Source organism: Molossus molossus, unplaced genomic scaffold (genome assembly GCF_014108415.1).
Source record: "Molossus molossus isolate mMolMol1 unplaced genomic scaffold, mMolMol1.p scaffold_m16_p_20, whole genome shotgun sequence".
NCBI lineage: Eukaryota > Metazoa > Chordata > Mammalia > Chiroptera > Molossidae > Molossus > Molossus molossus.
Genome location: NW_023425356.1, coordinates 30,765,870 through 31,019,273, shown reverse-complemented (window position 1 = coordinate 31,019,273; position 253,404 = coordinate 30,765,870). Strand labels below are relative to the sequence as shown.

General features: G+C 51.8%; 1 protein-coding gene across 1 annotated transcript; it reads right to left on the bottom strand.

Moving 5' to 3' along the window:
• Positions 1–29,047: 29,047 nt before the first annotated feature.
• Positions 29,048–201,329, bottom strand: NFASC (neurofascin). The gene is made up of 32 exons (XM_036272167.1): positions 201,285–201,329; positions 124,395–124,540; positions 102,345–102,525; positions 93,310–93,327; positions 92,450–92,555; positions 90,619–90,815; positions 90,051–90,173; positions 87,048–87,218; positions 75,212–75,323; positions 74,643–74,827; positions 73,316–73,447; positions 70,967–71,110; positions 70,272–70,383; positions 69,755–69,921; positions 69,151–69,298; positions 67,838–67,962; positions 67,033–67,077; positions 65,840–65,941; positions 65,362–65,559; positions 64,536–64,606; positions 63,069–63,291; positions 61,021–61,136; positions 59,187–59,391; positions 57,226–57,348; positions 56,063–56,236; positions 53,662–53,676; positions 48,458–48,682; positions 45,212–45,328; positions 43,893–44,039; positions 35,069–35,200; positions 33,026–33,095; positions 29,048–29,388 (listed from the first exon to the last, which is right to left on the bottom strand). The coding sequence occupies exons 3-32, from the start codon at positions 102,433–102,435 to the stop codon at positions 29,157–29,159; spliced, it is 4,026 nt and encodes a 1,341-aa protein (XP_036128060.1). The 5' UTR covers positions 102,436–102,525; positions 124,395–124,540; positions 201,285–201,329; the 3' UTR covers positions 29,048–29,156.
• Between the last annotated feature and the right edge of the window lie 52,075 nt (positions 201,330–253,404).

Here is a 253,404-nt window from a genome sequence, read left to right as displayed (position 1 = left end):
GTCAGGCTCACTTCCCCAGGCAGGGCGCCCAGGCTCGCTCACGCGTGCTCAGGACACGGACAGACCCCGTCTCTCTGGGCGGGTGCCTTCCTCCTCTTGTGCCTCAGCGGTGCGGTGGGCCCCGCAAGCCCCAGCACGCACACCACCCCAGGTGAGGGCACAAGGTCACACAGAGTCACACCCAGATACATGCTCTCAGGACAGCCCCTGACTAGGAAAACACAGGGGCGCTCCCAGCAGGTGGTCCTTCTCAACCAGCTCCTGCCCTCAGGGTCTAAGATGGGAAGGGACTCTGCCCACAAAAGGAATTGCTATCTGGGACAGGATCACTGTCCTCAGGAAGGTCTAACCACTCCACGCCCCTCATGGAGGACAGGGGTCTATGGTGGCCTGGTGGGGCCATGTGTCAGGCAGGGGAGTCCTGGCAGGAGCAAGCCGCGGCGGAGAGGCCTTGGTGAGGAAGGCAGGTGCCCTCGGCTGAAGGAGGTCCTGAGGACAGATTGGGTGGGCTGGGACCTCCGTAGTCTCCACAGGGGGCAGGGGAGCAGTGCAGCTGAGTCTCTCCTCAGCCCCCTCTATGTGCTCCCTCCCACCCCGCACCCAGCTTTTGCAGGCTCTTTGTGTTGGCGCTGGTTCCCTGAGCCCCAGCCCTTGCACTGAGGGGAAATCATGCCCTCTGGGGAAACTGGGTTTTGTGAGCTTTCAGCCTTGGGCCTGAGGGAGTCTGGCCCTTGATCCTCAGCCGGGAGTCCCTGGCCCTCCTGCTGTGCACTGTTCTGGAGAGACCTGGGAAGTGGCAGCGGACAGAGGGAGAGCCTGGAGGAGCTGGGATAAGGGGCTTGTGAGGTCAAGGGACTTGTGAGGGCTGGACCGTGGGTTTCCCGCTGCCTGTCTGCTGAGTGTGGGGTGGCAGAATGAGCCAGGGCATTGGAAGGAGGTCCATTTTTGAGGTCAGAAGTAACAGCAATTGTTTTAATTTGTCTCTGAAGAACCAATTCAGGAAGAAATTAGTGGAGCAATTTTGCATGTCCCCTCACCTCTGCATAGAGGAGACTCCCCCCAATTCCTAGACAGTTTCCTGCTGCTGGTTCAGAGCCAAGTCTGGTGGGGGTGGGTTTGAACCTGCTCCTCCCCTCAGGCTAGTTTCTGCTCTGGAGCCCATATGAACTGCCCCTCTGGGTTGCACAGCAAGGAGGCCGACTTTCAGCCAGACATGGGGTGGGACAGCCTCTTGGTCTGTGAGACTAGCAGACATTGAGAGGGTGTGGGCTGAGACTGGAGGATACCCGGCAGGTTGCATCTGGATGAGTACTGTGTGTGTGCGTGCGTGTGTGTGCATGCGTGTGTGCATGTATATGTGTGTATGTGCATGTGTGTGTATATGTGTAGGTGTGTATGTGTATGTGTGTGCATGTGTGTATATGTGTGCATGTGTTGGGGGGGATTGTGAGGCTCATCAGATGAGAAGAACACTGGGTACTTGGGTCTGCACATGTCCTGGGATGCCACGGGTTCAGTTTTGGGGAGCATATCACACACTTTTGCTTTTATTTGCATCCTCTTTGGATAAACAAGAAAACTTGGGCTCATTTTGTAGCAAGAGGACTCATTAAACCCCAGGAAGGACCTTGTTACTTCAGGATGGTTACCACCAAGACAGAGCCCCTGGAAACACCCACAATGTTCCAAGTTAGCAAACCTTGGGGGCTGGGGGATTGATCTAGATGAGGGTGGTCCAGAAGAAAGAGAGATGGCCGACAGGCAGCAGGGGCTGAAAGAATGTCTTTCTTCTTATGGAATGGATCCTAGTACCCCTCGCCTGTTACCATTTGAAAGAGTCATTCAGCCAGACCTCCACCTCCAGGCAGGACTGGACTCCAGTTTTCCATGGCCTCTTAGAGTTATGGGAAAGACTGCCCCACCTCGGGCTCATCTTCCTGGTGAGGAAGTGCCTCCTGCAGTCTAATTTCAATCCCTCCTGCTTCACTGGAAAATTTTTTGCTCTGGTTCTTCTTTCCCTGAGTATCGACCACCTCTTGCTCAATGCCCTAGGAATCCCTCCCAAAATACAAATACCAACGGCACTCGGGATAGATGGTCTTTGAGGTGCGCTTTCTCACAAACATTGGCTTGAGCACATTCTCGGGTGGAGGTGGAGGACGTGCACTCTCCAAACCGCCCCAAACGAACTGCTTCCCTGACAGCCCTAGAGGCGGAGAGGATGCCGTGGAGGCACCCACCCGTGTGCTTGCTCCTGAGTGGCTCTGGTGTCAAAGACAATGCGTGCAACCATCCCGCTGAACACAGTCCCCAGAGGCCCATCCCACATGTGTCTCCACTGGAACAACTGCTGGCAGAGAAGGTGCTGGAACGGAGTCGCGCAAGAGGTGGAATCTGGCCGGGGAACGGTGTGGGGTAGGTTGAGGGCCCAAGGTGGACTGCACATGCGACCAGGAGAGGGAGTGTGAGGGGGCGAGAGCTTGGCCGGGTGGGGGTAGAAGAGGAGAGGGAATGGGGGGAGCCCCGTGCTTCCCTCACTGCTCAGCTGAGCACCAGAAGGACGGTGAACACTGGAGACTTTGATGCCATGTGCTCAGGGATCCCTTCCCTTCTCTCTATCCCCCTTCCTGCCTCCCTTTTGCTGGCTGGGGACTCCAGACAGATCCCACAGGGAACAGGAAGACCTCTGACCTGTGGCAAAGCCTTGCTTGTGGTTTTGCAGGCTGGCAGGAAAGGGTGAACTGGTCGGGCACCCTGGAGAGGGCTGCTCTGTAAGGCCAGGGCTGGGCTCATCCCTCTGCCCCACCCCAGAAGCCCAGGCCACACCAGCTTCTCACAGGTGGCCCACTGTTTGCTGCCCTGCGGCCCCAGTGGCTCCCCAGGGCCCCTGAGTGCACCTTCGAGAAAGGGTGGGCCCGGGGCTCTCTGCTCGGAGGGGATCGGGGCCCCTGACAGCCTGGGGTGCTGGGCTGTTCCCACTCCTGCCTCTCCCCGAGCAGAGGAGGAGGATGCTGGCTGGGCTGGGCTAGGAAGGGAGTTGGTGGCCCTGAGGAGTCAAGCTGAAGGAAGGTGTGGTAGGGTCTGTCCAGTGGCTGGACATGGAAAGGGGGCAGAGTTAAGGACAGGTACCTTGGGAGCTGGAAAACCACCCTTCTCCAGGGCTGGGGCCACGGGCACTCAGAGTTCCTCCCCCCCTGGTCTGTCTGGATTCCCACACCTCCAACAACCTTGACTGACAGCTTTTCCTCCTGGGACACAGGCTCCGCTCCCAGTATGGCCGAATGTCCCCGGAATGTCCCCGGCTGTGTCCAGGTCGCACCAGGACTCTTTCCACGGGCACTGTCACCTCACCGCCCACCCCCCTTGTGCTTCCCAGACCTTGGAACCCCCCGGACAAGGTGACAGGATTCAACTCTGGACTCTGACTGGGGCTGCTCCCCCACCTCTGGTCCATTATGTAAGCCCCATGGTGCTAGGGAGAAGGATTGCCCTCTTTTCTAGACCCCGAAACTGTGCCCGCCCCCTTCTAGCCCCAGCCCCTTCTTTACCAAACTTTATGCAAAGCTTTCTTTCCCACCACTGAGGAAGAGGGGGAGGGATCTGAGGAGAAGATACTGGTTGGGAGGGGGAAGGGAGGACAAGAAATGTCAGCCCCCGTGGTCCCAGCCACTCACCCTTTGGGGTCTGAGTTGCCTCAGTTTCCCCTCCCTGCTCCTGGACAGGCCTTGACCCCAACTCATGCTCCACTCCCTCCTCTGGGGAGCTGAAGCAAGACTTTGCAAAGAGCTCACGCGGCCCAGCAGCTGAGGGAGACCCTCGTCTGGGCATTCAGTATCAGTTACGTCTGGGGGCGGGCCAGGGTCTGGGGCCTCAGGGACTTTCTGGTCCAGGACTGGGGGGCCACTGCCCCCTCTGAAGGCATTTGCTGCTGGCAGCCAGTGGCTGGCTGGGATTTCTGGACACACTGTGGGGGGCCAGCTTCCTGGCCAGGCTTGGCCTGCTGGGCCCTGCAGGATGCCACCCATGTAGACAGGGCGGAGGGGACTTCAGTCCCAGCGGTGAGAAGTCTGACTGGCCTCAGATGGCAGCAGGGGCTCCCGCCCTGCCCGGGCCCCTCCCAAGTTGCAAGGACACTGAGCTCTGAGCCCCTGCCCACAATAGCGCCCCGGGGAGTCCCTGGGCCACAGGAGGAGACAAAATTGGTTGGCACCTACCTGGGGTGAAAGAGGGGTGTTGGCTGGGACAGGTGGACGCTGCCCGAGGCGAAGAGGCAGAGCCAGCGCGGCCACCAGCCCCCTGGGCTGCCCCCTCTCCTCCCGCTCCTCAGCTGCGGCGCTGTCCTGGCGCGGCGGCGGCCCTGGCGGCGGTGGCGGGCGAGGGCGCTTGTGTGCGCCCGGAGCCTCTGCAGCGTCTCTGCATCAAGATGTGCTCCTCCCTCTCCCGGGCTCCGCTCACTGGCTGGCTCCTGTCCTCAGCCAACGCGGGGGCCCTGGAGATGACTTCCTCTGCCCCCCTCCACCCCCTTCCCGTCCCCACCCTCCTGGCTTTACCTCATTTGCTGTCATTTAAGGACCGGGAGGGAGCCGGAGCGGCGTCTTCCTCCGTCTTCCATAATGCATGGGCAGGGCGCTCCCGGGCGCTGTCTGGCCTGCCCGCCCCCCTCCCACCGGCCGGAGCTGGAGGGGCGCAGAGGGTGGGGTGCGGAGGGAAACCCGGGAGACTCGTGGAGCCAAACTCCTGGTTTCCCCAGAAATCCCGCGAGGAAGGGCTGCGGATCTGAAATGTGCAGCTTGCTGCGGGATGAGGGGCGCCTCGTGGCCCACCCCACAAGTTCATCTTCATTGTTCCCCTGATGGAACGACCACAGCTCTTTTTCAAAATATCCAAACATTAGAGGACATTTAAAAATAAATAGCAAAAGTCCATTAAGAAATTTGAATTACATGCCTCCACGCTTATTATTTTCATGTATATAATTACATGGGTTATTAGTATTCTTTTATGAAAATGTATCACACAATATATCATGATATGCAAAAGATGTTTAACTCTGACAGACTGGGGACACATTTCCACCTATGGATCCAAGCCTGTTTGGAACCAGCCAGCAGTGTGCTGGCCCGAAGGGCTCACGGGAAGGGGTCTGAGTGTCTGAAGGGTAGGCTGGGCTCTGCTGATTGGCTGTGTGTCCTAGGCTAAGTGCACTGCCTTCTCTGAGCCTCACTTGGAACCTTAAGGGCCAAGTTCACTGCCAGCTCTGAGATGCTGGGTGCTCACCTAGGTCAGTAACACCTCTCCTGTTATGCTCGCGCGTGCCCAGAAGCAGAGGGACCAGCCATCTGTGGCAGCAGTTGGCCCCCATCAGCCTGGCACTGTTGTTTAACCCCCCTCTGGTCCACCTGCTGTCCAGCTCACACAGGCAAGGCCAGTGAGTGGCCCAGATGCTGAAACAGCTGGCAGGGCCACGCCAGCCTCGGAGTTTTAAATGGTGGTACCTGTCAAGCCCAGAGCATAGCAATGTGTGTCTTCTTGAGCGAAGGGGTCACAGGGCCTTGGGACAGGCCCGGGCTGAGGGGGAGAGCCTGGGAAAGGAGCCGAGGTCGTGGAGTGGGGGAAGTTCCGCGGACCAGCCTCCAAGGCCCTGAATGCCTGCCCAGCTTCCCTGTGCTCCTCCCTCCCTCCCCTCCTTCTGCTCCCCTCCGAAGGGCTTTCCCAACTCCGGAGAGAGTCTTATTTGTTTCAGAGAGAGAGACAGATGACTGTGCCCATGATGTGTCCTGAGCTCCGAGTGCCTCTGTGCAAGTCCCTTCCAGGTGCCTTCTCTATCCTGCCTCTGCCCACGTCGTCCTGGCCTGTCTGTCTGTCTGTCTGTCTGTCTTGCTGGGGCTGGCACCTTGGCCCTGAGCTCCTGGGGTGAGTCCTGCCCTCGGACACCGCCCAGGTCAGCTCCGGCTCTGCAGAGAGGGCTTCGAGTTCTCTCCAGCGCGGAGCGACGCCAAGGGGCGCAGCGGCCCCTCTGCCGCGGTGAGGCCGCTGGCCAGGGACTGGCTGACTCGGGGGCCGAGGGTCTGGAAGTGCTTTCGAGGATGCTTTAGACGGAGACAGCTGTTTCATGAGTCTGTTTGTGGACAGCTGCTGCCTTCGTGGGGAGGGCTGGGTCCTTGGGGAGGACCACAGTTCCCTTCCCATTAGTGCAGGTGACTCGGGTCTCGAAGTTTCCCTCAGCTTCCTCTGCAGCCAGATGCCCGTCCCAGGTGGGCTCTGGCAGCCACAGGAAGTGAACACTGAGAGGACATACTAGGCCTAGGCCTGGATTTTGGAGGGACAAGTCCCAAAGTTTGAAGATCTCACCTGAGCCAAGTACATACAACAAATTTCGGGGGTTACTGGGGATCCTCACTGCCAGCCTCTAAGGTGCTCCTGTTTCTGACAAGAGAGTAGGGTGGGCATTTGGGGGTCCAGGCTGAATTTTGCTTGTGAGGTCCATCAGTTTGATAATACTCAAAATATTTTATAAAGTCATTATTAATTTCATGTAAATTATTAATCATACTCTGAGTGTCTCCGATGTGTCAGGGGCTGTGCTAAGTGCTTCACCTGATAGCCATCAAGGGGAGTGTGTTGTCATTACTTCCATTTTACAGATGATGCTCAGAGACATTAAGGAGCTTGCTCCACGTAAACAGGAAACAGCGGAGCCCGCCGCGCGGCCCGGCACCCATGCTCGAGCCACGGTGCTCCGGCTGCCGGCCCCCTGCCCTTCGGGGGGCACAGCAGGACAGGATGGTTCCTCTGTTTTGGGGCCTGTTAGATCCAGGAATCCTCAGTACAGTGACAGTGAGGGGCACCTCTGCTCTCTGTGGCTAATCAATACGTCTACTGTTGGGCAGAGCAGGACACCCCAACCCCAAGTGGAGTCCCTGCAGACTCTCAAGCAGGGCAAAGAAAGGCCAGTGAAGATGAGTAGGTAGCTTATCAAATGGGCCACGAATTGGCCTGTAAACATGAGGTGACTTCAGGGTGGAAGCTCCAGAAAGGCATCTCGAGGGCCACCCAGCCATCCCGAGACCATCGGCTCCTGCCTCCAGCAGCCCCAGCAGATCAATAGCGGATTCCAGGAGGGGCCTCGCTGGGGCCCGGCCCAGTCCCAGGGACAGTGAGGAGGAGCGGAGACCTGCCAGGGCCCCAGGAGGGCTCGGACCCTCGCTGATATCTTTCCTCCTCAGTCTCAGCCTCACATCCCCTTTCCTGGCCTCTCCAGTCACCAGCGTCTCTGTCTCCGGTGTCAGACTTCAGTCTCTTCTAGAGCTCCCAGGAGACCTCACGTTTGGGGAGCAGCTTCTCTGCCTAGAATGGTGGGGGTCCAAGAGCCATCGGATGCGGTCTGTCTTCAAAGGGCCTGTGATCCTTCTGGAAGCAGCCTGATAGAGGAACCAGGATTCTCATCCGCAGCTCAGGGGAAGAGTGACAAGGCAGGTTGGGCAAAGCTCTGAGCTCAGACCAGCTTAACAGGCAGCCCTGCTGTTCCCCAGGCAAGCCCCTCACTTCCTAGAAGCACCAGTGTGAGCGTTGCATTAGGCACGAAGTATGCAGCGTGGCGCCAAGCACAGAGTAAGTCCTCAGGAAATGACCGTACTTCCCTTTGGGCCTTTGTGGGATTCAGCCTCCCCATCTGCAAGGCCCTTTTCTGCCGCGGTGGTTGGGGAGGCTCAGGATTTGCGGTCAAGAGAACTGGACTCCTTCTCAGCTCTCTCACTCCTAGCTGGATGACATCGGGCAGCTCACTAAGCACACTTAACTGATGGGGAATCCATGTCCTCATCTGTAAAATGGGAATCATCCTATTCCTACTTAGGACGGTTTGAACACGTAGCCAAGTGTCATACAAAATATTGATGGTTATTCCCTGTGGCATAACTTCGGAGAAGTCTCTGAAGGTAGCCATTGGCTCCTCATTGTGTCAGTTTTCCCAGCACCGCCCTCCTGCTTTCCCAGTGCCTGGTGAACGGGAGACTCCGTGAACGCTGGACGACTGGGTGCGTGATACGCGGAGAGGAATAACCGCTGGCACAGTTCGGATGGTGGGGAGAGAGGGAGTCGGGAGTGGGCGAAGGTGGCTTCGGTTGGGGTGGGGGGCACATCTTGAATTAGGCCTGGACAGACAGAAGGGAGGTGGGCATGCCGTCATGGCAGGAGGCGGAGGGGACTGGAGAGAGCTCAGTTTGCACAGGGCCCGGAGGAGCCAAGTCGAACTGAGCAGGGATACTGAGAGGGCGAGCTCAATACTCTGTCTGCATTTGCCTTTCTAATTTCACTCGAGGGCCTGGAGGGTCTGTGACCTGAAGGGCCTACTTATTCTCGTAGCCATTTCTACCCGGGGCTCTTGGAGCTCCTTTTTCAGGCTTATAATAGACAATGCTAATGTCACTATTAATATTTAATAGTAATAATGCTAATAATGCCTTGCATTTATGTGGTCTTTCCAAAGAGCTCAGAGAATCCTGAGTTCTTTTTTTATGAAACAATTTGAGAGGTGGAAGAGTGGGGGGGCAGGGGAAGGGAAACTCAGGGAAACCGGAGCCCAGGAGGTCAAACGTCTGGGCCAAGGTCATAGCGCAGTGGAGGCAGAGCTGGGACTAGGGTTGGGTGCTCAGGTTCCCTGACCTGAGCTCTGCCGTCAACGTCCCTGGGACATCTGGGTCTGACAAGGACACCCTGATAGGGGGCTGCTGTGACCCTGGGTGTAGGTTGGGCTGGTGGCCTGAGTGTTTTTTACTCAGCTGGCTTAGGGTGGCTGAGGGGCAGTCATGAAACATGGGAGCAGGAAGGGCAGGTGAGGACACTGGGAACCCCTGGCCAGACTCTGCAGGCCTCCCGGAGCCTGCGGCCAGACCCCTGTTTTCCCCGCGTGTCTGAGGTGTAGCCTCTTGGAAGATGCTCCAATCGGTCCATGTGGGGGCACAGACCTCTCTAATTACTCAGCCTTCTTGTGCTGACTGTGCTTTCTTTATACTTTCCCACTACAATTCGTCAGGGCCCAAAACATACCCAGAATATGTAGTTACAAAAAAGCTAGCCCATTAGAATTTCCTGGCTGCTGGGTCACTGCCCAGGACGCTGTATTTACTTAAGAAGAGTGAGTGGCGCCCTCTGGAGGGAGACAGGGCAGATCCCAGTTCCACCCTCCACCATGTGACCTCAGGCTTCTCATCTGTAAGCAGAGGTGAGACTCTGCCTCTAGGGTTGTGTGGATCAGGTGAGGTGTGAACAGCAGTGGAGGGGGCAGTGGGAATGTCAAGGTTCTGCTTCCTTGGAAGGAGAGACCGGAGCAGGCGATGTCAACAAAGACATCCTGATCAGGCCCTTCCCAAGGTGTGACCTCAGTGTGTCTCTGCTGACTTGTCTCCCTCGGTTTCTGCCCATTTCAGAGTTGGCTTCTTTAGTTTTTCCACTGATTCTGCAATTCACCTGATGGACTTCTGGTGAAATCCTTTTCTGCGAATGGTGGCCAAAGTCTGCTGCAGCCTGCAACCAAGAACCTGGGTTTATTCAGAACTTAGAGCTCCGAGCACCGTGCCTGGAACAAAGACGTGCTGGCCAGGAATGGTTAGAAAATTGTTGCATCCATCCATCCATCCATCCACCCATCCATCCAACAAGCTAATATTGAGTACTGCGTGTACCAAGCACTGGGGACACTGAGGGGAATGAGACATGGTCTGTACTCTTGAGGAGATCACAGTGCAATGGTTGGATGACATGTAGTGATAATCAAAACACAATCCGGTAAGTTCTGCAACCCAAACTATCATGCCTTGGCCTAGTGAGGCTCAGAAACAGAGACAAGCGTTTTACCTGAGTCCTGCAGGAAGGCTGGACTCAGCAGGCAGACCGGGGTATGTGGCACGAGCTGGAGGACGGGCGGAGGTGTGGTTCCAGGAAGAAGCAACAGCTTGTGCAAAAGCAGCGGCGTGGCCAGTCGGGGGAAGCGGCCAGTCAGCATGTCTGGAGCGGAGGGTGCACGGAAGCGATGAGGCTTGCGGGAGGGAGTCAGGCCAGTCCACGAAGAGCCCTGAGCCCTGCAGGGGCTTTATCTGAGTGCAATGGGGACTGTTGGAAGAGTCCAAGTAAGCAAGAGACAGGCCGAGACGTGTGCCGTGGAAAGTCCACTTTAGGGTGGCAGGGAGGTGGCTAGCCTGAGGACAGCTGAGGAGGACCTGGAAGCGTCCTTGAGCCTGGGGCTCAGACCTGCAGTGGCCTGGGAGACATCTTCACTTGGATGCTCATCGGCCTTCACAGTTCTGTGTGGGCAGCAAACCCCGACTTGTGTGGTCATTTGTATGTGTGAGCCTGGCTGGGCTCTAGTGCCCAGTTACTTAATCAAACACGGAGCTGGGTGTTGCTGCGAAGGTGCTTTGTACATGTGGCTAACACCATTACCAGTCACTTTAAGTAGAGATTTCCTTCCATGATGAGTGTGGGCCTCATCCACTCAGCGGAAGAGCCTTAAAAGCACAACTGAGTTTCCCCTGGGAAAGAAGAAATTCTGCCCGTAACCTGTAGCATTAGCTCTTGCCTGGGTTTGCAGCCTGCTGGCTGGCCCTACAGAGAACGAATTGCCAACCCCCACGATTGTATAAGTCGATTCCTTGAAATAAATCGTGAGTGTATGCATGTAGACACACACACACACACACACACACCCTACTGGTTCTGTTTCTCAGGAGAACCGTGGCTGGTGCACACCCCTTTGCCCTGTTCACTTGCTACTCTGCCCCCATGAGTGGCACCCTCCAGACCTTCACATTCTCTGTGACTCTTCCCTCCCTTGCCCCTCACCCCCTTGTCCTACAACTGCTCAGTCCTGCCCCTCTGCCTCCCACAGGCCTCTCCTAGGCATGCCCCCAGCCTCCCGGCACAGTCTGACCTCTGACCTTACTAGTTTTCACCTGAACTCTGACTGTCTGTCCTCACCAGGCGGCTAGATTCCAGGATCAACCCCTCCCATCACCCCCAGGCTTCAGCCGGAGTGAGCTGCCCAAAATGCAAACCAGAGCGAGTCGCCTCCTGCTAAAAATTCTTCAGCTTCCCTTGCCCCCAGGTGGCTCCTTTGCGTGACATAGGTCTCACTGTCATCTGAGCCCTGTCCTTCCCCAATTCCTCCAGCCAGATGGACCTGCCTGCCCGTCTAGAAAGGGCTGGGGCCTCGTTTCCCTCTCAGAGCTCTTCCTTGTTCGGAGTAGCCACCTTTCCCCCCCAGGTGCACCCGGCTAAATCCGCCCGCTCTCAGGAAATGGCCCAGGGGTCACCTGTTCGGGAAGCCTAGCCTGCTCGGACCCTCTCTGAGGCACAAGGCGTCCCTCTTCAGTGTCACCTCACAGACACCCCTCTTACTAATGTGTGTGATGATGGTCCTCACCCTGCATCTTAGGTACTCGAGCCCTCAGCATAGCATCTGGTGCCCTGCACCTGTTTATTAAACAAATTGATGAACAGGTCATTGATTTCCACTTCCTAGGTGTCTTGAGGGCAAGGCCAGCACCAGCCCATTTAGTGCAAATTCCCCAGACGGTGTGGCATTGCTCTGGACACACAGCTTGGCAAGGGGAACAGGGCTAGCTCCACCCCCCGTTCACCAGCTCAGCCAGATGTCACCATGCAGGGCACGGCCGGCCGTATGCGGTAGCTCAGCCTGAAGGCCTGGGGGAGAAGCTGTGCCCCAGGGTCAGAGAAGGAGCCTGATGTGCCAGCCCCTGTCTGGCAGAGGCTCTGAGCAGGGTGCAGGCTGAGCTCCAGGGCAGGCTCCAGGGTCTGTGCTCAGAAGGCCCCTGGCGTAGTTTCATGTTCTCCTGCTGCTTTTGGAATTATTAAAACGTTTCGAAGGGACTCAGCATCCTCGTTTTACATCGGGCCCTGAAAATTATGTAATCGGTCTTGCTGAGGTCAGTGGGGTCATCCACTAAAAACAGAACCGAAGTTATTGGGCCAAAGGGACCTGGGTGATTGGTTCCCCCGCCCCCTCGGAGGAGCAGGACCCCATTCACAACGCGAGCCTCTGCCCTTGGCTTTGTTCAGGGACCCTGGCGTTGGATCCCTCTGAGATCCTTGGAGCTGGGGCTGTGGTATATGCGCTGAGCGTGAGTTGCACATTTTTAAATGGTTGGGAAAAAAGACAAAGAAAGATGTCTCATGGCAGGTGAAAATGACATGAAATTCCAATTTCGGGGTGCACAAATAAAGACGTACGGCAGCACAGCCACGCTCGTTCACTTGCGGGGTCGGGCCGCCCTGCGCTGCGCCAGCGGCCCAGTGGTCTCAGCAGACCGTGCGGCGGGCGAAGCTGAGCGCGTCCACCATCTGCCCCTCACAGTTGCCAACCCCTCGCCAAGCCACCTCTTTGTCACCTGGAGCCTGGGAACCAGAAATGTGGGAGCTGGGGGTGTCCGTCACGGACACTTAGGTGTCAGGTTCCTTTTTTTGCCTAGCTCAACGATTCTCAACTAGGGGACATTTGGCGATGGCTGGAGACATTTTTGGTTCTCGGGGCATGTGTGTTACTGGCCTAGTGGGTAGAGGTCAGGGATGCTACTGACTATTCTGTAATACGTAGGGCAGCCCCCACACTTAGGAATTACCCAGCCCCAAATGTCAGAGGCTAGGCAGAGGCTCGGGAGAGGGGCGAGCCGGATTTCTGGGAGGGCTGTGGGTGGAGGAACCAGCCCTCACTTCCACCGCCTTGGAAGTGAGCAGCCCAGAGACTGTGTCGAGAGGAGGGGCCACGGGAAGGAACACCCAGGAGGCTTCCTCTTTCCTTGGCCCCCTGAGGCTCCTTATCCGTTAGGGGCCCTGCGCAGGCCACAAATGGAGGGATAAATAGCCTCTTTCCCTGCAGTCCCTGAGGACAGGACAGGTCCCTATCTGCTGAGGCAGGTGAGCTTGGTCCCAGAAGGGGGGGTGGGCATCAAGGCTGCCAGCCCTGGCCCAGGGTGTGTGTCAGGGGACAGGGATGCAGAGAGGTGCTCGCAGGGTGCAGGTGAGCAGGGTGCCCACACTGGCGGAAGGAGTGTGAGGCAGGGGGAGCCTCGGGGACGGGGCTGGCACTGCTCCCATCCGGCCTTCTGGAGAGTGAGAGGCACAGATGCTGTGACTGTCAGATGAAATGCTCCTGGCACTTTGGGAAATTGCAGAATTAACAAAGGGATGGTTGCTTTCAGGGAACACAAGCAGGGGCGCAGTGTGTACAGCTGGGATGGTCTCTGGGGATCCCCTTTCCTTGAAGGGCAAGGAGCAGGGTTCCTCCTGCCTGGCCCCTGGGCTGATTGTGGGTTGGGACTGGGGGGAGGGAGGGCAGAGGCTGAGCTGTTGGGCCGGAGGGCAGGATGGGGTCAGGTTAGAGTCAGGGCCAGGGCCAGACCAGGCTGTCCAGAGCTCGGAGTCTGGTAAATGGCAGGGCTGTCTGGAGGTCGCCTCATCTATCCCCTGCCTCTGGGTCCGGCCCCGGCAGATGGCATCTTGCTGAATGGGGATGCAAGCAGAGGGGCCTCGGCAGGAATGAGAAGTCACCAGCTGTTCTTCGCAAAGCCCCAGTAGAAGCAGCTAGCTCTCTTTGGAAGCTTCGTGGACAAAGAGGCATGTGTCTGAGGATCTGCAGGGAGCCTGCACCTTCTCCTGGTGGACGGTGGGCAGTGGGAGTGGCCAGAGCTGGTATCTCCTCATCCTGGCTGCTCACCGGCCTGCCTGGGAAACCAGCCCTGCGTGGGCCCGCAGTAACGAAGGAGGTTCCAGGCAGAGCCAGCTAGAGGCAGGAGATTGGACTCCATGCCTCCAAAACCTATTAAAAGAATAGAAAAAGAGGACAATAAGCAATTTCCCGAAGGAGATGGTTTTAATTGCAATGCAGAGCTAATTTAGACCCACAGAAAACTCTTTCTAACACTGAGGTGTGGGATGCCAGGTAAGTGACGAGAAGCAGTGGAATCTCTCAGGGACCTGCCTGCCTGGCCTGCTGGCTGAGGCGACTAAAGTTCTCCAGCCAGATGGTCCTAGGGCACAGCTTTGCCCTCCTTGGCAGGCCCTCTGCACCTTGCCCCTGGAGTTGCAATAGCCGAAGTATCGATGAAAAACAGGGGAGGGGAAGCCAGGGACACTCTGGAGGCCCCCTGGGCATTTGCCAGAGAGTCCCTCAAAGGAAAAGTCCACCCCATCCATCCAGGAGGTGCCTATCCTGTGATGGGAAGGGCTAGCAGGGCCAGAGGGGCAGCAGACAGATGCAAGGGGTCACGTCTCTCATTTGCTGGAGTGCCATCCTTCTCCCTGTCAAAAATCTCTCCAGGGGCCAGCCAGCCAACAGATGCGCCTCGGAGGAGGGGAGGCCGCGGGCCTCCTGCCCCTTGGCCAGCCATCCCTGGCTCCTTCCCCTTTCCAGTTTCCCTGGGGCTTGGCTACATTGTTAGCTGACGCCCCAGGGGACAGGCTTCAGATGGAGGGAAGCGGGTGTGTGTTTTGTTTTGCAGGGGGAAAGTCTCTGAACCGAGAACCTATTTGGCTAATGAAGTCATAATTACTCCCGGGCTCACTAATAGGATGAAAGCTGGGGCCTCCCTTAAAAGCCACTGATGGACCCTCGAGAGCATGCCTGACAACTCTGAAGAAGGGCTGGGGGGCAGAATGGAGAGGGAGGGGTGTCAGGGTCGAGGAGAGGGAGGAAACAGGCCGCAGAGGTTCCACCCTAGTCTGGGGCCTGCCCGCCTGTGGAAACTAAAGTTATACCTACATATTCTCGAACTTGGGGTAGGTGAGTATCCTGAGAATCACCATGTGACCTCCTCCTCCCCCACCTTCCCCAAACCCAGCACACCTCCCAGCTGTCTGCTTTGGTGCGAGGCCAGAGGGCCCCAAGGGAGTCTAGGGCAGCTGAACATCCCAAACTATTTCTATCTGGCGTAGGCTGTGTATATTTGTAAGTTCGTGTATTTTTTTAAAAATAAAACAAGCCCTGGCCGGTTTGGTTCAGCGGTTAGAGCGCCGGCCTGTGGTCCGGAGAGACCCGGGTTCAGTTTCCACTAAGGGCATGTACCTCGGTTGCAGTTTGTCCCCGGCCCTGGTTGGGTCGTGCGGGTGGCAGCCACTCGATGTGTCCCTTTCACATCGATGTTTCTCTCTCTCTCTCTCTCCCTCCCACTCTATCTGAATAAAATATGGAAAAATGTCCTTGGGTGAGGATAAAAAAAAAATCATTGTTTACCTGAAATGTCCCCGAATTCCATCTGTCCACCTACTATGGGACAGCAGGAAGTAAATGTTTATCAGGACCCTTCCATCTTTTCTAGGCAAAGAGGGCGCCTCAATCCATCACAACGAGGGTAGGGGACAGGTTATCACCACGTTCATTCTCTGCTGGCTCCCGAGTCTGGTTGAGGCGAGGCTTACCTTATAGTGGGTGTGGGTTTCTGTCTTTTTTATCCACTGATGATCTATTTTCTTGGCCCGGGCTGTGCAGGGACAGCTCTGAGAATCTCACTGTCGTCCTCTGATGATGGGCTCGCCTTACTGGTGCCGCTCAGGGCCCAGTGGCATCCTCCCTCCAGCCCCAGCCAGGGGACCGCTTGGGGTGAGTCACTTTGTCACCGCCCTGCAGCCAGGGTTGAGGGAGGCATTGAGCTGGACAATCAGATTTTTCTGGTGAAATCAGGGGTGATGCTAACAAATAGGACTTTTGAAATCGGACTCCTTCGCTCTGAGCTCCAGCACTGGGCAGGGACAGGGGAGGAACTGAACTGCGGGGCATCAGGGCGAGAGCTGGAGGAGCAGCTTCCTCCCAGACAGAAGTGCTGGCAGAGGCCCTCGCTCCCTAGCCGAGCCCGTCCCTGCAGAGCCCGCAGGCAGGCGCCACGGCTGAAGTTCCTTCCACCTCAAGTCTGTGTATTTTTTCCCCTAGAAAATCTCTTGGCCATTTCAGATTCAGTCTGGTGGGCCATAATTTGAAACGTGGTCATAATCTGGCGTTCTTTCTGACGGAGGCCTCAGCTGATGTGGAAGGGAGGGAGGTGGACTTGCTGGGGCCGGCGCTTTTGGATGCAGCATTCGATGTGGGGAAACTACAGAACGAGGGGCTGGGCCAGGGCTCACCCCACCCTGGTGTCCTGTGCCTCTGCGGGTGCGTACAGCTGAGAGGGCCCCTCGGAGGACCCGGCTGGCCCTGGTGTCCTGTGCCTCTGCGGGTGCGTACAGCTGAGAGGACCCCTCGGAGGACCCTGCTGGCTACTCACCCTGGTGGCCTCGAGCATGTCCTGTTTAGCCTGTGTCTTCTGCCTGGGGTAGCCTGTGGCCTCTGGGGCACCCCCCACACGGGGCACAGCCCTGCGGAAAACTTGGGAGAGAGGCCCATGCGGTTCAGGAGGAAGGACTTTGTTTGTTTCATGTTCTCATGGAGGTTGTTGCGGAGCCTTGGGAGGGAAAGGAGGGCTGATTTGAGCTCCTCTGGACCTCAGCGTTGATTGCATGGGCAACAGGCTTGGAACACGTGGTCTTTCCTGTGCTTACGTGTGAGTTGGGCTCCTACGTCTCAGGGACAATGACCACAGGGAGCTTATCACACCTGATATTCCATCTGGACCAGGACTGGGAGAGCTCACGGAGGGGACACTGACTGAGTCCTGTCCTGTGGTCCTTCTCCCTGGGGACAAACCCAGGCCTTCTAGATGATCTAGAGGGTCGCGCTGTGTCTTGACAGCCAGGCTGGAGCTAGAAGGGGCAGGAGGGAGGAAGGTGAAGCTGGACAGTCCTTTCTGATAAATGGGAGTGGGTTCCCCACATCAAGAGCACTTAGGGGACTTGGGGGAAGTTAATTAATGGGCTGCAGACAAACGCCTAGCTCTCAATACTCATCAATGACCCTTACATCCAGCCACTCGGAACTTGGTAAACTTGCTTTCAGGAAGACAGATACTGCCTGCCCCCACCCGAGATCAATAACAACCCACTAGCTGGGCAGAGATGGCAGTAATGCAGACAGTGTAAATACAAAGGGGGCCTGTTTGCCCTGTAGATTACCCCATTGTGTGAGGCACAGGGCTGGGTGCCACAAAGGTGCAGGAGGTACTGAAACTGGGCACAGTGGGTCCGAGGCCACCTGTCACTACTTGAGCCAAATTAAGCAGAGGCAGGATTGAATCACATATGAGCATTTATGCCAATAATGCAGCAGTGTGGAGAGAGCAGCAGGTCACCCTGGAAATTCATTGTGCTCTAGCCTCTCCTATTATTTGGCTGGCTGTATATGGATAAGTAAGAAAGGGGCTGCATGCAAGGGGGGAAGGGGCGCAGGGTGAGGGTTGTAGGGTCCGTGGTCCGTGTGTCTCCTTCTAGGATCTTGAAGTCCGGTAACAAGGAAGTTAATTTTCTATGATGTTAAAACAGCTCCTCCTGTTCCCGGGACTGGAGAATGGTCAGCATTCCTGAAGCAAACTCCTGAGGAGGGGCAGGGCCCAGGCACAGCAACCAAGACAAAGTGTGTCCTGTCCTTTGTTTGTTCTCACAATGTATTTTCTTTTCTGAGTAATGGACCCATCTGGGCTTTGAGGCCTCTTCTCTTCTTGCAGCCCTGTTTGTCTTTGTGCAGCACATCCTCCAGCTTCCCAGGGTCTGTAAGAAAAATCCTATCCATAGTCAGTAAGGTGAATAATCATTAACAACTGTGGTTCCCCTCCCAGTACGAGGTGTGCAGACTGGACTCACTAAGAGGAGACAAGCTGGGAGTTTATGCCGAAGGCCAAGGGGCAGGGGGGGCAGGGGGGCGAGAGAAGCTCGTGGAGAGACAGCCCTGTGTGCCAAAGCGGTTATGAACGGCGGGATCTGAGCCTGCCGGAAGGATAGGGAGGACTTCCGAAGAAAGAAGAAGAGGCGAGGGAAAACATTCCAGTAGGCGGCAGAAGGGGAACACATGAGTGATTCACTCATTGAAATTTAACAAATTATTATCTAGTGCTTACTATGCATTCCTTTCTCTTCTTAGGACTTTTCAGTGGATTTGATCCTTAGAACAACCTGTGAGGTAGATGCAATCCCTGTTTGGCAGATCAGGAGACTGAGGCAAAGAGAGGTTATGTAACTTGCCTGAGGTCACACAGCAGTGCCCGACCTATCCACAGAGTCTTGGCTTTTTCTTGGTCAAGGCAGACTTGGAGAAGGAGGAGCGCCCCTGGCTTCACTGCCCCCTCATCACATGACCTGGACCTGCAGGGCATCATGACCCTGTGTGGCGAGCTTCTGGATGGAGTCAGGAGCCCCCCTAGCGGAGGGGAGTGGTAAGGGGCGAACTGTTGCCGGATCACGTGGAAATGCTGGCAGGCGCTGCTCCGGCACCATGCCTTCGAAGCCCAGACACTGGGCTCCTTCTTCACAGAGATGCCCATTCATACCCAAGCGCCATGCTGAAGGCTGAGGTTTCAGAGTCAGACAGACCTGGCGGCTAGCTGTGGCTTTGTCATGTACCTTGGGCACACTTTTCAGCCATTTGGAGCCCCTGTTTCATCCTGTGCAGCAGGCCCCGTAAAGCTACCTGCTTCCAAGGGCTGGTGTGAGCCGAAAAGAGATGATTTGCATAAAGTGCACGTCACTGCCTCCCAGTCAGCAAGCATCACCATTCTTTGTCCCCTTCTCCCCCCAAGTCATTAAATGTCTTGTGACACAAATGCCATCTGCTGCCCTCTTGCCTCTCCGACATTGGTCCCTGCCAATTCCATGGTCTGTGAAAGTCAGAGTCTCTCCCACAATTTTGGCTAATTCCTGGGAGCTTGTTCTCTGACCCCTATTCTCCTGCGGTCTCTGCCTCACCCTGCATCGATTTGGATGTAGACTTCACCGACCTTGTGACTTTGTATAAAGCATCAACTCACATGAGACAAGTTCATTATTTGGGTAGACTTGACTGACAGTTGGGGAGCACAGGGAAGGGTCACGTCCCAGAGCACCCAGCATTCTCACTGTGTCCCTCAAATCAAATCGTCCTCAAACTTTAGCTTGCATGAGAATCACCTGGAGGTTTGCTAAAACAGATTCCAGAGCTTCTGATACAGCAGATCGGGGTGGGGCCCCGGGATTGGCAGTTCTGTAAATTCCCAGGTGATTCTGTGCTGTGGGTCTAGGGACCACACTTTGAGAATCACTGCTCTAATCTTCTGCCAGTCCTGCTCCTCATCTGCCCCCCACCATTGCCCTGGAGTTCCAAAATCTCCCCTCTTTCCTGCTGCTGTGTGCAAACTCCCTGACCAGATCAAGCCCTGGACCCTCTATTTTTTTTAATCCTCACCTGAGGATCTTTTTCCATCTTTGTTCAGATAGAGTGGGAGGGAGGGAGAAAGAGGGAGAGAGAGAAAGAAAGCGAAACGTCGATGTGAGAGAGACACACCGACCGGTTGCCTCCCGCACAACCCAGACCAGGGCCAGGGATGAACCGCAACCAAGGTATGTGCCCTTGACCGGAATAGAACCTGTGACTCATTGGTCAGCGGGATGCTCCAACCGCTGAGACAAACCGGCCAGGGCTGGACCCTCCATTTAATAGGATTCAGCCTTGTTAGAGGGCAGTTGTGATGTTAAATATTGACTAAGGATTTTGTTTGTTTCAGAGTGAAATACTCCCCTCCCTCTAGCCACAGCTCATCCTGTGAGGCTGAGAGGTCTGAGTTCTAGTTCCCACTGAGTGTAGGTAAGGAGAGTTCCTTCCTACGGAACCCAGGCCAGGGCCGAGAGTGTCCACGAACCCTACCTGACGGTTTCCTGGTCTACACAAAGGCTTGCTTCTCTGCCATGGGGTCTAGGGCTGATCACTGGCAAGTTCTAGGGCGGGGATGGGGGTGGGGGTGGGGGCTTGGCTGTTGGGCCGCAGCTGCGGCTTCAAATTGCTCTGAGGCCCACGGCCTGGTCCATGCTCCAGCAGGAACTGACATCAAACAAATGGGCCCTGATGCATTAAGTGGGGAGGGGGAGGCTGAAATGAGCCCTCTCTGCCTTCCTCCTCCTGATGGAGCGTTGAGCGGTAGAGGCTGCCTTGATGAGAGGGGGTATAATGAATTCCCAGATCCCATCCCTTCGGGGGCAGCTGGGCAAGAAGGGGTATAGCCTTCACTCTTAATAAAGATTGGAAGATGACTGTCCCCTCCTACTGGGTTGGTTAATCCAGCTCTGAGCTGGAGATTAGCATTTCTAATGGGCTGGGAGGCACCGCATTCAGGAGACCGGGATGAGAGATGACAGATATTCTGGGGGTCCCTGGGGCTCGACAGAGAGGCAGCGCTTTGTTTGGCCTCCGCTTAGCTGAGATTGGCTTTCTCCAAGCAAGAGGCTCGCTGGTCTCTTCACTTCTGTGCCCCCGAGTGGAGGCTCCTGCTCTAAGAGTGGGCCTGTGGACCACCCCCCACCCCTGAAATGTCATATCCAAGTCCCACATCCAAATATCCAATATCCAAAGCGGATGGCATAAACATCTTGAATCCACCCAGCCGCTTCTTCCAAAGGAACAGCTGTCTCCTTCCTTCCTTCCTTCATTTTGTCCTTGCTTTGTGCCAGGCACTGCAGACAGACATGTATTAAAAAAAAAAAAAAAAAAAGTTTCCTATGCTAAGATGTTCACACAACAGTGAAAGAAAGAAACAATACATGTTGTATGCCTACACCCTACGAGAGACCTAAAATGGGTGTTCTGGGGGATCTAAACCAGGCCTAGCAGGTGTTTGTGTGTGTGTGCATTTGCGAGCCCTATCAGGTATCAGGAAAGACTTCCTGAAACAGTGTCACCTCAGCTAATTGTTCAAGATGTGGGCCCCAGCACAGAGGTCACAGCCTGCCTTCAAGGAGCCCAGGAGAGATGACCTGTAAGGAGAAAGGGGGCTAGAGGCATTGGAACGAGAAAGAGGAAAGCCTGTTATTGCTGCAAGGCCTGGTTGTATCAGCTCCAGGGACTATGAATTACCCCGAAGAACGGGGGTAGAAGAAAATGTTCCAAGCAGACTCACCTTTGGGTCAAAATCCATTTGTTGGATTATTTATTGAGTCCTTTGTCCCAGACACTATAACATTGCTTTTGCTAACTTGACTGTCTCCTGTAACAGTCTTAGCTTCCTGAGGACTGGAACTCTATCCTGCTTACCTTACATCATTAATTGGCAGAGAAGGTTATTAATAGGTGCGTTTGAGCTGAATTAAATTGCCAAAGCTGAGAAGGGTAAGAAATCATTGTGTATCAGCAGAAACTGGAAATCACTTGGAATGCTAGAAATTGAGATATGGGTGAGGAGTGGTGAAAAATGAGGCAGCAGAGGTAAGGATCAGATCACGAAAGGTCTAAGATAATGAACCAAGGAGTTTACTGTTTATCCTATTGCAGCAAAGTGAAGCAAACTTGAAGGTTCCAAGTAAAGGAATGATGTATCAGATGTGCATGTGAGAAGATCCTGTTGGCTGCAGTTACAAGGGGGAGCAGGTAACACAGGAGGACAGGGACTGTCCATTTAGGACGAGGGCTTGAAGCTCTTGTGGGACATGAGTGCAAATGGACACGAGGGACACATTTCAGAGACAGTGAACTTGAGAGTGATGAGAAAGGACCTTTCTCATCTTCCAAGGAGTGAATACAGAGATTTAGGGTGTTGTGTGACATACCCAAAAGAGTCAGACCTGGAAATGAGGCCTTATTTTATTTATTTTTTGTTAATCCTCATCTGAGGATATTTTCCCATCGATTTTTAGATAGAGTGGAAGGAAGGGAGGGAGAGAGAGCGAGAGAGAGGACAGAGACATAGGTGTGAGAGAGACACATTGACTGACTGCCTCCTGCATGACCCCAACCAGGGATCAAACCTGCAACCCAGGTACGTGCCCTTGACAGGGAATCAAACCTGCGACCCTTTGGTCACACAGGCTGACAGTCTAACCCACTGAGCCGAACCGGCCAGGGCAATGCCTTATTTTAATGAAGCAATAAACCCTCCTGTCTGCTCTGTTCTGAGGACTTTTGAAGGGAAAGTAAACAAAGGTGGTCGGATAGTTACTTGGTGGTTCTTAGCAAAGAAAGTTGGGTGTTTGTTTTCGGGGTTATCTTTTGCCCCTTCCCCCCAATACCACCTATAAATGATCAGTTATCTTTCTACGTGAGCAGAACTACCTCCGAGCCCTAACCACCCTCTAGCCCCACAGCACCCCAGGAAAGGGAGGGGGTTACATCGTCTGGGGTTCCTCACCATTCATCCTTCCCGGGTGACACTCTTCAGACACTCCTCAGTGACAATTAAACAACGACAAGCCCCCACCTTCCAGACAGAGACGGAGTCAAAGGTGAACAGTGCCCCTTAACCAACAGCCCTGTTTTTCCTTTTTATCCTCACCTGAGGACACTTTTGCATTCACCTTCAGATAAAGCAGGAGGGAGAGAGGGAGGAAGAGAGAGAGAGAGAGACACATCGATGTGAGAGAGACACATCGACTGGCTGCCACCCACACGACCCCAACCAGGGCCGGGGACAAACTGCAATCGAGGTATGTGCCCTTAGCAGGAACCGAACCCGGGACTCTCTGGCCCGTGGGCCAATGCTCTAAGTGCTGAGCCAAATAGTCCAGGGCTGTTTTTTCCTTTTTCTATTTGTTTGTTGACTGAGATTCCTTTAAATCTATTGAGAGGGGATTTGGTCTGCTGTGAGCAGTTTTAATCATTCAGCGACATTAAACGTCATGTGCCAGGCACAGTGCAGGGCCCATGCTGGGGCTCTCTCATCTAAGGGTGGGTGCGGAAGAGGAGCAGCCTGGCCCCTCTCTTGCCTCCAGCAACCCCCCCAACACAGCACTTCTTCAGGGGTGCCTGCGCTCACGTGCAGTAGCGTTAACTCAGGTGTCTCCGTGGCTGTACAAATTCCTGCACCAGTCACTCTGTGTTTTAAAAACAAATTTCTTTATTGATTTTTAGAGAGAGAGGAAGGCAGAGGGAGAGAGAGACAGAAACATTGATGAGAGAGGACATTGATTGGCCCCCTCCTGCACGCCCCCCACTGGGGATCGGGCCCACAACCTGGGCATGTGCCCTGACCGGGAATCGAACCTGCGACCTCTTGGTGCATGAGTCGACGCTCAACCACTGAGCCACACCAGTCGGACAGTCACTGTATGTTTAAAACAAATTGGGCCAAGGACTTTTCCGGGATAAGACCAACTGGGAGACGGGGCTGGGATCACAGAATTCCAAAAGCGAACTCTGTCTGGTTCGCACGAAAAATGCTTTGAACTGTTCCTACCATTAACCCCCCACCCCCGACACCCCTCTCCCGCCCTTTCCGGAAAATGAACACACGGCCAGAGTCCATTTTGAACAACTTTTATTATATGTTTAGTGTTCTCTATACAAAAGAAATCAGTTTTTTTACAGTGATTCAAAAAAATTCTGATAATTTGGCCTCTTCGTTGCTCATGCAGTCAGTTTATCAGTCCGTGTATTAGGTGGTCCTCCATGGCCCAGACGTCTTCCCTGCTGGAGGTCGTGCGCGACACCCTCAGCGACGCATCTGTCGCTGACAGAGTTGGTTAATGCAAAATAACTTGCAAAAAGGAAAGAAAACGGCGTGAGAGGGGTTAAAACGAGGTCTGCCGTGGTGAGTTAAATATTTAACCAGTGGAGACCAGATCAGACCGTTGGTGGGTGGGTGCACATGTGGGGAGGGATGAGATGCGGGGGAAACGCTTCCCACGGAAAGGGACAAACTGGGATGGCCCAGCGTGGGGCGGAGGTGGGGCCACATCACAGGCGACTGATGCTCAGCTGGGGGGGAGGGTGAAGTTGGCAGAGAGCTGGGAGCCGGCTGGAGGGACACTGACTGGAGATGTTGCATTTGAGGGTCAGAAAAAAGAGCGGGACAGGGTCATCTGATCTGCATCACTTTTGAAAACAAAAAACAAAACAGTGCACAAAAGTCTGGATGTCTGTTCCCAGATTTTTGTGTTTATTGCTTCACTGAAGTCTTTACATGTGCTGAACGGCAGCCCAGCAAACCCGAGGGTGGTGGAGCTTCCAGGGGCTCTGCTGCCCCCTGGCTCCTCCCGGCCTCGGGTGGAGTGGACAGAGCCCTTCACGCCCTCACTTCTGAGGGGCACAGCATGCCGGGGGCCCCATGTGCTATGCAAGAGACAAGTCTAGGCTTCACAGTGACAAATGCCAGTCCCCTCATCACCCTTCTCCTGGCCTGGGTCTGCCCTGAGCCCCACAGGCTCTCGCATACCGACTGATCTTGGGCTCGGGAAAATCCTTCGTGTCTCTCATTTGGGGGGATGTGGGAGAAGTGGTAAAGGGGTTCAGGGGACGGACCAGCAGGACAGAGTTAAGGAACACCTGTTTCCAAGGAAGCAGCTGGGCTCACCCAGAACACTGGACAAGGAGTTTGAGGGCCCAAGCCCGAGCCCTAAGCCCCCCTGGATTTACTAGCTGTGTGATCTTGTTTAGATCCCTCCACCTCCCCGGATTTTAGCGCCCTTGTCTGTACGATGAGTCATTTCAATTAGATTAGCTCAGTGATTCCTTCACATGCTGAAATCTGAACCTGATCCTACGGTAGATGCCTTTGCATCTATTTCATTTCCACCCTTATCGCTATAAAACATCCACTTAATACTAAGATACTGAGAGAGGAGCACTGGCTGGGGTGCATCTTGAGACACTGGTTGGTGGGGTCTGGTGGCTTCCCTGGATGGCTGTCCGCCTTTCCCTCGGATCCTTCTCTGGGCCTGTCTCCGGAAGTCCTGTTCCTGTTAGGGGAGGGACGGAGAGGGAGCTGCTGCCGGGCAGGCTGAGGGCTACCCAGGAGCTGGGCGCTGCCCAGAGCACGGAGTCTCCAGACATTTCAAGCTGTTTCATTTGTTCGACCCTGATTTTAAAAAGAAAAACCAGACACCTCCTACATGCTTCTCCTGAGTCACCATGCAAAGTTCAACCAGGATCCATGGACTGATTTCTTTCCAGTGGAACTGTGCTTAGCAGGGGCTCCTGGACTGGCGATCAAGGGGTCACGAGAGGGGAGTGTGCTCTGTGCCTATCACGGGCACTTGCCATCCTCCCACCGAGAAGTTCCAGCCCCCGCTGATGGAAGGCCCGAGGAACCTCACCTCTCCAGTCTTAGTGAAGTGACCTTGCAGAGACAGGCAAAAGCACATTCCATCCCCATGCCTTCAGCTACGGGGTTGTCTGAGGCTCTGTGACTTGGCTCTGGGAGCCTTGAAGAGCTTCTGCTGTGCTGTTCTCGGGGAAGTCCACTCTCCTGGCAGCAGACTTGTTCTCTCTTGGTTTTGCCCTCCAGAGTCTCCCACAGGGGGCCCGGCCTGGGCAGCCTTTCTTCTGCTCCGGCTGCATACTGCACCCCACACAGCCCTTCACCTGTCTCCTTAAGCCTGGGTGTGGACTCGGACTCAGCCTCAGCCTCTCCAAGACAATGTCGTAATCTGCACTGTGCTTCCTGGGGCGCTACCCTGCAATGCGGCCTCGATCTGCTGTGTGTGTGCCCATGTGGGGTGAGCCCATGTGAGGGTGCTGGGTGGGGGTGGGGGAGGCAGTCCCTCAGCTGGAAAACCCACAGATATTCCTGGATCTGTTTCCACTCCTTTGCTAAGGCCAACTGTGTTCGGAGAAACGATGAAACTTTCTGGGCCCAGGCAGCAGATGTCCCTTGCAGGGTAAGCAATATTGGCACTGGCTGCCACTCGAATAGGTGGGCACTTCTCCAGACCTGGGGACTTGCCAGGAAGGGTGTGCACCAGATACTTCCAACCTCTCAGGGCAAAGGCAAGGGACAAGGGAAGGAGCCAGCTTGGTTTTCCATTTGGCTTAAACTCAACCCTCTCCTCAAAAGCAAGTAAGAAAGAGCAGGTCCCATTCTCCAAAGCCAAGCACGGTGGGAAGCAGGGCCCTCTGGCCCTACGGTGGCATGCTCCACACCAGCCTCCTTGCTCCTCAGGTGGGCCCATGCCCCTCTGCAGGGAGAGGTATTCAAGGAGGGACTGCATAGGGGAGACCGAGGCACCAGAATACACTTGCCCTGAGGGGCAGAGCAGAGGCTCAGGAGGCACGCTGTTCCTCAACTGCCCCCGGGGCTTTGAGGCCCATCTTGCCCAGCCTTGCGGACCAAGTTCTCTCTCTGAAGCATCTCCCTCTGAGCCTGGGGCCATTGGCAGCTTACATGCTCAGAGTGCTCCCAATCAACGCCACTGTGTCCCAAGACTCAGGTCCAGGACTGGCAGCCACACCCGACGCCACCATGGTCTCCATGGCTCAGAGCCTGGCTCACACTCGATGTTCAAGAGTATATGCTGAGTGATCATGGGACAAACGAGGACACAGGAAGCCGCAGCTGTCGTGGCCGAGCGTGTAGGTGGGACCACAGCGCAGGGTACAACTTCGAGTCACCGTGAGATGACCTCCAGTCCTCCCACTCTGGGCCCCCAGCAGACAGGCTGCAGCACCGTGGGATCGCCCTCTCCTGGCATTGCTGTTGGGGGTTTTGGAGTGGTTGCTTGCGCCCCGGCTGGCAGGGGTGGACTCCGGCAGGTGCCACGAAAAATGGACTTTCTTCTCCCTGGACGGGCTGCCTCCCTCATCCTGACCCTGCAACCCCACACACCTCTCTAACCACCCGCCGTCTTCGCCTGGGGACAGCTTGGTTCTTCAGGCCCAGGTGTGCTCTTGCCTGCCAGGAGGGTTGTGACGACGGGCATGGTGCGGTGCGCAGGCTCCTGATGGGGCCGCTGGCGCCGTCTTCATATGCGAGGAGGGATGGTATGGAGCCAACAGGACACGAGCAAGGGGCAAGGACAGCTGAGGAATCACTTCTCCCCCCGACCAGGGGTAGCAGAGGCCTTCCCTGGTCATCAGTGCAGCCGACCTTCCAGAAGCAAGGGGACAGGTATGACGACTTCTCACAGCCCTTCTTGTCCCAGGAGACTGTTTTCAGAGCAGTACGTTTACTGTCACATATGGTGCCATCTGGACTCAGGGCCTGAGACACCGACTCCCTTGCTCAGACACAGTGTTTTCTGAAGAGGCCGGTCCTTTCGTTCAGCTCACAGGCATACTTCCCTGACATTTCCTTCAGGGAGCCCAGCCTCGGCTGTGTCCGAGGAATACCCAGCTGTGTCCAGGCAGATGTCAGGGGAAAGCCATGGAAGGGGACCCCTGAGCTCACTCCCCAGCCCCCTCTATTCACCCTGTCCCTGTCACCAGGAGAGAGCTGCCCCTTGGGCTTCTGGGTAGCAAACCTGGCCAAGGCTAAGGCCAAAGGACAGTTACTTGCTCTCAGGTCCAAACAAAGAATTGGTTCAGCTCTGGGCTCTGGTTTCTTACCTGTAGACAGAGTATGTGTACCTCTGGGCTTGACCTTCACCGAGTGGTTACTAAGTGATGCAAGCATAGCTAATACCTTTGCGGCTTATACACGTGGCAAATGCTGCTTTAATAAAGTCTCTGAAGGACACAGCCCTGTTCCTGCCCAGGTCCCCTGACAAGCAGCTGGAGGCTCAACTCAGGCCGTGTCTGTGGCAGGTGGCCCATTACAGGGTCAGCTTCCGCCTCCTGAGACCGATGGTGGCTGCAGCAACAGCCAAAGGGTGACTCTTCAGCTCAAGATCTCTCTCCTCGGAGACTGGGTACCTTTGGTTTCAAAAGTGAATTAGGTGGGGCAGCTGAAGGCTGTGCCTTCGGTATCTGACAACTGCAGGCTGCGAGTGTCTCCATCGGGCATCGGGGAGCAGGGCAGGTGTCAAGTGGTTGCTTCTGGTTCTGCTGTGACGCTTGCATAGGCCGCCCCGTTCTCCTCGAGACAGACGTCGCCGGAGGCTTGAAGGCCTGCAGGGAGGGGCAGGGAACCTGGGAACTTCGGGACAGAGAGTAGCGTAAGGCATACGAAGAGGAGTGCTGGACCCTCAGGCCAGGCTTCACAGCACTGTTCGGGCGGTGTCCCCGCAGGGTCCCCTGACAGGTAAATACTCTAAGGAAACGACCCCAGCTCAGTCTCGGGGCAGCAGGGCCAGCATCACATAGAATTGACCGAAGAGATGATCTGCCGGAGGTGAAAGGGGGAGCAGCGCTTTACACCCCCAAACACACCCGCAAAGCCTTTGCATCACAGGGTTCCATCTCCTTGAGGGCAGCAGTGCAGAGCCCTGACCAGGGGGGGGCACCCCCCCGCTCTGGATGCAGTGGGTGTGGCCCTCACGCCTACATCCTGGGTTTCACCGACAGGGAGGAAGGAGCCCAAACCCAGCCTTGTTCTCCTCTCTCCAGGTGAGCACAGCTCCCCAGGGACCAGGCGCCTGCTTCTCTGCTGCTTGAGGTATCGGCCACTGGAGTTGAAGTCCTTTCCAGCAGTGCCCACTCCTGTCCTCCAAGTCCTTCAGCGGCGTCGGTGCAGCTCTCGCCTTGGACACTGGAGGACGGGGCAGGGTAGGAGTGAGGGGCGAGAGGGGGCCCGCCTCCCGGCTGAGCGGCGCCGCCCACCCTCTCCCACCCCAAATACTGTCACTTTCCAGAAACGAGCCACGCCCAGCTCAGCCTGGACAGGGCCGGGGCGATGGGTCGTGGGCACGGGAGGCGTATGGCGAGAAAGGCATCCTTCGGACACACGTTGGCCCAGCGCGGTGTGAATACTGCAGCGTGTGTTCTCTTATGGACCAGACTTTTTTTTTTCTGCCTATCTTTGCAGTTTTCTGGGGGAGAATCCACCTATTCTTTCTTTTTCCAGGGATACTTCAGAAGGAAAAAAAAAAAAATGGAGACGTGGGGTCTGGAGGGGAAGGTGCAAAAAGCAAAAGTAAAGGCAATAGAAGTACCAGAACTGACAAAACCAGCGAGTGTGTGCAGGTCAAGGGCGGGCAGTGAGGGCGGAGGCTCAGGCGGCCGTGAGGCTGAGCGAGGGGCTCGGGCTCCCCCCAGCTGAGCTCGGCTGTGGCTCTAGCTCTCCCACACGGGTGGCACCGGGTGTGTGGGGTCATCGGGAGGGGGGCTGATGGTGGGCTGGGTGGTCAGTGGTCCTCACAGCTTGGCAGACCTCCACGTGCGCCCTTGTCCATGAAGGTGGTGGTAGCTCCGTCTCCCCCTCCTCTCCCCGCTTGTACAGTAGCGGCTGAGCCGGCTGTTAGGCCAGAGAATAGATGGCGTTGACGGGCGACGTGGCCTCCGAGCTCTCGTTGCCTTCCGTCTCCTCCTTGTCCTTTTTCACTGTGTACTGGCCGATAAAGGAGCCGTCCTCGTTGAACTGGCCCTCGCCACCCTCACCGTAGTCCACCAGGCTGTCGTCACTCTCCTGCTGCTTGATGGTGCCGTCCAGGGACGTCTGGCTCCCCTGCAGGGGCTTGTTGTCCTCGTCACTGGCCGGAGAGAGACAGAGCATCAGAGCCCGGCCCAGCCCAGTGTGGCCCAAACCCAGAGGGGGCAAGGCAGCGGCTGGCCGCTTGCCAAGCACACACGACACACGCACTCCACGGCTCCAGGACAGGGCCCAGGGCCCACCCAGCCAGCCCTCCCCTGGCCGGCCGAGAGGCCAAGCAGCTTCTCCAACGTGAGGTGGCAAGTCCACTGGTGCACTCTTGGTCTGGGGTCCTCTCTAGCTGCCGGGAGCAGGCAGAGGACTGTCACCCGAGATGAGGCAGAGCCACCTGCTGCGAGACCAGGCAGATGGAGACTCGGGACGGTGGTTCTAGCTGAGCCTTTCTCTAAGTCTCTTCGTGAAGAGGTGATTCGCCTAGTTTGACTCTTGGTGATCTGTGAGTTGTTTGTTTTTTCAAATTAAAAATTGTAATTGATTGATTTTAGAGAGAGGAAGAGAGAAAACCGTCAATGTACTGTTCTACTTATTTATGCATTCATTGGCCTTGACTGGGATCAAACCAGCAATCTTGGCTTATCAGGATGATGCTCTAACCAACCAAGCTGGCTGGTCAGGGCTGATCTGTGACTTTGTCTGGAAGGCTCTGCCCTTGACAAACAGCCAGGGTCGGGCCTTAAAGAAACAAACACCAATCTCTGCCCTTCCCTCCCCTTCTCAGTCTGGGCGTTGTTTCTCTCAGCTCTCTCTCGGGGTTTATCTACAAACAGATGCTGTCCCTTCAGGCCCAGCAAGTGAAAGAGGGTGTGACATGCAGATACTATGTGAGAACAGAAACAAAGACTAGCAGGGCTCAGAGGACCCCCAGCTCCCTCAGAGGCCCCCAGGTCCTGCCCGTAAGCTCCTCCGGTGCAAGGAGGGCTGGGAGGCCAGCTACCCACCGTGCCTGCTGTACCCCCCGCAAGTGAGATGCCCGAGCGGGCCAGGCATCTGCTCAGGCACCGCATCCTGCCTCCTGGCTGGAAAACTCTGCCCTTTAGGCTCAGAGGGTGGCCTGGGTGCTTCTGGCTGAACTTCAGACGGGAAACAAGATCCCAGGCAGGAGGCAGCGGGACCGGCAATGAGACTCTGGGTCCTGGTAGGTGGGACCACAGCAGTGCCAGGTGGTCTGAGCAGACACACACTGTCCCCTCTGCTGTCCCCAGGTCACATTCAACAATCTTTCCTGCGTGTGCAGAAAAACAGGCTGAGTTGCCATTACACTGGGCAGTTTTTTCTGGCTTCTAACAACAGTGCTAGGCAAAGACAGCTGTCAGGGGAAGGCTGTGGGCGAGACCCCGAAGAGCTGGGCATTAGCAGATGGAAAGCTATTAGCCCGCTCCCCCCACGCGGGTGGAAGCGACCCCATTAGTAGCCCAGGTTCTCGGGTGGCAGTGCTGCGGAGCGGCGCCCGGAGTGCGGGAAGAGGGTCTCCGGGGTGGATGCAGGAAGTGCAACTAGCGGGTTTTTTTTTTTTTTTTTTTAATTTCACGATCAAATTGACTTTGTTAGGTGATTCATAACTCAGGCTGCATTCTATCTAGCAACTAAAAGGGTGCTCTGAGAATTGGCAGATTCTTTTTTTTTTAATCCTCACCCGAAGATATTTTCCCATTCATGTTCAGATAGAGTGGGGAGGAGAGAGGGGGAGAGAGAGAGAGAAACATCGACGTGAAAGAGTCACATCGATTGGTCGCCTCCCACACGACCCCGACCAGGGCCGGGGACCAAACCGCAACCTTGACCGGAATCGAACCTGCGACTCTTCGGTCCGCGGGCCTATGCTCGAACTGCTGAGCCAAACCAGCCAGGGCGAGAATTGGCAAATTCTAATTGCCAGGCTCCTTACTCCACCTGCCAGACTTTTCACATTCATCCCCCCCCCAGGGCCCTCCACCCCACCTGGAGAAACATGAGGACTGTGTTTGTGATTGGGGGGATTCCAGGCACCTCAGTTAAATGCAACAGCTGGACAGGAAAGGGATGGCCCCGTCCGTGCGGGAGGCAGGGGAACAGAGATCTAGGTCTGGCTCTCCTCGGGGAAGCTTGAGAGAAACCAGAATGATGGGGGACCTGGTCTAGCTCCCTGTCAGCCTACAGGAAACCTTGGCGGGCCAGGTGGACAGGCAAGGGAGGGGGAAGCACAGGGAGCAGCACCTCGGCCACAGAGCGGAGAGGGTGCTCCTGCTTGCCCAGGCCTGTGTGCCTAGAAACTTGTTGTTTTCCTCTGATGTATTCATTTCAGCCCTTTCTAGGATAAATGCTGTAGACACAGTGACCCCCTGCCCCTGCCAAAGCCCAATGTGTGTGTGTGTGTGTGTGTGTGTGCGCGTGCGCGTGTCCAACCTCAGTGTCGGTGTGCAGGGAGGAGGCAGGGGTTTTGGGCACCAGCTTTGGTGTCTAGGGGAGGAGAGGGACCTGCAGAAGCAGCTTCTTACAGCCCAGGCTGCCTGGTCCTGTGTTTGAGGAGGTCCCACCCCCTCCTCCGTGGCTACACTCAGAGCCTCAGGAGAGAAAGCCCCACAGCCTTTGGAACTGATGACCAGGAAACAGCTCTCAGCTTTGGGAGGAGCTGGGCCCCACCAGGGGTCCTGAGGACAGTCAGGGAAGGGGCCTCTCTTGCCTGCCCTTTGGGAGGCTTACGGGGAAGTTGGGACTGGATGGATGAATGTGGTCCTCGAGCCGCCAGACAGCCAGACAGGCTCCTGTGTGGGCAGTGACTCTGCTGCCCATTGATCTGATCCTGCTTGCCAGGCTGCTGATGGGCAGAGTGGCCGAGGCCCAGGATGGAATAAGGAGGACAGAGGAAGACAGGGTGACCTGGCCCCAGAGAGGGACTGGGTGGGGTGAGGAGGGAGAGTTCTGATGAGAGTGTTTCCTCCCACCCCACTTGGTCTGGGAAGGAGACCTTTACGACCCGCCCTGCACTGGTCCCTGACTCAAAACACACTTGCCATCGAAACAGACAGATGACCACTTCGTTAAGCCAGCTACGATGGCCTGTCCAGATCTGAGAAAGGGCGCGGGGACCCTGGCTTCCCCAGCTCTGCCACTAGCTCATCAGGTCACCTCCCAGTCTGGGCTCCAATCCTCTCGTTTGGGACAGTCACTGGACCAGATGCTCCTCTAAGGCCTAACTCAGACTAAAGCCCAGAGATATTGTTCAAGTTCATGAGGAAAAGGCCTAGAGCACCCCCCACCCTGTGTCCCTCATCCCTCACCTAGTCCCTGCTTTAGGACGATACTGCTTCCCCGCGTCACTATCTTCAGAGCTGGGATGGGTGTAGGCAGAGGGGAAGCTGAGAGCTGAGCTCATTTCACAGCAAAGAGGACTCAGTGCTCATTTTCAGAGCAGAAAGTGGAAACACATATAAAGAGCTCAATGAATCTTAGCTGCGCCGCTGAATGATAACATGCCATTCATGTATGTTGGCAGCAAGGGGGCAGCCTTGTTCGGCACAATCAGAATGAGCAGGTGCTAACAGAGAGCAGAGGTGGCAGCCCAACGGGCGAGGACATCAATACGGTGGCCTGTCAACCAAGCCGAGCTGCTCTGAGGGGAGGGCACTGCACAGGGCAGCGGGGACAGCCCACCCGACAGGGGGCGCCGTATGTGTACAGGAGCCAAGGAGATCACGCACCTGTAATCAAATGAGCCATCCTCTTCTTTGGGGTCTTCAGGGCCAAGGGGGACATCCTTCTTTTCTCGCACTTGGTCAGTAAGAGAAGCAAAGACACAGACATGATGACTGAGTATGTCCCTGCTCTGCAGGGTCCTGACCACAGAGCCAGAGGACCCCACCTCTGGGTTCAGCAACACTCTCCCTTTCAATAAGGCCCCATCGATGCCTCCCATGTTCTTGCTTCCACACTGAATCAGTTGCCGATTGATTCCATCTCTTCCTCCTCCTCAGCAGGGGTTTCGTACATCCCCGCTAAGTTCTCCTCCCGCCTGGCTCCCCGCATCTCCCCCTGAGGTCTTCCCTGGACACCAAATGGATGTGACCCTTTGGCATCTTTCTTAGTCTGCTCTGTAGTGTCATTATTTGTGTGTGTTGTGTTTGCCTGCGACACAATGCCGGTCCTTCCCTTGGGGGAGGGGAACTGTGCTTCTTCAAAGCCCCTAGCCGAGCGCTGGGACCTCACTGGATCCTTGTGCTAGGACCCTCCGTGTCAGCTGACATGTCCTTGAGGGAGAGGTCATCTTTCCTCCTTGGAGCCTTAGCACCGGCACAGAGCCTGGTACATAGCAGATGTTTACCTGAATGACTCTATGTATCCTTTCTGGGGTGTAAGGAAGGATAATCACCCCCATTTTAGGGAAGAAAAACGGGCCTTGAGAGGTGAAGAACATGTCACATAACAAATTGGCAATGGAATGAGTCTGGAGGGAAGACGAGGGCCCCTGGCTCCTGGTTCCCTCGTCTTTCTAATGGACTGGGGCTGTACCCTGCAGCTGGAGGGAAGGGGGAAGCTGTAAGAAGACCTGGCACACTTTCCAGTGGGCAAAGGAAGGCTCAGTGTTCACCTGATGAGTCCTTCAGGTGTTCCAGTCCCTTTGAAACCGGGAGGTGAACCCAGCAAGGCCACCTGTCTCCCTAATTCCCTCTTAGAGAGAAACAATCCAACACAGCACAACGGCATGAAAGAAAGCATCATTTACCAAAACAGGAATGAGGATTTGCTGCCCTCCCTCACTTCAAGGGGAGGCAGGCCTCTTTAGCATCCTAGGGTCTGAGGGTCAGGGGAAGAAGTAAATAGACTCTCTTCTCTCTCCGAGTTTGAGGTGGGTCTTGGAGGAGGATTCGTCCACCCAGATGGAGAGAGGCAGGCATTTGGGAGCATGGGGTACGTTTGGCTGCTGGGACTATGGGGCCAAGGGACAATGTCACCCTGCAGACCAGCAGGGTTTTCACCCTCAGGATCATCCATTATCCTGTCTCCCGTCACCCTCCCCAACGCATCGCAGGCAGATGACTTTCTTGTCCATTTGAAAAACAATCAATACTTCCAGAAACAAGAACACCGGAAGTCCTAGTCCTTTGTGTGTCTGGGCTGGAGACTCTTGAGGCCCACAGAAGAGAAATGCCCGTTTGGGACTCTAGGGAAGCCCAAAGCCCTTGAAGGGCCAGGAGGTCCCTATCGGTGCCCCCGCCCCCGCTGCTGCCTGCTCCTCACGGGGAGCGGCCGTAGGCTCAGGCGCTGTAATGAGGTCCTAGGCGCGCCGAGGGCCCAACCCCGCGGCCTCTCACGGGTATGCTGCTTCTGTCCAGACCCGTCCTCACGACATTCTCTCATGGGTAGAGAAAATGCCTCTCTCCCTTCGCCCTTTTCCTTGGACACCGGATTCTAATGAGATCCGGTCTGAAAAAAGCCAATTTGCTGAGCAGATGGATGGTGCGTCAAGGGGAAGGAAGGTCATTCTTAACAGAGACCAGGGTTCCCTCCATGTCCTCTCTGGAGCTGCCTGGCCTGCTCCGTCCGCCCACCTCGAGCAAACGTAATTAACTCAAGTGCCTCCTGGCAGCTCTATGGCGCCCAGAGCAGGCAAGAGAACTGTTTTCCAGCTTGGCCAGGGGTAGGCGCGCCCAGAGCACAGAGCCCCGGCTCTGGCAGGGGACCTGGTGACTCACAGGAAAGCTTGCTGGCCGGTTCCCCAAGCCCACTCCTCTGACACCTCCTACCTGGGTACTTGCCACCACGACTCCTCTTGATGAAACAGACGATGAGCAGAATCAGCACCAGGAGAGCAATGGCACACATGAGCCCGATGAACCAGCCCTGGGTGGTGACGTAGGCCCGGTTGTTGGTGTAAGCTGGGGGAGGGCCAGAGCGAACACGTGAAGAATTTTGCACGGAGGGGAGAAGATGAGGAGGGAGGGGTGTGGGAAGAACTCCAGCTACTTCATGTCCATGTTCCTCCTAGAGCCCAATGCTACCACCTAGCAGCCCTCTGGCCCAAACCACAGGGACAAAGGAAAAATAATTAAGGAGCCAAAGTCAAAAGGTCAGAAAAGAGGCAAAGGAAAGGGGATGGGGAGCAGAATAAGCAGCAGAAGGCTGACAGGCCCTTTGGAAAGGGGAGGTTTCCTAAGGGCGAGGCATGGCAGCTGTGCAAAGCACATCCTGGTCACAGCCTGGCGGGCACTGAGGGAAGGCCAGGATTGGCCACGGAGATGAGATGCTCCACGAATGAGCCTGGGGAGAGGAAACGGAGCCTGTGTGCAACCCATCAGGGAGCAGGGCTGTGGTCATGATGCAAACACCCCCTGTAAGAACACCTTCGGGGGCCTGCCCAGACCAGCAGCCTTGCCCACTAGCATGGCCCTGATGCCCGCAGGCTTCCTAGCAGCGGGTCTTGGTGGGGTGCACTTCCAGGACACCCTTGTTTTCTCCTATGTCCGCAGCTGGATTGCATGCTCCCTGAGAGCAAAGACAGTCCTTGCGTGGGTACCCCAGACGGTTGGCGGCAAGCCATGCTTTCAGCGCACCCCATGCCATTCAACACTTCAGACCACTTCCACACGTGAAGACCCCCCTCCTGGCAGCTGTGAAAAGCTGACCTGCCCCTTCCTTCCACCTGTGAGTGAGTCTCTCTCTGTCCCTGCCTGTCCAAGTGGACAGATCCCTGTGTGATTGGAGGGGCATCTGGGTGAGACTAGGAGACTGGCATTCAAGAATCATCTGATGGTGTCCTGAATGACCCAATGTCCTACATGACCCGATGGCTGGCGTTAGGGCTCAGGAGGGGGTGTGGGTTGGTAGGGCCCACTTGCCATTCTCCTTTCTGCAGACTGGAGAACGGAGGCAGCACCTCCTGAGATGCACCTGCCATGGAAACCGAGACGCGGGGGAGAGGAAGGACCAGACCAGAACAGACACAAAGCAACGGTGAGGCCAGCCCAGCAGGCGGGCAGAGTCACCTCTGGGAGGACCAGGCTGCCGCTGGAGCTCTGAGTGCCCAAGGGGCCAGAGCCCAGGTGTGGGGCCCCCTCCACGGGAGGAGCACAGGGAACAGAGGGGTTGCTCCAAAGTCGTAACCAAGTGCTATTTTGTGCAGCAAGTACTTGGATGCAATCCCACCTTGGCTGCTCTTGGGCTGAGAAACTGTCCTCCCAGCACCTAGCTAAGGGCAATGTACCAGAAAGTCTCACTCAATGGTGCTCTCCAAGCCCTGGCTGCCCGGGGAGAAGCAGTTGAGTTCTGTAGAACATGGCTGACCACCCTGGTCTGCGCACGCTGTGGATGAAACATGACCGACCACCCTGGTCTGCGCACGCTGCGGATGAAATATGACCGACCACCCTGGTCTGTGCACGCTGTGGATGAAATATGACCGACCACCCTGGTCTGTGCACGCTGTGGATGAAACGTGGCTGACCACCCTGGTCTGTGCACGCTGTGGATGAAACATGGCCGACCACCCTGGTCTGTGCACGCTGTGGATGAAACGTGGCTGACCACCCTGGTCTGTGCACGCTGTGGATGAAACATGGCCGACCACCCTGGTCTGTGCACGCTGTGGATGAAACATGACCGACCACCCTGGTCTGTGCACGCTGTGGATGAAACATGACCGACCACCCTGGTCTGTGCACGCTGTGGATGAAACATGGCCGACCACCCTGGTCTGTGCACGCTGTGGATGAAACGTGGCTGACCACCCTGGTCTGTGCACGCTGTGGATGAAACATGACCGACCACCCTGGTCTGTGCACGCTGTGGATGAAACATGGCCGACCACCCTGGTCTGTGCACGCTGTGGATGAAACATGACCGACCACCCTGGTCTGCGCACGCTGCGGATGAAATATGACCGACCACCCTGGTCTGTGCACGCTGTGGATGAAATATGACCGACCACCCTGGTCTGTGCACGCTGCGGATGAAATATGACCGACCACCCTGGTCTGTGCACGCTGTGGATGAAACATGACTGACCACCCTGGTCTGCGCACGCTGTGGATGAAACGCCCATCTCTGCTTCCACTCCTGTTCCACAGGCCAACCCCATAGTGTCAGATCTTCCCCAAGTGCCCCATAAGATCAAATCACTTTTTGATTCTTTTAATCCTCATCTGAGGATATTTTTCTATTTATCTTCAGATAGAGTGGGAGGGAGAGAGAAACATCGATATGAGAGGGACACATCAACTGGCTGCCTCCTGCACGACCCCAACCAGGGCTCGGGATGAACCGCAACCGAGGTACATGCCCTTGACTGGAATCGAACCCGCAACTCATTGGTCCACAGCTGACCCTCTAACCGCATAGCCAAACTGGCCAGGGCCCTGATTTAACCTCCAATACGTCTTACTACCATTGGGAAAAACTTCCGTTCCTTATCCTGACCCATCAGGCCCATTCCAGCTGGTCCTGGCACCTCTCCAGTCTAACTTCCCATCACTTTCTCCTCCCTCTCCACATGCTAGCCACACTGGCCACTCAGTCCTGCCTCAGGGCCTTTGCTCTTTCTTCAGCTCCATCTCAGCAAATGCTACCTTCTCCGAAAGGCTTCCTGCATCTTCCAGCTAAAGCAAAATCTCTCTCCCTGTCTCGGTCTCTTGGAGAACTCTCATTTATCATAGCACTTGTAGCCATGTGATAGTCACATGGTAGTCCCCCTTATCCACAGAGGATACATTCCAAGACCCTCAGTGGATGCCTGAAACTGGTTAGTACCAAATCCTACGTTTATTCCTATATATACATAACCTTTGATAAAGTCTAATGCACAAATCATGCACAAGAGATTAACAACTAATAATAAAATAGAATAATTATAATATAATAAAAGTTATGTGGCCCAGCCGGTGTGGCTCAGTGATTGAGCATCGACCCATGCACCAGGAAGTCGCCTGTTCGATTCCTGGTCAGGGCACATGCCCAGGTTGTGGGCCTGATGCCCAGTGGGGGGCACGCAGGAGGCAGCCAATCGATGTTCTCTGTCATCAGTGTTTCTATCTCTCTCTCCCCCTCCCTTTGTCTCTCTCTAAAATCAATAAAGAAAAAAAAAAGTTATGTGAATGTGGGCTCTCTCCTAATATCTTATTGTACTGACTCCCCCTTCCTGTGACGATGTGAGATGAAACAATGTCTTCTTGAGACAAAGTCAGGTGAACCGCGTGGGCACTGTGATTTAACGTCAGGCTCTTCCCGCCTTCTGGCAACACATCAGAAGGAGACCGTCCACCTTGGGCGGTCTTGGATCAAGCCACGACGACGCTGACGGCTGGGTGCAGGAGCAGACACTGTCAGTGGCTGGGGAAGCTTAAGGTTTCCAGACTGTGGCTGACCACAGGTGAGGGGCACTGCTGCACCACTACCACGAACAGCCTGCATGGATAAGCACTTCCTCGGGCTACGCTCTAAGTGCTCCCCCACACTCTCTAGTGTAATCCTCGCAGCAACCCCATGAAGTGGGTTTGCACTGTCCTGATTTTATAGACGAGGAAACGGGCACAGAGGGTAGGGGTTCATTCAAGGTCACAGAGCTATGAAGTGGTAGCGTTGAGATGCGACCCGTCTGTGCTTTCCACCCTTGTCCTTCCACCCGGGAAGGAGGCACTGCCACGTCCGCCGAGGTCTCCCCAGGGCCGGGACAGAGCCTTACACACAGGAGACACCTGATCCACATCCGCTCGGCCGGTCGCCCTCCATCCGCTTCCTGCCCTTCGTGTAGCCCACGCACTTTCTCGTGGCTGACGGGGCCTCTGCTCGCCTTCAGTTCCTCACTGTCCTTCCTTTTGTCACCCAGTCCAGCACCAACTCAGTTCCCAGCTGTGGGTCTCCTCGGCCACTCCTGCATTTTTCTGTTCTTGCCAAGAACCCTGCTGGAGAAAGACGCAGACCTCGGCCCATCACAGATTCACGGTCCTACGTCAACTGGGCCTTCGCGGCCGCCTGGCTGCTGCTCCCTCGTCCCCCCGGCTCCTCCCAAAGGGTCTTCTGACCCCCCCCCACCCCCGACGCTGTTAGCACTGGCCCCGCTTCTTCCACTCTGGAGACCAGTGACACCGCACAGCCTTCACACCGTCCCTTCTCCCTGTCAGGCGGGCTTCCTGTCCTCCTAAAGCTACTCCTTCCTCAGCTGTGGGGCCTGAGCCTCAATTTCTTGGCAGCTCAATCCTGAAAGGATCTCTGAAAACTCTAAAAAAATTATATTTTAAATCCTCACCCAAGAATATTTTTTTCCATTTTTATCTTCAGATAGAGTGGGGGAAAGAGAGAGAGACACACATACCGATTGACCCCGCATGACCCTGACCAGGGCTGGGGACTGACCCGCAACTGATTGTCGACCGGAATCGAACCCACAACTCTTTGGTCTGAGGGCTGTCGCTCTAACCGCTGAGCCAAACTGGCCAGGGCTGAAAACTCTGAAATTTTCAATTTCTGCTTTGTTGTCTTTTCCCTTCTGCTGTTAAATATGTTGAAGCTTCCTGTATCTCAAAATAAAAACACTTGAGAAGGCTGCCCAGCGCTCAGCTCTGGCTCATGCATTCTCCTGTTAGAGGCGAACCCAGTCTTCCCTTGTCTCCAGCTCCTGCCTCTGCCCGACAGGGCCCCCTGAAGCCCCCTATGCTGGGCGCTTCCTCAAACACCACCGAGTGGCTCTTCCCCAGACCACCTCTGCGTTCTGGACTCTGACCCTCACTGTCCACTCCTCGCTTTCCCACAGGCAGTCTTTCTACTGATCTCTCCGGGCCCCTCCAGCCGGCTCCACTCCGTGAGCCCAGCACTTCCTCCTGACAGCTCCGTGAGGGTCCATCTGCTTGAAATTCCACATGTGTCTTCCAGCGCCCCCTGCTCCCCACTCCTGTCAGGGGCTTCACCGTGCTCCCTGTCTCTAAGGGCTATCATTTCTCCTCCCGAAATGTCTCTCAGTCACCTCCCTGCTGCATTCCGAGGGCTCCCCTCACCCTCTGCCTGTCGGATCCTGAGGGTACAGACACATTATGTCGTTATGTTCTTAGGACACTCCGTCAGGCCTGGCTTTCCCACTCAGGTCTTCCCCTCCCTGCATCCTTCCCACCCCTCTTGCCCCCCCTCATTCTACCCTCCTTCCCGAGTCGCCCAGTCTCCCAGCTAACACCCACCTCTGAACTCCACTCACTCTGGGCAACGGAACATTTAATTGCTGTATTTCCTGGGTCCTGATTTCCAATGATACTGTTAAAGGCTTGAGAACAGGGAATTCTTTGAGCCCCCTAGTACTTAGCATGATGCTGATCACATATAACAAGGAGTCAGCGACTACTTACTGATTAACGGTCAATTTAATTCTAACACGACATGGTTAACTGCGTTAGTTTCTTCCCTGATACCAGCGAGGCGGTCACAGAGATATCGGTTTGACCGTGAGCTACCCCTGGAAACTGGGGTGAAGGAACCACTTCAACGTGTGTTTGGATGTGGTCCCCACCTTTTGCAGAGAAGCTGGGGTGTATGCCTGCAGTGACCTGTTTGCTCCACCCCCTTCCTGATGCTTGTTCTGATACATGCGGACAGCTGTCCCCACCAGGCTCCTCTTCCCTTGGGAGAAAAAGTCACAGTTCCAGAGAAAGTGGCCATCTGGGCAATTCAGAAAGCAAGTGTAGCTTCCCAGTCCTGACTTCATGTAAAGTCCACAGGTTATCTTCAGTCCTCACCAAAATGGTCAAAGCATTTTCTATGAAGTTTTGACACAGGTGTTAATGAAACGTATTGTGGTAGTCATTTCGCTATATATACATATGACGAATCATTATGTTGCACACCTAAAACTAAGGAGTCAATGTTATATACCAATAATATCTCCGTGAAAACAAACAAATAAACAAAAAATCAAAACAAAACAAAACAAAAAACAAGCCCCAAACCAAGTGGGTCTGGGGTAAGTGGGCTTCATCTGCCAATGCAGGTGACGATGCCTCTTTCTCTGGACCAGAGGCCACATGGTGTCTCCCACACTCCACCCTACCACCCCACTCAGACGTGAGCACATCATCTGCAAGGCGACCGTTCCCATGACTCCTAACTCATCGGGAGGGATTTGGTTTGGCCACGGAAGAGAGGCCAGACCCTCAAGGTAAGCAGGAGAATTCTATTCCAGAAATAGGGCAGAAGAACAAATATAATAGGGATGGACTTTCTTCAAATGTACTTGGGCTTGGCTGCTCTCGCTTAAGCATCCACCTATACCTCTCTGTTCCCACCTCATCCCGTCCTGGGTCTCTCCCAAACACAGCAGAGAGAGGCTGACTGCAGTCAGGGCCCTAATGTCCCTCCTTCCTGCCTTCCAGAGATCCGGGTGGACTGCTGTCTGTCTCGCTGGGCCACCGTCAGCATCCCCCATGCTGCTGCCTCCCCCCATGCTGCCTCCCCATAATGGAGAGCTGCCTGGCCTCTTGGAGTCCAGGGTTATGTGTCTGTAGCCCCTCGGGCCTTTTTGGCTTCAAGAGCTTCAAGGAGGTGATTAGCTTCCCATGTGGGATCTTTCTGGTCAGGGAGCTGTCAGCCTTGCTGGTGGTTTCCTCCACTGCCTTCCTGGATCCTATAGTGTGCTTGACTCTGTGGACTAAAGTGATGGCCTGTGGCTGCCTAAGTGACCAGTGGCAGGTCCAGAGAAGCTCACAGACTTGCTTTAATGAGACACAAGGACCTGGGGGTTGGTAGCTCTGGAGTCTACCCAATCAAGACACTGTATGTTTTCTACGGATCTGCACACACACGGGCACACATGAACTTCAGAGAGTGACCGTATTTTCTTTCCCCGTGTAACTGCCAGCCCGCTAGGAGGCCAGTGAGCACTCTGTGCCCAAAGCGAGGGCCCCCCACCTGCCCCTCCTGCTTGCAGTGGGTGGACCTGGGGAGATGAGCCTGTGCCCAGCGCCTCGCTTACTCTAGCTGCGGGACCAGCCTCCTCAGGCCCCCCGGCGGGAAAAGAGAAGTCGACACTGGAGTTGATGCTCAGAAGTGTATTATCAATGTCCATTGTCTTTTTTTTCTGTCCTAGGAGTTTAATCCTCAAAGCAGATTGGGACATCCCTAAGGACGGGGCTGGCCCTTTTCTCCCTGGCTCCTCTCCCCACCTCCGCCCACGGGGCTGGGAGAAGCCTCACTCCGAAGCAGGCTGCACGGGTTTCTGCAGCCTCCCTAGGGTGGATCCCAGTCCTCCAGTCTCCTCCTTGCCTCCTGCCTCTGTGCTCGACTCAGTGTGCTGATGAAGCAACATCGAATGCACGCACTGCTGGGCAACAGCTTGGGACCCCGGCTGGGGCAGGCAGAGTCCAGCCACCTGCTCCACTTGGTCAACTGTCCAGCTCCCTTGTCTGTCTCCAGGACAGCCTGGCCACTCACAGACATCCTGCCTGAGCTGGCCTGGCTCGCCTCAAGCCGGCAGCCGGACTCTCAGACTCCCTGATTTTTAATGGTACAAACACATGCAGGGCAGGCAGAGACACAGCGAGGATGACGGGACAGCTCGACCAGGAGGGACCGGGCTAGAAAGGGTGGAGAAAGACATTTACACAGATGGGCAGTGACTCAGAAGATGCAAGCTCCCAGATCAGCCTCACCAGACCAGGCACAGGAGGAGTAGTGAATATTCAAGCCACCGCGGTATTATTTTCTCTATCCTTGTGTCTATTAACCTGCATCTGAATAGGACATCCCTAGGGGCAGGGACTGGGCCTTTTCTGTCTGCCCACCCCCACTTAGCCCAGGGCTTAGCATGCATACCACCTGCCTGTCTGATTTTTAAAGATATACACAGACAGACAAGCAAGTGCCCTCACACTGTGGCCGCCAGCCCCCGCCTCGCACCCTTGGCCGAGCCCCCGCCGTCCCGCTCATTTGGCACAATGGAGATGCTTCTCCGTCCACGTCCACACCGAGGCCCTTAGAGCCGAGCCCACCCCAATGCTGGAAAACCTCTTCCCTTCCCCCAGCAAGATGAAAGGTCAACTACTTTTAAGCCGTAACAAACTCAAGACAAACGTTACATCAAAATAAATCCCGAACAATTTGCGTAACAAACACATTTTGGAGTTTTTTAACAACAGGCGAGGGTGGCGACGCAGGGACAAACATGCTGACCCTTGGTTTGGTTCCCGGAGAGATTTCTGGGTCGAGGCCGATGAGCCTGTCCCCTAATCCCACAGGCAGGAAGCAAGCCCGTGTCCCCGGGACAGGCTGTGCCCACTCGGGCAGGCCCACACCCACCGCAGGGGCCAGGTGTGCACACGCCGAGCCCTTGTTTAGAGCACAACGTGGCTGCCTTGTCCTCATCCTGCAGTCTGCGCCCTTGACCCCTATGTGTCCCCACGGGGTCAGAGGCGGGGCTGCCTCCACTGCGCATGCACTTTTGGCTCCACCGGGGGCGCGAAGTATAAGAGCTGAGACACGCCATGCGAGGTGGGGATGGGTGGGAGGGGTCTCCTTTCCAAGAGCGGTCAAGCAGGAAGCTGAGGATGAGAATGGAATGCCCATGCTTGCAGGGGATGGCCGGGCCAGGTCCCCTCTCACCTGTCGTAAAAATGATGACGGCACTGCTGATGCCCTCGTTGTCCCGGGAATAAATGCGCAATGTGTATGTCATCCCGGGATAGAGGTCTGTCAGCTGTACAGGCTGGGCCTGGGCCTTAACAAGGACAGTTTTTTTCGTGTGGTTGCCTGGGGAACAGAAACCCGAGTCAGCCCAGGCCCAGGCGAGGAGCTGGAGAGGCAGTGCTGAGGTTCCTGCCACCTGTGAAGGTAGGAGCATGGGGGGAGGGGCCAGGGCCAGCAGGGCCAGGCCACTGCGCGGACCAGGAGGTCACCAGGGAGCTCCAACAGCAGCCCTTCCACGTGTGCTGACCTCCTGCACGATGGTCCTCAGCGGGGGACCTGGTCCCTCTCCTGGAGCTTGCTTTCCTCACCCCAGTCTTAGCTCTACAAACATTTGATCTACTTCCTTAAACTCTGGCTCCCAGGTCCAGCATTGGCTGTCACCCTGACCAGGGTCAGAGGGCCAAACAGCATCCCTCCTGGCGCCTGGAGGAACCAGCAGAAGTGAGCGCCGGTGCATCTGGGGTCTAGGGTGGGTGTGGTGGTAGGAAGCTGAGAACGTATGGACCAAGCTCGGACTCTGGATTCCATGAATGTGAGTCCCATCCGAACACAGACAGCCAAGGGTTGCCCTGTTTTCCCTCAGAGATCTACCTCAGGCCGGGGCATTGCTCACGTGCTTAAAGCACATGCCCTAGAGGCCTCCATGGTGGGCCGGACCCCTCCGAAACAGGGGCTTCACTCAGAGGAGCAGATGTCCTGGCCACACTCTGGCTTAACCAATCTGGACCCGTGGTTCCCAGGCCCAGTAGAGCGTGAGCAGCTCAGCACCAGCCACCAGCTCTCCGAGACAGATGGCCCTGGTGTGTGTCTGACTATGGTCACTGGCATCCCTTTGGCAAAGTGCGGTTGTACCCCAAGTCTGAACCAGCCCCACCTGTCTAGTGGAGACAGCAGAACACATGGATTCTGGTTAAAGAGATTCACGCAGAGGTGAGATCTGGCTCGTGTGGGGGCTATTCAGAACCCTCACCCTGGGAAGGAAGTGGATGGAGGGCCCCATTGCCCAGGGCCTCCCCAGCAAACAACCCGAGATCTCCCCAAGGGCGGCAGAAGCCTCTTCCTCCTCCTCGTGCCCGCTCCCCCCACCTGGCTGCTGTCTGAGCACGTCGATTCATTCAGCCCCAGTCAACCAGGCTGAAAGGCCCTCCGAGGCCGGGGAGTTCACAGGACCTCTACTGGCATCTACGCAACCCGCTGCAGCCGCCGCCGCCGCCACCCCGCACAGCAATGCTTACTGTCGATGTACTCAACCACAAAGTCAGTTCCGGGCCCGAGATTGTGCTTCCAGGTGATGTTGGCCCATTTACTGTTGGGGGACACCGTGACGTTCCATATGGACTGCTCATCGGGGGCTGAAGGGCAGGTTAGAAGAGGAGTTAGTGGTGAGGAGGGAGGCAGTGCTGGAGACAGAAAGACAGACAGACAGACACTAGCGGCCAGGAAAGGGCAGAGTCAGACGTGGTTGTCACGGGGCCCGACAGAGCTCCAAGGTGTGGCCAGGCCAGAGGACCTCATCCAGGTATGAGCAGGTGCAGTTGGGAGGACCCGTATGTAAGGGAGGGCTGGAGACTGTGTGTCCCTTGCTAGATCACTGACGTGGACATGAACGGTGCAGTGAGAGGGACCGGGGACAAGCCAGGCTGGTTCCAGTGCAGAGGGGAACAAAGGGCCCACCTCTCCCCCGCACTACAGACCTTCCACAGGAAGGACAGAAGAAGCATGATGTCACTTCCCGTCACTCAAGAATCATGATGAGATTTGCAGGAAGGACAGGACCAAACATGGGAAAACCTTTATGAGCTCCTAGGGCTGGAGAAAAATGGCAACCAGATAGGTGACTCTGGTCTGAGGAGCCCCTGGGGCTATTCTTAGTCACCAAAACCCCAGACTCTGTGGAAAATGGCCTCGGGTTGTCTAAAGGGACTTGGGGTAGAGGCTGTCTGAACCCTTCCTCTCCCTCTCATGGGCAAGGTGGGACCAAGAAGAGATAACCCCTTGCCACCCAACCCTCAGAGGTCCAGACACCAGGAGAATCCTGCTCTGTTGGCTTCTTAGCGCCACAGTCTTTGAATCTCAACCTCCATGCACCACCGAAGACGTTAATTACCCAGCTCCGATGAGCTGGGAGCTACTTTACCAAAGCTATGGTGCTGTTTGAAGCCACAGCCTGTGGACAGGAGAGTGGTGTTCATCTTCAAACGTAATCACTTTTCAAGAGTCCCAGCACCCGGATCAGCCCCTCTCCAAGGCTTACTAGTGGAGTAACTAGCACGAGGCCTTACATTTCAAAGCCTCCACAAGTATGGCTCCTGTGTATTTTATTAGCATGCAACGGGGTATGTCGCCAACTCACTTGTCAAAAATAAATTAATAGAGAACATGGGTGATGCGTTTACTCATTATCTGTTTGACAAGTGACTGAGTCTGCAGGGCTGGGAAGTGATAAAAGATCTGAGCTTCACTTCAAAGCTGTGCCTTTCCCACGACAACCTTGTCAATTACTGGTTGCCCCCGATGAGTATGACTTATGTGAGGTGAGAGACCAAGAAAGAGATTTCATTGATGGCACCACAGGGCCTTCTCCGAGGGGGGAGGGCAGAAGGTGGGCTTCTTTACTTATCTACCCGATATTTCCACGCTGCTCTAGGCTACCCCAATCCCAGCTCCGTGGAATCTCATGGCTCTTGCTAGTGGGGATGAATTACGATTAGTCATGATTAGGGGACTTGAATTTCCTCCTCCTCTGCTCTGGGCCCTGGAAACAGCCAGAGAAGTGGATTTAAACAGTTTGGCCACCAATATAGCATTGACTCAAATTTCACTGTCTCAAAGGTCAATTAGATTGGGGCACTATTAGAAAAGGTCAAGTGATGGGAAACCAACACAATTTAGATGTGGGAGGTAGAAAAAGGCATCTCCATACAGAGAGACCACGCCGATGACCACTAAGAAACGGAAACGTTCGAAGAGAAAGACAAAGAAGGTGAGCTATCGATTACTGACAAAACGAGAAGGTAAGTGGGGTGGGCCATGATTGTTCTGCTGACTCCCAGCAAGGGAGAATCCCCTGGAATCCGAAGGAGACAATACAAAGTCCCATGTTACCCTGAAAAAAGTAAACTTTTTTGTCCTAAGATGAAAGACATGATAAGGATGGACATTTCGTTAAAAAATCCTGGCCATCAGAGCCATTCTGCTGCATGAAGGGAAATGGGGATGTTTGAAGGGTCCCCCACGCTCTAAGGAGAGGATCAGGGGCATGGCCAGGCCCTCCACAGTGTCCCCCACAGTTAGAAGTCGGTGGGGGGGGGGGCAGCTGGGCGAGTCCTACCAGAGGGCAAGTAGCTCTGCTGGTGAGACCCGCTCCCCTTCCTGTTCTTTGTGCATCTCTTCTGCGAACTCAGAGCATCCCAGTGGGACATGAAGCCTCGCTTTAACGCCAAAGATACCTCACTGCGGGGTCCCAAAGAACACCCATCACCAAACGCGGCCGGCAGCGTCCAGCAGCCGACTGTTTCCTAAAGTGTGCGTTGTTTAAGTTCTGGAGAGCACACCTTTAAAGCGAATCAGTGTTTCCGAGGTCTGAGGAGACGCGAGTGATGGACCACCCGTCTCCTCTCACCGCCCCCTCCCTCCATGCCACTGAATGAGGAAAACACGCGGGTCAGGCCTCGGAAGGCGAAGGGAACGGCCCGGGAAAGAGCTGCTGAAGGAAGGTCCCGGGTGCTTCCCGCCAGCCCTCTGGCTGCATCACACTGATTCTCCAGCTGGCCCGTGCGCTGCACAGGCTGGAGGTGCCCCCTCCGTGGTAATGAGTGTTTGGTGCTGGTTCTTAGAAATACTGCTGGATTCCCGAGGGGTCTCCTTGCGCAGGAAGAACAGAGCTGCCTGGCCTCGGATACGGGAACAGCACATATCCGGCTCTGCAGGCCCCCGGAGAGGCCGACTTCCCTGCATGTGTGTGCCTGTGGGGGCGCTGGGCGCGGGAGCGGGGAGAACACACACCTCCGGGCAATGCTGTTTCCGGAAGCTCTGACTTCTAAGAGAAAAGTCTGTGTTACCTGGGGGGAGGAGAGGTTCTGGGGCAGAGCTGCCGGGCACAGCCAGGACAGGGAGCCTGCTCAGGACAGGTGTCCAGGGTCAGCCCTTTGTGCTCCCTCCTGCAGTGCTCACCCCAAGCTGACTGCTTGGCAAGGAGTGGACGGCAGCCCTGCCAGGCGGGACCCAGGCGTCCTGCCTGGGGAGTACGGACCTCTGTTCAAGGACAGGGACCAGAGGGTGGGACGACGGGGATGAAGCGGTGGACAACCATCACGGGGAGGGGCGGGGTTACCCTTGCCACTAGGCTACCAGACTGAGAGTCCAGTTGTGTGTGTTTTCAAAGCAGACACAAAGGGAGGTGCTGGCCACTGCCATCCCAGACCCTCCTGTCTGGGGAAGTCTGCGGGTGGAGGACCAGGAGCATGGCCGATGGGCAGTACCGGATTCAGGGGTCTTAGTCCGGGTGCTGGGAGGACTCTCCGTGGTCGTGGTGGCGACGGTGGTTGTAGTAGTGGTGGCGACGGTAGTGGTGGCGACGGTGGTAGGCGCGACAGTTGGGATGATGGGGACTGTTGTGGCTTCGGTGGTGGCGGCGGCGGCAGTAGCATCAGTACTGCTCACAGCACCTGTGGCACCCACCGTAGTCGGGGGCAACGTGGGAGGAGCTGAGAGGAAAATGTAAAATAGCCACGTCTGGTTGGTTTGGCTGTCCACAGCCTGGACACACGGCCCCCACGTGCAGGGCAGGCAGCCTGGTGCCGAGACGGAGCTTAGTGATCAGCGGCCCCCGAGCGCGGCCGACGGACTGGGTCAGGGGGCCCAGGAAAGGACACAACCATGCGCAGGAAGAGAATGAAGCCCGGTGTGTTTCATTTTCTTCTCATGGTCTGTGTGGCTCGAAGCACCCAGCATGCATCAAGTCAAGGGCGGGGATGAGGATGGGGAGGGACAGGAACCGAGTCGCTCAGACCTCCGGGACGATGCCATGGGGTCCCAGGCCAAGCAGTACCATGCCAGTCTGACCCGGAGCCTGGCCTTGGAGGTGGGCAGACGGTTGGTTCCTGACCTCCAGGAGTGCCAGGAAGCCTGCCATTCCCAACCACGCACCCCAAGATTACCCGCTCCCCTGTCTGCTTGAGTTTAACACCACCAGAGAGCACACTCCCCCTCTGCGGAGCCTGCCGTGTGGCTCGCCTCTCCCGTCTCCCTGCTGACCCTCCCAGCCTCTCCTCCTGCCCAGTGACTGTCCTCCCTGCCGCTCCCTGCACCACCTGGACTGCAGTAACTGCCTTTCTCCCCAGGACAGCCAGGGTCCAGACCCCCAAGTCCTTCCCTCTGCATCGGAACGGGGAAAGGGCAGGGACGGAAGCACCTCTTGCCAGCCCACGGCAGGCAGAGGCGCCAGTCACAGTCTGATACATGCTGTGTCTTCTTCTCGGCATAAGTCTGCAGAGGGTTTCGATCTGCGCCAGCTCCCACGCCCTCATCTTCCGCCCAAAGCTTCCTTCCCCGTAGGCCAGCCCTTGGGTCTAAGTCTATGTGTGTGACCAGGTTTCCCAAAGCCCTCTTTCGTAGAAGGTCCTGGAAGCTAACCAAGGGCTGCCCGTTACCCTTCAGTTCCAATAGCGCTAAAGCCCGAGGGTATGAGAAGAATATTGGGGCAAATCCGAGAGCGAGGGCTGCCTCCCTTCCATGTCCTGTGAGCTCGTCACGGGGACTAACGGGGCAGGACGCAGGACGTTAAGACGTGAGCAGGTAACTCTCACTCCCAAGGAATAGCAACATGTACCCTCCCTCAGATCGCCACAAGTTCAGGGAAATGATATCCCCACCCCCCAAAAAGGGGGCCAGGCCAGGGAGGGAGCCAGAGAGAAAAGGGCCAGAGTGCTTTTCTCAGGGGAGAGTTAAGAGACCCCAAGCGTTCTCCACAAAACCCTGACCAACAAAAGCCCTTTCACTCCACGAGCCTCCGATGTTACAAGTCCCCCACAGAGGAGGGACTGTTCCTGGGACCCCTGGTCACTTCCCTGTTTGTAAGATCAGAGGCATTACTGGGCCCCGAGGGTGCTGACCACAGAAGCCACACTGGGCAGCTGACTCGGACAGATTCCCAAGATTCCTGGGCAGACTGACAGCTGCCGCCCCCAAGCCCCACTCAACTCACAGACACCGGGAGGTCTGCCGGGGGTGGGGCCAGTCTCCCTTGCACAGACATCATTCAAGGAAATATTCGGTCCAAGGCGGCCCCAGGCCTGGGAGGCTCAGCGCTATAAAAGCTCGGCGTAAGGGAGTCATCTATCCCACCCATCAAGACAGGCAGACAGACACAAACGCAGAAAACTCGAGACCCACCAGGCAAAGGTCGGCTCTCCCAGGCCAGGTCCCTGGCGGCTCCCATGGCCATGGTCACACAACTGCCCTGAGCAGTTGGAAGGAACCTCGAGAGGCTGTTGTCCAGCTGGGCCAGGGCCGCTCCAATTTGGTTCCTTATTAATAGTGTATTTTCTAATTAATTTCTGGCAAATACAAATGTTTACAGGACCTTCCCTTCCTATGATTATTTAAAAGGTGTCATCAATACAACCTTAAAAGGCTCTCTTTTGATGTAAACCAGCCCACCCTGTAGCAGAGACCTGGGCTTCCCTGCCTGCACCCGCGGCGGTGTTCCCTTTCCCAAGCTGTGCACACTCTCAAGTGCTCCTGGTCCTCGTGCGAGCAGAGACGCGCACACACCCACAGCCAGGCTCACACCTGCGACCATGTGTCCCGCAGCAGCTTTGGGAGCAGAGAGGCTGAGAAGCTGGGTGCGAGCGAGTTCTCCCTGGGCCTGCTGGTCAGAGACAAGAGTGACACATGGCTCGAGGCTCTGTCCACCTAGTCTTGTTCCTGCCCACGGTCCCTCTCGTCAAGTGTGACTGAAAGGCTGTGATTCTCTCGGATGATGGCCACCTAGTTGCTTTTCCTTTGCTCAGGCTACCGGTGGAAGGGCTGGGGAGGGGCTGAGCGGAAAGGACCAGGTGCTTCCCGGGCACCTCTGGAGTCACCCTGGAGGATGCACCCAGAGCTGCCCAAGGTCACAGCTGGCAAAGAAGCAGCCTCTGACCACTCATTATCCGTGTCTCTTGTCCTCTGGCTGGACGGGGCCGGAGAGACGGGAGGACAGGGGCCAGGAGAGGCTCTGAAGGGAGGGACAGAGTCAGGTGAGTTGTTAGAAATGTGTACGGGCGGGGAGGGGGAGGGAAAGGAAGGGAAAGGGAGGTTTCCATTGGGAAAGTGTCCAGTGCTCAGGTCAAAGGGGGTTCAGGTGATTTCATGCCCTGGGCGGGGCTGGGACAGAGGACAGAAGAGAAATGAAGCCCAGAAGCAGGTTTATCGACAGGCTGCAATGGCATATTGCTAGGATGTCACCTCCAGCCACAGCAGGAACTGCGGGCCGGAGAACCACCCTGGTCAGCGCGCAGTGGAGACCAGCAGCCTGGCAACTGGGAAGAGGAGGGATGCAGAGCTGGAGGCACAGAACTCCGACCCGAAGGCGGTGTCTGCCTGTCAGCGCCCCGTGCACAGCGGGAGGCGCCCCGGCCACGGCTGGCCGGGGTTTCCCACCCGTCTGGGGACACCGCGGGGGAGATGGAGAAAACTGAGAAAGGACGGCACGTCTCACTCATCTCTCTGACCCCAGAACCTGTCATGGAGCTGCCTACCAAACACTTCCAGATCTGAGCTGCGTCAGAGGAGGACAGCAGTTTCCAGACACATCCAGGCGGACGGTTCAGTCCAGAAATGCCCACGTGGTGCAAGGACCGCCCTGGCCAAATCACAGATGGCCAGGACAGATGGGCACAGTCCTAAGACACAGCGGGTTCGGGTGCACGGCAGGGATCAGAGTCACCGGTGAGCTACAAACAGATCGGTTTGGGGAAACCCACCCAGGTTTGGGGAGGATGAGAGGAAAGGGAGCGGTGGTCAGGCCCGCGTCACAGATGTAGGACCTGGGTCCACCCGGCGCCCTGCGGTCCTGCAGAGGTTCTCGTGCACTCAGAGCTGAGAACACTGACGGTCTCAGCACATCTCATTACAAAGGGCAATGTGCCTCCACGACCATCGAGCCCAGGAGACACACTGACGGATGGACAGAGACCCCGCGCTCCTTCTGCACGTGAGCTTGGACCTTTTCTAGAAGGGAAGTACAAAGTGGGGTGGTCTGGAATTACACCCATCCCCCTCGAAACCGCCATTCATGACGGGGGCAGCACAGACGGGCATGGATGCTCCGTGAGCAAGGCAGACTCCCTGCTACCAGACCCACCTGTCTTGGGTCCCCGGACGCCAGAATGGGGGAGGTGAACCAGGAGCTGCTGGACCAATGAGCTTCCAGCTGATTCTCCTGGTGCCCTCCCTGGGTCTCGTCTTCACTAAGCCTGCCCAGGCTGCCCTGTGCACCTGCTGTCACAGGCCCAGAAGACTCTTCTGCAACAACCCCCCCCCCCCGAGAACTGGGGAGGATGGCAGGGTACCACAGGGATCTGGCTGACAAAACAAAGGCAAACTGGGGGGGAAGCGGGGTGTGCAACAGAAACAGAATCAACCTAAAATGGGGGTGGGGTAAATGAGAGAAAGTGGGCAGGGATCAAACTGGGCAGAGTGCCACCCTCTTCATCAGCCACCCCTCCGAGTCCTCACCTGGCTCTCAGTTCTCCCCGCTGCCCGAGCCCTTGCGCTACAGCCTTTGCTGTGCCGGGCAAGCCTTGTTCTCAGCCTCAGAGGGTAGGTGAAGGGACCCCGGGGTCCCCTGCCTAGTGTCTCCAGCTTGAGGACAGGCCTTATGTGGTGAAGTACCCTCGGAGGTTCCTCAAGCCCACAAATGAGGACTTGGGAGGAGGTACTCGGTTAGCAGGTCAGCCTCTAAGCTGGGACCTGCTTGCTCAACTCTTCACTTGCGCATCAACCTCCCGGAACCCGAGTGGAGACTGTTCCCAGCACTGAAGACTCGTAGAAGCTGGGTTTCTGAAGGGTGAGGGGACACTCAGCCCATGGCGCCCGGAGACTCCAGATCCTGGAGCACCTGGCTCCGTCCGGGGATGTGCCCCTGGGTGCCCCTGGTCTCACTGGCCAGAGCCCACGGAGGTGGCGGAGCTGGCGCTGGGCCCCCATGCAGCATGCAAGGCCAGCATGCACTGTGCTCACCCACAGGCCACCCTTTCAAGCACGGCAGCCTGACCAGAGGACGGGAGCGAGCTGTGCCCACTCGCGGTGTAGCATCCCTTCTCTGGGCACAGCGGGCCACCCAAGGCCGTTGACCCTCTCTCTGCGCTGACATGTCAAGCCTAGGCAGGGCCCAGGTTGGTTCAAGGAGTAATCACTCAGCTTCAGAGGAAGCTCCAGCTCCAGAGAACAGGTCTGGGGCCCCTACGCGTGAGGCCCCTTCCGTCATCCTCCTCGATAGGGGGCAAACAGTAAGTGGAGGGAGGAGACTTTGATTCTGGTCCCATCCTCTGCACATCCTCCTGGACAGCCTGGCTTTCCAACACTGAAAGGGTGAGCCTGGAGCATGCGTTCTCCCTAGCCTCTCCCTCCTTCTCCGCCTGGCTGGCTCCACCTGGACCACCCCATGCCATGCCCATTACCTCCGCTGCCGGTACGGTACCTGCGGTTGGAGTAGCTTCAGAACACAGCGCCCAAGATGGCCAGAGAGAGGGAGAAAGGATAAGAGAGGGAAGAGAGAACAGAATACAGTGAAAACTACAGGACAAGCAGGCAGAGAAGGTTCTGGCTCACACCTGGCCAGTGTGGTCAGGTGTGGCCACTGCCCTGAGGATGCCAACTAGTGTTCAGGGCTCATGTTTGACACCACTGGGGTCTGGGATGTTTCTACAGAAGCCTCTCCACCTGGGTCTTGGGAGACTTTTCCAACGCACTCCGACTCTACCTCTTTTCAAGGACTATCATCTAAGAGGTGGCAGCAGGCACAGTCGACCTACAGTGCCACATTGGTAGGTCTTTCACCAAGAGGGGGTCCTGCCCTGGCTGGGATGACCTCCGTGAAGCAGGCTGGGTGAGCCTCCAAGACACCAGGACTGAGGGCATGAGGTGTAGGTGGTGTAGGTCGCCAACCCCAGACAAGAGGGGTTCCGATAGCTCTGGGGGAAGATGCTGGACAGTGCGGGGTGGGCGAGAGAAGGGGAGCGTATGGCCGAACCCTGTCCACACGATCTCAGCCTGGGACGGCCTGGGCAGGTGACAGGCCGGAGCCCCGAGGCCCGTCCCTTCCTGCTGCCCTAGGCTTTCCCACCAGTTGTACTTTACGAAATAAGAAACCCAACTGTGGGCCGAGCCCTACAAGGAATTCCTGAATTGGCTGCAAATCCCTAAATTGAGAAGAAAGTCTTTGTCTTCTTGTCGCCTGGGGCTGCAGAACTTTCCCTGTGGTGGTCACTGGGGCTGGACAATGGCGTCTTTATCTGATGTTTTAACTGGGGTGCCATGGGGTGGGAGGAGAGGCTCTCTTTATGTATCTCCTTAGAGTTAAGTAATCAGGAAAGTGCATCTCTCTGGTCTGGTCATGCCTTTGGTAAGAGGCATATATCAGGCACTTACCCGAAGCCCCCAAGCCCTAAGAAACTACCCAACGGTGTTGGAAGGCCAAACTGGGAGGGGGGCTTGTTGTGTGGCTCACGAGACAGAGAGGGTCACAGAAAGGACTGTAGCCATTCTCCAGCTCCTGCCCCACCCCCACCCTGGTGCTGGCCTGTGGCCGGGAAGCAGGGCTGGGAAGCGATGCAGGGCTGCTTATGAGGCTGGATTGAGAGCCCGGGCGGAGGCAACAGAAGCAGCAGGGCCTGGCAGCCCCAGGAAGCGAGGCACTGATGCTCTCTGGGTGGGGGCAGGGGTTCTGGGACGTTTAATCTGGGCCAGGACCCGGCTGCTGAAGCTCAGCTTTCTGGAGAAAGCACCAGACATGATGACCTGCTGTCACCCCTTCTTTGAAGTCTTCCCTTGCAGAGTCAATGCCCCCCGGCCTCCACACAACCGCTGCACCTTCCTCATCCAAACAACATTCATACCTCATGTTAAACTGCAATCGGACATGCTTGCGGATGTCTCCCCTTCTAGACGGTGTGAGCTTAGCACCTATTATCCCCCATTTTGGGTACAGTGTCTAGCACCTCATGTTGTGGGTACTCTTGAAAAGGCTTTTGAATAGACCACGGTACCTCTGGAGAAGCAGTGTGGTTCCCCCTTTCATAGGGCATCTGCTGATATCAAAGCTTCTATAGTCACAAACCCCTAAGAGGCTCCCGGACATCAGCCAGTGTGTGCAGGTGGGCCTGGAGCTCCCTCTAGCGGAGTTCTCAGGCAGGTGCAGCTCCAGCGGGGATCGCTAGGCTCCCGGAAGATGCTAGGACCCAGGAGATGAACCCATCTGCTCTTTGTGAAGTTAGTTTGGCAAATGCCTGTTCCCCAATTCCCCTTCCTTCCGCAGCCTGACAACTCACTCAGTTGAGGCTGCGAGGAGGGACTACATCGACTCATGATGCAGACAGGTAGCTTCAATCAAGGCTATTTACCCTGCCCCTTTGGCCCCACACGCCCTTAGGGAAAGAAGGGGTGTCCCCGGGCCCTCATGGACACTCTCAATATTCAAAACTCCCTCAAGAGGCGGGCACTCTCACTATTCCTTGGGGCTCATTAGCATATTGACTTCCAACACACTTTCCCTCATCGCACCTCTGCTCGGGGCTTGTCCTCTCTTCTGTATTCCCCCACCAGAAAGGAAGGATGACAGATGTTAAGTAGTTGAGCAAGTCAAGGCAAAGTGGGGACCCAGGTCTGATGACAAGTCTAAGGGGACCTGAGCCGTCCGGAGACATCGCCAGCACCTACCTGTCAGCATACAAGATGGGTTCTCTGCTCCGAGGGCTGAAGGACCCACAGCCTCATTTCCTCTCCCTCCCAGGAGGCCGGGCGGCCAGGGGTCGGGTCAGAGTGTTTCTGAGCATCTGAACTGGAGGGGGTCTGTCGGCCAGAGTCTGCCGCAGTGCACCTACCTTCGTTCGGGGACGCTGGTGACTCCTCAGTGACGGCTTCCCCGGAGCCCACCTGTGTCCTGGCGCTCAGGGTGAACCGGTAGCGTGACACGGGGTCCGCTCTTTGCACCGTGAACTTGGTCTGATTGGGAGAGAAGTTTTCCACCATCTGCTTTCCTACTTTGGTTCCGTTAACTGGGGAGACAGGTAAGCGGAATTGAACTATGGCAATGTTGACCGCAGTGGATGATATAATCTGCGGCTGGAAGGAGCAACCCTTCCCAGTTCTGCGGGGCAGGGACATGGTGAAACCTGCCGTGCACCTGCACGCTCGGGGGAGGGGAGGTTTGGTGCAGAGGCAGAGTGCACCTTGATGCCCGTTCGATGACACACCAGGGCTAATACTTGTTCACTAATCTTGTCACTAAGCCTTTGCAACAAGGGCGAAACGTATGAGTTTCTTTCTTCTTTCAAACAGAAGTAGGGCAAAACCCACTAGAGCTTTCAATGGTTAATGCCTCCTCAAAAACCTATTCAATGTACCCTGAAGGAGGAAAGTCAGCTCCAGAGGTCGATCCGGAGCAGCACACAAGCACACAGTTGGGTATTAAAGTTGTTAACACAAACCCCAACCCTTTCCGCCTCCCGACGAGATACAACATCCCCTACTTCAGAGCTTAACGTTTCTCCAACGGGATGACACTCCCATCCTGACATGAACTCCTAAGGTGAGATCTTCCCGCCAGGCTCCTGATGGGCCACTCTAACTTCCTGACAGGTCTACCCACAGCTGCCTTAACCTAACTGACACCCTGTTGAGGTGTCCCCAAGTGCTGTGTGGGTTCCTGTGCAGGTAACGTCTGACCCATCGCATGGACGTCCCATCAGATGAAGAACTCTCTCCTAGACTTGTAGGTATTGGAGACTGTCAGGTCCCTGAGGGCCGGGGTCGGACCCCTCATTAGACCAGAAGTCCCCTTGTCTCACGGGGCCACTAGACGCTCCCTGCAGGAGGGCCTGTGTTCGGAAAGCAGTGACTGGCTCTCATCTGCCTCCCCTAGCCCTATGGGAAGTCTTCCCGGCAATGCCCTCCGTGCCCCGGGCTCCTGGGTTTCTGAGGAACAGTGGTGAGAACGGGGTTTCTGACTCCCAGGTTACCTAAGAGAAAGCAGAGCAAAACGTACAGGGCACGTATCTGAGCGAGTATCCGGTCAGGATCCCGTTGGGGTGCTCCGGGTGGTCCCACTCCAGGTTGATTGTCTGTGGGTTGGGCTGCCGGACGCGGAAGCGCCTGGGGGCACTGGGCACTTGGGGAAGGAGAAGAGAGTGGGGGAGATGAGGGAAGAGAGAGGGGTGGGCGGGGTGAGGAGAGTGAAACAAAGCACAGTGTGAAGGCACTGGTCTTGGCAACCCCCTGCGGGACAGTGTCCAAGCCGGAGCCCATCGTCACCCCAGACGGTGTTCCCCCGGTTCAGGACGAGCGTGGCTCAGGCTGTCTCAAGGGAGGGAGTGAATCTAGGGTTCCCATAGCAACCACCCTGGATCCAGCACACCAGGCTCCGATGCTGCAGACCCCTCCAGGAGGGAAGGAACTGTCCCTGTTCCTACAGAGGCTGCCGCTCCTACTCCTCGGACCAGAATCCTCACCTCCAGGTCCAAGCAGCAGGCCCGAGCCTCTGCGCTGAGCATGCTGGGTTCAGGGACAGAGGACAGAAAGTCAAGAAGGAGCATGTGGACAGGTAAAGGAGGGGTGCTGGGGAGACGGTGATAGTAAGAACCAAAACAAGGAGGAGGGAAGAGAGGAAGAAAGAAAACAAGAGGAGCCCTGGCCGGTTGCTCAGTGGTTAGAGCATTGTCCTGATACACCAAGGTTGTAGGCTGGTCCCTGGTCAGGGCACATACAAGACACAACTAATGGCCCTGGCCGGTGTGCTCAGTGGTTAGACCATCAGCCCTTGCACCGAAGGGTTGCAGGTTCGATTCCCAGTCAAGGGTGCTTACCTGCGTTGCAGGTTCAATCCCCAGCCCAGGTTGGGGTTATGCAGGAGGCAATCGATTGATGTCTCTCTCACATGGATGTTTCTCTCTCTCCCTCTCCTTCCCTCTCACACTCTCTAAAAATCAATGGAAAAAATATATCCTTGGGTGAGGATTAATTTTAAAAAAATCAACTAATAAATACATAAATAAGTGGAACAACAAACCAATGTTTCTCTCTTCCTCGCTAAAATTCATAAATAGCTCTGGCTGGTTTGGCTCAGCAGTTAGAGCGATGGCCCACAGACCAAAGAGTTGTGGGTTTGACTCCAGTCAAGGGCACGTACCTCAGTTGCAGTTTGGCCCCCAGCCCCGGTTGGGATCGTGCGGGAGGCAACCAGTAGGTGTATCTCTCTCACGTCCATGTTTCTCTCTCTCCCTCTCCCTTCCTCCCACTCTACCTGAAAATCAATGGAAAAATATCCTTGGGCGAGGATTAAAAAATAATCATAAAATTAATAAATAAAGAAATAAAAGAAAACAAGAGAAAGTCGAGAGAGGAGGAAGAGAAGGGAAAATAACAGTTAAGGAGGGAGGGAGGAGAACAGAAACGGTTGAAGCCAAGTGCCAAGTTGCTAAGAGAGGAGAGGTGAGAACAGGAAATGAACGCGCGACTTTGCGGATGCCTGTCTCCCAGGACCGGGGCAACCACGAACCTGCAGAAGGCAGGCGCCCTCTGCAGGGCCCCAGCGCCCAGGGGCCACCAATCCCAAGGGCGGCTTCTTGACTGCAGTAGTGAGAGCGCTGTAGGTCCTGGTGCTGGTACAGACCAGCTGCCGCCTGGCAGTCAGGGTGACTGTGCCCCCCTCAGGAGCAGGCAGGCAGCCAGGCTCCCGCGTGCCTGGACGTCAGTCGGCACAGCCCTTCCGGAATTAGGTCATCGGACCACACAAGTGTCTCTTGAGGTGCAACCTCATCGGGGCCGGCCAACGAGGTGACAGTGCCGTGTGGGAATGATGGGAGCTGCTCAGCTCCAGGTCACCAGCTCCTTGAGGTCATGCCGAGGTCAACGCGGGCAGTCCGTGCCAAGCCACCGTGGAGCGCTCCCGGTCCACCGGAACGCGGTACCCTTGTCCTGCCCTCCCCGAGAGCTGCAGGTCAGACCTACCTCCTTCCGGGGTGGTGAACTCCTTGGTCTCACTGCGAGGCCCATCACCTCTCCCATTGACCACCACCATCTCCAGCTTGTAGTTGCTGTAGGGAAAGAGGCGGGACACCACACCCCGGAGGCGGTCGCCAGAGAAGCTGGCTTGCTGTCTCTTCTGAGACACCCACAGGCTCTTCAGTAAGCTGCTCTCCCTCCAGTAGTAGGCCTTCAGGACAGAGGCAGCCGGTGAGGGGACGGTGAGCAGAGCGGGTTAGTTGTTAGTGATGGTGGGGGTGACCGGTCTTCCCTTTGCTTGTCACAGGCTCCAAACCCCTGATGAGCAGCTTATCAGCCCCACACAGGGCTGGGGAAGAGGCCTCCCAGCCCCATTCATTAGCCACTACTGAGCATGCACTGATGTCAAACAAGAGAGGTTTGGGGTTTCAGTCGCCTCTCTGGAGAAGACGCCAGCTGGCCAGACCCATGGCTGTGCTGCTCCATCATGAGCCCAATTTCCAAGCTGGGGACCAGGCTGCCCAGGGAGTTGGTGCCAAACCACAAACGTAAGCCCAGGATCCAGGCGCGGAAAGCTGTCCTGCGCTCAGCGCCTCCCCTCGAGTTGATTAGTTGGGTTGAAGACGGGCAGCGGGGAGCGGTGGAAAGTATGGTTTACCCCCAGAAGTCTGAATGTGAGAAAGGGCTGCTTAAACCCTTCGACGTCCAAGTTCCTTTCAGTATTGTTTGAAGGCCTTTGGAATGGGATGGACGTGCGTCCAGGTCAGCGAGCTGCCAGGCTGCCTGGAGGCACGAGCTTGGAGGGGCGGCCTAGGGGAGGTGGCAGTGTCAGAGGTGAGGCTGACAGACGGTGCCACGAGGTCTGATTAGCGGTGGGTAAGAAGCCAGGTCCGGCTGCCACACCAACATCACCTAGGCCTCCAACGGCAAGGTAAGGAGGAAATCCAGACTTAAGAGGGACCCCGAAAACTGCAGATTTTAGCTAGAAAATCTCCAGGCAAGTAGGTTAAGGGTGCAAGCCAACTGTTAGGGGAGGCCTCATTCAAGGGTATACATCATCTTGCCTGCCTTCCCCCACTTACAAATTCATTTCCTAAGAAGAGACTGGCCCCCTCCATTCTACCCCTAACAGTCCACCAGCTCGATGACCTTAGAGGTCACAGAACCTGTTAGCCTATGGCTGCAGCCTCCTGCACTTCCCGGGCAACTTTTAAGTAGAGCTACTCATGGGGAGAGCCTTGCATACCCTGGGAGTTCTCTCCCTTTTCCCCAACTCAGCTCACCCTCTCAGAGAAGAGGGGAGATTGAGCAGAGACGCTCACAGGCCGGACGACCAGGAGAAGCCAAGAGCCTGGGGGATCCATATGCTGGAAAACCTGGAGTTGGCGGCAACAGGGAAGGCCTTTGTACCCCAAAGTGGTTACGTCTGTTAGTGGGTGCTTCCCAGAAGCAGGCCCGGGAGGTAAGCAGCCCGGCGGGGACCATTAGGAGCAGGCAGGGTGTAGCTTGGTGGTGCTTCGGCAGAGCTGGAGGCGCGGTCACGCGCATGAGCGTGGTGCACTGTGCAGCATCCACGCAGATCCGCCACTCTCGCGTGACTTCCCGCTGAGCAGACTCTCAGCACATCCGTGGTAGGACACATCTGGGGGTGTGTGTCCATATACACGTATCTGAGTGTAATTTGAGGAGCTAACCCTAGACGTCATCTTCTTGAATCCATTCTGGATTCAGCAGCTACCCCTCGGACCCCTTCCGAATACCTCAAGGCCTGCACCTGCTACCCCCTGGCCCTGGTTATGGAACTGGGTGGTTAGGCGGGGCTGGGAGCTGGCTTCCTCACTCGGTACTCTCTGAGCTGGCCCTGGACCGTGTCGGGGTAGACTCGGTTCCACTGAAGGCTGATGGCTGTGCTGTTCAGGACGCGGATTTTAACGTCAGTGGGTGCAGCCCTGGGATCTGCAATGTGTTGGGACAGAGAGCAGGTTATGCTGGCACGGCTGGCCCCAGGACCCCAAGTCCCCTCGACGTGGTGTCTGCTGGCCATACCTCCACCCCACTCTGGGCCCGGGGTGCACCCTGAGGGCAGGGGCCATGGGGAAGGCTCAGAACAAAACGGTGGCAGTCCAGGTAGGAGGGCAATTATTTGCTACCTCACACGTGGCATAGTCTTTGTTAGCCCCTCCACTCCGTTCCCCACCCTTCCACCCTGCTGCGCGGCCCAGGAGGCCACCCCTTCCGACTGCGTCCTCTGGGCTCCCTGGTTCTCAGGTTTCCGGATGGGTCTGCCCAACGGGAATCACCAACAGGAGGTCCTGAGGCAGCAGGAGAGGTAGCTATTCCCCGGCTGCCTGTTTGCAGGGCGAGGACGGGCGGCGCTGCATTCTTCTGCCCAAGGCTATTGCTCCGGTGGGTGTCCCTCGATGGCATGGTGACGCGCCATCCCCTGCCCCTTCACGGCTCAGAGTCCTCCTCTGCTGCAGCAGCCCTCCAGGTGGGTCACCACCCCTTGCTGCTGTCCCTCTATCCCTGTGCTCATGTTGGAAACAGTCAGCTTTGACTGGCATTTGTTTACTGCCAGAAAACAGTACCACCCGACTAAAGGCGCTGACTACAGGCACCCTGCCCATGACTGCCGGGAAAAGGAGGGCCACTCCCTCCCCGATAACTGACGCCTGCCCCCCTTCTCCATTCCGCTGCAGACGCAGTTCTGCCCCATCCCCTCCGCCCATCACAGCAGGGGCCACAGGGTACAGATCAATGGAACTACGGGGCAGTCCATGAAGTTCGCGACCGGATGTCTCACACCCACCATCCAGTAGTCTCCTGTCCAGAAGTGTCTGTCACCATGGTGATGAGGACAGAGGGCCTGCTGACCCCCTCTGCTTATCTCCCAAGCGGGTTCGATTCATAATCACCTCCAGAAAAGTGGGGCACAGGGCCCAACCCTCACTTCTTTGCGTCTCACTGTTACAAACATTACCAGCCCCACTCCTGACTCCAGGCTCGGGGCCCTTCCCAAAGTCATTTTCGGCCTGCTCGCGGATCTCATAGGGCACTGTGACTGCTCCTCCCTAAGACCCTCCCCCTCCCTTTCGGGTACCCCATGCTCTTTTAGATCAGATCAGAGCCAGACCCCTGGGGAATGAATCACCCTGACGCAGAGGGGCTCTGCTCCGCTGACCCTCCTGCTGTGCTAGGGACAAAGAAGCCACCCCAGTCTGGGAACCCAGGCACATACTTTCACACACATGTCTAGATAGAATCTTGCCGATTCACCCAGTGCAAGCCTTAAAGAACTTCTCTTTTTATGCTCAGTTCAAGGGCCAGGGGCATCACTAGGGATGCTGGCAGGTGGCTGGTCCGGTGCTTCCAGTCTGGGGCCCTGCAGACCTTCTGCATCCCTGCAGACTTCCCCTTGGGAGCCTGGGGAGGGGTCTGGCTTCTGGCCCTGCTTCCTGTGGAGGAGCTAACGGCTCTTTGGGATGCACAGTCCTGAAGGCTTTCTTGGCGCAGCAAGGACTGGAAAGAAGGTGGAGCAGAAGGCCTGGGTTCTGTTTTCACACCTGACATTTGCTATCGTGTCATATCGGTGAGTTTTCCTTAGCAGGGCCTCTGTTTCCACATCCACAAGACGAGAGTCCTGGACTAAGTGATGGCGGTCAGTCATTTTAACTCGTGTTCCGATGCTGCTTCCGCTCCTGGCATTATCAGGGCCCCTCTGTTATCACGCAGGCCACCGCAGGGCATTTCTCTTTCCTGAGAACTAGCGGTCCTCCCAGGATGTTCTTGGAAGTCCCACGACCCACCCCAAGGTTCCTAGCCTGTGAGGGTGGCCCTTGGGCCGTCTAGCTGGGAGGTCCTGGTGGGAGAGAGGGAGAAGGTACTCACAATCTTCTCCGGAGTAACCGATGACCGTGTCCGGCTCGGGGCCCTTCCCAAAGTCATTCTCGGCCTGCACGCGGATCTCGTAGGGCACGTAGACAGGGGTCTGCCCCACCACGTAGCGGGAGCCCCACACTGTGGCGTTGTTCCAGGTCTCCCGGGTCTCTCTCCGCCGCCACTTGACGATGTAGCGCAGGTTGGGGCCAAAGGCGGAGGTGGCATTCATGGGCTGAGCAGGGAGAGACAGAGGGCAGAGGTGGAGGGGGCAGACCCACCTACAACTTGCCCTCTCCTTCTACTCCGAGTGCCCCTCCCGATATGCCGCATGCGGACCAGCCCCCACCTCTCACCGAGTCCTGTGAACCCAGCAGCATGTAGATTTTCTGTGACAAAGGCGGCACCCAAGACCTGGTCCTGTGACTCCCACAGGTACCAGCGCATATGAATCCAGGCATGTCTGTTCCGCCCTTCCCGACAGGGCAGCGTCCTCTAAGCGCGGGTGGAACCCTGTTCCAGGGAGCAGTGCCCTGGAGCCCACAGGACGGGGCGTGGACCACGAACCGACCGGGTACAGTCCTGAAGATGTGCCCGGAGTCTGGGACACCAGGCCCTCAGCAGGCGGGGTGGCCTGGACTCCAGACACCCAGCGTCCTGTTTCCATGACTCACGGCAACAGCACAGACGTTGTAACGGTCCAGTGGCCGAGTTTACATCTCTCGGGCTTGGGAGTGGTTGGGGGAAAGTCATTTGGAGGTGACACGTCCCGTTTTGATTCGGAAAATGTAGTCAGTGAGCCAAAAAGGAAGATGGGAGTTTTCAGTCTGGCCTGGAGTTATCTAGTCCACTCCTGGACTAAGAGAAGGTCTCCGGTGAAAACGTCACAGCTGCTGGCCTCTCCGTAAAGGGACTCAGAGCACCCCAAAGCGAGCGCTGGGGTGCATGCCAAATCTTTCCCAGAGTCCAACCTCAGTCCCTCCTTCTTCTAAAGAAGTCCATTTTAGCCCAGCCGGTGTGGCTCAGTGGCTGAGCATCGACCCATGCACCAAGAGGTCGCTGGTTCGATTCCTGGTCAGGGCACATGCCCAGGTTGTGGGCCCGATCCCCAGTGGGGGGCATGCAGGAGGCGGTCAATTGATGTTCTCTCTCATCAATGCTTCCATCTCCCTCTCCCTCTCCCTGCCTTTCTCTCTAAAATAAGTCAGGAAAAAAACAATTAAAGAAAAAGAAGTCCATTTTATTTTGCTGCTTCTCTCTCTGATTTTGCCAGACTGCCACCAGTCACCTCTGCTCCTCTCTCCTGTCTTAAATCTTGTCTAGACACACCCCCGCTTGGTTTCTGGGTGCTCAGCGCAGAGAAGAGGGGCCACTAAACCAGCCAGGTTGCCGGAGCCACCCTGTGGCCTTGGGTGCCAGGGGAATACGGGGCCCGGGTGCGGGCCGCCGGCCTTCAGGCGGGGCCGGAGGGACACTCACCGTCCACGTGATCTCCATGTTGTTCTTTCTGCTCCCCTCGCCTTTCACGTCGCTGGGATTGGACTCAGGTGCTGGAACCAAATCGACAAAGTTCAGGTCCCATCTGTGCCCGACCAGGCATGGGAGCAACCTCTGCCCTCCCACGACCGGTCTCTGCTCTGCTCGCCCTAAGGGTCTCTCTGCCTATGTCTCAGGGGCAACGGGGCTCGCCCTGCCGTTTCTCACGCGTGTGGTGCGCCTTCCCCGCTAAGAGTGACCCCCCGCCCCGAAGCAGGGCTCATTTCTTTTCCATTTTAATCCCTGACCAGACAGATTTATCATGAGGTTTTTCACACCATAGATGGTCATAGAGCCAACTCATTGTGGATTATCCACTAAATACGTTTAACAGCAGGCTGGTGTATCCTCGGCATTGAACATTTTGGGGGGATGTCAATGAGCTGGTATGATGTCAGAAATCTAACTATTACCCAGGAAAAGAGATCTGATAGCAGACCAGATTGCATATTTCTGCTGCGAATCTTTGCCATGGCTCTTCCCCCTAACGCAGACCACCAAGAACTACTAAAGACATCAGTAGTAATAAAAATGACAGTTACCATTTATTGAGTGCGTACTGTATGCCGGGCATGGTGGTAAGTACTTGGATCGCATTTCAAATGTGATCCTCACAACAGCCGCAGCTGGCGGCGTGAGCATTCTGGTTCCCAGAGGCGGAAGCCCGGCTTGGAGAGCGTAGGTAACCCACATTGTGTGGCTGGGGCTGGGGACCCGGTTTGAGCTCAGTCCTGGTTCTGGCGCCTTCTGTCGGCCCCCAGGTACTCACCTGCCCCGCTGGTTCTGTAGCGCTCGGACGGGAGGCTGGGGTGGCTGCTGCCCACCTCGTTGACAGCGATGACCCGGAACTGGTAGTTGACGTACGGGGACAGCTGGAGGACGGCCGAGTTGACACTGCCCGGAAACTTGGAGTGGTCATGCCAGACCCCTGGCTGGAACTGGTCCTCTTCAAACTGGACGACATAGTCTGGGTGGGCGAGGAAGACAGAGCTGTTTCAGGACCCGAGTGAGCAGACTTGCGCCCCAAAAGCACTCCCCCCAGGGGTCCACGGGTCTTCGTGATCCCCCTCGGGGGACAAAGGCACAGGGGGAATTCCTAGAAGACACTGAAGGGGAAACCCAGGCTTCCGTGGGCTCTGTGAACAGCCCGGGGTCAAGTGAGGCAGCGGGGGAGCCAGAAACCAGGGCAAGGCCACTCTGCGGCCACTGCCGCCCCTCTTCCCTGGGTGGCGCCGGGCCCGGCTGACCTGTGATGGGGCTGTTGTTGTCGTCCCCTGGGATCCAGGTCAGCCTCACACTCCTCTCGGCCAGGTCCGTGAGCTCCAGGTCCCGGGGTCGGTCTGGCCGTCCTGGTGACAGAGGGAGAAGACACCAAGCGGGGCTCCCGAGTCAGAGCCGGTCCCTGCGCTGGGCCCAGCCCTGGGCACCCCGTGGACAGGCCCCTGGCGGCCGAGGTCAGCACAGCAGGTACCTCCCAGCCTGCCCTGGAGGGTCGCCCAGGAGCCCCCCTCCCCTCCGGGCTTCAAGGCAGCACCAAGAGGAGCCTCCAGTTCCACCCCCCCAAGAGTATCAAAGGATGCGGGCACAGAGAGAGAACTCGGGCCAACCCACCCCATCTCTGCGGGTGGTCGTAGCAGGCAAGCATTTAGAAACGCTTTTCACTAGACGCGTGTTCATAACATGTAGGAAAGGCAGAGAGGAAGTGTGGAGTTTTGTCATTTCTCATGGTAATTCTTTTCTAATCTGCATGTCACGGCTGTGAGGGAAGGAGCCAGAGGTGCTTGGAGCCCGGAGCGGGGCAGACAGGTCCAGGGAGTGGACGAGACAGAGGGGCCCAGGCCAGGGGAGCCGGCTTCCTAACAGCAGAGAGGCAGCGCCTTCTGGGCCTGGGCTCGCTGGATCCCCTCGCTGGGCGTCAGTGCCATCCTGGCCAGGGGATGAAGCTGCCCTGCACTGACTGGTGGGGGCAGGATAGTGTTCCCCCTATATTGCACCTTGAACCAGCTCTTTCCACACATTGGCCGATTACTGGAAGAATCTGGAAGGTGAGTCACACGGACTCACATTTGTGTGCGCACAGACTGTCCGTAAATGTGGGCCCACAGAGAACTCAAAGCGTGGGCTCTCCTGGCTGGGTCACACATGTCGGAGGCCACGGAAGAGAACAGACCACCCACGGGTGTGGCGAGTGGCCGGAGGAAAGGGGCTGGGTGAAAATGGCAGCCAAGGACTCGCAGCTCAACCTGCCAAGGAGCCGGTCGCCGGAGCAGGGCCGACGCTCAGGAAGTGGCCGTGAGCACTTGAAGGAGCCGATTGGGCAGGGAGTGGGGAGTGTGACCGGCGGCCCACACAGCACATCCTGGCCGAAGCCTTCTTCCCTTAGACCCCCCGCCCCGAGCCTAGCGAGGGTGTGGCGAGGGTCCCAATTAGTATGAATTACCTTTGGGCAGGGCAGCCAAACGGTTAGTTGGAGTGGTCTGATCAGCTGTAAAGGTAAGACGGGTTATCCAGGTTAGCAGGTTATCTGGGGTTAGAGGTGTTCTAGGAGGGTGGGGCAGGCAGCCGAGGCTGGAAGTCTGCCCCGTGACCTGTTCCTGGCACAGCTTCGCCCTCCCGTCCACAGATGGCCCCTCACTCCCGAGTTTCCTTCCCACGTCTCCTCCATCTCCTCCTGTCCCAGCGCAGCTATCACTCCTGGGCCCCCATCTCCTGCAACCCTGCACCCCGCTGCGGAAGGGACAGGGATGGCAGCAGACAGAGGACGGTGGTGAGGAACCACGCGCCTTCCCCAGGTTTGGGATGGCTCAGGGTTCTCGGCTCGCCCGGATGAGGGGTCCCCTGCTCAGCGCACAGTGCCCTGGGATCCCATCAAGAAGCAGAGGGCAGGGAGCGAGGCAAGCAGAGGTGTTGGCAGGACAAACACAACATCCAGTCTTGCTTCAGTGACAGATTGTTTTAATGAACTTAGTGGTTTAGAGTTAGCTGTGAAGTTGGTGAAAATGACCCCGACAAGAACCCCTGGCCCCTTCCCGCTCTCATGCAGGTGAGAACTGGGGAGTTAATCATCCTACAAGGAGGCGAGTCATCCAGCACAGCCTGTGTGCAAAGGAGCAGCTTCCCATCCCTGCTCACAGGGCAGGAGGCCGCCACACCGGGCCGGCCCACGGGCCGCAGACCGTCCAGGGCCCACGCTTCTCTGCTGCAGGAAGGGGGAGGAGGTCAGTGCCCTGGGCAGTGGCAGTTACCTAGCACAGTGAGGTAGGCCTTGGCCAGGTCCTGGTCCAGCTCGGTGCTGGCGATGCACGTGTAACTGCCCTGGTCCCGCTCGGCCACACCGAAGATGGTCAGGGAGTCGTCTTCCTTCTTCATCCTGCAAAGGCACCGGAGGGGTTGGGAGGAGGGCTCGCGGGGGGAGTGGGGAAGAGGCGACGGGGTGCCAGGCACTGCCTGCTGCTTTCCCCTGGGACGAGGGCGGTGAGTCAGGGACGGGAAGCCTCACAGGCGGGGCTGGGCAGCCACAGCCCTCCTAGGGGACATGAGGCTCCATCTCGATGCTTCGGGACAGACAGGGCCTTCAACAGCACGTATGGTGCTTAATAAAAGGGAAAGGAACATGGGTGAGCGGAGCATGGCCCTGAGACACTTCACTGTCCTCAAACGACTGGCTGTGCTCTGTGCCTTCCCTGTGCTGGGCTCCCCTCCAGACTAGAGCACAGTCGGACCCACCCCCAAAAGGCAGATGGAGACCCCTCCTCTTCCCATACTCCAGCTCTATCTTCAGCCCAGACGGGTCTCTGCGCCCGTGAACCGCCTCCCATAGAGGGAGGGCACCAGAGAGCGGGCAGGCTTTGAGCACCAAGTGTGGAGTGTCTGCACCTGCCCCAGGGTGCATCCCCTGCCACAAAACCAGACGGTCGCCGGAAACAGCTGGTCCCTGTGGCCAACCTCAGGGCCCCTCAGGGGTGAAAGAGAATAGAGCAAGGAGCCCTGTGGAAGGAGCCCGGGACTCACTGCACGTCAGAAACACCTGTGGGGACGTGTGACCACTATCAGGGCCTGAACCCTCCCCCAGCACAATTAAATCCGAATTTGGGACGAGGAAGTGGGCCGGTTTGGGTCTAGTGAAAGTGTCCCAAGTCCAACAGGGGCTGAGAACCACACTAACCAGAGTGGTCCTAGTGGGCTCAGGCCACCCCTGCCCTCTGCTGGACAACAGGGGTGCTGCAGGCAGGCCTGAAGATGGGGCTGTGATGCAGAAGGGGAGGAAGGGAGAGGGTCAAAACAAAGAGAGGAGGAAAAGAGGAGGAGTGAGGGGAGAGAAATGGAGAGACAAAGGAGTTGGACAGAGAAGAAAAGAGAAGCAGAGAGCTGATGGGAGAGAGGGAGAAGAATGCAGGGTGGGGTTCTCCCCTGAGCTGGGGGGCATCACTGAGGCCATCCTGCCCAAGTCAGCAGCTGCTTGGTGACATGCATGACACAGGTTCTTCAGTGTGTCGAGCAAGGGAAAGGGAAGGAGCCCCAGACCAGCAGCAGGAAGCGATCAGGTAGGAGCGGAGACCTGTTCCCGATGTAGAGCGGCTCATCGTCCTTCAGCCAGGAGACCGTGAGTTTCAGGGAGGGGTCATGCTTGACCCGACACTCCAGCTGCACTGTGGTTCCCCTTTTGACAATCTGGTCCTCTGGCATCCGGTAGATCCTGGTGGGGTCTGTGGAGAAACCCAGGGTGCTTATCACTGACACGTTCTCTGCCCATTATCCCAGCACAGACCCTGCAATACATGCACAACCTCAAGGTTAACCCGACCAAGGGAGGTGGCAAAAATAGCATCCCATTGTGTGAATGGGGGAAGCCTGGCGTGGGCGATCCCAAATAGTAAACAATCCCCAAATCCTTTCCATCTGGCTCGGCAAGATATGATGCAGTGCCTGGGGTGGTGATGGGAGCAGGTGTGGGTAGGTTTCCCTTCCTAATGCCATCTGGACCAGGCTGATAATGACTCAGTGTTCCCAGCACCCAAACCAGCTGGCCACTGTGGAGGACACACAGACCCACTGTGGGTGTCCCACTGGGGATTAAACATGAGGTGTGTGCGGATAACTGGGACGAGACAGCTTCCCTCCCCAGCTCCACCCGCCCTGCAGCTACCAACCAGCTCCTTTACCTTTGACCTCCAGGCGGACCTGGTTTTCCGCTTTGCCCAGGATGTTGGTGGCGACACAAGTGTAGATGCCTTGGTCCTCTTTGCGGATCATCTTGATTTCCAGACTGCCGTTCTCGTAGACGTGGTAGTTGCCACCATCCAGGTTGCTTCCTTGCCCATTCTTAAACCTCACAACACAGCAGCAGAACACACAGCATACTGAGAAAGGGCCGGCCCAAGGCGGGCGCAACCGCTCAAGACAGTGTGGGCAGTAGAAGGAGCCCCACGCTGGAACCCGAAGCCCTTATCCTCGTAGGGTCTGCCTCCAACCACTGCGCAGCCCCGCGAAGTTCCTGCCCCTCCCTGGGCTGTTTCCTTCCCTGCCCAAGGGGGTCGACCGAGCGGATCTGCCAACTTTCTCCCCGCTTGGGCCCTCAAGGTTCCCAGGTTTTGCTAAATACCTAGTATGGGCCAGACAGGACTGAAAAGGGTGAGACAGGTGACCCTTGTTGGGGAACCCTGGACGCCTGGAGCTTACCATCGGAGCGTGGGGATGGGGGACCCAAAGAAGGGGCAGTCCAGCCGTGTCCGGTTGTACAGGATCACCCGGATGAGCTGGTTCCGTGGCGACAGCATCCGGGGCGGCACATCTGCAATCCCCAGACAAGCGACCTTGGGTGGGGCGTCTCACTGGCCCCCCTCTGTGCCCCCGGTCTCTCCGTGCAGCAGCTTGCCACGTGCTGACGTTCCCTCCCCCATGCACGGGTCTCCTTTAAACAGCCTCTAAGGCTCAGGTGAGGGAGGAGGAAGCGTTCCCGTTCTCAGCCTACGCTCTTTCCAATCCACTTCTGCAAAGCATTTCCCCAAATCATCCAGCGGGTTCTGTACCCACCCCTCCCATGGCCCCCTGCTCCAGGAGTGCTGCGAGTGTCCTCAGAACCGGTCCCCACTCTGCGACCCACGGGGACCTGGGCGAGCCAGCGTGGCCACGCCAGGGAGACAGACAGCCCCGCTCTGCCTCAGCAGGGGCAGGAGGGACCGCAGCTGACTTCCAGCGGGGAATTCGCTCTGTCTGCGTGCCCAGCTCTGTGGCTCAGTCCTCCCTCCTTCCCACAAATCTCATCCTCAGCCTCCATGCTGCTCCCGCCAGCCTGGCTGGTCTCCGGAGAAGAACGTGCGCCTATGACATGACCACCCAACAGGCAGCCTGCGGGGAGCGGACGGGATACTCACCCAGCACGCTGACAAAGGCGTTGGCCAGCAGGTAGCCGTGCTCGTTGGAGGTGTTGCACTGGTACACTGCCCTGCTGCTGATCTGGGTGTCCCGGAAGATGATGGTGTCCCCGGCCACCTCTCGGTTTGGGTTGGGGGGTGCCGCTGCAGAGAGGAAAGATGCTTCTGGTGAGAAATGGGGGAGCGCAGGTGCAGGGAACCTGGGCTCTGCCCAGGGCTCCCCAGCAGGACTGGGTGTCACGGAAGCAGCAACACTGGGTGGCTGGCAGAAGACCCAGCTTCTGTCCCCCCCACTGCGCGGCTGGGTGACGTGGGGTCCGTCATTGAACCCACTGGAGTTTACTTCGCAGTCTGTGCAGTGGGGCTGTGATCGCCTCCTGTGGCACACGCTGTGGCAGCAGAAAGGGGTCTGAATTCTGACTACTTCCTGCATCAGTCTCCTTGTGGGCAGAGGGGGGATAACCGTGACCTTGTGGGGCCTATACAAGGATGACCTGAGCTGTTATGCAGGTGTGAGTCCTTGGCAGAGGGCCCAGCCCACACTGATAGTTACTGTGGTTATTATTTTAATCTACTATGCATATGCTTAAGTATGTTTTGAAAAGGACAAAGCACTATGGAACCGGAGAGGGTCTGTCACTGGCCTGTCGCTTTCCCATCCTCTGAACAGAGCATTCTGCAGACACTGACAGAATTAAACCTGAAGGCTGGTGCCTGCTAAACACCACGCCAGTCCTCGTATCTGCCAAGCCACCCGGTGGCCCCAAGAAAGGTGTCCTGAGCTCGGAAAGCACAGGTGGATGGGGCTGGGACCCCGGGCACATCGATGTCTTTCTGGGCCTCATTTCCTTCATCTGTTGAGTGGGAGGAATTATTCCCACCACTCCCCTATCTAAGGAGGGTTAAGAGAAATGTACAAGTAAACGTTTTCTATAAATGAAACATACGGCAACATTTCTCATCTTTCATCACCGGAAGGTGACTTTCCTCTGTAAGATTCCCGGACTGGGCCAGATGACTGGGCTTACATGGTCCGTGGACTCGTCGGATCACTCAGACCTACAGCGGCAGTCGGCGAGGAGCACGCAGGGTCCGGCCCCGTGGATGCCACTCCACAGATACCACGTCTGAGCCCAGAACCGGGGAATCAGCAGACGGTAAACGAAGACGCGGTCGACATCCTTATCACCCTTCCCCCCTCCGCACAAAGGCCCGAGGAGGGCGATGCCAGGGACGTCAACGCCGCCTTGCCCAGCAATTCTCATGGACCAACTTCCCTCCCAGTCACTCCGCATAGGTGACAGGTGACTTGCCCAGGTCCCAGGCTCAGCTGCAAGTCCTGGGCACTGTGAGGTGTGAGCCTTCGTCTGCCTGGCGTCCCAAGGCTGCCAGGGTGGGGAGAGCCAGCGGCAGAGCGCAGGCATGTCCCCGCCTCTGCCGTGTCCAGGGGGAGGACAGCCACGGGTGCTAGATGGTGCAGGCATGGTGTGCTCCCGCAGCATCCCAGCCGCACCACGCACCGGCCACGTGACTCGGGCGATTGCCAGCACCGGCAGAGCCCCGTTCCCGCATCTCTAGCGTCTGAGGTTAGAGAGGACAGGGAGGCAGCACCCCGGCAGTGGCTGTGGGCAACACGTGTGGAGAAAGGGGCTCTCTCACCCTCTCCTCCGCCTGCCCCCGGCCCCTCCAATGCTGCTCTTCCGTTCGGCGCTGAGTTCTCTCCATCTGTTTTTTGGCCCCCCTGGCTGACATCACCGTTTACATGTCCTCTGACCCCTTAGAGAAGGCAGTGTCAGGACATTTAACCAGTAAAGGCACCCGGAGAGAACATGATGTGAAAACTTGACCAAGACCTCTGGCTGGAAGGGGCCTTGGACTCCCTCACTCCAGCCATCCGGGCAGGACGACATCTCCCCAAAGTCTGGGCACACTGAGTGACTGCAGTCGTGCGTCTGTTCTCATGGGGGTTCTGTCTCACACCCTCAGCAGAGCGGGACCTGGGCAACCAACTACGGGTTACTGAGCTCAACTCTGCCTTCCAAGCTCCAGACATCACTCAGAGTCCGAACCCCAGGAGATGCAGCCGCAGACCCCCACCTTGACCGGGACTCTGCAGTTGTGAAGGGCACAAAGCAGAGAGTAATGAAAAAACAAGGGAGCAGAAATCCCCTAAACAAAGAAAAACAACCACGGGCTCCTGTCCTCTCATGCGGACACGTGGCAGGTTTCCTGCCCCTTGAGGTGGCTGCCCCCTCCCTTCCGGGACCACCAGGGCTGCCCGCAGGGAGCGCTCAGGAGCCTTGGGGGCAGAGAGAGCAGCGTCAGGCCAGACGATGGTTCGTTACTCACACTGCAGAGGCTCCCCGTTCACCATCCACTGGACAGTGGGCTTGGGGTTCCCGTTGGCTCGACACACCAGCCTCCCGTCCTCGCCAGGGGCCAGGATGAGGTTCTTGGGCTCGTCCAGCCAGTAGGGAGCAGCTGGAAGACAAGGGCAGCACAGGCAGGGAGTCAGACGGCACGGGGCGGGCAGGAGAAACCAGACGGACTTCCTCTAGGAAGGCAGGAGCCTCTGAGGGCCGGCCCCAGCCCCTCGCCACGGCCCAGGGCCATCCTCACGGGGGGACGCGTCCAGCCTGCCTGTGGCCAACCAGAGACGCTGACCTGCCTATTTCAAGTTCACAGACCAAGTGCTCTAACCTGGGCTGCTCGTGACGGGTCCCTGAAGAGCTTTTAACGAACACGGACGCCAAGGCCCATCTCAGACCTACTGAGTCGGAATCCTCGGGGGGCTCCGTGTGGACGCTTTCAGAGGCCCACAGGTGACCATGACCGCACGCAAGGGCCCCAGCAGGGGAGGTGGGAGGCGGGCCTGGACGTGCACCCTCCCGGGCACTGAGGCTAGGCTAGAGCAGAGCTCACAGCTGGCCACGGCTCTGAACCGGAGAATTCCAGATACGTGGATTTTTCTGAGAAGAGGGTTCTTTGGATCAAAGCTCTTCATACTCCCCAAAAGATTAAGAACCTCTGGGTTGAGTGTAGCGCCAAAACCAAGGTCACAAGCTCAACTGAGTACTAAGGACGTCCTTGCACTGTGGGGTCAGACTTCATGATCCCAATCACTCCTGCGGCCCCACTGAGGAGCAACTGGGAGGGGCGCCCCAGCACCCATGGCTGGGACCCATAAAGGGACGTGTCCTGGGGCTTACCACAGTGCAGGGGGCCAGCTACACTCTCAGGGGAGGGACGTGGTTTTTACAAAGATAGTTTGGGCCATGGGGACTCTCCCTCTTTAAAAAGAACGAAGCACAGCACGCAGACAGCACAGGGAGAAGACGACACACACGAACAGGGATGCGAGATGAAGGATGAAGGTGATGGGTGCGGATCAAACAGAGCATGAGATTCACCTGCTGAGGGAGCCCAGGAGAGGTGGGCGATAGTCAGGGTGATCTTTTCCCCTTAACATCCATCTCTCTCTCTCTCTCTCTCTCTCTCTCTCCCCCCCCCCCCCCGCATCCAGGGGTGACACCATCCCTGAGAGGTCATTGTTGCCGCTGACCAGCGTGTTGGAAGTTTGCCCCAGCCACCCTGCCCCGACCACGCTCAGAGGAAAGGGTGGCCATGGCATCTAGCGCTGGCAAAATCACCATAATGAGAAATACACACGACGTACCCTTTACTCTCACCGAGATCGTGCGCCGGGTGCTGCCCATCTTGTTGGAGGCCAGGCAGAAGTACTCCCCAGAGTCTTCCTCGGAGACGTTGGTGATACGCAGAGCCTTGTTGAAGTTCTCGAACTTGGCCTTGTCAGACGGGAGGTCCCCACCTTTCTTATACCACACGATGTCCGGCGTTGGGCTAGGAGAGGGACCAAGTAGGAAATAGAGGTTTATTACCAACCGCAGCCCTTCTACAAAGCCCAGGACGCCCGGGTGTCCTTCAAGGGTACTTGGGCCCAGAGGACACATGTCCTCACACGGCTGATCTCTTCTACAGAGGGGCTGCTCGGCATGGGGCACCTGAGGGACTTACCTAAGGTCACACACGACCCTGACTCGCACAGCATGCCCTTTCCTCGTGTTCCAGAGAGGCGGCCAGAACGGGACGGAGATGACTATGGTTTGCAACGTCCTCACTAAGGGCTGTCTGCTTCTCTTTTTGCACCCCCAAATGTGGCAAAACACAGCACCGACTCCCTCCCCACCTCCCGGGGGCAGTCGGAAGTGGGGAGCATGTACGTACACCCCAGAGGCGATGCACTCCAGCAGGAGGTCCATGCCACGCAGCACCATCTGACTGCTCGTGCTGCCCTGGGGGTACATGAAGCTGGGGGTTCTCTCTGCAACTCCTCGGGCTGAAATAGGACAGAACAAGCTGGCTGAGCCCCCGGCCCTGGGGGCTGACCCAGATAGGCCAGAACCGACAGGCTAGAAAGAAATGTCATCACGCCTCTGCGTCCCCCGGCCCTCAGAGGCTCCGAGGCTGGACCCTCCCAGCCGCAACCACCCCAGGGCTGGGCGTCATTACGAGAACGTGTTAGGAAGCGTGGGCTCCTGGGCCCCACCGGCACATGTGTGAGCTGCTCTCGGTTCTGAAAGGACCTGCCAGGAGGAGCCAGGTTCCCTCTCAGTCCCCGGGCGTGGGGGAGGGGCTGCCTGAGCAGGGAGGGGTTCATTCTTCGAGCATCTTGCCTGGGACTCCAGAGGCCAACTGGGTGGCCCCTGGGGAGCCCATCTTAGCAGCCGTGGAATAGAGACGGCGCACGTGGGGGCCCCAGGGCAGACAGCCTGCTCTGGGGCCCCGGAGACAAGAGGCTGCGATGGAGTCACAGAGCCCCAGGTGAGCAGTCAGGGGTGCAGGGAGCCTTAGTGATGTCTTCGCAAAGACATGGAGAGAGTTAATGAGCAGAGATGACAGGAAATCACTTCTGGGGCCAAGACCATTCTGCTCTTCACTAATGACTTAGGCAGGGGGCTGGGGAGAAGGGTGTTAATTGGATGTGAGGCACTGCGGGAGGGGAGAGGCAGGTAGCGGCCAAGAGGGAGGTGATCTACGATCCCCCTCGGCTGGGGTAGCTGCAGGGTCTGAAGTTAATGACACGCACAGGTTTGAAGCCAGATGGCCATGGAGATGGACACTGTCAGGGTGGCTGCTTCCTAGTGGGGGGGCCATGCCAGTCTGGGCACACCCCAGCCGCGTGGAGCCCACCACCCGAGCCTCACGGCTGCCTCACAGCTCTTGGTACAGTGCTGTGGAAATGGATGTGATGGAAGGAAGAGGAGCAAGGAGTTTCCAACCAGGACCCAAAGCACAGGGACACCTGCCCAAAGGTGTAGACATAAGTGCATAAGCTGGGCCTACTCGTGGGCTTAATGGTCTTCGGCTCAGCTGGAGAGGGAGAGGCAGGCAGAGCTGCCAGGAGCTGGGAGCCCGCAGAACGCCTGCAGGGAGAACAGAGGCATTTTCTGGGCCAGGCTGTGAACGGATGCTGGCCGAGGGGACACTGGCGTCCCCGAAAGGAGCCGTCGGACTAGCTGGTGCCTGGCTGGGTCAGCGGAGTCCTGTCCTAGAGGCACTCTGCTTCCTTCCATTAGCCGTCCGTCGGGGTGCATGTCGTCGAGGTCTCGTCTGCTTTGTCCTTTTGTCAGGGGAGGAGATGCGGAGACACTCGCAAGGGGAGTTAGGCTGCTGGAACAATACATGGCACATAGCAAGTGTTCACAAACGCCCGTGAATGAATTCAGGGGTGGGAGAGAACAAAAAGAAGGCAATGGTTTACCGGCCCCCCACCATGTCACTTCTCCTTCTGCAGATGTCTTCATCTGTCCCAGCACACACATACACAACGGTGGCTACGGAAGGGGTTAATCCATTATGTGGTTAATGGGTTACCGTCCATCCATCTATAACTCTCGTAGCAACCAGTTCTCAGCACCAAGGAAGCCTGATCCCAAAGCAGCAGCTTCCTCCCACCCATCGTCATGGAATCGCCAAAACGGCAGCACAAGGTCAAGGGCACCATGAGGGGAGGGCGATTTCGAGCAGGAGGCTCCGGTGTCAAGCTGGTGACTATCGAGAGTCGGGGACCCTAGGATTACATAGAAGAGGTCCCGGCTCAGTGGGCACACTGCTCCCCACAAGGACACACTTTGCAGACAGCCACGTGGGACGCTGTGGACACGTGATCCACGCCGCAGCACACAGCACCACAGGCACACGCGGCCAGCGGAGCACTGAGCGTGGGGCGGAGGGAGCGCAGCGTCCCGCTGGACGTGCTGTGACGGTGGAAAGGTTCCAGCAATACTTCACGTGCAGGATGTGGGCTAGCAGCCCGGGAATTATCCCCAAAGGGGAGAAGCTCCTGGGAAACAAGCCAACACTCAAAAATATAGGGAAGAACATCCTAGAGGCCAGAGGTGAAACTTGGGGTCACCATTTGTTAGCCTCCACTCTGGACCCAGCACTGTGCTAGCAACTCTGTCTACATCGTCATGTTCAGTTCTCTCTACAAACCTAGAGGTGTGACCCCCACTTTCAGCAGAGAGAACGGAGGCTCACTAAAGTCAACAGATTCGCCAAGGTCACAGGCAGGTTTTTTTTTAATGGATTCTGGACCATTTAGCACTGAAGCCTTTGTTCTAACATCTATTCTATACTGCACCTCTATCTTTTTTTTATTTAATTTTTTTTTAATCCTCACCTGAGAATATTTTTCTGTTTATCTTCTGATAGAGTAGGAGGAAGGGAGAGAAGGAGAGAGAGAGAGGGAGAGAGAAACATCAACGTGAGAGACACATCGACTGGTTGCCTCCTGCACAACCTGACCAGGGCTGGGGACGAACCGCAGCCGAGGTACGTGCCCTTGACCGGAATCGAACCTGCAACTCCTTGGTCCACAGGCCGGCGCTCTAACCGCTGAGCCAAACTGGCCAGGGCAATATTGCCCCTCTCTTTATTTTTTATTTTATTATTATTATTTTAATCCTCACCTGAGGACGCTTTTGCAGTTATCTTCAGATAGAGTGGAGGGAGAGAGGGAGAAAGAGAGAGAGAGAAACACCGATGTGAGAGAGATATATTAAGTGGTTGCCACCCACACAACCCCAACTGGGGCCGGGGACAAACTGCAACCGAGGTACGTGCCCTTAGCGGGAACCGAACCCAGGACTCTCTGGTTCGTGGGCCGACGCTCTAACCGCTGAGCCAAACCGGCCAGGGCAATATTGCCCCTCTCTTTAAAGATGGATACCTCACTTATCCCTAGAGCTTTGGGAATATGTTTCATGTTCAAACCAAAGAAAAACAAAGTCCAAGGGCAAGAGGTGAAGGAGGAAGCTATTTCTGTCTCCGTGAGCTGCAGCAGTGAAACTCCCACTGTGTTTTCCTCAGACATCATTCCCACTGTCTCAGATAAGATTCCATCTCTCCTTGGTGACTACTGAGTAAACTCGGGCCCAAGCTGAAACTAAGAGGCTCCAAAGGCATCCCATCTGAACTGCTGAGGCCATAAAAAACCTGAAGTCAGGATGATATGAGATATTACGGGACAAGACGGCTGGACCCAAACGGGAGGTTGTGAAGAGATGTGGTCATTTTTATGTAAATCCCTTTTACATAAAAATGAATGAAGGATAGCCCTAGCTGGGAGGCTCACTTGGTTGGAGTGTTCTCCTGGACAGCAAAAGGTTGTGGGTTCAATTCCTGGTCAGGGCACAAACCTAGGTTGCAGGTTCAATTCCCAGTCAGGGTGCGTATGATAGGCAACCGAACAATGTTTCTCTCTCACATTAATGTTTCTCTCTCTTTCCCCCCTTCCCGTCGCTCTAAAAATCAATTAAAACATATCCTCGGATGAGGATTAAAAAAAAGTTGATAAAGGATAATCCAGCTGGTGGCTTTGGTATCCACTTGTCCCAAGGGAAGGGGGCTAAGCAGACCCAGGAAGAGTCTCTGAGACAAAGGTGCTCAGGGGGAAGACGACACCCTCTCATGGATTTAGGAAGAACTTGCATGCGGGCCCGTCTGACCTGGGCCCAAGGGCAGGTGCTGCTCTCACACAGTGGCTCAAGAGGGGGCACGTGGGTTTCCAAAGGAATCCGCTCAGCACGGGGGTGTCAGGCGATGACAGTGCCTCTGACACCTTCACTTGAAAGGGCCGGTGAAAGAGGCCTCGGCTGTGTCCTGCAAGAGGACCGTCGAGACTGCTGCACACCGAGCTGCGCCCTCTGTTAACAGCCGCACGGCAGCAGGAGAGAGTTCCAGGGATCGGACGCACCCAAGAACCTTTGCTAAAAGCAGCGTTCAGGGGCAGCTGGATGCTGCATTGGCTGCTTTCAGTTCTCAGAACTGAGAACTCATGGGCTGGACCCCCGGCATCACCCACTCTCTGGCGCTAGGGGTGGCTGACCGACCACCCAAGAAGACGGGAGAAACTCCTTGTCTGGTAACATCTGCCATCTTCCACTGCCAGGAAACCCCTCTGTAAGTCTAACCCGAGCCTCTCGTGCTGCAGTAGGGGCTTTTTCCTTACCCAGCTCTCGGCACAGCTGAGATGTGAGTAGCTTTTGTTTTTCTAACCTGCCCTAAAATGTCTCCCTCCATCGTACTTTCTTCCCATAACTGTGCCTACCTTTCTCCCCTTGGCTTGTCTTTAAGTACTTTGAGCCCTTCCTGATGTGAGAAGCACAGAACAGTTACACTTGACACAGCCAACACTAAACCATTCCCTTTGACACCACAGTGTCTGACACCACGCTAGGGACCGTGTGCACATGATCCTGTTTAATCTTCACAACAGTCCTACGGGGCAGGTAACATACCCCTTCTGCAGATGAAAAGATTCAAGTTCTGACATGGTAAATGACTCGCCCAAGGTCAAACAGTGGTACGTCCTGGAGCCTGAGTTTAACTCAAGGCAGCCTGCTTCAGCATGCACACTCTTACCTCCCTGTCTCCTGGCTGGGTACATTCTAAGTGGCACATCGGGGAGCACCTGGCATACGTTCAGAGGCTACCAAACCACTGTAGAAATTGCTAGAATAAAATGTAATTAGGGGGTGGCCCTACTGCTACAAAAAGAGAGACATGCCATATTTCACAGCAAAGCCCAGAGATGCACCGTGCCTCTCCGTCCAGCTCTCTGTGCTCAGGAAGACGCTTTCTTTCCTTTCTCTTCGCTTTCTCCTTCTTTCTAGGAGCATTCAACATAGTTGTCCTTTGTTCAGTGTGCCTCACTTTGACTTTATAGTCCTTCCAGCTGCCGTTATGCTTGGTCAACCCCGATCTACATTGGACTCAAGAGAAGGGGTCACTCTCACGTTGAGGCAGGACGGTGAGAAGCTAGGGTAGTTGCTGGGCCAGTGGCGTGAGGAAACAGACGGAGCTGAACAGACGGGCCAAGCAATTCAGTCACACAGAGAAGGTCGCCAAGGCAGAGACCCAGGCGCCTAGTAACGGGCAAAATTGGTGTCGGATCTCACCCCCAGGGGGCCTTGCCTCCCCTGCATATCGCTGGTCGTGCGGTTTAGACCCCCCAACCTCTCCTCCCTAGAGGCAGCATTAGGCCTCAGCAGTATGTCAGCTCCAGGCCTGGAAAGGCAGCGATGCCAGGACCAGCTGCAATGACAAACGACCCCCTGCCCGGGCACTGACCAATCCCTGACCCTGAAAGGGCACAGCTGGAAAGGCTGATGAATATTCTGTTGCGATCCTCCCCGGAGAGCTCCCCTAAATCCTGGCCTATGGAAAGCAGATAAAACCCCTCAAGACAAAGAAGCCAGTGCCCACTTGAGTCTCCTTCTTCAGTGAATTATCTTTCTCTTAAACTCCAAGGGTCCCCATGACGCGCCACCAGGCAGCAATGGGCAGAGGCAGCTCATCCCAGGAAGTCCCTGAACCTGTCCCCAAGGCCCCCTTCCTGACTTTCCTGGCAAGGGCCCACCTGGCTCACCTCTTTCCTGTAACATCTCGGGGAGCCAGCGGAGCCCCGCCAGGTCTCTCCTGCTGCTTCTTCTCTCCCAGGCCCTTCTTTGTTTCACTGTCCCCAGCTTTAGCAAACATGCTCTCAAAATAAGCCGGTGTCTGCCCTGGCTGGTGTGGCTCAGTTGGTCGGGTGTTGTCCCTTGCTGGTTTGACTCCTGGTCAAGGGAGGGCACATCCCCAGGCTCAACCCCCGGGCTCGATCCCCAATTAGGGGGCAGGCAGGAGTCAGCTGATAGATGTTGTGCTCTCACATCGACATTTCTCTCTCTCTTAGAATCAATGACAGGCCGGCCTCAGGCCAACCGGCTCTGGGCCTGGCCCCTTTCTGGTAACAATGTGAGCACTTGTGCATTTTCCCTGGCTTCGTAGCCCTCGATGGTTTTTACAACTCCCACGCATTCACTTGTGATGATATCTACCATTGGCCGCAAGCGGGTTTAAGTGGCTGGAACCACTCAAACTAATTCCATTGATAAAGCAACTCTACATGCATGTCCCCTGAATTGTTTATCTTACACAAAGTGAGTAGCTGGGACCAGATGGTCTCGAGGGGACCTTCTGGCTCTGCTATATTCCAGTTTTAAGAATACTTCTATAATAGATCGTCCGGAATCCACTTAGAAAGAGGCACATTCCACACCGGTGCGCTGGGCTCCTGACACAATGGTGGTTGGCCCCATCATTTTGCAAACAAACGATGCTCAGAATCCAGCAAAGATCCCCTGCTTCCCCGGGCAGTAAATCTCTTTGGCAGGATCTCAGTGTGGCTCTAGCTGCTTGGTACCCAGATCGAACCTTTGCCTCTCTCCCTGACTCTCACTCTCTCCAGACACAGATCATTGTTGATATTAGCACATCACCATACAGATGCATCCTATCTGGTTGAGCCCACAATGACCCCCTTGGGGACCTGCAGCCTCCACTTCGAAGGCCTGACAGATGATGGGGACCAGCTGTCTTGCAAGAGCCAGAAAATGATGATTCCTCTGGCTGCTCAGGGGAAATAAGACATTCTTGAGCCATGGTGGGAATAACTCAGGTGTGGAAATAGCCAATTACTCCACTAATCAGCTTGAGCAATGAGTTGTGTGATGAGTTAGAAATATGCCTCGTGGAAACTGTCCCGTGACTTGCACATGTGCGCGCTGGGGGCCTGGACTTGCGTGCACACCCAGAGGACAGAGGAGGCCCGGGCGACAGACAACTTCATTTACACTCACCTTGAAATGGAACTCAGAGCTGGGCTCTCACTATTTCCCAGACGGATTTTATTTTATTTTATTTTTTTTTATCCTCACCCGAGGATATTTTTCCATTTTTTGTACAGATAGAGTGGGAAGGAGAGAGAGGACGGGAGAGAGAGAGAGAAACATCGATGTGAAGGGACACATCGAGTGGCTGCCACCCACGCGACCAACCAGGGCCGGGGACAAACTGCAACCGAAGTACGTGCCCTTAGCGGGAACCGAACCAGGGTCTCTCCGGACCGCAGGCCGACGCTCTAACCGCTGAGCCAAACTGGCCAGGGCCGGATTTTAAAGAGACAAGGGGCCTGTGACATGGCCACCCCAGTAGCTATGTCTAGACCATTCAGGCGATTCACACCCAGACACTTAAGAGTTAATGAAACATACACTGCACAGCCCTCTGTGCTCTATGAACCACTCCTAGGACCAGACTACTGTTTCCTCCTCACCTATCAGATATTCTCTGTCCACCTACCACTGCTGCCTACGTCTCTCTGAACCCTCCAAGGAGCTCTTCTGAAGCCCCACCCTGGTCTGACCAGCAGCTGGAGGCCTGCACGGACGAGGAGGACACGCCGCCACATGAGCCACCTCGAACTCCCAACCTGGCCACTGTCTTCCTGGCAAGCAGCGTGCTGGAGGTGGCACGTGGCACCCTGGCCTGGCCAACTGTCAGACCTGCCGCTCAGCACGAGTTAATGACACGGTATCAGTCAAGTTAGGCAAACTGGGGTTAGGACAGGCAAGGTTACTCCCAAGGTTACCACAGCGACTCACCACTGTACATGTCAGGGTGGTTTCTTAAGGACGAGTCATTATAGGGGTGGTCTGCAATAAACAAAAGAGGGTGAGCAAACAGGGGGCCACGGACAGGTCACAGGGGCACAGGCATAAACGGGGAGAGAACAACAGAAAGGCAAAGCCACAAAAACAACCGGGAGAGCACCCGGGGTCTTTTGCAAAGGAAAGACGCGGCGTGTTCAGAAAGGAAATGCGCCTGGTGAAGAACAAGCGACACAAAACAGCCCAAAAAAGGAAGAAAAGGTTAAATTCTGCAAAAGAAGGCAATAAAAAAAAAATAAGTTTCTTTTTTAATTAAAAAAATTAGGCTGGACCCTTAGGTGCCTGGGCCTACTGTACTGTCAAACGAACGGGGTGAGAGTTAGTGGCACCCCGCAGCAGTCTTTGGAACAACTGCTTCCCATCAAATCCTCAGTCCCCGGTCTCTGGATCAGGCCAGCTCTGGGGGTAGCTAGAGAGAAAGGGGTGTTCGTGAGCCCGGGGGAAGGAGCCAAGTCCTACCTGAGCAGAAGCTGAGTTGCAAGGGGCGGGAGGTAAATGAGAGGAGAAGACCCACCAAATGTGTGCTGACCAGCAACCAGCACCCCCAACCTGACCAGGGGGCACCACCCCGGTCTCCGAGATGTGTCTGTTGGCAGAAAGGCCTCCTTCTGAGGAGGCTAGGGGTGGTCCAGGGAGGCGGGAGAGCTAGGTTGAGGTTCAGATTTTAGGATTAGAAAGGGAGTCTGGGGGAATGGGGAGAGAGGGGAGGGGCAGGAGGGGGGAGAGAGAGAGAGAGAGAGAGAGATGGGGAGAGAGAGAGGTGGGGAGAGAGAGAGAGAGGTGCATGAGTGCTTTGAGTTCCGCACTGTGGACTGGGGAAGGCCCGCTGGCTAAGCTGGAGCCTTAGCACTCTCTAGACTGTCTTGGGGTGAAGACATTCCTCAGGGAGAACCAGTGGCCTTGGTTCCAACATTAGGCGATTAAAACCCTTGGGCATTTAACCCTCGGTGAGAAAGACACTTTGAAGCAGGGCACAAAATCATGCCAAGATCCTTAAGAAGCTCTCCACTCTTGTACCACGGTCCCCTTCCAGCGACTGGGTTCGAGTTCTGACAGTGCCAGGGAGGGTGGGGGGAGCAGCTGCCGGAAGCTCAGCAGACACCCCGAGAACCAGACCCGGTCCACTGCCCGAGGAGGGAGGTGCCCGCCGGAACATTTGCACATCTGAAGACAGCTCCCACCCTGTCACAGCTGACTGGGGCTGGCTCTTTGCTGGACTGCGAGGCAGGTGCATCCCAAGTCTGCTAGTGCCCAGAGGAAGGTTTTCAGTATTTAGAACTATCCCTAAGGTAGAGTTTGGGGTAAAAGACCTGGCCTGTGTTTGGGACGTCAGCTTGGATTGGAGCTAAGGGGGGGATTTGACCGGCAGGAAAGATAAGGCAGAGTGGCAAAGGGCAGGCACGTTCCTCTCCTGGGGGAGGGGACAGGGACACACACAGACGACAGGCCCTGTTTTGTCCTCCCATCTAGAGCAGTGACCCAAGCTCGGAATGTACCTCAGTTTGTGGGTTCGGGAGCACATCTGAGAAATTCAGGGAGACCTTTCGACTCCTCTAAGTGTCACTTAGACAATCACACTAAAAGGAATGTTGGCTCTTCAGGGAGACCCCTCCTGCCCTGACGGGGGCAAGGTGGGACAGGCCGTCTTTGTTTGCCTGACTCCACCATTTTTCTCTGACTGCACCCCCCCCAAATTTTCAAGCTGACTGCAGACTGCCCAGTACTGTGTGTTAGACACCCCTTCCTTCACTGCGGGTCATACAACATCGCTGCGATGAGACTGATTTCTTCCCCAAGGGGCAAACTGTGCCAGAGCCCCTGGTGAGAACTGAGTCTCGGAAGCTGTCCCAACGTGGCCGCCCACCCCCAGGCCTGCTTCTGAAGGGACAAGGAAGAGCCTGTGTCCCTTCCAGGCAGGGACGCGGAGAGAACACAACTGTGCTATTTCAAGCATCGGTGCCCAGATGTGGGCTGGCGCCGGTGCCCAGACACACCTGCTCCGGCCACAGCTGCCTCTGGGCGGCTCCAGGAAGCCGACAGGGCTCTGCTCACAGCCCCGGGGGTTCCTCTGCATTTGGAGTGTTCAGTGGCACAGGGGACTCAGAAACGGGGCAGAAACACACATCCCCGACCGTAGAGAAAAGGATGTTTCTGGAGAGTCCAGAAACTTCTAATTGTGGTTGAAATCCCTAGCTGCTTAGCACCACAGAGGAAGGCTCCTGTCCGCCCCCACCTCCCTGCCTCTGCCTTGTGTGGTGGCGGAGGCCTCTGCCTGGCCGCCTGGCTTGGTCCTCAAACAGCAGGCTGACTTCAAGCAGCTCCCGGGCAGGTGATGGCACTGCAGGCTGCCCAGGGACCGGCTCAGCGAGCATCTTGCTCTTGGCATCCCTTCCCCTCCCACTGCCTAACTCTGCCAGCCCCGGCCTGGCCCCGGAGGCTGCTCTGAGGTCCTGGGCAGACCACACTGTCCTGCCCGGCCCGGCCAGCTGGCAGACAGTCACCCTCGACCTGCACTGAGACGACACCTCGGACAACCCAATTTTCTTCCCCAGGGCTCCGCTCTGGGCCGGAGTCCAGAGTGAGAAAGCCAGGGAAGGGGCAGCAAGCAGACCGAAGCTGGGTGACCCGCCAGGAACACGCAGGGCTTGTCCCTGGGCTTCTGGGCATCCTGTTGGCTCTCGAACTATGAGAGCTCAGAACAGTGTGTGGGGGCCTGCAGAGGCAGGAGCGCGGGGCTCAGAGGTGAAATGGGGTCAAAGGGAGAAGACAGTAAGAACGTGGGAGGAGAATTAGAGAAGACAGAAATGAAAAAGAAAAGGAGAGAAAACAAAGAGAAAGGAAAACGAGAGAACTCCACAACAGGAGACGGGGACGCGCTCCTGACAGCCCGGCCTGTTCCCCTGTGGGCTGGGACTCAGAAGGGAAGGAGAGCCCTAGGGGTCAGCCCCCATGTCCTGAGTGAGGAGTGAGTTCACCCAAGCCTGTCCCCTGCCCCCCCCCCCCCCCGCGTCCCTCCAGGAGGCGTCGCATGGGCTCCAGGAAGCCAGGGTGCGGCCTCTTTTCTCCGACCTGTGAAAGCTGCCGGGGACCACGGGGTGACCTCTGCCTGGCCTCCCTCACGATCGCCACCGTCCACAGTATTGGAAAGAGCATTCACAGCTGAGTCAGGCAGATTAAGGTCTTTGGGGAGGGGGCGCTTCTGTGGAAGGCATGTTATAAAGCCATGGGGTAAACCAACACAGCCACTTGCAACGTCCTGACAGGCCGAGGATCTCCGGCCCACGCTCCAGGCCAGCAGCCCCCGCGAGAAGCGTGTCTCTGAACTGAGTAGCTTCTGCCTCCTCCGTGGAGGGCACCAACGCTACAGGGGCTCAGGAAATGCTGATCTGCTTTGGCACCGAACAGAACCAGGGAACAGAAATGAAAGCAAATGAAACCGAACATGGACCTGCAACCTGCAAACACAGCGACCCCGTAGGGTCCAACATCCATGTGAATGTCACAGACGCAGACACAACGCATGTCGGTGTACCCACTAACTGGGAGAGTCTGTGCTGTGGCTGTATTCTGGAAATAAAGATAAGCAAACAGTGACTAGAAATGTAAGAAATGGTCAAGCTGAGTACGTGAGAGATGCCGATGACCACTCAAAGCAGTGCTTCTCAAATTCAGGTGCGTCCAAACCCCCCTGGGCGCTAACGAGGCACAGAGAGGGGAACAGGACTGGGCCTGGGGGTGGCGTCAAGTTCTCCAGGTGACTCTGATCGCCACCAACGTCTGAGAAGCACTGGCTTAGAGCCGGACCACGCTGCACTCCAGGCTTCAGAATCAGGAGATGTTTAAGAGCCCTTGAAGTAGCTCTTAAACATCTTCCAGGCACAAGGAGCTGGAAGGATTTCTAGGTCAGCCCCGGGGACGAGTCTGCCCCCAGGCCCAGGTTCCCGGGGCTGCGTGGGCTAGTGGGCTGCCGCCTTCAGCCCCAGCCCCGGGCAGGGGGCTGCACTTACTGGTGAGAACCTTGAGGGTGAACGGGTTCTTCTGCTGGATGGTGTGGGTGAAGTGGAAGCGGGCGTTGCAGCTGTAGTCGGTCTGCATGTCCTGCACCATCACGTTAGAGAAGTACAGGTCCCCGTTATGGCCCTGGGAGACCCGCTTATCTTGGGGGATGGGCTCCATGGCTGTAAGGAAGCAGAGTAGGTGGAGGTCAGCAGTAACTGTGACAGTGACAACAATCATGACGATTCTGCCGCGTGAGGCCAGGCAGGGCAGGAGCTCCACATGACTGGTCTGACCTCACTCTCAGCCCTGAGGTGGGGCTTATTCCCATTTTACAGATAAGAAAGCAGAGGACGTAACTGTTCTGGCTGCACACGCAGTGAAGGAGAATAGGATTAACATTTTTAAAAATGTTTTTACTGATTTTAGACGGTGAGGAAGGGAGAGGGAGGAAGGGATAAAAACATCGATGAGAGAGAAACATCGATAGGCTGCTTCCTGCATGCCCGCCGGGGATGGAGCCCTCAAACCGGGAACTGAACCGGCAACCTCTTGGTCCATGGGACGACGCTCAACCAACTGAGCCATATCGGCTGGGCAGGGAGGGTAGGATTTAGATTCAGCCCTGCCTGCCCACCACACCCATGCTCTGACCATACTCCTCTATCTCCCGCTCATGCCACCAAAGATCAGACTGGCCTGGAGGCCAGGGGGAGGGGGCCCATCTTCCAGATGCTCCCACGTCGGGAGTCAGATGCACTTGTCTTATTTTTCATACTGCCCCTCCAGTTCCCAAGAAAGGAAAAGGCACCATCCAATATAACAGTAAGATGCAGACCCATCAGTGATGCACCCCATCAACTTCAAGGCGCCTTCCAATTTTAGAGATGGGAAAATACAAAACTGTGTGCTTTGTAGAATTAACGACATCACAGGAGTGGCGGAGACTGCCGACTACACAGCTTATCTTTTCTCCAAGCACTGCACCGGATGTGAATGCAAACGGCCAGGCTCCCAGGCCGTTTGGTCTGTGGCGTATACTAAGGCTGACTACTCATAGCAGGCGCCTTCCTGTGCCCACGAGTGTTCTCTGTCACCATTTCTCCAAGCACATGGGCAGTGCTGCCAACTATCCAACGCTGGGCCGGTCAGCTCTTCAAGTCATTTAACAAGGATGTCCTGTGGGCCTACTACACACAGGCACTGGGGGAAGAGAGAGGAGTAAGAAAGACAGTCCCTGCTGTCAAAGAGCCTGCAGTCCCGGAGGAGAGACAGTGGGTACGTACATAATTGCAATGCCGTGTGGTGAGTGGGAAGCCCCCAGGAGAAGGGAGAGTCCGTCCATTCTGGGACGTGGGCTGTGGCTTGAAGGCTGGGTAACATTCACAAGGCAGAAGAGAAAGGAGCCAAGAGAGGGACGATGTGTGTTCAAGGTGAGAGCATCCAAGGAGGAGGGTGGGGCGTGGGGATGGGCGGGGGCAGAAGGGTTAGAGAGGCAGAAGGGCGCTGTGTGCCAGGAAAGGGGCCTAGACTTTGAGATGATGGAGGAGACGATGAAAGGTTTTGAGCGGGAAAGACCAGGAGGGCCAGTTATGGGTAATGACTGGAACCCAGGGCAATGTCGATGGGGGCCTGTGCTGGGATGTCAGCGAGGACGGAAAGAAGACGAAGGTCATGAGATCCGCTCAGGAGGAATGAGTGTGATGCAGTGTGGTGAGCGTCACGCAGGGGATGAGACAGCAGGGTCTGGACTGTTAGCCAACAGACCGAGCCCAGTCCGTGCCAGGCAGCCTCCTCCACTGATGTGCTCCACGGTGAGGAGCAGCGGTTGGGCACAAAACCTCTCACTCTGCGAAACAACTCGCAAGCTGCCTCGCTGACAAGGCAGCCTCTTTGGGAAGCAGGCTGGTAAGAATTCAGGAATGGAGAGAATGATGGAGGATGGGCAGGAAGGCAGGAGGCTATGCAGGTGGACAGAGGGATGCATATATAGGGAAGGAGGAAGGGAAGGAGGGGGAGGAAGGGAAGCCAAGAAGATAGATACATAGTAGTCCTCTATTTACCTTCATAATGCGCCCCCAACTGTAGTTTGATTGAAAACAGAGGAGGAGCCCTGGCCGGTTTGGCTCAGCGGTTAGAGCATTGGCCCGTGGACCAGAGAGGCCCGGGTTCGGTTCCTGCTAAGGGCACATACTTCAGTTGCAGTTTGTCCCCGGCTCCGGTTGGGGTCATGTGGGTGCAACCACTCGATATGTCTCTCTTGCATCAATGTTTCTCTCTCTCTCTTTCTTCCTCTCACCCTCCCACTCTATCTGAAGATAAATGCAAAAATGTCCTCGGGTGAGGATAAAAAAAAAGAAAACAGAGGAAGAGACTGAGACCCAGAGTGGTTAAATGAGCCTCATTCCGAAAGTGAGCTGGGACGGTTCTGAATGGTGGCACACCGTCCCCTGTCCAGACAGCCTACCTCCCCGCCACGCCTTTATCACAGGTTTCGTCCCCGCACACCCACTTCTGTCCCAACGAGAGCGAATCCAGACCAGCCGAGGATCGAAAGAGGCCTGGTAGCCACCTGCCTTCAACCGGTGAATTGAAAAACACAAGTTCTCCTCTTCCTCCTCCTTCCTTTTACTTTTGCTCCTCGTCACAAATATTACTGAGCGCTGACTGTGTGTCTGGCCCTGTTACAAGTACTTTGGATGTAGTAACTAATTTATCCTTACAATAACCCTATTAGATAAAGTACAACATCAGTCTCATTTTTCAAGAAGAGGAAACTGAGGCCCAGAGATGTTAAGCGACTTGCTCAAGATCACACAGCTATTAGCAGCTGGGCTTAGGCAATGGACCCAAGCGGCCTCTCCACGGGGCCCGTTCTCAGTCCTGGGGCCACCTTACATCTGCTCCTCAGAAGTCAAGGTCTTCTGGAGTCAGGGAAGGCCCTCCCCTTTCACACACCCGTCCTGCTCCCTAAAATTAAAACAGACATAAATTACCAGGCCCCCAAGACTTACAGCTGCTCATCCAGAAGATGACCGGGGACGGAAGTCCGGGTGGCGGATTGCACTGGAGTATCAAGGGGGCGCCTTCTTGAACCACCACTGGGTCTAGATTTTCCTTGGGCCACAGGGGAGATTCTGGGGAGAAACAGAGCGGAGGATGAAGTGAGGGTGATGGCTGGGGTTGGGGCAAGGAGTAGGGTTGGAGGCAAGCGTGTGAGGAGAGGAAGAGGAAGCAGGACAACAAGCAAGACGGGGGAGAGACAGGGCCCCCAAGTCCAAGCAGAGCAGAGACGCCTTCTGTCTGAACGGGTGCCTGTCGGCAGAGGCTCCGCTCCTTCCCCTCCTCCCGTGCCCAGAGTGGCCGGTGAGTTGTTCAAGACTGTTTCGGAAGCTTCCTTTTCAAGGACTCTTTCTGGGTTGGGGGAGGTGCGCCCTGCTCAGAGGCAGAAAAGCCAGCAGGACCTGCAGGGCCCCAAAGCACCAACAGGCCCAGGGCAGGGTGGCCCTTCTAGGATGAGGCTCCATGCCCTCCCTCCACGTGCCCCGGAGCAGGTTCACCACCCTGCCCCGTGCTACTCACTGGACACCTGCAGGTGGATCCTGTTGGACAGGGCGGTGCCGAACTTGTTGCGGGCGAAGCACTGGTACTCGCCCTCGTACTCCTCTGGCCGCCCGCCGCTGCGGAAGTCGATCACCAGGGTCCCAGACCTCCTCCTCATGGACACGCGGGGGTCCTTGGCGACGTTGAAGAACTTGCTGTTTCGAGTCCAGTGGAAGCTGTGGACAATGGGGGCGGGGGGCAGGGGGAGGACAGGAGCATCAAAGAATAACAGGGTGGGTTTGGGGCTCCAGGTGACCATCTCAGAACCCTAATCCCTGACTCAGTCACGAAACCACACCATCACACCAACAGGCCCCAGCCCGGACGGAGCGGCAGGACCACCGGGAGTCAGGCAGCATCCCCAGCCCCACCCCCAGCACCCCATGTGAATCTCTGGGGGCAGGTCCCTGACAGCACTTTACCCAGCCAAGGCTGGGGGTATGGTTCCCCGTGGGAGAGATCCCAGTAGCCCCGGGGGATTATGTTTTTGGAGGAGGGGGCAGTGATTCTGATTTTGTTAAAATCCACAGCCGGCCGCTGCTTCCACCCCAGGGCACTCCCAACTTCCAACCAGGCTCCCTGCTCCTCCTGCCTCCTTATTTGATCATCGGCTCTAAAGCCAAGGTGCCCTGGTTCGGATTCTCTGGGCCCCTGCTCAGTGGGTGGAGACTGTCAGGCAGTGGCCGCACATTACGGCCCAGGAGGGGCAGGCTTCATGACCCGAGTCCGGGGCGAAGGCCCGGCACGTCCCTCTGCTTCTCCTGGGGGACGCGAGTCTGGGGCCGCCCAGGCTATAACCTGAACAGAAGCAGGAGCGGTGGTGGCTGCTCAGCATCACAGAGCCGCTGTCCCCACAAAGAAAAGCCCACCATGGGGGAAAAGCCCAGACTTCAGAAGCAAGGTCACCCAAGCCCTGCCTGACCCTTCAGGGTGACTCCTTCTCCCACTGTGGACGGGGGAGGTGCTGCTTGATCCGGGCCCACGGCCCTGTTACACGGGCTCACGCAAAGCTGGGGGCCGGGGTGGGGGCAAAACAAGGCTGCCACACACCTGAGGCTCCACCCTGCCTCCTTTCTCCTGCTGACACCCCCCCCTCCCCAACACACACACACAGGGTCCTGTCACGACTGGGTCTGAATCTGGCATGAGGTTCCCGAAAACTCCAGCCTGTGGAAGTTGCTTTAAACGTGGGGAAGGGCAGCGCACCGCCTCCGTATCGCCAGTGCTTCCCGTCCAGTAAACAAGCCTGTTCTAAGCCAGCCTCTGCCACCCTCAGGCTGAGGACCTCGGAAAAGGCACTGAGTCTCTCTGCGTCTCCATTTCACGTCTACTCCCCCAGGACATGGGTCCTTCCCCAGAGGGCAGTGAGGAAGTCAAGCAGGACAGGGGGAGGAACAAGTCGAACTCGGAGCCCGGCACACGGCAGGCTTCCACCTCCTGTCTGCTGACACCCCATGTGATGCTGCCGTGAACCCAAGCAGAGACGAGCTCAGCATGAAAGACTCGAGCTAGCTAGGCAGAGGGACTTCCTCTGGGCCAAGCATGGGGGTGACGGGAACATAAGGCAGTGTGATACTAAAAGTCAGAAAACGTATCTAGTCCCGGCTTCCGGTGTGACCTGAAGCCTCTAGTTTCCTGGTCCCCAGTTTCCTCACCGGCTAAGTTCCCAAACTGTACTTTCCACCTGGTGGGGCCTTCGTGGATAAATTTAATGTGTCAGATGCCAACTATCATCAGGCCTGGGGCGAGGGAGTCGTTCAAAAGGCCTGTTTGTGGACCACCGCTTGGGGTTTCCTCCCAGTACACTCACCTGGGGGCAGGGTTCCCCTTCGCTTCGCACTCGATCAGGATGTTATCGCGGGGATCCACAATGTGGTCCTTCTCTGACTGCTTGGTGATGGTTGGGGGCTGGGACACTGCAACAGGGCAGACAGTAGGCAGTCAGGGCTGCAGGAACCGGCCCAGGTCCCTGCTCCAAGAATGGCTGAAATTAAGAGCTTGGGGAGCCCCAGAGAAAAGCAGGCAAGCACAGGGCGGACAGTGCCCCCTTCTAGAGACCGCGGGAAAGGGGTGCTTGTCACAGACTATGCATTAAGAAGAATCCTTTTAAGGTGTCACAATATCCCTGTAAGAAACTGAAGGCCAGGCTTTGGTCTGACCCCCTCTCATGGGCTTAGTACAGTGTCTAGAGCACAGCAGTTCTTGATAAATGTTTGCTGAATGAACACAGGAACAAAAAGCAGCTAGATTTTCAGAACTTCGGGGCTGTGATGGTTCTGAGCCCCGGAGGGTCAACAGATGGCCAAACTGTGGTGAGGGTGGAGCTGAAAGAGGCTTTAGTCCCCGGAGAATTTCCCAGGGACTTGTCTGCAGCCCAAAGAGCAGCTCCTCCTCTTGGTCCTGAGCTGCACTTCTCCCTGGTGCCCCCCTGCCAGCCACCTGAGGACCGGAAAGCAGTGGCCCTTCGTACCCACCTGCCTTTCCATAGTCTGAGTCTCCTCCCTTCCCATGTGGTAGGGGCCTCACTGCGGAGCTCTGGTGTCAAGAAGCCCCAGCAGGCAGGGTGGAGAGACCAAGAATCCCGGCTGTGCCCTCTCCTGGCCTCCCGCCCCTCCTGCCTGCCCTCCCGCCTCCCAGAGGCACAGGTGCAGAGGGGCGCCCGGGACTTACGCTCATTCTGAATGCTTGCTGTTATTCCAATTGGTTAGCATTGTGGGGAAGAGAAGAAGACATCGGTTATCGCACACGCCCAATCGCCCAGGTGTCCTCGCGCCCCAGCATGCAGGGAGGAGGGAGGACGGCTCGGGGAGGGCACTGTGCCGGGTCCTCTGCTGCCAGCTGCACAGCTCCAGGGAGAGCCAAGCTGGAGTGCGGAGGGACCCAGCGAGCGCTTCACGGAGAAGGCGATGCCTCCCCCGAGACCAAGCCATACAGTGGAGCAGAAAGACCAGCTTCTGACCAAATAAAGATGTCACCAGGAAAGCCCAAATGTCTAAAGCGGCAGCACTGCTCCAAAGGGGCCGGGCTCTGAAGATGCCACCAGTCACTTCTAGATGCTCCTTGGACAACAGTGCTAGGGTGAGGCTGAGGCGCCAGGGTGGATGGGAACCACCGCCACACGACAAAGCCCCGACGGCCCAGGGGGGTCCCGAGGCCTCGCTCCTCCCCCCGCCCCTGTTCTCTTCCACAAATGAAAGCACCTTCTTCCCTCCCTGTCCCCTTCTTTGGAAAACTCTCAGGACAGACGGATTGTCTGCAGTCCACTGCCCCATGGAAACCCCTGCTGGACATCTGGGGACGAAGCAGAGCCCACCACTCCTCCCACGCTTTCTGCAAAAGGGGTAAATATACAGATGCCACACACCGTCCCAGCCCACACCTGAGATGCCTCTGTACAGGTGTGTATGTTTCTCAACTTTGACCAGCATAGGAGTCATGGGGGGGGGGGGTGTTAAAATGCAGGTTCTGATTCAGTAGATCTTGCATTTCTGACAAGCACCAGGTGATGCGGAGGCTGGTGGACTGTGGTCACACTTTGAATACAAGGTTTCAGATGGTATGAACATGGTCTTGGTTGAGATTTGTCCGCAGAAAAGAGAACACCTGTTGCTATAACTTTTAAAGATACCTTTTCCTTGTGATTAGATCAGAAAATAAGATGCTTTTATTTTCCTTTTTCTTTTTTTTTATCCTCACTCGAGGACATTTTTGCATTCATCTTCAGACAGAGCAGGAGGGAGGGAGGGAAGGAGGGAGAGAGAGAGAGAGAGAGAAATATCGATGCGAGAGAAACACACCAACTGGCTGCCACCCACATGACCCCAACTGAGGCTGGGGACAAACCGCAACCGAGGCCCATGCCCTTAGCAGGAACCGAACCTGGGACTCTCTGGTCTGTGGGCTGATGCTCTAACCGCTGAGCAAAACTGACCAGGGCTCTTTTTTTTTTTTTTTAAATGTTTTTATTGACTTTTTAGAGAGAGAGGAAGGGAAAGTGAGAGATAGAAACAACGATGTGAGAGAGAAACAAAGATCGGCTGCCTCCTGCACGCCCCCTACTGGGGGTCGAGCCTGCAACCCAGGCATGTGCCCTGACTGGGAATCAAACTGGGACCTCTCAGTCCATGGGGCCATGCTCATCCCACTGAGCCACACAGCCGGGCTGAGATGCTTTTCTCCTTCACGCTGGTGCAGGTGTCAGCTACGGAGCTGGGAGCTGACTTTCTCGGGAGAGCTGCCTGGGAGAAGCAGAGGCTGCTGCTGAGCCACGGTGACCTGGACACTTTCTGACTTGACCACAGCGAGAAGCGGAAGAGGAGTTTAGGGACTTGGAAAGGGGCCAGTTTCTCAGAAAGGGAGAAGGCAGAGTTAAAGCAGGACCAAGAGCTGCAGGACGAGGCACAGGAGAGAGGACAGACATCGGAGAGGGGAGGTGGAGGGTGCAGGAATGAGTGTCCCACCATACATGCTTTTATGGACATGAGAATCTTGAGAGGAAGACCCATGGAAAGGTTCAAATTAACCCTTCAGGTGGGCCCGGTGTGTGTGGCCTGTTCGAGCACAGAAGAGAGGTTCTGTCTGCTGTACCACTAGCCTGGCTCCCGGGGTAAGAAACAAACAGAAATGAAATGTCCAGAGGCAAAGCGGAAGTCTTAGGTTTCTGAACACACGCTCTACACCATACAGGATTTTCTGGAAGGACTGAAGGCAGCGGGGTTGGTTTTAGATGGCATGTCCTCTCACGGGGAGTGGGGGGAGGGTTGGGAGAAGGGGCCACTTTCAGGAGAAGCGGGGCTGACACCGGACCCGCTCCTTTTGACCACAGCCAGGCCCCCGGTTTTTCCATCACAAGAGACAGTCGGTGTCTCCTGGGTCCTCACAGACAGTTCACCCTGGATGGGAAGCCTGACAAAGGCTCTGCTCTGCCCATGCGGGCTTCAAGCCTCTCTTTCATCAGATCAAATGCTGGTTCAGTGGAAAGATCCCTAGAGATTGTCCAGGGAATCTCAAATCCAGGTAAGGGAAGTCCTTGGTCAAGATCACACAGGAAGTCTGTTCCAGGACTGGAATGAGAACCAGCTCCTCTGCTGTCTGACCCAGAATTCTTTTTACAGCCCTGCTGGTGTGGCTCACTGGTTGAGTGTTGACCCATCCACCAAGAGGTCACCGGCTCGATTCCTGGTCAGGGCACATGCCCAGGTTGTGGGCCCGATCCCCAGCGGGGGGCATGCAGGAGGCGGCTGATCGATATTCTCTCTCATCGATGTTTCTCTCTCATCCTCCCTCTCCCTTCCTCTCTCTCTAAAATCAATTTAAAAAAAAACAAAAAAGAAATATTTTTACAAATCCATGCTTGGCCAGGAGGGGTCTTGGGACTCTGTTCTCCTTGACATTTTGGACAAAGGTAAGTAAGAGGGGAGACCTTGAGGGAGCAGCGACTCTCAGGGCACGCAGAGCTGGCTGGATATTGTCCCCAGCCCCACACTGAGGTCAGGGGCCTCTTGAGACTCTACTTGCCTAAAGAGGTAATGACATCTGCAGCCACCACTGTGCCACCCAGGAATTTATTCCAGGGACACAATGACCCAGAAGACGAGCAGCCACAGGGAGCAGACAGTGGAGCCTGCTGCCTAATCCTGTGACCCCCTTCTCCATCCTGTGTTACACCCCTGCCCTCCTCGCCTGTGGAACTTGCTGGGGGACGAAGGTAGAGTGGAGAATAAGTTTGTTCCTTTGGCTCCCAAGACGAGGAAAATCTCCCAACAGGCTCTGTGGGAGGGGCGGGGCGGGGTGGGGGGGCAGATGCCACCACCAGTGTGCACATGCTCTCTTGCTCCCGACTCTGATACCTGTGGCCTCTGGCGCCCTCCCTCGGAGGACGGAGCGAGTGTGTGTGAGTGTGTGGCTGAGGCCACCCCATCCTGCAGCATTGACTGGGAGGATGGTGCTCTCCCATACCACTGCCCTCCTCTGTGGGGTCCTAGGAGGAAAATGCTGAGTATCGTGATGTGGGGAAGGAGACAGCGGGGCAAGCTGCCAGCAGACTCATTTTTTGGCAAACCCTCTTTGGTTGATGAGGTGACTCTTGGCTTTCTTCAAAGGTCACACTGTTCCGCTTGAGGCTGGTAAGGGGAGGTGGGGACCCTGCTGGCGAAGCGGCGGGGACTGGAGGCTGGCACTTCAATGAGGGATTGTGTGGCAGCCCAGGGCTCTGTTCCTGGAAGCCTGCTGCACCCACACCTGCCAGAGCAGGAGCAATGCCCTATCCTCCAGACATGGGCGATGCCCCTGAAGGGGCGAGGGAGCAGAAGGGCACACCTGGCAGGGCAGCCTCTGGCCTGAGCCCCCAAGCTCCCTCCCCCCGCCTCAGCACTTAGGGAAAGTTAAGAGTGCCAAATCTTAGGTTGTTCCCATGTCTTGGCTATGGTGAATAATAGGGTGCCAAGGAACAGAGTGCTGCAAGGAAGAGGGGGTGCAGCTATCTCCTGCCTTTTGCCACAACATGGATGGACCTTGAGGGCAGTATGCTAAGTGGAATAAGTCAGACAAGAGAAACACAAATACTGTATGTTCTCACTTGTAAGTGGAATCTAAAAAAGTTAAACTCAAGGAACAGAATAGAGTGGTGTTGCCAAAGGCTAGGGGGTGAGGGATAGTGGCCAAAAGGTACAAACTTCCAGCTATCAGAAGGATAAGTTCTGGGGATCTAATTTACAGCACGACGACTATAAATAACAGTATACGCATACCTGGAAGATACTGCGGGTTTGATTCCAGACCACTACTACAAAGCCAATATTGCAATAAAGTGAATCACATAAATTTTTTGGTTTCTCAGTGCATACAGAAAGTGATGTTTACACTATACTATAGCCTATTAAATGTGCAATGGCATTATGTCTAAAAACAATGTACATAACTTAATTTTAAAAATTATGTTGCTAAAAAAATGCAAACCATCATCTGAGCCTTCAAGGGTCTGGCCTTGATGTCGATGGCTGCTGAATGATCAAGGTGGGGGCTGCTGAAGGTTGGTTAACTGTGGCAATTTCTTAAAACAAGACAACCGTAAAGTCTGCCACACTGATGAATTCTTCCTTTCACAAACGATGTCTCTGTAGCATGTGATGCTGTTTGATAGCATTTTACCCAAAGAACTGTTTTCAAAATTGGAGTCAATCCTCTCAAACTCCGTTGCTGCTCTCACAGCTAAGTCATGTCATATTCTGAATCCCTTTTGCCCTTTCAGCGATCTTCACAGCATTTCACCAGGAGTAGATTCCGTCTCAGAAAACCACTTTCTTTGTTCATGCGTAAGAAGCAACTCCTCGTCCGTTCAAGCAATTCAGTCAAATCTCCAGGCTCCACTTCTCATTCTAGTTCCCTTGCTCTTTCCACCACATCTGCAGTTACTCCTCCACTGAAGCCTCGAACCCCTCAAAGTCACCCATGAGGGCTGGAATCGACTTCTTGCAAATTCCTGTTAATGTTGATATCTTGACCTCTTCCCATGTATCATGGATGTTCTTAATGGCATCTGTGATAGTGAATCCTTTCAAGAAGGTTTTCCATTTACTTTGTCCAGATCCATCAGAGAATCACTATCTATGGCAGCTATAGCCTTACAAAAATGTGTTTTTAAAATAATAACACTTGTAAGTAAAAATTACTCCTAGATTCATGGGCTGCAGAATGGATGTGTGTTAGCAGGCATGAAAACAACATTAATCTCATTGTGCATCTCCATCACAGCTCTTGAGTGACCAGGTACATTGACAATAAGCAGTAACATTTTGAAACGAATCTTTTCTTCTGAGCAGTAGGTCTCAACAGTGGGCTTAAAATATTCATTAAACATGTTGTCAACAGATGTGCTGTCGCCAGACTTTATTGTCCATTCACAGAGCACAGGCAGAGGAGATTTAGCATCATTCTTAACGACCCGAGGATTTTCAGAATGATAAGTGAGCACTGGCTTCAACTGAAAGTCCCTAACTGCATTAGCCCCTAACAAGAGAGTCAGCCTGTCCTTTGAAGCTTTAAAGCCAAGCACTGACTTCTCCCCTCTAGTTCTGAAAGTCCTAGATGGCATCTTCTTCCAATAGAAGGCTGTTTCATGTAAACTGAAAATCTGTTGTTTAGTGGAACGATCTCTATGGATTACCTTGGCTAGATCTTCTGGATAATTACTGTGGCTTCTACATTAGCACGTGCTCTTTCACCTTGCACTTTTATGTTATGAAGACAACATCTTTCCTTAAATGTCATGAACCAACCTCTGCTACCTTCAAACTTTTCATCTGTAGCTTCCTGACCCCTCTCAGCCTTCACAGAATTGAATAGTCAGGGCCTTACTCTTGATTAGGGTTTGACTTAAGGGAATATTGAGGCTGGTTTGATCTTCTACCCAGACCACTATAACTTTCTCCATAGCAGCAATAAGGTTGCTTTGCTTTCTTATCATTCGCGTGTTCACTGAGTGGCACTTTTCCTTCAATTACTTTTCCTTTTCATTTACAACTTGGCTAAATGTCACAAGAGGCCCAGCTTTCGGCCTATCTTGGCTTTTGATGTGCCTTCCTCACTGAGCTTAATCGATTCAAACTTTTGATTTAAAGTGAGACATGGTGCCTTTTACTTTCACTTGAACACTTTGAGGCCATTGTGAGGTTATTAACTGACCTATTTCCAATACTGTTGTGTCTCAGGGAATCAGTGGAGCAGTCAGAACACATGCAACATTTATCTTAAGTTTGCCATTGTATATGGGTGTGGTGCCTGGTGCCCCAAGACAATTACATTGGTAACATCAAAGATCATTGATCACAGATCACCGCAGCAAATATAATAATAATGAAAAAGTTTGAAATATTGCAAGAATTACCAAAATGAGACTCAGAGACCCAAGGAGCTGTTGGAAAAATGGGGTCGACAGTCTAGTTCAAGACAGGGTTGTCACAAACCTTCCATTTGTAAAACACACTATCTGTGAAGCACAATTAGGTGAAGCACAATAAAATGAGGTATGACTGTACTATAAGTATAGTTGAACGTTGTTAAGAGAGTAGACCTTATAAGTTATCACCACACATACAAAAAGCTAATTATGTGCGGGGGTGGATGTGTTAAGTAACCCTACCGTGGTAATCTTTTCGTAATTTATCTGTGTAGCAAATCATCAAGCTGTACTTCTTAAACATACATATGTCAATAATATCTCAATAAAGCGGGGGTCGGGGGGAAGAAATGCCTGATCTTTCCCCAGCCTCTTCCACTGAGCAAGAAGAAAGGATGGATTCAGATGACCTGGGAAGGGGGAGAGGGCAGCCAGGCTGCAGAGGACTTCATCCCAGGGCAGCTGGAGGGCTTGCCTTTCTCCTGTCTTGTGTCCAGCTTTTGTAGACACATTTGGGAGAAGTCGCCACGGCCGCTGTGCCTGCAGTCCCCAGGGGGGTGCGTAAGGCAGCGTGAGCTTCGTGAGACAGCCTGGAACGTGCCCCAGATGGACTCACCTCCTTGTTCAGAGAGGCGCTGTGGTCACACGCTGGCCCTGCCACTCAGGAGCTGGGGAAACAGCTTGTTTCCCTAGACCTCAGATTTCTAACCTGTCAGCTAAGGACAATATGTGCTTCATGGATTAGCTGCGAGACCACAGGCCACGACGCTGTAAAGCACCCGGCTCTCGGCTGGACTCGTGCAGCTGCTACCCGGGGAGCTTGAAGAACTAAAAGGAGGAGGTTTGCTAGCGGTCGGAGTGGGGCATGGTGAACACCAAACTGGGGGTCGTCAAGAGACCTGGGTTCTTCTTGGGACTCCATCACTCATCTGCCGTGTGACTCTAACCGAGCAAGGGCCTGAGTTTCTGCGAGTGGAACACAGAAAGGGTGGACGCTCCAGGCCCTCCTCACGCGGGGAGATGGTGGTGGGACGGCCAGGGCACTCGCAGCTCTGTGCTGCACAGGTGGCACTTGAAGAAGACTGACTGCTTGGTCACCTGGCTTGGTAGAGCTCCAGAGACCCAGAGTCTGAGCACAGATGTCAAAGCCTTTCACAGGTTCACCTTCAGGAACTCCTCACCTACTCGCCCTGGGGATCCAAGTGGCAGGAGGGCGAGGGAGGCAAAGTGGCAGAAGAGGGATAAGCCTCCCCACTTCCTTGATAACCCAGTGTCCTCGGCAGCCCCTTGTCTCCCAGGGAGGGAGGGCCTCATCATGCTCCTTAGTAGACTGTCTGCCTGGGACTGTTGATGAGAAATTCTCCTTGAGCCAGCAGGACAGATGGTCTCCATGGAACACTTCCTCTCACAACTCCCTGGTCCCCCTCCTGGGGTGTCTGTGTGTGCACGCACACACACACAAACACATACACACACACTTGGGGCTACCGGGAGGGCAGCGGGGGCCTTGTCCATCTTCTGGGACTACCCTATAGTTTCTCCTGGCCTCCTCTCACCCAACACATCCACTCCTCTGGGGCAGCTATTACTCGTGAGGTGGGGTGGGGGTGGGGGGCTGAGACACCTGCAACTCTTCTTTAAGCTCTGCTAGCTCCAGGCCCCAGGGTCTGGCTTTGGAGAGCTCAGCGGAGCTGTATAACCCTCCTACCCCTCCCCAGACATCTGTCACCTGGAGGGAGCCCAAGTCAACATTGGCATCATGTGGGTTCCATCGATTCCTGGAATCAGGGAACAGGAGTTGGTGTGCCCACATTTTAGCACGGGGATGCAAGACATCTGGCAGGAGTGCCCGAACTGTGGCAAAGGTGGCGCACAGCGAAAGGCAGGGCCAAGGGGCACGGCTGCCAGTCAATGGGCCTTTATGAACGTAACCACAGGCACGGCGGTGGAGACCGTTAGAGCAGCACTCTAAACCCCTTGCTTTATGATTCTAATGGCCAAATAATGCCCCCACCCATGGGACACAGAATGACACGGATTTTACTTTTCAACTTTACTGGGGAAGAGATGAGAACAGCAGGAATCCGTGCCCGGCTCTCCCACAGGGGCATGATAATGGGGCTCTCTCTCTCTCTATATATATTTTTTTTCCTTTATTGATTTTACAGAGAGAGAGAATAGAAACATTGATGAGAGAGAACATTGACTGGCTGCCTCCTGCATGCCCCCTACTGGGGATCGGGCCCACAAACCTGGGCATGTGTCCTGACCGGGAATTGAACCGGCGACCTCTGGTGCATGGGTCGATGCTCAACCACTGAGCCACACTGGCCAGACTGACTGGGGCTCTATTTTAACATCTCATGTAGCCCCAATCTTCTGCAAAATAATCCTCTTCCCAACGCTCTCCCGGCCATCCATCCTCCTGATCGGTTCAGCCAAGAGGGCCTGAAGGACCTTGCTCAGGAATCAGGCCGGTAAGAACCATCCACTCACTTGGTCCCTCGAAACTCTGCTTTGATGGGCGAGTGAAGGCCACAGAGGGCACTCAGACTTCCAGACGCGGCCCCTTCCCGTCCTGCGCAGCAGGCCCCAGGCAGCCCCAGTCACTCCGAGACCACGCTGCAGACTCAGCCCCAAGTTCCGAAGCACAGCCCTCCTGCTTCCACTCTCGGGGAACCCAGCTCCACATCCGAAGCCGCTGTTTCCCCTCCCCCAACCTTCTGCAAAATCTGCCCTCCACTTTCCTCTGCCCTCCAACGCCTCTGCCCCAAATCAGGAGAATAGAAGAGGAAGAAGCAGAACTCACGATCCATAGGAATCTTGATGGCCCTGCCAAGGCCGAGGAGGCAGAGGAGGAAGGCTGCGTGGGCCCAGGGCGGCGGCTGCGGCCTGGCCATCCTCAGCGCTGGGCCCCGCTCCCCGGTCCCCAGCCCTCGGGGTCTCGCTGCCTCCAGTCGTTCTAACGTGGCCTCCCAGACAGAGCTCAGCTGTGGAAAGAAATACAAGTGTGTTATTTCTTGAACTCATGGTTGGTTCTAGCAATCCTCCGGGGCTGGAAGGATGCAAGGGTCCCTTCAGATCGAAGTTCTAAACCAGGGTTTCTTAGCCTTGCCCCGGGGACACCTGGGACCCGACAATTCTGTGTGTGGGGAGCAGTTCGGGCATGGTAGGAGGAGCAGCAGCATCCTGGCCCCTACCCACTCCATGCCAGCAGCGCCCACTTCTGCCACCAGTCAAAAATGTCTCTAAAAGGGGCGACCTCTGTAATAATAATAAAAATAATAACTATTTAAAAAGTAAAATAAATAAAAAATTAATAAATTATTAAAAAAAAAAAAGTCTCTAGACATTGCCAGCTGTCCCCTGGAGGACAGAACCACCCCGCACTGAGACCACTGCTCTAGGAAGAAGGGCGACTCTGGACAGAACAGTCATGAAAACAAACAGCGGCCCAAGGAAGATGCCGTACACCTGGCCAGTAATAAGTGCGTCTCTGAGCCGCATGTGCTGAGTGGGTCTGCGTGTGAGTGTGTCTGGGGTAGGGGTACAGAGATAAGATCACACCGATGTCCTCTGATCCAGGGAGGGGGACGGGGCGAAGGCGTCCGTACTAGGGATCAGGGGTTAGATAGGTGAAGCTTAGCCCAAAGGGCTTTTTTTTTTTTTAAGTGAATGATCTCTGCAGATACCTTGTGCGGCTACGATATGGCAGTCTCTGGTGTGTCCCTTTGGAGAAAAGGCGGTGCGGAGATAACAGCCCAGGAGAAGGGGATTCTAGGGGCTGGCAGAATGAGCAGCATTGAGACAGCCCACTGTTTACATCCTCAAACAGGAGAAGTCACTCCAGGGCCTTCAGGGGCAGGGTCAAAGGAGGCAGTCCAAGGAGCCTGGAGGGGTTCTTAAGAGACAAACCTTTCCCTTCCTCCCGAGAGACAAGATCAAGAATGGCCTACAGCTGACACTCAAACACAGATTACCAATGTTCGCCCGGCCGGTGTGGCCCAGTGGATGGAGAGACGTCCCATGGGCTGAGAGGTCCCTGTTCGATTCCCGGTCAGGGCACGTGCCTGGATTGCGGGCTCGATCCCCAGTAGGGGGCGTGCAGGAGGCAGCCGATCTTTGTTTCTCTCTCACATAGATGTTTCTATCTCTCTCTCCCAAAAGTCAATAAAAACATATTTTTAAAATAAATTAAAAAAAAATATTACCGAGGTTCTGAAACATGAATCTTTAAAATTGGTCTAGTTTGCTGTTCCACCATGGGGTCATTTCCCCAGAATTCTTCCAGCTTTTTTGGACTAATAGCCACCAACAAAATGGATACACTGTTCTATTTCTGTTTCATTTGGCAGCAACTTGAAGCCTGTTCTCATCTGCACACCCGCCACCTCCCACCTTTGACGGAGGGTGTAGGGTGAGAGGGCAGGGCTCCAGGGCTTCCCCTGGGGGACAAGGTCATGCTTCTGAAGACCCGGAGGCTGAGGAGCCTCGGGTGCCAGGATGTGCGGCAAGCCAAAGGATTCTGACTCAGATTTCAGCAGTTTTTTCCTGGAAGCTGGGCCGGACACTAGCCCCCAACCTCAGGTGAATTTCTGGACCCCGTCCACTTCCTCCCTTCCCATGGCTTCCCTTGGTTTATCTCGCATCACCCTCCCCTGTGCTCTGGTTCAGCAAACAGGGCTTCAACCCGATCACTTCGTGCATCACGCTGACCGACTTCGGCACAGATCAACTTCTCTCCAGAACACCCCTTGACTCTGCCCTCTCTCCTCAGGACCTGCCAAGGATGACTTATGTGCCCCCTGTCTGCACTCCTGAACACTCTTCATGCCTCCTAATTAAAGTGCTTGTCACTTCGCAGTCATTCCAAAAGCCACTCTGTATCCCCAATAAAAAGGCTCTTTAAAGGGAAGGGCTTCATCTTGGTTATTCCTAGACTCGAACAGAGAACCTAAAACAGAGCTGGTACTCAAAAACATGTGACAGATGGATGAACAATGGACAGATAACCAACTGATGAAATAAACCACTTAGATCACGCGGTTTTTGAAAACCTCACATTCCCCCAGAAAACCACCAGGTGGTACAGGAGAGCACATGATTTGGACTTGAGCCGCACACTGGGAAGGCTACCAGGAGTGGAGGAGAAAAATCGTCCTCCCTACACAGGTGCTGCTCTCTGGCCAGGGAACCATCCAGCTGCAGAGGGTTACGAGAGTAGCAACTCTCCCAAGGAGGGACCCCCTGGCTAAAAGGCATCGCAGGAGGTCTGTCGTTCTGCCTCCTAACTCTCTTAGATGGTCTGTTTACTGTCTCAGAAAGTCTGCTGCTTCCTCTCCTTGACTCCTGCACATCTCTGAAGACCAGACTCAGGTTGCCCAGCTGAAACCTTAGTGCTGAGAGAACCAGACCGGGGGGTGGGGGTGGGGGGGAGCTCAGCACGCCTTCAGGAAGGACAGGGGCTCCAGGCTTGGCTCTGTGACCGGCATGTTGAGTGAAGGAGCTGCCAAGCAGTAGGAGAGATGGGAGAGGGAAGGATACCTTACTCTGAGAAGCCAGAAGCTATTCATTGACTAGAGACACATCAGCAGGAGAGAAGCCCAATTATTTGGGGTACTTTTAACTCACAATTTAAAAACACAGTAGAAAAAGAACATCGAGATAATCCTATTTAGCTGTTTGACAATTCTCCCTGGAACCCATTTTTCCCCCCAATAAAATCTTAAAAGATGGAGAGAATTCAAGAATTATTTAGCTTCATGCTTTTCGGATGATGAAACGAGAGCCCAGAAAGGGAGTGACTTGCTCCAGGTCTCAGCTGGTTGGTGGAAAAGAACCTGGATCTCCTGACTTCTAGCCCAGCTTTCCACCCAATTTTTCTGTCTCTCAATTTGCAGGAAAGTTCTTGCATAAAGTTATTATTTTAAAAAGAAATACATATCTTGAAAGTTCTTAAAAATTTAATTACCATAGGACCCTGTATTTCTACTCCTAGGTGTATGCTCCAAAGACCTAAACACAGGTTCTCAAACAAGTACATGTACACGTATTTTCATACCAGTATCGTTCACAATAGCCAAAAGTTGGAAACAGCCCAAATGTCCATCAAGGGAAGAATAAATCAACAAATTGCAGTATATATAGTACCATAAAATATTACTCAGACCTAGAAAAAAATAAAGTACTGATACATGCGACAATGTGGATGGAACCTGAGGGCATGATGCTCTCTGAGAGAAGCCAGACACAAAATGGAATGAATGATCCCATTTATAAGAAATAGCCAAAAGAGGTAAATCCATAGAGATAGAACACAGACTGGGAGTTACCAGAGGCAGAGGGGAAGAGGGAATGGGGGGCAGCTGCCTAATGGTGCAGGGTTCCTTTTGGCATTATGATTAATGTTTGGAATACATTGTGAATATATGAATATCCCTGAATTGTTCACTCTAAAAGGGGTAATTTAATGATATGAGAATCTTACCGTAATAGTAAAGAAATATAGAGCACTGGTCTGTAAAATGTGCTCATAAAGATGAAGAAACAGAGGATGAGGAGGGTGGGTTATTCCACGTGGGCATACGGGCACCCTCTGCTCCCCGAGCCGGTCTATCTCGTACACTGCTTGCAATTCTTCCTGTACATTCTGAGCACATTTCTATCCAAGTCAAAGGAAGGGAGAGTCAACAGTTGTTTGGACGGGGGGTTCTAGGGGTGTACACAAGAACCCAGTGCAGAGTGGGGGTCAAGATGCCCTGCCTGAGGGTGCCCCCATATCACAAAGGCTTACAGTTCCCCTACCTGGCAACCAGGGAGAAAGGGGTAAGGGGAGGGGTTTCTAACCCAGAGCAACTAAATTCACACTTCCAACCAAATCTCAGTTCTTGCGCTATCATGTGGTATGCACGGCCAGTCACAGGTATCAGGTTCCTCTCCTGGCCCTCCCACCAACACGAGATCATCACTAGGGGCGGAGAAGTACACTGTCCAGTGGGAGGCGAAGTGGTCGAAGCTCTTCAAGGGGAATGCGGTCTAACACCTGTGAGACAGGGGAGTCAAGGCTGCAGAAGGGGGTCATGAAGACTGCCTTGAATGCTGGAAGGTGTGAGTTCCTGTTTAGCTCTACAGGGGCAAAGTAGGACCAAATGGGAGGAAGTTCCAGAGAGGCAGGAGCTTCTCTGAGATGCTGGGAGGAATCATCTAATATATACAGCCACCTGCAATACCATTCATGAAAATGCAACCCCCTACCCATACACTCTACCTTTTAGATAAAATCAAACAGGTGTCTGGCCGGTGTGGCTCAGTGGCTGAGTGTCAACCCATGCATCAAGAGTTCGCCAGTTTGATTCCCAGACAGGGCACATGCCCAGGTTGTGGGCCCATCCCCAGTGGGAGCATGCAGGAGGCGGCCAATCGATGTTCTCTCTCATCGATGTCTCTATTTCTCTCTCCCTACCACTTCCTTTATCTCTAAGACCAATAAAGAAAAAAATAAAAAATCAAACAGGTAAGAGGTGGAGTGTAAGGGTAAAATACATTAGAGAGCGCCCTTGGCTGGTTTGGCTCAGCGGTTGGAGCATCAGCCTGTGGACTAGAGAGTCCCAGGTTTGGTTCCTGCTAGGGGCACGTACCAAAAAAAAAAAAAAAAATTAGAGGGAGGCCTATTGCAGAAACAGAGTGAGGGGAAAAAATACCACCAAAAGATAAATCTTGTGTAGACTGATGGTGCACTATGAACTGGGGAACATGATTAATTCTCTTCTTGTATATTTGAGGTCCTCTCCCTCAAGCCCTTGTGTGCAAAGAAAATCAGAGAGAGAGCCAGAGAGAGAGAGAGAGAGAGAGAGAGAGAGACAGAGCCAGAGAGCCAGAGAGAGTCATGAACATAAAGCATTGTGCCAAGTGAAGTAGTGAGCTCACTGTTTCATAAACAATCCAAGTGACGTTTGCTCAGGTGCAGTGCTGACAATGCGCCCACACAGGAAGGAAATGGAATACTTATCAGAATCACTTGCACACTACTTAAATACGTAGATCACTGGACCCTCAAAGTTCCAGGCAGGGACCAAATCAAGCCTGCAAATCAAGAAAAAATTGGGGGGCGGGGGTTGGATTTGAATGCCCTAGAGCCTCTGTTGTCTTACCTGCGGATGCTTCTCACACTTAGGCAACCTCCCTGAACCGAAGGCCTTTAAAATTGGTGAGAGACTCAAATGAAAAATGTCTGAGATGGGGTCCAGAAAAGCCTGTGTGAGTTGGGTGATGATCAACCTTTGATGGGGACCAATGACAGCCTGTCCGTCAGGTCTGAGAACACTGGCTGAGCAGCAAGATGGCCTAGGTCTGAATCTGCTCCCACTTGCAAGGTGGGGACCTTGTGTGGACCTTAGGAGGTCTGTTTCTCATCCGAACGCTGCGGGCAATGCAGCGCCTGTTGCAGAGGGCTCTGTGACACCTCAGTATACACTTCGTATAGGGAGCACGTAGCGAAGCGTGGGGCGCAAAGTGGAGTCTCAGTAAGTGTTCAGTGCTGCCGGTGGGTGGGCTTTGAACTTGTAGGGGTGAAGGAAGGTTCTGGCTACCTACATGCCATGACCAATAAAAGCAAGAGCAGCAAGTTATAATAATAATTATCCATCCATCACAGCCTGCCTTTCTGTTTTTCTTTTTTTGTTTTCTTTGGGGGGATCCTAGCTTTCTTTCTTTCCCTAGATTGGGGGGGTGTTAATTCCACAAGCTGTCTCTGGCAGATGGACGAGAGGCCCGTAGCTCCCACAAGCTGTTGCCATTGGGAGCTCCCCACACTGCCCCAGCCCCGTTCTGGGCAGGCTGCTCAGGTGCTCACGGCACAGGGGAAGGGATGGGGACAAGAGACTGGTGGTGTGTATGATGGCTCAGCTGGCAGCTCTATGTGCCCTGGGCAGAACCTGCCTGGGAATTCGGGGTGGCAGTCAGCGCACCATTCATTCACTTAACAGGCTGGCAGTAGGCACTAGAGAACACGCACGGGGACAACAGAGATTTCTTTGCTGTAATGGAGCGCGCGTGCCACTGGGGAAGACAGGAAATAAACAGTGAACCAAAAAACTCAGGCAGCAAGAGGTACAATGAAGAACACGCCATACACCTGCACAGATGTTCATAGCAGCCTTATTCATCACTACTGACATTTGGAAGCAACCGAGATGTCCTTCAGTAGGTGAATGATAGATAAACTCACCTGTGGTATAGCCAGACAATGGAATATTATTCAGCACTAAAAAGAAATGAGCCACCAAGCCATGACAGACATGGAGGAACCTTAAATACATATGACTAAATGAAAGAAGGCCATCTATAAAGGCCACGTACAGTATGATTCTAGCTGTATGACATTCTAGAAAGGGCAAAATTATAGAGACAGTAAAAGACCAGAGGTTGCCAGGGGCTGGGGGAGGAAGGAATAGCAGAATACAGTGAAACTCTTCTGTATGATACTATAATGATGGATGCATGTCATTATACATTTGTCCAAACCATAGAATGTACACCACCAAGAGTGGACCCTAATGTAAACTATGGTCCCCAGGTGATAACGAAGTGCCTGTGTAGGTCTACCCATTCAACAAATGTACCACTTTGATGGGGCTATTGATAACGGCTATGCATGTGTGGGGGCGGGAGGGTATGGAAAATCTCTGTACCTTCCCCTCAATTTTGCTGAAAGACAGAGAGACAGGAAGGAAGGAAGGAAGGAAGGAAGGAAGGAAGGAAGGAAGGAAGGAAGGAAGGAAGGAAGGAAGGGAGGGAGGGAGGGAGACAGACCACAATAGGGTAATGAAATAAAGGGAAGTGAATGGTCAAGGAAGGCCTCTGTGAGAAGGTGGCATCTGACCAAGACCTAAGTGGCAAGAAGGAGCCACCATAAAGATGGGTCAGAAAAACACGCCAGGCAGTGATGGATGCTTATGCAGAGGCCGGCGACAGGAAGCAGGTAGGAACAAGCAAGGACCTGAGAGAAGCCAGGTGGCTGGAGCCTGGAGGACACAGGGGAGGACCGGAACACGGCGGCTCAGCGAGGCAGGCAAGGGCGGACTCACGGAGGGCTTTGACGGCCAATGTACGGAGTCTGATCATATGTAAGCAGGGCTGTCAGCAGTGTGGTGACCTGATGAGGTCTGTTTGTAAAGGTCACTGGGTGCAGGCTCCGTGGAGGGCAGGATGTAGGTGGGGACAGTGGAAACAGGGGCCCTTCAGGAGGCTCTGTAGCCTCTGGGGTGAGGCCAGACCCTTAGCTTCCAAACCCAGAAATGTCACCACCATTTCAGTGGTCGTTCAATGCAGTAGCCCCTGGGGTTCCACGCAGTGTTCAGGGTGATGAGGACGGAGCTGGAAAACTTCTTAAGAACCTTTCGGTGCTGGGTTTTCACACGGGGCACACAGGAGCATGGGGGTGCTTGGAAGTGCCTCGGGGGCTTCTCCAAGGGAGGGCAGAGCGGAGCAGCGGGGACGCGGGCCCTCCACCCCACTTCTCACCACTGCTGCTTCACAGTCCCTGTTCGGACACTGGGGTTTTGCATAAAGTCTTATTTTGAAGAAAGGATTCTAGTAGTAAAACCAAGAACTGAAAACCCTTGTGCGCCCCGCGGCAACCATGCCAAAGCAAGGCAGGTGTGAGGAAGAGTGCACCCCGCGTGTCTTCTAAGGACACCAGTCATATGGGATTAGCTCCACCCTTATGACCTCATTTAACCTTAATCACCTCTTTTCTTAACTTATCTTTATTGCTGAATGTATTACAGATGTCCTCCCTTTTTCCCCCCACTGACCCCCTCCTCCTCAATCCTGCCCCCTCCTGCCTTCCCCACACTACTATTTGTGTCTGTTGGTTATGCAAATATGCACAGAAGTTCTTTGGTTTATCTCTTCTGCCCGCCCTCCCCTCTTACCTTTGAGATTCATCCAAATACGGTCACATTGTGGGTTAGAGCTTCAACACAGAAATTTGGGGGATACAATTCAATCAATAATAGTGTATCTAGATAGATAGATAGATAGATAGATAGATAGATAGATAGATAGATTTTTTTTGGAGAATTCATCTCTACGTCTTTCTCAGAGTGATCCTACCCTAGTTCCAGGGTTGGCCTCTGATCCGTTTAAGACAATGAGTATCCCCTCTCACCTCTATTATTGATTTAGGAATATACATCTAATCCAGGAAGAGGCAGGGTACTTCATGGAGACCCATGAGGAACCCCCATAAGTGGAGAGGATGGTGGTTGAAGGGGGTCCATGTGCAGTGAGGCTGATCCAACACTGTGGATGGCAGACAGGAGACAGAGGAAGACCTGACCCTGCGTGTCACTGAGTTCCTGCTAGAGCAGTTCCCGTGCAAGCCCTGTGTGTGGACTCTTACATTACACACACAGTTACATTAAAAATCCCCTCTGTTGTTAAGCCAGCTGGAGTTGGGGTTTCTGTCACCTGCAACTGACGGCGCTATCAGAATCAGAAATGCCCCTGGAATGTTGGCTGAACACATAAGCTTCCCACTGTCTCCATTTTCTCTACTAACATGTCCTCCCTGCGCCTGCCCACCTCTGCCTGGGTCCAGCCCCACCCCTCCAGGGACCCGCCCTTGACCATCAACTATCCGCTCTCTCCTGAATTTGTAAACTCTGCCCCAGCAGAGAAACATCTTCAACTTTCTCTCATAACAAAACAAAAAGATCATTGTCTCTATCCACAGCCTCCCTAATTATACATGAATTTTCCCCCCTCAATCTCATGAAAGGTTTTTAAAATTTTTTTATTGATTGATTGATTTTGGAGAGAGAGAGAGAGAAGGAGGCGGGGTGGAGGGAGAGAGAGTGAGAAACATCAATTTGTTCCACTTATTTATGCATTCATTGGTTAATTCTTGTAAGTGCCCTGACTGGGGATTGAACCCACAACCTTGGTTTATCGGGATGATACTCTAACCAACTGAGTACCCAGCCAGGGAGAACGTCTGTGTTTTAAAGAGCGGTCCAGGCTTCCCACCTCACTGATTTAGTTCCCATTCACTCCTCATCCAACCCACACCAGGCCTCCTACTGCCTCCTGAAGGCCGGATCCCCGTTCCCGGCTTTCACCCTCCAGACCTCTTGGGGGCGCTGCCGCTGGTCGCACTCCCTCACCCGTCCTAACACTCTTTCCTCCCCGGCCTCCGAAACCCCACTCTGGGGCCTCTTCTTTTCTCTGGCTCTTCCCGCCTCCATGGCTGCACTGGTCGCCCTGCGGATCCTCTTCTGCCTGAGGCTCCCAGCACCTCTGTAGCTCCTGTGCCTCCATCCCTATTCCCCATCTCTGTTCGTGGTATGCATCCAAGTAACTTAGCCAGATGTAGGGAATCCCCCTGGAATCCCACCTCTTCGTATAGCCAGGCACCGAGGCCCTTGAACTCTCTCCTTCCCGGTGGCTCCCACTCCCCGCTCCATGCTCCCACCCAGCTCACCTCTGATAGGCATTGTGCTGCCCCGGCTACTGCCATAACTTCCCCGCCGGTCTCCTTCCTATCCACCTCCATGTTGCTATGACAGTGACTTTTCCAAATCCCCATCTGGTCATGCCAGTGTCCTGCTGAAAACCTCATGATCACCCAGCAGTCTGTTAACATCAAATCCGAGCTCCCAGGTGTATCACATATGGCTCCTGGAGATCAGGCTCCTGTAGGCTGCTCCAACCCCACCCAAGCCCTAAACGCTTCCTACCTGAATGACAGGTCATTTTCTAAGCAAGCCCTCCATTTACTACCTCCGTACCTTCCATGGGCCATGCTCTGTGCCTGAAAAGGCCTCCTCCCCTTGTCATGTGATTAATTCCTGCTCAGTCCTCAAGACACTGCTGTTCAGACACCTTCTGCTCAGTGGAGAATACCCCGTGCTCCCCTTGTGCCCACCCCACCCCAGCAGAGCGGGGGTCAATCTCCGCTGTGCCTTAAACCTGCCTCTACCCTGGGGCACTCAGCGGACGGGGTAAAACCACATGCTTAGACTCAAGGCTGGAGACCTTCTATGTAAAGGTCTGGGTAGTAAATATTTTAGGCCTCGTGAGACATACAGAGTCTGTCACAGTTACTGAACTTTACCATTGTAAAGTGAGAGCAGCCGTGGACAATAAGTGGGCCTGAATACATTCCAATAAAACTTTATTTACAAAGCAGGCAGTGGGCTGGAAGTGACCCAGGTTGCTTACCACTGGCTTAAACTTTCTCGCTCTTTGTGGAATCCTTGGGGCTCAGACCAGGCCCTGATCATTCTCGTGTCCCCGGTACTGGGCACGGTCCCTGGCAGGGAGTAGCTACAGAATGGAAAATCCAAGTAAAGGTCTCAATCCTGCTACTCATTTTTTTTTTTTTAATTACTTGCTCTCCAAGCCCTTTTATAAAATCTCAAAAATGAAAATAAATATTCCTGTTTTGCCTGCTTCCGATGGTGGTTGTGATATCAGATGGATAATATGCAGGTGCATGAAGCATGATACCAATGTCAGTTTCTACTATGCTTACTGGATTCCTTCTCGACGAGCCCAAGTGACCCCCACTGTACCCAGACCTTTATGTTTGCTCCAAATTGTGGTTACACTTAAGTCCAAGAGCGGGCCTGTGATCTGCCCGACAGGGGCTGCTCTGTGGTTAGCCACAGGCCTCTCTACCCCACAGCATCCTCTTGCTCCGGGAGCAAAACGCAGGGGTGACCACGTCCCCTCTCACTGCCTCTCCAGACCACAGTGGCCTCTGCACAGGGTGTGAGAGTGTGTGTGAGACAGAGGATGGCCTAACAGTCTTCCGGCCTCCGTGGGACGGAGGATAGATTCCGGGTTAGAACCAACAGGATCTGATGACTGACTGGCAGTGGGTAACGAGAAGGATGGCATCAAAACGTCTAAGTTGGGAAAGTGAATTAGGATGATGCTCATAATTAGCACAAAAAATACTGAAAGGCGCCGGGTTGGTGTGGCTCAGTGGATTGAGCGGTATCTCATGGATTGAGAGGTCCCAGTTCAATTCCCGGTCAGGACCCCTGGATTGCAGGCTGGATCCCCAGTAGGGGCCGTGCAGGAGGCAGCCAGTCCATGTTTCTCTCCCACATCGATGTTTCTATCTCTCTCTTCCTGTCTCCAAAATAAATAAATACATTAATTAAAACTTTTTTTTTTAAATACAGAAAGGGGGACTAAATCTGGTGGTGGTTGGGTGCAGGGAGAGCACAACCTTGGAACTGAATGGGTTGCGCTTGAAATGCTCAGAGCCCAAAACAAAACAGTACAGCAGGTCCTCCGAGGCTGCGTCCCCGAATTAACGCCCAAGGACACGCCGCCAGATCACTGCTCCGCAGCACAGGCCAGCAGTTAGTTCTCAGAACAAACTATCAAATGCCTGGAATAGCCCTACGAGAACCAACTAAGGAACACACTGACACATCACTGCCCCAGGACACTGGGGGGAGGGGCGGGTTAGCGACAATGAAGGCCCAACAGAACCAACACAAAACTCAGCCATTCTGCAGGACAGGAACAAAGCACAGAGCGCGCAGGGCTTATTGTTGTCACAGCCCCAGAAACAACCTGTTTGGAAATCAGAGGGAGGGGCCAAGACAAAGGAGGAAACAGGCGCATCAGTGAGGAGCGCTCCCAGCCTGGCCGGTGAGACCCGAGAGGCTCAGATATAACCCACGCGGGGCAGAGAGCCGGCCAGCCCTCTTAGCAGGAACCCAGGGCTCAGATGTAAGGTATTTCCCAAGAAATTCGTTCCCACTACAAACCAATTAACAGCTGCAAATGGTTTATCCACACATATAAATCAGAGTGGCTCAGGTTACCTTCGTAATAATCACACACACTGTCCGTTTTCTTTCCTGAAGAACAGAGAGAGCAGTGTGCCCTGCGTGTGGCCATCCTCTATCACATTTGTCCTGGCAGAGGGGGACTGACCTAAGATGCAAAATCCACAGTCTCCGCGGAGCGCGCTGTGAGCTGGCTGCTGCCCCTGTGACCAGGTGACCTGGCTCCCAACCCTGCAGCCTCTTTCCCGCGGTATCTGCAGGTGTTTCAGCCTCACACCACTCCCCAAACAGGCTGTCTCCCCTTTGGACCATCTTTGCTCCTGCTTTGCTTAGGCTGGAAGTGTTAGTCCCTTCCTTCTCTGCAGTGCAAATTCCCTTATCCACAGCGACCCTGAGCGGCGACCCCTCCCTAGCTGGCCGCAATTTCCTGTGTGTCCCCGACCCCAGCCCGCCTACATGCTCGGTTCCAGCCCTCATTTCCGCCTGTGGCATCAGTTGTTCTAAGGTCCATCTCCTGCCTCAGACTCTGAACTTCTTGAGCTCAGAGTCCACTCTTGTCTCTCTCTGTAGTAGAAAGTATAATAAATATTCATGGCATGAGTGAACAGCCATCTTATCAGATACTTCCCATTGCGGGGAGGTACTTATGCCATCAGCAAATCAGTACATTATAAGCCCTTGGTAACATATGGTAAAACTGTTGTGACAGTATAAGCCTGAAGAATAAAAATACCAGCAATAACCTGAACTTACAATATCTATTCAACATCCTCTGACACAGACCCTGTCACGGATCAGCAGACACTCTTTTTTTCTCTGAAATCTTTCCTTTACTCCCTCTCAACATTTCCTGTCTGACCTCAGTCGGGGACACCCCGTTTTCTCCACCCTGCAGGCAGATTCTCAGGACGCAGGGATTCAGTGGCTCCAGGCACCAGCCCCAGAACTGCCACCACCTCGGTCCCAGCCTCCCCTCCCCCTCATCCCTGAGGGGTTCCGTGAACTGCCCTGGGTTCTTCAGAAGAGGGATTGTCCCAGGCACAGGCACTATGGGGGTCCCCCCTCTCTCATTCTCCTTCCTCCTGCCCTCTGACACCCCTGCCACCTCCCTCCATCTCTCATGCCAAGGAAGGAACTATACAACAGATGCGGACCCGAGCCGCCTCCACCCCCTCCACTCCCAGGCATCGGAAGGCCGGGGCGGTGGGTTTCCTAGGAAACTCGAAATGCCCCTTATTGATGATCATCGCCTGTCTCAAAGCAACGGCGCCAAGCAAGGAAGAGGAAGACAGAGGGATCTCTGGAAGATCAGACTAGGGGGAGAAGCAGCAAGCAGCTCCCTGGCCAAGAATTCCATCCCCCCAATCTCCCCTTCACCCCCAGGAAATGACCTGTGTCTCAGCATCTTTAAGAACGTGTGTTTGCCTGTGCAGTCCCCCCACCTCTGCTTTCCAAGGTCTGTCACTGCACTGGCAACGAAAGCATCTCTGGGGCACAAGGGCCAGCCTAAGAAAGTACTCACCGCCTGTTTCTAGCTCTCTCCCCATGCCCAGGAGAGAGACCCAGCTTCCTCGCCTACGTGGGGTGGAACCAGTTGTCTTCTGGGATTTTCCAATAGCCAAGGAAACCTTGTATATAGATGCAACACCCCCCTTCCCACTCCTCCCTTCTCAGGGTTGGAAGGGGGTGGTCTCCATCTGCTCTGTGGCTGTGTTTCAGGCTTGGCTCCTTCTCATTGTCAAGGGGAGAGATCTAAGAGAGTGAGGGGCTGTGTGTTTAACCAGTGACAGCGATCTGCTTGGTGGTGGGGCAGGGGCCCCCCCGGCAGGCCTGGCTCCTCCTCTGCCATCTCATCTAAGTTCAAGGATGCCACCGGGGTCCCAGGAGTGAGTGTGTGTGTGTGTGTGTGTGTGTGTGTGGTGAGCGGGGGAGGGTATGTGTGTGTGTGTGTGTGTGTGTGACAATGAATGGTATCAGGTGGCCCTGACTCCCATCTGGGGAGGAGGTAAACACCTGGGTTTAGGATTAAAGATTTGCCTGAAAAGAGCTGTTTCCTGCTCAACACCCAGAACAAATCTATAGGTTGAAACCTGAACCACTTGGCTATTAAGTTGAAGGCAAGGGGCGAGGGAGGGAGGGGATAGGAAAGAAGGGGAAGAGACCTTCCTATCAAGGTGATCACCATGAATAGCTCGAGTTCACACCAGGCTCTCTAGGGCACAACACATTCACAGAATACCCTGGCATTCAAGACGTCAGGCGGGCTGAGACCCCACACGAAGGCTGCACCATCGAGAACGTGCAGTCACTTTAAGGGTGGCAGGTACACGCATCTCGCTGCTGTAGCCTAGAGCTTGGATGCAGAGACACCACATTCTTTTTCACAACGGCACGTGTGGGTCTGCTTGTAGTGGACTATTAGGTTGTTTTCTTTATATTTCCCCATTACAACAATGCTGCAATGTACATCCTGTGTATGTAGCCTGATACATGAAGTGGGTTGTTGCATCACTCAGCCTCTTTGACCCCAGGCCAGCTGGAGCCTGGCACATCTTCTCCTGGCATAGCAAGGAAGCTTAAAGAACACAGGTGGCCCGGTGCAGCCTGGCTCTGCAGTTACTGGGCACACTGGGAAAGACATCGTCGGTGCTACAATCAGCCAGCTTTCTAAGGTTCTTTGGGGCTGTACATTTCCTTATTATTATTGCGTATTCATTCATCCTCTGAGGGGCAGGACTAGGAAACACCCATGGAACGGAAAGACTCTCCAGTGTAGTCAGTGTAGCTGCTGATTGGCTGGTCTAAGAGGCTGGCTTAATTCTCTGCATATCTGTGAATTTCCATTATTCAGGCTCCACTCGATGGTCCCGCTAGTGATTAACTGAGTTCTCACCAGTCTCATTCCTTATAAAAATTAGCAGGTAATGAATGGAAAACAACAACAACAACAAAAACAGAAGTTAACATGGGTATGCAGACAGCTTCAACCTCGGGAGTCATCCGTGAAAACCAAGCTGACATCAGGAAAGCTGGCCCAAGAGGAAGAGTCAGAAATAGCCCCTTTCGGAGGAATTCTGCCCCCTCTGGAAAAGAGGGGCCCCAGCTCTCCACAACTCAAGAAGCCAGCTTCTCACTGTCTGGGCTCCCCGTCTTCTGTCTTCTACCCCCAGGGAGAAAGTTTCACAGCCATTAGACACATGTGTCTTCACAGCTGGAGAGGGCTGTGAAGCCCCCGCCCCTCCTCGCGGGGGTGGAAAAGCCCCGAGATAGCAGCAGCTGTCTCCCCAGGACCTGTCATCACAGGGAAACCGCTCAGAGGAGCTGCAGAGGGAAATGACAGGCCTCCAAGGTGGAGCCCAAGACTTGGGGAGGGTCCGAAGGAAGACCCCTGTGGGGGAGACAGTGGAGACTGAAGGCAGAAGACTTGGATTTAGTATACAAGACTGAGGAGTCCTCAAAAGGTGACGCACCGAGTTACCATGTGGCCCAACAGTTCCACTCCTGCGAGTGTACCCAAGAGAACTAAAACCACACGTCCACGTGGAAACCTGTACATGAGTGTTCATAGCAGCAAAACTGGTAACAGCCAAAATGTGGAAGCAACCCCAATGTTCATCAACTGATGAATGGATGAATAAAATGTGGTATATCTGTAGTATTCGCCATAAAAAGAGTGAAATACTGACACCTGCTACAACATGGATGAACCTTGAAAACATTGTATTAAGTGAAAGAAGCCAGACCCAAAAGATCCCTCATTGGATGATTCCATTTATACGAAATGTGAAGAACAGGAAAATCTGTCCAGTTGGAAAGTAGATTAGTGATTGCCTAGGGCTGGAGGAAGACCAGTGGGGGAAGGGAGGTACCTGCTGATGGGTATGGGTTTTTTGAGGGGGGAAGGTAAAGAATACATTCTAAAAATAATTGTAGTGCCCAACTCTGTGAAGATGCTAAAAACATTGAGTTGCACACTTTATTTACTTTTTATTTTATTTTGTTATTATTATTATTTTTTGGCACTTGCTCCTAGCAGGAACCCGGGACTCTCTGGTGCGCAGGCCAATGCTCCAACTGCTGAGCCAAACTGGCCAGGGCAAGTTGCACACTTTATTTATTTATTTATTTTTTATCCTCACCCGAGGACATCTTCCCATTTTTTTGTTCAGGTAGAGTGGGAGGGAGAGAGAGGAACAGAGAGAGAGAGAGAAACATCGATGTGAAGGGACACATCAAGTGGCTGCCACCCGCACGACCGACCAGGGCTGGGGACAAACCGCAACTGAGGTACGTGCCCTTAGCGGAACCGAACCCGGGTCTCTCAGGACCGCAGGTCGATGCTCTAACCGCTGAGCCAAACCGGCCAGGGCAAGTTGCACACTTTAAATAAATGAAGTATATGGTATGTGAATTATACCTCAATAAAGCTACTGTTTAAAATATTAACAAGAAAAAAGAGTTACATTAGGATTTGGAAGACTTGGTTACAAAATTGTAATATTTTGAAAAAGAAAGCGAAATCCTTCCTTCCGAAATCCTTCCGCACGGCAACCATTCAAGAGCAGGAGCCGTAGCTCTGCGCGACCCCGTGGTCATGGCCTCAGCAAGAGCCACAGGGACCAAGACCACGACAAGCCAAAGCACAGCCACCACGAACACCCCAAATTCGAGCGGGACATGATCCAAGGGGTGCACCACAGAGCGGCTCACGGCTTCCAAGGGCACGGGGGCCTGACGTTCATCAAGAATGGGGGGGGGGGGGATCTCAAGTGTAACTGAAAACTAAAAAAGGAAAAGAAAAGAAACAAAGTAAAAAGAAAAGGGTGGGGACACACATCCCCAAGTGGAAGAGAGAGGAGCCTGAGCAAGGCCCAGGCAACTGGAGGCAGGCAGCGGCCGAGAACCACTGGCCCATCCCCTCTGCGTGCTATAAACCTGCTCAGATAAGAGGGGAAGGGAATGATTACATATATCTGTGCAGTTTCAAATGTTCAAAGGAATTTATGGACTAAGTTTATTCCTGGAATCAAGCCAATGATTGTTAACATTGATGAGATTTATGAAGAGAACTGAAAAATGGGTCAGTTTAAATAAAATGGTTTTGGGGTTTATAACTTTAATATATTGAATATTGATTTTTTTTTTTAAAAAAGACCCAGGGCTACGTTCTTGTATGCCCCCTGAGTCAGTCACAAACTACACATTTCGGAATGCACGGCAGGAACAGCCTGCCCCCGCCGTCGGTGGTCAGGAGCTGGCCTTCCTAGAGAACCTGTGCGAACCCCCAGCCACCTTCCCTTCCTACGCAGCTTCCTCCCCCCAGGCACTGACCCACAGTTCAGGCTCGCTGAACGATGTCCACTTAGAGTCTAGGCCACTGTCCCTCTGCTCACCATGTCACTCATGTTAAGTGCTTACCCCAACCTCTCTCTGTGGGATTCCAAGCCTGGTCTCAACAGACTAAGGTTCTTAAAGCCATTTGAAAACCATACACTGAGCTAAAGCAGGAAAAAAAAAAAACTGAGGGGCAAGACTACAGGAGAAGTTTGGGGGTGGGGGGAGATGCTCTTCACCCCTTAAACAGAACATGAGCTTCTTTAAGGTGAGCGTCTTCTACTTTTTTTTTTCTGTGTCTTTCAGCAGAACTGGGCTGGGCTTAATAGAGGTGGACAACTAACTAGCTGGGAACCACACCGCCCAGGGGACACACACCAGACACTGATCCAGAGATGCAGCTCCAGGACAATCCTGCTGGCACACGGAGAGGGCATGCGCTTGGAGCCACACCCCCGTTTCAGTCCCACCTCAGTCCTTTTGACCTGCTGTGGGGTCTCCAGCCATCAACTGACTCTCAGAGCCTCCGTGCTCTGCTCTGAGTGGGACAGATACACTTACAAGGTTGTTGTAACGATTTTTAATTAAACGCAATAATTTGAGTTAATTCATTTTAGTGTGTGTGTGTGTGTGTTTAGTTAATTCACTTTAAATGAATGGGCTAACGTATATGTATAGCATCTAAGCCAAGAGCTGACACAAGCCTGGCATTCAAAGACTACTGGTCCTTGCCGCTTTGCTAAATGGCTTTGCACAAGCTCGGCTTTCAAATCGACAGGTCTACTTGGTAGATCTACAGAATGCACAAGGCCTGTGCAAACAACCATGTGCGGGCTCTGGGACCAAGGAGTCATCATTCACTCTCAGAGCCGACATATGGTTATGTGCTCAGGCACCAGATAGACAGGGAGGCCCCTCAAGATCCCAGACGAGCCAAAGCAGCTCTGGGCTCCTCTCCTTGCTCTCCAGCCTCTGCCAGGGTCTCCCTAACCGACGCCCTTCACACTCCTGAAGACTGCCCCCCATTCATGCCAGCTTCTTCCACCAATGCCCGCGATCTATGACATCAGCTGCACCTGCCTGCAGGTGGCCCTAGAGAGAAGCCGGGTCAGTTCTGCAGAGGTAACTTCTATCCCGCTGGCAACACTGGTCTGGCTGGATATTCCCAGGATAGCATATCCCCAGTTGCATTTACAAAATTCCATTCTGACGGGATAAGGAGGCAGGAGGAGCAAGGACTTAGGCAGCAGGAGGCAGTCGCTTCTGTCCTTCCTCTCCTCCCTCCAGTCCTCTGCATTTACATCCAACACAGACAGCAGTCTGGTCCAACTGCCATCCTGGCAGGCTGCTCCCGGCTGGAGATGTGAAAATACAGGAGCCCGGAGGAGGGGAGGCAGAACAGACAGGGAAGGCTGCTTCCTGCATCACAAGAGGCACCGCTTGTCTAGGAGTCTGGTGCAAAGTGCTGGCAGCCGCGATCCTTCCACCAGACACTGTGGGCTCCGTGCAGAGGACAGCTCTGTGCCGCATGCCCTGAGTAAGCGTAGACAGCAGCGTGCAGAAGGGCCTCCCTTTGCTATAGTCTGTGGTCCCCTCGAGAAACTGAAACTCAGAGGGTGACATGCTGTCCCAAACCCAACAGCTCAGCCTCCAGTAAAAAGACGGGTTTAGCAGGGCAGCAGGAGAGGCCGAAAACGTGGCATCACTTCAGCAGAAATGAGGTGATAACACCAGCTATTAAGGGGAACAGATTTCACTGCTGCAACTCACGTCCCCTCACCTAGTCCTGCAGATCTTGGTGCTCACAGAAAAGGTGGCCAAGCATGGGTGCTGTCTCGGGGGCCTGGAATGGTCCTGGGCAGGGGGTGGGAAGCAGCACAGGCCATTCTTAATGCAACTCCAAGGGCTCTCCCCCAGCCAGCACACAGCTGTGTGTCCGGAGCCCGGTTGCCCGTGGTGGCCTATTGTAATGTTTCTGGAGGGAAGAGGCCCACATCCTCACCAACAGGCAGTGGGGGCTTAGGCGTGTGAGTGCAATTAACCAAATGGATCCATTTGGAAATTGAAGGCCTGGGGAAGCGAGGTGGTTTCTCTGCCGCGCGTCAGAGAGAGGGCAGCTGTCCAGCCCAGTGAGGACCAGGAGCTGAAGCACTGGGTGCGGGGAGAAAGGGAGGGAGAGATTAGCCTGAGTGTGGGAAGGTTTTCTCTGGAGCTGGGGTGTGGGGAGTGGGAGGAGGGCGCTCCTGAGCAGATGCCTGGGGCAGCTCCAGATGGCGGTGGCCTCCAAACAAAAGGGAAAGAGCAACAGGGAAGGAGGACGTCTAAGCCGCGGGCTTGCTTTTCTGAGGCTTCCTAAATGAAGGGGCAAAATCAGATTCCCACCTGGAGCTTCCCGGAGGCTTGCTCAGAAAGTTATGCAGTTTGCAGGGAGACTTGGAACAAGCTGCTTGAAAATACACTGCAGCCGAAACACAAATGGTTGGCTGAGCAGGTCCCAGGGTGGGCTATGGAATTTGAATTCAGGTGCTGTACTTGCTCAGGTATGGAGCTCTGGGCATGTTCCTTGGTCTTTCTGTGTTTCTGTCACCAGGAAATATACACAGAGTACAGTACACAGTGTCTGGTGCATGGAGAGTACCCCAAATGTTGATTATTATAATGATGATGATTAGCATCCTCCCAAGAAACCTGGATCAGCTCCCCTTCTCTCAGAACGTACTGTTCCCTCAAAAGCTGTATGTCCCCGCTCTTGCGTATTCGCTGCATTCTTTTTTCTTGTTTAGACTTTCTGTGTCTGCCAGTCCTTTGACCTCCCAGGATGTGTGGGTGCCTCAGACCCGAGGAGGCAGTGTGGTGTCACAGCAAGGAACACAGTCTACAACTCATGGCGTCTAAGTTCTAGCGTGGCCCCTGTGGCCAGTTAATTTTGTGACCCTTGGAGAAACAGCTTTTTGAGCCTCAGTTTATTCATCAGTCTAGTGGGAATGACACCAGCCTTGCTCCCAACACAGAGCTGTTGCAAAGATGAGACGGCACAGTGAATGTAAACGACACGCTGTAGAAGTCGCGCGCTGAACCAATCTTAGGGCTCGCTGATTAGATGGAAATGTCCAGAGGTGCAGGAGAGGAGCAGCTTTGTGAGGTTGCTCCGTCGGAGGGGGGGGGGGCTCCCGGATTCCTCCGGCAGAGATCCAGTTCGGAAATCCGAGTGTTTATGCCCAGGGAGGGCTCTGGAGGGGTTTCGGGGGGCACAGGAATAGAAAGCAGGGAGAGTACATGAAAAGTGCCAAGAGAGGGGCAGGGGACACAAAGCTGGACTAACCCCAGTTCTGTCACACACCGGAAGATCTGTCCTCACGCTGTTTCACATGTTTACATGCCCACTAGAATAACTGGTAGGGCACTTTACATGCCCACTACAATAACTGGTCTGGCACTTTTGCAATCCGAGTTCTCCAAATACAGTAAAACAAAAGAATGAGGCCCCTCCCCACCGCATCAGTCAGTACATTCAAGCTCATTATTCATAACACTGATCGGGTGAAAAAGCCCTGTGGTCAGATGGGTTTCCCAGGTGGTTCCCAAAGCCTGACACTGTTCTGAGCAAACTGTGGCCCTCACGGGGCCCCCATGGGAACTATCTTGATAGACAAGTGTATCTGAGCTGCTGCTGGAATGAAAAACACTTTCATTTACTGGACATCTGCTATATGCCAGGCACTGTGCAGGGCTCTTTAGGTGTTTAATCTTTAACTTAATCTTCACAACAAGATGTTCCTTGTTAACCAACTGTATAAACCAGAAATCTCAGGCCTCCAGCAATGAGCAACTTTCCTGTGGTCACAAAGTGAGTCGAGTTGGATTTTGTCCAGATCCCAAATCCACACCATCAGCATTTCTGCTCCCATCTTTCGACCTCCTCCCTGCACCGTCCCAGCCCCATCTCCAACTCTTTCTGGGAGAACAGAAGACATCTGGAAGGGGAGCCGGAGCAAGAAAGACAAACTGCAGTGAGGCCCAAACTCAAGAATAAGGAAATCCAGCTCTGTTTGGGCCCCCAGGTTGACTCCCCCAGCCTGCAGCCTCCAGGCCACTAGTGCGGGATCCACTGTCACTTACTCGGTTAAAATCAGAGCCTTCACTTCTTGCATGGCCTCCCCTGGCCTGAGACTAAAGCAGGAGATTCTGGGAGCAGCAGGACATTCTAACCCAGATGAAACAATGCAAACCCTGGACACAGTGATGTCGGCCTCGGCCGCTTACTGCTCCCTGGACAGCTGTCCATCTGCCAGGGCCCAATGCCCCGCCCAGAGGAGGGTCCTCAGACTGTTCCCCATATGCCAGGGCTGTCACTCAGGAGGCTCCCGGGTTGCGGGAGCCAGGCTAAAGGGGGATGCAGGTCACAAACAAAGCTGTTTCCAGAGTTTTCCATTAAGGTGGACAGTTGTAACAATGCCAAGCCTAGGGAAGGCAGCTGACAGCATCTGCTGGCGAAAAAAGGGCAAACAGTCTCCCAATGCCAGCGTCCTTGCTTAGGAGAGCCTCGAGGTCTGGCTCTGGGGCCGCCTCGGGGGGAAAGAACATGTCCCCTCAGAAGATTCTTGGGGCCAAGCAAAGAACCTCCTCTCATCAAAGAGAAGGAACAAGAGCCAAGAAGTCCCCCCCCCACCTCTACCCCTCCGGGACGAGCCCCAGGCCCAAGATCCACTCACCGTCTCTGCCTCATTCAGCCTCCTTCTTGCAACACCAGAGAAGGCTCCCTCCCAGTCTGCAGCGGGAAGGAGACCTCCAGGGTCCCAAACTGCACATACGTCAATCAACGTCGCAAAGCAAACACAAAGAAGACCCCAGGGTCACTCTAGGAAGAAAAAGAACAGACTTTGTGGTTTGCCGCTTGTCCATCCACTGGGAAATGACATCTTGGTCCCTACTTATTCGGAAGATTCTGCACAGCATAACTGCATCTTTGTTTCAAGAAGTTCAAAGCACTCCACAGAAACAGGACAGGTTCTGCAAGGCGCCTACACATGTTAGACTCGGGAGGAGGGGTTGTCTCTCTCACCCATAAGATCGTTCTTAGTGCCCTGACTCCATAATCTAATTGCTGATTCCCTATTCACCTAAAGGAATTAAGGCATATCTCGAAGAATCTTTCCTACACCCAAGGGAGCATTTACCCGTAATTATCGCATTAATTTTCTTAACTTACTTAGAAGATTATGGTTTTTCTTCCCCATCTACAGATAATCAAAGAGAGTTCGCCATAAATGAATCGATAATACACTGAAAGGAGATCTCATTTTAGTGGCAGGGGACACGGATTTTAAGTTCTACCTTGTTATATCATGTGTCTCAGATTCCTGATCTGTGAAATAGGAAGAAGGTAGAGGAGGGTGGTCCCACCACTGGGCCTTTTGTGAGGGATTCTTCAGGTTCAAGTCCCAGCTCCAGTCCTCCTGGGCAATTAGTTAACCTTTCTCAGTAGAGCTTACATACTACATTTAATTATTTACTTTAACATTCAAATGTATCGGCAAGCAATGGTAAAATTGCTTCGTAGAGAGGAATCAAAATAAGTATGCGCTTACTCTTTGACCCAGAAATCCCTGTTCTAAGAATCTATTTGAAATATATCCTCTATGCCTATGTTGTGATCTCCAGGATTATTGTTAAGTAAAAAAAAAAAAAGAGGAAAAAGTGTGTTTAATATGCTAACATTTGTGTAAGAAGAGGGAAGAATAACAAATCATATATATGTCTTTGCTTACTTTTTAAAAAGACAATAAAAGATAAAGCATACAATAAAATTTCAAAGGCCTACAGGGATGGGGAGGAATGAGGTGGGGGGGAGAGGGAGAGAAGCTGGACTTTGAATATACCTTGTTTGGGGATTTGCTTTGGAATATGTAAATATTCGACATAATTATATAACAAAATTAATATTTTTATTAAAAAAAAATTTTTTGATCCTCACCCAAAGATACTTTTCCATTGATTTCTAGATGGAGTGGAAGAAAGGGGGAGGGACACAAATACTTATTCCAGCAGTACCCCAAGAAGCCCACTCCCACATGCAACCAAGGGAGACGAGACACGCTCTCCTCCGGCAACAGTTGGCACAATTACACATAGAGAAATTACAGCACAGTAAGTGGACTGTATATCCTTAGAGGGAAATAGGATAAGAATAAAAAGAACTGCCCCCTCTCCCCAATCCTAAACTGTTTTCAATAATCTATTGATGATACTATGGTATTATTGTTATCTGAGACTTCTGTATGTGATTTTGGGATAAATCAAATGAGTAATAATATTGATGTTGCTGAGAAACAAGAATTTCTTGTTGAAAGGAGGTACACATGTAAGATTGGTGAGATCAGGCACAAATTCTGCAGACCTGATTGTGAACTGGAAGTATCAGATGTTTTATCTTACACATACACACACACACACACACACACACGCGCGCGCGCGCGCACACACACACACACACACACACACTCCCTAGCTCTGCTCACCTACCAATCAGATTTCGAACTCTAATTACCATCCCCCACAAAGAAATCAGGCTTCCTTGGAGAAGTGTTTGGTGCAGCAAATGTACAGATGAACCTAGAACATCCTGTCACACCCCAAAAAGCAAACACAGTGTTCAAGACTCCGACAGTCATGCGGAGAGGACTCAGAAGCCAGCCAGAAGGCTTCCCTGGTCAAGCCGAGCATCAGTGACGATCCCAACTGCAACATAATGAGGCAGAACAAATGTGCTTAAATCTTACAAATCCCTAATAATATTTTTTTAAAACTCCAAATAACTCATAAATCACCTTTTGGGGATGTTAGGGAAATTCTTCATTATTCTGAAAACTGCTGAATAAAGAACAAAAAGGAGTGGGTACAGCTGAGACAAGATTGGCCTCGGACCAACAATTGTTGAAGAGAGTCATGGGTACATTGGGTTCACTGTATTATTCTCTCCTCTTTGGTAAAACATTTGCAAACTGTTTTGAAATCATTAGAATGCTAATTCTCGCACAGTCATTTAATCTGAAAAACAATCCAGTATGATGATAAAAGATATTGAGATTATTGTCCCCAGTTGACAGCAGAGAAAAATAGGTGGAAAGAATCCACTGAGTCAGGAGTCAATCCCACATGTTCTTATCTCCAGAGCCCAGCTAGTTCACAGCTGCCTCTTCAGTGTTCTCGTTTGTGTATCTGGGTTAGTAAAACTTTCCCTGCCGATATGATAGTACTGGGGATGGTGATGTATGGAAAAGTACTTGGAAAACAATTCTTTGTACATACATTTTACTGTCGTTTGAAAATTGGGGATCACATTTGTCCTTTGGGATCGCTGTGAGGATCAAATGGGAGCTATGATTTAAGATAGACAGAAAGACAGATAGAAAGAGGGCCCATACAGATAAGCGGGATTATAATCACCACCAATTTTTATAGGTGAAATGACAAGCGAGACTTTGAACCCAGGGTACACACTCTCCACCTGACCCAGGGCAGGAAGGTTCCAGGAAGGATATCTGATGCTCTGGGGAGAAACAGGGATCAAGAAAGATACCTGATATCCCCAAGGCTACAAGAAGAGCGGCCCTCAGTCCCAGATGGGTGGGCTCCAGGGCCAGCTTGCTGGGCACCCTGGGCACTGCCTCTAGATTCCAGACACCTACCGAGTGCCTCTGAATGAGGCTGGGCTGGAGGGACAGGCAGTGGGCAGGGGAAGGCACTCACCAGGGTCTAAAGGGAGGCGCAGTGTTTCAGGCTGATGACCAGAAGGAGTGTCTGGGTTGCTCTCCAGCTCCCAAACTGTTCTCTCGGTGCTCATATCTTTTGTTTTGTTTTGTTAATCCTCACCTGAGGATATTTTTTCCATTGATTTTTTATTTTTTAGAGAGAGTGGAAAGGAGTGGGGAAGAGGTGAGAAAAAGAGAGAGTGAGAAACGTGGATGTGAAAGAGACACACCAGTTGGTTGCCTCCCATATGCACCTCGACCAAGACCTGGACCAAACCTGCAACCCAGGTTCATGTCCTTGAGCGGGAATGGAACCTGCGACCCTCTGGTGTATGGGCCGACACTCTAACCGCTGAGCCACGCCAGCCAGGGCTCGGCGTTCACATCTTAATGTCTGCCTGGGGAGTATTTACAGATTTCTTCTCAGTGAGTTTATTCTCAGATTGTTTTTCCCTCTGCCACAGAATAAAAGTGGGGCTGGGGAGTCTCTCTCACTTCTTCTCTGTGAAATTCTTTGATTTTATCAGTGCATATCTCTGAAGAAGTCCAAAATTAAACTCCTGGGTCTTGAGTCCTGTGCTTCTGGACCTGGATATTCAGTCTGTGCTCAGGGAACAGACTCAAAGAAATGACTCATTCTCTCTCTCTCTTTCTCTCTCTCTCAGTCCTTCCTTCCCTCCTTCCCTCCTTCCTTCCTTCCTTCCTTCCTTCCTTCCTTCCTTCCTTCCTTCCTTCCTTCCTTCCTTCCTTCCATCCTCACCCAAGGACGTTTTTCCATTTTTTTATTCAGACAGAGAGGGAGGGAGAGAGAGGAAGAGAGAGACAGAAACATCAACATGAAAGGGACACATCAAGTGGCTGCCTCCCGCACGACCCAACCAGGGCCGGGGACAAACTGCAACCGAGGTCCATGCCCTTAGCGGGAACCGAACCCGGGTCCCTCTGGACCGTAGGCTGACGCTCTAACTGCTGAGCCAAACTGGCCAGGGCTCTCTCAGGGTTCTTACTTAAGCATTTAAAAATTATTCTACTTCGAATGGATAAAAAAGCTGCGGTACATATACACAGTGGAGTACTATGCAGCTGTAAGAAAGAAAGATCTCTTATCCTTTGAGACGACATGGAGGGACCTGGAAAGTATTATCCTAAGTGAAACAAGCCAAGCAGAAAAAGACAAATACCACATGATCTCACTTATGTGTGGAATATAATGAATATAACAGTCTGAGGAATAGGGTAGACCCAGAAACATGGAAGTAGGGTACAGACTGACAACCCTCAGGAAAGGGGGGTGGTGGGGGGAGGGAAGAGATAAACCACAGAGCTTATATGCATGTATGCATAACCAAGGGACATGGACAACAAAGCCGGGGATGGGGCGGTGGTGGTGGTGGTGGGGGATGGGGAGGAGGATGTCAATGGGGTAAAAAAGGAGAAACATCTGTAACAAAAATAAAATTTTAAAAATAAATAAAAATAAAATAAAAGTAGAGGAAATTAACTCTCTGCACATACCAAAAAGAAGCTAAAAAGCACCTATTAATGGTCTACTTTGTTGGACTGGTGAGTTTCATGTCTCCAAGACGCCAAGTTCTCTGCAGGTTGCATCCCTGCACAGAATCTTCGGTGGCCTGACAGCCCCACACTCCTCAAGGCTGAGGGTCGGCTGTGTTGCCCACTGGCTGAGGCACCAGTGATGTCATCTACTAGCTGGACCAACCAAACAATTTCACAAGAGAAACTATGTTCAACTTAAAGGTTTACAATTTCATTGCACCTCTATTTAAAATAAATTCATCAATTCATCCAAATTAAAATCAGAATTTAGTTGGAAAGATGGTAGATTACGAGGGCACAACCTCATTGTAGAAACCATAAAAAGTATAAAACGTGTATTGAGAAATCATCCATAATCCCATAAACTCAATGTAGTTACATTCTTTAAAGAGTAATTTATGTATAAGTAGGCTCTAATTTTTATAATAGTCATGTAAAAAGGAGCCGTCTGAAACCACAAAAAGCTGCCAAGACTTCCCCTTACAGGATCAAAGGATAATAACTCTATTCTTAAATCTCTATGTATCTTTTTTTAAAGTAACACTTTTAATATGTAGACTTCAGAATTCCAAATAATATTTTGTACAATAAAAAAAATCATACTAGTGATAAAAGTAACTTGTTCAATAAATATTTATTATAGCTAAAAAAAAAATTATTCTACTTGCTCTTTTGAGAGTTAATCCCGTCACATGATATGAAACTCAAAAGATACAAAAGACAGCTGTCCTGGCTGGTTTGGTTCAGTGGTTAGAGTGTTGGCCTGCAGACCAGAGTCACGGGTTCAATTCCAGTTAAGGGCATGTTCCTCGGTTGCAGTTTGGTCGCTGGCCCTGGTCGGGGTCATGTGGGAGGCAACCAATTGATATGTCTCATGTCAATGTTTCTCTCTGTCTCTCTCCCCCTCCCACTCTGCCTGAAGATAAATGGAGAAAAACATCCTCGGGTGAGGATTAAAACAAAAAAAGATACAGAAGAGTATACAGTAAACATATAGGTAAGTAAATCCCCCCCAAATCCTGTCCCATGCTTCCCAGTCCCACTCAGCCCCTCTCCCGGCCAGACACTGTTATGAGTCAGTCTATGCATACATAGATACATTTTAAAAACTACAGCAAAACATGTACAGGACTTGCATGCTGAAAACTATGCAACACTGATGAAAGAAATCAAAGAGCCCTGGCCGGTTTGGCTCAGCGGTTAGAGCATCGGCCTGCGGTCCGTAGAGACCCGGGTTCAGTTCCCGCTAAGGGCACGTACATCGGTTGCAGTTTGTCCCCGGCCCTGGTTGGTCGTGCAGGTGGCAACCACTCGATGTGTCCCTTTCACATCGATGTTTCTCTCTCTCTCTGTTCCTCTCTCTCCCTCCCACTCTACCTGAACAAAAAATGGAAAAAATGTCCTTGGGTGAGGATGATAAAAAAAAAAAGAAAGAAATCAAAGATGTAAATAACTGGAGAGAAATAGTGTTTGTGAATTGGAAGACTTAACACAGTAAATACGCAAATTCTCCCCAAATTGATACACTAGTTGAATGCCGCCTCCATTAAAATTCCAGCAAATGTTTTAGTAGATATATTCTAAAATAAAAACAGGAGAAAATCACTGCCATCTAGGGCTACCTCATACCTGGTTGGTTAAACCCACAGCTCCGGTTAAATTCAACTCTCCACCTCCTCCGTGCTTGCACCCCGGTAGCTGGACATGGCCTCCATTTACACTAGTGCTCCCAAATCTCAAGTGACCCCTTAATACCTGACAATCAATGCATCTCCCCCTCAGCTGCTCTCCCAGGTGCAATTCATATCTTCCCCTTTCTCCTAAACCCCCAACATCTCCTTCCCCTTCTTTTTCCCTTTGTTTTACTTTTTATTATGAAGGGGGAAAAAAGCATAATGAATCCCCATGTGTACATCAGCCAACATCAACAGTCCCCAACATCAACTGACCCAAGCCCCATCACCCATCATCTTCCCCTGGCCCCCACATCCCCTTACCGTCCACTGCATTATTTGAAGCAAACCCCTACCATTGTATTAACTTCATCCATAGATATTTCAGCATCTCTCTCCAAAAGACAGTGGCTCCTTTATAAAACGTAACCTCAATGACATCACACCTCCAAAATTAACAGTAATTGTTATCAAATTTCTATTTGGTGTCCAAATTTCCATGGGTCTCACAAACGTAATTTTTAGAACTATTTGAATCAGAATCCAAAGAAAGTCCACACATTAGTTGATATGTGTATTATATCTCTTTTAATCTATAAATTCCATCTCTCTTTTTTCCGTTATACTTTATTTTTTAAAGAAACTGGTGTTCCCCATCCTTTTGCTCTCAGTTGATGGTCATGTTGCTTCTTTGAAGGAAAATAGAAGAAACAAAAGAGAAATGTCCACGGGCATCACCACCCCATTTACCACCTCGCCGTGTCTGTACTCAAATGCTCCACCCTCTCTCCTGCTCCTGTGGCTGACTGTCTGTGCTCTAGACCCCGTTCCTTCCCACCTGCTCCGCGACAATGCTCCAGCAAGCCTCTTCCTCTGGCTCCATCAAGTTTTCTCTGTTTACTGGACCTTCGCCACCAGCTTACAAACCTGCTGTGATTTACCCCAACCTAAGGAGCCTTCCCTTGCCCCCACTCTCCCCTTTATAAGAAAACTCCTTACAAGGTCTGTCCACACTTATGTCCTCCAATTTCTCTTCTACAAATCTCTTTTAAACTCATTCTAGTCAAGAATCCCCACCCCTCAACACACACACACACACACACACACACACACACACACACCCCTCAACCAACACTGGTCTATCAAGGTCACCTCAACAGTGTAAATAAATTCCTGGTTCTCATCTTTCTGGATCTAACACAGTGATCATTCCACCCTCCTGCAAACACTTCCTTCACCTGGCATCCGGAACAGCACAATCTCTTAGTTCTCTTCCCTTTTGCTGTCCCTTCTCCGTTATTGATTTGAGAGACAGAGGAAGGGAAGGGAGAGACAGACAGAAACATAGATGAGAGAGAACATCAATTCGCCACCTGCTGCATGCCCCCCACTGGAGATTGGGCCCACACACTAGGCACTGACCGGGAATCGAACCGGTGACCTCTTGATGCATGGGTTGATGCTCAACCACTAAGCCACACCGGCTGGGCTGCTGTTCCTTCTCAATCTCCGCTGTTACCCCCGGTCCTAGAATTTCTTCTTTTCTCTACTTGTGCTCTCTGCCTCGATCTCATCTAGTTTCACAGCATTAAGTACCATCTATGTGCCGAAAACTCCCAATTTTACATCTTTAGCTCAGACCTTTCCTCTGAACTTCACACCCATATATCTCCAAATGACCACTTGGCATCTCTGACTGTACTTCTAACAGGTGTCTCAGAGTCTAAAACTCAGCTCCTACTGTCGCCTGCTTCCTCCTACACACAGCTTTTCCCAGTTTTGTTAATGACAACTCTTCTTCCAGGTGTTCATGACAAACTAAAATAGCAGACATACCACGAGAGAAACAAACACTGGGATACAGAGCAATCAGAAAACAAAAGATAAAATGACTGTAGTAAGTCATTACATATCAATAATCACCCTAAGTGTAAATGGACTGAACTCGTAAATCAAAAGGCACAGAGCAGCTAGATGGATTAAAAACAAGACCAGCCCTGGCTGGTGTGGCTCAGTTGGTTGGCATCGTCCCGTGCACTGAAAGGTTGCTAGTTCGATTCCTGGTCAGGGAACATGGGCTTGATTCCTGGTAGAGGGCAAGCAGGAGGAAGCCAATCCATGTTCCACTTGCTCATCGATGTTTCTCTCTTGCTCTCTCCATCTCCCTCTGCCTTCCTCTCTCTCTCTAAAAATCAATAAAAAACCTTAAAAACAAACAAGACCAACTATATGTTGCCTAAAGGAGCTCATCTTCGGCTCCAAAGATGAACACAGGCTCAAAGTGAAGGGATGGAAGATGATACTCCCAAGCAAATAATATCCAGAAAAAAAGTGGGTATAGCCATACTTATGTCAGACAAAATTGAATTCAAGACAAAAAAGATAATAAGAGACAATTATGAACATTTTATAACGACAAAGGGGACAATTAATCAAGAAAACATAACATTTATTAATATATATGCATCCAATTTATGAGTACCAAATTATGTAAAGCAATTATGAACAGATCTAAAAGGAGAAATAGACAGCAACACAATAATAGTAGGAAACTTTAACACCCCACTTACACCAGTGGATAGGGCATCCAGACAAAAAGTCAACAAGGAAACATCAGCCTTAAATGACACAGTATACCAGATGGACTTAATAGATAGATATACAGAACTTTCCATCCCAAAGGGAGAATACACATTCTTCTCGAGTGCACATGGAACATTCTCAAGGATAAAGCATATGCTGGGACACAAAACAAGTCTCAATAAAGTTAAGAAGATTAAAATCATAACAAGCACCATTCCAACCACAATGAGGTGAAATTAGAAATCAACTACAAGAAGAAAGCTGGAAAACTCGCAATACAGGCCTATCTCAACAAACACACACACACACACACACACACACACACACATCTCAAATAAACAACCTAACATTATACATTAAAGAACTAGAAAAAGAAGAACAAACAGAGCCCTAAGTCAGTGGTAAAAAGGAAATAATAAAAATCAGGGTGGAAATAAATGAGTAGAAAATAAAACAATAGAAAAAATAAAATGAAGCGCTGGTCCTTTGAAAAGATAAACAAATTTGATAAACATTTAGCTAGACTCACTAAGGAAGAAAGAGAAAAGACTCAAATAAATGAAACCAGAAATGAAAAGGGAGAAGTTACAATGGATACCACAGAAATACAAAGGATTATAAAAGAATACTGTGAACGGCTCTATGCCACCAAATTAGACAATATAGAAGTAATGGACAAATTCTTAGAAGCATAGAACTTTCCTAGACTGAATCATGAAGAATTAGAAAAACTCAACAGACTGATCACTAGTAAGAATTGAACCAGTAATCAAAAACCTCTCCCAAATCCCAAAAGTCCAGGGCCAAATGACTTCACTGGTGAATTCTACCAAACAGAAGGGAATGCTTGCTAACTCATTTTATGAAGCCACCATTATCCTGATACCAAAACCAGGCAAGGACATCACAAGAAAACAAAATTACAGACCAGTTTCTCGGATGAACACAGATGCAAAACATCCTCAACAAAATACTAGCAAATTGAATATAATACATTAAAAGGATCAGATACCACAGTCAACTGAGATTCATTCCCAGGATGCCAGAATGGTTCAACATCCACAAATCAAACAACATGAGTCACCACATTAACAAAATGAAAGATAAAATCACATGATCATCTTAATTGATGTAGAAAAAGCATGTGACAAGATAAAGCGTCCATTTATGATAAAAAATCTCAATAAATGGGTATAGAAGAAAAGTACCTCAACATAATAAAGACCATGTATAAAAAACCCACAGCTAGCATCATAATCAACAGTAGAAAACTGAAAACATTTTCTCTAAGATTAGGAAAAAGACAAGGATGCTGACTCTCACCACTTTCATTCAACACAATACTGGAAGTCCTAGCCAGAGTAATTAAGCAAGAAAAAGAAATAAATGGCATCCAAATTAGAAAGAAAAAAATAAAACTGTCACTATTTGTGGATAACATTATTTAATATATAGAAAACCCTAAAGATTCCACCAAAAAATGTATAGAAAATAATAAATGAATACAGTCAAGTTGCAGGATACAAAATCAATATACAAAAATCTGTTGCATTTCTATAAACTAACAACAATAAACTATCAGAAAGAGAAATGAAGAAAATAATCCCATTTACAACTGCAACGAAAAGTATAAACTACCCAAGGATAAATTAAGGAGGTGAAAGACTTGTACTGAAAACTACATTGTTGAAAGAAATGAAAGAAGACACAAAGAAATGGAAAGATATTCCATGTTCAAGAATTGGAAAAATCAGCATTGTTAAAATGTCCACATTACCAAAGCAATCCACAGATTCAATGTAATCCCAATTAATATCCCAATGGCATCTTTTCAGAAATAGATCAAGAAATCCTAAAATTTGTATGGAACCACTAAAGACCCCAAATAGCCAAAGCAATCCTGAGAAAAAAGAACAAACTACCTATAGTAATGGAAACAGTATGATATTGGCGGAACAACAGACACACAGACCAATGGAACAGATTGAGAGCCCAGAAATGAACCCACACATTTATGGGCAACTAATGTATGACAAAGTAACCAAAAATATACAATGGGGAAAGGAAAGTTAATATAAGTGGCATGGTAAATTTGGATAGTCATCTGCAAAAGAATGAAACTAGAATGCAATCTTAAACCATACACAAAAATTAACTCAGAATAAATTAAAGACTTGAAACAATAAAATACATAGGTACTAAGACAACATAGGTACTAAGTTTTTGGACACTGGCACTTGTCACCACTAAGGCCAATGAGTTTTTGTGAATTTGACTCCAAAAGCAAGGAAAACAAAAGCAAAAATAAACAAATGGGATACATCAAACTAAAAAGCTTTTGTACAGTGAGAGGAACCATAAACAATAACAACAAAAAAGGTAGCCAACTGAATGGGAGAAGATATTTGCAATTGATACTTCTGGTTAGGGATTTAAATCCAACCTATATTTTAAAAACCCATACAACTAAACAACAAGAAAATACAAACAATTTGACTTAAAAATGGATCTGGATAGACACTTTCCCAAGAAGACATACAGATGGCCAACAGTCATATAAAAAGCTGTTCTATATCACTTAGTAGAAAAATGCAAATCAAAACTACAATGAGGTATCAGCTCACACCTGTTAGAATGGCTAATCTCAAAAAGACAAAAATAACAAGTGTTGGAGAGAATGTGAAGAAAAGGGAACCCTTGCACATTGTTGGTGGGACTGTAAATTGGTGCAGCCATGATGGAAAACAGTATGGAGTTCCTAAAAAAATTAAGAGTGGAACTACAATATGATCCCCAATTCCTCTTCTGGGTATTTATCTAAATAATATAAAAAACACTTATTTGAAAATATATATGCACTCCTATATTCACTGCAGCATTATATACAATAGCAAAGATATAGAAGCAAAGAATAGATGAAGAAGATGTATATATAGCCCTGGCCGGTTTGGCTCAGTGGTTAGAGCGTCTGCCTGCGGTCCGGAGAGACCCGGGTTCGGTTCCTGCTAAGGGCACGTACCTCGGTTGCAGTTTGTCCCCGGCCCTTGTTGGTCGTGTGGGTGGCAGCCACTCAATGTGTCCCTTTCACATCGATGTTTCCCTCTCTCTCTCCCTCTCTCTCCCTCCCACTCTGTCTGTACCAAAAAATGGAAAAATGTCCTCGGGTGAGGATAAAAAAAAAAAAAAAAAAAGATGTATATATATATATATATATATATATATATATGTATATATATGAATATTATTCAGCTTTAAAGATGACATATTGCCCATGCAACACATGCTAAGTGAAATAAGTTAGATGACAAAGGGCAAAAACCTTTTGATTTCACTCCTAAGTGGAATATGAAACAAACAAAGTAAAATATGAACTAACAAAACAAAAACAAACACAAACACAAACTCATAGATGCAGACAACAGAATGGTGATTGCCAGAGAAGGGGATCGGGGAAGGGCAAACTGGGCAAAGAGGGTCAAACATATGGTGACAGGTGGAAACTAGATGTTTGGTAGTGAGCATACAGGAGGGTACACAGATACTAAATTATGATTTTGTACACCTGAAATTTGTACAATGTTAGTAACCCATGTTACCTCAATTTTAAAAAAAACCATTGGTTATTAAATGTTTAAAAATGTTCAAACCTTTTCAACATATTCACTATAATTATATCTTCATAACCACCCAGTGTGGCAGGTATTATCATCATCCCATCTTACAGGTATGAAAACTAAAGCTCAAATGATTTTTTTAAATCCCTTATCTGAAGAAAAAAAAAGAGTCTCCTTAAACCAGGTCGTGCAGCGAGGAGCAGTTGGCCAGGAGCTGAACCTGGGTGTCCTGATTTCAGATCACATGGTCTTCCTGAACACCATGCTTCCTGAGTTTAATACTGACGGGAGCATGGTGATTCTGGTAGCAGAGTAAAGAAATGGAGAATTTGCTCGAGGTGACAAGGAAGTCATTTGTGAGACAAAAGCAAGAACTTTCCGTAAGCCAACATCTCTCTCTGTAGACCTCAAGTTCTCCCTTTCTTGGCCAACATCAGCAGTCACAATCTCCAGGGGAGGATTGGGGAGGAAGGGCTGGCAGACAAGGATTCCGTCCTTGCCAAGGCCAGACAAGAATACCACGTGTGAGACGTGCTCTAGAACAGCAACTGGAAGGCACATCTGTTCTCCAGAGACAGGATGTGTCACCCCACTGGTGCCACCGGCCATGGCTATGCAGCAGAGTGTGAGCTATGGGCAAAGCTGGGGTCTGGATGAGGGGAAAGGGGCGGAGATGGCCGGAGTGGTGTCCGGCTACCTGTCGCAGCCATGGGAGCTTCTCCTTTCGGGGCCATAAGTAGCAACCTCAAGTCACCCCCGGGCAGAGAAAACCCACTTAATTCACAGGAGCACCATCGGGGCATCACGGTCTTCACTGGCTTCTAATTTTGCAGATGTGATGAGCACGTGTTGCTTTTGCAGCTGGCCGGGAAAAGGTAAGGAGCAGCACACTGTCATATTCCAAAGTCCTCTTTGGCAGGGAGGAGCCGGGAGGCTATGACCTCTTCATAGCTCTGATCATTCTGTTCTCTTTTATCCTCCCATGTCTGCTTTCTGTCTCTCCTTGGGGCAGGTATGTTTCTCCCCTTCTGTCTGGACTTCATAAAGACAGGAGCTGTGGATCCCCCATCACACTTGGAGCTACCTGAAGGCAGGGGTTGTGCCTCTGCCGTTAGACTGGAAGCTCCTCAAGGTTAAAGGTCACACCTCCAATAGCTTTAGAATCCTCTGGACCTCAGGGCTCCTATCTCCTCTTTTAACTTCCCCAGCACCAAGAACAGGGTCTGCTTTCGCCTCTCCCAGAAGTAGCTGGGCTGGCCAATTTGACCTTTTAGAAATCAGCGAACCACACAGCACCTGGAAAGTTTCTTGGGCGGAGACTGGGCGCCTCAGTTGATCCTCTGAGCTGGTGCCAACGCCCAGATCTCACATGCGGACTGAGACGTGGACTCACAGGCTGCCCTTGGCCTCTGTGCCCTCCCTGCCTCTCCCTCCTGCCTCCGACCCACCAGCAGGGCCGCCCACACCTGAGCAGACAGGCAGGCAGGTACTAGGAATCGCTCCGCCTAGCAGCACAAGGGAAGGCAACAACACTCGTTAATCAGAGTGCCTTATTCCCACAACTAAACGTTTCATGCTTCCTCTTACCATAATCACAGGCAAAAGAAAAAGGTTATTTCTGAGAAAGAAGTCTACTTCATTTTTTTCAGATAACAACAGTTATCTATGTCTCCTTTTATACCGTATCTCCTAAGAAACTTAGTGGGGAGAATCTGTGCTCAGATGGAATTTATGTCTCCTCTTGGTTCCTGCATTTTATTGGAAATTTAATCTTCTTACTTTAAGCCATTATAAAATTCTTCACACACTAAATTAGACAGAGATGCATTAAAATTATATCATGCATGTATTTGATCTTCCTAATGTCCCAAGAGGACAAAATTATGTAGTGGTTCAGAAAACAGGCTTCAGAATTAGAGGCCTGGATATAAATTCCAGCTCACATTAGTTTACCGGAGAGTTACTAGCTAGCTGTGTGGTTTCCTCAGCTATAAACTGGGACAGCACTTCTCTTCAGTCCATTCTCAGCCGGTCTAAATTCTTCACCCTGGTCTGCGAGGCCTTCCCCCAGCTGCCCGCCTCCCCACCGCTCTGCCATGCTGGATTCCCGGTACCAGAGGCCCACAGGCTGCTCCGTCCCCAACCCACCATGTCCTTTCTTGCTGCATCCTCATCACATCTCAGATTAAAAGTCGCTGCCTTGCCCTGGCCGGTTTGGCTCAGCGGTTACGGTGTCGGCCCACGGACCAGAGAATCCCAGGTTCGGTTCCCGCTAAGGGCGCGTACCTTGGTTGTGGTTCGTCCCCGGCCCCAGTTAGGGTCGTGCGGGTGGCAACCAGTCGATGTGTCCCTCTCACATAGATGTTTCTCTCTCCCTCTTCCCCCCTCTCTCCCTCCTGCTCTATCTGAAGATAAATGCAAAAATACCCTCAGGTGAGGATAAAAAGAAATAAAAAGTCACTGCCTTGGGGAGGCCCTCCTTCATCCTCCACTTCAGACCCAGCTAAGTCCCAAACCTCTATGTGCATAGATATAAGTCAGCCAACGATCATATAAAAATGCAGTACATCTGGCCTGGCCGGTGTGGCTCAGTGGTTGCGCATCGACCCATGCACCAAGGGGGGTAGCCAGTTTGATTCCCGGTCAGGGCACATGCCCAGGTTGTGGGCCTGATCCCCAGTCGGGTGCATGCAGGAGGCAACCAATCGATGTTCTCTCTCATCGATGTTTCTAGCTCTCCCTCTCCCTTCCTGTCTCTCTCTCTAATATCAATAAAGAAAAAAAAATGCAGCACGTCTGGGTGGGGCTCTACATTTGTTATTTCGAAGAAGCTCCAAGTGATTTGATGGTGCTAAGACGAGCACCCATGAGTGTGGCAGGGCACCCTTACACACCTGTAATTACTTGTCTAACGTTCTCTGTCTTTCCTGCTAGACTTAGCTCCCTACCCCAGCCCCTAGCACCGTGCCTACACAAGAAGCATTTAAGAAATATTGATGATTATTAAACTGAGCAATATCTATAATGTCTCTCACCTGGTTTCTTGGTCAGCGTAAAAGGGATTAAATAAATTATCATTAATACTATTATCATATGCTGACTACAGATTCTCGAGGCAAGAACCACATGTTTTACTTCGCTTCCACCCCAGGTAGTTCCTAGAATGGTCCTGGACACAAAACCGAGGCCTGAAATGTGTTTGTTGAATGGGTGCCTAAAGGAACAAATGAACGAGAGACCCTGGTTCATGGCCCTTATGAGTCCAGCAGAAGTACAATGGCCCCATTGATACATCCCCAGCCTTTCATATAAACCCAAAGCCTCCCTTCTACCGATGCCCACTTGTGGCTAGGAGCGGTGTTTAAACACAAACAACAGAGACCAAAGAGTTACGGCGAAATCCTCAGAGCAAACAAGGCACAGCCCAGGAAGGAGGGTATTCTTTTAAAAATGATTCCCCTAGTCCTCAAAGAACTGGAACAAGGCAGGATTGTGCTGGCTGCCTCCCCTGCAAGAATCCACATTCTAGGCCTGACCAAAGGCCAGTTTCAGTGCTACTCAGAAAACAATGACTAAACCCAGCAAGCAGCAGCCACCGGCGGGGGCTGCAATGCTCCCCCTCCCACGAATTTTGCAGCAGTTTCAGGCACTGGACCTTAGTTCTCTGCATTCAGCTTTTCTGATGACCCCTCTCTGGCTCTCCTGCCTCCATGTCATTCCTTGTGGCCCACTCTGTGTTCTCTCCTTCCGACCAGAGTGGGTGGAGATGTGTGCAGTTCAGAAGGTTCTAAACCAAATAATCTCAAGGAAACCAGTGCCCAGGCCATTTCCAGGTGACCTATCCCCTTTGCAGAACCAATTCCCGTCATTCCCAACCTCCTACAGATTAGAGAGGAAAACAGAGACCTGGAGAAGGCTCTTGAAGACTCTGTACCTCCAAGTAGGTGATTCTTGGGTCAGAGGAGTCACTTACATAAAAGGGGGCTGAAAACATCAACCCTGAAATTCAAAGGCAGGGTCTTAAACATTTAAAAAATGAGGAAGAAAATATAGCAATGATGGAAATAGCATTAAAATCAAACCACCAGCCCTGGTCGGTTTGGCTCAGCAGTTAGAGCGTCGGCCTGCAGTACCGAGAGACACGGGTTCGGTTCCTGATAAGGGCGCGTACCTCCGTTGCAGTTTGTCCATGGCCCTGGTTGGTTGTGCGGGTGGCAGCCACTTGATGTGTCCCTTTCACGTCGACGATTCTCTCTCTCTCTCTCTCTCTCTCTCTCTCTCTCTTCCTCTCTCTCCCTCCCACTCTATCTAAACAAAAAAATGGAAAAATGTCCTCGGGAGAGGATAAAAGAAAATATATCAAACCACCAGATATTTACTGAGAAAGATATGATACTGTCCCTTTTTATTTTATTTTATAAAGGTGGCATTTCTTTTTTTATTGATTGATTTGAGAGAGAGAGAGAGAGAGAGAGAGAGCGAAACATTGATTTGTCGTCCTAATTATTTATGCATTCATTGGTTGATTCTTGTATGTGCCCTGCCTGGGGATCGAACTCGCAACCTTGGTGTATCGGGACGACACTCTAACCAACTGAGCTACCTGGCCAGGGCCAGCACTGTCCCTTTATGATCTTGTTAAGAGGGTATGATAAATAGGAAGTAGTAACAATGTGGCATTTAAGTAATCCTTCTAGGCTACAATACCAGAGATATTACCAGGAAGTAAACATCTAAAAGCCAAATGAATAGCTCAGGTGTTCCAGTTTATAGGCAATGCATTTCTGACATCCTAAAGCCCACTTTTGTAACTGAAATCCTGTCTCAGTCACTCCAGCCACACTTAGTGTCATCAGCAAGAATCAAAGAGTGAATGAATAAAGGCAGTGAGAACGGATGCTCCCCCCCTTCGGCGGTACCCAAAGAGCAGGCTGAATGACAACAAGGGGCAGATGTGTCGGGAGCCTGATGGATGACAGCAAAGTGCATTGAGAGTTCAGAGAAGGAAGAGCTTATGGGGAGGTGTGGGGGCTGGTAGGAGGTGAAACGGGCTATTGGCAGGGTGTTCCAAGTTCAGGTCCTAAGCTTAAAGAAGGGTTCGAAAGTAAGTCAGGACAGAAAGGCATGGGTCATCTGATACTGGGTTGTGTTTTGAGGAACAAATCCAGATCGGGGGCAGGAAGGATGCCGATCGGAATGGAAAGGAAAGTTCATGCAGAATAGTGGGAGAGGAGCTGGACCGCGGAAGCTCTGGATGCTACGGGTCTAGAGGTTTTGTGTTTGTGTGCTTTTAATTATGCAGGTAACACAACGCATTCTTCAGTAAAGACTCAAGTAATACAGCTGACGTGAATGAACCCCCGACACACTCTCTCACCCAAGTCCCCTCTACAGAGGCAACACTGTTAGTGGCTTGGAAGATCTTCCATCAGGCACGGGAGGACTCCCAGGGACCTCCTGAGCCAGGGACTGTCCAGATCGGGACCGGTCAGCAGAAGTGGGCAGATGACTTCTGAAGAGTGGAAAGCAAGGCACAAGGTGGCAGAGAGTGGATGGGGTAGGGGGGAAAAGTGAGCACACAGCTTGTAGGTGACATTGAAATGGACTGACGGAAACGGAGACCAAGGGAGATTGATCAAAGACAGCGAGGAGAAGAGGTGATAAAATGTTTGAAAGGCAGGAACTGAAGGGGAGTAGAGAGAACCAGGTCCACCACAAACACCACACAGATGATGAGAACTCAGGATTTTCAAAGTCAGCGGCAGCTACACCCTCCACAATGGGAGGGAGTTGGCTGCCAGATCAGTTTCAGACTGAGCAGAGCCTAGAGGGTTGGTTCAGTTTTCAAGCAGGAAAGACCTCGGAGGATAACAGAGGCCAACAGGAGGCGGTAGGAAGAAGATCTACTTAGCATTTTTAAATCTGACTGGAGCTGAAATAACTGTTCTTCATACATATTAAGCACTCAATAAATGTTGAATGGAATGTTTTCAAACCTAAGTCATAAGGGCCAAAAATAGAAGTATAGAAGACACCACTGGTTTTCTACCCAACAGCTACTCCCTTCTTCCCAGTTCGTTTTTGTTTTTTGGTCGTACCTGTTCAGGGAAGATGGATCTTCCTCCAGCTCCGAGGGATGAGCCATGACTTGGCTAAGCCAGCAGGTGAGACCATTCCCCTGGGCTAGTTGTTGGTTTAGGGATGAACATATGGCCAAGTTGGCCAATGAAGTTGAAGAGGAAGTCAGCTGGGGAGACTTCCGACAAAGATTATTTTCTCTCCCAAAACTAGAGTACAGGCCCTGGCCGAGTAGCTCAGTTGGTTGGAGTGCTCTCCGTACACCAAAAAGCTGCAGGTCTGATTCCCAGTCAGGCCACATGTCTAGGTTGTGGGTTCCATCCCCAGTTGAGGCGTGTAAGGGAGGCAACTGATCAAGGCTTTTCTCTCCCATGATGATTCTTTCTCTTTCTCCCTTCCTCTCTCTCTCTCTCTAAAAAAAAATAGAACAAAAACGTGCCCAGCCAGTGTGGCTCAGTGGTTGAGGGTCGACCCATGTGCCAAGAGGTCACTGGTTGGATTCCCAGTCAGGGCACATGCCCAGGCGGTGGGACCCATCCCCAGTGGGCGGCATGCAGGAGGCAGCCAACAGATGTTCTCTCTCATCGATGTTTCTCTCTCTCCCTATCCCTTCCTCTCTCTCTGAAATCAATAAAGGAAATTTTAAAAATATTTAATAAACAAACACAAAAACACATGGCCCTCTGTGTTCTAGGACTCTGTCGTTTTCTTTAGCACTTCCAGATCGAGGCCCTGTTGCTAGATTACTTCTTTTTCTTTTTTAAACCTCACCTGAGGATATTTCTCCATTTATCTTCAGATAGAGTAGGAGGTTGGGGGGAGAGAGAGAAACATTGATGTGAGGGAGACACATCAATCGGTTGCCTCCCGCACGACCCCAACGAGGGCCGGGTACTGAACCGCAACCCAGGTACGTGCCCTTGACCAGAATCGAACCCAAGACTCTTCGGTCCACAGGCCAAAGCTCTAACTGCTGAGCCAAACCTGCCAGGGCTGGATCTTCTTGGTCTCCTTCAAAGATTCTGCTTCTGTCCCCTGTACTTCAAACACAGCTATTGCTCAGGGTCTCACCCTCAGCAGCGTCTTCTTAGTCTCCACAATCCCCCTGGGGAATCTTATCTCCACCAGTGGTTTCAACCACTTCCCACAGAGTACTGACTCCCATACCCATTTCTCCTGTCCTTCCTCCTCTCGCACAATTAAATCCTTACTTCCAGCTGTTTACTCACCATCTCCCTTTGGGTCCCCCATAGGGGCCCTAAAAACACCAGGCCTTCCCCCCTCCTCCTTCTAGTCACACCATCAGTGGATGGCACCATCGCCCAGCAGCCTCACCTACTACACTCGAGAGCCAGACTCTTCTCTCTCCAAGCCTCCCCAGCCAATTCCCATCTCTTCTGGCTCCTCAGTGTCTAATTACTCTGTTCCTTACTATTTGCGCTTCCTGCTGAGCTTTAGTTCAAGTCTCAGCTGGATCACTACGAAACCCATCATTGTTTTCCTACTGCCTAACAATATTTATCTTCGAGCATCCTTCTGCAAGGTGTCTGGTACAGTTCTGCTTTGCTGTGGCCACAGAAGCAGACTTCCTTAGGACCCTAGAGCGCTTGGATGGAAAGGCTGGGTGGATGTGCTTTAGCCCGGCCCAGTGACTGTCAGTAATGATAGTCTCTACTTTGCATTCTTGGTTTCAGGTTGGTTTGGGGGCCCTGCTCCCAGTCTTGTCCCATCTGGTCAGGTTAGGTGGGTGAACATCAACTGGTTACAGCAGAGTGTCAATGTGCAGGACTCTGAGCTCCTGAGGATTGAATATAAAATGGTGCTTGGGATTGAGTATAAAATGTCTGGCTGCCCAGCCAGCCAGTGTGGCTCACTGGCTGAGCCTCAACCCATGCACTAAGAGGTCACCTGTTCGATTCCCAGTGAGGGCACATGCCGATATTGTGGGCCCGATCCCCAGTGGGGGGCATGCAGGAGGTGGCCAATCGATGTTCTCTCTCATGGATGTTTCTATCTCTCTCTCTCTAAAAATCAACAACAACAAAAATATTTTTAAAAAAATGGCTGGCTGCCTGTGGCATGAAGGCATGAGATGTGATAGGGATGGCAAAGGGTTTCAGTGTGTGTAGAAAAAGGAAAGTAGCCGAGCTGGAGAAGCAGATGGTCCCCTGAGATTTAACCAAGTGTCAGTGAAGGGCATGAGCCGCCCAGCCAGGCCTTGGGCAGCAGGAGTCTAGTTCTCACCGAGTCAGTTAACACCAAGTCATTACATCAGGCCAGCCATGTCTCCCGCGCTCAGTAGCCACGCGTGGCTTGATGCTACCATGCTGAACAGCACAACCCACCAACCAGCTGACAGCAGCGCATGCCAGACCCCCGAGGCCATCTTAGACCATCCAGCCCCACCTGGGCCACCAGGTGACTCCAGTCACACAAACAGCGCCAGGCATGACACCCAGAAGAATGTCCCAGCCAGGCCTGGCTTAAATTACGGACCCACAGAATTATGAATAAATGATGTGGTTGCTGTTTAAAAGCCCCTCTGTTTTGGGTGGCTTGTTGTATAGCAATAGGTAATTGATACAGTAGTAGACAGTGTTGCTACTTTTACTAAAGAACTGAAAGTCTTAAGAGTCCAAGGAAGGAAGGGGTCGACTATTCAAGAGGGTAAAGAAGGGTGAAAGTCACCTAACAAAAGCAATGTTCGAATGTGTGCTCAGCATCGAGAATTCACGTTTCTTCAGCATGTGTCAGTCTTCCCAGCCTGAGCCCTCCTGTTATGCTTCTACATTGCTGGCCACAGGGCACACTTATTTACTGAAAAAAAACTTTTAAAGCATCACATGCCTGCACCAATATAAGGCACAGCCTTGGTGCTCAGTATTAACAGAGGAACCCACAGAATCTTTTCCCCTCGACCGGGTTAGGTGCAGGGCTCCACGGAGGCCCGGGCTGGAGAAGATAATGGTTTCTTTGTAGACCAGGTTGGTTGGACCAGAGGTTTGGCCACAGCAGACTAAGTGGGAGCTGCTGTTGCTTACCTGGGCATCTTTCCCCTTCATCTCCATCTCCCATAGAAAGCCAGTACTGCTTCCTGACCCCTACCCCACTCCAGCTCACACTCTTGTGGGTATTAAAAGAAAACCTATCTTGCCTCTTGTCCACTGTGGTGGGTGCAGGTGTGTGGTCAGGTGCCTCTCAGCCACATCTGTCTCTGAGGCCTGTGGCCTTTGCCCCCAGCCCCAGACACTTGTAGTGATCAGCTCTGTGAGAGCTACCCCTTCACACGGGCACCACCCAGCAGTGCCCACACCTAGGCCTGATTCCTGTACCTCTCGCTCCAGCGCTGTGAATTCCAACTGCCAAAGCAAGCCTGCCCACGCACAACACAAGACTGCAGAGGATTTACTGCCCAGTGGGACGAACCTTTGACTAATGGGAGAGGGTAGCCCTTTCTCTCCTGACTGACTGTCCTGAAGAGCAATCATTTTCTACAGTCCTAAAAGCCCAGGTCTTTGGCTGGGCTAGATACCAAGTGGTGGCCAGACCAATGACGTATCTTCACCTCAACTTGGCCTGTCTCCTTGCCTCTCTGGCCTCTTCCTCACTCTGCTCTCTGGGATTGCACTCTCTAACAAGGGGTAGCACGGAAGCCTCTTCACTCAAGGACTCCAGGCCAAGATGTCAAGTAATCTAGGAGCCCATCAGAGAGGAGGAGAATTTGACAGTCTACCCTCAAATATGACTTTAGGTACCTTCTATCTAGCTGCTTCGATGGAGACCCAAATTTCTTTCATTCTCAATTGAGGTAGTATCTTCTGTGCCCATCCTACTATGCCTGCCCAAGAAGGCCTGGACCACTACTGGGCATCAGACAACCTGGCCCAATACTGGGCAAGCTCCAGGGACACCTGCACAGTTTCTAACCCTCCGCTTGGAAAGGGTATCACTTTCCAAAGACACAGACAGTGTTTTTCTTAAGTATCTTTACGTAGGAGGCTTAAAATGCTTTGCCTCTCCCCCTCTCCTGCTATTTTTTCATGCCTAGTTAAGGGGTAAGTGCTTCAGTTTCACCCATTCCCTTGGTTACCTATACAGTGACCGGGGCCGGTTGCCCATAGGCCTGCCGTGTGCTGCTGCCTAGACTTCCTGGTAGAGCAGTCTGGCTTCCTCAAGCATACTGGGGGCTCTGGGAGGCACACACGGGGTCTCACACAGCTCTAGCCCCAGACCCACTGCCAGCACAGACACAGCCCAGCAAACACTGCCTGATGAATGGGCGAAAGGATGGATGCCTGTTACCAAGGAGATGTCTCATGGCCTCCATCTCACAGGATCTGAAGAGCTGAATAACTTCCTGCAGGTCTAACACCAGCGAGTCAGCCACATTAGCCTGAGTGCTGTGCCGCAGAGGTGGCGGGCAGCCCTCAGACAGGGGAGCCCACCAAGACCTTGCTGGTCTCCACCGATGACTGTTCCAGCCTCGAGGAAAGAAACAGGCTCTCATTTTTACACACAGAGCAGCAGGAAATGGTAGTCAGCTGCTGGAGGGAAATTGCCTTTTAAACAGCAGCCTGATGCTGAGATAAAGTGGGATCTGGTTACAATCAGCAAAAAGCACTGATGTTAACAGATTCCACAACTGTGTACTCAGAAGACCTGAGGACAGCACCCAGCAGCCAGAGAGATATCACCAATTACCACCCAGGGCGTGCACCTTCCCTGATTGTTCCTGGGAACTGGGAACTCTTAGGCACCTCTATTCTCAACTAAGGGCAGGGCACAAGGATAATACACCTTGGGGGGACCTGCCTACTTTGGGGAAAACAGCCTAGAGGGAGAGAAACACAAATTCCCTGGATCTGATAAGACATGTATCACTGTGTAGAGACACGTGGGTAAAGCTGAATTGTAAATTATAAAACTCTACACAGAAAGGCAATATCATCTGCTGTTACCAAATAAATAAAAATGTTGCTATTCTGAGCTAATGGGAATTCTGTGGATTAACTACCATCTGCTCCACTTTTCCCCTCTGTTAACCTGGATAATGGACCACTAAAACCAGACCAAAAGAGCAATTTCTGATGACAGCAGTAATGGGCATCTTATTGCTTTAAAATAAAAGTAAAAAATTAAGTAACCTAGCCACTCAGTTAACTGGGAAGAAAGGTGGACAAGGGATGTGGCTACATGCCTCTTAGTTCTACACGTGGTTGCCATTGGTTTAACTTCATTGATAGAAGGAATGTGTACATCAACCTATCGCCAGTGAGGGGCGATTGATGGAGGTAGCCAATTGATGTTCTCTCTCATCAATGTTTCTATCTCTCTCTCCCTTCCTCTCTCTCTAAAAATCACTAAAGAAATTTTTTTAAATGCATAATTTTGGTTTTGAAGTGTCACAATATCCTCTTGAGTCATCTGGAGGGACACTGGGTTTTGCAGACTCGGGCTGGAGTGGTGACTCGACAGATCTCCAGCCTGTTCTTTCTTCGCCTTCAGTTCCCAACACACGGCTGATCCAGGGAGTCGCTGCTCTAGATCCCTCCGAACGAGGGTGGATCCCAAGGAAGACACATGCGCACCCTCAAGCTGGTGTCTATTTAGGAGCAGAAGGCACTAGGCTTCCCAACGGGCCCCTCTAATTCTAGGGCAGCACACGATTGATTCCCTGAGGTGGTGCAGCCCCAGAAATCATTGGGTAGTGGTAAAAACCAACCCAGTAGTTGGTTATTTCTTGTGAAACACCAGCTCTAGAGCCCAGACTGACAGCATTCTGGCCCTCTTGTCACACTCATTCATTAATTCTATATGTATTCCTAATCTCCACTACATATGAGGTCTTCCCACCCCACCCCTGGAACACTGCCTCCCCACCACAGTGATGTTCCACCTGGAGAAGTGAAGGTGCAGCATCATGGGTGGGGCCCGAAGGTTCCAGACTTCATTCTGAACTGCAGCGGGCCAGTTTGGGGGCTAGTAAGAGTTGGTGGGCAGGAAAACAGACAAATGCCCAATGACAAAGGGGGAGACAAGTATGAATGGAGACTGGTGACCGTGAAGTCCAAGCAGAGCCAAGCAGTAGATGAGAGAAAGCTGGGAGACCATGTGCAGCCTCTGGGAATGAATATGTAACAGGGTCACTTTATCACAAGGTCTCAGGGCAGCTGACTCACCTGCTAACCTCAGCACCGTAAGGGTAGGAGCCAGGGACTGTTTGGGCTCTGTTTACCCACTACAGACAGTCCCCAGTCCCCAACTGACTTTATGATGGCGCAAAAGCAGTGCATACTTAGAAGAAACAAGCCAGGCAAAGTTTTGATGTTCAGTAAGTTAGAGGCATTAAATGCACTTTCAACTTATGATATTTCCAACTTACATTGAGTTTATTGGGTCGTAACTTCATCATAAGTCAAGGAGCATCTGTGTTCCTTAATAGCAGATCCATATTTCTAGCCTTAAACTTTCAGAATCAAAAGAAAACCAGGTTCCTCAAAAGACTAAAGATAGAATTAGCGTATGATCCAGCAGTCTCACTTCTAGGTAACATTTACCCCAAAGAACCCAAAGCAGGGACTCAAACAGATATTTGCACACTCATGTTCATAGCAGCGTTATTCACACAAGAGCCAAAAGGTGGAGGCAACTCAAGTATCCATTAACGGACGAGTGGATACACAATATGTGGTGACTTCATACAATGGAATATTATTTAGCTTTAAAAGGAAAGTAAATTCTGACACGTGGTACAACATAGATGAACCCAGAAGACGGAATGCTGAGTGAAATAAACCACAAAAGGACAAATGTGGTAAGATTCCACTTACATGAGGGATCTAGATAGTTACATTCATAGAGACAGAAAGTAGAACAGGGGTCAGCAGGGGCTCAGGGAAGGGGCAGGTGGGAGTTATTTGTAATGGGTATAGAATTTCAGTTGGTGAAGTTGAAGAAGTTCTGGAGATGGATGGTGGTGATGGCTGCACAACAATGTGATTGAACTTAGCGCCACAGACTGTACCCTTACAAATGGTGAAAATGGTATATTTTGGGTTGTATATATTTTCTCACCATTTTAGAAAAAGGCAAATCAAGTATAAGCCATTACCTCGGTGACACAAAAAATCATGGCACAATTGTAGTCAAGGGGTTAAGAGGCCAGATTATTTGAATTCAGAGAGATCCTGCAAAATCCTGAAAAGGTATAGTCCCATTAACTAGTATCCACCTAGACTGGGCATACTGAGTGCCTGGGTTCCAGTCCCAGCTTTGTCACTAAACTAGTTATATAACACTTGGCAAGGGAGTCACTTCTCCCTGTGCTTCAGGTTACCAACATGTACAATAAAAGGGTCACATCAGATCACCAAAGCCCTTTCCTCTGGGTCAGGGGCTCTCAAATTATGGTCCTAGAGCAGCAGCACCATCTGGGAGTATATCAAAGTGCAAGTCACTGAGCCTCAACCAAGACTCACCAAGAAACTGCAAGAGCCCAGCCTCCTGGGTTTGAGGTCTGAGAACCGCTGAGATAGGACATGCTTTTCTAACTGATCATGATCTGGGTAGACCATACTTTGAAGAAAACAAATAGCACAAACATCCAAACACATAAAGCAAATGCACTGGAAAATGAGCAGGTTAATGACTTAAAAAAAAACAAAAACAAAAAAAAACATGAGGTGTAAACATAACGTAGCAAATTAAATTTTAAAAATGAGAAGGAATGTCTCTAACTGAGTGCTGTCCTTAACATTCTAAGTGCCCACTGCCTGTGTTCTAAGGATGCAGTTCTGACTCAAAACATTTTAAAATTTTATTTGGAACCGACTTCTGAGTCCATTTAGAAGCCAAATGAAATCATCTTCATTTGTTTGGAACTAAAAGTATCTCCACTCGGCTTGATCACATACCTACTGTCCTGCTTCCAGAAGTCAAATTCCCCCTAAAAGGAAGAAGACTGCCCGTCGCTGAGGATACTGAATAAAATGTGCCACAGGCTTAAAGGCAAATTCCAAATCGGGGCTCAAACGTGTTTTGGAGAATGACAGAATTCTGTGTTTGGCATCCCAGGGTGCCCATCTGAAGGGGGCAACACTCACTCGTCCAGCCTCAGACCCTAGAGCAGGAGATGGAGCAAGAGACCATCCTATCGACACCTGCCCTCCAAAGGGAGCGGGACTGTCACTGCCATTTCACAGGTGACGCAGTGAAGGCCAGAGGGGCTGAGGATGTCTAAGACGATGAGAGTAGCAGAAACCACACTCTCTAGAATAGGCTGAGTACCTTTGAACCCGGACAGAAATGGAAGGCCCAACCCACCGGGCTGTGACGTCAGATCAGAAGACGAGTCGCCAGCCCAGCTGCTTTCTTCATCATCCAACAAAAGGCTCTTTAGAATCAACTGAATATTTTGGCACCAGCCCTGGTCAATTCTTCTCCTTCGGTGGGTTGAAAAATATTTCTAGCGTCCCACAGAGTCCAGCGAGAGTGAAGAGGGTGGGAGAGTCTTCTTCCATCTAGTCGAGCAGACCTTCTGGTATTTGGGAAGGAGGCACCCAGTGGACAGCTGGCCCCCAAGAACTTCTGCCTGGCCCCTTGGCCAGGGGCCTCCCTCCTTGCTCCACCCTGAATTAATCTAAAGTGCTTACTCTGGGGAAGAGGCGAGGGAGAGATACTAAAAGTGGAATATTATTTTGAATCTATATCAAGCTTTTTCCTAATCCCACCCTCAGCTCCTCAAAAGGCCTCTGAAGCCATCTCCCCTGATGTCTGTCTCTCCACATCCTATGGTCTAAATCTCCGCATTCAAGGCTTGTTTGGATGTTTTACACTGTCTTCTATTTTGTGTGTGACTCTCTCTCTAGTCAGACAACTTGCCCACTGGCTGATGTATGAAGTTCTCTTTGTTCTCCGTAAAACCCAGGACAGCGTTGGGCACAGAAGACACTCAGCCATCATGTGGTGATGGCGATGACGCTGAGTGACTTGACCACGTCTCCCTGCTGGTGCTGGGCCTGCCCAAGTGCCCCACTGATGTGCATCATCTCCGTGAGTCCTCACAGGACAGTGTGTCAGGTGCGATTACCTCCACTTTTCAGATCAGGAGACGGAGGCTCCAAGAGGTTAAGTAACCTATTCAAGGTCAAGGGGAAAGCCTGGTGCAAATCTATGTCTCCTGGACTCTAAAAGCAGAGCTCTTAACACTCAGACGCTGCTGTCTCCTCGAGATCCCAGACTAACACGAGGGCATCCTCCACCTGTCACTCCTCGATTGCCCTCCGTGTCCCAGCCAGGCTCTCTGGCTTCCTTTATACCCTCCACACTCTCCCGGCCTCCAGGCTGGGGGGAGGAGCAGGAGGAAGGGACCTCACAACCAGGGGGTGGTTTTAGGGACCACCACCAAGATGACGAACACTGGGAGAACCAGGGAGGTGGAGGGAAGCTGCTAGCCAGAGAAGGGCGGAGCCTTGCTGGGCACAGACCTTCTCTTGCTTAGGTCCCCCCAAACACAGTCCTGCCTGAAGTCCGATGCCTGCCATCACCCCTGACAGGGTGAGGGAGCCCTGTCGTAGCCAAGCGTCCAATGAGAACAATGGTCACTCCAGCAGAGAGCGGATCCATTTATTTTCCCTCCCACAGCAGAACTTAATATTCTGAGTGAGACGCCTGCGTGGAGATGGAGGTGCCAAAGTGCTGTTCCCGGTGTCTCATTGCCCATCTGGGTTCCTGCCTGAACAGGACACGGCAGAAGGAGGACCAAGGTGGGTGCTGAGTTTGGGTCCCTGCTGTCCAGTAAGTCTCTGGTCCTCAGGCAGCTCACCCCTACAACAGGGGGGTCACTGCATGGCTTGTAAAGAGCCTCCCAGGGGCCCAGGCCTGCCGTTCTGTGACCAGGCTGCAGAAGCCGCCTTGCCAGTCACATGCTGCTGGCACCAGCCAGGCTGCAGACAGCAGAGCTGATGCAGGAGATAGGCCCTGATCCCGGCCCACTCCTTGGGAATTTGACCCTGCTCCCCCTCAACCACAGGCCAGCTCCGAGAGCCTTCCAAGGAAAATGCTGACCCCTGGCCTGGCTGATTCCCGGTTAAACAAAGAACTCCAAGCTGATGGGCTGGGACCGTCCCCCTGAGAACTGGGTTATCTTCTCCCTGACTCCTGCACACAGTCCACACCAGCTTCACCAGGCACAGGAGGGGGCCCAGAGCTCCCTGGAGGGGCGACCGGGCCAACAGGATTCCAGTGAGATGTGAGTGATGGGGAGGGGCCAGAGAGCAGAGTTTATGGGTCACAGCCCCCGTGCATTCCCTGCCCCGCACAGCTGCCACTCGACTCAGGCTTCCAGGGCAGGAAGTGCCCTCGACTAACTGCTGCACCTTGTTCCAGCCAAGTTCAGATTCCATTTCAGCCGGGCAGACATGGTCCCCAATGGCCCGTGGGGGCTGCCCCATGGGGCCTCTTAGCATTACCAATGACGTCCTCAAAGTGAGTCACCCAAAGCTCTTCTGAATCACATTAAGACCTGCTGCTGCTTTCCAACTACTGCCCAACATCTGCTTTCCAGAAAGTCCCCCCAGTCCACCTTCAATGCACCTACCTCCTGAGCCCTCCTGCACGGGATTTTCAACAGCTGTATCCGGGTTGCCCAAACATGACTAACATACAGACATCTTGAAAGGAAAAAAATACCCCCAAACTCTCCTAAGTGTATCTAAGAACACCCAGGGGTCTGTATACCCCAATGTGAGACATACGGTCTTAAGAAATCAAAATCTAATTTTAAGAAAACTGTCTTTCAATTGCAAATTAGAACTGCAGACAAGAAGTTTTCTCTTTGCCACCCGCAGAGTAATATAAAAGCATGTTGTAAGCATCCTTACAGAATTTGATGAGAACCACGAGCTACACAGTGGTCACTCATTCATTCAATATTTATTGAGCCTTCCCGTGTGCCAGACGATGCCCTTGGCAATGGGACTCTGGTAAACAAGGCGCTGTCCCAGCACTGGAGGAGCTGACCTTCCGGTGGGGGTGGCAGGAGATGGAACAGTTTACAAGTAAATAATATGAGCACCGAGAGTGAAAGGTGCTATGAGGAAAAGTGAGGAGGGGCAGAGGGGAGGTGAGGGTATGGGAAGAACAGAAGGGCTGTTTGGCAGATGCTGGCCGGGAGGCCGACCGAACACGGTGCAGAAGAGAGAGTGCGGGGTGCAGCAGCTCCAGGATGGGGAACAGCAGGAAGGGCCCGGGGCAGGAGCCGGGGCAGGAGCCAGCTGGGATACTGAGGGGTGCAGCAGCTCCAGGATGGGGAACAGCAGGAAGGGCCCGGGGCAGGAGCCGGGGCAGGAGCCAGCTGGGATGCTGAGGGGTGCAGCAGCTCCAGGACGGGGAACAGCAGGAAGGGCCCGGGGCAGGAGCCGGGGCAGGAGCCAGCTGGGATGCTGAGGGGTGCAGCAGCTCCAGGACGGGGAACAGCAGGAAGGGCCCGGGGCAGGAGCCAGTTGGGATGCTGAGGGGTGCAGCAGCTCCAGGACAGGGAACAGCAGGAAGGGCCCGGGGCAGGAGCCGGGGCAGGAGCCAGCTGGGATGCTGAGGGGTGCAGCAGCTCCAGGACAGGGAACAGCAGGAAGGGCCCGGGGCAGGAGCCGGGGCAGGAGCCAGCTGGGATGCTGAGGGGTGCAGCAGCTCCAGGACGGGGAACAGCAGGAAGTGCCCGGGGCAGGAGCCGGGGCAGGAGCCAGCTGGGATGCTGAGGGGTGCAGCAGCTCCAGGATGGGGAACAGCAGGAAGGGCCCGGGGCAAGAGCCAGGGCAGGAGCCAGCTGGGATGCTGAGGGGTGCAGCAGCTCCAGGACGGGGAACAGCAGGAAGGGCCCAGGGCAGGAGCCAGCTGGGATGCTGAGGGGTGCAGCAGCTCCAGGACAGGGAACAGCAGGAAGGGCCCGGGGCAGGAGCCGGGGCAGGAGCCAGCTGGGATGCTGAGGGGTGCAGCAGCTCCAGGACAGGGAACAGCAGGAAGGGCCCGGGGCAGAAGCCAGGGCAGGAGCCAGCTGGGATGCTGAGGGGTGCAGCAGCTCCAGGACAGGGAACAGCAGGAAGGGCCCAGGGCAGAAGCCAGGGCAGGAGCCAGCTGGGATGCTGAGGGGTGCAGCAGCTCCAGGACGGGGAACAGCAGGAAGGGCCCAGGGCAGGAGCTGGGGCAGGAGCCAGCTGGGATGCTGAGGAAGAACCCCGAGCCTCCTGCTTCTCTGGTCCAAGCAGAGGGCGCCTGGGGGAAGCGGTTGTAAGGGGTGAAGGGTGTACCTCGAAGGCCAGAGAGGTGTCTGACTTGAAAGGAGGCCACTCGAGGGTGTGAAACAAGGAAGTGACAGGTTTTTCTTTCTGTCTTTGTCCACTTCCCACAGCCTTCGTATGCATCTGGGTGCCCATCAGACTGGGAGCTCACTGATGGCAGGACCCATGCTCCCTGCCTCCTGATACCCTCCCTTCAGCCTCCAGCAGGGGGCCCCACTCACAGTAACCCCACCCACCGTAACGCTTCACTAGGTTGTGCCATCTACCCAGAACAGTGCCCCTGGGCGGGGGCGCTATCAGTATTCGTTCTGGTAGGCTCCAAAAATGAGAAGAGGGGAGAATTGTGCAGGCCTCCTACCCCGAACTGTCCCTCACCAGCCACCTAGAGCATAGCAGCTCGGCACAGGTGTGGCCAACCTCAGGTGCAGCCAACCTCAGGTGCGGCCAACCTCAGGTGCACACACGCACAGGGAGGGGGTACCTGTGGTCCTGGGGGACCCAGGTGGAGGCTCAGGCAAGGCTGGTCCCTGCTCCCCTCTCTGAGGCCCCATCCTGGGGATGACTGACACCAGGCCCTGTAGCATCAGCATCACGGCTACAAACAACTTCTTGCCTCCACTGCAGCCACTCCCCAGGGGAGCCTCAGTTGCCTGTATCCATAGCAACCAGCCTCTGTGAGTTACAGTCCCCAGAGGGGGGAAGGGCAGCCACACTCTGTACAGCGTGTTGGGAGGGGAGGCGCTTCTGCTGCCTGTTAGGAAGCCCTCGGTTCCCAGCAGACGCGTCCTCATCCACGTCCTCATCCACGTCCATTGCTGTCCTCCGTCTGCAAGGTGCGAGTGGAGACAGTGCAATGATTTGAAGAGAGGCTTTTCTTTCGGGTTCTCCTTGAAGCTGATCCTGCACAAAAGCTTGCTTTTACATTTACAACCTGGGCAGTCATGGTGGGGACAACCAGATAGTAAAACAAAGTCACACAGGTGGAAAGAACTTGAGATGTTCCGTCCTCCTGTGTCCCAGGTGGCACCGGACCCCACCTCACGGAGAAAACCCAAGTCTTCCTTCTTTAAAATGAATTAAAAAGTAAAACACCGACAATAAGCACTTTCTTTTCTCTCAATTCCTTAAAGAAGAGCCCAGCCTGGGACCCTCGTTTCAATGTTTCACACCTTTGTTTTGGAGAGGCCAGCGGAGCCTTCTAACTCTTAACCCCACAGATTGTGGCTTCAACACGGACAGGGATGAGGCGCTGCCTGGGTTGAGTGCAAGAGGTTCATAGGTTTTCTTTTAAAATAAATCACTGCCCTGCTAGGGATACTAGCTGCGTCTGTCTTCCAGCATTAGAAGCTGCGCACAGCAAGCCAGCTTCACCTCAGGGGCGAGATGGCACTACCAGCTGCTCCTGCCACCAGGACCCACCTGCCACAAGAACCCCAAACCACCTGATCATCGGGCAAAGTCAAACCAGATCAGTAAATGTCCCTTCCTTATACTTAAAGCAAACTCATTCCTGCAACTCCTCTCTTGAAAGATGCCAGATCTTTAAATAGAAGCAGAACAAACAAAGCCAACTCAATTCTCTTCTCTCCATCCCTTTCTGCAGCCCGAGGAAACAGCTCTCAAGTCCCAGTCTTCACTCTTCCTCTCTTGCCAAAGGACTGCCCTGTCTTCGGAATCAAAATAGATCCCACGGTCCTCTATAAAGGTGAGAGGGGGAAATGTCCCACGTGGCTGCCCCCAATCCTATGAGAAGGCACATCCAGTGGGACTTACAGAAGCAGACACCTGCAGCCGGGGAGAGGGTCCCTGTCCCCTCTACACTCTCCCTCCCTTCCTTCCCTCCCCACACTCCTCATTCTGCATGACAGGTGCGGTGCAGTGAGCCCAGCCTCCGGTCTCTAAATGGCGATGACTGTGCCTCTCACTGCTCTGGGGGGTATAAAGAGACCATGTATGTAAAGTACTCTGACAGGGTCTGACACACACAAGTGTTGGTTGTTATTGAAGGGGTGAGTAATGTTTTAAAGGGTAAAGGTGAAAGTTTGCATAAGGCAGAGACTGTGGAGCTGTGTTGCTTGCATAACCTTCGCTCAGCCTTTTGTTGAGTACGAATCAGGATTATCTGGATTATCCGCAAGGCAATGGATAACCCAGCAGATGCCGGATGAGATACCAGACCAGCCCTACTGCAAGGTGGACAATGAGCCAGATAAAGTACATTAGCAGGTACTGCTGGAAGCTAAAATTAAGGTATATAACCGACACCCCAACCCTAATCCGTGGCTGAACCCTTCTCGGCTCAGCCTGCCTGCACCCAGGCGCATGCAATAAAGCCATTTTGCTCTACACGGGCCTTGCGTTGTGGGTGTGATCTCCCACCGGCTCAGACCTTTTAGTTATTAGCTGCTCTTTAGGTGGACCACTGAGTCATAGTTGAATTCCCACATGTAGCTCAGTACCTGGCACAATGTCAGTATTTTTAAAAACAAAAATGAAAATGTTCGTTCGATCTCACAGAAGAGGGCAGCGACTCCTTTCCTACGCTCTGCGTCCAGACTGCCCTGGCTTGTTCCCCTAGGGCGGTGGTTCCCAACCCTCCTAATGCCACGACCCTTTAATACAGTTCCTCAAGTTGCGGTGACCCCCAACCATAAAATTATTTTCATTGCTACTTCATAACTGTAATTTTGCTACTGTTACGTCTTAGGCGACCCCTGTGAAAGGGTCGTTCGACCCCCAAAGGGGTCGCGACCCACAGGTTGAGAACCACTGCAAGGGAACAGTTATCCTCACATAACCTTCTCTCTTCCCATTCAGAAGAATTCCAATAAAATCAACCAGTAAAATGCTCTAAGCAAGGGAAGTCTCTCTGCATACCACCCCACCAGGTCTTGCCAGGCCTCTCAAAAGATTTGCCCCCTCCCCCTGCCTCCTGGATGGTGCTCAGTAACCAGCAGAATAATAAACCATCAGAGGGGATTCCAACCGGTGGCAATTAACACTCTTCCAGCTGGGAAAAGAATTAGCTCCAGGAAGCCCAGATCTGCTGATTTCCCTTCCCTCTTCCAGAAAACCCCAACTGCTGCCACACCACTTGCAAAGCCCCCCCCTCCCCCGGATCAAAGAGAAGAACCCTACGGATCAATGAAACAAGAAGCTGAGTGATAGGAACACAGGGGTTCATGTTACTATTCTCTCTACTTTTGTATATTTTGAAAAATAAAACAAGACATTAATTAATAATTTCATATTTTACCAGAACCAGGGCAAGAAAACCCAAAGGGTATTCTTTTCAAGTCATGGGGGGAACTCTAGGCCAAGACTTTCATTTAAAAGAAAAGGTCCAAGGAATTCTCTGGCTCACTTGCATTTGAAGGACTAGGGAGGTATTTAGGTAGTGTAGAGAAAAAACACTGGCCCCCGTGAGCTTGGGCAGGCAACTTAACCACTCTGGGCCTCTCTTCAGCTTCCTTACCCTTAAAACTCAGGTTCTGCCCTGGCCGGTTTGGCTCAGCGGTTAGAGCATCAGCCTGCGGTCCGGAGAGACCCGGGTTCGGTTCCCGCTAAGGGCATGTACCTCGGTTGCAGTTTGTCCCCGGCCCTGGTTGGTCGTGCGGGTGGCAGCCACTCGATGTGTCCCTTTCACATCGATGTTTCCCTCTCTCCCTCCCACTCTATCTGTACAAAAAATGGAAAAATGTCCTCAGGTGAGGATTAAAAAAAAAAAAAAACTCAGGTTCTGCCCCTGCCTCACCAGCTGCCCTATAAAAGTGACGGCCCTTGAAGAGTACCTAGCCAAAGTTTGGAAGCAGCCCAAGTGTCCATCAGTAGATGAGTAGATAAAAGAGCTGTGGTACTTTACATAATAGAACACTACTCGGTAGTAAAAAAAAAAAGAAAGAAAATGTTACCCTTATCCATCTTTTGCAACAGCATGGATGACCTGGAGAGCATTAGACTAAATGAAATAAGCCTGAGAGGAAGACAAGTATCATATGATTTCACTCATATGTAGATCCTAATGAACAAAATGAACTAATAAGTAAAACAGAGACAGACAGACAGAGAGCAGGCAGACAGCTATCAGGGGTTGGGAGCTGGAGAGCTGGGTTGTGGGTGGTGGAGGCATTGAGTAAAAAAGAAAAAGAAAAAACTCATAGACATCGACAACAGTGTGGTGACTGCCGGGGGGGAGGGGGGTACAGTGGGAGGTGGAGGAGGGTACAGGAGGATAAATGGTGATGGAGGAGACTTGACGTGGGTGGTGAACACACAATACAATATACAGATGATGTATTGTGGAATTGTGCACCTGAAACCAGTGCCACCACCAAATCAATAAAAAGAAAGAAAGAAGAAGAAGAAGAAGAAGAAGAAGAAGAAGAAGAAGAAGAAGAAGAAGTCATCGTCAAACCCTAGAAGTCAGCTGGTGGCCACGAATAACTAAGATACACTGAAAATAAAGCTTGTAGAGAAAGGAACTCAGAACTCCATTGCCTGGGAAACCTGAGTCCCCGATACTAATAGAAGACACGTGTTTGGAGCACACCACTTTCCACAGGCACTAAATTAAAGGATACAGAGTAGCAGACCGGGAGAGAGAAATGCTACCACCTGGGCTTCGGGCAGCAGTAGATTTAAATAGGAAGGCATAGATAGGAAGGGATGCTGAGCATTTAAATACCATAATGATGCGAAGAGATATTTGTACACACACGTTCATAACAGCTGCATTGTTCACAATAGCCAAACAGTAGAAAAAACCCCAGATGTCCATTGCTAGATGGGTGGATAAACAAAATGTGGTATATCTGTAAAGGAAATATTATTCAACTTAAAAAAGGAATGGAATTCTGATAGTGGCCACGTCACGGGTGAACCTGGAAGACATTATGCTAAGTGAAATAAACAAATATTGTAAGATTCTACTTATCGGAGGTTCCTAGAGCAGTCAAATTCACAAAGACAGAAAGCAGAGTAAAGGGAGGAGTTACTGTTTCATGGGTACAGAGTGTCAGTTTGGGAGGATAAGAAGTCCAGGAGATGGATGGTGGTAATGGTTGTACAACAATGGGAATGTACTTCATGCCACAGAACTGTGCACTTAAAAATGGTCAAAATGGTAAATTTCATATTGTGTATATTTTACCACAATGAAATAATAACAGAAAAGAAAAAGAATACCACAATGACAACATCTGGATTTTAGTTTGTATCCCTTTCTCCCAAGAACTGCAAGCACCTTAAAAGGATGCCTCCCAGGATTGCTGTCGCCGTGTCAGAATCAGTCTTATCAGCTGCCCTTCCACTTGCCCGGGGAGAGGAGAAGCTGCCGACCTGGGCACAAGCGGGAGCGCAGTGTTGGTTGCCTGGCCAGCAGGACAGGACGGGACAAGCTCCCCGCTGCCTGTCCTCCAGCACCTCCTTGCTAGGCAGGACGCACACCTCCCTGCCAGACCCCACGGGCTGGACCTGACCACACCGCGGTGTGAGGAGCTGGCCTGTTCCCTCCAGGACCCCACCTGGGGCTGTCCTCTGAAGTCGGTGGTCACCTCCCTGCCCTGCAGTTCACTCAGAAGGACCTGGAGCTCCAAGGTAAACATTCCCCAGGAAAGCAGCTTCCATACCTGAAAGGGTTAGTTACATTTTAAAGGGTAAAGGTAAAAGCTTGCAAAAGGCAGAAACTGTGAAAAATGTGTTGTTTGCCTGACCTTTGCTCGGCCTTCTGTTGAGTACAGACAAGGATTATGGGATTATCGACAAGACAATGACTCACCCAGCAGATGCAGGACGCGATGCCAGACCAGTCCAGCTGCAAAGTGGACAATGGGCCAGGCAGAGTACGTCAGCAGGAACTGCCGGAAGCTACAAGTAGAGTATACAACCAACACCCCAACTGTGATTCGAGGCTGACTCCCTTTTTTGGGCTCAGCCCGCCTGCACCCAGGCGCATGCAATAAAGCCGTTTGCTCTACATTGGCCTTGTGTTGAGGATGTGATCTCCCGCCGGCTCAGACCTTTCAGTGCCCATATGGATGCACAGAACCGTAGTGCCGGTGGACATGGGGGACAAAGCCTGCCCCAGGAATGGCCGTCCCAGCTGCCTCTCTAGATCACCTTACCCAGGGCTTCTTTCCAGAATCCCACATCCATTTCCTGGTTGAGAATCATCCTCCACATCTGAGTTCCTCAGCCACAGGCCAACCCTCCCACAGATCTCTCTCCTATTTCCCTAGACAGACAGCTGAGGCAGAGGAAGGGTCTTCTTCCTGTCGCAGCCCCTGGTGCTCCATGTCCACGAGCCGGGACAGAGGAGGCCGCAGGGTTCAGGGCAGGATGAGGGTACAGAGAGCAGAGGTGTGAGTCTCAAATACCTCACTCTCCCTGAGGCTCATCAGATGCTGGAAGGGACCCAGGGAGCACACTGCACGCACAGCTATGTAGAACAGGCCAAGTCAAAATACAGTGACACAAAGCTGTTCGTGGCTGCCTGGGGCCAGAGCCTGGGGGAGGCTGACTGCACATGGGGGGAGGGAATATTTAAGGTGACGAAACATTCTATATCTTGATTGGAGTTGGGGGGTACATGGATACATATATTTGTCAGAACTCAGTTGACTATACTCTTAAAATGAGCACATTTTATTGAATATAAATTATATCTCAATAGAGTAAATTTTATTTCTTTATTGATTTTAGAGAGAGAGGAAGAGAGAGATAGAAACATTTATGAGAGAGAATATCGATCGGCTGCCTCCTGCATGCCCCCCACTGGGAATCAGGCCCACAACCTGGGCATGTGCCCTGACCAGGAATCGAACCGGTGACCTCTTGGTGCACAGGTCAACACTCAACCACTGAGCCACACTGGCCGGGCTAGAGTAGATTTTTAAAGTTAAAAACAAAAACCCTAAGAGCTGGGTAAGAGAGTCACAGGCTTCAGTAGTAATTGAGGAAGCGGACCGTACAGGCTCAGGGAGGATGACAATGCATCTCAAATGACCGTATTTACCCCATGATTCTATGCTGAATCCAAGAGGCCTGCAGACCCCCCCAGCCTCCACTTCTCCCACCAACCCCAGAGTGTCTGAGTCAGGCAAATGAGGACCTCATCAGACCTCGCTCAGGTTGAAGGTCAGAGTTCCGATGCTCCCTCAAAACCCATTAATAACAGCCTGTTTTAGTTGGGGATTTGTGCAGGGGGGACCAGGGTGGCAGAATACCAACCATCAGCTCTGGGTGTGTATTTAGGTCCATTACCCTGTCACTTTGGTCCTCTGAACAATGAGCCCCCTGCAGGGGAGCTGAGGGCCCTCGGGAGGGGAAGCTCTGTGAGGAGCCCAGATCCTGGAGACCGAAGCACTTATTGTCATGGCCTGTGCAGGTTTCCGGCCCTTAGGCCTCCTGGACAGTCTGCTAGAAGTTTGCAGAATGTTCCCTCACAGCTCGTTTTCAGAGAGGTGAAGTACTCTGACTTTCTAAGCCCGTAGCATTCAGGCATCTCCAGATTCCTTACTCTGTTTTGCTTTCCCCTTCCTCCATATGGTCTATTCTCAGGCACATGTGACTTGTTCGGAGTCACCACGCTCCTGGCCTAACCTGGAGGCCGACAGAGCGGTGGAAGCTGGGATCCGCCCTCGTCCCTTCAGAGAAGTCCACAGCCAAGAGATGGAGACATAGGAAGAAGGGACATGAGCAGGCTGCTTGGATCTGCTGAGTCAGAACCCAGCCCCAGAGAAATCAACATTCAGGTGTGTCCACATTACCATCCCCTCTCCAACCCACCTTCTTCTAGAAGCGGAACTCAAATTCTGACTCTCCCACTTACTCCCTGTGTGACCTTAGGCAAGTCCCCCCTCCACTGTTTCCCCTTCTACAGGTAGACGGGGGGTTGTGATCTCTGCCTCAACAGGTTATGGAAGGCACTGAGCGAGGACATACACCCAAAGCACAGGGCAGTGACTAGGGACAGCCAGAAAGCTCACGCCACCTTCCTCTGACCAGCCCCTCATCTGACCCTGCCCAACGTAGAGCAAGATGGGAAGTTACCTCTCCTTTCGAGAGTGATGACACACGTGGGCTGAGTTTATCACTGGGCCCTCCTGTCAGTTTCCACACCAGGAGAATATGCTGTGTCCGCACGGAAATGGGAAGGTGGGCCTTTAAGTGTGTCTACATGTGAACAGATGTTTGCTCCAGGCATGTGAAGCATCCTTGAATCCCCGCGGTGTATGAAGCGGAGGTGCGCAGACAGGGAGGAGGCAGAGGTGGGGAGGGAGAAGGGCGCTGCAGAGAAAGGAAGGCTGCAGAGGGAGGAGGACCCAGGAGGGTGGGTTGGAAATGCAAGAACTGGAAGCAGGGCCCTGAGGAGCCGGTCACAGGGCAGAAAGGGGGTGGCATAAGCTGTGATTTGATCCCCAGGCCCCCAAAGAGCTAGACACCAGTTGAGCTGTCGGAAGACCTACGAAGTCAGAAACAAAGCGTAAACTGGAAGAGGGCTCTCACCTCCAGAGACCAGAAATAAACGGGGCTGAAGGCAGCCAGGGAGCACAGACCGGGACCCTGAGCATCTCCCTCGCACTGGCTCCTACGGCGGCTAACGGGGGTGGCAGCAGGAAGTGGTCAGAGGACTGGTAGGGTGCTTAACCCAAACCCAGGCGAGCAGCAAGAGACCTGGCACCGGGCACGCGCAGGCTGGACCCCAGCATAAGACGGCCTGGGGGGGGCGGTGGCAGAGAGACTGAAATGGCCACATGGCCCTGGACAGAAGGATCTTCCTCTCTTCCTCCTGTGCTAACCGATTTCATGGATGAGCTTTTTTATCTTCACAAAGTCCAAGAGGCAGGCGCTATTAATATCACACTTGACAGACGAGGAAACCGGGAGTCACCCAGCTAAGGATGGAACTGGGACCAGAACCGAGGCAACCTGGCTCCCCGCCCACACGTCTGACACTCCACCTCCACCTCCAGGCTGCACCCACTCATCACCGCAGCCAAAGGAGAGACTACGCGCGTGCACTCACACACACACACACACACACACACTCTTTCCTGAAGCTGAGAACTTCTTTCGGAGTGAAGGAGGCACATCTGACAGAAGGGAGGAAACAAAACTCCATTAATCCACAGGCTGCCCCAAAGTTCCCAGGGTGGATCCCCTCTGGCTCTCTCTCCCATCCTGGGGAATTCTCCAGCCTCCCCAGCCTTTCCCACATCCAAAATCTGAGCACTTGGTGTGCCCAGAAGCTGCTGGTTGTTACTGCCGATGCCAATATCGTCCATGGACGGGCCACTGGGAGAAGATCCCGCGAGCGGTCATCCACACAGAGTCCAGCCTGCAGGAAGAGCTCGATGCTTCTTAAAAATCCCTAAGGAAGGCGAGCCCTCTCACTATTGGGGTGTCTTTCCTTGCATCTGACCTCACTCCTTATGGCCACAGGGACAATGCGCATTGTAGCCTTCTACTGGGAGGCAACGCGATCTATGGCCTCCAGGAGATTAAGCCCTGGGGCCAGGGTGGACACCTGGCTCAGTAACTGACAGAGTGCAGTATAACGTCCCAGGGTCTCAGTTTTCTGGATTCTAGGAGGAAGACAGCATAGGTCGTCAGGATGTCGGAAGAGTGCCTATCCCAGAGTAATCTGAGTGAACAGTCACCACTGTTACAGTTGTTGACGGTATTCACATCACAGCGAAAGGTCACCTTCCTCCTGGTACACCATGAGCCGACAGCTTCAGAGAGGGGAGTGCCCACAGCATGACTCAGCCTGCCTGCCTCATGAGGAAGGCCCTTGTCGCTGTTCCTGGACCTTCCAGGGACCTCCTACAGCAACTGACGACCAGAAAACATAGCCACTAGGATCCCTGAGAAGCTTGATGGAGGATGTGGGGTCCTTCCTCCAGGCCAGGTGCCCGGGCAAGCTGGGACCGTTGGGTTGGCCACATATACCCCACTCCCACCCCTGCTGGTTCACCAGCTCTCACACCCTTAGTAAGTAGAGGAGCATCCAGCCTGGCACATACATCGCAGACAGAGTGCTCTGAGGAGCAAGCAGAGGCTTCCAAGAACAGTCACTGCTTCTTCAGACTGCGGGAGGGGGAAGGGAGGCGACTGTCCACAGTGTCTGCAGGAGTGGAGGGCCCACGGAGGGGCTACACTGTTTGCCGAGCCTCCTCCTCACCCCACAGCTGAGGCCAGGCCAGGGCAGGTGGTGCCGGGATGCTTGTGCCCAAGGAAGCTGCACTGTTTGCTCTGGGCACAGGGGTACAGGAGCGGCCTGCACAGGCCAGGGTCTCTGACACTCTGTCTGGGGTGGGGGTGGGGATTCTGGCTTGCCTTTGGGGAAGTTGTCCTCTTCTGGTTTGAGCCAGGGAGGCGATGTTCCTCCAATACCCTAGAATCAGCCCATTCTGGCCCTGATGCAGGCTCAAGCCTTCCTGGGTGAAGTAGGGTCACTGAATCTTCAGTCCAAACACAAATTTAAAGTCACTGGGTCCAAACCCCTGCCACAGGAAGCCCTGTACCCAGAAGGAGGGCAGGACAGACTGTCCCAACCACTGGCCTCCTTTTCCCTCCCAATTCACAGCCAAATCAGCTCACTTCTTAGAGCTATCTTGCAATGAAAGGGTTTCCTAAGTCAGGGTTGCTTTGGGCCAGAGCCATTTGCAAAGGTCAAAGGGGGCAGCTGGAGCTGGGTGACCCAGGCCTACCTGGGCCCTGGCTCTCTCCTTGTTTTGGTTCAGCACTAAGTGACAGAGAACCAAGACTCCCTTGAACCAGGACCTGCTCTCCAGCCCTAGAAGCCAGCTCAGAGCAAAGTGACCTATTTATATTTCTTCACAACCCAGTACCTCTAAATTCCTAGCCCAAGCTGCAGATATGTAGTCTGAGATGGACGGGCTGGGCTGGAGAGAGGGGGCTGGTTTGGGATGTTGGAGACCACAGCACCGGGCTGAAGGAGAGAAAGGCAGAGGCTCAGCCTTAATGCAGACAGGTCACAGGGTTAACGCAGCCTTTGCGGGTAGACACACAGCCCTGAATTCTCCCTCCGCCAAAAGGCTCTTCAGCTCTCACTTCCCCAGACACCTTCATTCCTCAGACCAAAGCTCCCCTGCCCACCCACACCCGGCCTTGGGAGCCTAGTCCCTCACCTCTCTTCTCTTAATTTCAGCTCATTCACTATCATCGCGTCTCTGCCTTCTAGCCCGCTTGCTTCAGGTTCCAGATCCGAACACCAAACTGGTCCGCTCCTGGCTAGGCAGCTTCCTGCAGACCGTGTACCCAGTTCCAGCATCGTCAGGAGATGATGCACACAATCTCACACATGCCACTTCAGAGCCATGAAAGCCAAAGCAGAGGGGCTCACCTGGAAGGGGGGACGGGGTGGGAACAGAAGGCCAAGAGACAGGATAGAGTCGACCATGCTACCTCTCTCCTGATGGAGTCGCGGTGCAGTTTATCCCGCGTCTTCTCAGTCTCCCTCCGGGGGGACAAGTGTGGCTGGGAAGCTAGGCATTTCTTAGACCCCAGGCCATCAGGCAGGCAGGCCTGAGCCAGACCCCTCGGGTGCTGGCCTCCAGCAAACACGGCAGCCGCCAGAAGTGGAATCAAAATAGTCCCTGGTTTCCCAGCGCCTCGCCTGCCCCACCGCCCACCTCCCCAGCCCTCCGTGGTACAAACAGGGCTCTATTATCTCAAGCCCACCGCGCCTCTCAGAGTGCCGTGAATGGAGCGCCACACAATACGCTTGTTTATTAATAACCCCCTCGGCCGGCCTGCTCTCTCGCTCACCGCCGGGTCTCCCTCATGCATAATGGAGGAGCTGTGCGGCCCAGGACACAGCCGGGCTGTGCTGCTCGCTCGAGGGACAGACGGAGGGAGGTGCCAGGCAGGGCCAGGCTCCTCGAGGCGGGGGTGGAGGGAGCAGATCCCCGGCTCCCTTTCGGAGACGTAATGTTTTGCGGGGGAGCAGTGTGGCAGGGGTGGTACCAGCCCTCTCCCATGTGCACGTCCTACGGACCCAAGCCAGGATGGCAGCAGACTGCGTAACATTTGCCCAACACCCACTCTGCCCGTCCAAGGCCGTGTGCTGGCCCCCAACAGCACAACAGCTCTCCACAGCCTCGAATTCAGCCACCGGTCCACCTCTGCCCTAGGGCCTTGGGACGGGCCACTCAACAGCCTTCGCGTGTTTGATTACAGCCATGAGCGTGGCCCTCACCCCCTCCACACTCCAAGTCTTCTCCAGGATAAATACTTCCAGTCCCTTTAGCTGCACCTTATGGAACGATTTCCATTCACTGCACTGTCCTGTTCCCCTACGATGGACAGACTTCAATGGGTCAGGCTTCCTCTTAAAGGGTTAGGCCCAGTCCTCCTATCCTGCTGGTATTTTAATAACACCCTTATGAAGGAAAGTTGGAAATACATTGAAAAATCTTTAAAATGTTTATGTCCTATGTTCTATAAATACCATTTCTGGGAGTACATATTAAGTAAATAATCAAGGATAATTATAATATTGAAGTCCCACAAATGTTTATCAGAATATTGTTTAATACTGGTAAAAAATCAGAAAGAAACTATATAGCTATCCCTAGGGGAAATAATAAACTACGGCATGTTCATGGTTTGACAGGCAGGACAGTGTGGAAGTAGGGGTTCTAGAGCCAGATATGCTGGGCTCTGACACTTATTGCTGTTACCTTGGGCAAGTTACTCAGCCTCTCTGTGCCTCACTTACTTTACTCGTATAATTGGGATAATAATAAGAGTATCAACCTCAAGTTATAAAGAGTCAATGAATTTGCCTGACACATACGGTAAATACTAAGAAAAAAATCTTCGGTTCTCAATACTATCTTCAGCAATGAAACATTACATAGTTATTAAAATGATGACATGAAAAAGAAAAAAAGCTAAGCCATGGCCAGTTTGGCTCAGCAGTTAGAGCGTCGGCCTGTGGTCCAGAGAGACCCGGGTTCGGTTCCCGCTAAGGGCACGTACCTCGGTTGCAGTTTGTCCCCAGCCCTGGCTGGGTCGTGCGGGTGGCAACCACTTGATGTGTCCCTTTCACATCAATGTTTCTCTCTCCCTCCCTCCCACTCTATCTGAACAAAAACTGGAAAAATGTCCTCGGATGAGGATAAAAACAAACAAACAAACAAAAACACTAAAAAAAGAGAAAAGAAAAAAATAATGAAATGGTATATAAGACTATTTTAATAATATAAAAAGTATTAAGTGAAACAAATGGACTACACAAGTAGGATAAGAATGGCTATCTCTTGGTAGTGAAATTATGGATACTTTGCATTCTTTTCCTTGTGCTTATTTATATTTTCTGCAAAGAACATAAATAACTTTTGCTCATAAGTAAAAGTATTTGTAATGTATGGTGCCCAGAACAGAAAATAATTGCCAGCACCGAGTACAGGGTGGCCCTGGCCCTGGATCGACCCTTGCCCCGAGGAAGCTCACCTTCTCACCTTGTGAACATCACGTCACATTGTTGCCTCCTATTGAGCTTCTAGTCAATGACCCAGCCACCTGGCCCTGGTCCCCTTGAGCCCCTCCCCTTGCCCTCACCAGGCCTTTTTCCAGTGACTACTGTTCAGCCATTTCTCTTGCCTGTAATGAGCACAGGGCTAGTGGAGTTTGTAAGAGTGTGGGAAGGAGAGTTGAGAAAGGCACAGCCAGAGTGGAAGGTGCTGGCCCAAAGGTTCATAGCCGAAATGGAGGGGTGCATCACAGGTGGAGGGCAGAGGCAGCCCCTCTTCCATATCGACAGGGTCCAGAGGGGTTAATGCGGAGAACAGGCTTATCCCAGGTTGAAGAGGAATACAAGGACATCAGATTCTGAGAAAATCAGGCAAGTGTCCATACTGGAGGGTACTCAGAGGGTAGCTGCGCCCCCCACGCCCTGCCCCCACCATCCACTGCTCCGGGATGGTTCCCTGGGCTCTTCTCATGGAAGCAGCCATGCTGGCCCAGCCGTGAGCCACCTGCAGAGAACAGCCCTGTTCTCAACCCAGGGAGACTGCCCCAGCGGCTATCAGGGGTGGGCGCGGTGGCAGTCGGGGGGAAGAATGCAGTAGGGGCAGGGAACTGCCAGGGCTGTGGGTGGCCTGAAAGTGGGTCGCACTTGCAGAGGACAGCTCACACCAGCACAGAATGCCTACAGAAACAGCTGGCATGCCCAGGGCGCTCCACGCTGTCCTAGCAGGCAGCCAAGTGCTCTCCACCCCACCCCCACAGGGCTGCTCCCTGCCTTCCACAGCCCCCTCCTAAGAGGACTGGTGTGCCACGCCCAGCCCACCCACTCTTCCACACCAGAACAGGTCAGCAAGAAATAACTTGGGGGACTGTGGGCTTTGCCAGGGTGTGGCCAGGGACTACCCACAGGAATCGAGGGGCCAGAGTGCGGCTGGGTGAGCCTGAGGCCCTTCAGCTGCATTTGTTAACTGCTGTGGCCAAGGGTCCAGTCTCATTTCAGGGTGCACAATCCCCAATTCCCAGAAGGGAAAGCAGATTCTATTACAACAGGAAACTCGCGATTGTGAAGGATTCTGTCCGAAGTGTTTACACAGAAGCTGGGTGAACCCTGTCAGAGGGGCTGTAGGAATCCCAGCACTGAGTGGGAGGTTGGCTGGGAACACCTCTGAGGCCTGCGTAGCACTGAGATCCCAGGGTCACACAGGCTGGGAGCAACCATCAAGAAGCAAGTCACTCAGAAGAGAGTCTGGGAGGAGAATGAGGGGCCCCTGGGGCAGCGCAGCCTGAGTCTGTGCGAGGCTCTATAGCCAAAACAATCTTGAAAAAGAACAAATCAGAGACCCCTATTTCCCAACTTTAAAGTCTACTCTATAGTAGTCAGATGGGCATGGTGCTGGCATGAGAACAGGTAAGACCAATGTTTTATTGATTTTTAGATAGAGGGGAAGAGATAGAAACATCGATGAGAGAGAAGAATTGATTGGCTACCTTCTGCATGCCTCATACTGGGGATTGAGCTTGCAACCTGGGCATGTGACCTGACCAGGAATCAAACTGGTGACCTCTTGGTGCATGGGATGATACTCAACCCACTGAGCCACAGCGCTGGGCATATGCCAAATTGATTTTTGACAAGAGTGCCAAGTCCACTCAATGGGGAAAGAACAGTTTCTTTAAAAATGATGCAGGGATAACTGGATTTGCTCATGCAAAAGAATGAAGTTGGCCCCTACCTCACACCACATATAGATGTGAACTCAAAATGGATCAATCAACAACCTAAATATAAGAGCCAAAACCATGAAACTCTTAGAAGAAAACTAGAGGTAAATCTTTATGGCTTTGGGTTCGGTAATAGATTCTTAGATATGACACCAAAGCAAAGCAACAAAAGAAAAAATAGATAAATTGGACTTCATTAAAATTTAAAGCTTCTGTGCATCAAAGGGAAGGATCAAGAAAGTGAAAAGAGAACCGGCAGAAAGAGAAAAAATATTTGCAAATCACACATCTAATAAAGGTCCAATATGCAGAATATAAAAAGAACTCCTAAAACTCAACAACAACAAAAGATAGGCAACCTAACTTTAAAGTGGACAAAGGATTTGATAGACATTTCTCCAAAGAAGACATACAAATAACTAATAACAAATGAAAGGATGCTCAAGATCATTAGTCTTTAGGAAAATGAAAATTAAACCATAATGAGACGTCGCTTCATACCTAGTGGGATAGTTATAAACAGTAACATGGAAAATAACAGGCACTGGTGAGGATGTTGAGATACTGGCCATCCCCTACATTGCTGATGGGGATGTAAAATGGTAAAGCCACTGTGGAAAACAATTTGCAAGTCTTCAAAAGTCAAACATAAAATTACCATATGATCCAGCAGTTCCTAACAAAACTAACTGAATATAGGGATTCAGATACTTATACACCAGTGTGCATCAAAGCACTTTTCACTATAACCAAAAGATAGAAACAACCCAAGTGTCCATCATTGGATGATTGGAAAAACAAAACGTGGTCTATCCATACAACGGAGAATTATTTAGCCATAAAAAAGGAATGAAGTTCTGATACATGATACATCCATGAACCTTGAAAACATTATGCTAAGTAAAATAACTCAGAAACAAAGGAACAAATATTGTATGATTCCACGTAGTGTGAATGATCTCGAATAGAATTCATAGGCAGAAAGTAGAAGAGAGTTCACCAGGGGTTAGAGGGGACAGGGAATGAGGAGTTATTGCTTAGTGGTTACAGAGTTTAGATTTGGGGTGATGAAAAAGGTTTGGAAGTAAAATAATGGTGGTTGTACAACACCATGAATATACTAAATGCCACTGAACTGTAATATTTGAAATTGTTAAAATGGCACCTTTTAAGATATATATATTCACTGCAACATCCTTCTCTGCTTTGCCATCAAACCCATCAATATCTGACCCCAAGGAAATGATTGCTAGGACAAAGACATGAAACCGTTTTCAGAAGTGGTATTTCCCTAGAGGAAGACATTCTTCAAACCTTGGAGTGAGTTACTGTGGTGATGGAGTTGCAGAGGGATCTATCTATTCTTGGCTCTGAATTTCTGCTGACCTTGTCATCCACTTCTCGGGCCTGGTTATAAAATGGGGACAGTGCCACCAGCCTTCAACCTGTTTCTGAAAACTCGTAAGAAACGGACTGCACTTCTCTGACTCTTCACTGCTGACTTCAGCTTTAAAAACTTTTTTTTTCCTTTATTGATTTGAGAGAGAGAGGAAGGGAGAGGGAGAGAGAGAGAGAGAGAAACATTGATGAGAGAACATCGACTGGCTGCCTCCTGCATGCCCACAACTGGGGATCGGGCCCACAACCTGGGCGTGTGTCCTGACCAGCGACCTCTTGGTGCATGGGTCAACACTCAACCACTGAGCCACACCGGCTGGACTGACTTCAGCTTTTTGAACAAGGAGTAAAAACATCTCCTCCCAGTAGGTCAAAGAGACCAGCACATTGATCTAGTGGCTTTGCCCAAAGGTTCTTTGCCAGACTGCCAAAGCTGGCTAAATATTTAACCTTTAAAGGACAGCCCTGGGTTGTCCAAGCTATAGCAAGAAACGTGCTATTTTTTAATTTTAAAAACTCAACTCATCAAGTACCAGTTCACCTGTACCTCTCACCACTCTCCCTTCTCCTCATAATGCCCCACCCCCAAATGGAGAATAATCCAAGTCTGTGCATGACCCCTTTCCCAGCCCGCCTGATGGCTGGGATAACCAAACTGCCCACTAACCCTTAAGAAGATGGGGATGCTTATGCTAAGCCCTCGGGCTCTTCCCTGATCCCTCTCCTCCCCAGCAGCTGGGCAATACTATTTTGTGTTAACCATCCCAACACATTCCCAGGTTGTATTTTGGACGTCATCTCCCTAAAATATAATGCCTAAAATGCATATCTTTCTTTGATTTCCTGGAGGTGTATCTAATTCAATAACCATTTACACTGTCTTTTTTTTTTTTTTTTTTTTTAATCCTCACCCGAGGACATTTGTGCATTTATCTTCAGACAGAGTGGGAGGGAGAGAGGGAGGAAGAGAGAGAGAGAAACATCAATGTGAGAGAGACACATTGACTGGCTGCCACCCACACGACCCCACCCAGAGCCGGGGACAAACCGCAACCAAGGTATGTGCCCTTAGCGGGAACCGAACCCGGGTCTCTGCTCGGTGGGCCAATGCTCTAACCGCTGAGCAAAACTGGCCAGGGCACACACTGTCTTTGTACGCATATAAAGCCTCTGACTGATCTCTCAGATGAACACACCACGGTTTACACAATGAAATGAGTGCTGTCTCTTCAAAGAAACCCCCTTGGAGATGATATGAATATTCCAACAACGGCCTGTCCTCAGGACATTTCTAAGCTTCCTTTTGGAGCTGCTTTCAAAGCCTGTAGCACAGTCTTTTGATTGGCTCCATGGGGGCACATTTTTACCCTATAAGAGAAGACTCTTTTTTCCTTTTCTTTTCTTAAATTGAAAGATAGAGCCAAGAACAGAAAAGATGGCAGGTGATGCAGTTGGCAATACTGTTTAGTGAAAAAATCAGAGGATGATCATCAAGGAAAAATCTCTGAAGACTATTCCTAGGGAGGATGAAACAAAGTCCTGAGTGGGTTCCATCACAGCCCTCAGATGGTGCAGCTGCGGAGGACAGCACCCATGTGGGTGAGTAGGACCAGGTAATACCACTAAAAACAATTAGAAATCCATTGTCACCACTAGATTCCTTTGTTGTGTCCACTCACGTCATGTCTTGACCAGGGGCTGAGCACTAGCAACTTTCCAGAAGAGGCAGCCAAAGGTGGGGATGGGGAGCAGGCTGTCCCCCTCGCAAAAGAAGACAGACATTGTAAAGAAGTGGGAAAAGCCCTGGCCGGTTTGGCTCAGCAGTTGAGCGTCGGCCTGCGGTCCAGAGAGACCCGGGTTCGGTTCCTGCTAAGGGCACGTACCTTAGTTGCAGCCCTGGTTGGATCGAGTGGGTGGCAGCCACACGTTGTGTCCCTTTCATGTCGATGTTTCTCTCTCTCTCTCTCCCTCCCACTCTATCTGAACAAAAAAATGGAAAAATGTCCTTGGGTGAGGATAAAAAAAAAAATAAAAGAAGTGGGCAGAGTCTGGTGGTTACTCCATAAGTTACACTGAATTACCATGTGACCCAGAAATTCCACTCCTAGGCATAAACCCCAAAGAACTGAAAACAGGAGCTTCAAAAAAAACTTGTACACAAATGTACATAACAGCATTATTCACAAGAAACAACTCAAATATCCATCAACAGATGAATGGATAAACAAAATATGGTACACACAGACAGTAGAATATGATATAGCCATGAAAAGGAATCAAGTTCTAATTCAGGCTACAATATGGACAAACCCTGAAAACACCGTGGTACCTGCAAGAAGCCAGACACAAAAGGCCACAAGTCGTATGGTTCCATTTACATGAACTGCGCAGCGAGGCACGTTCATCCCCGAGATGAGAACAGAGTAGTGGCTGCCAGGGGCTGGGGGAAGGAGAATGGGGTTTCCTTCGGGGACGATGAAAGCATCCTGGGACTGGATAGTGATGACTGTGGACAACACTGCGAATGTACTAAATGCCACTGCACTGCACTTCTCAGTGATTAAAGTGGTAAATTTTACATTTGTGTATTTAACCACAAAAAAGAAAAAGAAGAAAGAAGCGGGCAGGATCTCCCTGCTAATTTCTGGCGGGAGAGGGCACGTGGAGGGCGGCGGTGCCGGCCATGGTTGGCAGCGCTCACCGGTGGCAGTGCTGAGACCACCGCAGGTAGAAGAGAAGAAAGGGTGACGCAGGGACACTGGCCCGCAAACCAGTGACATTCCGCCCTGTGCCCTGGCCCTTCACAGAAAAACCATCAAACGCATAAGAAACACTTTTCAATGAGGCAGGGACATTTCTTGAGATAAACCCAGAGGAGGACATTTCTAATTCAGTTGGGTTTCCTGTTGACTCTGAGCTCTGCCTGCCGCATCAGGACCATCTGATTAGGACATCACTGCCCTCTCGGCTGGGCCGTCGGGCCCTGAGCCTGTGCACTGGGAAGGGGGCAGGGCAGGAACTGTCCTTGCCCTGGAGGTAAGGCCCCTCCACCAGCAGCTGCTTGTCAGGAGGGTAACCCAGGCCATGCTCCTCTGCAGCACACTCCTCCCTCCCCCCACCCTCCCCCCTACAGAGGCTTACAGATGCTCCCGGGGCATATCTGCACCCCCAGCCCCAGCTCTATCAGGAAACACACAGCAGCCAGGCAGCTGAGAGGCTGGTCTCCGACCCCCCAGTCCCCGGGACAGCCTCCACCTTAGGGGTATATTTTCTTAATCTTTGTGCATGTGGGTTTACAAATTCAGAGAACAGACAAGACCCTTAGCAGCAATTATAAGACTAATGACATTAAGCCTTCAATGGTTATTACAGACCTAGATCTCTTATTACTTGTGACAGCCCTGTTATCAGGGGAGCAATGAATTGAAATGCGTTTGAGAAAATAACTGAAAAAATGCAAGGGTCTCAACTGCTGAAGCTCAGTGCAGCTTAAGCTCAGCTGGACTTAAGATCCAGCCTCTGGGAAGGGAGAGACACCCACGTGGGGGCCTGCACGACATGAGGGGTGTTTCTGACTGCCCTTCTCTGAGGCCTTGCTAAGACCTCTTTCACTTATCACAGCACAAATACTTGCTGGGTCCCTCTCTGCGGTACCGTGGTGCTTACAGCATGCTGGGGGTTACAAACTTTCTGGGGAGCAGCACGTTCCGGGTGTTTTCCTGTCCACCGAGGCCCCGGGGGGAAGGAATGAAGGACCAACTGCCGTGGCCAGTGATGGGCAGCGCAGCGCCGAGGTGACTCACCTGGGGGCTGAGGCCAGGGAAGGCCCTGTCCAGCGGCTGTGCTTGAGCAGACCTCTCCGAGGACAAGGCTCCGAACAGTGAGTGTGGTTAGAAGACAATGCACCCACCTTGTTAGAAGCTATCAAGAGACAGGCCGCGAGAAAGAAGCGCTTGGAGCCCGGGCACTAGGGCCAAAGGCCTGCAGCTGGAAAGCCAGTGAGAGGACTCTGGAGCTTCCCCAAAAATCAGGCCACGGCCCTGGTCCTCTTCCTCGGGTCACACGGGTGGGAAGGGGCTGCTATGGCTGTTGTGAGCCCCGCACTGAAAGCAAGCAGGCAGGTTCCACTCTACAAAAAGGCTCCTGAGACACCTAAGGAAAATGAGGGGGCCGGGGAGGGAGGGAGACAGCAGCTCTGAGAGGCAACTGTCAGGCCGACCACTCACAGCTGGCCTGTTGCCATGACGACGCCCTCCTGTGTGGCATCCCGGAATAAATTATTGATCATGGACACTGTTCTCCCGCCTCCCCAAAACCCCCAGTGCCCTCTTTGCTGCCAGCATTACTCTGCTCTCCTCCACATGTCCCGTATGTGCCTGAGAGTCACTTGGAAACCGAAGAGGAGCCCAGAGGAATCTCCAGGTCCCCCGCCCCCTCCCCAGCGGCTCTGCCTCCCTTGTCTTATGCTTCCTTGCTGCTCTGTCCACCTGTTCGGGGCTGAATTCAGTCCCCCACAACTCACACACTGAAGTCCTAACCCCAGTGCCTCAGAATAGCACTGGATGTGGACCACATTTTGGCCTTTTAAAGAGGTAATTAAGGTACAATAAGGTCCTTAGAGTGGGCCCAAATCCCATGTGACTGGTGTTCATATAAAGAGGAAGATTGGGACACGGACGCATACAGAGGGAAATCCACGCGAAGACACAGGGAGATGACCCTCTACAAGCCAGGAAAGGGGCCACAGGAGAAACCGACCCAGACGGCACCTTGATCCTGGCCTCCCAGCCTCCGGACTGTGCAGAACTAAATTTCTGCTGTTTAAGCCCCCCGACCGGTGGAGCTCGGTTATGGCAGCTCTAGAGAACGAACACACCATCTACGTCGGCACCCCCTGAAAGCCAGCTGTTGTTTTGGGATGCCCAAACAGGCTGAGCACATCATTTTGGCAGAGGAACCAAGCACTCTGAGATCCCACATGTTCACATAATGGGATCCCAGGGGTTGGAGCCAGGAGGGAGAGGGCACAGGAGGGGCAGGACAGCCCCACCCAGAGCCCAGCCAACAGACCTAGTGCTGGGAAGGCAGGGACTGGCCGTGCAGAAAACTGCCCCTCTCCTGGGTTCCTCTGCTCAGGGTGACCACACAGAGGCGGCCAGCTTCTCAGGATCCAGTTCCCTAACCTCAGAGAACCAAAGCTGATGAAGGCAGGACCGGCGGGTGCGAGACACAGAAGCAGCTGAGGCGCCTGGCCCGAGGCGGGCTTCAGGACCTACTGTGAGGAAGAGGCAGCGCCTGCTGTGCTAAGCCCAGTGTGTAACCTGGGAGGGGTGGTCTTCAATCAAAAGATAAGAACTAGGGGAGGATGGAGACTGGGCCCCTAGTGCCTTGCTGGTGGGAATGGGAAGCGGAGCAGCCGCTAGGGAAAACAGTTTGGTGATCCTCTGCAAGTCAGCCGTAGTTACCAGATGCCCGCAATTCCACCCTAGGTGTACACCCGGAGGGCCTGAAGACCACCACTTAAACAAGCACACGTACACACATTTCCATAGCACCACCCTTCTCAATAGCAAAAAGGTGGAAACAGCCCAAAAGTACATCGATGGATGAAGGAATAAACAAACTGTGTTGCATACATACAACAGAATATTATTCAGCAAACGCCGCTCCCGCATTAAGATGACAAACTTGAGGGAGGGACGAGGTCGCATCCCTGCGCTCCACCTGCCAAGCGCTAGGCCATTCCCGGAGCAGGCTGAGAGCAGATGCGGCTCCATCCCTCACTCACTCGCTGAGCCTGAGCCCCAGGGGTCCTCACCCAGGCTCCCGGCAGAGTTCTCCTCATGCTCTAGGAAAGCTCAGGTGAGGCCTGCCAGGTAAGACCACGCACAGCGTGAAGCAGGGGACGAGTAAATGCGGTTCCGAAGCACTGGCTCGACCCCTGCCTGTGGCTCTGAGTGGCCCTGCACACCACCCTCCAGGACCCCAGCTGCCCTGAGGCGGTGGGTCTAGCAGAGTGGCGCCCAGCCCAGGGAGGCCAGGCAGGGTTCAGTGGAAAACTGCTTCTCACCAAGGACTTCTTGGGGGACCAAAGGGCTCCTGCCTGACAGGGTTGGGAGAGGACCCTGGGGAAGCAAAGACGAGGGCTTCTGCCTAAATACACCATGTCCTGATGATCCCACCAAGAGAGAGAAAGAAATGCCAGGCAAGGCAGGTCTGTGCTACGCTGAGACTGATTGCTTGTGTCCCAGAGATGAGTGGATGCCTCCGGAAGGGCTGACCAGCCCGAAGAATTCCAAGGGGGTTCACTCCCACTGGACGGCAAAGTGAAAGGAGTTACTTGTCCTAGGACAGCAGCAACTGAAGTGTTGATCCCAGAGTGGCACACACCCCTGTCCAAGGATCCCCTCCTCCTTGTAGCGCAGCATCTGCGGGGAAGCAACAGCAACAGCCCCCCTCACTCAGGCAACTAGGTCAGCTTAGAGGATTTCCCAGGTCCGAAGGGCGGGGGCAGGCAGCCCAGCCCAGCTCTCTCAGGCCAAGCTCCCAGGTGCTCCGCCAGTCCCTCCCCCACGACAGGCACTCACCTACTGGGTGAATGAAGTGTCACTCACAGAACGAAGGAGCCTGGGGTGGGAAAATGGAAGCAGGTGCAGTTACCTACAGGAAACCTCCACTCATAGGTCCGGTGGAGGTCCTGTTGCCCAGGAACAAAAGGGCTGGGGGTAGGGTGGGAGTGGCTAATGGCTAATGATGGTTACGGAACCATCTAGCTGCAAGATTCTGCTCCTGGCTAAGTTTAGCTGAGAGCCAGTCAGAAAGGCAAAGCCCTCAGAAGGCAGGGCAGAAGCCAATCCATGGCTCTGTGGCCCGGCTCTCTTCTGCCCCGCCCCCCTCCCTAGGGTGGAGTCCCCCTGCCAGCACCGATCCAGGAGTGTGCTCAGCTGACCCAGTAGCAGGCAGGCAGGGTGTGTCCTGAGAAGCCAGGCTGAGAAACTCATTCACACCCTCACCAGGGGACTTCCCTCTCATTCTCTGAGTGGGCAAGCCTACAGCGCATGGAGACTTCTCCCAAGTTGTCGCTGAGATGCGGAGGGGCTGGCTCAGGTTCCCGGAGGTGTGGCCATGTGAACAGCTGTGTTCAGGACACACACACAGTAAATGTCTCCCCCAGACAGGGCAAGAACACAAAGGACTGGCCCAAGGCTATAAACCCTCTGCTTTAGTTGGCTTCATGTTAACTGCCCCCCAAAATAATATGGGAGCCAGTTATTGAGCCCCAGTATAGAGAGATACAGAAAGAAGAGTCTAGGCTGGGGCTCCAGGAGGCCAGTCAAGTCTAAATGGGGCACCTCTCTCTCTCTCTCTCTCTCTCTCTCTCTCTCTCTCACACACACACACACACACACACACACACGCTAACCAAAGTTGAAAAGGATTAACTTATAAAAATCCAAGCTAATGTGATTATGGGGAACTAAAAGCAATTCTCAGTTACATGCAGGGCGGCTTATTTCTGAGCACGAGCACATTCTGGGCTACTCACTTCTAACATGGACTCCAAGTCTATGAAAGCATTTGTTCTCAGCCTCAACACAAGAAAAGTTAAGAAGGATCATCAGTGTGAAAATGACATGCAGCAGATCGTTCCTAAACCGAATGTGGGTTGTGGATTATCTGGGGTTTAGGCTTTCTGTGGCATTGCTTCCCATCTGTTACTGCGGCCGGAAAAGCAGCAAGCCGGGACCGGAGGAAGCAGTAGGCAGACGGAAGGTGTTCTGGGCCACGTCAGGCCTCAGGTGTATCCTGAGTCCAAGTCCAAGTGCCTTTCCTCTAGTCCAGCTCTTCAGCACCTCTTTCAAAGGTTGCTACTTCCTCCCTCCAAACACGTAACTCAATTTCTGATGCCACGGAACACACGCCAGCCAGCTCACCCAGGTGAGGCAGGCCCAGGAGGCCAGCGAGGGCCCAGGGTGCTGGAGTAGGACCAGGAGGCCCAGGCCCTGAGCTCATCCATCCATGGACTGATCTTTACCAAAGACCATTTTTAGCTGCTGGGAACGGAGACAGAGAGCACTGTCCAGCTGGCTGCCCTGTTTCTGAGCCCGCTGGCAGGACCCAGCTGTGGAGGCAGACACTGCAGGCCACCCTCCCCGGCCTGGAGTCGGCTGGCCTCCGCCTGGGCATCTAAGACGCAGGGCTTCTCACCCCACTTCCAATTTGGGGGCCATTCTAATAGAATCGGATGGTGTCTAATGACCCTTCGAACTCTACGATTCAATGATTTAAAAAAAATTTTTTTAAGTGTTTTTATTGATTTTTTTAGAGAGAGGAAGGTAGAGGGAGCAAGAATGAGTGAAACACCGGTGTGAGACAGAAACATCGATCAGGTGCCTTCCGTATGCCCCCGACCGGGGATTGAACTCACAACCTGGGCACGTGCCCTGGACTGGGAATCGGACCGGCAACCTTTCGGTGCATGGACAATGCTCAACCAACTGAGTCACACAGACCAGGTCACACTGGACAGAATGCTGCTCTCTAATTCTAGTTCTGACGTCTGGACTTTTAAAGAATGTGTCTAATCCCATTTTTAACAACCATCTTGGGGGAAAGGGGCACACTGTGTTCCCAACCTCCAGCCAAACTATCATACTCCCCTGTTGTTCATCAAGGTCTTCAGACCCTGTAACATCCAGGAATGTCAGGCCAGACGGAATCTTAAAGATCGCTAAAGCATCCCATTTTTCTATCTGTCACTACCCCAAGGAAACATGAACATATTGAGATATCTTTGCACATTTTAAAAGTTCAAAAATATGCTATTTTACATCCGCTTGTTAAAATGTTTATAAATTGTAGTTTTACAATAGAATCTTTTTCTCAATCCTCACCCAAGGGTATGTTTTTATTGATTTTTAGAGAGAGAGAGAGACATCGATGTGAGAGAGAAACATGGACCAGTACCTCCCACATGTGCCCTGACTGGGGATTGAACCGGAAACCTAGGTAGGGGTCCTGACAGGGAATCAAACCTACAGCCTTTTGGTGAATTCCTGGAATGATGTTCCAACCGAGTCACCCAGCCAGGGCAATAATCCAATCTTTACTAGTGGTTATTATATGCATAAATGTGCCCCCCTCCCCTTAGCAAGCAGAACATACTGTCCAATTTAGTTCAGATTAATAAAATAGAGAAGGCATGATTTATTAACACATTTTTAGATGTCATATATCATATCGGGCTTGAGGATCAAATTACGTTATAACAATTTCATCAAATGCTAAGGTATAAAAATAGTCAAAAGCAGTTTTCACAACTTCACGTTGGAAATTCATCTTTGATGCTTTGTAAATTTAAAATTTTGTTTCTAAAAAGGGAAGCTTTTAGGCTGGTTTATATGCACTTCTGTGTTAGGTGTGGATAGTGCTTATTTCCAGTGAATGAAAACCCACTTGGATACAATTGTCACTTTTTGTGAGTACCAGAAACATCTTGAATTGCTATATAAAAATTCTGGTCAAATGAATACAATCTGGTAACCATCATATTCAGGCAAATTTGTAGAATTATTATTATTATTACTGTTGTGTTCCTCACTAACTCTACCATATGTTTCCTGTCCCCACTCATGACTTGTGGTGGATCAACTGAACAATAGATGACTAAAACAAGCAAGTCAAACCATGAGGGGAAACCCCCCTGCAGTCAGCAGCGTGAGGGTAACACCACCCATCCCCTCAGACTCTTCACACCTTGCACACTAGGAGAACACCCATCTGTTTCACATTAAGGAGGGAAAAATGGAACCAAGGCATTTACTGATTGGTTCGAAAGAGAGATGAGCGCTGGCTAGAGTTGCTCAATGGTTAGAGCATCGGCCCATGGACCAAAGGGTCATGGGTTGATTCCCGGTCAAGCGCACATACCTGGGTTGTAGGTTTGATCCTCGGCCCTGGCTGGGGTCCGTGTGGGAGGCAACCGATCAATGTGTCTCTCTCACATGGATGTTTCTCTCTCCCTCTCGCTCTCTCCCCCTCCCTCCCTCCCTCCCTTCCATTCTCTCAACAACAACAAAAATCAATGGAAACAACATCCTCTGGTGAGGATTCACAACAACAACAACCCAGAGATGAAGTGAGATGCCATGTTAGCCATTTGAGAACCCCCCCGAGTTTTAGAATCACAGGCTGGGACAGGAGTCTTGTTCAACGACTGCCTCACTGAATTTTCTGACGAAGAAACTCAGGCCTACAGAAGGGAAGGACTTAGCCGAAGTCACCTGGTAAGTCAGCGGAGCAAGAACTGGTGGCGTCTCCTGCCGAGTCCTGTCTTCTCGCTGTGCGCCCCAGGCTGGCTCCAGAGCCCACTGGGGGGTACGGTCGGGTCAAGAGCTCACACGGGAACAGGTGGCAAATAGCTGCCACCCATCTCTGTCGTGTTTGCCTGGTTACCCTGCACACAGCCGGGCACGGCTGTTCCCACAGGAGGCACTTGGTAAATGCTTCCTGGGTGACCAAATGGATGACATTGCAGCAGGGTCGGATTTGTACCCCTGGCAGCGCTAACACTTTCCCTCGCAGCCTGAAGGAGACGATGACAACCTTGATGACGATGGCACGAGAACACCTGCAGGGGTCTCGGCACCGAGCGCCCTTCTGAGCACTCCATGTGAAATAACTTTACACCCACAGAAGCCGATCGAGGTAGGGAACCTCAGACCCCAACGGCGGAGGCTGACCAGCCCGAGAATGGGGCCTGTCCTCCCACGTTGGGCTCCAGCTCCTGACGCCTTGTTCATAAGCCCCGGAGGGAGGCCTGAGAAGCAGACTGGAAGCAGACGCCAGTTCAGAGGTGTGTACACCCAGCATTTACCCAGGCCAACTGGTCTCCCTGGGGACCTGCCTGTCCCCAAGTGCTCCAGGACTCTCATCCCAACCTGTCAAACCTGACTTTTGTATTTTGAACAATGCAGGCTGTTCAATAAATAATGGCCTGCCAGTGTTATCCCTGATTATTTGACTTCTTAACAGCTGGGGCAAACGTGATACCACTTCTAAGTTGCAGGTGAACATCGGAAGCCAGGCTGAAGCCGGGACCAGCGCTGAAACATCCCCATGCTCATCCTCTGTGTCCTCAAAGCCGGTCTCTAACAACAACTCTCAAATCAGAATAAGATGAACTAAACGCACACACATCAAAACTTTTTTTTTTTTTAATCCTTACCCGAGGACATTTTTGCATTTATCTTCAGATAGAGCGGGAGGGAGAGAGGGGGGAAGAGGGAGAGAGAAACATTGATATGAGAGAGACCCATCGACTGGTTGCCACTCACACGACCCCAGCGGGGGTGGGGACAAACTGCCACCGAGGTCCACGCCCTTAGCGGGAACTGAACCAGGGACTCTCCGGTCCACAAGCCGACATTCCAACCGCTGAGCCAAATGCTCGGGGGGTTCCATGCTTTTGGGGTTTTTTTTGCAAATTATATAATTTTACATTTCTTACCAGTGAACCAATGTTTAACAAATAAGAAGCATGGATTTGGGTATTTTACTGTATGCTTTACTTTAATAAAATTTTCCCAGTCACGACAGAGGGGAATGAACTGCATCCCACCCACTGCCATCCCTGCTAAGAGGTAGCGTCCGTTCCTGGCAGAAGAGGGATGAGAGGGTGCCCTCTCCAGGCTTCCCTTGTTGGGGTTCCGAAGCCCTCTGAGTCTCATTGTGTGCCTCTGAGAAATGGGCATCTGATCACTGATCCCAATAGGTTGGTGGGAAGACAAAGGCAGAGCCAGGGTGAGTCCCCCGGACCCCCCTGCCCTCCACCTGCCTTTGTATTCCCATTATCGACATCACAGCTCTGACTAATGCAGCTGAATTCCCCTGCCCCTGGGGGGATCCTGTGAACTTCCACTGCAGAAAGGGACAGACAAGCCTGATAACTGCCACCCCCCACCCAGGCCCACTGCTCACAGGGAAAGTGGCCTGGAAGGAGTCGCTCACGCCTACTGGAATTTTCTGGAGAGAAAACGCAGAAGAGGATGGGAGGTGGCAGGAAGGAGTCCGTCCTCTGTAGCCCACGACTTCCCAAGCACACCAGTGGCCGAGGGGACACAGAGGAAAAGCGGCTGGTGAACTCCTGGGGAAAGATCCAGTTGGGACCCTACACTGCCTGGGCAGCCCACATTGAGGCAGTAGCCGTGGTAAAAGAGAATCAGGCCTTCCTTCCTTCCGCCCTCTGGTCTCACGCTGGCATCTTGGGTCGGTGGGTGGAGGGGTGTGGGCAGCAAAGACATTCTGCAAACAGAGGGTGAGGAGAGGACCTGGCTCCAGGCCAGGAGGCTGGGGTCCACTCCTGCTTTGCCATTAGGCTGCTGCACAGCTTCGAGCGCAGCCCCTCCTCAGGCTTCGTTTTCTTCTATGCAAACGAGGGACTTGACATGACCAAACCCCAAGTCTTCCCAAGCTCGGATTTCTAAGAATCTCAGGAGACACTAGGGCTTCCTTGTACTGAGGAATCATCAGCTGGTCGGACCTGTGCCTACTCGTACTCAAGCAGGAGGAAACAGGCTGGAGGCTGGGTTACAGTGGACTTTGCGGCGGGGAAGGAAGGATCCGCTCAGCATTCAGGACAGCACAGAGGTTAGGAGCCCAATCCAAGGGAATCCGATTGGGAGTAGAGGATCTGAACTGAAGCCCCAACAGCACAGCTACTGGCTGAGAGACCTTGGGGAAAAGCAATCAAGTCCTAGCGCTTCACTCTCCTATAAAACAAGGCCACCGAGCCCCGGCCGGTTTGGCTCAGCAGCTGGAGCGTCAGCCTATGGACTAGAGAGTCCTGGGTTCGGTTCCCGCTGGGGGCACCTACCAAAAAAAAAAAACCCAAAAAACAAGGCCACTGAAAATACATCCTAAGTGGACAGTGGAGTCAGATCGCATCTATTAAAAGCCATGTTTCCGAGTACATAATAAGCTCTCAATATCTGGTAGCTGCCATTGTTCTAATGTCACTCTTCTTATTACTGCTGCTGCTCTTGCTATAACAACAACCAAGGATGGGGGCAGACATGGGCCACTCACACCTAGAGCACCTGACCATAGCACACCTCCTGTCTTCCCACACTGGTGGTCAGGCTGATAACCATGGTCACTGACACACATCTGCAAGAAGACAACAGGAGCTCCCAAAAGACAGCCACATATCTGACTGGAGTCCCCTCAACCCAGAACCAGCCCCCACTGGACACAAAGGTCTCCTATAATTTCAGGAAGTTTAGACCTTCCTTCTTCTCTCTCTCTCTCTCTCTCTCTCTCTCTCTCTCTCTCTCTCACACACACACACACACACACGCGCGCGCACACACACGCACACGCACACATACAGCCAGCAGTCTTCCATCAGCACCAAGGAGAACTCTAGAGCTGACTAGGGCAAAGGTTGAGCAGATGTCAGTTGCCCAGCTGCGGCTGAATATAGGGCTCAAAGCAGCCTACACAAAACAAAAAATATGAACAAGCAAGCTAGCCAGCAGCCACACAGCCAGCAGTGATGCTGGCAGATGATGGGCTCTTCCCGGGCCTGGCCACCAAGTCCTGTCTGTGGCTGCTGAGACTAGGACTTGCAACCCTGCCAGGGCTAGGAGGATGCAGTGATGGTCACATGGTGTTCTGGGCCAGAGCTGCTTGAACTGGAAGAGTCTTGCATTGGGTAGATTGCTCTCCACCCCCACCTAGGGTTCCAGGCTGCCTTATGCTAGACACCAACTGACACCTGAGTCAGAGAAGCCCAGGAGGGAGCTAGACCAGGAATCCATGGCCCAGAGTAAGGAGGTGGATATTCGACTCAGCTGCACCCTAATTTACACTGCCTCCTCAACTGGCCCCCCAAGTCTCTGTGCTTTGGTTTCCCCACCTCTACAGTGGAGATGACATATTAGCTCCGGGTATTAACTCAGTGTGGCCAAGGGTAGATAAGGGTACAGTCAATCAGGGAGGCAAAACAAGTGGACCAAAACTGCGTATTATGAAAAAAAGGGCTCCCATTCCTTGGTCTGAGATATGCATCTCACTTCTACCGCTGTTCTGTTGACTGACCCTCTCGTGTTGGTTTCCTCTCCCTCAGGAAGGTCCTCCCTCCTTCCCTACCATCCTTTCCCCCTATGGGTGCATCCAGCATGAAATTAGGGAATTAGGGCATGAGAATAACTGGACTGCCCATGTCTGCTGAATTCCCACCCTTTCCCTGTGGAGCCCCTGCCTTATGAGCTTGTTCGGAGCTCAGAACAAGGACGAGCTCCATCGGTTAGGGTTCCACTCTCGGTCCCCTGAGTGAAGTCTTTCCAGGATACCACAGATTCAAATAGACTCTCTCCCCCCTACACTCCAAGAGCTCTGTGGTCTGAACCACCCATCTGCATTTATCCTTTATTACTTCGTGTCGCTAGCTATCTTTACCACATGTGCATACCTGGTATGCTTCCTCAACTAGCATGCAAGGTATCTGAGGGCAAAACCTGCTTCTTCGTGTCCACTGTCATTCTCATAGTACTTAGCACGCAGCTGAGCACCAAGGTGAGGCCCATGAATATTTTATGATTGCTCACCAAAGTCACCAGGTGTACTTGAATAAGGCAGGGCATGAAGCTGTGATGAGGAAGGGACATAACAGCAGCTGCTCACTTTCGCGGGACACTTCTTATGTGCCAGCTACTGTGCAAAGGGATGCAGGTGCATTGTCTCCTTTGATCCGGACGACTCCATGCAAGGTAAGCTCAATTTAACTTCTTAGTTCACAGATGAAAATCAGAGAAGATTTAAGCCATTTGCCAAAGATCACACCCCTAGGGAATAGGGAGCCGATCTCAGCCCAGGTAGACAGATTCCAGGCCCTAGCTTTGCACTGTCTTCTACTTCCAAGACCAAATGTGTGCACTCTACAACATGACCTGAGAAAAACAAGCCTGGGGAGGGAGAAAAGGGGAGAAAGTTGACCGATGATCTAAGACAAATGAATGGTCCCAACCAACAGAACATCTTTCACAACCAGTGAGTCGTTCTTGGCCTGTTCTGGTCTGTCCCTGACATATGAGCATCTGGGTGGACTTTGGATGCCGTCACCAGCCTGCTGAGAAACAAAGCATTCTTGCTCTCAGAAACCCCCAGCTGCAACTTTGTATGGGGCCACCTACAAGCTCCCTCTTTATTTGTCAAGGTTTCAGAAACACAGAAGAGCTACAGGGTGTGTTCGGAGAGAGTTTTCCCTATCTGACTCAGAATGGGGCCAGCACCTGACCCCACGCCTGCATCAATCTTCCAGAACCTTCTAGCAGGGCCCAGCACACAGCAGGCATAGTATTTTGCTACATACATCCCCTTTAACCTCAGCCTCCCTCCAGACTCCCAACTGTCAGTTCAGCGTCACAGTCCACGGATGGCCCTGCGTGGAGGGCAGCCAAACAGAGAAGAAAAAGGGTCAGGGACCTCGGGGGTTGGGGGAGGGGCACCAGCCAAACCCATCCAAGTCCCAGGAACCCAGCCGGCTTCATGCTGATTCCTCAAATACTCAGCCTGGGTTGTGCTGGAGTTGCCATGGGTCTGTGGGAGTGAACAGATTAAGCACTAAGACTCCAGACTGCTGCAGTCAGATGGGGTATTTAATGGCCTTGCACAGGCAGGTCATGGGGTGATGGGTCCGAACTGGAAGTCTTTATTCCCATCAGAGAAGCAGCATGCTGACCATGCAGAGACAGGAAGCAGTTCTCAGAAACAGAAGACCCTGGGGACAAAGGGAAAGAAAGAGGGGAAAGAGCCAGAATATAAAACGGGGATTTAACAGAGAAAATACTGAAGCAGCACAATGGATCAACCCTCGGCACTTAAAATTAAACTTTGAACAATTCCTAAACAAAGCTTACGAAATTTCTGGATGTTTAACACTGGCCCTGATACAGGAAAGCAATATCCCAGCACAGAGTCCCATGGAATACATAAGAGAAAATCAGCCAAATGAGAACACGGCAAGAGAAGGAATGAGGACCAGATGTGAACAGAGTAAGCTACGTGTCCGTGAGGAGCACTGGAGATTCTATGTGAAGCCCACTGAGAGGTATTCGTGGTGCCTGTGCAGCCATGCTTGAGTTTCCTGTCTGGTGAACCGTCTATACTTCTCAGTGTGGACTCAGTTAGTCTCAGCTCAGAGCTGATAAGGTCCCGGGTTAAAGAACTCTTCCAGGTATCGACAGATAAGCGCCCGGACTAGGTGGGTCCCTCTGTAACTGGTCAGACCATGCAATTCAACTCTCCCCTCACTTTTGCTGACCAGCTTAGCCAGGCTGACTTCTGCCAGCAGCAGCCCTTGCAATAATGGCCATATTGCTGGAGCTAGAGATGCGGCAGGAGGGCTACAGACACTGGGCCCTCCTCTCGGTGCTGAAGCTATGGGAGGAGAGGGTCCCCCTCCAGGATGGGAGCACAAGCAACAAAAATGTTCTGTTGACATTACATCTGGATGAGGGCAGGCCCGTGGGATTATCCCCCTTTCATGCTCCCTTTTTGCTTTTAGCACCAGAATGAAAAGTAAACCCATGCAGGCAAAACAAACAAGAGCTGGGCACAGTGGCTTTGTCAGCAGAGGGGGACCGCAGGGGCAGATGGTGATTCTTCGATGGGGACGGTGTCCCAGTCTCTGCCTTGGGGACAGAGGCTTTACAGTGCAGTGCTGCCCAAGACTCAGAGAGCTCTAAAGCCATCAGACCTTACCATTCCTACGGAAGACTGAATTTCTGTGATACCCAGACTCTTCTGTCACTCTCTGACACAAGTGACACGCAGACAAGGGAGCTTCTCAAACAAAGGAGCCATCAGCCCATGCTGGGGCCCAGAGCTGCCTGTTGGGTAGTGAGCAGGCTAGATTTGGGAATCGGATCCAACCCCAGCTCTGTCACCTAGAGCTGTCTCACCTTGGGCAAGTTGGTGCCTTGAGCCCCCATTTTCTCAGTGTAAAGTGAATAACATCCAACCCACAGGTTGTGACGGGTCACTGAGATGACAAAGCCAAGCATCTAGCATAGTCCCTGACACACAATCAGTGTCCAGCCAATGGCACCCTGAGCCCCCTTGTCCCGTAGACAGAGGCAGGATGGTGGGACGGACCTGGGAGGGTCTGTTAAAACAAGTGTTAGAGCCCTAGCTGGTTTGGCTCAGTGGTTAGAGTGTTGGCCCGCAGACCAGAGAGTCCCAGGTTCGGTTCCCACTAAGGGTACATACCTCGGTTGTGGTTCATCCCTGGCCCCTGTTGGGGTCACGTGGGTGGCAGCCACTGGATGTGAGTCTCCCACATCTATGTTTCTCTCTCTCTCTTCCTCCCTGTCTATCTGAAGATAAATGCAAAAATGTCCTCAGGTGAGAATAAAAACAAAACAAACAAGTGTTGGAGGACTGAAAGCATGGCTTATCCCTGCCACTTTTAACATGAATTCTTACACAATGCTTACTTGTATGAGGCAGCATGGACAGAGCCCTTTCTCCTATATTATTCTTACTTAAATAGCCCTGCTAGGTAGGCATTGTGATCCTCATTCTACAACTGAGAAAATCAAAGATAAGGGAGGGTCAATAGCTTGCCCTTTAGATCCCTAATCCCTCTGGAATTCAGATCCTGACTGCAGGGCCCTTTCCGCCACCCCACACTGGAATACCATCCACCGGATATGTGTCTCCTGATAGTTTACTAGGTTCCAGGCCCTGGAAGTCCACTCTGACTTGTTCCGAGAACTGGCCTGCTCAAGCCAGCCACATTCCTTGTTCCTTCACGGCCGATGGTACCTCCACAGGATGGAGTCCCTGGGCATCATGCTCAACCCACCACATGCTGACGGAGAACTGCTGGGCCAGCACCAGTCACAGGATGTAAGACATTCTGTCCTCCAGGCACTTCGTCTCTTGGGGAGCGGAAGGCGAAGCCAGGGGAAACACATCCAGACAGCCAGTGCTTCTCAGCCTGGAGCCTTTAAAACATCCCCTTACCGTCCAGCTGGTGTGGCTCAGTGGATGGAGCATCATCCCATGGACTGAGAGGTACCGGTTCGATTTCGGGTCAGGGCACATGCCGGGTTGAGGGCTCGATCCCCAGTAGGGGGCGTGCAGGAGGCAGCCAGTCGATGTTTCTCTCTCACATTGGTGTTTCTCTCCCTTCCTCTGTCTCTCTAAAAAAAAAAAAATCAATAAAAACATATTTAAAAACAAAAAAACAAAAACACATTCCGGTGCCTATACCCAATTATCGGAGATGGTGATTTATTTGGTGTAGAGTGGGTCCCAGCATCAGAACATTTAAAAATCTCCCCAGGTTGGCCCTGGCCGGTTTGGCTCAGTGGTTGGAGCGTTGGCCTACGGACCAGAGAGTCCCAGGTTCAGTTCCCACTAGGGGCACGTTCCAAAAATAAATAAATAAATAAATATCTCCCCGGGTTGGGCTTGCAGGTTGAGAACTTACGTGGAGGGCCCTGCCAATCCGAGTGTGGTCTGCCGACTGGCAGGAATGGCATTACCTGGCAGGCTGTCAGAAACGCAGGTTTTCAGGCCCTATCTGGACCTTCTGGTTCTGCTCTGCACTTTAAAGAGAGCCCAGGTGACTGGAGTGCACCAGGAGGATGGAAAAGGACAGGCTCCTCCCCGTGCGCCAGCCAGGGAAGCCCTCCCCAGCCCCAGGTGGGCCCGCAGCACACCTGCTCCCTGCCAGGTGGCCCACACGCCTTGAGAGTAGAGCAGGGGACTCAGATGACGGTGGGAGCCCGTCACCACGCTCTGCCTCTGGGCCTGCATCACAGGGCTCTGTGCAAGAGCTGCTGGAGTCCCAACAAGCCCCTCTGTGACGAGGAGGAAGTTGAGAACGAGACCCTGTCACCATGTAAGTGACAAGAAGAAAAAGGAGTTTCTTTCCCTTCCACAGAATTCTCTCCCCCAGGCCCTTACCCCCTCCCCAAGTGCTCTATGCCACAGAAGAGGTGAGCTCAGGACAGCACCGCCGCTCTGAGTGCCACCGCCCAGTGCCACGGCGAGATGCCTGACCCACCATAAAGGCAGCACTGTCTCCGCAGCACGGAGGTGGCTGGTACCAGCTAAGCCTCATGAAGGAGGGAATCCTCAAGAGAAGGCCAGACAGAGACACACACATAATCTGGCCCCTCAAGCATGCTGCACCCCGCCCCCAGCTCTGTATCCCGGCTACCACTTCTTTGTTTCTGTCATTTGTGTGTGTGTGTATGTCATTTTTCACACACGCCTGCCTTTGCTCTCCCATTAGACTGAGAGCAAGCATCTGGGTTCCTCCTTTGTCACTGTCCTAGTACCAAGTACAGAGACTCCCACCCAGCAGGGGCTCGATAAATGTTATTTGTTTTCCCGTGCACATATTTCCAGGAGTCAGGGCCATAGCTCCAGCCTAACAAGGAGCTAGTCACAAGCAGGTGTTTACTAAGGACTACTATCAGCACACTGAGATTCCCTGGGAGAAAACAAGAAAATTATAAGGCATGACTTCAAAAAACATGCACTCTGGTTTAGGAAACCAGATTTACACAGGGCAAGCCTAAGACCACAGACCCAAGGAAACCGAGCATGTTTATGATAAAGTTAGGCAGGCGTGTGTGTGGGCACTGGCATGTGCCACAATGGGCACTCTCTGCTCCAGTCTTTTGACAGCATGTTATTACTTACTTATTGATTGGCATTTTAAAGCATTTCCCCTCTGGTGCCTATACTACCCACCCATGCCCCCATCCTGGGCCATGACCACTACCCCAAGCAAATAGGACATAAAGATGCCTAGAGGTAGAAGGGAGCCATGTCAAGACCAGGAACTCCTCTCTGCTGGTTGCCCACCCGACACAACAGCACACCATCTGTACGCCGCTCCACCCCGAGCCAAGTTTCCTGGGCCACACACACTGCATTGCTCACGCTCTCAAGCCTCCAGAACGTCTTGGATCAGGCCCCTAGTACTCCAGCCAGGATTCAGGAGCCTGCTCTCTGCCCTTGAAAAGAAAACTGCAGTGTGTTGTGGATGCTTGTTTTCACTATAACATCAAGAAAATCAAGGCCAAGCTCACAGCCACACGCAGACTTTCAGCTCAGATTCAGCATGGGACTCTCTCCAGCAATGCTCAAACTCACCTACATTCAAAAGTCTACTTTACTCCACATCACAGAGGTTTGTGTATGAGGGACCTACGGACAAGGGCAAATGGCTGTGGTCAATATTCCGTGTAGGGCTGTGCAGTACAAGACAGTAGCCACTAGCTGCATATGGTTACTTAAATTACATTAAATTCAAATCGTAAGTCAATTCTCGGTCACAGCTACATTTCAAGGGCTCAGTAGCCACAGGTGGCTAGTGCTACCATGTTAGTTAGACAATACAGAAACAGAGCATTTCCATCATCACAGAAAGCTCTACTGGACAGCACTAGTACTGAACCTTTAGATGTTTCATTTGAAGTAATTACTAGGGTCTTCTGGGAACCTCTGTCACTCTCTCCGTATTTGCTGGAGAGGTTGTAGGTACTCTAAAATGTTGAGTAGTGCATTTTTCACAGCGAAAGACTCAATGTGCTAAGATTCTCGTGTAAATAGAAACACTCTAAGGCAAAATGTACAGGTCTACAGACTGGGCCATTTTAGCATGTGTATGTGCACACATGTGGTCTCTCCCTTTTAAGAGGGCAAGTATTCATTTCCCCTAGCCCATACTTGTGCTTTCATCACAGGGCTGTGAAGTCAGGAGCCGTAAACCAGCTTGCTGCCAGAAAGTTTTCATGCAGCCTAGTCCTGGACAGAGCTGTTTCCTAGATCCCTTTGGGTGGTTCCAAGCATTCCCTGGCTTTACCTTCTAGCCTGGCATTATCGGAGGAAAAAGAAATCTTTCAGAGGGGAGGTCAGCACCCTGGACAGCGGCAAGCTCCATATCAGTGCCTGACAGAAAATTCCAGCAACTTCCCTTTTCCCCAAACACCCCTTCAGAAGGAACTGGCCCCAGGCACCACTAGGTGTCTGTGAAGGGATCTCCCATCCACTTCTCCTAGCACCACAACAAGAGCGTGAGCAAGCTCAGCTAAGAAGCTTTCGACGCTCCTCACCAACTCCAAGAAAAAGACCAACTCAGTTTGTCAAGATTGCAGCCTGGGCCCTGCTGATTCCACAGCTCCAGACTGGCCAGTTCAATGCCTGACCACACCTCCCCTCCTCTCAACTCTCGACCTTTGTTATGCTCCTTTACCCTACCAGAAATGCCCACCTCCTTACCATTACCTATTCAAATGCTACCCACTCCTAGAAACCCAAACCAGCCTCTACTTCTCTTCTCAATCTTCCCAAAGGACTTTCCCTAGATTTCCTCTCTTCTCTGACATCCTAAAGCACTTCTAGATTAATCACGCTTTAGGGAACTTCATTACATATCGTCTTGTACAATTACTAGGTTCAGATGTAGTTTTTTTAAAGTTCCTGGTGATCCAGTATGTGGAAGAACTAGCTCTGCCACCACCAGCCATGTAGCCACAAGCAAGTCACATCTGAGTCTGCTTCTTGATCAGTAAAATAATAATCTTGGACTAAATCGTCTGTAACATTCTAGGAGTCAAGGATTCTCTCAAAACAAGTTGCCACCTGGATGTGTGCTGTGCACAGAGTACAGGCTTCAGAGACTAACTGCAGATGCAACAAATATTATGTAAAAACAACCCAAGGCACAGCCCAGGGCTGGGGTCAGCCAGAACCTTGGGTAGCTCCCGACATGAGTCACAAAGGCTTCAGTTCCACTCAGTGTGTGATGATGATCAGAAAGAGATCCAGTGTCTGTCCTCGCCTACGTCAGCATAGGAAAATTGCCTGTGGCCTCAGAGGCATTTTCCTTCATCAAGAACATGTCACCTCCAACATGTGGAAAAATGCCACACAATGAGTGTTACAACAGTGGCATTATAATAATGTCTCCCATGCAAAGACACATGGATTGGTCAGCCAACACCTGACATCAGCGTACTAACTTCACTACTGATTATGAATAAGCCCATAGGCTATGGAAAATAACAAAAAGCATAATTTTTGGTGGTACCCCAAAATAAAATTCTGGTTAGGCTTATAAGTCAAGAAGTTCCAAGGCAGAGGGATAACTGACTTGAAATTTCAGTTCGGTGTTGTATTTCTTGTCAAAATAATAGTTAGGATACTTCTTCATGTTTAAAATCCTGTTCTCAAAGCATCCAGCTTATGAATATACACACAAAAATTAAGGCCCAAAAATGTTGAATAACTTTTGTATTATAAAGAGCAGAGTAGAACTAGAATCTAGTCGGAATAGTCTTACTAACATAGGCAGCATGCACACACAAGCCTGCACACGTGTGCATATAATGCGCACTCAGATAATCTGGGCAATATAAACAGGCGAATATGAAATTCACTGACCCTGGAACTGGAAGATGCCACTGAATACTTGCATAAAATGCTACTGCCCAAACACAGTGGCCAACATTAGTAAAGAAGGAGGGAATTCTCATCACTGGGAAAAGCCCTTGGAATTGCTCTGCCAGCCATTCACTCTCATCTCAAAAAATCACAAGATCTGAAAACAAAACTTAGCAACTGGTCAACCCACCCTAGGTAGCTTAAACTGGATCCAGGAGAGTGAGCTCAACATGAAGTCCAAAACCGTCCAATCCTAGGCCTTCACCGAGCTGGCCATCCTAAGTGCCCAAAGAAGGCAAGCAGGGAGACCCCGTACAACCAGCGTGGAAGAGTAAAGACTCCAGTGCCCAGGCTCCTCTATGATTGTGTCTGACTGGGCTGCTCCAGACATATCTGCATCACTGAATTACATGCACCCACCACAAGCCATATCATTTATTCCTCATGATTCAAAGATGAGCTGCACATTCCTGCCTTTGCACCTGCTCTTCCTCTAGTCATCTGATTATCAACTCTTTATTATTATTAAATCTTCCAGTGTTCATGTCTCAAGACCCACCTCAAGTACTTTCTCTTGCAAGAGGCTTTTCCAGATCAGCCAAGCCCAACATAATCTCCTGTCAACATTCTAGCATTTACTGCCTGTAATTGGCAACTATTTCTTATATTTGAACATATGTCTCTTATCTCCTTTAGGATGATGATGCTTAGTGGTGATGATGAGAATGATAAGACCTTCTCCAGAGGGACATCTGCCACCCAAGGGCAGAAGTAGGTATGAAGCTAAGTACAGGGGCTGGGTGGGCCGAGCAGAAACAGCCCCAAAGGGGGTCCAACAGACTGAAGACAGCTGACACGGCCTTCTTCCAGCTCTGGGTGCCAGGTTCCTCATTCTAGGACTGAGCTGGAAATCCTCCCTTCCTGCCCCTGAGCTGCTGATCCCAGGCTGTTTATCTCGTTAACTCTGTTTATTGTGATCCTGGTAAGAGGTTCAGCAGCACTCCAAGCCCCTCTCTAATTAAATTCATTAGAACAGATTGGGGCTTTCCTTCTGCATCTCAGAAAAATCAACAACACAATTAGCATCATAATGATGGGGAGAGGGGCTGGCCCAGCCAGAGAGGGGGAAGAGTGAGGAGGAGCAGGTGAAGGAGAAGGAAACAGATGCTCTAACAGCTGCTTCCCAGAGGAGGGGGAGCTGCAAGAGTCAGAGGTGATGAGAACCCTACCAGGCCCCAGGCACTCCAACTTTTTCACGGCTTAGCATTTGGGAGAGGAAAGACAGGATAAGAAATTAATCAATGACATCAGTTCTAGAGACATGAACTTCTGGGACAAGAGACCTTCAGCAACCTTTCAGTTTTACAGAGAGATGCATTTAAGCTCTTTTAATGATGGGGCCGGAAGTAGAACACAGGCTCTCATGTTTTCATGATGATGACCTTTTCTGTAAGACTTCACTGCAGAAACCTGGGGAGAACAGACAGATATGGCAGGTCACTTCTTTCCCAGAGAACCTGAACCCACCAAATTTTGCTTATACACCTAGTGGGTTCCCTTATCTAGAATAACCTCCGCTTTCTTCCGTATCAAAATTCTATCAGGTCTTCAAGGCTCAGCTCCATCCCCACCTCCTCTGTGCCAAGCAGGTAGCATTTGATGAGTATTTACTACCAGCTAGGTACTACACTGGGACCTTCACCACCTTATCACATTTCATCCTTATAGTATCTCTGCAAGGTTCCTATTAATATCCTTTTACAGGCAAGAAAACTGCAGCTCCTCAGCTAGTAAGTAGGAGAACCAAAATTTGAATCTGTAGTTCCACCTGACCTCAAAGATGAGCAGTTTCTATTATGCCTGACTCCAACAGCTATACTAAGGGGTCATTCCTTCTTTAGAAATTTTACTGCTCATGCCTGGCAGGTGTGGCTCAGTGGACTGAGAGGCATCCCATGGACTGAGAGGTTCCAGTTTGATTCCCAGTCAGGGAAGATGCCTGGGTTGCAGGTTTGATCCCCAGTAGGGGGCATGCAGGAGGCAGCCGATTGATGTTTCCCTCTCACATCAATGTTTCTCTCTCTCTCTCTCCCTTCCTCTCTCTCTCTCCCTTCCTCTCTCTCTCTCCCTTCCTCTCTCTGTCTAAAAAGTCGATAAAAACATATTTTTTTAAAAAGAAAGAAATTTTACTGCCCAGGGTCTGAAGACTTAATTAGACAGTCTTTTATTATTCCCAAGGGGTTTCACGTCTCTGTCTTCTCTCCCCTATTTGGAAGCACGAACCACATTTCTGTGTCCTTCAGAAGGACACAGTAGGTCTTCAGAAATGCATGCTAACTGAGCCCTTCTAACAGATTTTTCTAGAGAGACTTGTACAAGTAGATAAATAAAGAACATCCTAATTTTTTTATTTTCCACCAGGGAGGGGAGCTCAGTACAATAGAAGAGGAACTTTGGCCTCAAACAAGTACAGGTTTAAATTCCAGCTTTGCAAATCCCCTGTTCTTAAACAAATAACCACCTCTCCGAGTCTGTTTCCTTATCTGTATAATCAGGATCCTAATGATATTTCTTTCTTTCTTTTTTTCTTAATCCTCACACAAAGATATTTTTCTATTTATCATCAGATAGAGGGGGAGAGAGAGAAACATCGATGTGAGAGAGACACATCGACTGGTTGCCTCCTGCATGACATGACCTGAGCCTGGGACGAACTGCAACCAAGGTATGTGTCCTTGACCAGAATCGAACTCATGACTCATTGGTCTGTGGGTCGACACTCTAATCACTGAGTCAAACCAGCCAGGGCCCTAACGTTATTTCTTTATGTAGGGTTAACCCCCATGAAGATTAAATGAAATGATGTATATAAAGCACAGAATAGGGTGCCCAGCATACAGTGAGCACTCCATAATGATAACTGTTGTATAATGCCACTTTAATTTTTCCTGGCTTGTCTCAAGATCTAATAAAAGGAGGGTGGTTCAAGGGTTCTAGCTGGCTGGCACAATGATCCAGGTCAGCAAAGCTGCAGAGGTGCCTACTCAAGCACCCAGCATAGTCATTGGTTCCCAGAGCCCTCCCCTATAGTACTAAAGACCGGGCCACCAGCATGTAGCTAGACCTCGGACCTAGCTGGGCATTTTGAGTCAATACTCAAAACTTTAACATTAAACTGCTCTAGCCAAAGTAGGGGTTTATTCAAAGAGCTTGGTGCAATCACTCCAGGTCCTACCATCCACCATGACTCCTCCGCCATGTTCCTCCAATACCAGGAACTCATCCAACCTCTGTTACTTTGTATCTAAATATTGTCTGTGATCTTGCTCTGACTTACTTTTCCATTTCTGCATTTCCAACATGTGACTTACACACCCAACACCTAGCACAGTTCCTGGGATATACCCAAAGGCTCAGGACACACTAATGAAATGAACTAAATTAGGTGTGTGAGCAAGAGGAGGGGTCTCAGAAGATGAGGCTGGGTGTCTCTATCCTTGGGCTCTTTCCTAGTTCAGCTATAGATGTTAACCTCTGCTCAAGCATATGCCTTCTAAGGATCTCCCTGCTCACCATTAACTACCACATCTGGACTTCTCTGATGACTTCCACCTGACTCTGACCTCCCCAGAACTCCAAGACCCTTCCACCAACATCAGAGTATTTTCATTCACTCTTGGTTTTGAGCACAGACCTGTGCATGACTTGCTATCCCCCCATCAGACAGGAGCTTCCCGAGGGCAGACACTGGGCCTCTTTCCTCTGGCTCCCTGACGTTCTAAGCATATGCTGACCACACTCTGCCCTCAAATACAAAAGCTTGGGAAACGGGAATGGGCGAGTTGAATAGCCTCGAGCTTGCCTTAGAGTTCCGTATGGGTGCTCCCTTCAGGCGGAGACATCATCCAGCAGGGTTCAGCTGCACAAAGAACACCCCTTTCCTCCCCCTCAAGCCAGGGATCTGGTGACATCTTTCATCTCACCTCCTCCTCCACCCTTTTCCTCACAGTCCACTTCAGAGCTAGCCCTGACCTACCACCCAGGATGGCATCACCCAGCCCTCCTCATAGCTGTGGAGGAGAGGGGGCTAATACCATTGGAATGAAAGGCGCTGCCATTCAACACCCCGTCCGGATAATTCTCACTCAAGCTTATCTACGTTATTTGTCTGATTACTTGCCTCTCTTTTCCATTCCACTGGGAGCTCTGAGAGGTCAAACCCTGTCTTGCTTTTCATCTCCTGTCTACGGCCATGCCACCCTGAACGTGCGGTCTCATCGCATCTCTCGGATCCCAGCACCCAGCAGAGCAGCACACTGTAGGGTTTCATTAGTACCTGCTAAAGGAATAAGTATGTAACCAGCCTTAAGTTCCTCTCACTTCCGTCTCCCCTCCTCCCCAAAACAGACAGAGATCTGAATGAACTTCTCTGCCTCTCTCTTTCTGGTTTTCTAAGAATTTCTTTTTCTAAAGACTAAGTGATGATGCTCACACCTCAGCTCTTGGATGGTCTTGAAGGTGCCAGGGGACGGAAACCAGCTGCAACACCAGAGTGATGGGAGCCTTGGAAGCCTGTTCCTCAGTCACTGCAGAAATAGGACGCTCTTCTGTGCATCCTCCCCCTCAGATATCCAAAGCCGGAACCCACCCTCCGGATATCAGCCACCTCCTCATTGTGGTCCTGAAAGAATCAGCCAATCGGGAGCACTGTGGAGAGCTAGCTCCTCTTTTTGAGCACCTCACTGTATCTCTGTGTAGCCTTCATGATGTCAAACAAGGCATATGGGTTTGAGATTCATTTCACAAAACTAGGAAATACATACATTGTTATCAGAATCCCCTGCTTAACTGGAGCCCCAATCAAGAGTTTCAATGGCAGGGTCTTAATCCAATAAGCTCTTGAGGATGGCTGCAGGTGATGCCTCCTCCTGGACCAGGAAATACCAGGGGAAGTTCCTGTCCCTCCCCACTCTGATGAGAGGGTGCGCAGAAGGGCAACAAAGTGGAGGACCGCTAGTCCCCCAGCCAATTGCCCTCTTGCCAGGCACTGCCTGAGTCCTGGGCAGCGTGGCACGTGTGCTGGAGTCCAACCACTCAGATGTGTAAAGTGGCAGAGAAGGGACAGCAGTTTGCTCTTAACCTCCAATTAAGCCTCAGGGTTTTAGCTGAGGTCCCCAAGACAGGAATTGGGTTGCCACTCCCGGTTTCATGGGGCAAATGCAATTTGTGAGGCTAAGTGCAAAGGTCTCTTTCCTTTTTTGTGTTATTTTCATTCTCTCTCTCTCTCTCTCTCTCTCTCTCTCTCCACACACACACACACACACACCTTCAGCTGAATCCAAAGACAAGCAGTACTAGATGTGTAGCAGACCCTCCACCCCCAACTTATCTCCTTCAACTCTTCCTGCAATGTAATCCCACCAGATCCACTCACCCCCAAACCAGGGCGAGGACAGGTCTCTGCCTTCCTTCTTCTCGCTGCCCCCTACTCCCACTGCTGCTATGGCCCCTCTCCCCAGGGGCTTCCTCTTTCCGCACATATTTCCCTAGGCTTCTCCCACTTAAGTCTCAAGTTTGGTGGGTTCTGAACTTGCCAGTCTCTGGTCCCATACAAACAATTCACCTCTGGCCCTGCAAGTCCGCCCTTGCTGACGATTTGATGAAGGCCCAGCAGGACTCACCACAGTGCCAAGGGTAGAGAAGACACACCAGGCCCTCCTCCCGGGGAAACAGACAGGCAGGAAAGAGGCACTGTCATCCACTCCCCCAGACTGAAGGCTTCTCTGCCCGGCACACACACACCACTGCCAAACGCCAAGAAGGAATCGGAGCAGAAGCTGGCTGGGCAGGGCAGGAGAGGGGCTGCCACGGGGACCGGCGTCTAGGTGATTCAGCACTCTGCCCACTCTCAGCCCAGCTCATTGGCCACTCTCAGGAAAGCGCCTAATGCCAAAGTGCTGACTCGGAAGCTGAGGAGGAATCCTTTCTAAAGTCCAAAATTCTCCAGCCATCCAGTGGGGCTCCTCATCCAGGCCTTTGCATCCCAGGGCTCAGAACAAGAAGAGGCTACTCAGCCATTCGTAGGACCCCAGCTCTTCCCCAGCCTCATTTTCCTGTGCTCAGCACCCCCTCCCCCAGTCCATCTAGGAAACAAACCTGCACAGCTAAGGGAAGAGTAACATAAGAGAGGCCTACCAACACCAAGCATACTGTGCCCCCAAACCATGAATAGGATCAAACACGTAGAAAGGGGTTATAAGTGGCACAAGGGAGTACACAGGCCTGCAGAGCCAGAGGCCTCCCCAGGCAGGAAAGGGGTGCTCAGGGGCAGACGAGGCTCAGGCTACAGGCAGCACCAAGAAGGGCAGGAGGGGAAGGTGATGGAGGGCAGGCCGGATAACAGCCAAGGAGGAGAAGATGGGGTTCTTGAGAGGGGTTCTGAGGCAGCTGGGAAGGGGCTGAGACAGGGTGTGCAGAGAAGACTGAGGGAGCTGATGGAGAGACAGGCACATAGAGTGATGGGGATGCAGCGGGGAGGAGGGCAGGGGAGGCCAAGGAGAGGGGCTTAAGTACAGGGCAGGAAAAACAGAAGGGATGGGGGTCAGCAAAGTGGGATGTGGAAGTACACAGAGGTATCAGGGCATGTGGGGACAGGGGCAGAAGGAAAGAGGAAAGAGGGTGAGGATGCAGGAAGGGGGGAGGGATGCAGCCAATGAGACAGAAAGGGTGTGGGGTGTGCAAGAGGTCGGGAGATGGATGGGAGTGGGGTGCAGATACGGACAGAACAGGATGGATTCAGAGCAGGTGACCGGCAGAGAAAGGCCAGGTGTGGACGGAGGGGGATGGGGACAGGTTCGGGGTTGGGGATAGAAAGGGGAGGGCGGGAAAAGGGGGGCAGTCCTAACTAGGTTTCCATGACCCCGTTGTGCCCCCACCCCCATCTTCCAGGTGTCCGAGCTCACCTACCTCCAAGGGCTGGGCTCGGGCCCTGGGCGCAGTCCGCGCGGTCCGCTGCCGGCGCCGCCACTACCCCCGCGTCCCCTGCAGCCTCTAGCCTCCAGCCGCCGCATTAGGGCAGAGACCAGCCCGTGCGCGTCCCCGGGCGCGGCGCGCCCCCGACACCTTGCGTGCGCGCGCCCGCGCCACTCCCTTCGCGCGCCGAGCGGGGACCCGGACGCAGGAGGCGGAGGGAGGATGCTGGGGCGCGTCGGGAATCGGTCTGAGAGCCTGGACCGGGAATAGCCTCTTCCTTCTCTTCTCGCCGAGCCGCGGCCGCTCCGCGGACCGGCTTTGGAACCGCCCCTACTTCGCGCCGTGTGCGTTCGGGAGCGCGCGCTGCGTGCCAACCCCCCGGAGAGCTGCCCAAGCCGGCGCATCACGTGTCGTCCTGTACCTGCTCCTCCGCCATCAGGCTGCGACTTCTTGGGGACAGAAATGTGTCTTCCCAGGGTGACCTGCTATGGTAGACTCCAGGAATGTTTGTGGATTGAAGACTTGTTGGATCCCAAATTGGGGGTGTGAGAGAGGCTGTGACACCTGCTGCGGGGAAAGTGGTCCTTTAAAAAAAATGGGAGGTTTCTTCCGTCTTAAGGGGTTCAGGCCGTGTCCCATACTTGAGTTTGCTGGAAAAAAGCCAGGGCCCGAGAGACAGGAGATCCCAGTGCTAGTCCTTGCTGGGTGACTAACCTCTCACCTGGGCAAGACACTTCTCTGTGAGCCTCGGCTTCCTCAAATGCGCAGTAAGGAACTGACTGGATGACTCCTAGCTCACACCCGGAGAATGCGTTAGGCCCTGGCCAACGTGCGCAGCCAGAGACCTGAGCACTCTTACAACCTGAAACAGTGAAAAGATCTGAATTGGGGTAGAATTTTAGGATTAGAAGAGCACTTGGAAGTCCAGCTCCCTATCCCAAAACACAGTTCCCGCAGCGACCCCCCTCTGAGGTCCCATTCAAGGCCACATGAGGCTGCCTTCTCTATTCACACTGCGCCTGCCCTGGCACCACCTTCGCTGAGCTGTACCCACCTGCCTGCCTCTCTGACTCCCCTCCAGTCCCTGAGCTCTGGGACAGGAGGAATGCATCTTGCTCCCCATGCTTTCCCCAGTCCTTGAACATAGTAGGTTCAATAAATACTCATTGAAGGAATGAATGACCAATAATGATAGATGAAATCATGTGGGTAACTGACAAAATGTTCCACTCTTCTGTTAGGTGCCCTGAGACCAACAATTAGGCTATTGGGCAAAGACTGCACCATGGGAAAGGGGGAAAGGTGTAGATGGCAGTCCCGAAAACATAGCTGCTCATAGGTGTGAAGGATTCTGGGCCAAAGTTTTTGCAGGGTCCCTGTCTATACAAACAATTTGATGTCACTCAAAATCTTGTCTCAGCATCATTTTGGCAGCCTGGCTGTACACAATCCTGTGAATGAAACAGAACACTGAACAAAACTGTGCAACCTCCTGGAGCCGGTCTTAACCACAATGCCCTGGGATGACCTCATATCAGCCGGTCCTAGAGCTTCTGGGGGTGTCTGGAGAGAGCTAGAAGGGAGTGTAGAGGGTTGGAAAATTCTTTGAAGGGCAGAACCTAGAAACTGGGGAGCCCTGTCCAGATAGCACCACTGGCCTCAGCCAGTCCCAGGCCCTGGAGAGGGGGAGGGGGCACTTAGAAAACTTAGAGAAAGGTGCTTCAAAGCACCAGGGCCCCTTAGGAATGGACCCAGGGCAGGATCCCCCTTACTCTCCTTACTGAAAGTAGGCAGCTGTGGCTGGTTCCGTGGATTAGAGAAAATAATGTTCCTTTTCTAAGCACCTATAGTGTGTCGGCAGCTGGTTTTCTTATTTTTACAGCACCAGGAGGTAGATATTTTATAGGCAGTGTTGCTTAGCATTTATGCCACCAGCTCTAGAGGCAGCCTGCTGGGGCTCAGATCCCACCTCCACCACTCCAGATCGGGGTGAATGTGGGAAATTTACTTATTTTTCTTTTATTTTCTTTTATGTCTTTTTTAAAAAATTTATTTTATCCTTACCCAAGGACGTTTTTTGCATTTATCTTCAGATAGAGCAGGAGAGAGAGAGGGAGGAAGAGAGAGAGAAACATCGATGTGAGAGAGACACATTGAGTGGCCGCCTCCCACATGACCCCAACCAGGGAGGGCCGGGGACAAACTGCAACCGAGATACGTGCCCTTAGTGGGAACCAAACCTGGGACTCTCCGGTCCACGGGCCGACGCTCTAACCGCTGAGCAAACTGGCCAGGGCTCTTTTATGTCTCTTAAAAGTACCATTTAACAGCTAAGAAAACTGAGGTCTAGAAGTATAAAAGATTACCCAGTGATTTGATGTTAAAACTGAACTGGAACTCAGGTGTAAAGAAATTAAGTCTGGATTTTGGGGGATGCAGAGCCTCCAGAGGCCCGGAAGGTAGAGAGGCAGGTGTGCTCCCTGCTGCTGGCCTGTCCTGATCAGGGGAGGGGCACCACCTGCTGGTGATGGACTCCGGGACAGGACAAAGCAGCCTCGCCCTGTGCCGGCTGGACAACAAGCTTGTCAGGAAGACTTGTTTAGTGCCAAGGGCACAGAGCGATCCCTTTCTCTTTCCAGACTTTGATCCGGCCTTCCTGCTTCCTTTTCCTCCCTGAGTTTGTATCTCTAGTTCTGGCTCAAACCCTAGCTGGCATGGACTCTGCTGACCCTGGACCTGAAACCTCATTCACTTGTGTCCCTTTGTCGTGGCAAATGGCAAGTCACTAGTGAGTTTTACATCCCCTAGCATCTCCTGGCTCCCAACCAAATTTCACAAACCCTGCCGGCCTTACCCTGGGCTCAGGCCAAGAGAAAGCCCCAGGCACTGAGTCCTGAGTGCTTTCAGAGGGCACTGGGCATCTGCAGGGATGGGAAGAGCTGAGGGACAGGGCCGGGTCCCCAGAGGCTGTTACACCTCCCAAGCCACGCTCCTCCACATGCTCACCACAAGGCGTGGGGAACAGGCAGTTTCATATATTTCTGGTGGAGGTTTAAGTGGTTACAGCCTTTTGAGAGCACTTTGGAAATGCCATGAAGACTTTGAATGTGCCCTTGAGCTGTCAGTGCGCCTCCCGGAGCCAGCCTGCACAGACACTAGCACGAGCCACAGAGGTGTGTACACACGAGGATGCTCCAGCCCGTCTGGAGGACAGTGGTCAAACCCGTGGTGTATCTGTGCCATGGAGAAGTGTGGGTGTGCTTGGCTTCTAAAACCAAACAGAGGGATGAACAAGACCCCTCCCCAGCTGGGACTTCTGGCATCTGGAAAACCTTTGTCAAAGTGCTTTGCCTTTCAAACACATTTGTGCAAATAGTCTTGAGAGGGGTTGCGCACTGCTGACCACAAAGCCATCCCTATCATCATAATCAAATGGCTAAGACCGTCTCTCTTCCTGAAACCTCTCGTGCACTTTATTTGTGGTGTTCAGTACTCCTGTTTTAAGACTCAGCTTAAACATCTCCTGTGGAAAGAAAACGCCTCCCTCAGCCAGACCCAGCCTCTCACCTGGGTGGCCGTGCACACGGTGCGTGCTCCCTCGACCACGTCCTGCTTCTTTGTGGGCGTGTCTCCCCAGCGCGATGGTAAGTCTCCTGAGAGCAGGGAGTCCCGGATCCACAGAGCCTAGCACAGCACGCTGCTCAGAGCTGAAGCTCCATAACCATCGGTCGAAGCAACGAATGGGTGTATGAATCAGAGCAGAACTGTTATGAACATGCACTGTGCTGTCTGATGATGGAAGCCACTAGCCTCATGTGGCTATTTACATGAACTAAAATGACAAAGTCAGTGCCTCAGTTACACATTTCAAGCGGCTAGTGGCTGACAGTACAGGATAACCAGACCAAAGAACGCTTCCATCGTGGCAGAAGGTTCTACTGATCGGCACTTGTCCACGTTATGACTGGTGCTACATGGAGCTGTGTGGTGCCCGACCTGCCCAACGGTCCAGAGCAGGCCTGTGCCAACCAAGTTCCTCTGTGTATGTGGTGCTGGCACCTAGGGTCTAAGACAAGCAAGAGAGCCCGGGCGGTGTGGCTCAGTGGTTGAGCATCGACCCATGCACCAAGAGGTCACCAGTTCGATTCCCCGTCAGGACACATGCTCAGGCTATGGGCCAAATCCCCAGTGGGGGCATGCAGGAGGCGGTTGGTGGACATTCTCTCTCATGGACGTTTCTATCTCTCTCTGCCTCTCCCTCCCTCTCTCTCTAAAATCAATAAAGAAAAAAATGTTTAAAAAAGAAAGATAAGACAGGCAAGAGAATGTCTCGAAGCACACTGTAAAGAACACTCCCTTGATGACTACATCCAGGCCAAATGAAGTCAATAAAGAGAGGCTGTCAAACATGTAAAAAATGAACAGACCGAAGGAAGGAAATAAAAAGCGGCTCGAGTGTACTTGAAGCCAAAAAAGTCACATGTTTCCCTTCTTATATTTAAAATAGACATGACTTTGCCAGAATTATTTCTTGGCAAAAATAAACATATTAGACAGAAATAATCAGGCTGGCTGTTGAAATATAGCCAAAGGAAATATTTGTCTTCGTGCAGGGAGCAGAGGTCTCTAACATGGCAGCCACTGGTTTTCTGGGTAAGATCCCACTGACGATGGCATTTTCTGTTGTTTTCCACAAACCCCTGAAAGGCCCCATTCATGGCAACATTTCAGCTTCCAGATTATCTTTCTGACACTGCCTCTTGCACATAGCAAGTGCATCCAGACTTTTTGAACATGTGTCTGGGTTTCCTATCAGGAAAAGTTACCTTGCAGGTCCTTTCCATTTCTGCCAAAGGAACGCTTAAGTCCAAAAGGTTAAGCACTGGCCAGACCCACCAAGTAGGGACAGAGGAAGCATCACCTGCCCTTTGCAGCAAGCCAGGGGCCCTGTGCTCCAGGCCCCAGGTCCTGGAACCCAGGCTCCTCTGTTTCTGCCCTATTGCACCCTCCCCCCACCCCAGCCTAATTCCCTGTGGCTGCCGGATCAGCATGAGCTGGGAGCCAAGAGGTAGCAGCTGAGAACCCAGCCTGTGGGCCTGGCTATCCCCAATTAGTTTATCTTATTAATGCCTGATTATTTGCATAGAACCCCTGGGAGGTGAGCAGGAGGAGGTGTCTGTTTTCCATAAGTGTCTATACTTCATGTCTGTAAGCTTTACACCTGAGCTTGGTGGGAGAGGCCAGGCCCCAGACGGGTGCCCCTCCTGCCCCCAGCCTCCTCTGGGTGGGTGGACCCAGGAGAGTGGATCTGACCGGGCAGATGGGTTGGTGAGCACTTCCAAACACAAGGAGATGTGTCCCGGTTTCACGAGAGTCTGTGCAGGCTTCCTTAAAGAGCCCCCTCTAAGAGTTCACTTACAACCAAGAGTTTGTCTACGAAGTCACAACGGCTTTATAAAAATAAATGATTTATAAATTAATGATTAACTATCACTCCCTCTCAGGCTTCAAATGGACTAGCTCCTTCGGTTAGTGTTAGGAGCTAACTAATTCGGTTAGGGAAATGCTGTCTCGTTGGATTGCAATGAGTCCTCATTAACCCTGACCTCATTGAAACTGGAGCTGAAATAAGTTGTCCACACCCTCTCAGACACCAGAGAGCATTTTAAATGACTTGCTGAATAGCCATAATTTAAGATTATTCAAACTTTCATGGGCCCCGAGCTCCTTCTGCTTCATAGGGACCATGTGCCATGACCAGGTGGATCCTACGTGCGATGGTATGGGGGGGCCCCTCCCCAGATAGTGTTTCTTCTCTTACTAACACCCAGCTGTAAAACTTCCAAAAACAAACAAAAGCTTCTCACCTACTCCTCCCCTTGCCCAGGGAGAGTCTTCCCCCTGGACGGGCATCTGACTATTGTGTGGGCGTTTGTGTGTGTGTGAGGGGGAGAATGAAAATGAGCCCGTCTGAACCAGTGATGAGCTGGTTAACATTTAACAGTCAATTCCCACCCCGGCCACTTTGGCTCAGCAGTTAGAGCGTCGGCCTGCAGACCAGAGAGTCCCGGGTTCCTTTCCCGCTAAGGGCACGTACCTCGTTTGCAGCTTGTCTACGCCCCGGTTAGGGTCGTGTGGGTGGCAACCAGTTGATGTGTCTCTCTCACATCGATGTTTTCCTCTCTCTCTTCCCCCCTCTCTCCCTCCCGCCCTATCTAAAGATAAATGCAAAAACAAAACAGAACAAAACAAACACCAGTCAATTCCCTGGGGGAAGTGAGGGCAGGTTGGGTAGGGTTTGTCGGTTTCTACATTCTCCCATCAGGGTCAATTTCAAGGGACCAACAGGAGGTGATGGAGTTGGGAAGAGACAGTAGCCCTCCATCATGTAATATTTCCACCAACACAATTACCCAACACAGTGAAGTGTGGCAGGACAACCAGGAAACAATGAGCTTCAGATTACTTCACACTCTTGTTTTTAACATAATTGTTTAATTGTAAGCTTATCTAATTTCATTTTTAATAATGGCTGTTTCACAACCAGCTTGCAGAGTCCCTGGAGACGCAGCGCTCAGCTCTTGGGAGCTGGCACAGTCTGGCTCCAGCATCCTGCTGCCCCGAGGCCACTCAGTCACCCGCCGGTCCCCGCTGTTGCCATTTCCCAGCTTAGAATTCGTTCCATGGCCCCCACAGCCGCCGCAGCGAGGTCAGTGTGCCATCCCTGTTTGAAGGAAGTGGACGCCAGACACGGGCGACACTGTGATACCCGAGTGTGTCCATCCCCAGCTGCAGTGATGGCAAGAGGCTCCACCTGTGTCCTCTGGAGGCCCACTCTCCCTGTCCCTGGGATGCCTGCGGGCTTCAGTGGCCCACGAATACCCATGCAGGGTACAAAGCCTGGCCCCTTGCCTCAGGGACGACCATGCTGTGCGGTGAGTTACACCCAGAGCATCTGTGGGTCAGGCCAGGGTCTTTACTGAGACATAGCTGGGCGTGGCCCCTTCCCCTTCGTCCTGCTTCCCACATCCGCTCTGCCTGAGCCCTACACAGTGAGTCGAAGGCGCCCACTCCCTGCCTCAGGCTCCGCTTCTAGGGACTTGACCGAAGACACAGAGCTTCAGGGGACTTCCTGATGTCCCCCAGTGATCCAGGCAAAGCTGAACCAGGTCTTCTGATTCCCATGAGGTGTTCTTGCCATCACCCCACAGCTGCTGCTCCTCCGTCACTGCAATGAAGCTGCAGACCAAACCCCTAGTGTGCTGTGCAAGCCTGCAGAGCCCCGAGGCTGCCCTGCTACCCCGCCCGTCCAGGACTCCCTCTCACACCCCGGACCTCAGCCAGCGCGGAGTGACCTGGGAGAGAGAAAAACATCGATGAGAGAGATGAGAGAGCGCACATCGACTGGTTGCCTCTCACACAACCCCGACCAGGGCTGGGACGAGATGAACTGCAACCGAGGTACGTGCCCTCGGCCAGAATCAAACCCGCAACTCATTGGTCCGTGGGCCGATGCTCTACCGCTGAGGCAAACCGGCCAGGGCTGCCCTGGGCTTCTTGTCTCCATGCTTTTGATCCCGTTGTTTCTTCTTTAAGACAAATCACTTCAAATGTAGTACTTCCTACAGCACCCATGGCCATGTCCTCCGGAAAGGCAGCCTCCGGCATGGGGTCTCTCTGTCCCCGTAGACAGCAGAATGCTCTCCAAGAAGTGTGTGCACAGGACTGGTTTTAAGGGAGCTGGTCCCTGGGTCCACAACGTCCATGTGTGTGCGTTCCTAAGACTGTCTTCCTGCCTTCCAAATCGCTCTTTTCCACCGTGCAAAAGGAAATCTCTCCTCTCTCAGTGTTTACTAAGGTGCACTGCCCCAGACTATAAAAATAGATGTTTCAAAATATTGGTTTTGGGGAAGGCTCCCTCAGTGATTAGTCAAGGTACGTTTCCCCTTAGGGTGTTCAAGATCATTAAGAGATCGTGAGGGACACCCACGGTCAAGCAAGGATGGCCCGGGCTTTGGTGCCAGGCAAACGGGTTTTAGCCTTGGTGCAGGCGGAAATGGAGTCAGTGGGCACCAAAAACCCCACCACGGGACTTTGGCCGGAGTTACTCCAGGGTCAAGTTTTCTCTATTTCCATGCTTTGCCACATGGGACCATCAGTGCTGAGGGTTCTAGAACATGGCATATCTTCAGGGATCATCACTTTTGCTCAGATTTGATGGGGGAGAGGTAGGGTGGGGGGAGTTTAGTAGGGTAGCATGAATAATTTTACACATTTTTATATGAGAGTGATAATAGTTGGCACAGGAGTGCTGGCTGTGTCCCTGGTCTAAGACCTTGATGCCTATTAAACACACCGAACCATCGCGTCATGGCCATGAGGACGCCAAGGCTGAAAACAGGCGAAGTACCTCGCCCAAGGTCTGCAGCTGGCAGACAGAAGATTCGAACCACGGAGGCCCCAGCATGCGTGCCCTTGATGCAGCACTGGATGTCTTCAGGCAGATGCACTTACTTGAAAGTAGAAAACAAAATTCGATGACTGGGTAAGCCAAGACGTGAGGTTTTTAGCTTTCTGTGAACTGCTTCCTGTCCTAGTGGTGGGGTGGAGATTTTGGTCACTCTGCCTTGTGGTTGGTGGAGAGACTCTTTCATCCTCTGGTCTCTATTTGTTCTTCTGGGTGGGGAGGAGAGGGGAATGCATGGAGAAGAGATGGAGGCTGTCGGGAGAAGAGATGAAGACAGGCACCAGTCCGGGGAATGCCATCTGCGTGTTCATGGAGTTGATTTGCCTCTGTCTTCCAGCTCAGAGGACACTGGGAGGGGTCAGGCTGGGACACCTGCTGGAGTCAGGAGGGTGATGACCTGTCTCACCACCTGACTGTAGTTGTTCTGCACAACCCCCCAGCAGTAGGAGAGCTGTGTCCGTGCCATGCAGGGATAGCCAGGGGACCACAGCGGGAACGGGGCGGGACAGCCCCTAGAATGATGGGGAGGGGGCACAGATCCCAGTGAAAGTGGAACCTATGGCCAAGGCTGACTCGCCTCGGTGGAAGGAGAGAAGAGGATTATGTTAAAATGTGAAGGGACGAGAGTGTTTCTCTACGGTCCAGCCAATAACAAATATACTTATAAAGAAACAGGGGTGGGGAACTCATAAAAGGATGCGTGAGTGTGTTCCCTTGTCCTGAATTCTATTTTTAAAAATAAGACTTTATTTTTATTAGAGAAGTTTTAGGTTCAAAATTGAGAGGAAGATACAAGATGTCCCATACCCCTCTCCCACCACCTCCCCCATTTTCAACACCCCCACTAGAGCGGCATATTTGTTACAACTGATGAGCCTACATTGATCCACCAACACCATAGCCACCCAAAGTCCATGGTGTACATTAGGGTTCACTCCTGGTGGTGTATATTCTGCGGGTTTAGACAAATATACATAATGACATCTATCCATCATTACAGTAGCAAAAGTCCTCTGACCCACCTGTTCATCCCACCCACCACCCCAACCCCTGGCAACCGCTGATCTCTCTGCTGTCTCCACAGTTTTGCCTTTTGTCATACTGTGGGAATCATACGTGTGCAGCCTTTTCGGATTGGCTTTTTTTTCTCTTAGTCATATGCATTTAATATTCCTCCATGGCTTTTCATGGCTTGATAGTTCATTTATTTTTAGTGCTGAATAATATTCCACTGTCTGGATGGACCACAGTTTATTTACCATTATCCCCTGAAAAACATTTTGGTTGCTTCCAAATTTCGGCAATTGTGAACAGGGCTGCTGTAAACACCCGTGTGCACGTGTTTTTTTTTGTTTTTTTATCCTCACCCAAGGACATTTTTCCATTTTTTGTTCAGATAGTGGGAGGGAGAGATAGGAAGAGAGAGAAAGAAACATCGACATGAAAGGGACACATCAAGTGGCTGCCACCAGCACGACCAACCAGGGCCAGGGCCAAACTGCAACTGAGGTACATGGCCTTAGCAGGAACCGAGCCCAGGTCTCTCTGGACCGCAGGCCAACGCTCTAACCGCTGAGCCAAACCGGCCAGGGCCCATGTGCATGGTTTCCCACGGACATAAGTTATCAACTTCTTTGGATAAATACCAAGAAGCACAATTGCTGGATCATGTGATCAGAGTATGTTTCATCTTATAAGAAAATGCCAAACTAGATGTTTTCTTTTTCTTTGCTAGTAAGAAAAGAAAAATATTTCTTTTCTCAGGGAGTTGGAGACATAGGAAACAGACAAAAAGGTTGACTTCTGTTCAGAACCCCCTGTGTTCTCTGGAACTGTTTGTAAAGCGCGTACAGACGCTGGCCCCCCAGGGGAAGCGTGGGGACGGAAGCCTGGAGGAGGGCGTGGCGGGGAGGTCTCACCGTGACCATGAGGCTTCTCCACTGCTGGGGTTCAGGGCAGGTTACTCACGTAGGATTCCATGAAGTCATTGCTCATCAACTGTTACGTCCAAATCATATTTTTAGTTCCCAAATTGGACTTGTGGTTGGGAAGGGGTCCAGAAGCCAGAGAGGGAGGGTGACGAGTGGAAACGGAACCTCTGCCTGGGTGCCTCTGGGTAGCTCAGGGGGTCACCTGGCCCTGCCCGCGGCCCTTGCAGAGGAGGCGGGGCTGGCAGCGCAGCGCTGGTCTGCGGAGGGCTCTCCCGGCCACGGAGGCGCCCAGATGGGGCCGCGTGGGAGAGTGAGGCGGTGCAGAGGGCTTGGCATTCTGGGTCCGTCTGGAGTCTGACTTGGGCAGGAAGCTGGGGCTGCAGACGCCCCAGACCACCGGCAGGTCCCGTGACTGACTAGACGGACTCACGGCGCTCGGAAAAGCTGTTACATTCACAGCTATCGTTCGTCTCAGTGGAAGGAAATATCAAAAGCAGCAGCACATAGTGCCGGGCCCAGGAGAGACCGGAGCAAACTTCCAGTGGCCCTCGCCCAGGGGAGACACGCGAACAGCGTTTACTCTCCAAACAGTGACATGTGGCCACAGGCAAGAGGATGCCAGCCAGGGAAACACCCTGGAAACCCTTGGTGTCCGGGGTTTTTGAACTGGGGGTCTGTCGTATAGGTATGGCTGACCTTGGTGGGCAGCCCATCCAGAGGCCGAGCAGATAGTGTGTGGCCCGAGGCCCCACCACACACCTCACTGTTAGCACTGCTATCTGGTGTGGTCCGCGGACCCCAGCAAATGAAGACACTCTTATCAGGCAGCGTATTTCTGAGGTTACCTCCCGGGAGCTGGGCAAAGGCCAGATCTTGCCTTGGGCAGGGTGAACACTGTTCTGCACGGCAGCCAACCCCAGTCACTACGGTATCTAGAACCAGAGGACTTCCGCTTCTCTCTCCCCTGTGGACCCTCGATCCTGGAGCTATGCCCTGCCTCAGTGTACCTTTCTAGACTCTGGTCCGTGTTCAGGGCCACCCCAGACCTTAGTAAGGCGAGGCTTAGAGTGGCCCAGCTCCCTAGTCTGCAGCCCAGCCACCGGGCAGCCCGGCTCCTGAGACCCCGCCTGCCTTCCGCCCAGGCGGGTGCTGGTCCTCTGTGCTGCCCCCGTCAGCTGAGCCCTTGCCCTGGCAGCTGTTCAGACTGAGCCCCGGTTGCTCTGCCTGCGCCCTTCTCTGGGATTCCAGCCCTGTCCTGCCGCCTGTCTGGGGCTTGGACCTGGTTCCCTGCTCTTGGCCTGGATTTCCCATTCCTGGGTGCCCCCAGCTGCTGGGAGGGCTGCTCCCTGCTAGTAGACCCTGACGTGACATAGGTCCTGGCTGCGGGACAGAGGCTCGGCCCCGCAGCAGGGACTGTCCTGCCTTTGTGGGCTGTGCCGTCTGGTCGTGCCCTTTGGCCAACGCTGTCAGCTGGTCATACCGTATCCCGGTTATGTCACGGTGCTCTGGAAGGTTCCCCGGGCAAGCTTGCTTCGCGCTCTGCAGCAGGGGACGTTCTAAGGGCCGTGGCAGACTGGCACACAGGAAAGCTGGACTTCTTACATCTGTGCCTCGGTGGTCACTCAGGGGCTCTTTACTGGGAGTTCTGCTTCCCCGTGGACCTGAAATTCAAATCTCTTGGAGTCTTTTCGTCCAAAAGGACGTAAGGAAACACAGCTGTACAATCCCTTATCAGAAGCCCCCAGGAGAATAAAAACCCTTAGACCAGATGTGTTTTACCATTCAGAGTAGTTTGGATTTTAGGGAGAGAATTGGGCATAGACGCTGTTCCTTATGGAACACCCCTAGTGAGGTCTGGGGCAGCCCTCTGTAAGCCAACCCAGTAAGGTTCTGCAGTGAGGTGTATGAACGTTCACGCCGAGCGAGACGAAGAGTTACAATTATAGCCTTATGTCAGTTTAGGTCAGGTTTTGCTATAAGATGATTTCAGGTTCAATTAGGCTGCTATCATAAGTTGTAGGGGAAAAATCAGTTCATATAAATTTTTGAGCAGATTACGTATCTTCCACATATTCTGTACTTTATATACTGCATGAGCATCTTGAAAGCAGGGATTGGGTCTTATCTTCTTACACCTGACACCCACTCCGATTCCTGGCATACACTAGACACGTAATAAATGTTGCAGGGATGGGCGGACCGTTCTTTGCTTTACCAGGCTGCTTCCTCACAGGTAGCCCAGGGCAAGCAAGCCCTTCCTGGAATGAGTTTTGGCCAGTTCCTGGTTGGCCATCAGGAATAAAGCTGTGCAGGGTTTCCAAGTTTTCCCTCGAATCTCCTCGAAGGCTCAACAATCTACAAAGCATTTATCCCCCCGCCTTCTCTGAGAAGCAAGCCGGAGCCGGGCAGTGATCACAGAGGGTGCGTGGGGACCCGGGAGAGCATGTAGGAAAGAGTACTGGGTGGGGCCTGGAAGACCTGGGCTCTCATCATCCCCAGGTGTGTGACTGCTGTTACCTCTGGGCCTCAGTTTCTTTGCCTGCTGGATAAAGGAGCCCCAAACTTGTCGATCATCATAGTCACCTAGAGGGCTTAAAAAAATACAGATTCTGATTTTGTAGGTCTGGGTGGAGTGTAGAATGCTGTGCTTTTAAAAGGCACCTTGCGCCCTGGCCAGTTTGGCTCAGCGGTTAGAGCGTCGGGCTGCGGTCTGGAGAGACCCGGGTTCAGTTCCCGCTAAGGGCACGTACTTCGGTTGCAGTTTGTCCCCGGCCCTGGTTGGTCGTTTGGGTGGCAGCCACTCGATGTGTCCCTCCATGTCGATGTTTCTCTCTCTCTCTCCTTCCTCTCCCTCCCACTCTATCTGTACAAAAAATGGAAAAATATCCTCGGGTGAGGATAAAAAATAAATAAATAAATAAAAGGCACCTTGCTATAACAATGATACCATAGAAAGGAGGAGGGGGAAATAGATCTATGCAGGAGAAACATTCCTACATATAACTGGAATCAAACTAGTGTAAATCTGAAGCCGATTCTGATGAGTTAAGATGTTTATGGTAAGGCCTAGAACTACCGCTGAAACTGTAACTTAAAAGAAGTTAAAGCCGTGGCCGATTTGCCTCAGTGGATAGAGGGTCGGCCCACGGACCACAGAGTCGCGGGTTTGATTCTGGTCAAGGGCACATACCTCGGTTGTGGCTTGGTCCCTGGCCCTGGGCAGGGTCGTGCAGGAGGTGAACAGTCGATGTGCCTCTCTCATAGCGATGTTTCTTTCTCCCTCCCTCCCACTCTGTCTGAAAACAAATTGAAAAATATCCTCAGGTGAGGATTTAAAAAGAAGTTAAATACGTTAAAGAAATTAAAATGCAACATTAAAAGATTGACTTAATGCAAAAGAAAGCAGTAAAGGAGGGAAGAAACATGTGTGAGTATGAAACACATAGAAAACAAAAAGTAAAATGCAGAGGTAAATCCAACCAGATCAATAAAACACTGAATGTGGCCAGAGCAAATGATCCAATCATAGACAGAGATTGTCAGAAGAGATAAGAAATGCTCCAAGTATATTCTGTTTACAGGAGACATATTTTATATTGAAAGATACAAATAGAATGGAAAAAATATATATCATGCAAACAGCAAACACAAGGAAGCTAGCATGGCTATACTAACTGATATCAGACAAAATCGTCTTTAAAACAAAAAATGTTACCAGAGATAAAGAGATATATGTCAGAGTGATAGACAAATCACTCCATCCAAAAATTATAAACATTTATAATTTATTAAAATGACAGAACACCAAAATGCATGAAATAGAAACGGACAGGAATGGAGAAATAGACACTTCAACAATAACAGTTGAAGACTTCAATATCCACCTTTCAGAAGCAGATAGAAATACTAGACAGATGATCATCTAGGAAATAGACAACTTCAACAGCAGGAACCGACTGGATCTAACAGACATCAATGGAACACTCTAGCCAACGACATAATGTACGTTCTTCTCAAGTGCACACGAAACATTCTCCAGGATCGACCATATGCTAGGCTATAAAATAAGCCTCAATTGTACTCTTGGGCATTTATGTCAGAGAAACGAAAGCATGCTCCCACAAAAACTAATATGAAAATGTGCATAAAACTGGAAACAGCCCAGATGTTCTTCAATAGGTAAATGGTTAAACTGTATTTTTATCATAATGATTAAAAGTATTCTTATTATTATTATTGAAAACCTACCACCAGCCAGAGAGAACTTCAGCTATCACTCTGGTGAACATCCCACCAACATCCCACAGGTATACACATTTCACACACAAATAGGTACGTGTACACCTCCAACAATTCCCTTCCCTGTTCCCTCCCAGCAAAAATTCTCAAAGGAAAGCTGTATCTCCCAGAGGAACATGCCCTGGTTTCCTAGGGTGAGGGTTGGGGAAGGCTGTCTGGTTTGAAAAACTCCCCAGGTAACTCTGAATGACTCCCTTCTTCAGGGAAGCGTCTCACCTCACGCACTACCTAGAAAATCCCTGGAAACTTTACGTAAATGAGGTCATTGCACACATGCTATTTTGTAAACTGCTTTTCACATTCTACATCATTGTACGTAGTGGCTACATCGTATACATTTTTTTTTATGTGGAAGCAGAATTTTAAAATTAATTCCATGTTGATGTAATTTAGATTTTTTTTTCATTAAAAATATAACAATTTGTGGTGACCATCTCTGTAAATATAATCAGCACCTTATATTAAATTCTTATTAGTAGAATGTCCGGATCAGTGGGTTTGACCATTGACAATTTTTGAAACATCATCACAAAATACTTTCTAGAAATATTGAATGGCTTTATATTCCCATCAACACTCATTCAACAGATATTGCATCAGGCATTGTTTGATCATAAGAGTATCCCCTACACCCTCGAATCTCTAAAAGTAAGTTCCAAAGATGTTTGCTAAAATATTGCCTCCAGGCTTCTGATCTCAAGCGAAGATGCTCAAGCTGTTCCATTTACCCCTTAAGTTAAGGCACCTGTAAGGAGCAACCACGCCCTTTTCCCTTTCAAGCAAGGCTATTTGCTTCTCTTTACTGCCGCCTTGTGGTGAAACAGGAGAAGCTCATTATGGGAGGACCCGAGGGAGGACGGCTGACAACCCCTGACTTCCTGGCAGGCCTACTGTCAGAGATACTGATCATCTATCCTAAATGGGTCAGAGCCACAAGAGAGTGAGACCTCTCAGGGCTTCAGTGCAAGAGCCTGGGACAGAGCCTAGAGGACGGCTTGGAGTGAGGGCAGAGTCCTAAGTTCGAGATCCAGATCTGCCTCTGATTTGCTATTGGGCAAGTTTGTTCTTTCTTCACCGTTTCTTCTCAGTGAAATGAGCGGTCCGCCCAGGTCAGCGTTTTGTAGACTGCAGGTGGTGACCCATTAATGAGCTGTGAATTCTATTTACTAAGTTGTGGCCCTTTCTTATGGAAAGGACAGGATAGAAAATAATGAAAATGTCAAAGTGCATTGCACACAGTAAAGGTAAATATTGCTCCTGAACCTTCTCTACATAGAGTATCCTTGGTCAGTGTGGCCTGAAGGCCACTGCCTCCGGAGATCTAGGGTCCTCCCAGCTGGGGCTCCCACTTTCCCTGGGACTATCCAGACGAGAAGGCTCCCCCACTGCAGGGAGCTTTGGTGCTGTGCTGACATGGTCCTGGCTCCTTCCCTCTTCTCTCGGCTGCTGTAAGATGACAGGAAGCCCAGCTCTGATGCAGATGACTGGCGAGAGTTTCCTGTGGGGCCCCAAAGCACAAACAACACACTGTATAGCTCTGGAGTCAGAATTCCCTCAGAGCAGCTTTCTCTCGCGGGTTGCTTGGTATGGGGCTGACCATGCAGGTACACATGCTGCTGATCTATTAGGGGCGCTGGATGGAGCCACAGGGCCAGGTAAGGACCCATTTGCCCTGCTCATCACCAGCCCGTGGGAACTGCAGAGGGCAGTGAAAACCCATGAATCCGGGATGTGGGGGCAGCAGCAAGGCAAGAGGCCAGGGTGCTCTGACCTGTACCCCACCTTCCACCCCTGGGTTCCAGAAGGCTGGTGTGGGAGGGAGAGATTGTTTAACTAGCCCAAGAGCCTCTGATCCTGCCATGTTGCTGCTGGTCCCCGGGTGGAATCAAGCTCTCAGGCAGCCGCGGAGGGCAGGAGCTGCCACCAGGGGGCAGCAGAACACTGCTGTTGGAAGTGTGGGGGTCTGGCTTCTGGGTGGGAAGAGAGGAAAAGGGTCAGGAAGCAAAGGGCCTGCAGCAAGAGCCGCCGTGGTTGCTCTCTCCCAGAGGGTTCAGGAGGAAAAGAGATTCTGACTTTCAACATAGGTGCCCACAAGGGGTGTCCTGGAGCTGGCTCCCACAGCTGATGGGTAAAATTTCAAAACATTTGCAAGCCCGTTGTTAAACACAGCCATTCTTAAAAGTTAGAATGAAATGAAAAGTAAAAAGAATAAACACAGAACGCATCCCTTTGTTACACTACAGTCTATGATCTCTGTTCTTGAGGCTATTTCTGCTTATTCTGTGTATGTAACATCGTGCTACCGTGCAATGACATCGCACTGCTAGCCTGGACGGGTCGCGGTGGGAGAACTGACACCATGCAAATCGGCAAGCACGACAAATCAGGGTGGCTTCTGCTTTTGGAGAGCTAGTTGTTAAGCCGGTACCAGCACACCATTGGGTTATCTCCAGTTCTGGGAACTCTGCTCCAACCAGTCAGTCTGAGAGAGTCCTCTTCAGGGCCAGGGAGAGGCAAGACATGACTTGGACCTTCAGCGTGGAGAAGATGAATGACCTGCACAGGCAGACCTTACAACAGGGACTGGAGTTCGGAAGGAGGAGGCTGGGGCAGAGCAGCTCACTTGCCCACCACCTTCCCTGCCCCAACAACCCCCGCCACATGGGAGCAGGTGAGGAGGAGATGTTCAGCCTGAAGAAAAGACACGAGAAGGAAAACTGTCTCCCAAGCATGTGAAGGGCTGGCATGTGAGTGGCAGCTCAGACCTGACTAGATCCCGGATAGAACTAGGGTCAAGAACAACCTCAGTAAGAGCCATGCAAAGAAGGAATGTGATGGTTCCTACGAGCTACATCCTCCCCGATGAATGGGATATGTGAAAGAGAAGTTAAAACTCATACAATAAGCCAACTAAACTCTTAGTACTCAAAAGGTGGTCCACTGACTTCTGGTCAAGACAGCGGCGTAGGTAAACACGGTCCTCGCCTCCTCCCACAACCACATCAACATTACAACTAACTATAGAACAGCCATCATTCAGAACCACCTGAAATTGAGCTGAATGGAAGGCCTACAACTACGAAACTGAAGAAGCCACATCGAGACTGGTAGGAGGGGTGGAGGCGTGGACGGGCTGGTCCCACACCCACATGTGGCAGATAAAAATCAGGAGGGACACCTTGGCTGGGAAGGTCCTTCCCAAGGAGTGAGGAGTCCCTGTCCCACACCAGGCACCCCAGCTCAGGGTTCTAGTGCCAGGATGAGAAGTCCCCACAATATCTGGGTGTAAAAATCAGCAGGAACTGAGGCTGAGGGAGGCTGAGGCTTCTGGAGCCCCAGGCAGCTCCTCTTAAAGGGCCCGTGCATGGACTTGCCCAAACTCAATCCCTCTGAGCTTCAGCACTGGGGCAGAAGCTTGAAAGGCACCAGAGACCTGTGGGGAGGAACTGAGTTGTTTGGCATCAGGACAAGAGCTAGAGGGGCAGCTTTCTCCAAGACAGAAGTGCTGGCAGGAGCGATTATTCCTTTGATGAGCCCTTCACCTACGAGCCAGCAGATGGCACCATATCTGAGACTCCATCAACCTGACTCACACTGTCTGCCCGGCCCTGGTGATTCCCTGAGGCCCCACCCTACCCAAGTTTTAGGCCCACCCAAGCCGTTTCCAGTGGCTTTACCATAGGAATGGCTCATGCTTAAGATTTTCCTAAAATCCCTCAAACAAACAGCATCTGGCCTCAGCAAGCCCTGTACCTCTCCCTAAGTGGCCCCAGGCCTGGCACTAGCAGCAGCTGGCTTTGGTTCATAGTTTGACCTTGCCCGGGCACCTCCAAGCTCAGCACAAGAAGCAGGCATCTGCAAATTACATGGTAGCTTATGCCTGGTGGCCCCAGGCAGAACACAGGTGGTGGCTGACCTTGGCCTGCATCTCCCGGGAGGCCTCAGAGCCAGTGCACCTGGTGGACAGCCCCAGGTCACATCAAAGCACCACCACCCAACCACCTCCACAAGCAATACACTTAAGGGGTGGACTCAGTGGGTTCCAGAGCCCTGCTAAAGTAATCCCTGCTCTGTGTGGTGGGCCCTTGAACAGCTGATCCTCCAAGGTGGTTGGAGGTTGGTGGTCAGTGGTCACAGCCAGTTCTTGCAGTGGATCAGCCTGAGTAAATCCCTCTCACTGATGTGTCAACAGCAATCAAAACTCAATTACAGCAGAAGGGTGTACAACCTACATGGGGGCGGGGGGCACCAGCTGGGATGATCCAGGAGGCTGTGCCACTGGACCCTACAGGACACTTACTACATTAGACCACACTACCAAGCCTAGGAGACACGGCAGCTTGACCTAGTACATAGAAACAAACATAGGGAGGTGGCCAAAATGGGGAGACAAAGAAACATGCCCCAAATAGAAGAACAGAACAAAACTCCAGAAAAAGAACTAAACAAATTGGAGACAAACAATCTACTAGATGCAGAGTTCAAAACACTGGTTATAAGGATGCTTGAAGAACTTAGTGAGGACCTCAACAGCATAAAAAAAGAACCAGTTAGAAATGAAGGATGCACTAACTGAAATAAAGAATAATTTACAGAGAATCAACAATAAAGTAGGTGAAGCCTAGACTCAAACCATCAATTTAGAATATAAGAAAGAAAAAAACACCCAATCAGAACAGCACAAAGAAAAAAGAATCCAAAAAATAAAGAGCATAAGGAGCCTCTGGGACAACTTCAAGCATAACAACACTCACATAATGGGAATGTCAGGAGAAGAGAAAGAAAAAGAAATTGAAAACATAATGACAGAAAACTTCCTTAACTTGGTGAAGGAAACAACATACAAATTCAGGAAGCTCAGAGAGTCCCAAATAAGGTGAACCCCAAGAGGCCCACACCAAGACACATAATCATCAAAATGCAAAAGTTTAAAGACACGCAGAGTCTTAAAAACAGCAGGAGAAAAGCAGCTCGTTACCTACAAGGGAGCTTCCATAAGGCTGTCAGCTGATTTCTCAAAAGGAACTTTGCAGGCTAGAAGGGAGTGGCAAGAAATATTTAAAGTGATGAAAAGCAAGGACCCACAACTAAGATTGCTCTATCCTGCAAAGCTATCATTTAGAATCGATGGATATATAAGGAGTTTCCCAGTCCGGCTGGTGTGGCTCAGTGGTTGAGCATGGACTCATGCACCAAGAGGTCGCTGGTTTGATTCCTGGTCAGGGCACATGCCCAGATTGTGGCCCAATCCCCTGTGGGGGGCATGTAGGAGGCAGCCAATCGATGTTCTCTCTCATTAATGTTTCTATTTCTCTCTCCCTCTCCCTCTCTCTCTAAAATCAATACTATATATACATATACATACATATATATATATATATATATATATATATATATATATATATAATGTTAAAAAAAAAAAAGTTTCCCAGACAAGAAAAAGCTAAAGGAATTCATCACCACCAAACCAGTATTATATGACATGTTGAAGGGTCTTCTTCTTAAAAATTTTTTTTCTTTAACCTGGGCATGTTCCTTCACCAGGAATTGAACCAGTGGCCTCCTGATGCGTGGGTTGACGCTCAACCACTGAGCCACACCAGCCGGGCTTGAAGGGTCTTCTTGAAGAAGAAGATAATACACACACACACACACACACACACACACACACACACACACTAAAATGGTAATAAATACATATCGATCAACAATTTAATCTGCAAACAAAATGAACAAGCAGAATGGAAACAAACTCACATATACAGAGAACTTTTTGTGGGTTGCCAGATGGGAGGGGGGTTGCGGGGTATGCATGAAAAAAGTGAAGGGATTAAGAAGTACAAATTGATTGTTACAGTATAGTCATGGGATGTAAAATACAGCATAATAATATTCTAATAACTATGTAGGGTGTCACATGGGTGTAAATTATTGGGATGATTACTTAATACGTTATGTAATGTCTAATCACTGGGGTGTACACCTGAAACTAATGTAATGATGTATGTGAACTGTAACTGAAAATAAAAAATTATTTTAAAAAATGTGTCTGTCTGTCTATCTCTGTCTCTCTCCCATCCTCTAAAATCAATAAGAGAAAAATTTCTCTTAAAAGGACCTGTATCTTAGTAAGCTCCCCATGCGACTCATAAGCAAATGGTAGTGTTTGAAGCATTAAAACTAAATTACCATTTAGATGCCTTTGAGGGGGTTACTCATCACATTATTGTTAACAATAGCACATTATATGGAAACAATCTAACTATCTATAAGTTGGAGAACTGATTAATAGATGACCACACATTCATATGATGCAGTAAAAACAATGAGATGACTTTTCTATAGTGTTAAGAGTGAGATCCAAGCCACACTGTTACATGAAAAAAGAAAAATCATTCTTAAAATCAACGTTTGTTCTAGTCATCTATCAACTATTTTAAAATAAGATGGAAAATCTACAAATACCAGAAGAAAATGTGGAGCATAGTTTTATAAAATTAAAGTGCAAGACCAAAGCATATCCCAAATTTAGAAGTTAAAAAAGAAAAGACTGATAAACTCAGACATATAAAAAATCACATGTTTTTATGACAAAACACACTATTGAAAGACAAAGACAAAATGACAGACTGGGAAAGTATTTGCAACATCATAACCAAAAAGTTACTTTAATAAATAATGAGTTCCTACAAAGCAATAAGATAAGAAAATTTAATAGGAAAAAAAAAAAAAGAAAAGAGGATTTAAACATTTAACAGAAAATAAATGCCTTTTAAACAGGTGCAAGAATGCTCTACTTGTGCTGCATGTAAATTAGAACTATGATGAGACACCATTTTTACTTAGTTTGGCAAAAATCAAGTAAGTTTAACACTGTGGTGAGAAAGAAACTGATACTGTCATACAGTGGCATCTCTGTGAAGGACTATTGGTAACATCTGTCAAATTTAAAATGTACACAAACACCTTGGCCCAGCGATTTCTATAGATACACATGTATAAAATGACATATATTCAAGTATATTATATAAACACTAGTTACAATAGCAAAAAAAAAATAAAAAATAAAATGGAAATAACCTAACTGCACATCAATATAGATCTGGTTAAATTAAGTTGTCTCTTGCATGCAGTGGAATACTATGCAGCCATCAAAAATAATGAGGCAACTCTATAGGGATGGAAATGGAATAATCACCTACATATTTCCAATTAAAAAAACTATAGAACATTACATGTAGTACGTTGCCATTTGTGTTAAAATATTGACATATATTTTTGGAAATCTCTGGAATGATCATACAAGCGACAGGTACCAGTGGGATTTGAGATGGGAACTGTAGACCAAGCATCAGGGTAGAAGGGAGCTCAGTTTTTCAATCAATACCCTTTTAAAACTATTTACAGTTTTAAAGTGCTTTAATTTTAAACTTTAAAAAAATGCAGTCACAAGGAGAAAGTTCTCCACAGTACATACCAAGCACCCCATTACCTCCCCGGACATGAATGGATGGTGTATCCTTGGGTCTGCCCTGTTCTTCCCTTCTTAATATTCCCTTTTCTTCAAGGCTCATTCAAGCCTCTGACTCCCTTCCTCAGACTGCCCTGGAAGTTCCTAGAGGGTGGGGGCCTGGACTCCACTCATCTCTGTGCCCCCCCAATGCCAAGAGCAGAGAGGGTGCTCCAGAAAGATGTCTTGAGTTCTCAGATGAGGGATGGCCATTCGACACAGAACAGCAACACTGTTGCCTCTACTGGTCACCCAACTTACACTGGCACTTGGTCCTGGGGGACTGGAGGTGTAGTCGCTTTCTGTGCTGCAAGGACTGTGGTCCTCTCGTGCCATGTGACTAGCAAACCAGCAGAGAGGGAGGCCTGCAGGTGGCCTCATCCCCACAAGCTGGGACCCAGCCCCTTCTCCCACCATAGCAGCCGCTGTTCCTCTGCCCCAGCCTTCCAGCCCCCAGAAGACATGTGTAGAGGCAGGCAGGTCCCTGTTCGCTCTGACTGCACGTAAACCCTGCCCCCAGCATCCATACATGTGTACAGGGGCTTACATCTTCCTCTGTGAATGTCACTGGCTCAGGGGGCTTCTACCGTTATGTATGAAGTGCCTGTTATATGTTGGACACTGTGGTGAGCGCCCCAAGTTCAAAAATAGAGAAAAAGTACAGCTTCTGCTCTCAGGAGCTTACAGCCTTTGGAGAGAAACGGTCACATGACCAAAATTAACAGAATGTTGTTAGCACCGTCATAGGGAGATGCCCAGGGTGTTACGAGAACGCGGAGGAGGGGGTTTCTGGTGTCGGGGATGGGTGGAATGAGGAACATTTTCCTGGAGAAACTTCTATGGCCCAGACTTAACCACAAGCGAGAGTCGGGGGCACCCAGCCCAGCTTTTACAGCTGGTCCACTTTCTCAGCCTTGATACTCTTTTTTTTATCCTCACCTGAGGACATTTTTTTATTTTTTGTTCAGACAGAGTGGGAGGGAGAGAGAGGAAGAGAGAGGGAGAAACATCGACGTGAAAGGGACACATCGAGTGGTTGCCACCCACACCAGGTGGCCGGGGACAAACTGCAACCGAGGTACATGCCCTTAGCGGGAACCGAACCCGGGTCTCTCTGGACCGCAGGCCGACACTCTAACCGATGAGCCAAACGGCCAGGGCCAGCCTTGATACTCCTGATCACCCTCTCGCTCCCTTTCTTCCTTAGCAGAGAAGCTGTCCGAGCGGGGGAAGGAAACTGCATTTGTCGAAGGGGCAAATGGAATGAAAGTAAGTGCTGGCGGAAGAGCTGTGCAGTCCGAGCCCTTGCTGGTCAGATGGCAGTGGCGTGGGGTGTAGGGTGGACTTGGGGCTCTGGGGGATTACATCCTGCCTTATCAAGGGTCCAGCTGGAAGTCACCCTTCTCTCTTCCAGGAGCACTCTGCTCTCCAGGTTAGGCCTTGCCCCTGCGCACGCTCCCAGGAGAGGCCCGGGCCCAGCGTCTACTGTCCTGCCCTGTCTCTCACTCCTGTGCCCACCACTCCTCATCACCCCCACGAGAGGCCGGAGGATGCTACTCCTCTGGCCCCGGATGCTCAGAAGAATGGCTCAGCCGTGGGAGGACCTGAGCTACCAGTGTGTAAGCTCTTGGCCACACCATTTGAAGTCTTTGAAATATTTGCACTTTCTGAGGTGTGGAGATGCGGTGGGGTGACTTTATCAGGGAATCTTTTGGAGGTCAGAGGAAGTCACCGAGGACGTTAGACCCTCTGATTACAAACCCTTCATCTTGAGGCTGGCCCTGCAGAGCCAGGGAGAAGCTTCTTGAGTAAGCGCCTCCAAAAGCTGATTGATTCTCAATTCCAGAGCCCAAGGGCAGCTGCCAGACTACCTTCTCTTCAAGTTCAGACACTCAGGCTGCTGCAGGGAAGGGCAGGCTTCCAGAACACTCAGAGAGGCCAAGAGGCTTCTCTCTGGTGCTCACATTCACCGCTGCCTGTCCAGGAGCCCTCCTCAGATAAAAGGCTTCTGGTGCAAAAAGCTCCCCTCCGAAGCACTGGGAATCCTACACTCTGACTGCACTAGCTACACGTCATAAATATTTACGCTCCTGCCGACGTGTGTCGAGCGGGTGTGCATGCAGGGGGTGCCTGCTGAGCACCCAGACGGCCGATTGCAGGTTAGTGAAGGGAAGAGTGTTCTAACCCTGCGAGCTGTCTGAGGCTCCAGCATGGGGTGAACCTCAGCCTCTAGACTGGGCGGCCACTGTCAGGGTGCTGTAACGGGGGTTCTTACCAGTGTGGGAAGGGGACATCTACAGCCCTCTCTAATCTCAGATGCTGTGATTCTGCAGAATGCAAGCAGTCACTGTGGTTTACGCTCAGTTACGCACGGAGGCCCAGGACTCAAGCTCCCCCTCCGTGTGCCCAGCGCCAGGAAATGCTTTCATAGAGGTCATCTCATCCCGCCCTGCACGGGCCCAGAGTTGCTACCAATCATTTCCACAGCTCCCAGAGGAGAATGAGACTCCGACTGGCGTTATCACTTGTCTGTAAGCAGCAGAACTCGATTCAAATTTAGGTTTTTGCCTCTGAGACTAGTGCTCATGTCTCCGTGATGGGACCGCCTGCCCAGGCGACTCCACATTCTGCAATGTCACAGTCCCGCCTGCAGGGAGCGAGCCACGCGTCCTGGAGACTTGCTGCAGGTATGCTCTGAAGACCAGGTGGGGGCACTGTGACTTGGGTGCGCAGAACAGAGACTGGAAGGTGTCTTACCTGACCTGATACCCTGATTGGAAGTACAGAGGGTAGAAGGGTAACAAGGCTGGACTCTGCTCACCTGTAGGGGTCAGCAGGTGACCCTCAGGACAATCCCCAAACATGGCACAGAAAGGAAACCAGGAGCACCCCTCTCCTGTCCCTCCAGCCCAGGGACAGCATGAAGGGGGCACTTGGAGGGGATTTTAGAGCCCCCTCATCTCCATCAAGTCTTTCAAAGCTCTCACCCCAATAAGCATAAGTCAGTGGTGTGCTGGGAGCTCAGGAGAGCCCATTGTGATGACTTCTAGCTCTGCCTTCTGTGACTTTGCTGTGGTCCATGCAACTGGTCACGGTGGCATGTTCGCTCTGAGGAAATCACACCGCCCTGAACCAGGCCCCATCCGCAGCCAGCTATCAGCATTCACCACAGACCACTGCACATAAGAGCCAAGCCCTACAAAGCTTTCAGAGAAGTCCCTAGGCCCCCTCACTAACCACCCTTAAATACCTTCTTAAATTTTCTTTTAATTTATTGATTTCGAGAGAGAGAGAGGAAGGAAGAGCGAAAGGAGGTGGGGGGAGAAACATGGATTCGTTCTTCCACTTACTCATGCATTCACCGCTTGATTCCTGTGTGTGCTCTGACGGGGGGCTGAACCCTCAACCTTGGCCTATTGGGATGACGCTCCAACCAACTGAGCCACTTTCAGGGCCTTAAGTCCTCCTATCTAGAAATCTGGGCCCACGGGTACCCTGCTTCCTGCTGTCATACCACCCTGTACTTCTTGTTCAAAATTCATATACATGTGCTTAAAATGTTGATGTTTAAAATAAATACATGTTTTAATTACATATATAATATTTATGCGCCTTTTTTTTAATTAAAAGGCTGTCTCCTCCCTAGACTGCAGGCTCCATGAAGGCAGGTGCTCTGCCCGCCTTCCTCTCTGGCACAGCTCGGGCACCAGCTGCACGGGTCCAAGGACACTCGTGAGGAGTTGGGCACTGCTCCATCCACTGGGTGTCCACTGCAGAGCCAGAGGACTTGGTTTAGATGACTCTGCCCTTTGTCTTTTGACCTGGAACATCTGCTGACATGTCAGAGCTCCCCAGGGCTGGAAGCTGCCTGCCTTCCCCGAGTGAGCACGCCTCTGGGGTGCCTCAGTCCGTGTGGCACATCGTAGGTGCTCAGCAAGCAGGGGTGCACAGGAACAGACCTCACGCCCTCTCCCCCCTCTCCTCAGGGCTGACCCTCTGGCCTGGCCAGGGTGTCTCCTCCACGCACCCTGTCCTCTCCATCCCCTTCCCTGACTCCACCTGGAATAGCCCTCCTCTCTCTCCCCACCAATCCCAGTCCACACAAGCTTCAGCATCCCACCAGCTCCTTAGTGACTTCTCTGACAGCCCCAGTCCTCACTCCTGAGCTCCTCCCAGGAAGTCTGGGTGGTGGTCCCGAGGTTACTGTACAATCCCTGCTCGGTCATGCACTGCCGATGACTGTCCAGGAGCCTTGAAGGCAGGGGCAGGTCTTCCAGCTCCGAGCACCTCTGGAAGCGCCGAGCCCAGAGCCGGGCACAGAGCCAGCAGTTGTCACCCTGTGGAAGAAAGCAGAGACGCTGGCTTCTCCTACGGGCCTCGGTCTGGGGCCCTGAGCCTGCCGGCATTGCGCCAGAACAGGGATATGAGCTCAAAGAGGCCCATCTCTTTGCGGAGACAGCAATAAGAAGCAATTATAAGGCCAGGTAACAAGGCCAGGATAAGGGATGCTCCGGGCTCTTGGGAGCACAAAGGAACTTGTGAGCCAAGTCTGTACTGGGGGAGGGGGAGGAGGTGGATGGGAGAGGGAGGAGGGAGGAGGGGGGAATTCTTCATCCCAGCCAAGAAAAGAAGTTTGATGGAGAAAAAAGGGCATTTTCTCAACTTTGCCTCTTGCAGATGCAAAAGGGAAAGAGGGCTTGTCCCTGACTGATGGGTTAGCAACATCTGCTTCTTCTGTAGCGGGGACCAGGTCGAGGCAAGGCTGGTGGGAGACTCCTTATACCCAGGCCCTGCCGCCTTCCCCTCTGCCCACTAGAAGATGCCCACAGGGCCGGGCCTGCCAGCACTGGATGGGGTGGGCCCCAGCCAGAAGCTGTGTTCTGAGGGGCGGCCGCTCATCATCTCGCTCTCCTGGAGGGGCCCCCGGCCCTGGGCACGCTCAGCCCTCTTGGAATGACTGGCTTGAAGGCCCTCAAGAGCCTGGAGAGCCCCAACAGACTAGACTTGCCAACTGGCAGCTCCCACTTAACCCTGCCTTTCCCCAGAGGACCAGGGAGTAAGGTGGGGGACCAGATCATGCAAGGCGAGGGGAGAGGCATTGGGGTAGGAGGGGCTCTGTGAGGTGAACAGTGTGTGGTACAATGGGACGCTCTCGGGGGTCAGGGCTCATAGTCCTGGGTTCAAATCCTTGCTCTTCCATTCCGCCAGCTGTGTGACCTTGGGAAAGTCACTTGCCATCTGTAGGCTCAGAATCTTGGTCTAAAAGGGCTGTATGATGGCCCACCTCACCAAGGAGCTGTGAGGCTAAATGCGATGCTCGGTCTCCATGCAGGCACCTGGCACGGAGTACGGTGGGCCACGCAGGTTCAGACAGGGTCTGCTGGCCAAGGCGACAGCCTGCTGCCTCTTGCCTTGGGGATGCTGCCCAGCCTGTCCCTGAGGGCAGCCCTCACTCAGGCTACACACAGACACAGAGCCAGACACCCTGACACTGTCCTCAGCTCCGGCTGGAAGGGGAGAGGACGGTGTGGCCCAAGCACCTGGAACTGTGCCCAGGTATATAGCAGGTGTCCGGTGCACATCCAGGAAACAAGTGAATGTATGACAGCTGCCGTCCCTGAGGAAAACAGATGACACACTCAGATTAGGTGAATTTGAGGAAGATTTCATAAAGGGACTATGGCAGAGGTGTGGGCAGGACTGGGGACACCTTGCAGACAGAAGGACAGTGGGCACCTCCAGGGCTTGGAGCTGCTGAGCTGGAAGGCTCCAAAGGCAGCGGCCTACCGATTGTTCGGTTGTTCACGGAGCCTGCGGGGAGAGACGTGGAGAGCCCCCTGAGAGCCCCTGAACTTGGGTTGAGGACAGCAGCCAGCCTGCGGCAGCCGGCAGACACAGCCTGGGGTCGAGGCCCCGTCCCTGGGCTTCTCCCACCCTCTGCCCCTCTGCTGGGGCTCCCCGTGGCTCAACAGAGCTGGAGGCTGCGGGAAGCAGTGGAGGGGCAGCTGGAAGGTACCCAGTGCAAAATGCAAGGTCCCCCCATCCCGAAGTCTGACCCGTCCTGGGGACACTGGAGAAGTCCTTTCTTTCATACATTGCTTCTCCTGTGACCTGAGTGGGGGACCTGGTAATGGAGGAGCTAGGGCCTCTCAGCTCTCCTTCCTCCTGGCCAGGTAAGAAGGCTGCCTCCTGGGCACCTAAGAGCCTCTGCTCCTCCTTCTGTCTAGAACCAACCTACCCTGAAGTCACGGTGTCTCAGCCTCGGCACTGTTGACATTTGGCACTGGATTATTCTCGCTGTGGGGGCTGCATCGCTGGATGCTTCACAGCTCCCTTGACCTCTGCCCACCAGATACCAGCAGCAATGCCAGGCGCTCCCCTGCCCCTGGGAACATCTCCAGGTATTGCTAAATGCCCCCTGGGAAGCGAAAACCAGCCCCGGTGGAGAAGCACTGCCTTCCGCGGACTCCTCCCCGGCCGGACACCTGGACCCAACCCTGCCTTGTGCACCGAAAACGAAAGCCCTGTTTTCCTGCTGGCTGGGCGCTCACCAGAGCTCTGGATTTTAGATCCAGGCAGCTACACAGTCAGCACACGCAGACAGCCATTTGCAGGCATCAGCAGGCAGTCATTTGTGGGAAAGAGAAACATAAGAATATAGACATACACATGGGAACCTGTTTAAATACAGATAGGATGCATTTATTTATTTCCACCTTGTTTCTAAATGGATTTAAGGCAACTTAAATTAAAACCAGCGAGGGGAATGAGACAGAGGGAAAATAAGACTGCACATTGAGATGGAGTTTCGTACGAAATGGATTGTGTGCTTGCTAAAGACGGGCCATAAATTCAGCTCCATGCTCTTAGTACCCACCGCAAGAAGGGAAGCAGGAGGGGTCACCCTCAGGGCTCACTGCCCCCAAGTCTTTCCCACCAGAACCTGCTGTAACCTGCCAGCATCTGCTCCAGGCAGCGTGTGGCTGGGAGGAGCAGACTCACTGTGGCCGGTGGTCCAGCAGGTCGGGGTCCAGCCTTGAACCTGCCGTGGGCGGGGCTGGCTGAGCCGCCGGGCCACGCCCAGGATCCCTGAGGAGCCGGAGGGCGGAGCAGGTATCGCTCTCTCCCTGGGGGCTCCAGGAGAGGAATGGAGCCATGTGCCCGGGTCTTTTTCCTTCCTTCGAGTACTGTTGTGTCTCGAGCACAGTTTGTCTCACTTGGGGACTGAGGACACAACACCTATCTTACAGGTAAACATAATAACCGTGGTTTACTGAGCACTTAATGTGGACCAGGCCTTTTGCTAAGTGATTTATGCACGTTATCTCACTTAATCTTCGCCATAACCCAACGAGGCAGCTATGATTGAGAACACTGAGGTTCATTATTATTATTATTTTTTATCCTCACCCGAGGATATTTTTTTTTTGTTTTTTTGTTCGGACCGGGGACAAACTGCAACCGAGGCACATGCCCTTAGCGGGAACCGAACCTGGGTCTCTCTGGACCGCAGGTCGACGCTCTAACCACTGAGCCAAACCGGCCAGGGCGAGAACACTGCGGTTTATAGTAAGATGCTGAGACTCACAGAATGTGAAGCCGCTATCCCCACATCCCGTAGCTGGTAAGTAATGCAGCAGGGACGGAGACCCAGCCAGGCCTTACTCACTCCGGAGCGCCTGCGCAGGCTGCCGGGCTCTCCTGCCTCTGGGGGCAAAGCTGGGGTCCAGAGAGGGAAAGGAGTCGGACCCTACACTGAGGAACCAAGACGGACAAACTCCCAATAGGGAGTCCCAGGTGGTGTTTCCTTTCTTCCTGCCTCTGTGTTCAGGGGGAAGAAAGAGCTTGATTTATGACATGAGGACTGACTGGTTCTGTCTTTATTTAAAAATTAGACATTTGGCCCTGGCCAGTTTTGCTCAGTGGTTAGAGCGTCGGCCTGCAGACCAAAGAGTCCCAGGTTTGATTCCAGCTAAGGGCACGAACCTCGGTTGTGGTTCATCCCCGCCCCGGTTGGGGTCATGTGAGTGGCAACCAGTCGGTGTGTCTTTCTCATGTCGATGTTTCTCTCTCTCTCTCCCTCCCACTTTGAAGATAAATGTAAAAATATCCTCGGGTGAATATTAAAAAATAAAAATAAAAATTAGACATTTGGTTCATTATGGATTTTGGCATTAATTTTGATTTTTAAAAATATTTCACTACAATATGATTCCTCCTGGTTACTGAATGTTTGACACCCCTTACACTTTGCACGTGAGGTGAGCACCTCATTTAGTCTCTGCTTCCAGACAGGCTGCCCCTGACCATCACCCACAACCTACGCCTGGCTTTCCGCTCCTGCCATCCCTCAGCCGTTCCCTCGTCATGTGAGAGGACACAGCCGTCTCTCCTCTGCCTGACAGTTCGGGCTGCTACGAGAATCAAGGGGAGGGGAGGCTGGAGACACAAACCCCATGGACTGTTTCTTTCGACCATCACACCAAATTCTCTCCACTCTGACACACCAGCAAGGGTGGTCATCCCATTTTGCAAGCAGAGAAACTGAGACTCAGGGTCAGGGTACCTCACGCAAGGCCACACAGCCAGTGTGGGACTCTTGGTCCAAGGCTTTCTCCCTGCGTCCAGTCCTGGGCTCGTCGGGTCCTGCCGGAGAGCGAGGGTGGGGGGCCTTGTCTGTGATCACTCCTCTCTCCGGGGGTCGGAAAGCCGCCTCCTTGTGTTGCCTCTGCAGGCTCTGAGCACCAGCCCGATCCAATCAGCAGGGAAAGCGAATGGGCTCTATGGAGAAAACATAAGATGTTGTCTGAGTTAATAAGATAACAATTTAATATGTTCTCTACCCTACCCTGGCCTCCATCTTAAACAAGCTAGCAAGTGTTCAGTTTACCTTTAAGTAATTTAGGGAAGGCATTTGAAATTCCTGCTCCCCAACCAGCGATGTTTCCTGTCACCGGCTAACAGCATTTAAAATATTTACAGCCCTTTCTTTGCTCTGGGGGGATATCAGAATAAATCATTGTTACCACCAATAAATCAAAAATTAATCTCCAGAAAGCTTGATGCCTGTCCTATCTCTCAAATAACAAGTAGCAGAATCTATCCCAGGAACTTGACATTAGCTGAATCTGTGTTTCCCCAGCATCCCCAGGGAGGGGGTGAATTATAGGCAAAGGAGCCAGGGCTCCACACTGCCCCCTGGTGGAGCTGAGCCAGAGCCAGCGACGCAGCGCTGGGATTGGACCACATGCTACAGCGCCTCATTATACCAAATCCTGCCAGACACCACAGTCCCCTTTCATCCTGGGGAGGTACCTCTTCCTTTGCCATTTTTTTCCTCCTCCACTTAAATGGCCTTCCTCTCATCGTCTCAGGCCTCCTCCTTTCCCTCTACTCCAACTCTTAAACTCTTCTTTTACTGTCCCCTCTCTTTGAAAGCTCTCTCCCTCCACGTCCTTCCACCCTTTTTGCCTTGGAATTAAGGATAGAAGAGTTAGAAGTCTACCATGTATGCTATATGCCAGGCACTGTGCTGGGCCTCAGAAGGGCAGCAATGGAATAATTAAGAGAGAGTGCCAAGAGCAAAGGTGTGTTATGAGAGACCAAGGTTAGTATCATCCACACCTTTATATTCCCAATTACTATGCATGGATGCAAAAGTTGGACCATGAAGAAGGTGGCTGGTAGGAAAAAAGTTAATGCATTAGAAATATGGTGTTGGAGGAAAGCTGTAGGAACACCCTGGGTCATCAGAAAAAGGACCGGCTGGGTTCTAGAGCACATGAAGCCCAAAACATCGCCGGAAGCCAAATGGACAAAACTGAAGCCGTCCTACTCCAGGCACGTCACGAGAGGGCGGGGTTCTTTGGAAAAGACAGTAATGCTGGGGGAAAATAGAAGACAGCAGGAAAAAAGGAAGACCAAATATGAGATGTATTGACTCCATAAAAGAAGCTTTAGGCCTGAGTCTGTAGGAGCTGAGCAGGGTTGCTGAGAACAGAACCTTGTGGACATCATTTATTCTTAGAGTCACCAGGAGTCCGAGCAGACTCAGCGGCATGTAACAAAAACAAACTGTGCTAGGCAATTTCTACATCTCCGTTAATCCCCAAACAGGTTCATAACATTATCCCCATTTTACAGATGAGGAAACTAAGGCTCAGAGAAGTGAAGTAACTAATATGCTACTTATGTAAGCTGATAAGTATACCCTCTGGAGCCCGTTGTTCTTAGACACTGCAGGACCACAGATGGTCTTAAAAGATAGGTCAAAACGTTTAGAAGTTATGTTGAGTGCGATTTAGATCCACTGGTACTTTTGAATAAAAGTGACATTGTAAAAAATTTAAATCTGTGTTTTTAAAATATCTGTGGGGAAAAAAGGCAGAAAATATTCTCAAAGGTTTATCCTAGAAGGGGTGGGATAGGGATATTTATTGTATTATTTATATTCAATGCCGTTTTCTGTAATAAGAAGAATTTTAGACTTTTTTGTAAAATTAGAGAAATATATAATCTTGGGGTTTTGTGGAAAATGGAGGGTCTGGACTGTTACAGAAATATGGGAGAGATACAGTGGCCGGAATAGAGGCCATGGCAGTGGGGAGGAAGGGAACCGGATGCATTCCAAAGATATCAAAGAAGTAGAAGGTTGCCGGTTCGATTCCCCATTAGGGCACATGCCCAGGTTGTGGGCTAACACCCAGGTGTTTTTCTGCTGGAGTAAAGTGGGAAGAGGTAGAATTCTATTGAGATACATCAGAGGCAGTTGTCCCTCTGGGTCTGGAGCTAACTAAGCTAGGGGTAGATTTGGGGAAACAGTGGAGAGGAAGGGAGTATGTTGTGAGAAGAAGCCCAAGAGTAGACCCTTGAGGAATCAAAAACATGGGCAGAGAAAAACTACCCTGTGGCCAGACAGGCCAGAGAGGTAATGAGACAATTGAGAATTTATGAAAATACCCAATGTTGGGAAGGGCATGGATCAAATAGATTTCTCATGTAATTCTGGAAGAAGTGTGGAATTATACAGACACTTTGGTCACCAGGCTATCACCCAAAAACCCTAATATTCTCAATACTTAAACAAGGCCATGAGCTATGCTTGCTTACACAAACTGGAAAGGACTCCTGGGTGCAAAATGAAGAGGGCCAAGTGCAAAGACCGAGATGGAGATGGGCATCATGTGCAACAAGGACCATGCAGCCCAGCCGGTGTGGCTCAGGGGTTGAGCATCGACCCATGCACCAAGAGGTTGCCGGTTCGATTCCCAGTCAGGGCACATGCCCAGGTAGTGGGCCAAATCCTCAGCCAGGGGCATGCCGGAGGCAGCCAATCAATGTTCTCTCGTCGATGTTTCTATCTCTCTCTCCCTCCCCTTTCCTCTCTCCCTCCCTCTCCCTTCCCCTCTCTCTCTAATATCAATAAAGAAAACAGAATTTTTTTTTAAAAGTACCATGCACAAATGGGCCAACTGCAACAGAAGAATAACTGTGTATGCTTAAAAGAATCTAATCACTCCACGCCACAGCCTATTCATCCAGAAGGCTCCTCCCAGTCAAGGAAGACATGTCATTAGAGTATGAGCTCACCCTTCTCCATTCCTTTATTTAAAAAAATTAAGTTTCTCAGAGAAATGCAAATTAAAACCACAATGAACTATCACCTCACACTTGTCGGAATGGCTATCATCCATAAATCAACAAATAACGAGTATTGGAGAGGGTGCAGAGAAAAGGGAGCTCTCGTGCACTGCGGGTGGGAATGCAGATTGGTGCAGCCACTGTGGAAAGCAGTATGGACTTTTCTCAAAAGATTAAAAATGAAACTGCCTTATGACCCAGCAATTCCACTTCTGGGAATTCATCTGAAGAAAGCCGAAACACTAATTTGAAAGAATGTATGTACCCCTTATGTCCATGCAGTGTTATTTATAATAGCCAAGATTTGGAAGTAGCCCAAGTACTCATCCGTGGATGAGTGGATAAAAAAAGACCATGTTACATTTACACAATGGAATACTACTCAAAGAGAAGGAAATCTTGCCTTCTGAAACAGCATGGATGGACCTGGAGAGTATTATGCTAAGTGAAATAAGCCAGATAGAGACAGACAAATAGCATACGATTTCACTTATATGTGGAATCTAATAAACAAAATAAGCTAACAAACAAAATAGAAAAAGACTCATAAATACAGAGAATAGACTGACGGCTATTGGGGTGGGTGGGGGAGGGAGGTTGGGGTGCTGGGTGAAAAAAGAGAAGGGATTAAGAAAAAAACGCATTGACAGGGACAAAAGTATGGCGATTACCAGAGGGAAAGGGGGTGGGGGAGGCGGAAGCGGGTACAGGGGGATAAATGGTGATGGAAGAGACTTGACTATGGGTGGTGAACACACAATACAATACACAGATGCTGTGGTGTAGAATTGTACACCTGAAATTTATATAATTTTATGAACCAATGTCACCCCAATAAATTCAATATAAAATTTTTTAAAAAGAATACAGTTTCTGCTCTGCTTTGCAGAACTCAGTCTGGTTTTATTGGTGCAAACGGCACTGGGCAAAAGGACCTTGGTTTGTGGTTCCCCGACCCACTTTAGAAAAAAAAAAAATTGTCAGTTTCTTATAAATTAAATATACATTTACCATATGACTCAAAATTCTAATATAGTTATGTTCATAGCAATTGTATTTATAATAGCCCCAAGCTGAAAACAAGCTAAAATGTCCATCAACAGGTAAGTGGATAAATATATTATACTATATCGATATAGCAGAATACTACTCAGCAATAAAAAGGGTGAACTATTAATATACACAACATGATCAATCTCAAAAACATTATGTTGTGTAGAGGAAGTCAACATAAAAGATTGTATTCTATGTGATTCCGTTTATATGAAATTCTATCAGAGCCAAAACTAATCTAGAGTGACAGAAAGTAGATCTGTTGCTTCTGTCACTTCTCAGTGTAGGTGGCTGGGGAGGGATTTTTTTTTTTTTTAATCCTCACCCGAGGATATTTTTACATTTATCTTCAGACAGAGTGGGAGGGAGAGAAAGAGAGAGAGAAACATTGATGTGAGAGATACACATCGATTGGTTGCCACCCGCACGACTCCAACTGGGGCCGGGGACCAACTGCAACCAAGGTACGTGCCCTTGGCCTGAATTGAACCAGGACTCTGCGGTCTGCTGAGAGGGAGAGTTGGCCAGGGCTGGGAGGGGCTGGATTTGAGAGGGAATTGGCTGAGGGGCTAGACAACTGTTCTGAATCTAGATTATGGTGTCAGTGCTTACACAGGTGCATTAATTTATAAAAACTCACCCATTTGTTAAAATCATTGCATTTCACTGTACGTAAAGTATCCTTCAATAAAGCTGATTAAATAATTTTTAAAATATATGTGAGAGAAAAGAATATCTGGAGACTAAATCCTAAGTATAAAATGGAATCAAAACAATAGATTCAAAGGGCTGATCTTGAATAAAGCAAGATATATACACTTTCCTTTGAGCTTTACCTGGAGACAGAAAGAGAGATGCAGAAGAACAGTAGAGACTCCTGGAAGTACATGTTGGGGGAGGGGGCATGGGTAGCAGGCATGAAGCTAGAAGTCTCAGGGCGACAGTGAAACAGAACCTTGTAACCTTCACAGACCAATAGCTCTGTCTCCCTGAGGAAGATTATGATGGCTGGCTTTTTTTTTTTTTTTTTTTATAGTTGTAAAGGTTGACCAGATGGATTTCAAAGGTGATCCAAGGACGCTACCAAATGGACGCAGGAGTTCAGGTTGCTAGTCTGGGTTTACACCATTAGCCCATAATATATTTGCACAAAGCCATTTCAAAACTGCAGGAAAAACATCAGGTCCTGAAGCCATCCAGGCATGTTAGTGATCTGAGGGCGCCTCTGACCAGACATTATTATGCAGCCAGAGCTGCAGACTCTTGTTGTTTGTGCCTTGGGTTTAGGGGAAAGAGACAGCCCGGCGAAGTCTTACACGTGTTGTTCGGAAGTATTGTGACAGCCAAGAAATTGGGCTGGTGTCAGAAGAAACCACAGTGGCTGTTTCCTTTCTATTATTTTTCAAAAAGTAATTTTGATCTTTCAAGCCCTGTGAGAAAAAGAGTTTACTAAATATACCTCTGTGGGGGTGTGTGTTGATTTCAGCGTTTATCTAGTCTCTGATCCAGGGAACATTCCTCCTGCCTGGGCCCCTCACCCTCTGCCATCACACAGGTCTCTTCCACGGCCCCTCCCCAGGCTTCCAGTGCCCTGTGGGTTAGAGGCAAAGGTTGCAACTCTTTCTGGGGAGAAGATAGGGCCAGCTCCTCACCTTGCCACATTTGCCTCATGATTACAAAAGACAGAACCTATGTTGAGCAAAAACAGAGAATGCATAGGCTACGTAACCAAAGTCCAGGGATGGACCAGCTGTGGCTATGGCAGGATTCGGTGCTCAAACCTGTCCCAGGACATGACTGCTCATCTCTCCATCTGCCGCCCTCTGTTGGCTTTGATCTTCGTAGAAATCTGGCAGCAAAAGCCGTACCCCCAATTCCTCTCGAGTTCTTCTTCCTCGAATGAAATTCCAAGAAGTTACTTTTGTTGGTGCATTTGGCCTCAGGTCATGCGCCCATCTTTAACCAGTCGTGGTCACCTGGGAAATGCAATAGTTGGGCTTGGTTAGGACCTCAACCCAAAGCACATGGCCTGAGAGGAGTGGAAGGAGGGTTCCCCCAAAGCTGTATCACAGAATAGTTACTACAGGAAGACAATGGATCATGGGAGGCCTCACGGCCAGTGTCCACCTCACTCGGAGCAGCAGGCAGGTCTTCAAGGCTCTGCTTCCGGCCACACAGAAGAGGAAGCCAAGGTCCGCGGTTTCCTAATTCCCACAGGGCTTGACGAAGCCCTGCTGGAGGTGAGTCCCTGCCAGCACTCCGAGAGAAGCCGAAGAACCTGAGGCAGGCTCCCTGGGCTTTCTGCCCTTCGGCGGCAACCTCGCCTCCCCTTCTCTACACAACCCTCTGCCTGCTCCACTCGAGCCACCCTCGTTTAGCGTGACCTGAACAGCCAAGTTCAAGTTGCCCAGCTTCAAGTGGCAGCCCCATCCTTCACTATTCGTGTAATCTTGAGCAAGCCTGTTTCCTCGTCATCTGTAAGATGGAGATAATGATACTAATATATACCTTATCGATATTCATTTGAAAGGGTGAAATAAAATTGTTCATATAAAGTGGGGCATCCACCCTGGCCGGTTTGGCTCAGCGGTAGAGTGTTGGCCTGCGGACTAATGAGTCTTGGGTTCAATTCCAGCCAAGATCACGTACCTTGGGTTGCAGTTTGTCCCTGGCCCTGGTCGGGGTCGTGCAGGAGGCAACCAGTCGATGTGTCTCTCCCACACTGATGTTTCTCTGTCTCTCTCCCCTTTTCTCTCCCTCCTTCCCACTCTATCTGAAGATAAATGGGAAAATATCCTTGGGTGAGGATTAAAATAGATAAATAAATAAAGCAGGACATCGACGGGGCTTTATCCTTTCCCCCTCCTTCCTGATCCCTCTCAGTCCTTCTTTGCCCAGTTCGAGGCCCAGGATACTCACCTTTTTGGACTGCAACACCTGGGCTTCTTTGTTCTCTGGCTTCCTAAAGGGTTTGATGATGAGCTGGAGTGGTTCTCACCTGCCCCTTCCTGCACTCGTATCACGTCTCTGGCAGCGGCTCTGACCCTCCATGGACTCCCGGCCATGTGTCTCCGCCACCATGACGCCACACCCCACTTCTTTCTTGAGTGACAATATTTCTTCTGTTGTCTTTTCAGCCCGGTGGGTGATGACTTTGCACAGTGGCTAGGCCCCGAGTTCCTCGGCCTCCCTCACTGGGTCCCTTAACCCTGCTTGTTCCTCCGCCATACTTCTTCATGCCGTCTTTATCTACATCACCCGACACAGGTGCTGTCTCCTGCTGAAACCCTGAGGAGTGTGATAGTTGGTAACAGGAGTGGTCCCAAAGTGGGGTTCTGGGACCAGGTCTCTCATTTATTTAATGAATGCACAGATGACCTTATTGCTGGGCAAAATGGGACACTGGCAATCTGTGGTAGTAAGTAACATTAAGATACTGAAATGATCACTCAGAGTGATGTAGGGTGGACAGTCAGTGGAAGGCAAGGTTTTAAGTGATCAAGTGGCTGCTGCACTTCATCACTATGGCAACAGTGATAATTATAATAATGCAGGATGGGCTAGCTACTTCTGACTGTGCTGAAGAGTTTATGAGAGGGAGGGAGGGGGAGAGAGAGAGAGATTGAGGAGCTTTAAAACTTGAATTTTCCAACTCAAGGCATGAGTGTAGAACCAGAAAGTTTCTAGGGATGCCTTAAAAGAATTCCTATTTCATGCAGCCTCAGAGAAGACAGAGCTGTGGGTCAGGCCTGAAGTCTAACAGTGTGGGTTGAAGATTTACAATGCCTATTAGATGTACAACTTGACCAAGTCTCTACGCTAATGTTAGGGCATCTGTAGAGAAGGAGTTGGATGTTGAGACTGGGATAAGAACACTTGAGGTGACACAAATTAAACTGAGATAGATGAACCCCTCGTCCTCCTCGAGTCTCCCTTGCTAGAGAAGGCAGTCCCTTGCATAAAGACTGTCCCATGATTTCACTTAGGGCAGCTGACCAGCAAACCTATTGCCCTCAAGCCCTAGCCCCACCTGACCTCATTGCCTCCAGCCTCATAATGCGAGTTACATCTCATGATAGCACAGAGAAAAATCAGAAAGATCTTCTCCAGGAGGAGGTACTTAAACTCCAAAGGAATTGCAATATCTTCCTATTTGTGCTTTCGGGAACCTTGGGAACATGTATATGTGAATAGATTCCAAAAATATGAGGCCAAGGAGGATAAAACATAGTTGGACTGAATTGAATTTGTCAATGTGGGTGAATTCACCTGGGAATCGAGATATAATATGGTTTAAGCTGTGGGCATTGGCTGTAATTATTTACCTGGTTGTGCCCAGCTGGAGAGGCTCAGTTGGTTGGGCATCATCCCAGGCACTGAAAGGTTGCTGGTTCAATTCCTGGTCAGGGTACGTACCTGGGTTGTGGGTTTCATCACCACCAGTTGGGGTACATATGAAGGACATATGTTTCTGATATATGTTTCTCTCTCACATTAATGCCTCTCTCTCTCTCTCTCTCTCTCTCTCTCTCCTCTTCCTCTCTCTAAGCATGTCCTCGGGTGAGAATTTAAAAAAGTTGTTTGTTTGCCCTGGACGGTTTTGCTCAGCGGTTAGAGCGTCGGCCTGCGGTCCAGAGAGACCTGGGTTCGGTTCCCACTAAGGGCACGTACCTCGGTTACAGTTTGTCCCGGGTCCTGGTTGGGTTGTGCGGGTGGCAGCCACTCAATATGTACCTTTCATGTCATGTTTTTCTCTCTCTCTCTCTTTTCCTCTCTCTCTCGCTCTATCTGAACAAAAAATGAAAAAATGTCCTTGGGTGAGGATTGAAAAAAAAAAAAGTTGTTTGCTTGGTTGAGTAAGTAAATACTAGATGTAATAGTGCCTTATATCCAATGAGGCTGAGTGTTGCAGAACTTCCCTAGCATACTATAAGAAGAAACCCAAAGTTTAGGGAGGTGGAAAATTGAAATGTATCTATTATGTGGAACCGGATTAATCCTTCCTCTAAGGCCCAGAGGATACTCTTATCACAAAAACATTTAAAAATTCGCCTGGCTGGTGTGGCTCAGTGAATTGAGCATTGTTCCATTGAATGAGAGGTCCCAGTTCAATTCCTGGTCAGGGCACATCCCCGGGTGGTGGGCTCGATCCCCAGTAGGGGGCGTGCAGGAGGCAATCAATTGATATTTCTCTTTCACATTGATGTTTCTATCTATCTCTCTCAAAAATCAATAAAAACATAACAAAAATAAAAATGTATCATCAGCATTCTTGAAAGGCTCAGTGGTGGCGGTCCTACACAGGTCAGAGAAGACAGTGGAAGACGCTGCCATTGCAGAGGGAACTCTACTACGCCCTGTAAAAGTGGGAACCCCCAGTGACTGGGTATTAGAGACAGGTGGGCTCAATTACTCCAATGAGCCACAGGATAGAATGCTAATCAGATTGCTTTGTCCCACATGGTTTTATCATGGGGTTCAAAGGAAGGAAACACATGTGCAGCCTACTATAATATTGTTTGATCTACATCAGCACAGTTTAATATAAATATAATGTAATCCACATTTGTAATTTAAAATGTTTTTAGTATCCACATATTTAAAAAGTAAAATGACACTGTGATAATTTTAATAATATATTTTGTTTATCTAATACCTAAAGAGTTATTATTTCAACATGTAACCAATACAAAACATAATTCATGCAATATTTTACATTTTTTGTACTAAGCCTTTGAAATCCAGAGGGTATTTTTATTTTGTATATAAGCATATCTTAATTAGGACTAGCCACATTTTTTTAGCCTCATCTGAGGATATGTTTGATTTTATTTATTTATTTTTTATCCTCACCCGAGGACATTTTTGCATTTATCTTCAGATAAAGCGGGAGAGAGAGAGGGAGGAAGAGAGAGAGAGAAACATTGATGTGAGAGAGAGACATGGACTGGTTGCCACCCACACAACCCCAACCAGGGCCAGGGACAAACTGCAACCGAGGTACATGCCCTTAGTGGGAACCAAACCCGGGACTCTCTGGTCCACGGGTCGATGCTCTAACCCCTGAGCCAAACCGGCCAGGGCTGTTTATTTATTTGAGAGAGAAAGAAACAGCGATGTAAGAGAAAAGCATTGATCAGTTTCCTCCCGTACACACCCTGACTGAGGATCAAACCCACAACCTAAGTATGTTTCCTTGACCAGAAATGAAACCTGCAACCTTTTTTGGTGTACAGGACGACACTCCAACCAACTGAGCCACCTGCCCAGGGCAGGACCAGCCACATTTTAAGTGCTCAATAACTGCATATGACTAGTAGCTACCACATTAGATACCATAGATCTATACATTGGTATAATTATTGTTGTGGGGAGAAACCTGATTCAAGCAGGCAGAGTGATAGTTCTTACTTTCCCATCCAGTTTGCTGAGACAAGGTAGTTCACAAACTCAGAACCTTTGGACTGAGGAAGAGACCAGCTCTCTTTGAGAAAGAAGCCTGAAATGTAACCAAAAGTATATTTTGTAAATTTCTTCCAAGCCTTCCCCAGACATACCTGAAAGACCATTTGCTATGGTGACTGGACATGACAGGAAGGGAAATACACAGACCATATAGGGGTTTCTGGATGCTCGCTCTGAACTGATGCTAATTTCTGGGGACCCTAAAAACTATCATGGTCCATCAGCCAGAGTAGGAACTTATGAAGATCTGATAATAAATGAAATTTTGGCTCAAGCTGTTTTATCGTAATTCTAATAGGCCCATGGATAGACATGCATGGCAGCTGGGAACATCCCCATATTGATTCTCTGGTCCATGGACTAAGAATTGCTAGGTAGGGGAAGCCTCTGGGAAGCCGCCTACCACTCATCTCCTTCCTGCAAAAAGAGTAAACCAAACGCAATACCACATTCCTGGGGGCACTGCAAAAATTGGGGTCACCATCAAGGCCTTGAACGATGAAGGGATGGTGGTTCCAGTCATATCCCTGTTTAATACCTATCTGGTCAGGGAAAATGTCGTATAGGACTTGGAAAATGACTCTGGATAGTGCTCCACTTGATTAAGCAGTTGTTGCTGACTGCACTTGCTATTCTGGATGTGGCATCTTTACTAGAACGATGGCGCCTGGTAGATAGCTCATGATTGGCAAGTGATATTTTTCTTTATCTTAATTAGTAAAAACATCTGCCTTCACCTGCCTGGGGCAGTGGTATACACTCATGGTCTTCAGGGTTATGTCAACTCTTCTGCTCTCAGATAACCCAAAGGAGCCTTGAGATCTCGCAGTTCTTCAATCTGGTCCATTATGTTAACACCATTATGACCGTTGAACCTGCTGAACAGGATGCGGCGAGAACCCTTCAAGCATCAGTAAGATATAGGCCTGACAGAAGATAGGAAGGGAAACCTCACAAAATTCAGAAGCCTGGCACATTGACGAAACGCCTAGGAAGCCAGGGGTCCAGAACATCTTGGGAGGATAGCCTTCCCAAAGTTCAAGTTAAATGGCTCCACTTTGCAGTATGCACCACAAAGAAAAAGGTCCAATGTTGGATGGGTCTCTGAATTTTGAAAGCGGTCTTTGGGCATCCCACTATGGCCCGTTTGTTCAGCAAGCCATAGGCTGCCATTTCAGGAGGGTCCGGAGCAGGAGAGACTCGACATCCAGCCCAGCCTGAAGCACAAGCAGCTCCACCACTTTGGCCTTTTGACCCAGCAAATTCAATGATACTCCAAGTATCTGAACACTTGATTAAAGGATACAAAGTGATGATGTGACCAGAGTTGTTCATTATGACTTGGGTGTTCTCTCATTTACCAAATCATAAAGTTAGATGTGTGCAGCATCATTTCATCATTAAATGGACACGAGGCCTGAGCTCATCTGGACACTCCCATTGCATCTGCTCCGGCTGTTTCGTCATCTCTTCCTCAACCCACATAAATGGGCTCATGGGAACTCCCCTTCGGCCAGTTAGGGGAGTTCAGTGTAGGCCACAGTGTAGGCCTGGTTTACGGATAAACCTATTTGTATGTTGGCACCAGCCAGAAGTGGATAGCATGATAGCCCCACGCAGGGATGGTTCTGTAAGAGAGTGATGAAGAAAAGCCTCCCCAGTGGGAAGAAACTTGGACAAATATCCCATTTGCTTGAAAGGAAAGATGGCTGAAGTACAGGTCTGCACAGTCTCATGGGCAGTGGCTCAGAGGTTCGTCTCTCTGGCAGGGACTTGGAAAGACTAAGGTAGAGAACTGATGGGACAAAGAGAGTTTGGGAAGAAGCATGTAGAAAAAACTCTCGGAATGAGTGAAGACTATGGAGATATTTATGACCCAAGAAAATGATCACCAGTGTTCGTTTATCTCAGAGGAAGCTTCCAAAAATAAGGAAGACAGAAGGCCCACCTGTGACTCTAGTCATCTTCTTTCCCCACCACCCTGCTCCACGAACCCATGCATAGGATGGCCATGGTGTCAGAAATGGTCACCACAGCAGGGATTTCCCCTCACCAAGGTTTCTCCGGCAATCCCACTGATGAGTCCCCCACCCCACACCAATAGCAAAGGACAACGCTGAGCCCCTGAAGGGGTATCGATCTCTTGGGAACTAGCCAATCAGCTAATTTCATTGCATGCCTTTCGCCTTGGAAGGTGGTGCTGGGTCCTCATGGAACTGGATACATATCCTGTATGCAGATTTACCTTCTTTCCCTAAAACTCTCCTGCCAGCACTATCATCAGGGGAGCTATTGAATCTCTTTTTCAGCATTATGTTATTTTATACAACATTGTCTCCGACAAAGGGACTGATATCAATACAAAAATTGGGCAGTAATAGGCTCGTGCCTGTGGCATTCGTGATCCTACCTGTATCCCATCATCGGAAGGCAGCTGGTCTGATAAAAGAGTGGAAGAGCGAAGAGAGGCTCACGTAAGACTCCAGCTGAGCGACGACACCTGGAGACACTGGCGAGCTGTCCTCCAGGATTTCATATATGCTCTAAGCCTGTCACCAAACAGTGGTGCCGTTCCCCTCAAAGCCAAAGCGTAAAGGTCCAAAAACCAAGTGGAAGACGTGGGAATGACATCGTTCACGGTCGTATCTAGTAACACATTTCTAGAATTTTATTTCCTGATCTTTAAATGTCTTACTTAAATTTTTATTGCATCTTGGAGAGAGAGGAAGGGGGGTGGGGGGAGCGAGAGACAGGCAGAAACAGAGAGGGAGAGAGAGCGCTAACATTTTTTCTTGATGTGCACATTCTCTTGGTCCCGGCAGGTTTTGAGCACTTAGTCCTCAAGGAAGAAATTCTTCCACGAGGGAACACACACAGCCATGTTTTTTGTTAAATTGGAAGCTGACACTCCCCCCACAAATATTTAGGGGTCCTCTTACCACTGAACCAACAGCCATAAAAAGAGTCTCCATAACTAGGTAAGGTGATTTGTTCCAGTTACCGAGAGGAAATCAGGCTGCTGCTGTCCCCCGGGACGGCTGCCTGTTTCGGGGCCCTGGAGGGGATTGCTCTAATAAACGCTGCCCACCAGGACCGCGCCAGTGGCAGAGGGGACCCCCAGAGCGCAGGGAAGCACAGGGCCCTGGCTGAGTTCTATTCAACCTCCTCTCGCTCTAATGAGTGAGAAGACAGGGTTTGTGGAGTTCAGTCCAATTCAACAACCTTGATTAGAAAGCTTTTGGAGGTAACAGTGCAGCATAACCGAGTAAAGTGAGTTTCCTAAGTAACTAAGTTTTATTCTGAAAACTCTTGTCAAATAGCTTCCTGAAATGCCCTGCTCGACTTTCTTCCCAGCATCAGCACCGTCGGGTGAGCACGGCGGATGCTTTCTTTGATGAACAGGGATCGTAAAGGCCCTCCGGGTGATTGTTTCCAGAAGACCAAGTCTCAAGGGGACACTGTAGCTAAGAAAGGGAAGGTTGAATGAACTGCAAAAGACAAAAGTTACTTTATCACAATATAAATTCCGGATGTCAGCGTGATTCGCCACCGTTTGCCTTCTGAAAGGAGTCTCGAGAAGCTGCGGTTGGTAGAAGGCTCGGGGAGCTGAGGATTGATGGCTGTAGTGAGAATGGCCGTTAACCCATGATGCTGGTGTTTTTATGCTGCTCTACATCTTCATGCCTCTCTCCTACTTATGCTCATTTGAGCCTCACGCCAGTCCTCTGAGATGGTGAAGGCATGTGTTGTTATTTTCATTGAACATTTGGAACAAGTGAGGCGCAGAGAGGTGGCGGCAGGCTGGTACACAAATACCTTGGATTGCTGCTCTTCATTTATTTGATGTCTGTCCTCGGGTATTCTCTTAGGCCTAGATGATGGGGAAAAGGCAACACATTTTCATGGATCTTATGGATCTAGAGGGGGGAAAAGGGAGAAAAACACTCACTGTGGTGGTTACATTGCCATGAGAAAGCTGGGCTACAGGAAGACTGTGTGTGGAACTAAAAGTGGCATGTCCCTGTCACATGGCCAGAACCCCACGCAGCACAGCACAAGGGCCATTCCTCTCCCATGGTGGCAATCTCCTGCCATTACCCTGACACTCTTGGTCAGGTCTCTGGCATTTGCCATGGGGACAAAGTCAGGAGATGCCTCCACCTTGGGAGAAGGACTCTGGCCAATGAGATGTGCCTTTTGCTTCCTGCTTCTTCCCCAGATGGAGGGAAACTGCCCTTTGGGGCTGACCAAGTGGCTCTTCACAGTGGAGCAACCAGGGATGCAAAGGGCAGGGGGTGGTAGCCAGGGACCTGGGTTCCAAGTCCCTGCAATACGACCACGGGCAATCCTCCGAGCTTTCTGTGGCTGGGCTGGCTTCTCATGCACGCGCAAGGGGAGCACTGTCCATGCTCCCCTTGAATTCAAGACGACTCTGAAGTCAGTGCAGTCACAGGGGGGAAAGGCGTTCTGTGCTGTGGAGAAACAGGAGGACTCAGCACGGCCTGCCGAGCCACACTCTTCGAGCTCTGCTGCATCGGGGGCCTGCGCTGTCCGAGGCGGCCTCCTGTCTCCCTGAATGTCTGCTCCCTGCCTGCCTCCAGCTGTATGTTATCAGATGCATTTCTGGTTTGGGTCTAACTAGTATCCAGGATGAGGTGCACATTAATGTCTGGCTGTAACACATTAATGAACACAATGAGTCACTTTTTTTCTCTGCACATTAATTTTCCCATCTGTAGAATGGAGAGGGGAAGGGGGAGCAGGGTAGTCAGTTGTATTAGATAATTTCTAAAGCTCTTTATCTTTTTTTTTTTTTTTTTTTATCCTCACCCGAGGATATTTTTCCATTTTTTGTACAGATAGAGTGGGAGGGAGAGAGGGGAAGGGAGAGAGAGAGAGAAACATCGACGTGAAGGGACACATCGAGTGGCTGCCACCCGCACGACCAACCAGGGCCGGGGACAAACTGCAACCGAAGTACGTGCCCTTAGCGGGAACCGAACCCGGGTCTCTCCGACCACAGGCCGACGCTCTAACCGCTGAGCCAAACTGGCCAGGGCATAAAGCTCTTTATCTTTATAGTCTAAGAGTCAATGGCTTGAAAACCTCTTTTTCCCTAGAGAGAAACTTGTGTGTTGTAGACCATGTCTGTGAAAAGCTAAGGACCAGTGGACACAGGCGAGTAGGCGAGACCTTTAGGAAAAGCAAAACGTGAAGAGGAGAGAAGGGACTGGGACCCCCGAGCAGCTGAGAAAGGGTTGGCCCGAATAAGAATGGACTCGCCGGAAGAAAGCCTCAGGACTGAGGGGAATTCATCCAAACAGCAGGGAAACCTGGGCACCGCGGCCCCTGTGCTGATGTCCTGGTGCCGGTCTCCCTGCAAACAGGTGGACAGGCCAGACACGTGTGCCGGCGGCCCAGCAGGGCTTCCTGGGCGTGGATAGCCGGGCTTCATCTCTCTGCAGTCCAGTGAAATCAAGACGCAGATTTGCTGATCTCAGAGCATAGTGAAGGCAGAGCATCACAGTGCAGGCAACCCACGACCAGATGCTGAGTTCACAGGGCCCGAGACATGACGCCCGAACAGAGTGAACAAGAACATCGGGGTCCATTTGCACAGCTGCCTAAAACTGGCTCCAAGAACCAGCGCAGCTGGTGGGCCCTCTCCTTACAAACACCTTTCACAGGTGCTTGTCCTAAGGCTGGTGCCTCCGCCCAGGTTCTGTCAGGCCTCAGTCTGTCAGGCTGAGTTCCCCTGAGGAGGAAGGCGAGAGGTGAAGGAGGCCCACATTTTAGAGGACAAAGCCACCAAGCAGACCGCTCCACCCTGGTTGCTGTGGTTTGCTCAGGAAGCCTGGGCGAGTGAAGACTAGAAGGCACAGAGGGGGTGAGCGTGAGCCCCGACTCCTGGGAAGAACGAGGCCAGCATTTCTCAGAGGGTGAGCCAAGAATCGGTCATGCCAGACAAACCTGGCACACTAACTTAAAAATGCATATTCCTAAAATCCTCACCACTGGTTCTGAATCTTTAGGAGAACTGATACTTTTGAGCAAACTACTCTAGAGAGGTTCTAATGCCCAGTAGTGTTAAAAACCATATGAGCTCTTTGAAGACAAAGGCCATCCTCAATGCCTGGCAAGTAGTAGACACTCAGCAAAAATGTGTTGAAAGGCCCGGCCTGACTCAGGGTTTGAGCACCGACCCATGCACCAAGAGGTCACCAGTTCGATTCCCGATCAAGGCACATGCCTAGGTTGTGGGCCCAGTCCCCAGTGGGGGGCATGCAGAAGGCAGCCAATCGATGTTTCTAGCTCTCTTCCCCTCTCCTTTCCTCTCTCTCTCAAATTAATAAGGGAAAAAAATATTTTTTAAGATATTGAAAAAAAAAATGTGTTGAAAGAATGAATGCATAAAAGAACATGTGTGTGAGAAGACTAAGCTTACACCCAGTGAACAGGAAGTAGCAGAAGCAACTAGAAAAACAGTTAGGGTTTACTAGACCCTGGAAATGGGTTAAAGGCACCCAACAAGGTCAGCGTTCTCTTGTAACAGTGATTTTCGACCGGTGTGCCGAAAGAATTTTTAAAACATGTGATACCTGACTATTTAGTCAGGGGCACTGACTTCTTTTCCCTTAGATTGTCAAATAAAAAAATGACAACAGCCAACACAATAGCTGTCCAGTGTGTATGAATCAAAATTATACCTAATTTTTTGGTCAGATAGGCAAAAAATATAATATAATTTTTTGGTGTGTCACAGAATTTTAGTCATTAGTTGATATGTGCCACAAGATGAAAAAGGTTGCAAATCGCTGTCCTATAACAATATATATAGCACTTTGTAGTTTACAAACCTTTCGTCTTTCTTCCTTTTTGAATTCTGGTGAAAAATCTCCTAAGGTAGATATCACTATTGTTAACTTATTTTGCACATGAGAAAAAATTGAGATTCAGAGAATAGTCACCATTTGTCCAATATCATGCAGCTAATAAGGGACAGACACATGACTCGGGTCCTTTGACAGAGAAGGTGAGTGCAGGCCATTGTATAGTATCTCAGTAACTACCATTTTTACCAGGTCCAGGACAAGGAATCGAGGCTTCAACGACACCTTCATGGGTGCTGTTAGGAGGAAGAGAGACCTTCCTTACAGGTGTGTTTAAGGTGGGCTGGTGAGGGTGAGGGTCGTGCAGCCCAGGGCAGAGGGCAGAGCTGACGTTCACTGGGCGCCTACTGTATGCCACAGCTATCCACGGACATGTATGCTCTCGTGTGGTGCTCACGCCCCCATTTAGAGTTGAGGAAAATGAGGCTCAGAAGGGAAGACAAGCGAGTAACTTCCATGGCATTGGCCACAGAGCTAGGGAGCGGCAAACCCAAGTTTTGACCTTAAGTCTAACCAAATTCAGAGCTAAGCCTTCTCTTTGTCACTTTTTTCCTCCTTTCTTGCCTACCATGGGGTTGATCCAGGATTTTTACATTCATTTCTTTCTTGGGGGAGCAGACAGTCTATTTTCTTTAGAGAGAGAGGAAGGGAGAGAGAGATAGGAACATGGATGTGAGAGAAAGACATGGACTGGCTGCCTCCTGCACGCCCCCTACTGGGGATCAAGCCTGCAACCCGGGCATGTGCCCTGACTGGGAATCAAACCACAACCTCGCAGGCCATGGGACGACGCTCAATCCACTGAGCCACACTGGCAGGGCTACACTTGATTTTTTAATAAACATTTTATTGAATTATATACTCCTGGCATTTTAACATATGTAGTTAGTCTACGGTGACTTGTCTCTGCCTCTCTCCTGAGCTGTACACATGTAGTTATGTGACTTGTCTCTGCCTCTCTCCTGAGCTGTACAAGGAGTTTTGCGTCTGATCTCTCCAGCCCATCTTTCAAGGGACTGCCGTTCAGTTGAGCCATATGAAATTGCCAATATTCAACAATTATTAACCTATAAAAATGGCAGTTCTGCAGTGTAAACACTATTTTTTTTATGAAATATATTTTAGTTACATTTTATATTTAACTCTCCCAACTTAGGCATTTAAGACATTTGATACTTAGATTTACCAACATGTAAAACAATTTCTTTACTCACTATTAGATTTAGTTTTTGTTTTTTTAAACACAAAATTTATTTAATCACAAAAAGAAAAAGCAGTGGAATCAGCCCAGATGTAACTGAACAGATCCTCTGCTAGGCTCCTTCCCTTGCCTTCCTGTATTTGTCCCTGGGCTATGGCCCCTTCATTCAAGCTCAACAAACTCTGAGACACACGGCTGGAAAATTATATAAGAACATTCATTTAAGTATCTCTGCCTCTTTCCCATGAAAATCAGTGTATTTGACTTTGGGTAAGACATTTTTACCACCCTGCGTTTTAGTTTTTATTTAAGTAAAATTAAGGTTTTGGCCCTGGTTGGTTTGGCTCAGTGGTAGAGCATTGGCCCGCAGACAAATGAGTCGCGGGTTCGATTCTGGTCAAGGGCACGTACCTCAGTTGCAGTTTGTCCCCAGCCCAGGTTGGGCTGTGCCGGAGGCAACCAGTTGACCTGGCTCTATCACATCGATGTTTCTCTCTGTCTCTGTCTCTCTCTCTCCCTCCTTTCCACTTTATCAAATGATAAATAGAAAAACATCCTCGGGTGAGGGATAAAAAAAAAAAAAATTAGGTTTTGGCCTGAATCTATGGGTCTTAACCAGGGGTTGCATCAGAATTATGAGTATTTTTCCATATCACGATTTGTTTTTGAGACCTATTTCTTTTTTATGTTCCGTTTCATTTAAACTTTTTTTCCCCCAGTGTTGGTCTGTGAGTAGTAAACTCAATCACTGACTGTCTAGAAACACTTTTATTTCACATTTATTTTTTTTATTTGTTTTTCTTCATTTAAATCATTTTTTATTTTTCAATTACAGTTGACATACAATATTATATTAGTTTCAGGTGTACACCCCAGTGATTAGACATATAACTTACTAAGTGATCACCCTGACAAGTAGCATACCCATCTGACCCCATACATAGTTATTAGAATATTACTGACTAGATTCCCTGTGCTGCACTTGACATCCTCGTTACTATTCTGTAACTACCAACTTATACTTCTTAACCCCTTCACCTTTTTTACCCATCCTCCCCCACACACCCACCCCCTTCTGCTCCAACCAACTGAGCCACACCAGCCAGGATGGAGTGTAAACCATTTATTTGATGTATCTGCTAAGTATCCCTTACGGTGGTTTGTTTTCTTTTGTGATTATAATCTTTGACTGTGAGCTTCTCTTCAGTGGTGGTTACTTCCCATGGATCCCCCTGTGCCCTGGCCAAGGAAAGTGTCCCTTCTCACAAAGCATCTGCAGGGTCCCCAAGGTTTCCATAGTTTCTGGCTGGTTTTTAGGATCATGTCGCAGCTGGGGTCCCTGTACCACATGAATAGTGGGAATTTAGAACCCAGCCCTGTCAAACTGGTTTAGGATGCCAATTTCTTGAGAATGGCTCTTTGTACACCCACGGCCAGAGTGCACATCAAGCTTTCGTCATTGATTTCCAAGATGGTTGGTGGAGTTTTTCTTATTCCTGTCCCATGGATCGGCCAGCTCTTCACAGTCCCCACCTTTATGACAGTTCAGCTCGACTGCACGGCGCCTGCAGCCGAACCTCCCTCCCCCGTCAGGCCCCAGAACTCCAGCCCCATGAGCCATGGTGTTCAGCAGCCGCCAACCACTCTGACTTGAGTCTCCTCTTTATTAATCTGGCATTGGGGACTTCTCTCCCATAACTTTGAGCTTGGCTATGCTTTGCACTTTCTTTTATTAGATTTTATCCAGCTTTCCTCCGTGTTTGGAGAGGGAGTGGGCTGTGGAGATCGTTATTTTCTGTTGGCTCAGAGCACCCCATTGACCAGACTGCCCGGTCCTTGCTTTTACAACGCACGACTCCTGCTTTGGCAGGGGAAAGAGACTCCATTCGTGTTCTATTGTGTTTGATGGCTGTTCAGGGGAATAAAGGTCTCATTCCCTCAGAAGTCAGATGATAAAATGACAATTGCTTTCATTAGAAAGAAGTGAGCAAGTTAGAAAAAGCCAAGAGAAGACGCTGGCAGGAGCAATGCTTTTAAAAGGAGCTTCAGAACGACTTGGGAGACGTTGGCGACGGGGAAGATGGAGCTGATCGCTGAGGCTCTCGGGGCTGGACAGAGGCGGAGGAGCCCAGGAGGCCGTTACCATCAGTAAGCTAGGCAGAAGCTGCATGCTAGCTGCACCGACCTACGGAAGGCTGCAGGCTGCCTGGGGGTGGAGAAGAGAGATAAACAAGCAAATGTTCGGAGAAAAGGAATTTATAACCGTTCTGTTAATGACAAAGCATTTAATTTATACTGTGGAGGTTTGATGTCTTTTAACCCTTCTCTAACTGGGGTATTTCATAGCTTCGTGGAACAGTTTCCATGGCACTAGCTAATTAAATACATGTTTTAAAAAGAAACACAAGAGAATATATCTAGTGTTATATTTCTTTTTTCTCTCACCCCTGCCTGAAGTAGTCCAACCACTGCTCTCATGCTTATTTTAAGCAGGCAACACTGATCACGTGGGTTCAGCCTCTAGAGATCTATAGGAATCAAAGAGCCCCCCCTGCGGTAGGAGCAGCACAGACAGGCCAATGGAGATGTAAGTCAGTAGGAGTGAAGTCCATCTAACATGCACAAGGGGGAAGAAGGCCGTTTTCTGGCTACTTAATG

What these genes read in the sequence shown, in the direction of transcription:
- NFASC (XM_036272167.1), bottom strand. Translation starts at nt 102,435, where the DNA reads ATGGCCAGGCCGCAGCCGCCGCCCTGGGCCCACGCAGCCTTCCTCCTC. An exon ending in CTACAGAACCAGCGGGGCAG is followed by an intron (nt 64,607 to 65,361) that starts GTGAGTACCTGG and finishes ATTTGGTTCCAG; the next exon opens with CACCTGAGTCCAATCCCAGC. An exon ending in GACTAAGACCCCTGAATCCG is followed by an intron (nt 45,329 to 48,457) that starts GTACTGCCCATC and finishes CCTGCCCTTCAG; the next exon opens with CCCCCGATGAGCAGTCCATA.